Source organism: Uloborus diversus, unplaced genomic scaffold, assembly GCF_026930045.1.
Source record: "Uloborus diversus isolate 005 unplaced genomic scaffold, Udiv.v.3.1 scaffold_12, whole genome shotgun sequence".
Classification (NCBI taxonomy): Eukaryota; Metazoa; Arthropoda; class Arachnida; order Araneae; family Uloboridae; genus Uloborus; species Uloborus diversus.
Genome location: NW_026557876.1, coordinates 2,857,590 through 3,104,702, shown reverse-complemented (window position 1 = coordinate 3,104,702; position 247,113 = coordinate 2,857,590). Strand labels below are relative to the sequence as shown.

The window sequence follows — 247,113 nt, the reverse complement described above, 5'->3', positions numbered from 1 at the left end:
TGGAATTGATTGAGCGTAAAAGTGATGAAAGCGCTGCTTCTATCACGGCTATAAAAATCTTTAAAATTTTACATGCCTTGCCGGGCATGTTTGTCTAAAAAATACATGCCCGGTTTTCCTTATTGTATATCAATAAAAGCATTTGAATTTGTCGTACAGCATTAATCAGACGAATTATTTTTATATAAATTAATTTTAAAAAATGGTTTCAATAAATAGTACATAATAAGCCGTCGTTAAATTTAACAAAATTTAAATTATATAAAGGGAAGGATCACTTCCACGCAAACCAGAAACAGCAGACTTAAAATTAATTTTGAGCTCCAAGTAAGGATACGGTAATTTTTCAATCAAATACGAAATAATAAAGTTAAGGAAAAAATATGTGATCAAAAATTACATGCCAGGCCAGGCATGTAAGAAGAGTAAAAGATTTATACCCCATCGGAATTTTTAAATGCCTTGTGCATGTCGGGCAATATAATTTGAGCCCTGGTTCCTACATAAGAAATATTACGAAATGTCTAACTTTAGGGTATACATTTTGTTTAAACCTGTTTTTGCGAGACAAAATTTTTTGAAGGGCCGCAAAGCAGACCAAATTTGTGTTTTGAGTCAACCACTGAAAAAGCGAATCAGGAAATTATAAATTTATCAATTTATGCCAGATATTATTTTGAAATGAAATTAATTTAAAAGAAACCTAACAAATGTTTCGAAAAGGTACTATCATATCAAATGACTTAAGACAACCTCAAGTGCGCATATCTCTACAAATTGCTGGAATTGTGTCATTGTCTACTCTTTGGTACATTCCTCCTTTCCTTAGACTAAATAGGGAGTAGAGAGGTACCGAGTACTCTGTAACTACTCGGCACTCAGCCAAATTTTGCTCAGATACTCAGCTAATACTGAGTAGTTGTAAAAAAAATCGAATATTGGTTCAAGATAGAGTTGACAATTAATAAAAAAAAGTGCAAACAGATAATATAGTGCAATCATTTACAATTCAAATTAACAACTCAAATTTAAATTTTGAGAATAATGAGGTTTGTTATGCTTCAATGAAGTAAATCTTTATTTTAATGTCACCAAAGTTAATAAAACTTATTTATTAAAAATGAGACACAAAAAAGGCAAGTATAGAAAATATGAAAATACTTTTGGTTCAAAAATAAAAGCAAATAAATCATTTTTTTAAGCAAATAAAACATTAAAAGCAGAAATGTGCAGGAATACTGTAGACGTGTGTTTTGGCATTACAAGGAATGCCTTTTAATCCACAAAATGCGAGTTTATGTGTTAAAAATATCCGACAAAAGTCGGATATTTTTGTAGGATGTCTTTACATTCATTAGCTCACACTTTATGCACTGAAAAAGACGTTCCTTGCAACACAGAAGCACGGGTCTGCAGGATTTCTGCACATTTGTACTTTTAACACTTTATTTGCTTTAAAAAATTATTTACGTTTGGCAACTAGAACTATTATAGGTTGATATAATTTGTTTTAATTCCAATTTGATTAATCATACCTTTTATTTATTTGCTTTCTTCTAATTTTAAAAATAACATTTTTGTAAAATTTTTGACACAAGCAAAAGTTTTTAAATGATGCATAATTAAATTTCAGATGAAGTTTTGTTTTAAAAACTGTTATATGGACATGGAGGTCTATACTACAGTTCCAATGAGTTCAAAATTCATCATGTGTTTGTCTGTGGTTCTTCTTAAAGTATATTTGATACTCAGTCAAGTAGTGACAGGTTGAGTACTCGGCACAAGTGCTACTCGGTACGTCTCTAATAGGGAGAATTCTCAGAAATACAAACACTGGCGCACTTAAATACAAGACGATTCTTTTAAGTAGTTCATTGATAGTTAAGAATCGAATTTGAAAACTGATAACATTAAAAAATGTCATGATAACAAAAAGAGATTTTAACATGCAAATGAATAGAGAAAATTGGGACTGAGGGATTTTGATAACAGCAATAAAGGATTGATAACATTGACCCCAATCATATAAGGCAGAGTCTACTGTACATTTTCTATAATATGAGTTCTTACCATTTTTGTCCGGGTCTGCAGCAACATTATTGCTTGTTGAGTATATCCCAACAACTTTCCTGCAGATTTTCCAAGCACTAACTAAGTAACAAATCTGTAACAGATAAAAAAAAATGTATGCAAACAACAGAACTATCCATAAACTAAACACACACACACACAAAGGGGGGTAGGTACTTAACATAAATGTGACAAACATCAAAGTTAGAAATTAGCAAAAAATCCTACTGGTCCTTCGGGCTAGTCAACAGCAACATTATTGGTCCGCTTTAAATTTAACCAATAAATATGTCTGTACGTAAAATTATTTATGCTTTATGATTGCATTTATTAAGTAATCTTTACTAATAATGAAGCTGAAGGTCTGTATCTGAATCTCTGTCTATTACGCGCATAGCGCCTAGACCGTTTGGCCAATTTCCATGAAATTCGGCGAACACCTCAAAGTGATTTTTTCAAAATTCGATTTTGTTCTTTTTCTATTCCAATTTTAAGAACATTTTACCAAGCAAATTATAATAACGTGGACAAACAAATGCCAACAATGTGTGCCAAGTGTCAAGCAATTAACGAGGAATTAATCATCCATCATTTGAAATATACAGGCGAACCAAATGACCTTTTAATTTTCTACGACTGGCATAGCCATCCGGGTACCACTAGTTTTAAATATAACTTTCTTTATTTTTAGCTAATTGATTTAACATTAAATAAAGCACTATATTCAAAATTTGTTTGGCAATAAACATTTAATTTTTAAACAGTCAAGTTTAAACCGTCGGAAAACTAATTTCATTAATCAACCCTTAAAATGGGCTACCAAAAATTTGATAATTTAATTTTGCTATTTTTACTTAGTTTCAAATGCTGAATAAAATGTGGATGATTCATATAAATTATGTACAGCGGTTTGAAAAAAAAAAAAAGTCAATGAATGGTTTAGCTAATAATTAGTTCAGGCATCAACCAGGCTTATGCTTTTGAATTTTTTTTAGCAAAGTGTGAGCATAAATTGCCAAGGGATCACCGATTTTTTTTTTTTTTTTTTTGTCCCTTTTTGTAGTCTGAGGCAGGTTTCACTGGTCCGGGACCAGTGAACCAGCCGTAATTTTGAACGCTGAACAATATGCACTATTATCAACAAAATTAACTAATTTTACACAAAATAAGTGAAACTAGAAAATTATGAAAACATTTTTTAATGTTCATAACCTAAAAGACCTTGCACTGAAATACAAAAGCAAAATTTTGAGCAGCAAAGGTAAACACACTTTCAATCTTTTATTTATTTATTTATTTATTTTTTTCAATAATAGTGAAATCCTTTTCCTCATTTAGTAAAAAAATTATTTCATCCACCCCATATCAATATAAAATGCATTGGATTAAGATGAAACTGAGAAACTAATTCCTAATCCTAAGTAGAAAGGAGAGTCTGCAAAACTTATTTGCATCTTAAAACGCTAATCAAGAAAATGCATTTGAACAAAGTACAGTGCAGAGCCTTTTATCCGGGAACCAATAAACCGGGAAACCAGAAAACCGGCAATTTTTTCCCTACTTTCCCGTTATTTTTTTAAAATAAGCAATTTTGGCAATTTTTGAAAAATTAAGCTTTTTTTTTTCTTTTTTTGAAATACCAAAAAGAATATGAACGATTTCTTAATAAACAACATATTACTTCGTGACTACATGTGTGACTTCGAAGTTGTACGATTCGTTTTCTGTGCCACGGATCGGAAAGGGATGGAACTCGACTTTTAAGACATCGAATCATTGAACCCATGAAGCGATTATTTATTCCCCCATTTTCAAGGTGCATTCTTTTAACCCGGGGTCGGCAAAGTTTTGCACACGACGGTGAAAATCTCCGAAAGTGTCCGAAAACTATATTTTGGAAAAATTGCATTCTGCGAGAAAACATTAAAAACTGAATAAAATGTATGTTCATGTCATGTTTTAAATTGAACATTTGTTCAATGAGAACATTCAACTTGTTTATGCAGCTGATTTTAATCTGGTTACACAGAAGTTGAATTCTTGATTGAAATTTCAATTGCTATATGCGTGAGTTTATTTATTTATTTTTTTTGATAATAGTAACTGAACTTCCCTATGTTTATGCATGTTTTTAAATGAAAGCAGAGTTGGCAAGGTTTTCACCATCTTGTTCAAAACAATAGTGTCCAAAATGGATGAAACTATTTTTTGAGAAACTGGGGCAACGACACCAGTAACAGACAAGTGTTCAATAATAACTGACTGTTGTAAGTTTGGATTTAAATAATAAGAATTCTTGGCAGAAAAAAAAAAAAACTGATGTTGCCGTGGCCCATGAATAGGGTGTAACCGTCTAGTGTTATCCGAGTGAAAATTATGAGCCAGATGGTATTTACAAGACAGTGGTGGAAGGATATGAACAACTACCATGAGGTCATTCGTGGTCTATGTTCATTTGGACTTAATAGGGTTTTTGATCTAAAAATAAAGAACTTTTTCAAGAGAGAGAGGGGGGGAGAATGCTGTCCATTAGTCATCCTTTCCTCATCCTATCTGGTTTCACCAGAATTGTCGGTGTCTGTTACACAACTCTACCAACTGTTACACAAGGAAGTTTTTATGTTACAGTTATTGGCCATTTTTTTAAGTAAAATATTTTTTAAATGAACATTTAAAAACAGACACTTTTGACATTAAAAACCACCTGTCCTGTCCTGAACCAGTTTTGGACAGTCCGAAACCCAACCCTGTTTTAACCTTTTCAGAATCAGTTAGAAAAAGTAATGGGAGGGGGGGGGGTGTTGACGATTGCTTATTTAAATCCTTGACTCTTTTGATGCTTTTGAAACATTCTGAGGAATTAAAATGTTTGAATTGTGATAAATTAATTTTTTTAATGTCTGTAATGAGGACTCTGTTTGAATGTTGTTTTGTATCTTTTGATTTTAATTGCAGGATTCAGTTGAATAGAAGGAAATTAAGAACTTGGCAAGATGAACTCTGTAAGTTCGAGTATTTTTCTCTGAATATTTCTGTTTCAAAGAAAAACTAAATTTTCCGTAATCTAATGTTTTGAAATACTCTTTTGTAGAGGTGCCCACTTATTGAATGCAATGCCAATGAAATTTTCAGGGGGGTATTTTCATCTTGGGGGAGGGGTATCAATTCTCTCAGCTAGACAGAATAACGTGATAAAGTTTGAAATGAACTCTTCTTGGAATTATTTTCGCTGTGCATCAGCCAAGTGTTACTCAACTTCTGTTCATTGCGCCACACCATTGCGGAAGGCAAAATAATATGAATCATAGACTTTCACATTGGGGGATTTCGCTCAGGGTTGACCGGGTTGGACCCAATGGGTTTTTTTTTTTTTTTTTTTTGAAAAAACCCATTATTTAGCCAACTTTTGGGGTTTTTTTAAAAAAATTTCTGAGAAGATTTTAAAAAATTATTTCATTCAAATATTTTCACAATTAAACTTCTTTTTTATTTGTTCTTCACCACAGACAATGATCATAATAATTGAATTTTTAACTTTAGTAGTATTTCTTAACTCGTAATGGCATTAAAAAAATACTTAAAAGATTTTGAATAACTACATTTAACTTTTTTCTTTCACTGGTCAATAAATAACTCAAATTATCTTGACTAAGTCCTGTCACTTCGGATTTTCTCAATATTTGTAGATTGCACAGAGGAAACTACTCTAGCTAAAAGGCTTTCATGTGAATTATTTTCTGCGAACCAACCCATCAAAAATCTCGAATAAACAAGATATATTTTTTAGAAATTAACAGGTTTCACAAACGGTTGGAAAGAAAACCAAATAGGATGAACAGAATTTTCATTATCTTACGAAAAAGTTTAATATGTCTTACTCTGTATACAGAAATGGAAAAACAGGCAACATAAAATTCAAAGAAATGTCTTGATTAAGCTGGAATCCAGTAAAAAGGGATTTCAACTACTTGAGGTTCTACAGTAGTTTTGCTTAACAAAATGAAATACAATAAAGTAAAATGCAAAAAAAAAAAAAATGTAATTAAAAACGAACAATAGATTTATCACTCCAGAAGTAACTTTGCCTTAACTGTTGGTAATTATGGAAATTAAAAAATCTGAAACTTCACCATTCTTGGGTTTTGTCGTCTTTTTTACTTTTCTTCAGAAAATGCCGAATTTTAACTAGTTGTCCAGCTTTCTTTACCCCAAGACAATTTTTGTGCTTTGTCCATATACTTACGCTACAACGTGCTACAAGTACCCCACATTTTTCCTAAAAAAAGACAAAAAAAACATTTCTTTTTAAAAACCCTGCTTTAGTTGGGTTTTATTTAAAAAAACCCGGGTTTTTGCCAACCCTGATTTCGTGTGCAGGTTAGCTGACGGGATGACTTTTTGTCAGAGTTTGAATTGAAAATGTAATATCCATTATTTTTAAAACATTTTAAAAACTTGGAATTGTCTCCACCAAAAAAAAAAAAAAAAACTATTTTTCTAACAGATCCAGACACAGATTTGGTTTGCCTTGCCGACCCTTCATAAAATTCTGTCTTGTACAAGCGGCCACTTTTAAATTCTTAAAACTAGACCTTTTACAAAATTTTGCTTGTAAAAACAGTTCTTTCGTCACTTTTGAGCCAAATCGTTGCGGTTGAAAGAAAACCTCCAGCTTTCAAGTCATTTCAAGTGAGGGTCTTTCAGATCGAAGGGATTTCAGATTAGAGTTGTGACAACTAAAATATGGGGTATACGATATGACAGCATTTTTTTTTTTTTTTGATAAATGCCCAAAAATTGATGCTTTTCTTCACCGAAAGAAAAACGTGCACAAAATTTCCTTTTCTCACAAAATGCGAACCAAAAGATAAAAAATTGGATCCACCCCTGAAAACTTCCTTACATCGAGAAACGTTGGGGAAAATTTTGGCGTCGAAATCTAGGTTCTTTTGCAGTGTGGGAAAAAAGTTGAGGAGCAATACTGCTCCTCAAATTTTGACTTTGAGTGGCAGTTCTGTAAAATTGAACAGCAGTTTTACGACATTTGGTAAATTACATTTTTAACAAATTAACAAACAAGATTTAAAAATTTTTCAGCAATGACTTCAGTTATTATCAGGGTTCGTGTTTTTTTTTTTAAATAAAATAATCAAAAAAGTGGGATTTTTTTTATTTAAATCGGATTTTTTTTATTTAAATCAGATTTTTTTAAACTGTTCAAAAATTTGTAGATATTAATTACTTTAGATTTATGAACATAATGAATTTCATACAATAGATGAATCCATTCAACTTACTTTTAATGTTAAAATAAGTTCTCTAACTATTCAATACATTTTTAAGATTTACATATACGTTATAACACTTAGGTAAGATGTGATTTTATTTTATGCTTTGCTTAAAGTTTCCATTATCATGCAAAACAATATGTTGAACAATTACTTTTCTGAACTATATTAGTCATGGTGTATGAAATTTTTATTTTGTTCTAAACAGCAATTTTGGGGTAAAAGCAATAGAGAGTGAAAATCTGTTACACACAGAAAGAGGGATCTATGTAGTTGAGCCTGTTGAAGTTAATAAATTATAATGCAGTGTCGTTAAATTAAGAGCAGTACATTCTAAAAATGCAAAATTAATCTATAAAAGTAAAATCAAACTGATTTTTCTTAATGATTTTGTTACACTTAATTCAAATCAATCGATTTAAATCAATGATTTTTAAAAAAAATCACTTGATTTAAATCAAGCTGATTTAAATCAACGATATCTGGTTATTATCACTTTTCTTTTGCAAAATAAAAGAAGTGGTGCAAATGAGTGGTTCTACAAATGCAGGAATATTTAGGATATGACACTTTCAGAAATTAAATGTATAGCATTACAAGAATGAAAACGATCTGCTCTCTGTTTAATAAAAATGGTCATCCAAAATCAAGCTCACTGCATCTATCTCCATCTAGTTTTGTCTTTCTCATTCCAAAAGTATTCACTTATTTATTTTTTGCATCACAAAAGTTTCGATGCAATCTACGATATTGCACCGTCTTCCACATTTCCGTTTCGAATCGCAAACTGCGATGCGATGCGGCCCATTCGATTCGTTTCTCATTCAAGCCGACCGATGCTAACGGTCTCCATCTTTCTTTTCAGGACGAAGAAGTGGTCTGCGCCGTTTCGAGAATTGTGCGAGAAAATGTGAGTGAAACTTTTTATCCGCTCGTTTTCCCTTTTAGCTGAACATGTGCTCACGTATCTGTTCTGCCCGAGTGCTTTGAGAAGGCTGAGGTGCATCATTGCAGGGTTTTTAAGTTAATTTTTTTTGTCTAAACAAATGTAAGAGTTCTTTTTTTAAATAAAACATATTCCTAATTATTTACCTTATACTGTATGCATATTATTTTTTTTTACACATGCGATTATGTGAATAATTTGAATTGCAAACCAAAACAGTATTTACGAAAATGTCTGGGGCTGCGTGTCTACTTATACTTGAAATGCAGAATGTGTATTGGGTTCAACTTCCTGTTTTTACTGCATTAAGAGACTAGAAAAATATTTAAAAAGGAAAGAAAACATCGGTTGGAATATTTCTCAATCCGGGATGAAAATTTACGATAGTCGCCGGTATGAGTCATCAAAGATGTCATTGGACACGCAGAATGTAAACTTTAGTGGCCAGGTGAAGTCTTGCTCCCGTTTTCCTTTAGGAAGCCTCATGTAATTTGTAGGAAACTTGCCTTCAATTACAACGCTTAGGTTTTCTTTGTGAGAAAAGATGGGTGAAAAATTTCCTGCTGCCTTTGTTCTTGCCACCCTACCGAATTCCTCCCGAGCACGGATGAGATTTTGTGGACTCTAAGCAGAAAAAGACGCCCGTTGTATCCTTCTCTTCCCCGCTCGTGTCCGTTGAAAACCACCGATCGACTTCACTTTTCGTCAATTTGCTTTCGTGTTTTTGTCATTTGCTCTTCACTTTTTCACTGTTTGGAAACAGGGCGCGAAGATGAAGGGACCCATCGGAGTTTTTGTGGAAATCTCGTAGTCGCCCGTCCAAAGGACCATTTTCTCCTTTTTCTACTTTTCTGCCCCTGCGGATGGGGTGGACTGGGGCACGACCATGATCTGGACTCTTTTCTTTTGTTCATATGAACCTATTCTTCATTAATGAGACCCTAGTGTGACGATGAAGCAACATCCTGCCGCCATTCGAGTCTCGGATGCCTTCCCGTCTTCATCGGCCTCCGGCTCGGACATTCCCTGTTCCCGACCGATGAGTTCCGACAAGAACGAGACTGCGGTCTCTGGATGGGATTGCTGGGCTGTCTCGTATTTTGCAGGTAGTTTTTTCTCTCTTAGTGCTGGCTTAAGGGCGGTAGCTTGCTGCCAAACATACTAAAATAGTTCAGGCTGCAATAAAATTTTTAGTAGTATGATCTTTTTAGTGAATTAGTTCTAAAATTTGAGGGACAAAAACGCTTCTTTTTTGTATTTTCATTCGTTTTAAATCCAAAAAAAAAAAAGTCAAATTTTTACAACCTATTTATTAGATGCTTTCTCACCACACAAGTGCTACCTTTTTTGAGAGTTTCGTGCTACCTTTTTTTATTGCATTTTTCCTGTGGCAACCCTGCTTTAACTACTTTTGAAATAATAAAAAGTTTTGAAGTTCTCCCAGCAGTGAGTCTCATGTGCAGTTTGAAATGATTTGAATTAAATGAGAAAAAAAAGTGTCATACAGTTGCGATTAAAGAATTAGAATTGTTTTGTTGGGTGGGTCGAGGGTTTTTTTTTTCTTTTCATACATTGATGACTGGTCTTGAAAAAGCTATTTCCAACCTTTTGTTAACAGCATTCTTTTTTTATTTGTTTATTATTTTTAATTTTTTTGCTTTTTCATAAAGCATTTGTACTCATTTTTCGTTCAACTCATAAATGGATCAATCATTATTGTAAAATTACTTATTGCAGTAAAAAGGGAATTATATGAACATTAAAAATAAATATTATCAAAAGATATTTTTGGGAAGAAAGAGAAATTACTTTTATAACAACAAAATAAAATTCATGATACAATATTATTCTCTACCTAAAAGGTTAGTGAACTTAGGACTGGGTGAAATCACAAAACAAAATTAGCCAGGTTTGAAAGTTTTTCTTTTGGAAGTTTATTATAACTGAAGTTGCATTTATGTAAGCCGAAAGGACCCTGAGACCTTTTGGTGAACTTAAAAAAAAAAAAAAGAAAGCTCTGTAGTAAAAATCAAGTTGCCCTAGTTCAACTTGCCAAATGTCTTCAGTTGTTAATTCAATAAAAGTGCTCAAGAATTATCACAAGTCAAGGTTTACTCTTAAGGATAGGAGAATAATGCATTTTTTTTTTCCCAAAGGTAAATTGGTAATTTTTCTACCATGCTGTAGCATCAGAAATAGAACTGGTGTTGCTTTGAACACATTTTAAGGCGTTGACTATAGTTAGGCTTCAACATTTCCGACATATGTGTCCTTTTAAGCTTAATAGGATTTAACTTTCATCAGAGAATTGATTTTATGTCCGTCCTCCTGCAACTGTTATGACACTCGGCCAGCTCTCGTTATGACTCGAAAGAAAATGACACACTGTGTATGTGCTTTTTATTTTCTTAATTTTTTTGAAATGAAATTTTACGTAACAGTATGTCGCACACCTAATACGCCGCCGCCACAAGTCGAAAAATGTCGATTTTGAATTACATATATAGCCAGGTGCATTTGCCTAGTGCAAAACTTTTAGCCTTATTTTTGAGATGTGTCAGTGTGTTGCTATAAGAATTGAAGCTAAGGCGCATCACATTTCAATTGATTTTTCTCGAAAAGTAGTTTTTGCAAATGGGGCAGATTTGTAGGTGGTGTGATATGTGCTAGCTTTACAGTTTACGAAATAAAGTATGCGGAAATTTTATTTAAGAGAATGACCACGGAAAAATTAAATTAAAGCTGTTTTTTTTTTTTTTTTTTTGAATTTTGTCTGCCAGTTATGTCAATTCATTATTGTGCATTGTCCAATGCGTGTGAATGATTTTTAAAAAAATTAAAATGAAATCACTAATTTTACTTTTTTCGGTAAATCATTTTTTTTTAAAGTGAGTTTTATAGAGGTCGTTAGATGGGAGAAGCAAATTCCTAACTGAATCAAAATTGCATACAATGTGGCGGTGCATTCGCATAAATTCAATCTTCGGTGTTTCGTTCCGAATGTGTTTTCCCCGTCTTTTAATTCCATCTCCTTTCTCTTAGGCCGAGCTTCGAGAGCAGTTGCGGGAACTCTCCGAGAAGATTGCGCTCGAGATGGAGGAACTGAAAACGGCTCACGGCAAGGTAAGGATTCTCCCGATTCCACTCTCTGGCATCGTGGGTATGATGGGAAGGGTCAGGGTGTCCTGCACGTGAACAGACTCGACTTCACTCGCGACCACACAACTTGTTTGAGGAGTGGCTATCGCGCAAAAATGACATTCCTGATCCTTATTGGGGGGGGGGGGGGGAGGGCAATTGTGCCCAACCCTGAAAAGTCCTCCCTGGTTGGTCCCACCTACTGAAACCTGCTGGGTTAATGTGTAGCATATATGTTTATTTGAATGGGACTTATATCCAGCAGTTTTCTTATTATCCCGATATTTTGAAGAACTGATAATCCAATTGCAGAAATGAATTTCCATTATGTAAAGAAATTTAAGCTTTGTAAGTAACATTTTTAGTTCAAAATATTGCAACTCATGAAAATGATCACAAACACAAAATATGGAAACATTTTTTAAATTTAATAAAGTTTGGTTTTTTCTTACAAGTAACTTTTCTTTAAATTGAAAGCCAAAAAAATGTTTTGTTGTTAGAAGAAAAATAGTGACATGACTCAAAAAAGACAGAAAATAAGATTTTCAATTGATAATACTGTCTAAAAAATGGATCTGTTATTTGGAATAGAGGCACACGTCGTAGATAGCAAAGTTGCCGGTGCATGGCAACTTTGATTCGAGTCGCACTCCCTCTTATATTTTCCCTTTTACGTCAAAACAAATATAAAAATATAATATAATTTGAACAATGGGGACCATTGCCGATTTGCATCTTAAAGTGTGAACCAGCACTTGTACCATTGTCCGAATCAGAACAAAACTTTCTTTAGAAATTCGACATATAGTTGTACCCAAAAAACATTTATTTAAATTAAAAAACATTTAGGTATCTGACATTGAGTCTAAAACTTATAATATTAACTAACTGATTTTTTTCTGCATTTTTTTTTTTATGTAAGGTAAATTTTAAGAAATTCTAGAGCTGAAAAATACAAACAGCCAAAAGTACGTAATTAGAATTAAATAAAAATGTTTGCTCTCCTGCAATATTTAAGCATCCCACATAGTACTCAAAGATATGGATTTATACTAGTTTAAGTTACTTTTTTTTAATGTACCACCTTTGAGGTTATTCGTTTCCAAATGTTGATGTGAAAATGTGTTCACTAATAATTTTTGAACTTGATATTTTAATTAAACTTGTAAGCCATTTTTCAAAAGATAAATAAAAAAATGCACTTTTTTTTGAAGAAAATTGTAATTTTTAGACCCCCTGCTGGACATTGGAATATCTTTTAATTTTTTATAAATACTGCAAACTCCTCGATTTTGAATCAAGGAAGTTTTTCTCTCTTTTCAGTGGGGGGGGGGGGAGCAGATTTAAAATCCACGTCTTGGGGTGGCATAGAGCTAAATTTGGCTCTCGTTTTGAGGCATTTTATTTCCTGAAGAGGCCGCTCTTACTATTTCAAATTTTGTGAAGGGGCCGCAAAACGAACCCAATTTGTATCTGTATCGACCCATGGTGTTGATGCCATTTATAAATCTTCAAAGGTTGGTCATTGTTTTAAATCAGTTCATTATGTTTATTCCTGTTCAGAAGTTGGATTAAACGTAGCTATTTTATATACTTTCAAAGAACGCAACTTAAGTGTTTAACTTTCTTTGATTGATAGCAGTGATGGGGGTGCAGCCATGAATTCTGTTGTGTGTTCCATATTTCGTTCTAATTCTTTGCAAATCTCTTTCAGGCCCAGCCTGACCTTGAAATCCCCTGCCCCAGATGCGGGGAATCGGAGGCAAAATTACGATCCCAGGCCACGAATGCAGGCCTCCAAGAAGGGGAGACTGGCAAGCAACTGCAGGTACTGATTGTTATTTGTGAATGTCTGTTTGTGGTCCAATGCAACTTGTGATTCATGACAGAAGTCCAGTTTACAAAGGCTTAGTTTGCGAAATGTGAACAGTGATCATCAGTTTCTGGAGGAAGTTTTTTGTTTATGTGATACCTGCCCTTTATTGGCAAACAGCTTTTATGCTAACTTGAGCAGTGTCTGCTCCTCTCATTAATATTTTTTTTAAACTTCACCCCATTTCCTTTCTTCTCCTCTTTTTTTCCTTCCCCTCCTCTGTTGGCAGGCCCCCTCGAATTCCTTCCGATTCTCAGATACTGTCGAGACTAATCAACGAGTATGGGGTGGTTCAGTTTTAATTCTCTGATTAAGAGCTAAGGGAACTGCTATTTACAATCCACACGCAGTACAGATTCGAAAGGGCTTCTGGTTCTCTTCCGACAACAAACAGTCCACTGTTCTCTCCAGGACATTAACAATCACAGTGCTTCGATAAGTACTAGCTGGGTGGACAAAAGTCATGTTCGAAGTTCGAAACTTTGGTATTGGGATGATGCAAACAGTAAATCAAAACTTGATACTTAGTTATTTATTTTTATCTTACTCCCTTGAATGCTTCAATCATTCTTCAAAAATATCCCTACTCGAAAGAAGTAATTGTAGAGGAAAAAAATATGTTGTACTCAAGTGTGCTGACTATAATACCCCTTATTAATAAAGGTAGAAGTGCAGACATTATATACAGAAAATTTGGCCCGGGTGCAAACGAGTAAAACCATTACCATCACTTGAAAGGTTTTAAATGTGCAAAAACTCCTCTGTTTATATTCAAAAAGATTTTCATATTGTTTAATTATCAGATAGAGTCATTGAATTAGGGAAAAAAGCACTTACCAGTATGAATAGTATCCATCTTGAACAGTTAAATCATGTAAATTTAGGAACACTTTAATTTTGTGTGATGAAAGGATGAACTTTAATACATTATGAAAGAAAGTAAAAAATTGTTTGTGTGTCTGTTTTGTTGGGATCATTTGTTTTTTGAAAGCTAATCAAAAGCTATAGTCTTTATTTTGACTTAACGGTCTTTATTTATTTATTTTTAGTTTTTTTTTTTTTTTTTTTTCGCAGTGCACAAATTTAGGGACAATTTTAAAAAAATAGGGAACTCAATGTTTCGACTCTTCGTCTTATAATCATCTCAAGGTGGCGAATTCAAGCTTCATATTTGTGAATTAAATTACTTGACGTATCATTTTTCACTTTAATGGAACTTTAAGTATTGCTACAAGTCTCGTTCTGTTTAAAAATTACACATTTAAGTTTAAACATTAGCAACCTTGTGTTTGCAGCGCTTGACAAAACAGTTTCGTTTCGATTTATTTGAGGAAACATTTCAAAATCGCGCCATGAGTCACAGTCTGTCAGCGTAAAAAGGACACTTTTCAGATCTTAATAGCGTTATAACTATAAGGGGTGAATTCATAAAATTTAGGATTATTGATCTCAAAGCTCGAAATGGTTCACGTAAGGTAAAATACACACTGGTAGATGCATTGCCTGATTTGCTGTCCATCCTAAGAACCCTGTGTTCTCTCTGTTCCAGGGGAGTGGCCGAGGAGCAGATGGGGAGCTGCCATCGACGTCCAAGCGTCAATCCCCAGATGGCGAAGGACAACCTCCCAAGTAAGTTGTCTGTGGATGAAGTGACACTGTGCTGTCGTTCATTCAGAACGGGAAGGGAAGTCTTCCCTATTGTGTCACATTTGGAGATGTAACAATTATGGAAATTTTAAAGTGGTGGGTAAAGCAAAAAAAAATTGGGGGGAAATTTGGGGGAAAATAGAAAAATTGAATTTTTGTCAATTAATATGCCCCATTCTAATGGATTAATTAGTTTAATCATCAGATGGTTTAGAAATTTCTAAGGCTTTCCTCAATCCAAATTGTTATTTAGTGCTTCATCTCCACTCCCTGTCGAAGCCAGTCTTGCGTCAATTTCATTTTTGCTTTAAATTTGAATATTTAGGGGTTTTCTTATAAGTCAAATCATAAACTGACATTTTTGCACCCCACGGTGAATATCCAGACTTTTAATATGTTCCCTGTTCAAAACGAATAGTCGCTGAAGTGCTACGTTTTTAAAAGTGAAACATGGAAGCATCATTTTTTAAAATACAAAAAAATTGTTTATTAGCCACTGCATCATAAGCTATCATCATTATCTGCTATCTACCAGAGTTAAGGGTTAATCCACTGAAATTTGAGTTAAAACTTAAAACTACCAAAATGTCCCCAAACAGGCAGTCGCCGCTTTCAAATGTACATGGAAGCAAATTTTCACCCCTCATACCATGACGGGCGACTTTCTAGTGAGGTTAGAAAATAGAGTTGGGGGATTATTTTATGCTTCGGAGCAACTGTTGACAAGCATTAGTTTAAGCTTTAAATTCTTTGCACGGGTATCGCCGTGAAGGTACAGCTAGTGTGTATATAAAGTGAAAAATTAAATGCCCGCCGAATCCCCCCGCCGCAATTTAAAAAAAACATCGATTAGCCATGCCACTGGTTAGTTGTGTAACTTCAAATTCTCTGATCCCCAGCAAATATGATTTTGGGCCCCCTGTTAAAAATCGTATTACTGTATATTTGAAGTACAATTTTTCGATTTTGTTGGCCTTCTTTGGGGACCTTCTTTGTAAATGTTGCGAAATTGAAGTTTTAAAAATGCTATTGTAAGCCATTCTTAAATTGCCTTTTTGCAACTCGATTTTTAAGGAAAAGTTCCAAACCCCTTCATCCCTTCCCCTAACTTCATCCAAAGTGGTCCACAAGTGCGTTTATAGGATTTTATGTAAGATGTTAGGGGAAGTTGTTCAAGGATGAGACTTCCGGAAAACGGTTTTGATATTGAAGTTCCCGAAACGCAATTTTAGATGATCTTCGGTAATTCAAAAAAGATTGGATGGTTCGGAGGCTCGCCCCCGGAAATTTTCCGAATTTAAACTCCTGAAACGCAATTGCAGTTTACCTTTGATGACCTGACAATAAGAGATGAGGTTCCGGGACTGCTCCAGTTTTTTTGAAAATCAAAGTTTAAAAATCACAAATTTTGGGGAAGGTTTCGGAACTTGGCCCCGGAATTTTTCAAAATGGAAGTTCAAAAAAATACTTTTAAGCAATTTTTTAACATATTACGAGGAAAGGGTTTTTTTTTGGACTCTCTTCAGGGATGTTTCCGAAATTGAAGTTTAAAAACACAATAGGCTGTTTTTGGTGAATTAAAGGAAAGTATTTAGAGGATCTCTTCCTTCTCACTTTCTTGGTAAAGTCCGTATCTTTTATTTGTTTTGAGGAAAAAAAATGAGAACTTAGTAGGTAATATATTATCAATTGCCCACAAAAAAAAGTAATCTTAAAACAAAGTAGCTATTCCATTTCTTTTCTTTAAGTTGGGAGGTCAAGAGTTGATTCGATTTTCCCACCTAATGTCAGGGACACTCTTTACTGAATAGGGCAGCTAGGCCATGACCTAGAACCCCGGCCATTCGGGGGGCCCCCCAAATGGCGAAAACTGTTTTAGCAAGTGGCAAAAATTGCAACGTATGGCTATAAGAGGGCCCGGAGAAAGTGTTTGTCCAACGACCTCTGATATCTTACTCGGGGGGGGGGGGGGCTAGACCAATAGGCTCAGGGGCCCAGATTCAATATAAGCACTTAAAACTGTTTGATTTTTAGAAAAAGTTAATAAAATTGAATGAAAACAAAGCTCAAAAAATTTTCAGACCTCTTCCGATTCGCCCCCTTCCACCCCCCAAAGATAGATCCTACACAAAAACTTCTTTTAACTGGCTTTGGTACGGTCAGGACTGTTTTTTTCCTTTCCTCTTCATTCAGGAATTTTCCCTTCTTTCCGTGGCCAGTGATTGTCTAGTGAGGGCATGGGGTACTCTTTGTACCGAGCCAAGGTTTGGTTTTCGTTCAAGGAAGTTAGACCGTGGGCCCCCTTCTCTCTACTCGGGGCCTATTTACTGAATAGGCCCACTAGGCAGTGACCTTGAGCCCCTGCTATTTAGGGGCCCCAAATGGCAAAAAATTGTAATATTTGGCTACATGAGGGCCCCCGAAAATGCGTTTGGCCAAGGGCCCCCGATATCTTAATCGGAGGCCCTAAATCAATAGGTTCTGGGATTCTAGTTGCCTCACTGTGTCCCTAAGGTTCATAAATTTAATGAATTCTTTTTTAAGGCTCTTATGTTTAAGTTTTTCAAACCAAGTTTGATTCACGGAAAAATTAAATAAAATTGAATGAAAACAAAGCTCAAACATTTTTGGGCCCCTTGCGAATCCGATGCCCCGCATTCTGGGGCCTTACTGTACGTAGTCTCGCCACAGCCACTGGTACACGTGACGTATTTTCCAACCCCAATAATGTTCCCCCACCTTTTAGTTCTCATAAGAAGTGAAGGACGAATGCAAACTTAAAGGGGGTATCTTTGTGTATTAATAGGCAAGCCGTTTTTTTTCGGTACTGATTCTTCTGTTTGTGAACCGATTTCCTTCATTCTTTCTTTGTTCGGTAGCTATTGCCGAGTTTGTGTCATCAGTAACAAATTTTGGAAATCGAACGTTAATTGACAGAGATATTAATAAACAACGCTTTTTCGTCCTCAATGGCTCTTTCTACGCGAACAGATGGTCCAGTATTTTCGAATTTTAATGGTTGGAAAGGTCTTTAAAAAATACTCCTAACGAAAAAATTGTCAGGGCGCCCAAGGTCCGACAACCTAAATCCATTAGAAAAACAGTTATAAGCGTTTTTTAGTTAGCGAAACTCAAAAATATTAATTTTATCTCTTTTCCATTGTTTAAATTCATTGTCGGAAGCGTGAAACATTAAGTTTTAATTCATTTTTTAAACCGCTTTTTCTACACGAAAAAAGCATTTTAGTGCTTTGAGCTTGGTATGGTTGAAAAGCTCGTGAAAACTACTTCTAAAAACGTTTATCAAAAAAACGAAAACCTGCTACGATGACTAGAAAAGGATCTAGAAACAATTATAAGTTATCAAAAATTCATTTTTATTTGATTTTTCACGCTACTTAGTTAGCGTGATGAAATTACTAGATAATATTATTCGTTGCCATTTCTCGCTTGACCATAAAGAAATGCAATTCTTGCATTTTTTAAAAAAATTATTGAGGCTTTTTGTGTAACTATGGGCATTAAAAATATTTTCATTTTGATTATGTTTTCGGGATTTAAATATTTAAATAAATCATTTTACAGAGTGAGGGAGGGAGGACTTTCAGTTTCGACGAAATTATCTTCTCAAAATAATAACTGCATATGCTATCGCCAGCAGCAAATCTCAAGGTGAAACTTTTGCTAAAATTGGCGTATTATTACGACGTCCAATGCTTTCGCATGGACAATTCTGTTACCGCGGGTAGAATTCGTTCATTTGACTGTTGAAAATTTTGTATTTCTGCCTACTTTTACAAAGAGTATTGCTTATACAGAAGTTTTACGTATTAAAGGAGTTTTACGGCATCATTTCATTCAGGAAGACTTCCATAATCGTGAGATGGGCGAACTTTATCCATTGGTGTAAAACTTTTGGCCCCAAAATGCCAGCTCGAGAAATATTTCTCTTTTTCATACGTAGAAAAAGAGTAGAGAAATGTCTTTTTGCAAGAAACTTACTACAAACAAAGTCCCTGTTTAAGGTGGGATTCATTAAATTAACCGTTCGTGACAAGGGGGAGGAAATAAAGGACAAGAGGGACATACAATGGAGAAAATGTGACATCAACCTTTTTTTTTTTTGATAAGAAAGTTTATTAAAAACAGTATGACATGTGGCAAAGGAAATAGGGAGCATGGTGAAGTGTGACACTTTGTGACAAAGGGGAGAGGGGTCAAAATTTTTTAAAAGTGCATTAGTCAGTTATTTCCTAAACCGTAAACATATCACAAAAACGATTTTTTTTTAAAAATAAAATTGCACTATTGTTACGAAGTCCAGTGTTTTTGAATTTACAATTTTTAATGTAGCAAGTACCATTCGTTCATTTGTCTGTTTGAAATTTTATATTTCTAATGGAAGAGGTCAAGGCAACTTACTCAATAGTATTAAACTTTTTAGAAGAAATATTGTTCATGAAGAAGTTTTACGTATAGTATGAGTTTTGCAGCATCGTTTCATTCGGGAAGATTTCGATTATTGGGAAATGGGTGCTCTTCATTTATTGGCGTCAAATTTTTGGCACCAATTGCAGCGCGAGAAATGTTTTTTCTTTGCATACGTAAACAAAGAGCAGGGAAATACATATTTGCATGCGGTTACCACAAAACAGGGGCTGTCCAAGAATGTAGTGTCGCTTTAAGGTGGGGTTCATGAAATAGTAAAAGTTTGTGACAAGGGAGAGGACAGAAATGGCCGGAAGGACATACAATGGGGAGAATGTGACAACAAGACTTTTTTTTTAACACGCATTTATTAGCTTCACCTGTATGTATGTATGTATGTATCTTGTAACGGAATCTTGCAGCTCAAATTTCGCCCACTTCCTGCGTTCGGATTCTTTCAAAATTTGGCACGCGCCCTCAAACCCGATGACAATGCAATATTTTAGAATCAAATTCATTAATGAACTCTTTTAATTGTTAGTTTCCTCCAATTTTAATCAATATTTTGGCATTAATCCAACAATGTAAAAAAGGAAAAATTTAAAAAAATACATTAAAAAATGCTCGCAAAAATTATTTAAAAATATCTACAAAAACCTTTTATTTTTCTGCATCAGACAAAATTTGTTCCAATGTTCCAAGGTAATTAGAACATGAAATATAATTGTTTTTAACTAAACACATGCCAAAATTTAGGTGAGCCTTCAATTGGAAATTCATTGCTGATCAGACCATTGTTGAACAAAACTTTTATTCAAATGCATCTCAAATTTTCAAAGTAATATAAAATATGATTTCCGCAAACATACATCGATGACTCACAGTAGCTTTCCATCGGGGTGCCCTTGTCTTAACTTTAAGAAATTACGTCGCCCTCGTTTTATAAATAATTTCGTCGCCTGATAATTCTCCAAAGTAAGACTAAAAAACGGAAAAATAAAATAATTGTTTAAAAAACTAAAAAAACACGCTTTCGTAGCAAATGAACTAAAAAGTGAAAAATAATCTTTGGATGATAGTAGTTTACCAATCATTTAATTTTAATATAATTCAAAAAAGCGTGGGGGGGGGGGGCTTCTTATCAGTTATCTTGAATTTCTTCATTTGTTGTCCAAGCAAAAATGTAAATAGACAGCACCCCACGCATTTTTGTATTACATTAAAATTAAGTGATTGGTCAGCTACTATCATCCAAAGATTATTTTTCACTTTTTAGTTCATTTGCTACGAAAGCGTGTTTTTTTAGTTTTTTAAACTATTATTTTTTAATAGGAACATTTATGAAAAACAGCGTGACATGTGACAAAAAGAAGAGGGGTGTGGTGAACTGCGAAACTTTGACAAAGAGGGCGATAGGGTCGAAAATGTTGAAAAGTATGACATCAGTTATGCACCGCCCTCAGCCATACACAAATCTTAAAAGATGACCTTTTTTAAAAATTGTACTGTTATTGCGACGTCCAGTGTTTTCGAATGGACAGTTGCCACGAGTAGAGTTCGCTCATTTGATACTTGGAAATTTATATTTCTAACGACGAAGAAGCTACTTACTCAGTAATAGTAGACGTTTTATAAGTAATATTGTTTACACAGAAGTTTTTCATATAAACTGAGTTTTTATGCTTCATTTCATACGGGAATATTTCCAAAATTGTATTACTGACGATTTTTACCCATTGGCGTCCATTTTTTTGTTTCCAATGCCAGCGCAAAATTTTTTTTTTCTTTGCATACGTAAAGAGTAAGGAAGAATCTATTTGCATAGGGTTAGCACAAAGCAACCCGGTATACAAAATAAAATGAATCAAGCCAAGAATTGGACGACCACTTCTCAATGGGGCTGTTTTCTTCAGTCAAAAGTACTACTTTTAGTCACTGAAATTGATAGAATAAGTAAAAGAAATAACATGGGGCCAGAAAAAAACTTTTGTTTTCTCGACGGTTATTTTTTATTCATATTTCAAATGTTCGATTTTGGAAATAAAGCGTGATCTTTATGACGTTACAAGTGATGTACTTTGGCGCGCTACTCCATTACCGTACTAAATGTTTACGCTCTGCTGTCGACCGCCTTTTCACGCTGTGACCATTTGCGCCGTGCGCTAATGGCATCAGTGAATGGCATTTCATCGCCTTTGATGCCATGTGCAGAAACGTAAAAACTGAATTTCAATCTGCGCACCGACTAAAATAATTGTTAAAAAATATTAAATTTTTTAAAATTATTTAAAAAATGGTTAAAATCCATGTTTCTAAACTTGCTTTTTCAGAAAAAACACTTTAAAATTTCGGAAACGACCCCATTGCCGAAATATCCCCTCTCATCGATATATTTTGAGATTGACGGACAAAAAGCAAAATTGGGGAAAAAAACCTTTCGTTATTGTGTGTACGTATAAATGTTGTCTGTTTCCGGATATGCAGTAAACGAGAGTAAAAGTAGAAATAAAAATGTTGGGAATAGTTGAATTCCATACAAGGTTTCTCAAATATTCATTTGTGAATAGGGTCGAATTTCGATCACTGGGCGAACATTTGTGGGTAGAAAGAGGTGAAGATCTAATACATTAAAGTGTTCCTATAATATTTGGAAAACTGTTCATCGATGCAGTTTTCTTAGCATCGATACCAGGGATGCGCCGGATAGGGATGATTCCGGACATCCCGCGCTTTGTCTGCCGGATTCGGATATCCGGCTCTACAGTTGTTTTTAGTAAAACATTGCATCTTTATTCATTTTTACGAAATGCTGTTTCAGAATAAGGAATCGAGCTTTTTCACAAATCATTTCCTCAAAAACAAATTAAATGCATTTAAAAATAATTTTTAAAACCTTTTTATTTTCATGTAGAGTGTACGAGCACTGCCGTCTCGAGTCAAGGCCGCACGGCTGGTCTGTGACGTCATCGCCAAGGGGCGAACGTTAGTAAACTCGCGAGAAGTATTGAGCGCTAGATGTAACTTTTCTACATAACTTCACTGTTTTGTTTTCTTTCTTAAATTACATAAAACTATTCTTAAATTAATTTTGGAAATATTTCAATGTTAAATGTTTTCAAAAAAAAAAAAAAAAATCTATTGTTTTAGAAGTAAAAATAATTCAAACATTTTGTTGCTTATTAGTTGTACAAGTATTTCCCTTTAACTCTTTAAATAATGTTATAAAATATTTTAAATGATACAACATCAAACTTCTGTTTTCATGAATCTTTCTTAATAATTAGAAGATAGTGGAATGAAAGATTCAAAGCTTCTTGATTTAAAGTGCAAAATCATTATGATTTTTCTTCGTGTGAATATGCTAGATACTTTTTGTAGGTTAAAATAAAAACAAAAATTCAAGACTACATTTTTATTTCGTACAAAACATCAGTAATACATAACCATTTGTGAAAAAAAAAAGAATTATTTGACACATTGTTTTTAAAAATATTTAAAAATTTTAACTCCAGATATGTTTGATTTGTTATTGTTCTTCCCTTGAACAAAAAATTACTCTTTTCAATTAAAACATTTTAAAACAACATAATAAAAATTTCAAATGTCCATGGGCATAGATGTCCCCAGCAGAACAGTTTTGAAGTACTAGAATGATATTTAAGAATAAAAAGGTGTCAGTTTGTATTTAAATGAAATCAGAGGTTATTTACCACAAAAGCTTATTTTTAAAAATAAATTATCTTTAGCAAAGGAACTGAAGTTTGTCCCCTAGATTTAATTTTGAAAGCAATTTCATGCTTTAACAGCTGATTATTATTCCTAAATTTATTTTACAAACAATAACAAAAAGTACATCAATTCTATGTCATTATAATGGATTATAATTTTCATGATAAATTTGTAATTAAAATTTTTAAGTCTACTGATTTGCATATAACTATGGTATCTTTAAATGCCGTAGAAAAGAATTTTGTGTTGCATTATTTGTATGGTTTATAATTTCATTTAAGCTCATATTCGTCACCAGCATGGAATTTTCCTATGTAATAAACATGAATAGCAATTTTCATTATAATTTTGTAATTAAAATTTTTTACTTTATTGATTTGCATGTAACTTTGGTATGTTCAAATACCGTTAAAAGAAATTTTCTGTGCAAATACTTTGTGGTCTTTAATTTCATTTAGGTTCCAATTTAATTAGCATGGATTTTCCTGTCCATGCCAATGATAAATGACTCATAAAAAAACTAATGTCTTTGTTTTGTTTTTTTTTGAGTGAAAATTCAATATTTAGCTCTGCTTACAACAAATAAAATTTTAATACACTTTATTAGCAGATCCTTTTTTCCTAACTTTTACTAAAAATAATATTTTAAGATTTTTTTTAAAAAAAAGTCTTATTTTCAAAATCACTCGTATATTACACATAGTATGTGCAACAAAATTTACTTGCTCGAGAGTTTTTAGTTGGCGTAAAATTCTCCCTTGATATTTTATTAATCCAAATTGATTTTTGCGTTTCATCAACTGGAAATTTGAAGACTGTAAACTTTTGTATTTGCGTCATAATTTCCTCGACAGAGTGGAACACTGCATTTGCTAGGTATATCCTAATTGAGAAGAACAACCACTACAATTAGAGAAGTTATGTCATAAAGAAATCAATACTATTTTAAATTTAAAGGGAAAAAAAGAAATTTATTTGTATAAGCATGCAATATATTTTAAGGGACAGTAAAGTGTAGAATTTCCTCTCAAAAATATGCAATACCCTTTAAAGGCGACAAAATCTCAAACTAATTTAAACTGGATTAAAGTTAAATAAATCGAAGTACAAGAATGTAAGGAAATTTCGTGGTAAGAAATATTTTTCACGCTATAAAGCAAAACATTTGCAAAGTCATACAAACTATTTTTACACAATGCAAAGATAATGATAGAATATATTCCTGAAATTTTACTAGCAGTAACTAAACAAAATGTATTCTCAAAGAAGTATAGTACTTTAAAAACATATAGCGTTGCTACCGTTTAAATACATACAGACGTTACGATTCGCGTTAGGGTTAGCTGTTACGGCATTTGGCTCGGGAAAACATGCCTATAAATCAAATTCAGAACATTCCCTTCACATTTTTTTTACTATCTTTTAAATTTGCAATAAGAATACAGAAAGATATGTTGATTCTTACCTATTGAGTTCCTTTACTATCACAGCATCGAGTTGGTTCACACTGCCGGTCCAACAGCCATTCCTTTAGAAAACAACGTGCACTGGAAGATATTTGCTTCGCGTCGTGAACCGCGAATGGAAAAAACTCGCCCCCTCCTGATGACGTAGTCGCCCCTTCCGTTTTCAGAAGCGTGGCCTTGAGTCGAGACGGCGGTGGTACGAGTCGTTCTGCACATTCAATGAAACACTAAAAGAGCAGAGCCCCAGATCGTATCGTAGGGCACAAACTTTAAACGAAAAATATATCTGCGTATAAACAACCCTAGTTTCAACTTATAAATCATTGTTGTTGTTGAAACTGAAAATAGATAATTTAAATAGAATATTTTCCATGTTTTTGTGTTCATGTTTAGTGACCAACGTCGTTAAGTCATTAATGTTTATGCAAATGAACCTAGTTTCCATTTTTTTACCACCTTTGCTTTTGGTGTGGCCACAGAGTGTTGTCCAATGTGTAAAGCTGCCGGTGTTGTGGCGGTCAGGGACTTTTGCTTCACTTTCCCACACGAGCACGTGCAAACTCTAACGATGTTTTCAATATACTCATCTTTACTAATAATAAAGCTGAAAGTCTCTCTGTCCGGAGGATGTCTGGATGTGTGTAGGATGTCTGTGACGCGCATGGCGCCTAGACCGTTCGGCCGATTTTCATGAAATTTGGCACCAAATTAGTTTGTAGCATGGGGGTGTGCACCTCGAAGCGATTTTTCGAAAATTCGACGCGGTTCTTTTCCTATTCCAATTTTAAGAACAAAATTATCAGAAGATGGACGAGTCAATGACGAAATTATCATAACGTGGAACCGTCACATGGGCACAAGCAAATTGGCGAAATGCGAGATGATCATAACGTGGAACCGTAACACGGGCACGAGCCAATTGGCGAGAAAATTCACCATACATTATTTGTAAATATACAGGCGAACCAAAGGACCTTTCAATTTTCCTCTTACGGGCAAAGCCGTGCGGGTACCACTAGTAATATATATAGTTTGGTGGAAATCGTGTGCTGTTTCTCAAACTCCAATCCAGTAAAATTCATGATGAAGTAAGAACTTAGGACATTGAATCAAAATGTCCCGTACCTGCATCAAGCTAAATATGTTTAGATTTAAGTTATCTTTTAGTTTAGAGGTTTTCTAGTCCAGATTTCATTCAAATAAGATTGCATGCGAACGGGAGCGGGAAAGTGATCGAAATCCCTCCCGCTTTCAGTTTGAACGGAACGTGAATCTCTCTCTCTCTCTCTTCCAGGAGACGCCGGCCGGAGGACGGAGGTGCGTCGGAGACGGACAAGTACGGGCGGACCGCGTTGCATCGTGCAGCAAGGAGCGGAGACACGGAGGAGATCAGGGAGCTGCTGGACGGAGGATGGAACACGAGGGCGAGGGATGATGATGGAATGACGCCCCTCCACCTGGCCCTGTTGTGTGGGAAGGAGGCCGCGGCAGAGCTGCTGGCGGACGCCGACTGCCTCACGGATGTCGTGGATTACGACGGGAGCACCCCTCTGCATGTCGCTGCACGGAGTGAGTTCGTGAATGTCGTCCGTATCCTGCTTGCGGGGGGAGCAGACGCAAGTGCGAAAGACGGAGATGGATGGACGCCCCTCCATTGGGCCGTGATCAGGGGGAAGGAGGCCGTGGCGGAGGTGCTGCTGGAGGCCGCACCCGAATGCGACGTGCCGAACATTATTGGCCGCACCCCCCTGCACTACGCTGCGAGAGAAGGTCTCGCAAATGTAGCGAGAGCCTTGGTGTCGAGGGGTGCGCGTCTGCAGGCCGAAGATATAGGTGGACGCTGTCCCCTGTACTATGCCCTGTGGTGGGGAAAAGACGATGTGGCGAGGGTGCTCCTGGCGACGTACGCCAGGAGGTTCATCGAGATACATTGGGAGGAGATGGAACTCCCGAAGGAGGACGAGGAGCGCGGCGTCCTTCTGCTCTCCGAGTGCGAGGCCGAGATGAGGGAGGCCCGGGTGGAGGGTGCCGCCTCTTCCTCCGCGACCTCGCCCGCCGACCCCCCTCCCGCCTGGCCCGGCGGCTCTCGGACCGGGACCTCCTGGCGCGGGACTTCCCGCTCTTCGGCGACCTCCTGCTGGGGGAGGTCCGGGAGAGGAGGGCCCTGGAGGACCGCTTCCTGCAGAGCGTTCCCCTCCTCTGCCCCCCACCTGCTCCGACGTCCTCCTCGCGTGCCTGGCGGACGACGACCTGAGGCACTTCGCCCGGGCCGCGGAGCTCTAGTTCCCGAGATTCCGTTCGGGTGTTCGCGATGGGGAAAAGGAAATAATGATCACAGGACTTGAACATTCCTCCAGTTGACTGAACTTTATCTGCTTTTGTTTTTGTGAATGATTCTTAGACACCTTTCAAATAGCTTTGTACTTCATGTGCGAAATGCTCTGTGTATCAACCAAAAGTAATAAAAGGAATATTCTAGCCATTGATGAAATCTCTTATTATACCATATTGGCACGAAAGAAATAGTGAGCCGAAAATATTAACCCTGCTAAAAAATGAGAATGTCTTTCACATACCTCGATGCGTCATCAGGGGATGTTTCGTTGACTGGGAATCTGTCCCGGTCGTGTTATTTTTGGGGGTTAATATTTTTATTTTGGTAAAATACCTCTCGCGCTGGCACTAGAGCCAAAAATTGACCCCAGTGAAGAAAGATCGCCAGGTTCCCAATGATCGAAATCTTCCCCGGAAGCAAATCTATAAGCAAAAAAATGGCGCTTTTGAAGAAGGAGCTATTGGAGTTTAATTTAACACATTTTTCTACTAATTCTCAATGTAAGTTTTTTTAATTAAACAGCAAATTCTTTATCTTTTAATATTTAAAGTTATGTAAAAAGGAATAGGTAATTTAAACTCTTGAATGAAATAATTGAAAAGCAATGTTTCATAATGTAAAATTATATGTATGTTATTTCAAGTCAAACTTTCACAAATGGCACCGTTTGTTACCTTAAAATCATTTATTATTGATTTAAAAAAATTATCACACACAGTTGATGAGGCAATTCAAGAGAATTTCATGCAGTTTCATTTACTGTTTAACTTGAATACATTTGGGGGAAAAAAGTTTCACAAAATTCTAAAACTTGAAAACTCAACCATTTTTGAGACAGTTTTGAAATCAATATATGACTTTTAATGTATTGTAATAAAAAATACAGCGAAATTTTTTAGACTGGCCTATGAAGAGAACTGCAGCTGTTAAGTAATTTCAGCAAAATTAGCAAAAAAGTTTTCCTTACTTTTTTGCTGTACTGCTGATAAGACCTTCGTGGTCTTATGAATAGTTCTGAAACAATTTGAATGTAATCACTCAAATACATTAAATATCATACATTCATTGAAATTTTTTTAAAGTATTTAAAAAAAATTGAATATAATGAAGGTGGAAGCCTTTCTTTTTTAAATACAGACATCTCAATTATTTTTGCATTTTATGAAGAGTACACATCGGCTATTTATAATTTAATTCAGGATTATGAATTTAACCAGTGAAGACACGCATAAAGTAATCCAACCAATTACGATATGATATTTTGTTCAGCTGACTTGATCCAATAGTAGTGATCTTTGAAGTAAAGGATTAGTTTTTTTTTTTTTTTTTTTGTAAAGAAGGAAATTCATCCAAAACAAAAAGGAACTTTTTCCAGATGCACTCACTACTCAATTAAAGGTCTTATTTTTGAATGCTAACTCATATTCAATAGAAATTAGCTAGAAATAAATTGGCACAAGAGAAAATTATGTTAGAAGTTATTATGTATTAAATTATTCAGTAGAAATATTTATTATTAAATTAAACGGTAATCATTTCTTTAAGAATTGCTGTTTAAATTGCATTAAATATCATTAAGAATATGAAAAATTGCAGAATTCGCTCTTTTCCTTCTACAAAATAATTTACCATGAGAATTATTTTTAAAATAACTTCAATTTAAATCAAAACAATATCGTAAAACATGCATATTTTGGCCAAAGATGGCGCCAACTATTTTTAATTCATAGCATAGTAGCTCAAAGGCAGCTTTCATTTGTTTTGCAAAGAATGAAATTGATTGGAAATAATAATGCTGTTTTTGACAGCAACATTCAATTAAAGATATCATTTGCAAATGCTTATTCGTATTTAGCAGATTACAAACAAGAAACACTGCGAAAGCCGACTAGCAACATTACAATGGCGTCTTTGAAGCTTTGATTGACACTCGAATAAGCCAATGAGAGGGCCTTAAATTTTCCTATGACCGAACAGGAGTAAAGGTAGCTTATATGCTCTCCGGAATATGCTTCAACGTACAATTCCCCCCAAAAAATTGAAAATCGCATTTTTTGGACTTAGTCAGTCTTGCTCTGAGGTACAGATTTAAAAATAATTTTTTTTTATTTTGGTTTTGTACTTGCAGCTTTTGCAACTGAAGTCTATTTATTGGGCAATGCCTAAAATGACAAAAAATGAGGTTATAACTCAGTGCATAGCCGAAAAGAAAACTTTCGGAGCTACGAAGAATCCCCTTCAATGCAAAAAATGTGGGTAAATGGCTGCAGAGACGACAGCACAGAAGAGGGGTGTCTCTTCGTCCATAGGCTCGCATTTTTATGCATGGAAAACAGTTTCCTTTCACCTCCATGCATGCAAAAATGTACTTACAGTCACATGTCTGCAATCATTTACATTTTCAGCCATTGCTAATGTTTATACTTAGATTAAGGAATAAAAAACGTTTGAGCTATGTCAATTTGAAGATTTACTGTGACAAAAAACAGGACAGTTCATGTAAAACCTGTGTAAGTTTTTTTAAGTCTTCCGTAGAAAAAAGAAAAATGTTTCTTTGAGTCATATACTTTTCCTCTTAGCTTTGTACTAAAAAATCGGACGGTGCATATAAAAAAGAGCTCTTTTACTGTGAAACACAAAAATGCTAAATAGAAGAGGTTATTTTTTTACTGAAAATGAAAACACTTTTTTAACTTTGTAGCTTTTACTTTTATTTTACAATCAGAAATAAAAATAAAATAGAAAAAGTAAGGTCTTAAATTTATTCTGAACAGTGCTATACCCTATGAATTAAGATGAATCTTTGAGGGCATCATTCAGTCATCTATGAACTCATTTAGGAATCGGCAAGTCGTTTTATCTGGGGTTCTGGGAAAAAATCATACTTTACAATCTTTTCAAAATTTTGCTCACAAATTGATATTAAAAGCAGTGGTGTTCCATAATGCTAATTCTTGATGCTGTAACTATATAGTAAAACCAAAATGTAAGATTAAGTAAAAATTAAAACCTAAATTAAAAAAAACATATCATTGTCCAAGATTTTTAGGAGGTAAAAGCAGAAAAAGAACTTAATAATAAAATACAATAAAAAAACTTACTATTTGCTACTGCAGAAAAAAAGCTTCAGATTTTATAGTTCATGTTACATAAATAGTTCATATTTCATACAAAAAAAATAGGAATTAAAAAAAATTCAGGTATGAGATTCTTGGCTATAAGATGCATTGTGATAAAAACTTTAAAAAAATTTTCCAGATTAAGATAAGACTGGTTGAAATCAACAGATTGAGTGACTTATTTAATTATTTTTTTGGGCGAAAAAAACAGCTTATCTTTTTAACTTTAGCAGATGGGCCAGTTTTTTGTCCTCAGAAGAATAAGACCTTTTTTGAGAGTAAGAGATTCAAAAGTAAAGATTTGTTTCATCTATGAAAATCATTTTGAACATGGAAAAAGAAATACGATGGCCGAAATTTTTGAAAAGACGGAATTCCGTCCCTTGGACGGAAGTGTGGCAACCATGCTCTTAAGTGTCTAGCATTAATCAGCAAGAATTGATTCACTTTGAAAAAGCTCAACAAAGATGCGAGTTTTAGCTTTACTTTTAATAGAACGTAGAAATTCTAGTTTTAAGTATTCAAATTAAGGACCACTCTTTTTACTTTCTTCTGTATCTAATATATAGAAGAAAGTATTGGGTTCGTGCAAATTTTCGAATTTTGACGGGTTCGAACGTTTTGAGGTGTGCTGAGTCCATTTCGACTATTTTTGGAAAATGACTGTCTGTGTATGTGTGTGTGTCACGTCTGTGTGTGACCAGTTTTTTGTGGTCGCTCTTCAGCAAAAACTACCGCAAGAAATTGAACGAAATTTGGTAAACATGTGTGCACCTATGTGAATTTGTGCCCATTGGTTTTTGGCGCGAATTCCTCCAAGGCGGGTTGAACAATGGGACGTTTTTTGAGTTACGCGTGCTTTCTATTCCTCAGGAAGTAACTCTCGGAATCAAACAAAATTTGGTCCATATGTTGCCATTAACAGGAACAGGTGCTAATTCAATTTTTGTGTCAATAACTCAAATGGGGGCTGAGCTATAGAACGTTTTTTGTCGTCAATTGTGACTGCTGTATCTCAAGAAATAATGAACGAAATGAAAGAAAAATTTATCGGCAAGTAGCCCTTAGTGGGTATAAGAGCTGATTTTATTTTGGTGTCAACAGCTAAAAAGGGGGTAGCGCAATCGCCCGTTCTTTTTTTCCATTGTGAGTGCCCTATCTCAAGAAGTAATGCTACGTTCTGGTTGAAATTTGGAATATATGTGAATCCATACGTAAACAGGCTTTGGTTCAATTTTGACTCCAATCGCTCCAAGAGGTGTTGATTTTTTTTTTTTTTTTTTTGAGCAATCACGATTGCTTATTGTTCCCACTTGACAGTCCTTGATGTTCCGGTTCCTTTTTCAGCTTGGACCAGGGCTGCAGCACCACCGTCCACCGGCGGCGGCGCGGCTGGTCCTGAGCACTGTCCCCCGAAATCCACTTTTGCTGGGCGGTGGCGTCCATGTCCCATACACACACACGAACGCATACACACAAACACACACGAACGCCTACACACACACGCACGTACACAACATTCACTCACACACATGCATACATACACTTACGCACCCACATACATGCGCCTACACAAACACACACGCTCGTGATTGCGAAAAACATAATTTGAATTCAAAATGCCAAAAATTCAAATTAATTTTTTTTTTTTTTTTTTTGCGAATAAAAATAGCTATTAATGCAACAATAAGAAAGATAAATCGTAATAGATTGTCTTCTACGTATTTCTCGTGATTTTAATTGTATGGAAATGATCGGAAATATTATCTCAATGATTTAAAATTTTTAACTACAGTAGACTCCCGATTATCCGCGAGCGGTTTATCCGCGGGGCGGATTATCCGCGAATCAATCAACAATCACGAACATGTATTTTCGCAGTAAAAAGCTAATACCAGTGGCTTTTTTTTTTTTTTTTTTTTTTTTGAAAAATTGTAAATTTACACTGTTGTTTTTGCTTGATTGATTTGATTTAATTTTATTATTATTATTATTATTGTGCGTTCTTCATCGTACATACACTTGTTTGTTATTGATGTTAAGTTCGGTTATGCAAAAATACAAAACATTTGTACTGTACTCTATATATATTTTCACAGTTTGCAGAAAGTGTTATGCATCAATACAGTTAAGAATTTGAGATAGGACAATTTTTACCTGATTTGACCCCATTTTAGTCTTTTTGCGGTTATCCGCGATTTTTATTATCCGCGGCACTTGTGCCACCCAATTCCGCGGATAATCGGGAGTTTACTGTATTGCCATCTTATCTTTGTTAACGAATAAAATATTTGTAATTAATTCAAGCAAGGCTTTTAACATAACTTTCAATTTTCGCTCTTTGCTTTGCTTTTGCAATAATTCAGACTAATATTGCAGACTAGGAATATTGCTTCCTCGTCAAGCATGGGGAGGGATCAGCAAAGGAAAAATATAGAAGAAAGTTTCGTGATGGCCACAACATACTAGTTTATTATTATTATTCTTGTCATTACTATCCCATTCGCATAGAGGAAAACATTAATAAAATTTAGCAGTTAATAAAATTTGTTTAATTTAATTTTAGGCAAGAAATAATTGTCTCATGATATGTGTTGTTCTAAATTTTATCCAAAAAAGACTTACAAATCTCCATATGTTTCATTCATATCGATTGAAAATGCTAGTGATACCCAAGGCAACGTGTTTTAATCATGCAATAGTGTAGCTTTTAAACTAGTTTCGAAAGAGTTAATACCAAGCCCCATCATCTGTTTGATATTAAAATATATCCATTACAGAGTCGATACTATTTCAGTATACTAAATCATTATTTAGGAAGATTGGGCGCCGAGCACATTGTGCTCAATGCTCTGAGCACCCAAAATGCTCGGCGCCCAAACTTCCCGGCTCCCAAAATACTCGGCGCCCAATCTTCCCATTTCGGGGTTTAAGGGGTGTGGCTTTGCTCCCCCTAGTTTTGGAGGAGGGGGAAGGATTTTACTTTAATAAATTTTTGTTTGAAACTTTTCAATACATTTAAAATAAATTTAAAATGATGTTTTATTCCTACTAGCAAAATATCTTGCATCAACCTTGACAGATTTTGATATTATACTGACAGCGTCAATATTGACGCGTTTTATACTGCATAAAGGTTGCATAAAGATTAAAAAGCAATATTGTAATAACAACACGTAAACAACATTGCATTCATCTTAAAATACCAATATTGATATTACCTTACAATATCAGCATTCCATATTCCATACATGTTGACGCCGTCAAGGATGGTATTGATTTCATGCTGTCGCCGTCAAGGTAATTAGTACACAATAGAGCAGGTGGACCTTCGTTGATACTTGCGCATGCGCGTAGTTCTTTATAGCCAGCGTCCCTTGCATTGCTGGCATGTTATCTTCCTCCTTCGATAGAGCTCCACGCTGCACGCGGCGTTGCATTCTTTAGGTTTCACTAAGTTGGTTGCTTAGTTATTAGTGTGGAATAGTATTGTTTTAGGAATTACTTATGAATGACTGATAACTGCATTTGTTTATTTATATAGTACTAGACAAGCCATATCGCAGACGCTCGGCGATTCCAATGAAAAAAAGTGGGCGTTGCCCGGATGCTCAATGTCGGACCGAAACCTGTAACTAACCTTGGCCATAATCACATTTTTCATAGCAAGCTTTGTTGATTTTCCCGTTTGTTGCGAGCTGTAGTCTGTTTCGCATTTCTTTTTACGTAATAATCTCTTATTTGTGCAGTATTTTTATAAATTTCAGTGTTAAAGGGGTATTGTGTTTAGCGTCCAGTGTTGTAGTATATATCTGTACAGCTGTCATTAATGTCAAGTACATTCGGATCCCGCTACAACGCGATCCGACTTACGCGAAATGGCTATAACGCGAGTTTTTCAGAAGTAACGAATTTTAAAGCTAAAGCGATTTTCTCGCTTTCAACACGCTAATATTTGTAAAAGTATCGTGATGCTAAGTTTCGGCTTTGTTATTGACTACTAAACATTGACTTCGTGAATGTATTTTCATCCTTTCAGCATCACTGACTGGGCAAGTTCCCACACACCGCACTATAAACATAGCTGTATTAGTGTATTACCACTGCTCATATATATTTTTAATTTATTTATTCTAAATATGAAAAGTGGTGAAATATAATGGCATCTAGGCACGCTGTTTCATCTGAAGTTTGAAGAGGGAAACAAAACCTTAAGTTTTAGTATGAAGCTCGCAGAGTAGTGTTTAAGCGAAATACAAACAATATGAAATTGGAATCTGCTCTTGTATTGTAGATTATTAAGACCCTGAAAGCGGGGTGTTACCATAGATGTAATTGTTATAAAAGTAAATGCGAAGCTACTGTGTTAAAAAATATATTAGAATAACGATCAGATTACGCAGCATAAATAATCATCTTCAATTTTTAAGTTATAAATGTAACTTATTGTACCTACTGCATAGTACTCTTACAGTGCAGTGCTTTATTATACTGCACACCGTACTGTTTTATTTTTACGTCTCTCATTAATCATTGATTTTGTGCATCGTAACAGTATTTTATGTTGAATAATGCAGCTTTTTTTTTTCAATACGGTAAAAATTCAGCTCTTTATGTAAGAAGCATTAATATATTGTTGCAAAATGGTCTAAAATGGTTTTAAAAGTGCTTAAAAATGTCTAAGATGATTGGGGTGCTAATTAAAAAATCATATACACAAGACTGTTCCACAACGCGAAATTTCGACTTACGCGAGGAGTCTTGGAACGCATCCCTCGCGTAAGTCGGGATCCGACTGTTGTACTAACACAGCTTCGTTGTTGTGTTTGCGTCATCGGTATGAATGCATAATGTTACCGATGTAGCGATTGACTCCGCATTGCATGTTTCGAGTGTTTTTCATCTCTTAATTGCAAAATGATAATTGTACACCATGCGCTTTTGTTATTTTAAACATGTTCAATCATGTTCTGGCAGAAGAGATTCGTTACAGCGGAGTGTTTTGAAAATCAAATGATACTGCAATACGCTATTATTCATTTTTACTTCTTTCAAGTTAATTTCTCTTCGTTTTCATGCACTTTCTTTAAAATCTTTATCTGAAGTGCACCTTGCGAGAGTGGCTTGCGTTTAAACTCATTGAGTGGTATTTGTTTTGTAATGTAAAACTTCGTCTTGTTCAGCCGAACATGTTCTGTAGTTATTTAAGAGCAGAAACTTGCTCTTTTGTTCACAATCTTCAGGAAACCTCTGAAATTTGTTCACTTATTACTTTAAATTCGAATATCTAACAGTCTCCGACTAATTCTAGTATTTGATAATAAACAAGTGAAGACAAAAATTATGGAAATATTGCACATGAGAGATAAATTTTATGTCCCCTTATACAGTAAAACCTGTCTACAACGATACTGTTGGGACCTAAAAAAATATTGTTATAGACAGGTTATCGTTATAGACAGTATCGTTATACACAGGTTTCACTGTATATTGAACGTTAAAAATTATCCAATGTCCAAATATCTTATGGGAAATATTAATGTTTTAAAATTTTCAATTTATAAAATATAAACCAATTTACATGGAAAGAATAAGAGTAATACATAGCTGTTTCATGTACACATACATAGCTTTTTTCATACATATATAGCTTTTTCTTTTCTTATGGGAGTCATGCTTGTTTTTTTTTTTTTTTTTTTTTTTTTTTTTTTTTTTTTTTTTTTTTTTTTTTGCTCAAGGACTGCAAATACGATTTATATATGATTTCTGCATTGCTGTGTCCAATTTAGCTCGCATCGCGAATACTCTTGTTGCTTCATTAGCGTCGGCCATTGAATCGGTTAATTTGATAAATTGCAGCAGCTGACGCCGATTGGTTTCAGGAAGTCGCAGTCTCAGTAAACGTTTTTGGATAATTTCGCCTAATCGTACCTCTCGACTCAAAAACTTCAGCAGCTTAAACGTACTGCAGGAGTCATCACGTGTTTCCGTCGCCTCCTTCAGAGTCGTGCCGAATGTTTTGCAGATCCCTCGTCTATTTCATCCAGCATCATTTTCGAAGTACCACCTGCATTCATAGTCAGAGCTGCCAACTTTTGGAATTCCAAACTCGTAGCAGAATTTTGCAGTGAAAGGGGGGGGGGCGTGGCCACTGCCGCAGATTTTAAGTCGTGAATTGTCAACAGAAAAAAAAACAGATACTGTACGAATTTCAAATATGTTACAGAAAATATTAAAACGGAATATAAAAAAAAAAAAAATTCTTAACACAATTTTTGGCAGTTTTTCCGCTTTTTTGAAGAAGATTCAGTGACTGGATCAGCGTTGCGATCTAGAAACCGATCCATCTTTACACCATGCTACTTTCAAAGCGCGATGCTTGTTGCGCAGAGACCGTCCGCGCACCTGTAGAAGTTTGATTTTCTGAACTTACCGGTTTATTTTTCATGCTTTTTTTTTCTTTGCTTTTTTGGGATTTTAATTAAAAAACCAGAAAATCGTAATTTTTGGACCCGCTTCCGTAGCGTCGTAGTTTAAAGCGCGATTTTTTCGTAGCGGTTGGAAGCTTTGTTTATAGTGTTCGCCTCACGGTGACAGGGATATCGGCACTCACTTTGTACCGGTTGGAGATCATAAGCAATGCCAAGCTTTTCTCGCCTTTCTTCTTCGGAGAAACACTTTTAGTCAGTTCAAGATTTTGAGTGCATTCTTCAAGCTCATAATTGCATTCGAGCTACTCCAGCGGGTTTTGCAACAGTAATAAACTTTCTTTCTTTCTTTCTTTTTTTTTTTTTTTTTTTTTGAAGCGCGCTTTACTGGGTTTCTAATTTTTGTGATGGTTTTCGAAATCGTTTCTCCCTTTTGTGCGTTTTCTCAATTGCTGAACGTATTAAAACTGAAAACTCGAATGAGAATACCAAAAATCAGAAAAATACGAGGGTCGAGCCAGAAAAACGTTCCCATCAGTTTTACAAAGAGACAAAATCTTTTATTCCCATAGAAGTTTACATCGTTGGAAGCATGAAACTTTCCTCCATTTTTCTACATGATCGCCATCTTTTTCTACACATTTTGTTAGACGGTGCTCCAATTTCTGTCTCCCAATATCACAGAACTCCGCCGCCAAACCTTTGAGGAAACGTTTCACCTCTTCTTTGACTTCATCATCAATGAAATTCAAACTGAACCAGTTAAAATAATTTCACACGAAATAGCTGAATCTCATCAAACTCAATTGACTTTTCTACACCGGAAGAGTCCGTTACTATGGATTTACTCCCAAAAATAATCACTTATAATACGCGTTAAGCGTGCCCCACTTCATGCGTAAGTTTGCCCCGTTACCGGGGCACGTTTACGCAACGGACTTGGATCCAGAAACACTTTTTTTAAGGTTAAAAACACGCATGGGGCAACAATGGGGTCCTTTCCAAAATTTTAACAATGTTTTTTTCATGGTTAAAAACATAGAATCTGACCATTTTTTAAAAAAATTGACAAAGTTTAATATTTAAAAAAAAATATTTTCATTGTTTACGCTTCTGCCGATGACATCACAAATGATGAAATGCCATTCACAAAGCACAATATTTAAATCGGATCTTTGTTCACGTGTATTGGCAACGATAGGGTTGATAGCAAGCGTAGAGTGCAATTTTAATTCGCTTCTTGATTATCATTGTAAGGTGGAAACGCGGTAGAAAAATGCGCCAAAGAGCATCATTTGTGACGTCATCAAGACCACGCCCTGTTTAAAAAATCGGACATTTAAAAAAATTAATTAAAAATTAACTGTTGGGGAAATAAAAGTATTTTCTGGCTCCATGTCATTTTATTTTATATATATATATATATATATATATATATATATATATATATATATATATATATATATATATATATATATATATATATATATATATATATATATATATATTTGCTTATTCTATTAATTTCAGTGACTAAAAGTATTACTTTTGACTGAAGGAAACAACCCCATTGAATACACAATTTTTTACTTTAGTAACTGCTTTATAAAACTACAATGTCTAAAATTTCTTAAGTTAAAAGAAAAAAAAATTAGAAAATTCACTGAAAAAAATTCGCGCAAACGTGCCACAGTCAACCCTACACTATACAGAAGCACTTTTTTCTTCCTTGTACAAAGAAAAGGAAATATTGGCTTCACAAAAAACTTATCACTGAAATTTCAGCATGAATTTCCATTTTAATTGCTTCTAAAGGAATTTTGATTTTAGTTTTTCACTTTGCTCGCACGCATTTTCATATGTGTGTACATTTGTACGCAACTAAAACGTGCATTTTGACTGCGCCCCAATCCATTTCGACGAATTTGTGTTCGACGAATTTATTTGTTTTCCGTGTGTACGTATCTTGCATAACACAAAAATGGTTAGTTGTAAAGAAGGCTCAAACTTCGTTCGTGCACCTCATGCGGCGTCGAGTTGTGCACACTGCACACCCCGTTTGAATTACAATCGGATATTCCAAAAGGGGTGTATGTCAGCACGTCCTTTCTGGCAAGCCAATGTCAATTTTGTGTGTCAAGTTATTTTCTCCAAGGAATCTCTTAATCAGGGTTCGTTGATTTAAATCAGCTGGATTTAAATCATGATTGAAGTCATGATTTAAATCCAGTGATTTTTTTTTAAATCACTGCTTTAAATCAACTGATGTGAATCAAGCGATTTTTTTAAAGAAAACCATCAATTAAAATCAGTTGATTTTATTTTTATAAATTAATTTTGCAGTTTTTGAATGAATTGCTCTAAATTTGACTGCACTGCATTATACTATCCCAATTTCAACAGGCAAAACTACACAAGTCCCTCTTTCTGTGTGCGTAACAGATTTTCACTCTTGCAATATTGCTTTTAATCCATAATCACAGTTCAGAACAAAATAAAAATTTGCAGTTTTTCTTTTACACCATGCCTAATATAGTTAAGAAAAATATTTGTTCATCATATTATTTTAAACTAAAAACATGAAAAACAAAGCATGAAGCAAAATCACATCTTATCTAAGCTGTATCTCGCTTTTATAAATTTTTAAAAATGTACTGAATAGAGAACTTATCTTAATTTAAAAGTAAGCTGAATGGATTCATCTATTGTATGAATTCCATTATGTTTATAAATGTAAAGTTTGGCATAACTAGGCATCATGAAAAGGTACAAACAGTATATTGTATACACGTGGATCGCCTACAATAATACGCTCAGCATGGCTAAAACATTCGAAAAGATGCGAAAGTTTGACAGTTCGTGGGATGGCGATGGATAACAACATAAATTTTCTCGCTTCATTTGACATGTGAGTGTTTTATGGCTGCTTTCAGCAAAGTTTTGAACTCCACGTTCTTTGACTTCGATCACGTCACCTTCCTTATGTAATTTATCCCAAATCACACACAAGTCAGTCGTGTTTTTCCCAAATAGTTCACTCATGTAATCACTGATTGAGCTATTTCGAGAAGTTCTTCCGAAGCAGGCTGTTTCAAAATGTTTTCTGAAATGAAAACCAAAAGAGACATATTTAACTCTGTAACAATTTTTCTGCAATCATTGCTATCATGTTTGAACATTTCAAATTGAACTGCTCAAAAATTCAATTTTTCCATTAAAGAATATTGGAAAAAAACATTAACGAAAACAGCCAGGGGTTGATATTGATTGTGAGTTTTTCAACGAAATTAATTCATTAATTTTACTATTCCTCAGCAAAACGTTTTTTGTCTCGAGACAGATAGATTTTTTTTTCATTACCCACAGTCTTCTTTTACCTCAGTGTCTCACATTCTCAAAGGTCGAAAGAATATTCTCTGCTTTTGTTTTTGCACACGACTAATTAGGAGATCGATTACCGATGAACGCATTCCATATTGAAGTAATTTTCTCCCGAGAGAAGTTTTGAGCGTTCGCATATTTTTTTCGATCAGTGGACTAGGAAACTAATTGGGGGGGAGGGGGGGGGGCTAGATATTATCTCGTTATGGGTTCCACTTTTAATCTTGACAATGACCAACTTTTCATTTTATTTATTGTTTGGCCAAAGGAACCTTTTTTGCTTCTCTATACATAACAAGTCATCAAACAAGAAAAAAAGTGCGATTAAAATTGAAAATTATCCGAGTGAAAATCAAAAGCTCCGACAAATTTAAAAGGGAAAATCCTCTTGCAATAATCCTTCAAGTAAATAAAAAGACACTAATAGTCAAGGAAAAAGACCAAAAACAATCAACAAAAAAGAAAAAAAAGCTCATATCTTTAACCGGCATTAAAAGTTTCATTAAAATATGATATTTTTCCAAACTTCACTTACTCTGATCAACGCGGGGAACACGAAAAAACCGAAACTCATGAGCAAACTTTGTAAAGAGCGCCTATATGAATTTCACAGAATGCAAACGAATTCACATTATCTACTTCATGAAAACAAACTATTTTTGATCTAGTTACTCTTTCTTCGGTTATTGAAGCCTCTGCTGCACAAACCTATAAACGCTTTTGTTTTATGCAGGACAGAAACAGAATTACAGTGCGGAGGTAAGGTAGAGAGGTTTTTGCAGGGGGCTCTTCCTCTCCAATATGAAGCACTGGCGTTAACTTGATTTTTTTATTGTGCTTTGTTTGAACAATGATTGCAGTTTCTTTTTAGCCTATGGTAAAAATTGATTTCATGCGTTCAGTGTTTACACTGAAAAAAAAAAAAAAAAAACCCTCTGGTTCCATAACTGTTAGAGAGGAGAAGCCACAATTGCAAAAATCTCCTTTCTCTCTTTTTCCCGCACCACCTAATATAATATAATAGTGTACTTGCGTTCTCTCTAGAAAGCCGTTAAGTTCGAATTCAAGAGTTCTAAAGGTAAGATTTTAATCCGTTCTCTTTCAAAGGAGTATAAAATTTATTTTCCTCTTTTGCAAAAGTGACTTGACTCATGATTTCCGTCCCTTCCGTGTCTCGTTTACTTTGAAATGAAATATCAGAACAAGTGACGCCATTTTTATTTCAGTGGGACCCCGATTCAACGAATTCATCGGGACCAAAACTTTTTTACGTTAAGTCAGGGTTATTCGTAACATCAGGGTGCGAAATTTTTTTAAAAAAATTGCTTTTATTTTATCTGAAAGCCCCAATGAGCAACTGCACAAAAATATCACAGGATTCCGCCACTTATTTCACGCTAGTTAATTTGAAATCTTGTACTGAGTAATAGACACTGACAATTAAAAAATTTCCTCGATACTAGACTCGAAATAGTTCTCCTTCGACTTTATGGAGAAAAGAAAATACTGTGTCAATTACAGCGAACTGCATGAAATATATTTTTTACGGTTTCCATTCCATGTGAAGCAAAAAGTAACAGTTTTGAGGAGAGTTTCATTCTCGCTTTCTGCAACAGAATAGCTATTCATTGAAGCCCACTTGCCTGTCGTCTTAACAAAAGTATTTTCTGCTTCGCACACGATGGATATATCATTTGAAAAACATTCCAATATTTTAAACTCAAATCAACAAAACAAAACTTTTTCCAGCTGTTAAAATAATTAGTTAATTCAGGGTTTATTATTCGGTAAATAGGGTTTTTTGCCTTCGTTTTAGTCGGGGAATGAGAAAAATTCGCTAAAACAGGGAATTCGTTAAAAAGGGGTTCGTTAAATCGGCGTCCGACCGTATTCGCTTACTTTGTTACTTATTGCTGGTAAATGTGTGACTTCAAGGTTGTATGATTCGTTTTCTGTGCCATGGATCTAGTGATGTGGATTGGGTAAATACCCAGTGGGTAGGTAAATATTTTTTGGGTATTTACCCAAGGCCTGGGTAAATACCCTAAAACTGGGTATGTTACAAAAAAATACAGGAAGTGAATGGACATTTTTTTAAAATCTAAATATAAAATAATTGGTAAAACTGATACATACGTATGTGTTACACAGTTGATTTTTTGTGGAAAGACTTGATGAAATTATGAAAGAAACATATCGTGAACCAAAGAATCTTTCTTTTCAATGTCATGATTGGAGAAGTATAAGCAATTCAGTGATTAACTTCAGGATTTCAAAATCTCGATCTAGGTTAGTCATATCCAAAATGAAAAAAAAGGAAGCAGGAGGGATGTTTTCAAGAATAAACTGAGAAGTTATTAAGAATATGATGTTATTTATTTGTTTTATTGCTGTTTAAGTGATAATGTGGCAAGTATAGAAACAGTTTTCACATTAAACAGCAAAAAGAAATCAAAATATTGTTTTCTGTTGCCTTGCTCATTTGCATTTGCTCCCCGGTACTTCTTGATGAAACTTTATTAAACTATTTTTAATACACGCAATTAGTGATGTAGAGTGGGAAGGTAAAAACCCCGGTTTTTACCGTCCTGTCCGAAAGTGTCCGAAACTACATTTTGGAAAAATTGGATTCTGGGAAAAAACATTAAAATCAGAATAAAATGTATGTTCATGTCATGTTTTAAATTGAACATTTATTCAATGAGAGCATTCAACTTGTTTATGCAGCTGATTTTAATCCGGTTACACAGAAGTTGAATTCTTGATTAAAATTACAATTGGTATATGCATGAGTTTATTTATTTATTTTTCTGATAATAGTAACTGAACTTCCCTATGTTTATGCATGTTTTTAAATGAAAGCAGAGTTGGCGAGGTTTTTACCATCTTGTTCAAAACAATAGTGTCCAAAATGGATGAAACTATTTTTTGAGAAACTGGGGTAACAGACGAGGGTCCAGATACAGACATTTTCAATATTACCCGACTTTTCCATAAAATTGCTCATTTCCCATTTTTTAGCGAATAAGGTAACGGCACCGATACAAGGCCACCCCTATAGGGGGCAAGGGGGGCTCGAGCCCCCCTCTTAGAAATTAGAACTTCCTTGTGTTTAGTATTTTTTCTTTGCAGAAATGTAAAAATATTTCTTCTTCAGCCATTAAATGAATAAGTAATTAAAAATGTCCAGTTGAATGACTCTAATCTGTCCTGAAATTGGTTTTCATGGGGAAAATATCCTGCTAAACCATGGTTAAAATATCTGAGCCCCCCCCTTACAGTTTTGCATATGGGCGCCCATGCACCAGTAACAGACCAGGGTCAAGAAACAGACATTTCCAATATAACCCGACTTTTCCGTAAAACTCCTCATTTCCCATTTTTTAGCAAATGGGATAATGGCACCAGTAGAGACAAGTGTCCAATAATAACTGACTGTTGTACATTTGGATTTAAATAATAAGAATTCTCGGCAAAAAAAAACTGATGTTGCTGTGGGGCCCGTGAATAGGGAGGTGTTATCGGAGTGAAATTTCTGAGCCAGTTGGTGTATTTCCAAGGCAGTGGTGGAAGGTTATGAACATAAATGTTCATTTGAACTTAATAGGGTTTTTGATCTAAAAATAAAGAACTTTTTCAAGAGGAAAAGAAGAACTCTGTCCATGAGTCATCCTTTCCTCATCCTATCTGGTTTCATCAGAATTGTCGGTGTCTGTTACACAACTCTACCAACGGTTACACGAGGAAGTTTTTATCTAATAATTATTGGCCATTTTTTTAAGTAAAATGTTTTTTAAATGAACATTTGAGAAAAATATTATCAAATAATCATTACTTAAACCTCATTAATATCTATATTTATGCATTATGACTGTTGCAGTAAATACTCAATAATTGATAGATTGCACCCCTTTAGCTTTAGCGTAGTTTTAGACAGTTTCAGACACTTTTGACAATAAAAACCACCTGTCCTGTCCTGAACCAGTTTTGGACAGTCCGAAACCCAACCCTGTTTTAACTTTTCAGAATCAGCTAGAAAAAGTAATGAAGGCGGGATTTCCGGGGGGAGGGGGGGGGGGGTGTTGACGATTGCTTATTTAAATCCTTGACTCTTTTGCTGCTTTTGAAACATACTGAGGAATTGAAATGTTTGAATTGTGATTGATTAATTTTTTTAATGTCTGTAATGATGACTGTGTTTGAATGTTGTTTTGTATCTTTTGATTTTAATTGCAGGATTCACTTGAATAGAAGGAAATTAAGAACTTGGCAAGATGAACTCTGTATGTTCGAGTATTTTTCTCTGAATATTTCTGTTTCAAAGAAAAACTAAATTTTCCGTAATCTAATGTTTTGAAATACTCTTTTGCAGGGGTGCCCACATTGACTATGCCAATGAAATTTTCAGGGGGGGGGGGGGGTATTTTCGTCTTGGGGAGGGGCTCTAAATGTTCTCAGCTAGACAGAATAACGTGATAAAGTTTGAAATGAACTCTTCTTGGAATTATTTTCGCTGTGCATGAGCAAGTGTTACTCAACTTCTGCTCATTGCGCCACATCATCACGGAAGGAAAATAACATGAATCATAGACTTTCACATCGGGGAATTTCGCACAGGGTTGACCGGGTTGGACCCAATGGTCTTTTTTTTTTTTGAAAAAACCCCATTACCCAATGGGTTTAAAAAAAAAAAAAAATTTCGCCCTCTTTTGGGATTTTTTTTTTTTAAATTTTCTGAGAAGATTTTTAAAAAATATTTAATTTAAATACTTTCACAATTTAAACTTATTTTTTATTTGTTCATCACCACAGACAATGAACATAAAAATTGAATTTTGAACTTTATTAGTATTTCTTAACTCTTAATGGCATTAAAAAAATACTTCAAAGATTTTAAATAAATACATTTAACTTTTTTCTTTAACTGGTCAATAAATAACTCAAGTTATCTTGACCAAGTCCTGTCACATCGGATTTTCTCAATATTTGTAGATTGTACAGATGAAACTACTCTAGTTAAAAGACTTTTATGTGAATTATTTTCTGCAAACCACCACGTCACAAATCTCGAATAAACGAGGTATATTTTTTAGAAATTAACAGGTTTCACAAGCGGTCGGACAGAAGACGGAGTAGAATGAACAGAATTTTCATTATCTTACGAAAAAGTTTAACATTTCTTACTCTGTGCACAGAAATAGAAAAACAGGCAACATAAAATTCAAAGAAATGTCTTGATTGAGCTAGAATACAGTAAAAAGGGTTTAAACTACTTGAGGTTCCATAGAAGTTTTGCTTAACAAAATGAAATTCAATAAAGTAAAATGCAAAAAAAAAGTGTAGTAATAAAAAACAAACAATAGAATTTATCGCTCGAGAAGTAACTTTGCCTTAACTGTTGGTAATCACGGAAACTAAAAAATCTGACACTTCACCATTCTTGGGGTTTGTCGTCTTTTATACTTTTCTTCAGAAAATGCTGAATTTTAACTAGTTTTTTTTAACCTCAAGACAATTTTTGCTCTTTGTCCACATATTTACGCTAGAACATGCTACAAATACCCCACATTTTTCCTAAAAAAAGACAAAAAAAAAAAAAAAAAAACATTTCTTTTTAAAAACCTAGCTTTAGTTGGGTTTTATTTAAAAAAACAGTGGGTCCATGGGCCTTTAAAAAAAAAAAACGGGTTTTTGCCAACCCTGATTTTGCATGCAGGTTAGCTGATGGGATGACTTTTTGGCAGAGATTGAATTGAAAATGTAATTTACGTTACATAAAAATGTTTTAAAAACATTTTTAAATCTTAAGGAAATGTCTCCAAGAGCAAAAATGAACTATTTTTCTAACAGATCCAGACACAGATTGGGTTCGCCTTGCTGACCCTTCATAATATTCTGTCTTGTACAAGCGCCCACTTTTAAGTCCTTAAAACTAGCCCTTTTACAAAATTATGCTTGTAAAAACAGTTCTTTCGTCACTTTTGAGCCAAATCGTTGCGGTTGAAAGAAAACCTCCAGCTTTCAAGTCATTCCGAGTGAGGGTTTTTCAGATCGAAGGGATTTCAGATTAGAGTTGTGACAACTAAAACATGCCGTATACGATATGACAGTATTTTTTTTTTTTTTGAAAAATGCCCAAAAATTAGTTGGTTTTTTTTTCACCGAAAGAAAAACTTTCACAAAATTTCCTTTTCTCTCAAAATGCAAACCAAAAGATCAAAAATTGAATCCACCCCTGAAGACTTCTTTACATCGAGAAGCGTCGGGGAAAATTTTGGTGTCGAAATCTAGGTTCCTTTGCAGTGTGGGAAATAAGTTGAGGAGCAATATTGCTCCTCAAATTTGAAATTTAAATAGCATTTCTGTAAAATTGAAGAGCAGTTTTACGACATTTGGTAAATTACATTTTTAACAAGTAAACAAACACGATGTAAAAAATTTTCAACAATGACTTCAGTTATTATCAGGGTTTGTGTTTTTTTTTTTATATTATAAAATAATCAAAAAAGTGGGATTTTTTTTATTTAAATCGCAATTTTTTTGATTTAAATCCGATTTTTTTTAAACTGTTCAAAAATTTGTAGATATTAATTACTTTAGCAGGGGTCTGTCCAGGATTTTTCACAGGGTCCGTTTTTTGTGAAAAATTAAAATAATTTTGTGAAAAAAGAATTAATTTTGTGAAAAATCAAATTATTTCGCAAAAAAAAAAAAAAAAAAAAATGCTAAAACGAAATTTTAGAATTTAGAGATGGCACAAACTGCATCAATTAAACTTAAAATTAAATGTTTTCCTCTTCTATGTCGAGAATATCATTCTGGAGTGTTTTTTATATCGTTCTGGTCATTTAGTGCGGGGGGCATCGCTCTCTTAAGTATCAACATTTATCTACCATTCTACATTATGTTAAATTATACTAGAAACATTTCTGTACAGTATTTAAAATATTTGTAACAAAAAAAAAAAATAAATAAATAAAATAAAATTCAGACAAGGGTCAGCATTTTTGACTTTTTGACCCAACACTCTTAAAAAGCACAGAATTTCGTTTAAAACTTATAAATTCTGTGATTTTTACAAAAATAAAAAGATATTTTAATTGTTTATCTCTTGACAAAGCGTAATAAACACCAAAAATTCGAAAAATTGGAATCCCATAGCAGATGCAAAGAGATCGCAATTCTTAAAGTGAAAGCATCAAAAGTATAAAAACGGCTTGTAAAAAAAATATTTTTGATAAAATTATTTTAAAATTGCAGTTTAGAGTCCTATCATAAACATTTCATTAATATCTGTGGACACAGTTGAAGCAAAAAATAAAAAATAAACCATCTATATCTATCCTCTTAAAAGATATTGGAATTTTGCTTTAAAAACTTGAAATGAGAGTTCTAACAAAAATAAAAAGACTTTTCATTTATTTGCATCCTAATAAAGCGAAGTTAGTTTGAAAAAAGAACAAAATATAATTTTCATATCGGATGTTAAAAGATTGCGTTTTTCAAAGGGTAGACATCTAAAGAACAAAAAAAAAAAAAAAAAAAGTAACAGTAATTAAAAGAGTTTATTTAAAGTTGTTAATCATCCTTTTTAGCATCGAAAAATCAAAACTCATATAATTTTCTCCCAAAATAACAGTTAAACATCGCACCGCTCCTTAAAAACGCAAATATTGACAAGCTGTAAAATGATGAGAATTTTTTCTAATCAATTCATTATAAAGGTTCAACGCCAGACGCTAAGTGGTGATAATTTTGAAGTTGGTAACCCTATCTGAAGCGATCCGTATTTTTCCCCCACCCTTACTATCCCTTTGCAGTTTTAAGTTCATTTCGCAGGCATATATTATTATTGTTATTAAATCATGAGCGGGGAGAAAAGTGCTTACCAACGCCTTTTCAGAAAAGCTTACAACAACACCGCTGCTAATTAGCTGTGATAAAACAAACAACAAGCATTATATTTATTTGGCAGTAGCAATTATTTATCGTTTGCAGGAGCATCGCAGGAGTGCCCTTTTTTTTTTCTTTTGCAAAATTAGGCGATTTTGTATAACCTGATCCCTCTAATTTGACTTCAGAAAAGGTTCCAAAAATTATCGGTTTATACACAGAAATATGCGTTATTTTGCTTTCACATTTGCTCTTTCAATAAACAATTTGTGAAAGATCCGATCTTGTTTATCAGAATTTTGTGAAGGGTCCGTTTTGGTTGATCGAGATTTTGTGAAAGGTCCGTTTGGTTGATTGGAATTTTGTGAAGGGTCCGTTAACGGATCCAAATATCCTCTGGCCAGACCCCTGTTTAGATTTATGAACATAATAGATTTCATACAATAGATGAATCCATTCAACTTACTTTAAAAGTTAAGATAACTATTCAATATACATTTTAAAAATTTAAAGATATGTTATAACGCGTAGATAAGATGTGATTTTGTTTTATGCGTTGCTTAAAGATAAAGTTTCCATTATCGTGCACGTTTTAGTGTAAATTAATATGTTGAACAATGATTTTTCTGAACTATATTAGTCATGGTGTATGGAATTTTTTTTTTTGTTCTGAACTAATTTTGGAGTAAAAGCAATAGAGAGTGAAAATCTGTTACACACACAGAAAGAGGGAGCTATGTAGTTTAGCCTGCTGAAATTGGGATAGTATAATGCAGTGCAGTCAAATTTAGAGAAATTCATTCAAAAACTGCAAAATTAATTTATAAAAATAAAATCAAACTGATTTTGTTAAAAAATCACTTAATTCAAATCAATTGATTTAAATCAATGATTTTTTTAAAAAATCACTTGATTTAAATCAAGATCACTTTTCTTTTACAAAATAAAAGAAGTGGTGCAAATGAGTGGTTCTACAAATGCAGGAATATTTAGGATATGACACTTTCAGAAATTAAATGTATAGCATTACGAGAATGAAAACAATCTGCTCCCTGTTTTATAAAAATGATCATCCAAAATCAAGCTCACTGCAACTATCTCCATCTAGTTTTGTCTTTCTCATTCCAAAAGTATTCACTTATTTATTCTTTGCATCGCAAATTTCTCCAAGCAATCTACGATATTTCGATTCGTAGGTTTCGAATCGCAAACTGTGATGCGATTCGTTTCTTATTCAAACCGACCAATGTTAATGGGCTCCATCTTTCTTTTCAGGCTGAAGAAGCTGTCAGTGCTGTTTTAAGACTTGCCCAGGAAAATGTGAGTGAAGCTTTTTATCTGCTCGTTTTTCCTTTAGCTAACATGTGCTTACGTATCTGCTCTGTCCAAATGCTTTGAGAAGGCTTATGTGCATCATTGTGCAGGGTTTTTAATTTTTTTTTTGTTTAAAAACATATAAAAGATTTTTTTAAAAATAAAACGTATTCCTAATTATTTACCTTATACTGTATGAATATTATTTTTTTTACACATGCGATTACGCGAATAATAGTAATTTGAATTGCAAACCATTATTCTTAGTCAGAAACAGTGTTTACGTAAATGTCTGTGGCTGCGTGTCTACTTATACTTGAAATGCAGGCAGTGTACTGGGTTCATCTTCCATTTTTTTATTGCATTAAGAGACTAGAAAAATATTTAAAAAGGAAAGAAACCATCGATTGGAATATTTCCCAATCCGGGATGAAATTGGACGATTGTTGCCGATATGAGTCATCAAAGACGTCATTGGACTACCAGAACGTAAATTTTAGTGGTCAGGTGAAGTCTTGCTCCCATTTTCCTTCCGAAAGCCTCATGTGATTTGTAGGAAACTTGCCTTCATTTACAACGCTTAGGTTTTCTTTGCGAGAAAAGACATTTCTTGGTCGGTCAAATAAATTTTACCATTAATTCTGGCAACTAGGTCAATGCCAACCAGATTAGAGGGTGTGGTGTGTCATCATTTGGAGATGAGATAAATAGGCAAAGTTAAACAGGGTTCGTACATCCTTAAAAAACCCTTAAGAAACCCTTATTTTCATCAAGCAAAATTAAGGTCCTTAAAAAACCCTGAAAAAGGCCTTAGATTTCTGAAAATGTCCTTAATTTTTTCAAAACTATATTAAGTTTGTCCCCTTTTCTTAGTTTTTCTATTTTCTTCCTTCAAATCTTCATCCTCCAAGTTTTCTGCCGAAAACGTATGTTTGGAAACCATGCCAACGATGTCAAAACGTGTTTCGCCGAAAATTGCATGCCTTGTTTGAGATTTCAATCTTTTTGCATCCTGCAAATATTTCAATCATTTTTAGTGTTGGAAGGTTTTTTCACCATAGGCTACTTCATATCTACTTATTTTATTCATTATTTCAATAATATTTTTTTCTTAAATTTATTTTTAAAAAATGCAAAACTCAGTCAAGAAAATGTGGACTAACTCCCACAGTCTCAGATTGTATTGAAACTTGGCATGGTTACTTTTTTTATGCATTTAAGAAAACCTTCAAAATAATTATGGTGAATCTCTAATGGTTGCAGCCAGGGTTGGGTTTTTTGCCGGGACAGTGGAAAAAACCATGGCAAAAATGGAAAAAAACGGCAAAAATCTAATTGCAAATAAAGTAGCATTATATTGTTAATCAAGAAATAGTGACAATATAATATAAATAATGTGCACTTTAATATTTTAGTTATGTCTCTCCATGTTACTTCTAATTTATAAGGTCAGAAATAAATAAAAAACAAATGTTGGAATTGCAAAACTTCAGATTTTAAATGTTTGCTAAAACAATTTTTTCAGAATGAGCCAACTTTTATTTCTTTTATTTTATAGTTGCATCTTGATTAAGTATACTTTATATAGATATTTAGTATTCTGAAAAAAATGCTATAATAAGCAAGCTAATTACATTTTCATTGTAAGTTAATTATTTTTCTTAGATGTTACAAACTGAAATTTTATGTTAATGTTTAAAAATTTAAAAGTAAAAATGCTCCATAACTTTAAAAGTAAGTTAAACCTTATTTTTTTTAAAAATCTATAAAAATAATAAAATTAAAATTTTATCAAAATCTTTTCATGCTTTTACTTTTATATAAAAAGGAAAAAAAACTGTCTGTAAGTTGTTAACACGAAATCTATTTTTTCCACTTTGGCAAAAAGTGGCAAAAACCGTGGTTTTTTCCTTGGTTTTTCCGCCCCCGGCAAAAACTTGCCGACCCTGGTTGCAGCCCGTGAGTTTTTTTGGAATTTCATGATTAAATGAAACAATTTCAAGTAGTTATTTTGATCCTGAAATAGTGTTATGAAGTTTTTTAAAACCAAATTGTGTGTTCTAATACAAGGGAAAAGGTTAACCAATTATTTATACTTATATATATTTATTTATTTTCAATTCTCGCTGTGAAAATACGTTCTACCAGATAAGGAAAACCTAGATTTTTTATTCTGTTGTAAATGTTTATTTTACAAATAAACCTAATTTTAAAATTTACGATCTAATTTTCTATATCTTAAATTCAAATGTTTTTTGTTAAAAAAATATATTTTTCTCTAAAAAAAAATATGAAAAATTGATATTATTTAGTGATACAGCCAAGATTGAACTCTAGCTCCCTCAACCCTTAATTTAGGACTTGGCTGGCTAGAAATTTCTGCCTCTCTTTCAAAAAATTTAAATTTATATTGAAATAAACAAACTTGCAAAGATTGGTGCAATGCAGCAAATTTGTACGAAATGGGATGCTAGTAACAATAACAAATGCGAAGCAATAATGAACCATTGTTAAAATACCTTGAAAAAAGCTTTTAGTTCTCTTTCTTCAATTTACAAATAATTTTCTACATTTATCCTCATTTTCCTTATCTTTTTTATAACTGAAATTTGAGAAACAAATGCAATGCTTTAAGAACAATATGCCGTGTACTGTATTAATCACTACCCAATTATTTCAAAGATAATTAATAAGGGAAAAGTTCGTATTATCTTTGAATTCGGTAAATTTGCCATTTGTTGTTCAATTTTGGAATGTCATGGACTTCAAGGGCTATTTTGATCTCATCCCTTTTCTGCATGATTTTTTTTTTTTTTTTTGGATTTCATCCCTTTTGATCTCAGACCACTCTCATCTCTGACATCTTAAAATATAATTCACTCTTAATGGGGCATCACAGTCAATTGCACCTTTTCCTGCAGTTTTGGAAGAATGTCATGCATTTGTGTATATAAATATGTATCAAGTACTTTACCCCTGGGAAACTTTGAAATGGTGTGCCTAAAATTATCTTATTATTTCCCACGAGTCCTCAAAAAGTCCTTCATTTTCACTTTAAAAAATGAGTATGAACCCTGCTTAAGGCAATGACAATTTATTAACATATAAACAATTCAACAATAGAAAATATCACAGACCATCAGCTGCAGACTGATCATTAAATAAATACAATAAAAATATATCACCGGTATGAGTCCTCAAAAACCCCAGATCTGCGCCACAGGTTCTCCAGTTCAAAGTACTTGATTTCCATCTAGTCATCACATGGACTGGACATAGGATACACCATAGCAGATATCCAATTGGTTGTAGACATCAGACCAGACGAGAGCCAGCAGAACGATAGGTATCCCCGGGTTTAACCCCCGGTATCCCCGGACCCGGGGATTGGTATCCCCGGGTAAACAAACCAAATAACCACATTGGTTGGTTATCCAACGTGGCTGACACGGCAAGTTTCCAATCCTACTAGGCGCTTGGGATTACTTCTTCCCGCAGAAAAGAAGGCAGGTAATTTCAATTTACAAATGTAACTTTAATTTATCTACTGTGGATTCGAAAATACTCAAAATAAAGGTCATTTGACGCAACAAAATTTCTACAGCCTTTGTTCTTGCGCCCCTACCGAATTAATCCCGAGCACAGATGAGATTTTGTTGACTCTAAACAGAAAGACGCCCGTTGTATCCTTCTCTTCCCCGGTCGTGTCTGTTGAAAAGCACCGATCAACTTCACTTTTCATCAATTTGCTTTCGTGTTTTCGTCATTTGCTCTTCACTTTTTCACTCTTTGAAACCAGGGCGCGAAGATGAAGGGACCCATGGGAGTTTTTGTCGAAATCTTGTAGTCGCCCGTCCAAAGGACCAGTTTCTCCTTTTTCTACGTTTCTGCCCCTGACGATGAGGTGGACTGGGGCACGACCATGATCTGGACTCTTTTCTTTTGTTCAAATGAACATATTCAGAAACGTATTCGAAATGTGTTTGAATGATTCTTTAAAAATTTCAAAAGAAATCACTAATTTTACTTTTTTTTTGCAAAATCATGTTTTTTCTTTTAAGGGGGTTACAGTACCTCAAAAATGATCAACTGATGGAAAATTTTTTTATTGCTTATTTCAAAACTAAAAATCAGTCCAAACACAGGGGAAAAAGTTTCATTGCTTTAGTTCAAATATTTTAAAAGTTATGAGTGGTTTTATGTATTTTTATGCAAAAGAAAAACTTTAAAGTGATTTTTCTCGATGATCCTTTTTTTGTGTTTTCATGTCAAAAAAATCCCTAAGGCTTTTTTTCTATTAACGATGCAGCTTTAAAGTAATACTTTTTGCAATTAGGATAATATATATTTTTTTTAATTACGATTTATTACATAACTAATCACAAAATTTTTTTATAATAAACACTAAAGCAAATGAATGCACGGATTTTTAGAGATGATGATTGTGATCGTTTAGCAAAAATTTTTTTTAATAAGGAATTTTAAAAAATTGAAATTTTCCTACATTTTTTGAATTTATAAAAAAAGTAGGCAATATTCAAAGTTTTGATAGTAAATTATTGATTATGAAAGCAAAGATGCCTGTTATGGTTTCAAAGAAAAATAAAATTTACTTAAATTTAAAAAAAAAATTTTGAAAGGTACTGCGACCCCTTAAAGTGAGTTTATTAGAGGTCGTTGGAAGGGGGAACCACATTCCTTACCGAATCCAAATTGCGCACAATGTGCCGGTGCATTTGAATAAAATCAATCTTCGGTGTTTCGTTCCGAGTGTGTTTACCCCGTCTTTTAATTCCATCTCCTTGCTTTTAGGCCGAGCTACGAGCACTCTCCGAGAAGACGGCTCTCGAGAATGAGGAACTGAGAAGGGCCCTCGGCAAGGTAAGGATTCTCCCGATTCCACTCTCTGGCATCGTGGGTATGAGGGGGAGGGTCAGGTGTCCTGCACCTGAACAGACTCGACTTCACTGGCGACCACACAACTTGTTTGAGGAGTGGCTATCATGTAAAAATGACATTCGTGATCCTTATCGGGGTGGCTAATTGTGCCCGATCCCCTAAATGTCCACCCTGGTTGGGCCCACCTAACTGAGACCTGCTGGGTTAATGTGTAGCATATATGTTTATTTGACTTATATCCAGCAGTTTTCTTATTATTCCGATATTTTAAAGTACTGATAATTGGATTTCAGAAATGAATTTCCATTATGTCAAGAAATTTAAGCATAGTAACATTTTTAGTTCAAAATGTTGCAACTCATGAAAATGATCACAAACACAAAATATGGAAAACACTTTTTAAATTTAATACACGTTTAGTTCTTTCTTGCAAGTAATTTCTCTTTGAGCTGTGAGCCAAAAAAAAAAATATTTCATCGCTTGAAAAAGTAGTGACACGACTCAAAAAAGACAGAAAATGAGATTTTCAACTGATAATACAGTTTAAAAAAATGGATGTGTTATTTGGAATAGAGGCACCCGTCGTAGATAGCAAAGTTGCCGGTGGACGGCAACTTTGATTCGAGTCGCACTCCCTCTTATATTTTCCCTTTTACGTCAAAACAAATATAAAAATATAATATAATTTGAACAACGGGGACCGTTGCCGACTTGCATCCGAAAGTGTGAATCGGCACTTGTACAATTGTCCGAATCAGAACAAAACTTTCTTCAGAAACTCGAAATATACTTGTACCCAAAAAACATTTATTTAAATTAAAAAACATTTAGGTACCGAGTCTAAATTTTATAATTTTCTTCAAAGAATGAAATTTTTTTCCTGTATATTTTTTTAAAAATGTAAGGTAAATTTTAAGAAATTCTAGAGTTGAAAAATACAAACAGCCAAAAGTACGTAATTAGCATTAAATAAAATTTCTTGCTCTCCTGCAACATTTAAGCATCCCACATTCAGGGTTGGGTTTTTTGCCGGCAAAAAGGACAGTGGAAAAAGCATGGCAAAAATGGAAAAAAAAGGCAAAAACCTAATTGCAAATAAAGTAGCATTATAGTGTTAATCAAGAAATAGTGACAATATAATATAAATAATGCACTTTAATATTTTAGTTATGTCTCTCCATGTTACTTCTCATTTATAAGGTGAAAAATAAATAAAAAACAAATGTTGGGATTGCAAAACTTAAGATTTTAAATGTTTGCTAAAATAATTTTTTCAGAATGAGTCAATTCCTTCAATGCTAAAACAAAGAATGTTTACTTTAGCTTAGTAAATTAATAAAAAAAAATTGAATTCTAATTATATATATATATAATATCACTTTTTTTGATTGCACTAAGATTTTTAAGTTATTTAATTAATAACAGAATATTTATATGAATATAGAAAAATATTAACTTTTCCTCACTAAAGAAATAATGCATTTTTTCTCACTTACTGGGAAAATGGATAGCCAGGAGAAGAATTTAAAAAGAAGAAAAAAAAGCTGATCAATATGTGCATTCTATATTCACTCTACTTTTTAGTGATACTAGCTCACTCTACAGAAAATGGCAAAGCCTTTTATCAAAATCTTTTCATGCTTTTACTTTTATATAAAAGGAAAAAAAAATGTCCGTAAGTTGTTAACACAAAATCTATTTTTGCCACTGTGGCAAAAACTGGCAAAAACCTATTTTTGCCGTGCGGTAAAAACCGTGGTTTTTTCCATGGTTTTTTCCGCCTCCGGCAAAAACCTGCCAACCCTGCACATAGTACTCAAAGCTATGGATTTATACTAGTTTAAGTTACTTTTCTTAAATGTACCAGTTTTGTGTTATTTATTTCTAATGTTAATGTGAAAATGTGTTTGCTAATAATTTTTGAACTTGATATTTAAATTAAACTTGTAATCCATTTTTCATAAGATAAATAGAAAAATACAATTCGTTTTTGAAGAAAATTAAATTTTAGACCCCCCTGCTGGACATTGAAATAGTTTTTAATTTTTTATAAATGCTGCAAACTCCCCGATTTTGAATCAAGGAAGTTTTCTCCCTTTTCAGTGGGGGGGGGGGGGAGCAGATTTAAAATCCATGTCTTGGGGTGGCATAGAGCTAAATTTGACTCTCGTTTTGAGGCATGAAATTTCCTGAAGAGGCCGCTCTTACTATTTCAAATTTTGTGAAGGGCCCGCAAAACGAACCCAATTTGTCTCTGTATCGACCCATGGTGCTGATGCCATTTATAAATCTTCAAAGGTTGGCCATTGTTTTAATTCAACCCTGTTCACGAGTTGGATTAAACGTAGCTATTTTATATACTTTCGTAGAATGCAGCTTAAATGTTTAAGTTTAGCAGTGATGGGGGTGCAGCCTAGAATTCTGCTGTGTGTTCCATATTTCGTTCTGATTCTTTGCAAATCTCTTTCAGGCCCAGCGTGACCTTGAAATCCCCTGCCCCAGATGCGGGGAATCGGAGGCAAAATTACGATCCCAGGCCACGAATGCAGGCCTCCAAAAAGGGGAGACTGGCAAGGAACAGCAGGTACTGATTGTTATTTGTGAATATCTTTTAGTGGTCAAATGCAACTTGTGATTCATAACAGAAGTCCAGTTTAGAAAGGCTTAGATTGCGAAATGTGAACAGTGATCATCAGTTTCTGGCAGGTTTGGCCGGACTGGACCCAATGGATTTTTTCGAAAAACCCATTAGTTAGCCCACTTTCGGGTTTTTTTTATAATTTTCTGAGAATTTTTTGAAAATTTAATTAATTTAAATACTTTCAGAATTTAAACTTTTTTATTTGTTCTTCACCACAGACAAAGGACATAAAAATGAATTTTGAACTTTAATAGTATTTGTTAACTCTTAACGGCATTAAAAAAATACTTCAAAGATTTTAAATAAATATATTTACCTTTTTTCTTTAACTGGTCAATAAATAACTCAAATTATCTTGATTAAGTCCTGTCACGTCTGATTTTCTCAATATTTGTAGATTGTACAGAGGAAACTACTCTAGCTAAAAGGCTTTCATGTGAATTATTTTCTGCAAACCAACACGTCACAAATCTCGAATAAACAAGGTATATTTTTTTAGAAATTAACAGGTTTCACAAACGGTCAGACAGAAAACAGAATAGGATGAACAGAATTTTCATTATCTTACGAAAAAGTTTAATATTTCTTACTCTGTACACAGAAATAGAAAAACAGGCAACATAAAATTCAAAGAAATGTCTTGAATTCAGTAAAAAGGGATTTAAACTACTTGATATTTCTACAGTAGTTTTGCTTTACAAAATGAAATACAATTAAGTAAAATGCACAAAAAAAATGTAGTAATTAAAAACGAACGAACGAACAATAGATTTTATATTCAAGAAGTAACTTTGCCTTAACTGTTGGTAATCATGGAAACTAAAAAGTCTGAAACTTCACCATTCTTGGGTTTTTTTTGTCTTTTATACTTTTCTTCAGAAAACTGAATTTTCCAGCTTTTTTTACCCCAAGACAATTTTTGTGCTTTGTCCATATACTTACGCTACAATATGCTACAAGTACCTCACATTTTCCCTAAAAAAAGACAAAAAAAACCCACATTTCTTTTAAAAAACCCAATTTTAGTTGGGTTTTATTTAAAAAAAACCCTGGGTCCATGATCTTTTAAAAAAAAACCCCGGGTTTTTGCCAACCCTGGTGTCTGAAAGAAGTTTTTTATCTTTGTGATACATGCCCTTTATTGGTAAACAGCTCTTATTGCTAACTTGTGCATTGTCTGCTTTTCTCATGTTTTTAAAAAACTTCACCCCATTTTCTTTCTTCTCTTTTCTTCCTTCTCCTCCTCTGTTGGCAGGCCCCCTCGAATTCGTTCCGATTCTCAGATTCTGTGGAGACTAATTAATGAGTTGGACGTGGTTCAGTTTTAATGCTTTGACTAAGAGCTAAGGGAACCGCTATTTACAATCCACACGCAGTACAGATTCCAAAGGGCTTCTGGTTCTCTTCCGACAACAAACCGTCCACTGTTCTCTCGAGGACACTAACAATCACAGTGCTTCGATTAGTGCTGGCTGGGTGGACAAAAGTCATGTTCGAAGTTCGCAGCTTTGCTATTGGGATGATGCAAACAGTAAACCAAACATGATACTTAATTATTTGTTTTTGTCTAGCAATAAGGTTCAAAGGCACGTTTGTAGCAGAATAAATCAGTTGAGTTCCAGCCATCATTTCATCACACAAAATTAAAGTGTTCTTAATTTCATATGATTTTATTGTTCAAGATGGATATTATTTATACGAGTAAGTGTTTTTCTTTCCTAATTTAATTAATCTACGTGACAGTTAAACAATGTTAAATTTTTTTTTAAAAATGAACGGAGGATGTTTTGCCTGTTTCAAAACTTTCAAGTGATGGTAATGACTTGTACCCATTTGTACCCGGGCTAAATATTCTGTATATAGTAGCTGCAGCTTTCCCATTATCAACGAGACGTAGTACAGTCAGCACACTAGAGTACGACATTTTTTTTTCACTCAAAGCTTTGGGTGCTTCAATCATTCTTCAAAGAAATCCCTACTCGAAAGAAAGTACTCTAGAGAAAAAAAAATATGTTGTACTCGAGTGTGCTGACTATAATACACCTTATTAATAATTGTAAAAATGCATCTATTATCTACAGAAAATTTAGGCCGGGTACATACGGGTAAAATCATTACCATCACATTAAAGGATTTTATTGAGCAAGAACTCCTTGGTTTATCTTTTAAAAAACTTTAATATTGTTTGATTATCTGATGGAGTCATTGAGTTGGAGAAAAAAAAGCACTTACCAGTGTAAATAATATCCATCTTGAACAGTGTAATCATGCGAATTTAGGAACACTTTAATTTTGTGTGATGAAGTGATGAATTCTGAACTTGGCTTTTGTCCACCTAGCTCCCATTAATCGAAACTCTGTGCAACGCTTCTAAAGCTCAAGTGTTGCCAAATTCCAAGTGATAAAAGTTCTCCGTTCCTCCACGGAGTTGGAGTTTGGCATGGAGCGATTAATTCTCCACAGAAACTCTTTCCACGTCAAGAATTTCCTGCATCATTCGGTCTCGAGCGCAAAGAATGAGCAGACGATAAGGAGCTCTGTGCGTTTCTTGCACCGAAAGTGTCGTTTCTCCGAATTGTGGTGCCGACTTCAAACTCTTTCAATCTGTTTCGTGTTTGGGGACTTTCCCAGCCTTCTGTGTAGACCTCCATTGTGTTGCATGTTTCTGCGTGGCTGCCAATAAACCCGATCGAGTCCTCCGAACTCCTACGACGGCAGAATGGAAGCTCTGTTGTCCGAAGATGCTTTTAAATCCTTTTTCAACTTGCAAATAGTAATCCCATCAAAAACACAAAATGTACAAAAATGCTTCCACCGTAAAAAGTAGTGAAAGTTCAAGTCAGTTGTTTTAGTTAATATTTTGGGAAGTGCCTATTTAATAACCTATATGAAATACGCGAATTTTAACTCATTATATTATTTTTATAATTGTAATTCTATATACTACATGGAAGTTCCGAACATGTTCTATCAGGCGCAAAAAAAAAACTTTATTTTGGTACTAATTTTTTAAATGTTTTCAATGCAAAAATGGGGAAAAACCCCTTTGCACGTTTTTAATCAACATCTTCGTTAATTGATGTCATCCGAAGACGTGACCTAGCTAAGGACAGTCAATCGACTCTCCTTTCGGACAATTTTTTTTTCAAACTCTGTCCATCTGTTAAGGCGCTACGGTGCCACAGACAGGTCAAACTAACAGGTCATAAAAATGAAAAAAGGAGCCAAGATCAATCAAAGTGAGGTTCTGGGTAGACGGGGTTGCCGATAAAAGAGTTAAGGGGTACCGAGTTCCACGGCATTTCTTCCAGAATGCCGGATTGTTCTATTTTCGTTTCGTCATTTTGAAAACAATTTTTAACTTTCTTTGATACCGGGTCGTAAACTTCCGGCGAGTTTTAATCGTCAATAAACTATTTTGAAAACCTTTGTGTACTCCAACTATAAAGCAATTTGCCACGTCTTTAATCCATTATGAAGGAAAGTAAAAAATTGTTCACATGTCTGTTTTGTTGGGATCATTTGTTTTTTGAAAGCTAATCAAAAGCTATAGTCTTTATTTTGACTTAACGGTCTTTATTTTTTAAATTTATTTAGTTATTTATTTATTTATTTATTTATTTATTTTTTTGCAGTTTACAAATTTAGGGACAATTGAAAAATAGTTAACTCAATGTTTTAACTATTAGTCTTATAATCATCTCAAGGTGCCGAATTCAAGCTTTAGATTTGCGAATTAAATTACTGGACAGATAATTTTTCACTTTAATTTAACTTTTAGTATTGCAACAAGTCCCGTTCTGTTTGAAAATTACACATTTGAGTTTAAACATTAGCAGCCTTGTTTTTGCAACGTTTGAAAAACTGTTTTGTTGCAATTTATTTGAGGAAACATTTCAAAATCGCGCCATGAGTCAGTCAGTCAGCGTAAAAAGGAAGCTTTTCAGATCTTAATAGCGTTATAACTATAAGGGGTGAATTCATAAAATTTAGGATTATTGATCTCAAAGCTCGAAATGGTCCACTTAAGGTAAAATACACACTGGTAGATGCTTTGCCTGATTTGCTGTCCATCCTAAGAACCCTGTGTTCTCTCTGTTCCAGGGGAGTGGCCGAGGAGCAGATGGGGAGCTGCCATCGACGTCCAAGCGTCAATCCCAAGATGGCGAAGGACAACCTCCCAAGTAAGTTGTCCGTGGATGAAGTGACATTGTGCTGTCGTTCATTCAGAACGGGAAGGGAAGTCTTCCCTATTGTGTCACATTTGGAGATGTAACAATTATGGAAATTTTAAAGTGGTGGGTAAGGAAAAAAAAAATTCTTTGGAATTTTGGGGGAAAATAGAAAAATTGAATTTTTGTCAATTAATGTTTCACATTCTAAGGGATTAATTAGTTTAATCATCAGATGGTTTAGAAATTTCGAAGGTTTTCCTCAATCCAAATTGTTATTTAGTGCTTCATCTCCACTCCCTGTCGAAGCCAGTCTTGCGTCAATTTCATTTTTGCTTTCCATTTGAATACTTAAGGGTTTTCTTATAAGTCAAATCAGAAACTGACATTTTTGCACCCCACGGTGAATATCCAGGCTTTTAATCTGTTCCTTGTTCAAAACGAGTAGTCGCTGAAGAGCTACGTTTTTTAAAGTAAAACACGGAAACATCATTTTGTAAAACAAAAAAAAAAAAAAATTGTTTATTAGCCACTGCATCATTGTCTATCCTCATTATCTGCTATTTGCCAGAGTTAAGGGTCAATCCACTGGAGTTTGGGTTAAAACTTAAAAGTACCAAAATATCCCCAAACAGGCAATCGCTGCTCTCAAATGTACGTGGAAGCAAATTTCCACCCCTCATACCATGAGGGGCGACCTTCTAGTGAGGTTAGATAATAGAGTTGGGGGATTTTTTTATGCTTTGGAGCAACTGTTGGCTTAGTTTAACGTTATGGAGCCTTAGTTTAAGCTTTAAATTCTTTGCATGGGTATCGCCGTGAAGGTACAGCTAGTACGTATATAAAGTGAAAGATTAAATGCCCGCCGAATCCCCCAGCCCAATTAAAAAAAACCATCGGTTAGCCATGCCACTGGTCAGTTGTGTAACTTCAATTTTCTGCCCCCCTCCCCCAGCAAATCTGATTTTGGGCCCCCTACTAAAAATCGTATTCATGTAAATTTGAAGCACAATTTTTCGATTTTGTTGGCCTTCTTTGTAAATTTTGCGAAATTGAAGATTTAAAAATGCGAATGTAAGCCATTCTCAAATTGCCTTTTTGCAACTTCGTTTTTTAAGGAAAAGTTCCAAACCCCCTCATCCCTACCCCTTCCTTCACCCAAAGTGGTCCACAAATGCGTTTATAGGATGACATGTAAGATGTAAGGGGAAATTGTTCAAAGATGAGACTTCCGGAAAACGGTTTTGATATTGAAGTTCCCGAAACGCAATTTTAGATGATCTTCGGAAATTCAAAAAAGATTGGGGGTTCGGAGGCTCTCCCCCGGAAATTTTCCGAATTTAAACTCCTGAAACACAATTGTAGGCCACCTTTGGTGACCTGACGATAAAAGATGAGGTTCCGGGACTGTCCCAGATTTTTTTGAAAATCAAAGTTTAAAAATCACAAATTTTGTGGAAGGTTTCGGAACTTTGCCCCGGAATTTTTCAAAATCGAAGTTCCAAAAAAGTAAATTTAAACAATTTTTGAATATTGGGAAGAAAGAGGTTTTTTGGACTCTCTTCAGGAATATTTCCAAAATGTAAGTTTAAAAACACAATAGGCTGTTTTTGGTGAATTAAAGAAAATTATTTAGAGGATCTCTTCTGTCTCACTTTCTTGGTAAAGTCCCTATCTTTTATTTGTTTTGAGGAAAAAAAATGAGAAAACTTAGTAGGTAATATATTAACAATTGCCTGCAAAAAAAGTAATCTTAAAACAAAGATGCTATTCCATTTCTTTTCTGTAAGTTGGGAGGTCAAGAGTTGATTCGATTTTCCCACCTAATGTCAGGGACCCTCTTTACTGAATAGGCCAGCTAGGCCATGACCTAGAACCCCGGCCATTCGGGGGGCCCCCAAATGGCGAAAACTGTTTTAGCAAGTGGCAAAAATTGCAACGTATGGCTATAAGAGGGCCTGGAGAAAGTGTTTGGCCAACGACCTCTGATATCTTACTCGGGGGGGGGGGGCCTAGACCAATAGGCTCAGGGGCCCAGAATCAATATAAGCATTTAAAACTGTTTGATTTTTAGAAAAATTTAATAAAATTGAATGAAAACAAAGCTCAAAAATTTTTCCGACCTCTTCCCATTCGCCCCCTTCCACCCCCCAAAGATAGATCCTACACAAAAACTTTTTTTAACTGGCTTTGGTACGGTCAGGACTGTTTCCTTCCTTTCCTCTTCATTCAGGAAATTTCCCTTCTTTCCGTGGCCAATGATGGTCTAGGGAGGGCATGTGGTACTCTCTGTACCGAGCCAAGGTTTGGTTTTCGCGCTTGGAAGTTGGACCGTGGGCCCCCTTCTCTCTTCTCGGGGCCTATTTACTGAATAGGCCCACTAGGCAGTGACATAGAGCCCCTGCTATTTAGGGGCCCAAAATGGCAAAAATTTGTAATATTTGGCTACATGAGGGCCCCGAAAGTGCGTTTGGCCAAGGGCCCCCGATATCTTAATCGGAGGTCCTAAATCAATAGGTTCTGGGATTCTAGGTGCCTCACTGTGTCCCTAAGGTTCATAAATTTAATGAATTCCTTAACTTTTTTTTAACGCTCTTATGTTTAAGCTTTTCAAACCAAGTTTGATTCACGGAAAAATTAAATAAAATTGAATGAAAACAAAGCTCAAACATTTTTGGGCCCCTTGCGAATCCGGGGCCCCCGAATTGCGGGGCCTTGCGGTATGTACTCACGCCACTGCCACTCGTACATGTGACGTATTTTCCAACCTTAATAACGTTCTCCCACCTTTTAGTTCTCATAAGCCGTGAAGGACAAATGCAAACTTAGAGGAGGTATCTTTGTATATTAATAGGCTAGCCGTTTTCTTTCGGTACTGATTCCTCTGTTTGTGAACCGATTTCCTTCATTCTTTCTTTGTTCGGTAGCCATTGCCGAGTTTTAGTGTCATCAATAACAAATTTTGAAATCGAACGCTAATTAACTGAGATATTAATAAACAATGCATTTTTGTCCTAAATGGCTCTTTCTATGTCCAATTTTTTCGAATTTGATATGGTTGGAAAGGTCTTTAAAAAATACTCCTAACGAAAAAATTGTCCGGGCGCCCAAGGTCCCACAACCTAAATCCATTAGAAAAAAGTTATAAGCGTTTATTTAGCGAAACTCAAAAATATTAATTTTATCTCCTTTCCATTGTTGAAATTCATTGTCGGAAGCGCGAAACGTTAAGTTTTCATTTTTTAAACCGCTTTTTCTACACGAAAAAAGCATTTTAGTGCTTTGAACTTGGTATGGTTGGAAACTACTCGTGAAAACTACTTCTAAAAACTTTTATCCCCCGTTAACGGCAAAAAAACGAAAACCTGCTACGATGACTAGAAAAGGATCTAGAAGCAATTATAAGTTAGCAAAAATTCATTTTTATTTGATTTTTCCCGCAACTTAGTTAGCGTGATGAAATTAATAAATAATATTATTCGTTGCCATTTCACGCTTGACCGTAAAGAAATGCAATTCTTGCATTTTTGTAAAAAATTTTTGAGGCTTTTTGGGTAACTATGGGCATTAAAAATACAGTCAAACCCCGCTATAACGAACCCTCAACGGACCGACTTGAGAGATCGCTATAACCGGGGGTTCGCTACATCCGATTTTCCAAAAAATAGTCAAAATTCAGTAATATTTTACAATAATAATCATCATAATTGCACAATGACTTAATTAGTAGTTAGGGTAATAAAATTAAGTTTTAGAAATAACTAGTAACTATATTTTACTCAATAATAAGCAAATTAAAATTTTACTTTTTTTTATTTATCAGTAGCATGGACGAAAGACGTTATTTTCGGTTGAAAACTATTGGATTTTATATACATATCAATTTTTCTCTCAACTACTGCAAAAGAATCCACAATATGTTTGTCAATGTTTTCAGTCGCAAAAAAATTGTTCAAAATATTTACAGCTGCTTTTGCAGCAGAAATGGACCCAAGATTTTTTGTTTGATTTATAAACTAGAGAGAGTTTCTTCACGTTCTTAAAGCACCTAGGTTTATTCGATTTTCCAATAACCATCAACTTTCGTTTTTCAGAGCCAGTCATGTTAGCACAAATAAGTGGTTATCCGTGCGTTGGAGTGTTTTCCGCCGACACATTTTTCACCTTTTAACTTCAATGTTTGATTTAGAGTCAGCTTATAAAATAAGCCCGCTTCGTCGGCGTTAAAAATATCCTTTTCGTCGTAATCTCGAATGATGTCCGGCCACACATTTTGCATCCAATCCTTCACATCAGAAGAGCACACACTTGCAGCTTCACCCACAACTTTTCCACTCGTTATGTTGTGCCGTTTCTTGAATCTATCCTACCACCCGTTAGAACAGACAAACCCTTTTTCATTAAAATGTTCGGCAAATCCATTTTTCTTTGCTTGCAGAATGGCTCCCGTTATCGGTACATTTCTGTTCCTCTGCAGAGTGAACCACTTAAATAACGCTTCGTCTACATTTTCCCTTACTGCTTTTCACATTTTTTTTACAGCCGTTTATGTTTGTTTCATAGGCAGAAACAATTGCATCACGGTTCTGCCAAATAGTGGCTACAGTAGATTTTGAGAGCGAAAATTTTTTGCAAAGGGAGGATTGGGTTTCGCCACTTTCTAATTTGCGAATTAATTGCACATTTTCTTCAACAGAAAATGCTTTGCCTTTATTTTGCCTGGCCATGATGGTTTCTACCTAGTTCACACGATTATCCGCAGTGGAAATTAAACTAAAAATCAGAGCAAACGCACGAGTGACCAATAATCTCGTCCTCTGACTAAAACCAGTTGAGAAAATTGAGGGAGCTTGAAAATCGGCTCGCCCCCCCCCCCCCTCCCGAAGAAGCAGCTGCTCTTGCAAGGAACAATAAATGAGGAATGTGGTTTGGACTAGAGATTTCCTAGAAAAAGGGTTGAGAATTGTAGAAGATGGAGTTTGCTGAGAGAACAATTGCTAATGAATTTCATTGGGGCATGTGCAAAGAAGAACTTGAAAAATCAGACATTTTAGGATCGTTATAGCCGATTTTTTCGTGTTTCTGGATCGTTATAAGCATATGGAATTGTATTAATGACATAGGGCTTCAGTTCGGACCAATTAAAAGGTTCGCTACAACCGGGAGATCGCTATATCCCGGGTTCGCTGTAGAGGGGTTTGACTGTATTTTCATTTTGGTTATGTTTTTGAGATTTTAATATTTAAATAAATCATTTTACGGAGTGAGGGCGAGAGGACTTTCAGTTTCGACGAAATTATCTTCTCAAAATAATACCTGCATTTGCTATCGCCAGCAACAAATCTCAAGGTGAAACTTTTGATAAAATTGGCGTATTATTACGACGTACAGTGCTTTCGCATGGACAATTCTGTTGCCGTGGATAGAATTCGTTCATTTGACTGTTGAAAATTTTATATTTCTAACGGCAACGGTCATGCCTACTTTTACAAAGAATATTGCTTATACAGAAGTTTTACGCATTAAAGGAGTTTTACGGTATCATTTCATTCAGGAAGACTTCCGTAATCGTGAAATGGGCGAACTTTATCCATTGGTGTAAAATTTTTGGCACAAAATGCCAGCTCGAGAAATATTTCTCTTTTTCATACGTAAAAAAAATAGAGTAGAGAAATGTCTATTTGCAAGGAACTGACTACAAACAAAGTCCCTTTTTAAGATAGGGTTCATTAAATTAATCGTTCGTGACAAGGGGGAGGAAATAAATGACAAGAGGGACATACAATGGAGAAAATGTGACATCAAGCTTTTTTTTGATAAGAAAGTTTATTAAAAACAGTATGACATGTGGCAAAGGAAATAGGGAGCATGGTGAAGTGTGAAACTTTGTGACAAAGGGGAGAGGGGTCAAAAATTTTTAAAAGTGCATTACTCAGTTATTTCCTAAACCGTAAACATATCACAAAAGCGATTTTTTTTTCAATAAAATTGCACTATTATTATCATGCCCAGTGTTTTTCAATGGACAATTTTTAATGTAGCAAGTATCATTCGTTCATTTGTCTGTTTGAAATTTTATATTTCTAATGGAAGAGGTCAAGGCAACTTACTCAATAGTATTAAACTTTTTAGAAGAAATATTGTTCATGAAGAAGTTTTACGTATAGTCTGAGTTTTGCAGCCTCGTTTCATTCGGGGAGATTTTGATAATTTGGAAATGGGCGCTCTTCATTTATCGGCGTCAAATTTTTGGCACCGATTGCAGCGCGAGAAATGTTTTTTCTTTGCATACGAAAACAAAGAGTAGGGAAATACATATTTGCATACGGTTACCACAAAACAGGGGCTGTCCACGAATGAAGTCCCGCTCTAAGGTGGGGTTCACGAAATAGTAACAGTTTGTGACAAGGGAGAGGACAGAAATGACAGGAGGGGCGTACAATGGGGAGAATGTGACAACAAGCCTTTTTTTAATAGGAACGTTAATGAAAAACAGCGTGACATCTGACAAAAGGAAGAGGGGTATGGTGAACTGTAAAACTTTGTGACAAAGGGAAGAAAGGGTCGAAAATGCTGAAAAGTGTGTCATCAGTTATGCACCGCCCTCAACCATACACAAATCTCAAAGACGACCTTTTTAAAAAATTGTACTGTTATTGCGACGTCCAGTGTTTTCGAATGAACAGTTGTCACGAGTAGAGTTCGTTCATTTGTCACTTGGAAATTTATATTTCTAACGACAAAGAAGCTACTTACTCAGTAATAGTAGACGTTTTATAAGTAATATAGTTCACACAGAAGTTTTTCGTATAAACTGAGTTTTGATGCTTCATCTCATACGGGAATATTTCCAAAATTACTAAGTTGCCTTTCCTGGATGTCTTGGTCAGTCGCAGAGATGACGGATCCGTAGGCCATCGTGTTTATCGCAAACCTACACATACTGATCGCTATCTACACAAGGACTCTAATCACCATCCTCGACAGAAGAGAGGTGTAATGAAAACTTTATTCGTGAGAGCCAACAGAATCTGCGAACCGACTGCTATCGAGCATGAAATTTCCCACCTCACAAATGTTTTCCAAGCCAACGGTTTTTCAAAGCAAGAGATCAAAAGAGCCTTCCACCCCAAAATAAAAAAACAGCCACTTAAAGAAGACCCGATCAAGTCCACAGCCTACCTCCCCTACGTTGAGGACGTCACTGATAGAATTGAAAGACTTCTGCGACGCCACATTATCAAGACTGTTTTCAAACCCACCCACCGAACCAGCGACTTATTACGATCGGTGAAAGATGCAAGAGATCCCTTGTCCGCCGCAGGTGTTTACAAGATTCCCTGTTCCTGCGGGTCTACCTATATTGGAACTACTAAGAGAAGCGTCAACACTAGAATCAAAGAACATCAAAGAAATTGCCGACTAGGCCACACTCAGAAGTCAGCAGTCGCAGAACACACTTTTAGTGAGGGGAACCATGACATCAAATTCAAAGAGACAAAAGTACTTTCAAGGACTTGCCATTATTATGCGAGATTGAACAGAGAAGCCATCGAGATATTCAAACATCCAAATAATTTCAACAAAAAAGAAGAAGGAATAAAGATAAACAAGCTCTGGCATCCCATACTGAAAAGGATCAAAACAACAAGAACCTCCAGCCAATCAGAAACAAGGACGGACCTTCAGCTGAATCCCCGAGCAGGAAAAGGAGAGCCTAAGCTCCAATCAGGAAGCGATGAAGACAGACGTTCACCAGCCAATCCCAGTCCAGAACCAAGAGGACCCATGCCCTATTAATGTTGACAGCACTTCGACACTTGCATCAGTTGCCAAGAAGTCTCTTCCCTGGAAGTTACGAACTCGGAACCACTGAGGATGGCTGCCGCAGATGCAGCCGAAACGTTTGGAGAATATACACTCAGACCACGGCACAACAGCCCGGAATCCTTTCATAATATTGACACCGGCCGTGAAAGCCTTCACTCTTACATCAAGCGCTTTGTCTGCCGGATTCGGATATCCGGCTCTACAGTTGTTTTTAGTAACATTGCATCTTTATTCATTTTTAGGAAATGCTGTTTCAGAATAATGAATCGAGCTTTTTCACAAATAATTTCCTCAAAAACAAATTAAATGCATTTTAAAATAATTTTTTAAACCTTTCTGTTTCCATGTAGGGTGTATACGAGTCGTTCTGCACATTCAATGAAACACTAAAAGAGAGGAGCCCCAGATCGTATCGTAGGGCACAAACTTTGAACGTAAAATATTTCTGCGTATAAACAACCCTAGTTTCAACTTATAAATCATTGTTGTTGTCGAAACTGAAAGTAGATAATTTAAATAGAATATTCTCCATGTTTTGTGTTCATGTTTAATGACCAACTTTGTTAAATCGTTGATGTTTATGCAAATGAACCTTGTTTCCATTTTTTACCACCATTGCTCTTGGTGTGACAACAGAGTGTTGTCCAATGTGTGAAGCTGTTGTGGCGGTCAGGGACTTTTGCTTCACTTTCCCACTCAAGCACGTGTAAACTGTAACGATGTTTTCAATATGCTCATCTTTGCTAATAATAAAGCAGAAAGTCTCTCTGTCCGGAGGATGTCTGGATGTCTGTAGGATGTCTGTGACGCGCATAGCGCCTAGACCGTTCGGCCGTTTTTCATGAAATTTGGCACAAAATTAGTTTGCAGCATGGGGGTGTGCACCTCGAAGCGATTTTTCGAAAATTCGATGTGGTTCTTTTCCTATTCCAATTTTAAGAACGAAATTATCCGAAGATGGACGAGTCAATGGCGAAATTAGCATAACGTGGAACCGTCACATGGGCACAAGCCAATGGGCGAGATGCGAAATGATCATAACGTGGAACCGTAACACGGGCACGAGCCAATTGGTGAGAAAATTCACCATACATTGTTTGTAAATATACAGGCGAACCAAAGGACCTTTTAATTTTTATATTACGGGCAAAACCGTGCGAGTACCACTAGTAATAAATATAGTTTGGTGGAAATCGTGTGCTGTTTCTCAAATTCCAATCCAGTAAAATTCATGATGGAGTAAGAATTTAGGACATTGATTCAAAATGTCCCGTACCTGCATCAAGCTAAATATGTGTAGATTTAATAATTATCTTTCATTTATTTTGGAGGTTTTCTAGTCCAGATTTCATTCAAAAAGTTTTCATGGGAGCAGAAGTGGGAAAGTGATCGAAATCCCTCCCGCTTTCAGTTTGAACGGAACGTGAATCTCTCTCTCTCTCTCTTCCAGGAGACGCCGGCCGGAGGACGGAGGTGCGTCGGAGACGAACCGGAGAGGGTGGACCGCGTTGCACTGTGTGGCATTGAGAGGAGACACGGAGAGGATCAGGGAGCTGCTGGACAGAGGACTGGACAGGAGGGCGAGGAATGTGCATGGAGATACGCCCCTCCACCTGGCCCTGGCCCGTGGGAGGGAGGCCGCGGCAGAACTGCTGGCGGACGCCGACTGCTTCACGGATCTCGTGAATGACGACGGGTGCACCCCTCTGCATCTCGCTGCCGAGAGGGGGTTCGTGAATGTCATCCGTATCCTGCTCGCGAGGGGAGCAGACGCAAGTGCGAAAGACAGAGATGAAAGCACGCCCCTCCATCTTGCCTTGATCAGGGGGAAGGAGGCCGCGGCGGAGGTGCTGCTGGAGGCCGCCCCCGAATGCGACGGGCCGGACATTGATGGCCGCACCCCTCTGCACTACGCTGCGAGAGCAGGTCTCCCGCGGATAGTTCAATCTTTGCTGTCGAGGGGTGCGCGTTTGAAGCTTGAAGATAGAGATGGACGCTGTCCCCTGTACTATGCCCTAGCGGAAGGGCACGACGGAGCGGCGAGGGTGATCCTGGCGACCTACGCGTGGAGGGACATCGCGGTGCATTGGGAGGAGATGAGGCTCCCACAGGAAGAGGAGGCGCGCGGCGTCCGGCTGCTCTCCGAGTGCGAGTCCGAGATGAGGGAGGCCCGGGTGGAGGGGTCCCGCCTCTCCCTCCGCGACCTCGCCCGCCGACACCCCTCCCGCCTGGCCCGGCGCCTCTCCGACGAGGCGATCCGGCGGCTCTCGGACCGGGACCTCCTGGCGCGGGACTTACCGCTCTTCGGCGACCTCCTCCTCGTCCGGCTGGGGGAGGTCCGGGAGAGGAGGGCCCTGGAAGACCGCTTCCTGCGCTGCTTCCCCCTCCTCTGCCCACCCCTGCCCACCACCTGCACCGACGTCCTCCTCGCGTGCCTGGCGGACGACGACCTGAGGCACTTCGCCCGGGCCGCGGAGCTCTAGTCCCCGAGATTCCGGTGGGGTGCCTCGTGACGGGAAAGGGAAAATAAAGATCACAGGACTTCGCTCGAACTGTATGAACCTGTTGTTTCTGAATGTAGAAAGTGCTCGAAATAGTTTACTGCACCTTGTCTGCCGGATATGTACCTCTGGGAGATTTGTATTCATGAACAACGGTTTGTCTTATTCAAACATTGTCATTCTGGTTCAGAAACCTTTCAAATAGCTTGTACATCATGTGCGAAATGCTTTGTGCGTATGAATCACGTAATAAAAGGAATATTTTATCCATTACTACTTTTTTCTATTCCAATTTTAAGAACATTTTTGTTACCAAATGATCACAACGTTGTCACACTGTAAATTACGAATGCATCATAGCGTGGAACCGTAACATGTGCGAGCAATTAAACATAGCAAATAGGCGAGACATTCATCATCCATTATTTGTTAATATAAAGGCGAACCAAATGACCTTATAGTTTTCTACTACGGGCAAAGCCATGTGGCTTCCACTAGTTATACCATATATTGGCACTAGAGTTGCAATGGGTGGGAAAAAAAACCGGGTTTTTTGGGAAGGGAATTTCCAAAGTATTAAGAAATTTTATTCTGACACTTTTTTAGCAATTAAATTTTTAACTATATCACATTCGAAATTCAACCACGCTTACGCTACTTGATAAGTATACAAACGATTGGTAATTTTTTAAAGTTTTGATTACAAATAGTTGACCCTACTAAATCGGTAGTTGACAAATAATTTAGCTGTCAGAAAAAAGTCTTGATTTTCATGGAGATTTCAATTCTACATTAAAAAATGTTTTTTGCAGTTTAGTTCGCCGCTTAATCACATATAAACACTCGATGTTTGCTGAGTGAAATTTCTTGATTTTATAGCAACATTTATTTTTTACTTTCAAAAGTATTTTGATTATTTCTTTGAATATTTGCTGCAATAGCCTGGGTTGTCTGAGCGACTTTTATTAAATTAAAAATATTTATTTCTTCATCACTTTTTTTAAAAGTTGCATTTTTAGCTCTTTTTTGCTCAATTAATTAGGCATAATAACAGACCCGTGATTTCAAAGTATTCCTAGGGGAGGGGGTGTAGAAAGGGTATGCATTTAATGCAGGAAGGGAAAACATCAAAATACAAGGAAAAATGCATAATTATATTGTTTTAAAAATATTCAAATGACGGGCATGCGTAACAACTATGCGAAAAATTTGTTTGTTTACATTGCAATTTCCCAATAATCCCCAAAGTTCCCGGGTTTTTTTCTCGGTTCACAAAAATTGTGGATTTTTCGTATCACTAATTGGCACCAAAGAAACGGAGAGCGGACGTGCTCGAAATTTCTTCGTAGCCGGCAGGACGTAAGTCACACTATAACAACTTTACAGGAGAAACTTTTTTTTGTGCACTCTTTTGATCCTGGTAAAAAATGGAGGATGACGCAGTAGTGCTTCGTCCCCACCTCCCGGTGTGGGTCTCCAAGTTCCTTACTGTAAAGAAAAGGTAGCAGAATAACACACTCTAAAAAAAAAATCCTATGCACCTCGACCCGTCACATTTCGAGTGTCGATGCGTTTCGTTTCTCTTCATTGCACTCGAGTCGTCTTCGAGCTCTAGATGGAAACTTTGAATCCTATTCCATCAAACGCATATTCATGGATCGCTGGTTTAGAAATCTTTCCAATAGGTTTGTCCGTCATTCTTCGTGTGCACCGAAGGCGACGCCAAAAAAAAAAAGGATTTGACCATTCAATTACAGTTGAACCTGTTTATCTCGAACCTGCCTATGTCGAAGTTTTTCATTTTTCCTGTACTATAAAGTATTAATTCAATGTTTCCCCCATGTTTGTCTCGAATGAAATTGTCCGAAAACCTGTATATCTCGAATTTCGACTAAAGTGTCTTTCTTGAATTCGATCCCCGACGATCTTTATTAACTGGAATTTTTAGACAAAAACCATTTTTCTTAATATTAGCAGTCACATAATGCTCCAGAATTAAAACTTTATGTACAAGAAGCAAGTTTTCCAGCTATTATATCCATTCGGAAACTGAGAGGAAGGAGACATTGTTGGTTAGTAAAATTGCTTCCAAAGTTTTACTTTCGAGTCATTGCTCCAATTTCTTATTTTTAGAACTTTTTTTAAAACCTCCATATCTCGAATTTTTCTTCTCTCCCGTAAAATTCGAGATAGACAGGTTCCACGTATCCGTTTTACCATACAATATGAAAGAGTTCTGTAATAGAGTAGAGGAAGGACTCGTATACTGCTTTCGTTGGCCGCCATGACCGTGAACGGAGACCGGTTTGGGTGGCATTTTCGATCAAGATTAGAGTGGTAAATATATCAGTTGAGTCGGAATCAATACAAATTTTTTGTCTTCTGCCACTCTAATTTTTCTTCTTGCTGGATCATGGAACTGTTGCCAGATCCAGTCTCTACCCTATTATAAAACTCTTTGTACAATACACGCATGAAAGAAAATAAACCGAACTGAATGTACCTCGTAGCATAAACACAGTTTTTATGCTGCGCTTTCAAAACAAAGTTTGTTGTTGTCGTGTGTATAATGACGTGCAGAGTGCGAAAGGTTTAGATTCCTCCAAATGTCTTGATAACGAGATCTGGTAATTGTGGAGACCGATGGCTGAGCAGGATTTCAATGGGGGTGCTCCAAGTTGGGGGGGGGGGGAGGGAGAGCGAACATTGGCCTGACAATTAAAAACATGATCAGGGGTGAGTTGTAAATGGGGACAGTGCTTGCAGATGGGATAGGATTTTAGGATTTATTATTAGTTGGTAATATCGTCACGTCCTTAAAATGTCCAGTGCGTAGTCTAGCTATTAAAGTTCGTAAGAAACATGGCGAGCATGGCTGACATTTTTCCAGAATCTTAACGAATTGAAACGAAGGCATCCCCCCCCCCCAACTTCATAAATGAAGATTTATTTAAAAAAAAAAAAACGAACTATGAGAAGCGGCTGAATAGTACCCGGTAGACATAGTGGACCCCACGACATAATGGAAAAGTGGGTACAGTGAGAGACGATAATTCAATTGCATTTTTTATTATGAAAAAACACCGAAATTAAAATCTTTCAGATGGTAAAATATTTGTCATTGTAACAGGTATTGTAAAAGTGGACCTAGAAAAAACGACAACTTAACACAAACCAAAAAAAAAAAAAAAAATAAATAAAATAAAATAATTTGAATTCTGACATCTTGAATTCAAATTATGTTTTTCGCAATTACGAGTCTGTATGTAGGCGTGTGTGTTTGTGTGTGGGGGTATGTGTGGGTAGTTGTGTGTATAAGTGTTATGTTTTTCGCAATCACGAGTCTGTATGTAGGCATGTGTGTTTGTGTGTAGGGGGTATGTGTGTGTAGGCATATGTGTTTGTGTCTGGGTGCAGGCATGAGTGTGTGGGTAGTTGTGTGTATAAGTGTTTGTGTGCGTGGGGGCATGAATGTGTGGGTAGTGGTGTGTAGGTGTGTGTATGTGTAGGTGTGTGTATGTGTAGGTGCGTGTATGTATGCGGGTAAGTGTAGGATATTGGTGCAACCTGGAGATGGCTTTCGCTAGAGGAGCAGCATCGTGAGGAACCGGTCGACGGTGATGCTGCAGAGGGTGCTGGTGAGAAAATAAAATGATAGGACATCAAAACAGTCAAATGAAAGCAATAAGCAATCGTGATTGCTCAAAAAAAGAAAGAAAAATTAATTTGAATTTTTGGCATCTTGAATTCAAATTATGTTTTTCGCAATCACGAGCGTGTGTGTTTGTGTAAGCGCATGTGTGTGGGTGCGTGTTGTGTATGCAGTGCTGTGAGTGTAGGCATGTGTTTGTGTCTGTGTGCAGGCATGAGTTTGTGCGTAGGAGTGTGTGTTTGTGTCTGTGTGCAGGCATGAGTGTGTAGGATATGGACGCAACCTGGAGACGGTTTTCGCTAGAGGAGCAGCATCGTGAGGACCCGGTCGGCGGTGATGGTGCAGAGGGTGGCGTTGGGTAAATAAAATCAAAGGATATCAAAACAGTCAAGTGAGAACAATAAGGAATCGTAATTGCTCAAAAAAAAAATGTAATGCAATTTTGTCACTTACATTTGTGTCCCTGGTAAGTGAGTGAGAACAGTGAGATATTTTTTGAATCCGCAAATTTCCAAAATGTCTGAATATACCTAGAAAAACATTAATGACTGTTGTCGTTTATTTTTGGTATGAGCGATTCAAGGCAAATTCATGTTGTCTTGACGCACAGTAACGACATCTAACAAGGTTTTTTTTTTGGGGGGGGGGGACTAAGAATGTTTTTAGATGATTCTGGATTAGTAAAATGACTTAAAGTATCATCTTATGATAAAGCATTAGATAGGATGGAATGCTGTCACTGTATCCTTTCTCTGTTAGTAGTAAAATAGCTTCTTTATTTGACTTTTTCTTCTGAGCATGTTGCAATTTTGAAATGTGGAAAAACGATTACACGATGAAGACAAATGAAACCGCAGTGAAACAATATAAAAAATATAGATATGAAACGGAAATATTTTCGTGATGTTATATCCGTAGAAGCGGGTGACTATGGCACAGTTTTAGTACATTTCTTACTGTAATTACTCGGAATTCAATCGAAAAATAATATGAAGTTATTTTATTAGTTTAGGACCTGGGCTTTCGATTTCGACCCTGAAATAATTTGAAGGTTACAGAGATTACCTTGGCTTTAGATAACAAAAAGTGTGTGGATGTTGTTTATATTGATTTTCAAAAAGCTTTTGATAAGGTACCGCATGTTGCTCTTCTCAACAAATTAAGCTGATATAGGAATAGGAGGAAAAACTTTACTTTGGGTTCGAAATTGGCTGACTGGAAGGAAACAAAGAGTAGTTGTGAGGGGAACTCATTCTAAATGGAGTGTTTTAAGCGGGGTTCCTCAGGGTTTAGTTTTAGGGCCTCTTTTGTTTATTATTTTTTATGAATGACATCAATGAGAATATTCCTGAAAGCATGAATTGTTTTGCTGATGCAGGGTTCGTACTCAATTTCAGAAATAAAATGAAGGAGTTTTGGAGGAGTTTTGAAGGAGTACTAATGGGCTGTCATTAAATGATATCTCATTTGTTTTTCAACATATATGACCCCCTTCCCATATTTTCACAAAGTGTCACACTTCACTTAACTCCTCCTCTTGTCACATGTCATATTTTTAATAAACATATTGTTACAATAACTGTGTGATGTCACTTTTTGTCACCCTCTCTCTTCTCGTGACAATTTCATGAGCTGTCTCCTCCTCAAGGCATGATATCACTTGTGGATGACCCTTTTTACAGTATCATAACTGCAATTTACTAAACAATTATTTTTTAACACAATCACTTAATATTGTACATCTACTTATGTATTTTTAAATATTTAAGTAATTATTAGCCAACCTGACTTTTGCTGCAAGAGTGTGGTGGACGAAAAAACAATAGTCATAAAACTTGAAAAAATAGCCAAGCACCATTTAAGCATGTTTTACTTCACTTATGAAATGTTTTAGTCATCTAATAATATTTTCACGTTCAACTTTTATGACAAAAATCAATGCACGAAATCACTACATTAAAATCACCCTTGTGACGAAGTTAATTGTCGATCAAAGTATTATAAGTTACTGTCATAGAGGAAGATTATGCAGTCTTGAACTAAAAAAGAAGGAGTTTTGAAGGAGTTCAAACCAAAATGAAGGAGTTTGAAGGGCCCTTCAAAAAATTTCCTAGGTGAAGGAGTTTTGAAGGAGGGTACGAACTCTGTGATGATGTAAAAGTTATGGGGATTGTAGAAAATGAAGAACAGGTAAAACAGCTTCAAGAGGATTTAGATTATATTACTAAGTGGAGTATGGCATTTATTATAGGGAAATGTCAAGTGCTACACTTAGGTCATAGAAATAAGCGTACGAGTTATCGTTTACAGGGTTCAATCATTAGGCAGGCAGAAAATGTTATTGATCTGTGTCTCTTAATAAATCAGGACTTCAAATTTAGTCAACAGTGCAGCATTGCAAGTAACAAAGATAACAGAACGCTTGGGTTTATCAATATATCTATTTCAAACAAATCTAAGAAGGTTCTTCTGCCTTTATATAGGAGTTTTGTAAGACCCCATTTGGTGTATCTCAGGAAAAATATTTGTGTATTCGAAAGGGTTCAAAGAGGGGTAACTAGACTAGTAAGGGAATTTTCAAACTTGGATTATGATACTAGACTTTATAGGCTTAATATGTATAGCCCGAAGCAAAGGAGGATCAGAGGGGACCCCTATGGAACCATACGAACTGTCCCACCTAAACTTGGTCTTCCCTCGCGCTGAGCATCGTCAATATCTGTACGTGCATTCTCAAACATGTTGCACCATTTCACGATAGCTTGACGTGATATTGCATTTTCATGCTGCAGCACATAAATTTTTGTGCAGTTGCACCTTTTTGCCCACAAAATTGAATCACTGCACGCATTTCTGATTTGGACGCTACTTGCAGCTGTAGAGTCATGTTTGCGACTTATAATCAGAAAAGCTGAACTTGTCTTGGGGAAGCCGCTACGTCATATGATAAAGGTATATGTCTGAAGATTTGCCGCAGAATTTCATCAAAACTAGCTACGTCGCCCGGCTTTGCACGGTCCACCTCGAAAATAAAAGTTATGTCAAAAGTGATGCGAGTTCAACACTCAGGCCTGAACCAAAAGAAATAAAAAAAGTCAGTGAATTTTTGAAGCAGATTGTGGAAAACCCCCCAAAAAGTAAACTTTTAAATCCCCTGATTACAGGAGAAGCCTCAAAACAAAAACAAGAATTTTACCTGTTCATATTCGAGAAAAAAAAATGGCAACAGATCTTTGATCTTAATTATTTTCTTCACCGCTATACATTTTAATAAAAGCATTGTTGCGGAAAGTTGAGATGAAGCACTGAATAATAATTTGAATGGAGGAAAGCCTTCGAAAAATAGGGATTTTATGTCGAAATCTAAGTGCCATAATGAATAGCTTTTAATTGATATCTCCGCTAATGATTATCGGAGGATTATGTTAAATAGCCAAACATGAAGACGGGAAAATGACGAATCCATCGATACCAGGTTCGATGGTCAGTTCACTGTCGTTCGGGAGAAGAAGCTTGGATATACATAGATACGCTTAGTGTTTAGTTATATAAGAGATTGTCTTAGACGGAACAGATTTACGAAGAAGTGCAACTAACTTTCTGATTGACCTACGTACATGTAAAAAAAAAAGCATTGTCCCAGATAACGGGACACCCCTCCATATTTTCAGACTTGTGGACAGTAATATGCTGGAAAATTTTTAGCTTCCCATTTCAACTGAAAGAGGGTGATGAACTCCCTCCCCCAAAGTTCATTAGTGTGGGGAGGAGGGTTAAAAAATACAACTGACAACATGTATAGGGTTGCCATCCAAATTTTGCTTCAAAATAGTTGCTTTAGTAGCCTAAATTTAAAAAAAAAGTCGCCTAAATAGTCTCCTCAGCACAATGATGTATACAAATACTGAAAAAACAATGCTACCTATTACAATGTACACGAGTAATACGCATATACATTGAAATAAAACAGTTATTTATTCTAAAACAGCTGTTGAAATAAAATGTTTCTAAATTTGGGGCGTTTTCTACGCTAAGGCTAATGTTAAATGGAGGGGTCATTGAGCACACTCTTAGAATGTGAGTAAGAAGCTAAAACTTGAACAGCATAATACTATGTACAGGGTTCCCCCTCTTCCAGCAGTTTAAAAAATAGGGCCTTTACATGGCTTTTTACGGCACAAATTACGGTATACGCTATATGTCAAAACAATGTTCGAGAGTATACGGCGTGTACGGAGTATACACCCTATGGAAACACTTCTGGTCAGGACGCAACAATTATTGATCGATCTAAAGCTATTGTGCATAGACTAATATCGTCTTCTACTCAGGGCCCGACTAACTAAAAATGAGGCCCTACGCCCGCAGTAATTTCCAGGCCCCTTGAAGACCGATTTTTGGGGGACCCTTTGTCTATCACAGAATTATGTAAATCATTTTTCACGTGCATTCATGCCCTTCTAGCATCTCACAATTGTGACATAGTAAACTTGCTACTAATAGAAATAATAAAAATTATCCCATAAGTAAGTTCATTTCCAACTAAAAAGTTGTTGTTTTTTAATTATTAATTAAAAAATATATGTATTTTTCGCCTAGTTGTAATGCTAAGCATAATTCTTTAAGTAATTTGGGGCCCCTTAGGAAGATGGGGCCCCATGCCTAGGCCTAGTTGGACTGTGCGGTAATCAGGCTCTGCTTCTACTTGCTTTGCGGATTATCCACGAATTCGATTCTGTATACAGGGTTCATACCCTATTCGGATGAAAAAATTCCAAGACTTTTCCATGACTTCATAAAAATTTTCGTGACATTCTTATACGAAGAGAATATGATATGAAGAGAGTTTCAATGTCAAACTTGCAAATTTTTGGAAATGAGCATTAGAAAAGCTTTTACGTGAATGCCATTACCCCTTTAAAGCACTTTCTTATGATTGAAAAAGTGTGAGCGTACACCTAAAAAACTAAACTATTCTCCTATTTGTCTTCATCATACAAATTTAAGTAAGTGAATAAAACATGGACGCTAAAATGTCTAGTTGTCTTTTTTATAAACAGGCCAGAATAATGATGAACGGGGAAAAGGTTGAACAAGTCATTCCTAAGTTTCAATAAGTTTGCTTTCAAAGTTGCCTTTTAGTGTCAACAGTGCAAATAATCAGCCATGTATTCTGTCAGTATTTTGGTTTTTTAAAGTAAAGTTTCTAAAACATATTTATAAAATAACATTCAATAGTAAATACATCTTCAGTTCCAATTGTATTTGTTTACTTATTTACACATTTTCAAATGCATATAAGTTAATAGGTTTAGAAATTTCAGAACATAGTTTAAGATTTCTGACATTGAATGCAACAGTGGGCCACATGGATCAGTCTCTCAGGCCGTAGGTTGGGCACTACAGTTTTAGAATTACCCTATGTCTATACTCTATCACCTCATTAAAGATTTTTATTTCCAAAAACCTTTAACAAACTAAGATTAACTGTGATAAATTTAATAATGAAGTTTTTACGAGTGATTGAAACGAACTCGGAAGCAATTGAATTGAGTTTTTTGGGTGGGCGTGGCAAAATCAAGAATGTGCAATTGCCACTTCAGAATATAAAATATAAGTATTGAAAATAATGATAAATTGAAAACTAGTGATGCCCAAAAAGTAAAATCACACTGTAAAAAAAGAAGGACGGCTGCTACAGAAGTGGATCAATTTGATTTCAAAATTCAGATTTGTTTTTAGGATCGTCAAATTTTCAAATTTTAATAGCTTTTATGCAATACTGTTAAATAATTCAAGATTTCTAATGCTCTTTCAGCTACTTTCTCTTTGCTTAGGACATTTATCCATGACTTTAAAAATAAATTTCCGTGATTTTGAACGGAAATATCGATTTTCCACGACTTTTCCAGGTCTGAATTTTTTTTTTTTTCCAATGACTTTCCAGGATTTTCATGACCCGTACGAACCCTGTGTATATAAAATTAAAGTGCATGCAAGTACCTTTAAAATAAGTTATTATGCAACTCTATTGTTCCTATAGAATTTGAAGCAAACACTTTAAAACACTGCTGGGAAGTAATTTTAAAGTGCTGCTGTTTAACGAATTCGAAAAATGAATGACACATCACTCATGAATGATAGATTTTTCAAACATATAGATACATTTAAGACATCAAACAGTAAGGTTTCTAAAAGTTTCAAGAAAATCTGAGAAGTCAAGTTCAGATTTTTTTTTTCATTGACTTGACACAGAATGACACAAATCCTAAAAAAAAAAATAAAAATAGGGCCTTTGATTAATTTTTAGGGCGTTTGACAACAAAATATGGCCTTTAGAGGGGCCCCTACAAACAATACTTGATAAATAGGGCCTTTATAGGGAGTATAAGGCTCACTATGCTTTGTAGGCCCCCCTCTGTATTCCATCACTTAAAGTCGACGCAAAATAATATTAAAATAATGTATAACATTTACTAAAAGATGATTTTTCATTATTTTTCACAAAAATACATGATTTTGTAATGCTATGCATATGCTTTTTAAAAATTTGGGGCCCCGTAGGAAGATTGGGCCCTAGGCCCAGGCCTAGTAGGTCTGTGCCTTAATCAGGCCGTGGTGGGACCCCTGTATGAGTTAGTCTAAAAAAATGTACGGAGTGTCCTGGACTTTAGCTGAAAAAAGAAGTTATTTTGAACCCCCCCCCCCCTCTCATTTCCAAATCCACGACCACCAGGCTGTAAAACGACAACAAAGTGATAAAGCACAAATGCAAAAATAAAAAATCAACTACATAGTTTGTATTTATACATTTTGTACAAAAGCAGCTCAGGATGAAACGTCGCACATTTTCGGTTCCAAAAATAGTTCTTCGCGATGCAAGCAGTAAAAAAAGAAAAAAAAAATGGTGATGGAATGGCACCGGACGCCCCTCGGCAACTCTGCACCTGAAATGACAAAACAGAAAAGACGAAAATTTTATTCATCAAATTTACCGTATTTTCCTGTATATTATCCGCGGCAGCGTATAATCTGCAGGCCCTAAAATCGGCCTGAAGAAGAAAAAAGTTTTGATGTAACGTACAATTTTAGCAACTAAACTAAAAACGTGATGAAGTAATAACTTTTGGGGTATATTCAATATTAAAAAACAAAATACTCCAAAAAATAAAGTTTTCTTCTCGAAATTGTCATTATAGTACGCTAATTACTTGAAGACAAAGAGTCAAAAAATAAAATAATAGTTTAAAAACTAAAAAAACACGCTTTCGTAGCAAAATGAACTAAAAAGTGAAAAATAATCTTTGGATGATAGTAGTTGACCAATCACTTAATTTTAATGTAATACAATAAAGCGTGGGGTGCTGTCTATTTACATTTTTGCTTGGACAACGAATGGAAGAAATTCAAGACAACTGATAAGAAGCCCCCCACGCTTTTTTGTATTCCATTAAAAGTAAGTGATTGGTCAACTACTATCATCCAAAGATTATTTTTCACTTTTTAGTTCATTTTGCTACGAAAGCGTGTTTTTTTTAGTTTTTTAAACTATTGTTTTATTTTTCTGTTTTTTAGTCTTACGTTGGAGGCGACGAAATTATTTATAAAACGAGTGCGAGGTAATATCTTAAAGTTAAGACAAGGGCACCCCGATGGGAAGTTACTGTGAGTCATCGATGTATGTTTGCGGAAATCATATTTATAGTACTTTGAAAATTTGAGATGCATTTGAATAAAAGTTTTGTTCAACAATGGTCTGATCAGCAATGAATTTCCAATGGAAGGCTCACCTAAATTTTGGCATGAAATTAGTTAAAAACAATTATATTTCATGTTCTAATTACCTTGGAACATTGGAACAAATTTTGTCTGATGCAGAAAAATTAAAGGTTTTTGTAGATATTTTAAAATAATTTTTGCGAGCATTTTTTGATGTATTTTTAAAAATTTTTCCTTTTTCACATTGTTGGATTTATGCCAAAATATTGATTAAAATTGGAGGAAACTAAAAATTAAAAGGGTTAATTAATTAATTTGATTATAGAATATTGCATTGCCATCGGGTCTGAGATCGCGTGCCAAATTTCAAAAGAATCCGATCGCAGGAAGTGGGCGAAATTTGAGCTGCAAGATTCCATTACAAGATACATACATACATACATACAGGTGAAGCTAATAAAAGCGTGTTAAAAAGGAGCAAACGGTCTAATCTTGTGCAGAAGACTTCGTTTTTCACTGTATGTTGTTTATTTTACGTAGCCTGAATCGCTTAAGAACATTCAAGCTATGTAAAATAACCAACATACAGGCAGGGTTCACGATTTCCAATGGCGAATCCTACTGGAAATATTGAGGTTCAATGCGTTGGTGTTGAGGAAAAAAAATACAGATAATCCGCGGCAGCGTATAATCCGCACCTCATTAATTTTACTTTTTTAACAGATAATCCGCGGATTATATACAGGAAAATACGGTATATGATTTTTTATTTCTACTTTCTAACTAAACTTTACCATTCACCCAGGGCAGGACTAAAGTTTTTGAAGAAACTGGGCACGAAATTTTATTTAGTGCCCCCCCTCCTCCGAGCTTATTTCATATAGAGAAGCAGTTAAATATCTTGATATTTGCATATTAACCTATTTGTACTAAATTTGGTGGTACCTTATATTACGAAAAATATGGTGACATAGTATTACGACATCTAAACATGATGATATAAGATGTCGTCAAATTTTGCCCGTTGGTAAAGCCATTAATATCAAAATTATCTAGGGCATAACTTTTGACAGCGCTATAAATATAGAACGAACTCAGAGTGGTTTTGTGAAAAAAAAAAAAAAAAAACTTTGAATTTTCACTTATACGTTGGTTATCCTGCCTTTTCAGCCTGCATAAGGAACCATGGACTTCGTGATACAGTTGGCGAGATACTGTCAAGTTGGCGTAGTTGGATAGAGACTGCATAAAAAAATCCTTCAAAACTTCACGAGTAGCCATAAAAAATAGTTTTTGCAACAAAGTAAAAAAAAAAAAAAAAATGCGGTGGAGAAGGTGGGCACAAAACAAGTTTCAAGTAGAACATAACTTAAAAACTTCCAAAAAAAACTAGAAATTGAGTCTCAAAACCCATTCTAGTCACCGCAGCCACTCCATTTATAGTGTTATTTATAAAATACACATGTGAACATTTTTAAACAACATATTCACAAATGTTCTTATTTTACACATGAAAACAAACGTGAAACCACTGTTTTCCTTTATTTCGACCATGGCCCCACTTAAATCTTATAGGCCGTGACAATCGCTGAAACTCATGGCAACAAAGAGGGCGCTACAGGGAACCATCCATTACGGGAACCATCCATTACGTTGCCTTTGATTGGTCGATGCAGGAGTTCCGCGAAGCGCCTCTTGCGGTCAAAACGGGCGACATCCAATCAAAAAGAAACAAACTTTGACACTTATCACTGATTGGTAGATGAACAGAGCAAATCACGGTTGCATCGGTGCAACACAGGAAAGTCGTAAGTTGCTAAGGCTGAAAGCATCAGCGCCATTTAGTGGGGCCATGGTTTGACGCTTTCTTGAGGTAAACTGGATCAAAATCACTTTTGTCTCTCGAAGAGATTGCCTGGCACTTGTTTTCAAATAATTTCGTCAATGGAGTCCCTCTGAGCCACAACAGGTTCGAGTGAGGGAATGGGTCAAAACTTCGCCGGACAATACTTTGCGGTCAAAACTTTGCGTGGACAAAACTTCGCGTTAATAAAACTTGGCGCGGTCAAAAATTCGGGAGGACAAAACTTCGCGTGGACAAAACTTCGTGCAGTCAAAATTTCGTGCGTACAAAACTTTGCACAAACAAAACTATGTACGTTAGTTACAGAATGTAGTTAGCTATAGAACATTAAATTGTTATTATAAAACCAATTCCTTGTTTTCGAAAAAGTGATAAATTAATCTTTATTTAAACTTCAAATCTGTATCTATTTATTACTTCATTAACTTGCTATACTTAAATTCATTTAGGACTTACACATTTAACTTACAATCAAGTAATTCATTATAAAAATTTAAGTTCTTTATATAGAGTGTGTCTAATGCGTTCTTGGAAATCATTAAACGATAACCCCCCCCCCAAAAAAAAGATACATTTTTTACTTTTCAGCTAAATTTATATGATATGCTTATTGAAGTTCATTGTTATGAATGCGCGAAGTTCTACCCACGCAAAGTACTGGTTAGGCGAAGTCACGAAGTAATGAATCAGCGAAGTTGACCGCGCGAAGTTTTGTCCACGCGAAGTTTTGTCCAGCGAAGTTTTGACCCTAAACCGAGTAAGGTCCCTATATATATACGAGCCGGCGCATCAGCTTAAGATCAGCCTTTTTGGATCGGAGCACGTGTTTGAGTGGTTCTCTTTTCTGGCGAGTGATCGCGTTTGGTGATTGTTCACTGTGAGCGATTATTAGCGGCACGTGAATAATGAAATAAAGTATTATTTTCGGCACATTTGGCGAATGCCGAAACTTGGCCGTGGTAACCCTAACAACGCAACAATGAAAATTCCGATCCAAAATGGCTCATCTAAAGCTGATGCGTCGGCTCGTATATATAGGGGCCTTAGATTTGAGTTAAGGCCCCTATATATACGAGCCGACGCATCAGCTTAAGATCAGCCATTTTGGATCGGAGCGCGTGCTTGAGTGGTTGTCTTTCTGGCGAGTTATCGCGCTTGGTGATTGTTCACTACGAGCAATTATTAACTGCACGTGAATTGTTTATTAAATAAAATATTATTTTCGGCAAATTGGGCAAAATCGAAAACTTTGCTATGGTAACCCTAACAGTGCAACAATGAAAAATCCGATCCAAAATGGCTAATCTAAAGCTGATGCGTCGGCTCGTATATATAGGGGCCTTAGATTCGAGTGTATCAACCATGTTACGTATGACAAATATTAAGCTACATACGGATCGGTTTGGCGGATGCTTTCGAAAGTGTTCTAGCTGATGGACGGCCGATAGTGACGGTGAGATGAAACCCATTTCGAACACTTCATAAGTTTAGCAGAGTATAATAAATGACTGTAAACTTTGTAAAAGAATAAACAGCTTTATTTGCTATCAACATTTAAAGGGGAGTCAGTATTTTTATATATTTAGTTTATTTTTATATATTTTGAAACTCCATTTCAATACCTTTTTAATGATACAAACAGCTTGAACGTGCTCATATTAGAAGTAAGTTAAAATATGCTTTAAAAAATGTAAAACCTATTTTGATGAGGTATGATTTTCCCCTTTAAATTTCAATATATCGAAATGGTATTTTTTAAACTAAATGTTCCTTTTTCTCATAAACTAAATTGTGTTAGGCTTTGAAAATTTTACCACCTATTCCATACATCTAACTGCATATACTGAAGTAAACTTTTTCTCATATTCGAAAATTATTTTTTCATAGAGCTGATTTTGTGTGGCAAAATGGTATTTTTTGAAACAAATACAGTGACTTACACATTAGAATTTTTTACAAAAAAACTAAGCTTTCTTTCTGTAAAATTTTACTTCAGTATAGAGAACAGAGTCTACTTGAGGTACAGAAAAAAAATTCATACTTGTATCTTTAATAGATTTTCAGAAAAAGGTACATGAACCTGTGCAAATTAACATTGATGGTATAGGGGGTACTGACTCCCTTTAAAATGAGACATAATCACTTCACATAAATATTTCTACGATGACCAATTTAATATTATGTAAAACCTATTGCACTCAGGGCCGGATTTGGAAGTGTGGAGGCCCCAGGGCAACGAAGGAGTGGAGGCCCCTAATCAGGGTCCGAAAAAATCATATTTTCGAAAATATCCTATACTTTGATATATATCCGAATATTTCGATATATATGTATATATCCGATATTTTCGACCAGTGAAAGTTGGGATACTTTGTAAAAATTTTATTGTGGGGGCCCCGGGGAAGTAGCCCCGTCTGCCCTCCCCTAAATCCGGTCCTGATTGCACTATTCCTAAGAATTGCCGGGATGAAATTTATAAGAGACTAGCTCTGTAGAAACTAACTCCTAACACAATCCCATAGAAAAAGAGCGACTCCACAAACATCGCAGGTCAGATCGCTGCGAAAATCCTTGAGACCAGATTCTTTTATCTTCGTTCTCATTTCCATATCCTTGCACTAAAAACCCTTAAGACCCGGGAGGTCATTCCAAGCTCGTTAGCTTGCGAGATCGAGATTCTTGCTCACGTGATTGGTTGTGATGTAGAAATGTCACAAAGTAATATTCTAATCTACTCGAACTTAGTTTGCGGCTAGGTTCGAGTAGATTAGAATACTACTTTGCGACATTTCCACGTCGCAACCAATCACGTGAGCGAGAATCCCGGTCTCGCAAGCTAACGAGCTTGGAATAACCGCCCAGATGCCTACACGTGTCTGATGCGATTGGCTCGAGTCCGCAAGGATGGGATAAGCCACGCCTCCTACAGCGTCACTCATCTTCGTTGACCTTCACAAGTGCCGAGAAACGAGAGCAAGATGACATTCGGTTCGAAAGCTGATAAATTTTCGAATTGGAATCGGGGGGGGGGGGGGGAAATACGATGCAGGAAAGTACTGATACTAGATTAAGGGGGTATTCTAATCCAGAGGCTTGATTTTAGAGGGGGGGGGGGGGTTACGGGCATAATAGAAATAAAAAAGTCTCTATTTTCATTATCCATTTTTATCAGTTTTTTTATTGATACTTTAAAAGCATTAAAAATGCATAATAGTTGAAAAAAAAATTAAAAATTATAGTTGGAGGAGGCTGGCAAATTGGGGACTCTAAAAAAGGTCTATTGTTGACGTGATTACAATCCTCCAGGTGATTTAAAACATAAAGTTAAGGTTAATTCTTGTTAAATGAGGTTGTAAAATTGTGTGGACGTAGCCGATTTGAAAATATTTTTTTTCTCAGAAAATGGCGTCTTTTTGAAAAAAAAAAGTTCCTTTTTGGCTCCTTTTTCGAACTTTGGTATTTTTAAAAAAATAATAAAAATCAAAAATTACCAAAAACCCTAGGAGGGGACAATTTCGATTGTACTAAGAACGTCTGTACCAAATTCAAAGTGAATCAGTGCATTAGCAGTGGAGACGCTTGTCAACCGTATCGAAGAAACGAGTTTCGAGGAAAACGCGTTTAAAGTTTGCAGTCTCATCTCAGCTAAAGAGTTTTATTTTAACAAAATTCACTGTCACTCCAAAAAATAATTTGAATTTCCATAAATCCTCTCGGAAACTTATGCTTAAAGGTCTAAATTTGGAAAATATGGAGGAAAAAAATTGATATTTTTGAATTTCTAGCCTAGAATAACCCCCTAATTCAATGCAGGTTGAACAGTAAGAAGTACGGCATTTTTATCTAACTGATATCAGCCAAATGTGGCAACCCCGACTCACCTCTACTTGGTGACCTCGTCGAAGCAGACGTCGCAGACGCGCACGGGCTTCTTGGAGGCGGCGACCGTGGCCGTCCGGGCGGAGCACTCGTTGCAGAAGATGGAGCCACAGTTGCGGCAGTGGTGCTGCAACACAAACAGGCGTGAGACGGCAAGACGCGCAACACAGAGAGAGAGACACCAAACACGGGCCGAGACATGCGGACGGCGAGCGCGGGACACAAACGGAGAGCACAGAGCAGACGGACGGGGAGCACAAAGACACACAGACGGAAAGTACAAGGAGAGACACATGGACGGCGAGCGCAGAATCCAAACGGAGAGCACAGAACAGACAGACGGGGAGCACAAAGACACACAGACGGAAAGTACAAGGAGACACATACGGGGAGCACAAAGACACACAGACGGAAAGTACAAGGAGAGACACACGGACGGCAAGCGCAGAATCCAAACGGAGAGCACAGAGCAGACGGACGGGGAGCACAAAGACACGCAGACGGAAAGTACGAGGAGATACATACGGAGAGCACAAACAGGAAACGCAAAACATACACAAAAAGAGCATGAAACACAGAGAGAAACAACAACCCAAACGGAAACACACAGACAGAGAGCAAAAAGACACGCAGACTGAGAGCACCAAGACACAGAAAAAGAGCACGAAATACAGAGAGAATAGAAGCCCAAATGGAGACACACAACAAAGATAGCGAGCACAGTACCGAAACAGAGAGCACAATATACAGAGAGCACAAAGACAAACGTACGGAGAGCACAAAACACACAAAATGGGAACACAAAACACATAAGCAGGGAACACAAAACATACAAAAAGAGCACAAAACACACAGACAGAAAGCACAAAGACACACATATGGAGAGTAGGGTCTGGTGGGGTAAAGTGGTCATAAAATCGTAGGTTTTCAACTTTGGTGGATAATAAATACAACAAATAATTTAAACACCTCAACTTTTTTTGTTGTTATTTTACATTGCATTATTAAAGAACACAGTACATTGAAGTTTAGAAAAAAAAATATTGATTTAATTAGTTTTATAACACTTTCTTTTTCCTTTGTATTTATGACCACTTTACCCCATGGGATGGGGGAAAGTGGTCATAGCATAGGGTAAAGTGGTCATAGTTAAAAATAAATGCAAAACCGTATTAAATAACCCTAATATTTGTATATTTCAGTTATTTTTATGGTTACAAGTATATGCACTAATATATGCGTGTATTCACGAGTATATACGTGTCGTGTAAACATGAGTAATCACGTTCATATATGAGTAGATACCGTGCGTACCTGAGTATATACATGTATAGTAGACGTATATACGCATATATGTACAAGTGTACATGTGGGTATATACATAACTGTCCATAAATGTATATACAGGTATACACGAGTTAATTCGTGGATGCATCCAGTGCGTGTTTGTACGTGTTTACTCACGTATATACACGTATATATGGAAGCACGAGTTATACGTATGTATACGTGTAAACACAATTAAATACCTGAAAAAACGTATATACGTACATTTATGTGCATGCATATTCGTCAACCAGTACATATATGTATTCACGAGTATATACGCTTACATACATGTATGCCTACAGAGTGAATCCAAGCTCTTGAGCAAAAATCTAAGGGGTGTGAGAGGTGAGGATGAAAAGCAAAGAATAATAAGGAGTTTATGGTCGTTGACGCGCTACATGCACACAAAGCCAGAAACTGATGGATGCAAAACAGGTCACAAATTTTATACACAAAGATGATTTTACTTGAAATTTAGTTTTTAAGAAATATTTAGAGCACTTTTTAAAAGTTACGGCCCGTAGTAGTTCTAATACACGCATCGCAACAAAGGCGCAGCGACGGATGAAAGTTTTTCAAAAGTCTCGTTATTAAAACAGAGAGTGCTTTGTGATTGCGACGCCTGTATTACAGCTGCAGGCCTCAAATTTCTTCAATCGCTTTAAAACCTTCTTACAACCTAAAATGTTGTGCAAAATTGTCTTAGTGTAACAAATTTGTGTCCTGTTTTGCATCCATCAGTCTTTGGCTTTGCGTGCATGTAGCGCGTAAGCATTGTGTTTGTGACCATATGTTCCTTGTGATTCTTGCTTCTTATCCTCCCCTCTAACACCTGGTAAAATTTTTCCCAAGAGTTTAAACTAACCCTATACACTTGTATGTCATATGCTTGTATGTAAGTATCTACTCGAGTACGTACGTGTATATACGTGTCTACCTGAGTATATAAGTGTTTGTATACATACGAGTAAAAGCAAGTATATACTTGTATAGTCGAATGTAAATCTGCATAGATAAAAAATACCCATATCGCAGATACCCATATACGTATTTATTGGTGCATTTATGTGAATACGTTTGTATACGTGCCTACACGAGTATATGCGTATGCATACGTATATACTCGTATATTTAACCCCATTTACGGTAAAAACAATACATATTAAGTGAAATTAATATTTAATTCATATCTGCCTTATACATAACTCTTAAGAGTGTCCCATTTTATGAAAAAATCTCCCTTTACCCAATAGATGGCGCAAAATGTTGCACCCTGGTTGTGACGAAAGCATCATGCTCGTTGTACGTTTTAGCCGCAAACTAGTTTTACAACTGACAGGATTTACGCGACAACCAGAAAAGGGGATCTCTAAACCGGAATTTTTGTGGAGGAGATATTGTTCTTCAGAGGAGTCAGTGGAGGAATGTCTTTCATTGTTCGAAACACACCCCTCAAGTGCCTTCAGGCATTGACAGCGCGAAGGAATCGGAAAAGCAAACAAAACCGCTGCAGAGAAATGAGATGAGAGCATTTTTACTTCGATTTGAAGTTTAGATCAGAAATGATTTCGTTATACCAAGGGTTCATCTTTTTAACCGCGGAAACTTCGGTAAATTTATCGCAACATATTTTAGAAATGTCTTCTTTTTGGCTATTAAATCTACTAATAAAAGTTGTCAATCTAATGTAGTTTTTTTTTTTTTTTTTAAATATTAATCTTTAGAAGCTTTGTTTCCTTCATGCTGCATTTATAGAAATTTCTAAATAGTAATAGAAAAGACTGGAAAGTTTGTTAAATCAGACTTGGACAGTTTAAAAGAAAATTGTCTTTGAAAGGTCACATTTTTTTTAATCTTTACGAGGAATTTTACCTTTTGTTCATGACAAAGGTCCACAAAAATTACCATGGAATTACAGAGAAAACTTGGTGGTACGAATCTTTTAAAATTTTGAAGAAGAAAACATAGTTTTTTACGGCATTTAACAGGGCCCAGTCGTGTAAAGAGGGGGAGGAACAGCTCCCCCCCCCCGAGATCGATCTTAGTTTTCGCCTAACTTGGAAATAGTCGGGGGGCTACGGGGAAGAAACTGCAAATTGTGATAAAATTATGAAACTCGGCATGCTTGTAGACATTGTATAAACAAAAATTTTATAAAGGGGAGGCATTCCAAAATCCCCCCCCCTGGCGGCCATTTTTGGGGTCCAGAACCAAAAACGGCGATTCTTTTTAAATTTTTGTTATTATAATTTTTTTAATCATTGGTTGTGTCATTCCATGGATGTTTATTACATTTTTTACTATTTAAAACTCCAAAAAAATCTAATTTCAGAAATAACTTCACAAAAAGTGGTTTTTTAAAAATAAAATCAATATTTTTAAATTATGAGTTATCTGAAGTGAATTTTCCCCCCCATAACAGAATTACAGGTTTCTGAATTTGAAGATACATTACATTTGTGTTATATCAAAGTAGGATTCCAGTTATCCAAACTCTAATTGCCCGAACTGTCCAATTATCCGGTCATGATGCCCCTCGCTTTGAATGACTGAGCACGCATAATTGGAACTATTTGCGAAGGGTATAATAGAATAAGGACTTGAAGAAAAAAGAGAGAAAAATTAATTTTAAGACAACATAATTCTAATAGAAAGAAATTTAAAGTTGAATTTTAAATTTCTGTTCATTATTATTATCACTATTGTTGCTGTTTTTAATTCTCCGTTATCCAACTGATCACCAGTAAGCTTTTTCTCATTTTATAATTAAAAAAAAAACATATATATATAAACAAATTCAAGTTTTGGAGCACCGTATCAAAGCTGGTGCATTTAAAATGAAAGTTTATTAGATCATAGATTTCAACTAACTTTAGTATCTTTACTGAAACTTTGAAGGAGTTGATTTTGTGTGTGTGTGTGTGTGTGTGTGTGTGTGTGTTATATACGAATATACATGTACAATATACGAATTTTGTATTAACTTATCCAATTATTTAAGACATTTTTAAACACCCTTTAAGCTGTTCCAGACCATTTCTTAGCAATATATTACCGTTTCTTGCATAAACAGCTGAATTTTTACTGTATTTTTAAAAAAACAGCAGTATTCAAACGATGCACAATATCAATTATCAATGGGAGAGAGAGACATGAAAAAAAAAAAAAAAAGTACGATACATACAGTATGCAGTAATAATAAAGCACTACACTGTAATAATACTATACAGTATTGCTGCGCTACCTTCGATCAGTGGCGGATTTACATTCTTTTCAAGGGGGTGGCGGTTGAAAAACGTGAAAGCCATATTCCTCCCCTCAACCCACTATGTAGGGGGAGGGAATCAATTGCCCCCTTTTAGCCTGTATTTTAAATTTTAATCACCCCTATCGCCCCTCACAAACTTATCGTCCCCCTCAAGAGTTAAATCTCTCTTTTGGGAGCTATCACCCCCAGGGTTAGAAACCACTGTTCTAAGTCATAGCAAAATGTATCATCATAACAGTATAGTGTAGTCCATGGAAGAAAAAGGTTGGAAGATACATATAGAAATATAAAAATTATTAATGTTCAAAAAAGAGGGGAGGAGCGAGCTTCGGTTTCAAATTAAAAAGTGGGTAATGCTGTCCATCTTCGACTACACTGTCTCAACTTAATTTAAAGCAAATTTGTGGAATGTACTTGATTGAAATTAATAGCGAAAGCTAGTAATTCCTTTTATTCTATATTATTGGTTTTCGAAAATGACAGTTACGGAGGGGGCGGTCGTCCCCACCACCCCCCTGGTAAATTCGCCACTGCCTTCGAACCATTTTTTAGAGTTTCAAGCGTTCAAGAATTCGTTATCTTGTCACAAATTTTCACTTTTTCCTTCTATCTTCACAAACATAGCATGAAACAGCGTGCTTTGGTGCAGAATATTTCATCACCTTTCATATTTAGAATTTAAAATATTAAAAGAAAATTGTGGAGTTGTTATTTATACACACTAACAAAGCGATGTTTTGACTAGTGCTGGGTGGGAACTAGAGCAGTTAGTGATGCTAAAAGGATGAAAGTATATTCACGAAATTAATATTTAGTAGTAAATAGCGAAGCCGTCATTTTGCGCCACAATTCCTTTCCAAAAGTTTTCGTGTTGTGGGTGAGAAATTAGCGTTAGCTCTAACATTCATTACTCGAGAAAAACTCGCGTTATAGGCATTTGGCGTAAGTTGAATCGCTTTGGAGCGGAAGCCGACTGTACATGAGAGATATAAATGTTCAATTTTGACTGGGGAAAATGTAAATTTATCATACATTTCACGACAGTATATTTTTGAGTATTATAGTTTAAAGTTGGTTGTATTCAAAACGTTGATCAAAATAAAACATGCGTCTTGTTTTGCCACAATGACTTGAGCAGAAAACGGACAACCAAGTTAGAAAAGTTACTTATTGGATTTAATTCAAGCACTTTTCTGCTTCCCAAACGTGATGAAATTTTAACTAAATACTGTTTTTTTTTCCTTTTGTTTTAGCAAGATTAGTGAACTCCCCCCTCCTTCGATGATGAGTAGTCATTTGATCGCCATCATTTTTATTTGGAGGAGAATGGAATATATACTATGACTACGAGCATTCTTCTGAAGGGCTAGAGAGGTGAAAACCAGGAAAATATGTAGCAAAAAGGGAGATCCAATGGGGTATTCCCCAAAAATATTTTAAAAATCAATAAAACGATCTATCCTTCCTGGATTTCGTTTCTAAGTTTATTTCAGGTCCGTCATTTGGGAAATCAGGGTGAGGAGGGGCCATTGGAACCCCCTGGATTTTAGAAATATTTTTTTAAAAAATAGTCTTTTTGTTCGTATTTTTTGTTTGTTCCTTTAAATATTAGGCAAATGTTTGGATAGGTAGCCTCTCTCCCGGATTTTTTCCGGAATTGAAGTCTCCAAAACGTATTTTAATCAAGTTTTAGTGATTGGGGGGGGGGGGGGGGGAATGATTGGGGGTAATATGAAGGAAACTTTGGAAATTTAAGTTTCAGAAATAAAATAGTAGATTATCTTTGATGGCAAGGCGAAACGATCGGAGACCCTCACCCGGAATTTTTTTTTAAAATTTAAATCCTAAAAAGGAATGTTTGTACGGTCTTTAATTATGCAAAAGGAATAGAAGGCACTCCTGTGAAATTTTTCCGAAATTGAAAGCTTAAAAATCCATTTCTTTGCTATTTTTAGGGAATGGGATAGGGTTCTAGGAACTTCTCGAAATATTTCCAAAATTAAGTCCTGAAAACGCAATTACATGACATCTTTCAGGATGAGGGTTGGGGTTAAGAGACTGTCTCACAAAAAAATTCGATATTGAAGTTCAAAAAACGAACTTTCAGACAATTTTAGATAATGTTATAGGGAGGTTTTTTTCGACTCTTTCGCGGCAATTTGTAGGGATGCAAGTCCGTAAAACAAAATGTAATAATGCTGAGGGATCATCAGGCTCTTTCAATTCGCCACTACGCTCAAGTATTGAGGCTTCTCTAAAATGATTTTTTTCCTCTACATATTTTAGTTTTTAAACTGTTTAATGATATGTTTTTGAATGTGTTTGTTCCCTTATAAGAAATTCTTCGCGCCTCCCTTGGAAGTCACAACATGCTGGTTGGGAACCGCTGATCTGGAGCATTGGTAATTAACCAAGCTAGTCAATTAATGGTTAAAATATTTTTTTCTCAATAGAAGTTGTACTATACACATTCATATCTTTAGCATAAAAATGTTTGTAATTACTTTGGTATAAAGAAAAAAGCTTTAAAACTACCATTTAACTATGTCATTATCATTACTACAGGTAGATCGTGTTTGTCAATTACTGGCGTTGAAGGCATTTTAGATCAATGCATGTAATCGACCAACCTTCAATAACAAACAGCATAAATGGATAGTTATTAAATGCATTTTTTTTCCTTCACTGAGAATAAGCATTGATCAGCATATCTCAGTAAATGAACCTGTAAAATTAAATTTAACCTAGAAAAAGGCGATTCAACATTTTATCTGATAACAATTTGCACCAGTAAGAAAAGTGACTTCCTTGAAAACTTGTAGATGTCTCTGTAAGTATATCGTACGTAACCTTCATAATGGTCTAATCAAAACCTTTGTTACAAGTTAGTTCAACTTACTGGCTGATGGTCAGTAACTCGCGGATCACACTATAATACTTCCTGTGCAATTTAAATAAACGCTTATCAATATAATGTTTACTTAATCTGTTACTTTTCCAAGTCTAAAACTTTAAAGTATAAAATTGAGATGAAGATTTACTTAATCCATTTGCACAAATTTGACATTTTTATGCTTGTATTTGCAATTTATTCCCAGAATTTTAAGCTTTGTCTTAAAATTTTGATACATTCAAATATAAAAACCATTAAACGTTACATAATATATGAAGTACCTACTTTCTAAAAAAGTTTCGTGTCTACAAGGTAATGATTTGAGCCTATTACGCGTACGCACACAATATGTAAAAATCTTTACTTTTCAAGTTCAATTTTTTTTTTTTTTTGAAAGTTCATATATTATCATACATAATACTTTGCTCTTTGTTATAAAGGGCAAATATATGCACAAAGATGTCACACCTGCGCAAATGGATTGAGCAAGGTTTTTTTTATTAAAAAAGAACTATTTTCAGATCATCTTTGTCCTTCGTTAACATTAGAAAATATTAATTACTTCTTGAAAAATAGTTAAAATCGTTGTTGAAATAAAATATCACGAAATTTTAATGAGCTCTGTTGCGTCAATTTAGAAAGATATTAAGGATTAGGAAAGATTCTGTGGCGAGCACTCGTAGGCCAGCCCTCCACTTCTTGTTCACCCACCTGTTTCTAACAACACGGAAAATACACACGGGGACGTCCTCCCTCCCCCCTTTCTCTTTCCTTGACTACAATCACTGCCGCCTCGAGCACAAGCTACAAGCACTGACATCCGATACCACTGGCCATCACTTCGGGCACACGCATGGAAAGCCTCACTTTTTCGCAAAAATCTAGTTCATCTGCAAAACTCACTGATGGCGATATTTGACCGGCTGGATCCCCACGCGATCACGAACAATTGGTTTTAGAGAAAAAAAAATCTAGACTGATTTATGAAGAATATGAAGGAATGAAACTTGTTACAGAAAGTTTATGGTCCATATGGAATCATTTATTAGCATAAAAATGAGAAAAAAGCCGAACTATTAATAAAATAGACCTTAATTTCACGTATCCTTACTTATTCGAGTTTTTGACGCCATCTATTAGCACTTTAGGCAACTATAAGATTAGTGGACAGAATCGAGTAAGTTTCAGAACACGTGAGCATTGAAAATTTTTTTAATGATATTTACAAAATATTTCAATTGCAATGCGTCTACATTGTTTCTATGGCTCAGAGAAAAAAATCTCGAATCTCTGTGTTTAGATGATTTTTCATGAATGTGTTTAAGAGAAATATTTCATATTTGACAAAAAGTACTCTTTAATATCATTTTGTGATAAATGTAGGTAAATCAGCAGCAATTTACTTCATGCACGTTGTTTTTTACACATTCATCTGATATAGTAAAAAGTTTCATTGCAATCCGGCGATTACATTTTTTTTGTCGCTGTTCCCAAAGAGTCAAGTTTAGCATGTTTTTCTACCGGAACAGCCTTAAGTGACATTAGAAGAACAATATTCGTTAAGCCTAATATTATGACCACTTTACCCCATCTTATTGAAATTGTTCTAAAAAATGATCTAAAATATATTCAGCTAACTGCTAATGAGTAAGTGATCTTAAGACATGTAGGAAGCTTCCTGTGCCGTCAATCTGTTCATAATTCTAACAAACAAAATTTCCCAAAGAAGTTAAAAGAGGTGTTTAGATTTTTAAAATTTTCATATTTACACAAAATATTTTTTTTACCTAATAAAATTTTGCCAGGTTTGGAAATTTTGTATTCAAAATGTAGTTTCTAACTCCCAGAACCTAAAATAAAATTTTCACATTCATTCGAACATTTATTTCCAAGCTATAGTCATTTATTTGACGTATGACCACTTTACCCCATTGACCACTTTCCCCCACCAGACCCTACAAAACACACAAACAAGGAAAGACAAAACACATAAGCAGGGAAGACAAAACATACAAAAAGAGCACAAAACACACAAAAAGCACAAAGACAGACAGCACAAAGACACGCATACAGAGAGCACAAAACACACAAAATGGGAACACAAAACACATACACAGATGAACTGTAAAACTGGTTGGTGCAGGGGATCCAGAGTTGGGTTTGACCCAGAAACCCAAATGGAGACACACAACACACGGACAGCGAGCACAGTACCGAAACGGAGAGCGCAAAACACACAGACAGAAAGCACAGTACCCAAAGAGAGAGCACAAAACACACAAAATGGGAACACATAAGCACGGAGCATGAAACATACAAAAAGAGCATGAAACACACAGACAGAAAGCAGAAAAGCACGTACGGAGAGCATAAAACACAGAAAATGGGAACACAAAACACATAAGCACGGAACATGAAACATACAAAAAGAGCACAAAACACACAGACAGAAAGCACAGTACCCAAAACGGAGAGCACAAAACACACAAAATGGGAACACAAAACACATAAGCATGAAACACCAAACATACAAAAAGAGCACAAAACACACAGACAGAAAGCACAGTACCCCAAAATGGAGAGCACAAAATGCACAAACAGGGAACACAAAACGCACTAACAGGGAACTCAAACGCACTAACAGGGAACTCAAAATGCACTAATAGGGAACACAAAACACATAAGCAGGGAACAGAAAACATACAAAAAGAACACAAAACACACAGACAGAAAGCACAGTACCCAAAATGGAGGGCACAAAACACACAAAATGGGAACACAAAACACATAAGCATGGAACACCAAACATACAAAAAGAGCACAAAACACACAGACAGAAAGCCTAGTACCCCAAAATGGAGAGCACAAAACACACAAAATGGGAACACAAAACACATAAGCACGGAACATGAAACATACAAAAAGAGCACAAAACATACATACTGAAAGCACAGTACCCCAAAACGGAGAGCACAAAATGGGAACACAAAACACCAAACATACAAAAAGAGCACGAAACACACTGACAGAAAGCATAAAGACACACGTACAGAGGTCACAAAACGGAAAAGAAATCACCCACCTTACGGATGGTGACTGTGAATAGCTTCCCGCAGGCAGTGCAGTGGGTCACCTCTGCATCCTCGGCCCACTTGCGGGTCACATGCTTCATGTTCTCCACCTGCAACACATCACAATGCCCCACATTACTACTATCTTTCGATTTAAATTGTTACTTTAAATTAATTACGCTGGGGAACAGTTCGTGAAATAATTTCTGTTGAGTTTGGTTTTCGAGCTGTTTACTGATAACTTTTTCCAGTCCCTTGACAATTGTTAATTTGGGGTTACACTATATTTCATTGGAGATAAAAATGAATACATGTTTTCACCCCCATTTGCCTGATATATAATTTCCAGATTATAAGATGCAGAAATGACAGAACATAAGAATGAAAATAGGTCACAGATATTTTAAAGTAACAGGGAATTACGTACTCTGGGGGAATTTTCTTCATTTATACATGTTATATTAGTTTCTTTTAGCATTTGAACTTATAAACATGTATCCTAAAATTGTTTTGTTGAGAAGATTGTAGTAATAGATTTGGAAAAACACCAATATGTAAATCAGAAGGAATGATTTGTAAAAAACACAAAAATTACTTCATTAAAGCAATTTAGTTAGATGCATACTAACCAGAACTGATATTTTAAAAAGTTGAAGGAAAGCAAACCATTTCAAACAATGATTATGTGGATAAGTTTGAGCTACATAATTTCATCAGAATTCTTCAATATGTAAAAAATCAAAATTTGTTAGTTTACAAAACATAAAACTTGATTTCTTGTGTATGGTATTTGTTTGCAGTAAAGGAATATAAATAGAACAAAATATTTTACAGGTTTGACAAAGAAACTTTAATATTTAAAACTGCTAATAAACTTAGTTGTACTAAAATGTATTCTTTTAAAAATGTAAACAACTTTTTGGGTTTAAAAAATGATATTCATGGTGTCACAAATAAGTTACTTTAAGTGTTAAAGCTTTTGCACTTAACTGCAGTTATTAACATTTATCCAAATTATTATTTGCAAAAATGTTGTTTTTAGATTATTTATTCATTGACACCAAAGAGTTGCCACTTTTTAAGTTGTAAATTTGTTTAAAACATAAATCATCATCAAAAAAAAAAAAAAAAAAAAGATTACTAAATCCAGTAGTTACAGAACTGAGACTTTAACTTAAAACAAGCGGGAAAAAAAAGCATCTTGCTTCTTTGTTTTTTAGCAAGGAGGGAGGAGGGAGTTAATTGTGGAAAATCTGGAACAGTATGCAAAAAAAAAAAAAAAAAAAAAAAAATCATAGGTACATAGAATGAAAACCCATCCATTGAAGATTTTTGAAAAAAGAAGAAAAGTATAAATAACTAATGAATGCTGACTTTATAACTTATTAATTTTTGTGGAATATATTTTAAAGCTGTAAACAAATTTACTGGTTTCAAAATCACAACTTTTTGTACATATATCAATAAATAAGTTATTTACAAATATCAACATTCTTATTCATAATTATCAGTAAAAAAGATCTTAAAACTACATTGAGAATGTAAAACTAAGATATTTACAAATAATTTATTTATTAATATACAATAAGTTGAGTGTTTTAAACCTGTACATTTGTTTACAGCTTTAAAATATATTTAAAAACATTAAATCCATAAAACATCGTTTCTTATATCTCCTATACATCTACAGGATCAAAAATCGATATCTATAACCAGTTATTAAGACATCCAAAAGCTATCTGGACATTACATCTTATGAGCATGAGCATGCAAGAAATATCCTCCGGATGTCTATGAGCTATCCAGAATATCCCTTGGATATCTCTGAGATCGCCGCGGAACGTCTGGATATTTTCGACGTCAGTGGGAGTCAAAAAGTTGCAACCTTTCGACCACTGGTAGATCTTCATTTAGACGCTGCGACATCTTATAGTCATCTTTTGTACTTGGCTCATCTCTAGTTCTATAGCTAGTGGATCTCTTATAGATGACTTTTAAAGATTGGTGGTTTTGTCTGGGTTTCACCATTTAAATCTGCCATACATAAAAGTAAAAGAAATGAAAATTCAAATGATGAGAAAGCCACGTATAACACGGCGAGCGACGAACCATGTTATAGGAGACGTCGGTCGACGAACCGTGTCGTAAGAGACGTCGGTCGACGAACTGTGTCGTAAAGACATCGGTCGACAAACCGTGTCGTAAGAGACGTCGGTCGACGAACCATGTCGTAAGAGACGTCGGTCGACGAACTGTGTCCTAAGAGACGTCGGTCGACGAACCGTGTCCTAAGAGAGGTCGGTCGACGAACCGTATCCTAAGAGACGTCGGTCGACGAACCGTGTCGTAAGAGACGTCGGTCGACGAACCATGTCGTAAGAGACGTCGGTCGACGAAGCGTGTCCTAAGAGACGTCGGACGACGAACCGTGTCCTAAGAGAGGTCGGTCGACGAACCGTGTCCTAAGAGAGGTCGGTCGACGAACCGTGTCCTAAGAGAGGTCGGTCGACGAACCGTATCCTAAGAGACGTCGGTCGACGAACCATGTCGTAAGAGACGTCGGTCGACGAACCATGTCGTAAGAGACGTCGGTCGACGAACCGTGTCGTAAGAGACGTCGGTCGACGAACCGTGTCCTAAGAGAGGTCGGTCGACGAACCGTATCCTAAGAGACGTCGGTCGACGAACAATGTTATACGACTCACCTGCAGCGTCTGATTCTCCCGTCCCAGCTCCTGCAGGGCGGCCACGCAGTCCTCGTAGCGGCGCCGGGTCTCTGAGGCTCCCGCCTGCAGACGCTCGCACTCGCCCTCGCTGCGCAGGCACCTGCAGAGGGGTTAAAAAGTCAGCCCTGATGTGTCTTGTCAGGAGACGCTCCTGATGTGTCTCGTCAGGAGGCGGCTTGAATCACGAAGGAATAGTGTACAGGGCTACCACAAATGATGGACCCAATTTCAAAAATTTGCATTCATTTAAGTATCAATTCTGAATTAATACAAACCACAAGGGATACAGGAAATGTCAAAGGTTTTCAAAATCAGCGATGGATGCTTGGGTCAAAATGACCTGCCTCTAAAGTTCAGGCCACCGAGATCTCCTGATCTCGCCCCATTAGACTTTTCTTGTGGGGTTACGTAGAGGAAGCCGTGTATGTCTCCCCTTTACCAACAACTCTTGCTGATATGTGGAACCGTATCACTGCATTCTGTAACATAAGATATGCTTGCATGCGTGTGGGATGAGTTTAGCTATTGTTTCTCGACCAGCACAAGTGGGAAACATTGAACACTTATAAGCATGCCAAAAAAAACTTTGCCATTTCCTCTATTTCTTAGTGTTAGTATTATTTAGTTAGATTTGATACTTAAATAAATACAAACTTTTGAAACTGGGTCCATCATTTGTGAAAAGCCCCTATTTTCCTGCCTATTGTCCGTTAAAAAAGTGTAAAAGGCGTTGCTGCGGAAGACCTTTGCTCATCAACCTACCGGATTCTCCACAAGGAAGATTTTCCGACCGAAAGAGAGAGAGTCATGTACATTGTGATCCAAACTAAGGCCCAATTTTGAAAATGATTAATTTGAAAACGATAAAAAAATCCGGGTTGCACTGAACAAAACAAAAAAAAAAAAAAAAGCCCGGTTTTGTGTGGCAACAAAGTAAAAATAGTTCCGTTTTTGACCAACAGATGGCGCTATAGCTTTAAATTTCTCCATAACTCTAAACAGACTTTCTCGACTATAGACAGTGTTTCGATTGCACATTAGCTTCGACTACCAGTACCTGCTGTCATTGCTTCTTTTTATACCGTTTGTTGCTTTGCATGTCTCTAGATCGGAAATCCGACAGAGCCATCTGTTGGTCGCAGACAAAACTATTTTTGCTTCGCTACCAGATGAACCCGGCTTCTTTTCCATAATTCGAAAATGACTTGATGATTAAAAAGATGCGGTTTGCACTGGACGAAACGAAAAGAAGCCGGGTTTTGTGTGGCAACCAAACAAAAATAGTTCCGTTTTTGACCAACAGATGGCGCTATAGCTTTAAATTTCTCCATAACTCTAAACAGACTTTCTCGACTATGGACAGTGTTTCGATTGCACATTAGCTTCGACTACCAGTACCTGCTGTCATTGCTCCTTTTTATACCGTTTGCTGCGTTGCATGGTTCTAGATCAGAAATTCGACAGCGCCATCTGTTGGTCGATGACAACACTATTTTTGTTTTTCCGCCAGACGAACCTGGGATCCTTTAAATCTGTTTTGTGCAAACCGCATCTTTTAACCTTTGTTTGTTCTCAAATTATTCATTTTTAAAGCCGATCCTGACTTTTGGGTTACCCGGCATTTAGTTTTTAGTTACTGTATTTTCCTGGGTATAATCCATGGATTATCTCTTAAAAAAGTTGACCTTATTACTATACACCTCTGCGGATAATCTGTGCTTTTGCTTTTTTCGACACCAGTGCACCGAACCTCCAATTACGGCAGAATTCATCGATAGAGACCGTTTTTCTGCCCGTAGAGTCGTTTACTTTACGTAGCTCGAATGTTGCTGTTACGCGATACAGGCCACAAAAAAGCTTTTTTCCAAGTGAAGTGACTCGCACAAAAGATGACCACCTTGCAGCAATTAAAGGGAGAAAACAGTTAGCCAAAAAATCCATTTTTTTCATTTCATAAAATGTTAGCAAAACTAATCAAGATCATGTTGCCAAAACTTCAGTGAAAAATTACGATGCTATGAACACTTAAAATGACTTTAGAGATACGAAAACGTTCACAGCATTTTTTTCTCCAAACGTGTTTTTCTCGAAACAACTTGTTTTTAATTGGTGGGCATTCTAGCTCAAAGAGTTATTGACCCATCATTCTGAAAATTTGCATGAATATTTTCCTTATCCAATTATTCCAATTATCAGGGTTCATACTCTATTTGGATGAAAAAATTCCATGACTTTTTCATGACTTCATAAAAATTTTCATGACCTTGTTAAATAAAGAGAATAGAACTATTTAAAATCACAAACTTGCCATTTTTTGGAAATGAGCAATAGCAAAACTGAATGCCACGACCTCTTAGAAGCTTGTGATGGGAAAAGTATAAGTGTACACCTAAAAAACTAAACTATTCTTATTTCTCTACATCATATTAATTTAAGTAAAGTAAAAATACAGTGAATGGAATATAATGATGCTTAAATGTCTCATAATTTTCTTATTAACAGGCAGAATAAAAATGAATGGGACAAAGGTTGAATGAGTTATAAGCTTCAATAAATTTGCTTCAAAGGTTGTCTTTTGGTATCAACAGTGCATTAAATCATCCACATAACTTGACAGTTTTTTGGTTCTTCAAGGTAAAGCTACATTCTTTAGTAAATTCATGTTTCTAAACCAGATATTTATTTAAATAAAAAATTAAAAGTGAATAAATCTTCTCATTCAAATGATAATATTTGTTTATTTGCACATTTTCAAATGTATATAAATTAATAGGTTCAGGAATTCCAGAACATAGTTTTTGATTCCTGATATTGAACGCAGCAGTGGGTCACATGGATTATTTTTGTGGGCCGTATGTAGAGCACTACCATTTTAGAGTATTAGAATTCCCCTATTTCTGTATTCTATCGCCTGACTAAAGATCTTTATTTTCTAAAACCTTCAATAAATTAAGATAAACTCTGACAAATTTAATAGTAAAGTTTTCACGAGTGATGGAAATGAATTCAGATGCTATTGAATTGCGTTTTTTACGTGGGTGTAGCAAAATCAAGAACATGCAAGTTTGCTACTACAGAACATAAATTATATGAAGTGTTGAAAATAATGGTAAATTCAAGATGAGGGATGTCCAAGCAGTAAAATCACATTGCAAAAAAAGACGAGCGGCTACTACAGAAGTGGATGCAATGAGATTTCAAAATTCAAATTTGTTTTTGAGATCGTTCAATTTTCCAGTTTTATTAGCTTTTATATGTTCAATACTGTTAAATCACTCTAGGTTTCAAATGCTCTTTTAGCTACTGTTACTCTCTCTTTGTGGCCAGGACATTTTCCCATGACTTTAAATAAATTTCCATGACTTTAAATGAAAATTTCAATTTTCCATGACTTTTCCAGGTCTGATATTTGATTTTTTTTCCATGATTTTCCAGGATTTCCATGAAATGTACGAACCCTGAATTATATTCTTCACTCAATGCTACTGAACATAACTCTTTGATGATATTATCAATAAAAATATATTTTTTTTGCTACAAGAAAATGGAAGAAAAAATTAGCATCCTAATCAAACGCCTCAAAACTGTGCCATTTTTAACTTTTTTGAATAGAATTAGGTTCATACTTTTTGGAAATATGTTGTATACGAGACAAAGAAATAGTAATGGATCACAGACAAAAATTGTGATTTCAGGAATGCACGATTAGAGACAAAAATTGTGACTTCAGGAATGCACGATTACAAACAAAATTGTGACTTTAGGAATGCACGATTACAGACAAAAATTGTGGCTTCAGGAATGCACAATTACAGACAAAAATTGTGACATCAGGAATGAACGATTACAGACAAAAATTGTGACTTCAGGAATGCATGATTACAAGCAAAAATTGTGACTTCAGGAATGCACGATTAGACAAAAATTGTGACTCCAGGAATGCACGATTACAGACAAAAATTGTGACTCCAGGAATGCACGATTACAGACAAAAATTGTGGCCTCAGGAATGCACGATTACAGACAAAATTTGTGACTCCAGGAATGCACGATTACAGACAAAAATTGTGACTTCAGGAATGCACGAATACAGACAAAAATTGTGACCTCAGGAATGCACGATTAGACAAAAATTGTGACCTCAGGAATGCACGATTAGACAAAAATTGTGACTCCAGGAATGCACGATTACAGACAAAAATTGTGGCTTCAGGAATGCACGATTACAAGCCAAAATTGTGACTCCAGGAATGCACGATTACAAGCCAAAATTGTGACTCCAGGAATGCACGATTACAGACAAAATTTGTGGCTTCAGGAATGCACGATTACAGACAAAAATTGTGACTTCAGGAATGCACGATTACAGACAAAAATTGTGACTTCAGGACTGCACGATTGCAGACAAAAGTTGTGGCCTCAGGAATGCACGAATACAAACAAAATTTGTGGCTTCAGGAATGCACAATTACAGACAAAAATTGTGACATCATGAATGAACGATTACAGACAAAAATTGCGACTTCAGGAATGCATGATTACAGACAAAAATTGTGACTTCAGGAATGCACGATTAGACAAAAATTGTGACTCCAGGAATGCACGATTACAGACAAAAATTGTGACTCCAGGAATGCACGATTACAGACAAGAATTGTGGCTTCAGGAATGCACGATTACACACAAAAGTTGTGGCTTCAGGAATGCACGATTACAGACAAAAATTGTGACTTCAGGAATGCATGATTACAAGCAAAAATTGTGACTCCAGGAATGCACGATTACAGACAAAAATTGTGGCCTCAGGAATGCACGATTACAGACAAAATTTGTGGTTTCAGGAATGCACGATTACAGACAAAAATTGTGACTTCAGGAATGGACGAATACAAACAAAAATTGTGACCTCAGGAATGCACGATTAGACAAAAATTGTGACTCCAGGAATGCACGATTACAGACAAAAATTGTGGCTTCAGGAATGCACGATTACAAGCCAAAATTGTGACTCCAGGAATGCACGATTACAAGCCAAAATTGTGACTCCAGGAATGCACGATTACAGACAAAATTTGTGGCTTCAGGAATGCACGATTACAGACAAAAATTGTGACTTCAGGAATGCACGATTACAGACAAAAATTGTGACTTCAGGACTGCACGATTGCAGACAAAAGCTGTGGCCTCAGGAATGCACGAATACAGACAAAATTTGTGGCTTCAGGAACGCACGATTACAGAAAAAATTGTGACATCAGGAATGCACACCAGCAACAAGTTCTGATGGTGATCATCCATGGATATCAGCTGCTAACTCCACTAATTCTGGTGGATATGACTTCAAAAGATGAATAAAATCCACTCCAAGTTTAGAGAAATTCTGGTCTATTTCTCAACTGTTAAAAAAATTCACAAAAAAACACTTAAAATTTTGGCCTCCTAAACTGGTTTCCCCCTTAAAGCTGAAATTGATTAGCAGGTGGTTTTGGATTTGATCCCCTTTCCAAATTCTCTATTCAGTTCGGTTTTTAATTTTTAAAAGTTTAAATCAATAAAAACTATAATATTACAAAGCACCAGATATATATATATATATATATATATATATATATATATATATATATATATATATATATATATATATATATATATATATATATATATTCTCGCTACAACGTAATCCGACTTACGCGAAATGGCTATATCGCGATTTTTTTCATCAGTAAAGAATTTTAGAAATAACGCGAGTTCATTGCCAACAATACGAAAATTTTCGGAAGGGAAACCACGGTGGCCGTATCGGCTTTGTCATTGGCTGCTAAAAATTTTTTTCGAACATGGACTTTCATCCCTTTAGCATCACTGAGAGCGAAGAAGTTTCCACACCGTATAAGTATGTCTGATACATCGCTTATACAAAAAAATAATACTCATTTTCCATTTTTTCCCCCCTATAAATGTGAAAGTTGTTGAAATATAATGAGATTTAAGAGCGCTGTTTCATCTTGTGAATATATAGAGAGAAAAAGAGAAAGTTTATGACAATTAGAGTAAAGCTAGAGATTATGTGCTTCGACAAATGCGTCGAAGGTAGCACGACAGTTTAGGTATGTGTAAATCTTCCATATGCGCAATTTAAAAGTCAAGAAAAGGAAGTCCGTAAAAGTTCATCGAGTAGTATCTAAGCGAAATGCAAAAATTATGAAAATGGAAGCTGTTCTTGTATTGTAAATTAGAAACCAGGAAAAGGGGTGTTGCGTTGCCATACATGGAAAGGTTATAAAAGAACTAATGAAGAAACTGTATTGTGTATGTAAAAAATATATAAGAATAACGGTTTGATCACGCATCATAAATCATCATCACCTTCACTTTAAGTTACAAATATCATTACTGGATTCACTGCACAGTAAAGCTATAGTGCATTTGTTTTTCTTACTACATACGGTACTTCCGGCTTATTTTATGTCTTTCTTTTCCCATTAATAGTTGATTTTGTGCATCGCAGCAGTATTTTATGATGAAAAAAACGTTTCTTTTTAATTTAAAATGCAAATAAAAATTCAGTTTTTTATGTAAGAAACAGTACTGTATAATTATTTTTTTTTTTTTTTAACAATTTGAGTTGGTGATTACAAGTGTCTAAAATAATTGGGCATGTTTATAAAAGATTTTTGCGTTGCGCATCTATGGGCTCTTGGTGTGGTCTTTTCAATATTTTTCACTTTTATTATATATATATATATATATATATATATATATATATATATATATATATAAAAAGTGCTTCATTTTATGTTTGGAAAATGGGGCGAATTTCTGATGAATTTTGGCCTAAAAAACAGGAGATTTTTTTGCGACAAAAAGTAGTTTTTGAATCTTTTAGCGCACAAAACGAGAGCATTGCAATTCTTGAGAGCATACGAAATCGGAACACTCTATCATTAAAAAATGAACACACTGCAGCAGGGGTGCCCACGGGGGGTGGGGGGGGGGGAGATGGCTGAAGTTGCGCCATCCAAATTTTCGGGGGGGGTTTTCAAATTTTTTCATCTTAATTTATTGATAATTTTTTAGTTTAAATTATTTATTTTATTTCACATAATTCTGTCTATACTTCATTTCATTTATTTATTCAGTGTGTGTGTGTGTATGTCATTGCCGCAGCACAGAACTTTTCGAATAAAATATTATTAATAATACTAACTAAAAACGAATAAATAAATAAAAAACATGTTTACATAATAAATGAAATTAAAAAAGAGGGCTAATAAATAAAAAATGGGAAAGAGGGTTGAGAAAAATGTAGGGAGGGGGTGGGGAATTTACACCAATTGAACTTGGGGGGGGGGGGCACCCCTGCACTGCAGCACAGTATGACATGGGGGTGAAATAAAAGAACAAAACCAAAGTGGGAGGGCTGACCTCTCTAGCAGGCCCCTTCTCTCATCCAGGGCATTCTCCAGTTTCGCTTCCAGCTCTGCAAAAAGGAAAAAAAGAAGGTTAGAATATTTGGCCAATAGTTACATTTTGATGTCATGTGTATTTCCATGTTCATAAGTATTACAATCGATTCCCGCTACAACCCGATCTGACTTACGCGAGATGGCTGTAACGTGATTTTTTCACCAGTAAATAATTTTAGACCTAACGGGAATTCCTCGCCCTCAACACGAAAATTTTCAGAAGGGAATCGCAACGTGAAAGCAACGGTTTTGATATTAGAAAAATCTGATGTGACACACAATAATTTTTTAATCACTAAATATACCGAAAAAAGTTTCAGTTGCAAAATAATTTTTCAAAATAAAAGAAGTTTTAAACATGCAGCAAAAATGATGTAAAACTACTGGTGAACGACAAAGCGCTTAAGCTTCTTTTTTTTTTTTTGCATTCATTAAAATGTTTTATTTCATAAACAAATAATGAATCTAAAAATTTTTGTTTTTTAAAGCTAGTAGTTTTCAAAAAAAAAAAAAAAATCTGTGACTAGCAATAATTTTGTAAATACTAGAATTCTGCTTTCAAGAAATAAAATAAACACATAATCAGAAAAAAATAAAATATTAAACTAAAGTACTAAATAATTAACTTACCAGACATTACCAGATATACACTCCCGCCAAAGTTTTAGGATACGCAACAAATATTGAAAAAAAATCCCGATTGAAAATCCCCTTATTTCTGTATTTTACCGATGCCCTAAATGTCCTTAATTAATCCTTTAGGACCAATTTTATTTTCTAAAATGTCTATTAACCTCGCTGAAAATCAATGATAATTTTTATGAGTCTCTTGCATCAACTCGAGCCAACTGAGAGAGGAAAAATTGGAAACATACACCCAAAGCCCCCAACTACAGAATTAAACAAATGAGGAGGCTAAAAATAATGCTTCACACAAAATTATAAACGTCCAAACGGTAGAATACCTTGATAAAGAAAAACGAGTGAGTATTATAGCAGCAGATGCAATCGGATTTAAAAATGTGCGAAAAATCGGGACTGACGGGTAAGAGCGTAAGAAACGGCTAAGATGCATAAATTTTGCACATAATTTGTAGAACTCGAATAATATGCACGCTCTTGAACCCAGAATCCATGACCAGATGTCAGTTTCATGACTTTTGAGCATTTTTTGCAGAAAATCATGACTTTCCATGACCATTTTCGATCATAGTCGAAATCCATGACTTCCCGACTTTCCATATGCGTGGGCACCCAGGATGTGCTTGAACAACTAAAACACGTCTCCAATTTAGCTCGACCGTTAAGTGTGAGTGAACCTTTCATATGTACTTAAGGGGTCACAGTATTTTTCAAACAATTTCTTTCACTTTACATAAATTTTATATTTCTTTGAAACCATAACATGCATACTTATTTCTTAATCAATAATTTATTTTTAAAATTTAAAAATATTGCCTACTTTTTTTTGAAAACTCAAAAAATGGAGGAAAATTTCAACTTTTTAAAATCCCTAAGGCTTTTTTATTTTTGCACTAATTTAAAAAACGTTTTTTGCAAAACGATCACTATAATCATCTCTAAAATTCTGTGCATTCATTTGCTTATGAGTTCATTCGAAAATTTTCTGTGATTAATTATGTAAAAAATCTAAGTTTTTTTTTTTAAAATTTGGTTTTTAAAGCTTTAACATGCTCTAAACATTTGAGTCATAAAATGCTTATCCAATGCACAGTTTTGTCAAATATTGTTATCGCAAATGCAAAAAGTATTACTTTAAAGCTGTATCTTTAATAGAAAAAAATCCTTAGGGATTCTAATGACATGAAAACACAAAAAAAAAAAAAAAAAAAAAAACCATCATCGAGAAAAATCAATTTGAAGTTTTTCTTTTGCATAAGAACACATAGGGAGCATGGCCTAAAACCACTCATAACTTTTCAAATATTTGAACTAAGGCATTGAAACTTTTCCCCTGTATTCAGAATAGTTTTTTGTTTTGAAATAAGCAATAAAAGTTTTTCTGATCGTTTCATCATTTTTGAGGTACTGTAACCGCTTAAAAGTCAAGAAAAGAAAATCCGTAAAAGTTCGGCGAGCAGTATCCAAACAAAATGCAAAAACTATGAAAATGGAACCTGCTTTTAGCGGAAGCAAAGAAATGAAGGAGAAAAAAAAATACAAAATTTAGCTAAGGCAGGTTTTTAAAGCATATATAAGTGGTAATTGATGCAAATTTAACAGCTAACTCACTTTTTCTCAAGATTTTGATGAATCATGTACACAATAATTTTCTCCAAAGAAACACTTCATTAAGCAAGTGGGGGAAATCCTTAAGTAAAACAATTGACTGACTAATATCTAAACAATGAATACATAAAAGCTGAAAGTGATTGCTTGAGCTAAATAATGTTTCGTAAACAGATATACAAAGTAAAACAAATAACTATCATCTAAAAATTTAGCTTTTTTTTAAACATAACTTCTAGTTTTGGATAGGAAAATAAAATAAATAAAAGAAGGGGGGAGGAGCGCTTCCCCCATTCACCCCCTGAATCGCCATCACTGTCTATTGTGCACTAGGGACAATAAACAGTTTCTAGACAGGCGATGAAGCACAGCTCAAGGGATGTGCGGACCCTGTATATGAGTAATGATAAATTGTTAAACCTTATTACATACCTTTTTCAGAAAAAAGTTTTAATGATAGAGTTTTATAATTTTCATTGTTTTCAAGACACATCTAAACAGTCAACTACAGTGAAATTGTGAGACAATTCCATTTATTTCATCATTTATTGTATTTTAACCAATACTGAATTTTAAATTGAAAAATAAAAGTGTTTAATTCATCACTTATGTCTAGATGATGAATCAAAACAACTCATCGTGTTTTGCCGTTACGGGGTGAACTGACCAGTAAATTAACTGAACACTGAAGTGCAGTCTCATTTTCAAAAATTCTTCAAAGCAGAATGCCGTATTTTCCTGTATATTATCCACAGCGGCGTATAATCCGCAGGTCTTAAAATTGGCCTGGAGAAAAAAAAAACCTTTGTATAATCCGCATTTCTTAAAATTGGCCTGAAGAAAAAAACCTTCGTATAATCCGCAGGTCTTAAAATCAGCCTGGAGAAAAAAAAAACCTTCGTATAATCCGCAGATAATTCAATGCAAAAAATGAAGTTTTGATGTAACATACAATTTCAGCAACTAAACCAAAAACGTGAAGGAGTAATAAATTTGAGGTACATGCAATATTAAAAAACAAAATGATCTAAAAATAAAGATTTCTTCTCGAAATTGTCATTTTGTACGCTAATTACTTGAAGACAAAGAGTCAAAAAAGGAGCAAACGGTCTAATCTTGTGCAGAATACTTCGTTTTTTACTGCATGTTGTTTATTTTACGTAGCCTGAATCGCTTAAGAACATTCAAGCTATGTAAAGTAACCAACATACAGGCAGGGTTTACAATCGCTAAGAAGAAACATTCAAGCTATGTAAAATAACCAACATACAGGCAGGGTTCACGATCTCTAATGGCGAATCCTACTGGAAAAATTGAGGTTCAATGCGTTGGTGTTGAGGGGGAAAAAATGCACAGATAATCCGCTGCAGGGTATAATCCGCACCTCACTAATTTTACACTTTTTTAACAGATAATCCGCGGATTATATACAGGAAAATACAACTTGACAATGCTCTGCAACATAAAATCATTTGACCAAAATTTTTCTGAAAGTAACTTCAAGCATTGTATATACACAAGCAACCAACGTGACCTTTTCCAAAGTGGGAGCCCTAAATCAAAATCGTTTCATACAGAAGGGATTTTTTTTTTTACTATGCATTTTTGTGAAACCTAAACCGATTGAGATTCTCCAAAAATATTTTATATGCTTTCTAAAATTCATAGAAAGAGCACAGATACAAAATTTCATAAATATCCAAACTCATGTGTCAAACTACGTTTTTTTGGTTAATTTCAGATGGCAAAAAGGAAGAATTAAAATAATATTAATAAATAAACAAATAAATTACCAAAATAATGTAAACATAAAATGTAACATAAAATGAGTTAGGGTAGCATATAATAAAACACTTCAAAACTTTCTAAATAAATGAAACATTTTTAGGATGCAAAAGGATTGAAATGTTGGAAGATATTTGTAGAAAATCTGCAGAAATTTCACAGAAATCTGTAGAATTTCTGCGGAAAATTTGCGGAAAAGTTTTCCTCTCACATTTGAACATAATTGTTGTTTTGCAGCTCAGGCATCTGTTCTGCGATGTAGCATTCTGCTTTGGGGCCGGCCGCTCATCATGTTTTTCCATCATACCTCAAAATTTCAGGTCCGCTCACACTTCCAGGAAAAAAAAGAAGAAAAAAGCATCACTCACCCAGCCTGAGGCCCTGTAACTCATCCGCCTTCTCCTCCAGGTCCTTCCTCCTCCTCTGCTCCTGGGCCAGGTCCTCCCCCAGGGTGCGGGAGTTCTCCTCCAGGACCGACAGCCTGCCCTTCAAACGACCTTCGAGGGACTGCCACGTTCGCCGACCCTCCTCCAGCTCACGCTCCTTCTCCTCCTGCAGGAGAAAGAAATATACAGTCGACTCCCGCTACAACGCGATCCGACTTACGCGAAATGGCTATACAGTCGGATCCCGCTACAACGCGATCCGACTTACGCGAAATGGCTATAACGCGAGTTTTTCGTGAGTAATGAATTTTTTAATGCGGACACAAATGACTCGCCTGCAACAGGAAATTTTTCGGAAAAGAGCGGCGGAGCATTAGAATGGGCTTCGTTGACACTAAATATTGCTTTTGTGAATGGACTTTCATCCCTTTAGCATCACTAAAAGCGGAGTTCACCCACTGTATTAGTTTAAGCAACGCTTTGCTTTAGTTTATACAAATTACCGCTCGGATTCTTAACTTTTTTTTTTTTTCATTTTACAAGTGAACGTTGATAAAATACCTTGAACGTTGATCGCGCTGCATAAACCTTCTCCATTTTTTAAATTACAAATATATTTACTATATCTATACTGTTAAGTGCAATAATAATGCTGTAGTGTACATATTGTAAGTGCCATACTGCTTTAAGTTTCTCTACCCCATTAATCATTGATTTTGTGCTAAATTACAGAATTTCATGTCAAATAATAACGCTTTTTCTAAAATACAGAAAAAGTCGGTTCTTCGTAAAAGATACTGCAATATATAGTTAATAAATGGTTTGAAACAATATGAAGGGTTTTTACAAACGTCTGAAACAATTGGGTATGCTTATAAAAAATACTAAACATACGTTGTTCCACAACGCGAAATTCCGACTTACGCGAGGTGTCTTGGAACGCATCCCTCGCGTAAAAGTCGGGATTCGACTGTAACGTGAATTTTTTCACCAGTAATGAATTTTGGACATAACGCGAATTTCTCGTCCGCAACACGAAAACTTTCGGAAGGGAATCGCGGTCTGTAAATATCCGCTTTGTTATTGACTACTAAATTGTTCTTTTTTTTTCGGGAATGGACCTTCATCCGTTTAGCATCACTGAGAGCGAAAGTTCTCACACCGTATGTATCGTAACTACATGTGCTATTTTCAGCAAAATTTGCAATTCAGTCCACAACTCAAAAAAGTTCATAAAAACGTCCTTTATTTTACTTAAAACATTAAAAGCAACTAAAACTTTTGTAAATAATACTAATGAAACTAAAGTTAATTATACCAATTCAAGATTTCAAGAGTCAAGAGATAAAGTTCAAACAAGGCTAAATAAACTAAGCACAAGAACTCAGAAGAAACAAAATAACAAGAAGACAAATTAAACAGACATGCAATATATATATATATATATATATATATATATATATATATATATATACAGTAGAACGTCTCAATAAGGGACACCAAGGGGACCAGACATTTTGTCCCTTAAATAGAGGTGTCCCTTATTCGGAGGTGGATGAATAGATGCATACCGTGTACTTAGTAGTATAATATCACAATAAACATTAACTATTAACATTTATGATTAAACACTGAAAATGTTTCACATATGCGAAATAAAATTCACAATCATTCAAATTTCTAAGTTTATAGTATTTTATTAATAAAAATTTAATCAAAAATCTTGTGATGGCAAAGTTTTGTAGCATACAGAAATAATTTTGAAGTAATTCATCACATATATTTGCTTTGCGTCATGTAATTTACAATGCAATACTATGTGAATTACGATTAATGTTCAAATTTTAAGTTTTATATACAAAGCTAATTAGTTGCTGTGAACTCTGCATTGGCTTTGAATCTACTTGAATAAGTTGTTGAGAGAACAAATCATGCATGTTAATTTCAGCAAGTGTCTTATACAATACATTACTGGTTTCCTTCACACATGTTTATGTCAAACTTACCTCAATTAGTTTTTAGAGGAAAAGTGAAACTTGAATTCCTGTAAATTCACTATTTCTTATGTGCTTATATACATTATTTCTTGCTTTTTTTTTTGTTTTGTGATTGTCCTTTAAATAGAGTGTCCCTTAATTAGAGGTAAATACATGAAAGTCCCTATTCAAAGGGACTGGGACCTTAAAAAATGTCCCTTAAATAGAGGTGTCCCTTAATGGAGGTTCTACTGTATATCAGTTTCCCAACTGCGCCCCCTACAGTTAAAATTAAGGTTACAAAGCTTGAACACCGTACTAGTCACATACATCGCTCATACAAATAACTACTCCTCATTTTCCATTTTTTTTCTTTCTAAATGTGAAAGTTGTTCAAATATAATGACACCTAAGAGCGATGTTTCATCTTGTGAAGATCGAAAGGAAAAGAGAAAGTTTCTGACAGTTCAAGAAAAACTAAAAGATTATGGGCTAGAACAACTATAAAATGCGATTAAAGTGAAAAACAACGTAAATAAAGCACAAATACTGGAGTAGATACAGCATATAGCTATTTCAATATTTCTATTGAAATAGCTATGTGCTGTATCTACTCCAGTATTTGTGCTTTATTTACATTGTTTTTCACTTTAATCATATTGTAGCACAAAGCTTATATATTAATTTTTTCATCCACTATAATATTAAAATCTGTTCGCGTCCGTCTGTCTGTCTGTCTGAAGATCAATCTCCTCGAGAACCGCTGCGAATCGAGAGTCGAACGAGATACCGATCAATTCGAAATTTTCCAAAGAAAACAATAAAACCAATCTCGTAATTGTACGACTTTAATTAGCGGAGATATTAATTAAAACGTTAATTAACGTAACGTTATTCAGGAATTTTTATTTCTTTCCTGTTGCCATTTTGCGTATGAGCAAATAAAATCCTAATAATTGTTTTAAAAGAGATTTTTTTGGCTGCTGTCCAAATCTTAAAACAACGTTTCCGTCCAGAATTTCATTTCAAATTAGTTTAAAATTGGTTGCTCTATTCGGATATAGCCTTTATTTTATCGTCAGTCCTTTTTTTATTTTTTACATTCAACATTCTTAACTCTTTTCCTCATATAAAAGTTGTTTCTTTAGCTATGTTTATTGATTGTAGTGTAAGTTTATCATTCACCGGCCTCATATTTTGATACATTTAGGATGTGCGACTAATTATGTTTATTTTGTTGAACTTTTTCCCGTTACATGGGTGAGTTTTCGAATTGCAATAACTTTCTTTTTCTTTCCTGTTTCTATTTTTGAAATACAGTTTGTATCGTACAAAGAACATGTTAAATTAAGATTGTTTGGATTTCTTTAAGTGAAACAGAGTTGAACAAAAAAATTGTTTTTAAGGATTTTAACTAAAGCTATCTTGGAATCTGATGACTTGGTATTTAATTAATGCTTATTGGTATTTATTTAGTCTTGGTGCTTTAGTTTCACATAATCAATCAAAATGTGTGTGTCATTTTATGTAAAAAGATGATCGTAATTGTACATAAATATTTCAGATATAGTCTATCAGATTTAATTCAGTTTAAAGTGACCAGAGATTATAGTTGATAATGCATATATTTTCATCTTTTGTGCTAATTGAAAATACTCATAACTTGTATCATTGATAACTATGATTAACGTTAAAGAGAATTTTGACAAAAATATGCTCTACTGGTGTTTTACAAACCTTGCATTACGCGTATTTATTTACTCCTTAGCGCTTTAGAAACTGATGTCAGAGTAATACAAAAACATCAATTGAACATCTCTTTCATTTTTTAAGTAGCCCGTGCAACGCCGGGCACGCAGGCTAGTATAACTATAAAATGCGTCGAAGGTAGCACGACAATTAGGTATGCGTGAATTGTCCATACGTACAATTAAAAGTCAAGAAAAGGAAATCCGTAAAATTTCACCGAGTAGCATGAAAATGGAAGCTGCTCTTGTGTTGTGAATCTTAAGAAACCAGGAAGAGGGGTGTTGCCATGTAGAAACGTTATAAAAGAACTAGTGAATCAACTGTATTGTGTATTTAAAATTATAAAAGTAACGGGTCTAGATCACGAAGCGTAAATCATCATCATCTTCATCTTTTTAAGTTAAATATCATTACTGGATTTTTTGTACAGTAAAACCATCAAGCATTTGAAATACACCGCCAGCTCAGTCATTTCCAGCCCAGGACTGCAGTTTCGTGCTTATTAGCACTCATCAGCCTGGCATAAGAAAGTGACTGAGCTGGAGATGGAAAACCTCTTAAGGAAGCCAAGAGTGCCAAATAAACTGGTAGCTAATATAGAATTAGCAGACCAGACGAGTGACCAAAGCAATGGTTTGGTTCAACTCGAAGATTGAACGCGAGGCAAGGTATATTCTGTAAATTACCGCCAGTTTGTTTGGCACTCTTGGCTTCCTTAAGAGGTTTTCCATCTCCAGCTCAGTCACTTTCCTATGCCGGGCTGATGAGTGCTAATAAGCACGAAACTGCAGTCCTCGGCTGGAAATGACTGAGCTGGCGGTGTCTTTCACGTAGTTTTTCTTCAGCCCTGGCTAATGGGCGGTAATTTACTGAACATCGAGCATTTGTTTTTCTTACTACATACTGTACGTACCATACTGGTTTATTTTATGTCTTGCTTTCCCATTGATTTTTTTTTGTGCATCGTAGCAATATTTTATGTTGAATAAAACAGTATTTTTTTAAAATTTAAAATATGAATAAAAATTCAGTTTTTTTATGTAAGAAAGAGTAATGTATAGTTAAGACATAGTTTTTAACAGTTTCAGGTGGCATTTACGAGTGTATAAAATAATTGGTCATGTTTATAAAAGTTTTTACACATACCCTTTTCTACAACGAGAAATTTCGACTTACGCGAGGTGTCTTGGAACATATCCCTCGCGTAAGTCGGGACTCGACTGTATGCGCTTCTCAATGGGGGGGGGGGGGGGGCTAAAGAGACTACTGATGGGCATAATCGAGAACTTACGACGATCGAGTTCTCGGGAATCGAGTAGTTTTGATGATCGAGTGATTGACGATAGAGATCTTTGGAATCGAGTAGTTTTGATGATCGAGTGATTGACGCTAGAGATCTCGGGAATCGAGTAGTTTTGATGATCGAGTGATTGACGCTAGAGATCTCGGGAATCGAGTAGTTTTGATGATCGAGTGATTGACGCTAGAGATCTCGGGAATCGAGTAGTTTTGATGATCGAGTGATTGACGATAGAGATCTTTGGAATCGAGCGATGGAGTTCCTGAAATGTCTCGAATCGAGATCTCGAGTGATTGACTACTCGAGATCTTCAGCGATTAAGGGGAGTTAGTACCCTAATTACTTTCAAAAATTCGATTTTTTGATTCTTATATATTTTGAAACTCCATTTCAATACCAATTTAATGATACAAACTTCTTGATCGTGCTCATGTTAGAAGTAAGTTAAAATAAGCTTTAAAAAAATGTTAACCTATTTCGATGAGGTGTGATTTTCCCCTTTAAATGGCAATAACTTGAAATGGTATTTTTGAAACTAAATATTCCTTTTTCTCAGAAACTAAATTGTGTTAGGCTTCGAAATTTTTACCATCTATTCCATTCATCTAATTGCATGTACTGAAGTAAATTTTTTCTCATATTCGAAAAATATTTTTTTATAGAGCTGATTTCGTGTTGCAAAATAGCATTTTTTGAAAAAATAGTTTCTTACACATTAGAATTTTTAAAAAAAATCTAAGCTTTCTTTCTGTAGGGGAGAGGAGGGAGGAATAGGACAGTGGGAGGAGTGGGACAGCTAAAATTATGGCAAAATAAATCACTTTATTTTATTGCCAGTTTGACCACTAGAGGGCCTGTTTATAGCTTCTTTTTGTTTCATACTTGCATTTTATCCAGCAGGAAGGTTCAGTTAATAGTTGGAAAAAGTTAAATTTCTCACCTCCAAAGTAAGTTTCTAATCTAGTTTTAGTTTTACTTCTTTATTTATTTAATTTGTAAAACTAACATACCGTAAAATCCCGAAAGTAACCCCCCTATCGATTATAGCCCCCCCTTTTTTTGTGGAAAGTGAAATTATTTTAAAATCCTGAATTCCCCCCCCCCCCTTTTTCACCTGAAAAAAAATCTGATCATCTTCATTTTCCACTCCCTCTAAAAAAAAGGATAACATTTTCTGCTTTACTTGAAAAGCAATTACAGAGGTTTAGTTCTCCCCCCCCCCCCTTCGCCCCCATGTGCAGGTTTTCTTTTCTAAAAAAAAAGAAAGAAAGAAAACAGAATGATTTGAACAAAAAAGAAAAAAATGGTCTCCACGGTTTATTCCTTCCAAAATGTTTAGACTCCTTTTGTTGCAAGGGCGCCTGTTTTTTTTTTTGTTGACAGTATTACAGCAGAAATTTATTTGACTGTACTGCTTTTTATTTATTTTAGAAGGAGCGTTTTTGTTCTGACTTGTGAAAATGAACAATCTTCAACACGACGCCATTTTGAAAACGTGGCGCCATTTTGGAAATGCGTTGCTTAAAAAGTAGCGCGAAACTTAAAAATAACCTTTTTTAAAGGCAGAATAAAATAATTGAACGAGTTAATGATCATCAGAAATGTATATTTCACAAAATCAAATAAGAGATTTGTTTCTGTTTGCGTTCGCGAACTTTGCAAAGCTCAGTTTTCGAAATTACTATCTTCGTAACGAATTGGCGGCCGTGATTGCGATTTTTGCTTTTATTCTGAAACAAGAACGTTAAGATTTTGCTTCTTTTACTGTAACCTTATTACATTCAGTACATGATGAATTTTCAAGCGATAAATTATAGGGATTTCGCCAATTAAGGTACAAAATCCTTTCTTTTGAAAAAGATGGCGCCCACATGCAATTTTTTACTACTTGAAAATTAGGACAGGTTTTTATTAATTAATTTCTCACTCTTCATTAATATTAACTCTTATTTACTTATTTCTTTTCTGACTCTAAAATTAATTCTACTAAAAACAATTATTTTGGCTCATTTTTCAAAAAAATCTCGATTATAACCCCCCCCCCTTCTGAAATTAACAAGTTTTGTTTTGAAAATAGGGGGGGGGGGGTTACTTTCGGGATTTTACGGTAATATATTATCGTTGTAATCTTAAGTATATAATGTATGCTTATCTGCAATTTAATTAAGCCTAAAACCAGCATGGTTTATGCGACAAGTTATTTTTTAGAAGCAATGTGTAGAGGGAGGAATGGGACACTCCAAACAGGGAGGAATGGGACATGCCCCATAGATATGTCCCTTCTGTAAAGAGGCTGTCCCAATATTACGTAAGCATGTTTTTATCAATTTTTGACCTCTCCTCCCCCTTGTCAGCAGAAATATGCAAACCGCAAACCCCCCTTAATAATAACATAAGCTAATAGCACCCCCCCCCCACACTTTTCTTAACAGTAAAAATTCAATTTAAAAAAATTGAGACTTAATTTTAAAAAAAAATGCTTGTTTAATTTCCTTATTTAAGAAAAACTCTTAGATTACAATTTTAAAAGAACTTAGCCATTTGAAATTTTTTCTAGTTTTTTTTTATTTTTTTAATACAATTTAAGATTTTTGAAAATGTTTTACGTAAGCATCACTCAAACATCCCCCCTTCCGTTGTCAGCAAAAATAAGCAAATTGCTAACCCCCCCCCCCAACTATGTCGCAAGGTTGGAGAGCATTTATGATACTGAAAGCTACAATGCAAAATTTATGAGAAAGGACATGAAATTTTAATTTTCTTCAACAGGATGACTGTAGCATTATAGATAAAACATTATCATGAAATTATTGCAACCACAATTGGTTGGTGGGACCAGTAGAGCATGTTTTTCTTTTAATGTGGATCTTTCTAATTATGACACTCGCTAATTTTTCTGTAATTTTCAAATGTGTCCCACTCCTCCCATACTCATGTCCCACTCCTCCCTCCCAGGAGGGAGGAATGGGACAACATTCTTGAAATTTGTAATTAGTCAAGTGTGAAATTAATAAAATGTTTAAACATTGTGCATGTTTTTAAAATGTAGTTATAATATGCAAGTTTATTGTGTGAGCTTCAGCATTAATGAATAAGTAGAGGATTATGAATAAGAATCATTTATGTGAAAAGTGTCCCAATCCTCCCTCCTCTCCCCTAAAATTTTACTTCAGTATAGAGAAAAGAGTCTACTTAAGGTGCAGAAAAAATTTCATAATTGTATCTTAAATAGATTTTCAGAAAAAGGTACATGAATTTGTGCAAATTAACATTGACGGTATAAGGGGAATACTGACTCCCTTTAACTTCTCGACCATTTCGAATCGAAATCTCGATATCTTTAAGTTGAGTTCTCGAGCAGGATGGTTTCTCATAATCGAAAAATATTTTTTAAAGAGCTGATTTCGTGTTGCAAAATGGCATTTTTTCAAAAAAAAAAAAAAAAAAAAGTGACTTACACATTAGAATTTAAAAAAAAAAAAAAAAAAAAAACTGAGCCTTCTTTTTGAAAATTTTACTTTAATACAGAGAAAAGAGTCTACTTAAGGTGCAGAAAAAATTTCATAATTGTATCTTTAATAGATTTTCAGAAAAAGGTACATGAACCTGTGCAAATTAACATTGACGGTATAAGGGGTATACTGACTCCCCTCAACTTCTCAACCATTTCGAATTGAAATCTCGAGATCTTTAAGTTGAGTTCTCGAGCAGGATGGTTTCTCATAATCGAAAAATATTTTTTAAAGAGCTGGTTTCGTGTTGCAAAACGGCATTTTTTCAAAAAAAAAAAAAAAATAGTGACTTACACATTAGAATTAAAAAAAAAAAAAAAAAAAAAACTGAGCCTTCTATTTGAAAATTTTACTTTAATACAGAGAAAAGAGTTTACTTAAGGTGCAGAAAAAATTTCATAATTGTATCTTTAATAGATTTTCAGAAAAAGGTACATGAACCTGTGCAAATTAACATTGACGGTATAAGGGGTATACTGACTCCCCTCAACTTGGGGACTTGGGCCGTGGTCGAAATCCATGACCGACTTTCCAGATTGCAGATGTACTGCAGATTTTATTCTGTTATTTTTATTTTTTCTGACAAAAAAAACTAGTTTTGCACAGTTTCCCACACTTTGGGACAGGATGGTAAAAATCATGGTTTTTACTGTAGTGTTCAAAACCTCCCTCAGAGTAATTAGCATTCCATAATCATGGTTTCAAGAAGAAATAATTACAGTCGAGCCTCCATATATCGAACTTCCACATATTGAAATTTTCTATGTATCGAAATCTCAGCAAATTCCTATGTCCATTACATAGAAAAATTGTTTCTATCTATCGAAAAATTCTCTATATATCGAAATTTTTTCGAGACATTCGTAGATTTTTTTTTCCACTTAGACCACCATGAAAAATGAAGGTTAGAGGAGAAAATGATGTTCACTAAAGGTTGCTACGAAACTCTCAAGGAATGTGGGGTTGAGGGGTGTGTAGATAGGTCGTTGTTTCGTTCTGGAGTTCTTAAATTCCCTCAAGTTTATTTCAAATCTTAGTTGTAACCAGTAGCATTGTAAAATCAGTTTCAAGTTCTCCCTTTTGTCTGTTGATTATCATTCCTAGTCTTTTTAGCTGCAATAAAAACCATTCACGTTAAGTAGATTGATTTTTTACTTTTCTCCCGATTTGTCAAAACGGAAATCCCCTCATGTTGCGGATCAAGTTGAATTGCCAAAGAATGAAGATGTATGAAAGTGCAAAAATGCAATTTCTATTAATTTTTACTTTCTTCTATATCTAATATATAGAAGAAAGTATTGGATTCGTGCAAATTTTCGAATTTCGAATTTTGACGGATTCGAACGTTTTGAGGTGTGCTGAGTTCATTTCGACTATTTTTGGAAAATGTATGTGTGTGTGTATGTGTGTCACGTCTGTGTGTGACCAGTTTTTTGTGGCCGCGCTACAGCAAAAACTACCGCATGAAATCGAACGAAATTTGGTACACATATGTGACCCTATGTGAACTTGTGCCCATTGGTTTTTGGCGCTAATTCCTCCAAGGGGGGTGGAGCAATGGGACGTTTTTTGAGTTACGCGTGCTTGCTATTCTTCAGGAAGTAACTGGCGGAATCAAACAAAATTTGGTCCATATGTTGCCAGTAACAGGAACAGGTGCTGATTCAATTTTTGTGTCAATAACTCAAATGGGGGCTGAGCTATAGAACGTTTTTTGTCGTCAATTGTGACTGCTGTATCTCAAGAAATAATGAACGGAATGAAAGAAAAATTTATCGGCAAGTAACCCTTAGTGGGTATAAGAACTGATTTTATTTTTGTGTCAACAGCTAAAAAGGGGGGTAGCGCAATCGCTCGTTCTTTTTTTCCATTGTGAGTGCCCTATCTCAAGAAGTAATGCTACGTTCTGGTTGAAATTTGGAATATATGTGAATCCATATGTAAACAGGCTTCGGTTCAATTTTGGCGCCAATCGCGCCAAGAGGTGCTGATTTATTTTTATTATCATTATTTTTTAGCGAATAAAAATAGCTTTATTAGTGCAACAATAAGAAAGATAAATCGTAATAGATTGTCGTCTGCGTATTTCTCGTGATTTTAATTGTATGGAAATGATCGGAAATATTATCTCAATGATTTAAAATTTTTAACTGTTGCCATCTTATGTTTGTTAACAAATAAAATATTTGTAATTAATTCAAGCAAGGCTTTTAAAATAACTTTCAATTTTCGCTCTTTGCTTTGCTTTTGCAATAATTCAGACATTGGGATAGTCGTCAAGTCTTTGCATGTGTAATTTTGTTTTTGTTGGGAATATTGCTTCTTCGTCAAGCATGGGGAGGGATCAGAAAAAGGAAAAATATAGAAGAAAGTTTCGTGATGGCCACAACATACTAGTGTTTTTAATATTTCTCACAATTAGTCAAAGTCACTCATTCAATCATCTAATAAATCACCCGTGTTTTATTTAATTATTAATTTTCATTTAATCCGATGCTTGTATAAATTAGAAATAGGGTTTCATACACAAAAATTAGCTTTAATTTTAATGTTTTAGGAGATTTTTAGGATAAAATAAGATCTTTTCTGTATATCAAAATTTCTATATATCGAATTTTTTTCCGGCAATTTGCTACTTCGATATATGGAGGTCCGTCTGTATTTTTAGGTTAATTTTGATCACATTATAACTTCTTCGCGTGTTGAAGTTAGTCGCTGAAAAGGAATACAAAACCAAAACCTAGTTTTTTTACATTGTATTAAACTGGGAATTTAAGAAGGTTTAAAAAAAAAAAAACTTTAGACCAATTTTAAGGACATCATCGTGAAGTTCGAAATTTGTGAGGAGCTCGGCAGTTGTATTTTCTGAAATAAGACGCGGTATATTTTTTCAAGGGTTGACTGAAAAACGGGGCTCGTGACCACACAGGGGTGATTGTGAGTTCATCAAAAAATACCTGAAAGTTTCAAAGCGAGAACGGGGGGGGGGGGGGGGTAATCTTTGGCCCCTATTACTTAAGTGCATCTTTGCCATAGTTTTAAATAGTTCTGAGTCAAAATATTGCGTGCTTTGCAATCCATTAAATTTTTAATGGATTACAAAGTTACTTTTGAGCTGGTGTTATACAAATTATCTTGACATTTGTCCATCTTAAGGGATAGTTGTCCATCTTTAAGGCTCTTGCAGGTATATTTGATGAGTATTATATAATTTAAAATAAATTGCGGAGGTAGGGAGATAAAAGCATAACGAAAAAAGAACATAATTCCGGTATTTTCGGACATGAAAATACCGAAAATACGTCCGAAAATACCGGATATTCGGTAAAATACCGGACCACAATCACCCCTGGACCACACAGAGAGGGAGAAACAAAAAGTGCCTACCAGAGATTGGTTCAGTGCTTCCACGGCTTCTACCTGTTCCTTCCATTTGAAGCTCTGCACTTGCAATTCCTCTTCCAGTTCAGACAGTTTCTGCAAAGAGACACAAACAAAGGGTAAGTAGAGCGCTTTTAGGGCCCAATACAGGCTGATTTTACTACCCTTTTTCGGTACCTTCACAAAAATCCTATTTTAAAATTGGTACTTTCACAAAAATCCATATGCCGTATTTTCCTGTATATTATCCGCGGCGGTGTATAACCCGCAAGTCTTAAAATCGACCTAAAGAAAAAAAACTTTTTATAATCCATGGCAGCGTATAATCCGCAGGTCTTAAAATCAGCCTGAAGAAAAAAACTTTTGTATAATCCGCAGGTCTTAAAATCGGCCTGAAGAAAAAAACTTTTGTATAATCCGCAGGTCTTAAAAATCGGCCTGAAGAAAAAAAAAACCTTTGTATAATCCGCAGGTCTTAAAATCGGCCTGAAGAAAAAAAAACCTTCGTATAATCCGAAGGTCTTAAAATCGGCCTGAAGAAAAAAAAACCTTCGTATAATCCGAAGGTCTTAAAATCGGCCTGATGAAAAAAAACCTTCGTATAATCCGCGGATAATACGATGCAAAAAAATAAAGTTTTGATGTAACATACAAATTTTAACAACTAAACTAAAATCGTGAAGAAGTAATAACTTTTGAGGTATATTCAATATTAAAAAACAAAATAATCCAAAAAATAAAGATTTCGTCTCGAAATTGTCATTATAGTTCGCTAATTACTTGAAGACAAAGAGTCAAGAAAGGAGCAAACGGTCTAATCTTGTGCAGAAGACTTCGTTTTTTACTGCAGGTTGTTTATTTTACGTAGCCTGAATCGCGTAAGAACATTCAAGCTATGTAAAATAACCAACATACAGACAGGGTTCACGATCTCTAATGGCGAATCCTACTGGAAATATTGAGGTTCAATGCATTGGTGTTAACGAAAAATAAAATAAAAAAAGCACACATAATCTGCAGCAGCGTATCATCCGCACCTCATTAATTTTACACTTTTTTAACAGATAATCCGCAGATTATATACAGGAAAATACGGTAAGTAAACGAGCTGATGATCACATGACTTCCTTTTAGTCCAGTTTAATGTCATTTTCTCATTATTGGCAGTTTTCATGTGATTCAATAATTTATTCTCTAAATATCACCAACACTGGCCAAATTGAAACCAAATTTGAAAGAAATAAAAAATAATAAATAAAATAAAAAACCGCCAAGTTGGCGACAAAAATTGGCGACCAAAACAATGGCGATATATCGCCAAGTGTCCGCTAAATTATAACACCACTTGAGTTTACATCGGAATTAACAATGATTTCCCCCCAAAAAGGTGCAAAAGACCCCTTTAGAAACACCTGAATGCAACCAAAAAAGGAGGTGCACAACTAGACCCCACTAGGAGTCTATGTACCAAATTTCAACTTTCTAGGACATACCCTTCTTGAGTTATGCGACATACATACACACATACGCACATACATACAGAGGTCACGAGAATACCCGTTGTAATTAACTCGGGGATCGTCAAAATGAATATTTTTTGCCTCTATACGTTCTTAGGCACATATGTACGTGTGGTCGGAGCACAAAAAAAACTCAACTTTCTTTTGGGGGTGAGCAAAATGGAAATGAAGGCCGATTTTTGAGTGAAAATTTTTTCGCGCATACAATACTTCCTTTTTTGTAAAAGGAAGTAAAAAGAGAATGCATGTGTGTGTGTGCATGTGTATGTTCCCAATACATATCCACAGTTTTCGTCGGATCTCCACCAAGTTTGAAAGGGAGGTACTTGGGCACCCGAGAAAAGTACCGAACCGTTCGAATTTTAATTTTAAGACCCGAAAATGGCATTAAACGGCTTTTTCTACCCGAAATAATTATACAACCAGTTAGCTTTGGCAGCAATCAAAAGCCCGCGAAAAATACCCTTATAAAGTTGAATTATTTCCTTCAAATTGCACAAAAAAAAAAAGGGGGCTGTAAAATCACCGGGAAAAAATTAAAAAGCATCATTAAGCCTAATGGAACCAAAATTTTGTGTTGAAAATTTATCGTTTGCAGGATCTTATTTTAAATTAGCGTGAATAGGTTCAGAACGTTGCCCCTTTTTTTTTCTCGACTGCGACAAAATAAAATTCTGTTTTTGTTTTGAGGTAAAAATTTCTCTTTTTGATTATTATTTGACGATTTATCTTCTTTCCTTTCTTTTTTTTTTAGGATTTTAGTTGTATTTATGAAAGGTTGTGTTTAATTTTTTCGGGAGCTTTTGATTTGCCGTTTTCTTTCTTTGAGAAGGATTACTGTGTCTGGAAATTTTGTCGTATTTTTTAAAAAATCTGTAATTGAAGCCGGATTGTCGAACATGCGTCACTTGACATAACTCTTTTTTAGAGGTAGACCGTGCAAAGCCGGGCAATGCAGCTAGTCAAGTAATAGAATCAACAGCTTTACAAAACTAATTTTGAAAATCGGTAGTCGCAAAAACAATATTAAATAATCAGAATTTTCACAAAAATCAGCATTTTAATTTGTTTCTCTGTTTAACACAAAATTTACTCTTATAAAATTAAATGCTAAGTTGATCTATCTGAAACATCGCTTGAGTAACGATTATTTCATAGTGTTTTTACTCATTTTTAGCCGTTTTTCGCCTAAGTGCATTTACGCAATTTTATCGCAATCTTTTAGCATCTGTTTTGGGGGAACCTTTTTTCGGACAATTTCCTGAATTGTGCAAAGTACAAAGCGTATTGAGCTGAAATACGATGGTATTTTTCATACTTCTTAGGTTTTTAGTGTCCCCCCTCCCCTCTCAAAAAAAAAAAAAAAAAAAAAAACCTGTTAGGAATAATAGTAGATGACTTTTACATTTTTTGAACTAAAATTTTTGTTGTTATAATTATGTTTTTCAAAAATTAGAGTGTTCCTTTGAATGTTGAAAAGAAAGACTTTCACAAAAATAGAATGTTGGTGCCATACATTCGCAAAAATAGATACAGTAGAACCTCCATTAAGGGACACCTCCGAATAAGGGACACCTCTATTTAAGGGATATTTTTTCTGATCCCATTCCCTTTGAATTAAGACTTCCATGTACAGTAGAACCTCCATCAAGGGACATTTTTTCTAGTCCCATTTCCTTTGAATTGGGACTTCCATGTACAGTAGAACCTCCATTAAGGGACACCTCTATTTAAGGGACAATTTTTCTGGTCCCAGTCCCTTTGAATAGGGACTTCTATGTACAGTAAAACCTCCATTAAGGGACACCTCTATTTAAGGGACATTTTTTCTGATCCCATTCCCTTTGAATTAAGACTTCCATGTACAGTAGAACCTCCATTAAGGGACACCTCTATTTAAGGGACATTTTTTCTGATCCCATTCCCTTTGAATTAAGACTTCCATGTAAAGTAGAACCTCCATTAAGGGACACCTCTATTTAAGGGACAATTTTTCTGGTCCCAGTCCCTTTGAATTGGGACTTCAATGTACAGTAGATCCTCCATTAAGGGACACCTCTATTTAAGGGACAATTTTTCTGATCCCGTTCCCTTTGAATAGGGACTTCTATGTATTTACCTCTAATTAAGGGACACTCTGGTTAAGGGACAGTCACAAAAAAAAAAAAAAATGCAAGAAATAATGTATAGAATACATTAGACATAAGAAATAGTGAATTTACTGGAATTCAAGTTTCACTTTTTCTCTAAAAATTAATCGAGGTAAGTTTGACATAAACTTATGTGACGGAAACAAGTAATGTATTGTAAAAAAAAAAACTTGCTGAAATTAACATGCATCATTTGCCCTCTCAACAATTTATTCAAGTAGGTTCCGGGCCGACGAAGAATGCACAGCAACTAATTAGTTAGCTTTATATATAAAACTTAAAAAATTTGGACATTAATTGTAATTCACATACATTGTAAATTACGTAAAATAAAGCAAGTACATGGTAATGTTTTACTTCAAAATTATTTCTGTATGCTACAAAACTTTGCCATTACAAAATTTTTGACTAAATTTTAATTAACAAAATAATACAAACTTAGACATTTGAATGATTATGAATATTATTTAACATCATGAAACATTTTCAGCGCTTAATCTTAAGTGTTAATAGTTAATGCTTAGTGTGATATTATACTATTAAGTACACGGCATGCATCCATTCATCCACCTCCGAATAAGGGACACCTCTATTTAAGGGACAAAATGTCTGGTCCCCTTAGTGTCCCTTATTGAGACGTTCTACTGCAGTAGAAAAAAAACCTGGATAGGTCCCTGGCTTTTTGCATGGTGAATAACGCAACTTAATTCATTGAGCATTGAAAAGGATGAGTTTGATATTGTTGAGCGTACGATGCAACCTCAAAATTTCTTCGAAATGACGATTCCAATCTTGATAAAAACACGATGAATTTATTTACAAATATTAACGATAGAGCAGGTAACACTTGCAAACATCCAGCAAGTGATCGAATATCGTCAAACACTGTACATTACTCAGTACACCACACACTTAAATCCAAAATATGAGAAAAGAACAAATTCTTTGGGTGTAGTTGTGCACCTCCCGTTTTGGTTGCAATTTGTGTGTTTCTAAAGGGGTCTTTTGCCCCTTTTTTTGGCAGGGGGGGGGGGGAGTCATTGTTCATTTCGATGCAAACTCAAATGGTGTTATAATTTGGCGGAGACTTGGCGATATTTTTATTATTTTATTTTTAAACCTGGTTTCAATTTGGCCACTGTTGGTGATATTTAGAGAGTTAACTACTATATCACATTAAAATGGCAATAATAGGGAAATAACATTAAATTGGTGTAAAAGGAAGTCAAGTGATGTACACATCAGCTCGTTTTACGATGCCCCCCCCCCTCGAGAAAAAAAAAAGTACTTGCGCACCCAACGCATGATGCGTTAACAAAAAATGTTTGGAAAAACCAAAGAAAAGGAGAAGAAACTCAACTTGCCTTTTGATGATCTTTCTCCAGTTTTTCCTTCTCTTTCTGCCACTCCACTTTTGCTTTGAGGTACATCTCCTTGGACAGGGCCAAGTCCCTCAGAGCCTGGAACAAGTACAGATGGATCGTCAGACACTTATTGCCTAATGTACCGCTCTACAGATATCGATATTTTCGATGTACAGTAAAACCTGTGAAGTTGACCACCCTTGTAAGTTGACCGCTTCTTTCAGGAACTGAATTAGCCCTTATCATATAAATCAACCTTTGTAAGTTGACCATCTGTCTAAGTTGACCGCATCTTTCAGGAACTGAATTAGCCCTTATCATATAAATCAACCTCTGTAAATTGACCATCTGTCTAAGTTGACCGCTTCTTTCAGGAACAGAATTAGCCCTTATCATATAAATCAACCTTTGTAAGTTGACCACCTGTCTAAGTTGACCGCTTTTTCAGGAACTGAATTAGCCCTTATCATATAAATCAACCTCTGTAAATTGACCATCTGTCTAAGTTGACCGCTTCTTTCAGGCATGGAATTAGCCCTTATCATATAAATCAACCTTTGTAAGTTGACCACCTGTCTAAGTTGACCGCTTTTTCAGGCACGGAATTAGCCCTTATCATATAAATCAACCTTTGTAAGTTGACCACCTGTCTAAGTTGACCGATCCTTTCAGGCATGGAATTCGCCCTTATCATATAAATCAACCTCTGTAAGTTGACCACCTGTCTAAGTTGACCGCTTTTTCAGGCACGGAATTAGCCCTTATCATATAAATCAACCTTTGTAAGTTGACCACCTGTCTAAGTTGACCGCTTCTTTCAGGCATGGAATTCGCCCTTATCATATAAATCAACCTTTGTAAGTTGACCATCTGTCTAAGTTGACCGCTTCTTTCAGGAACAGAATTAGCCCTTATCATATAAATCAACCTTTGTAAGTTGACCACCTGTCTAAGTTGACCGCTTTTTCAGGAACTGAATTAGCCCTTATCATATAAATCAACCTCTGTAAATTGACCATCTGTCTAAGTTGACCGCTTCTTTCAGGCATGGAATTAGCCCTTATCATATAAATCAACCTTTGTAAGTTGACCACCTGTCTAAGTTGACCGCTTTTTCAGGCACGGAATTAGCCCTTATCATATAAATCAACCTTTGTAAGTTGACCACCTGTCTAAGTTGACCGATCCTTTCAGGCATGGAATTCGCCCTTATCATATAAATCAACCTCTGTAAGTTGACCACCTGTCTAAGTTGACCGCTTTTTCAGGCACGGAATTAGCCCTTATCATATAAATCAACCTTTGTAAGTTGACCACCTGTCTAAGTTCACTGCTTCTTTCAGGAACTGAATTAGCCCTTATCATATAAATCAATCTCTGTAAGTTGACCACCTGTCTAAGTTGACCGCTTCTTTCAGGAACTGAATTAGCCCTTATCATATAAATCAACCTTTGTAAGTTGACCACCTGTCTAAGTTGACCGCTTCTTTCAGGCATGGAATTCGCCCTTATCATATAAATCAACATTTGTAAGTTGACCACCTGTCTAAGTTGACCGCTTCTTTCAGGAACTGAATTAGCCCTTATCATATAAATCAACCTTTGTAAGTTGACCACCTGTCTAAGTTGACCGCTTCTTTCAGGCATGGAATTAGCCCTTATCATATAAATCAACCTTTGTAAGTTGACCACCTGTCTAAGTTGACCGCTTTTTCAGGCACGGAATTAGCCCTTATCATATAAATCAACCTTTGTAAGTTGACCACCTGTCTAAGTTGACCGCTTCTTTCAGGCATGGAATTCGCCCTTATCGTATAAATCAATCTCTGTAAGTTGACCACCTGTCTAAGTTGACCGCTTCTTTCAGGAACTGAATTAGTCCTTATCATATAAATCAACCTCTGTAAATTGACCATCTGTCTAAGTTGACCGCTTCTTTCAGGCATGGAATTAGCCCTTATCATATAAATCAACCTTTGTAAGTTGACCACCTGTCTAAGTTGACCGCTTTTTCAGGCACGGAATTAGCCCTTATCATATAAATCAACCTTTGTAAGTTGACCACCTGTCTAAGTTCACTGCTTCTTTCAGGAACTGAATTAGCCCTTATCATATAAATCAATCTCTGTAAGTTGACCACCTGTCTAAGTTGACCGCTTTTTCAGGCACGGAATTAGCCCTTATCATATAAATCAACCTTTGTAAGTTGACCACCTGTCTAAGTTCACTGCTTCTTTCAGGAACTGAATTAGCCCTTATCATATAAATCAACCTCTGTAAATTGACCATCTGTCTAAGTTGACCGCTTCTTTCAGGCATGGAATTAGCCCTTATCATATAAATCAACCTTTGTAAGTTGACCACCTGTCTAAGTTGACCGCTTTTTCAGGCACGGAATTAGCCCTTATCATATAAATCAACCTTTGTAAGTTGACCACCTGTCTAAGTTGACCGATCCTTTCAGGCATGGAATTCGCCCTTATCATATAAATCAACCTCTGTAAGTTGACCACCTGTCTAAGTTGACCGCTTTTTCAGGCACGGAATTAGCCCTTATCGTATAAATCAACCTTTGTAAGTTGACCACCTGTCTAAGTTCACTGCTTCTTTCAGGAACTGAATTAGCCCTTATCATATAAATCAATCTCTGTAAGTTGACCACCTGTCTAAGTTGACCGCTTTTTCAGGAACTGAATTAGCCCTTATCATATAAATCAACCTCTGTAAATTGACCATCTGTCTAAGTTGACCGCTTCTTTCAGGCATGGAATTCGCCCTTATCATATAAATCAACATTTGTAAGTTGACCACCTGTCTAAGTTGACCGCTTCTTTCAGGAACTGAATTAGCCCTTATCATATAAATCAACCTTTGTAAGTTGACCACCTGTCTAAGTTGACCGCTTCTTTCAGGCATGGAATTAGCCCTTATCATATAAATCAACCTTTGTAAGTTGACCACCTGTCTAAGTTGACCGCTTTTTCAGGCACGGAATTAGCCCTTATCATATAAATCAACCTTTGTAAGTTGACCACCTGTCTAAGTTGACCGCTTCTTTCAGGCATGGAATTCGCCCTTATCGTATAAATCAATCTCTGTAAGTTGACCACCTGTCTAAGTTGACCGCTTCTTTCAGGAACTGAATTAGTCCTTATCATATAAATCAACCTCTGTAAATTGACCATCTGTCTAAGTTGACCGCTTCTTTCAGGCATGGAATTAGCCCTTATCATATAAATCAACCTTTGTAAGTTGACCACCTGTCTAAGTTGACCGCTTTTTCAGGCACGGAATTAGCCCTTATCATATAAATCAACCTTTGTAAGTTGACCTTCTGCTTAAGTTGAGCACTAAAATAGTGCACCGCAAGTGGTCAACTTACACAGGTCTCACTGTATTATTATTATTATTATTTTATTAGAAAATTCTGTTCTATGCTAATGATACACACACGAACTAAATAAATAAATGTAATAAAATGTGAACAAAATAAAATAAAATAATTTTTTTACAATACATTTAAATAAATTTAAAAAAATAATTGAAAAAAACTCCCCCCCCCCGAAAAAAAACCACTCTCCAGATATCGATATTTTTGATGTATCAGCAAGGGCGCCCATATGAGGGGGGGGCAAGTAGGGGCTCAAGCCCCCCTTAGAAATTAAAACTTCTTTGCTTTTAATGCTGTTTTCTTTGTAAAAATGTAAAACATTTATTCTCCATTAATGAATCCGTTATTAAAAATGTCAAATTTTATTAACTTTAATCAGTACTGAAATCGGTTTCCGTGGGGAAAATATATGAGCCCCTCCCCCCCCCTAGAATTTTGCACATGTACGCCCATGTGTATCGGGATGTTTAGGCCTGTCAGTTCAAAATTGTTTCTAGGGGATATTCTTCGAGAATGACTTTTTTTTTCATTACAGAAATATATTTTTTTCTTTATCAATGAACTCAAATATATTTTCGAAAATGATGTGTCATTACTTATATGCAGAAAAAGAATTAACCAAACAGAGGAAGTGCTTTTGAAACAGTGTTCATTTCAAATTGAGTCTTTTGCAGATTTTTTTTTTAAATGCCCGATTTTGCGCAGAGCTTTAACAGGCTATAACTGGAGAACGCTTGAAACATTGACATCGTTCTAAAATAACAACAGCATTTAGTTACATTAGCAATGGTCAAATAAACTTGGAGAAGCAGTTTTAAATGTACATACATTTATATTTTAAAATTCCAAGGGCGCCCATATGCAAAATTTTAAGGGGGGGCTCAAAAATTTTCCCCATGGTTTAGCAGAATGTTTTCCCCATGGAAACCGATTTTAGTACAGATTAGAGACATCAAAATTTGACATTTTTAATAACTTATTCATTAATGGCTGGAAAAGAAATTTTTATACCTTTTTTGCAAAGAAAAAAGCACTAAAAGCAAGGAAGTTCTCATTTCTAAGGGGGGGGGGCTCAAGCCCCCTTCCCCCTATATGGGCGACCTTGTAAAATTCAATCACATTTTTTAAATTTTCACTTTCAACAAAGCACAAATACGTTTAGAAAACCCGAACGTGTGCAAGTCTGTTGCCATTCATTGAACTGCAGTCAAAGAGCTAATGTGACCAAAGTATCGACCACGGCTTTCACGTCCTTAGACATAAACCACAAAAAAAAATGAATTGACTAGATACAGCATTTACATTTTTAGGAAAACAACTTTTAAAAAAAAGACAAAAATATTTCTTGCCATACAGATATGTGTACAGATTAGTGATGTGCCGGATCGTTAAGAAAGTAGATCCGCGGATACGGATACGGATCATTAGTGTCAAGATCCGCGGATCCGGATCCGGATCCGGATCATTAGTGTCAAGATCTGCGGATACGGATCCTGATCATTAGCGTCAAGATCTGCGGATACGGATCATTAGTGTCAAGATCCGCAGATATGGATACGGATCATTAGTGTCAAGATCCATGGATACGGATCCGGATCCGGAGCATTAGTGTCAAGATCTGCGGATACGGATCCTGATCATTAGCGTCAAGATCTGCGGATACGGATACGGATCATTAGTGTCAAGATCCGCAGATATGGATACGGATCATTAGTGTCAAGATCCGCGGATACGGATCCGGATCCGGAGCATTAGTGTCAAGATCTGCGGATACGGATCCTGATCATTAGTGTCAAGATCCGCGGATACGGATACGGATCATTAGTGTCAAGATCTGCGGATACGGATACGGATCATTAGTGTCAAGATCCGCAGATACAGATACGGATCATTAGTGTCAAGATCCGCGGATACGGATCTCAAAAATTTTTTTGCCCAATTCAACTATCCATGTTTAAAATTTATTACGGAAGGTCATAATAGTAACACTGTTTCTTCAAAAAATGTCATCTACCCCGAAAATATAATAAAGACAATGATTTACTCTTTGAAGAAATCTCCATTAAAATTGAGGGAGAGTTGGAAGGAATGGGTCAGCGCTACATTAATGCTTAAACAGAATGTGAAAAATTATTTCCAGCTTGCTCGGTAGATGTAGGATACAGGATACAAGAGTGTAAAGCAGCTACTTGATAGGCTAGAAATCATTTTCCACATTTTATTTCAGCATAAATGCAGCGTTGACCCATTCCACCCAGATTACTCCGACCGACGGAATAACAGAGCCAGGAACATCTTTACAAACAGTAAATAGAGAATGTTGTCTCACTTTTTTTAGAAGGATGCCGAGAAAAATCAAAATGAAGAATAACAGAAAACCCAAATTAATATCAAGAACTAATATTAAACTAAAAATTAAAAAAGAAGGAAAAGAAAACATGTCTCAGAGGGCCATTGGCATCTGAAATGATACCTTATAATTTGTAGAGTATTCTTTCATGTTAAAAAAAATAAATAAATAAAATAAAATATATATTTTAATTACTTATTAAAATTAACATAAAATTAGATTGAATATAAATCAATTTTTTAGTATCTTAACTGTAGCCAACATGTGATTGGTCCATTGATATTCAAATTAGCTCCTGGCAGTTGACCAATCAGGTGTTGGCACACATGTGCTGCACATGTAACTGCATTTCTAACTGCATGTACACATGTAACTGCTTTTCCAACTGTTAGTTTTTCAGCAACATGTTTTTATTTTTCACCATGTATTCAGTTGCCTTTTTATCTTGCAAGAAGCAAGTGGTGTTCATGTTAAATAAAGGATTTTTATAGAAAGGTTTCTTCTCTTTGAAACAGATAAGTAATTTTGAATTCTATAACATAATTTAAATAGGGAATAAAACCCAATTTAAACGTAATTTAAGTCTTTTATTCAAATATTTAAGAATTTTCAGAATAGAAAAGATCCGTTTAAGATCCGTCAAAAAAGTAACGGATACGGATCTTTATTTTTCCTCGGATATCCGCGGATTCAGATATCCAGAGCATCACCAGTACAGATGAGATCAGATCTTCAACAACGTGTCGCTTCTTAGAAAAGGGACTCACCTGGCTGGCTCTCTCTTTCTCTCCCTCCAGGGCACGAGCCCCTTCCTCCAGTTGGCCCCTGAGGGAGTCCAGGCCCCGGGCCCCCTCCTCCTGCTTTCGCCTCTCCTCCTCCAACTGGCTCAGCAGGGAGTTCTAGAACAGAGAGACTCCATGCTCAACACACTCCTACTGGGTGAAACTTTTTTACCTACAGAAATGCACTTTTTCCCCAACCGTGGCTTTTAATTTTTCCCATTGTAAGAAACCATTTTAAAGCTTGAACTTAAATTAATTTTTTTATATTTAAAAAATGGTTTGTACTCTTTGCGGGCGTGACCATATCGACAAAATTGTAGAGTATTCTTTCATGTTAAAAAATAAATAAATTAAATAAAATAAAATATATATTCAATAACTTATTAAAATTAATATAAAATTAGATTAAATTTCTTAATATAAATTAATTTTTCAGTATCTTAACTGTAGACAACATATGATTGGTCCATTGATATTTAAATTAGCTTCTGGCTGTTGACCAATCAGGTGTTGGCACACATGTGCTACACATGCAACTGCATTTCCAACTGTTAGTTTTCAGCAACACGTTTTGATTTTCACCATGTATTCAGTTGCCTTTTATCTTGCAAGAAGCAAGTGGTGTTCATGTTAAATAAAAGATTTTTATAGAAAGGTTTCTACTCTCATTTGAAACAGATAAGTAACTTTGAATTTTTATAACAAAAATAGCAGTTTTGCGTTTGCAAAAATTATTTTTCAGCAAAATAAAGTTTAGGGAAAAATCAACGCTTATTTTGGATGTTGGCGGATTTCAGGTCGGCAGATTGTTAGAAATAGAATTTCTACAAACATCTCTACACTTACTTTTGCCCAGGTAACTGAACTTCACGATAAGCAACCGATGCTCGTTCGGATTAACGATCCGAGTGAATCGGAAGTGAGCGGTCGGATCGGACTCCCGCCATTGGCTTAGCAGGGAGGCGTCTGCCACTCGGTGCATCCTCATTGGTTGCGTGTACGTGAGGGCATTGATGTGAATACTGATGAGGACAGGCTATTTAACAGCCAACGCATGGCGGATTTATGGGAGGGGGCAGAGGGGAGCAATGCCCCCCAGTTTTGGGAGGACTTTATGTAGTAACAACACATCTTCCAAAAATTAAAAAAAAAAAAAAATCATTATTTTTTTGTTTTTGAATAGTTTAGAAGAGCATGGGTGGATTTATAGGGGGGGGGGCAAAGGAGACAATGCCCCCCAGTTTTGGGAGGAGTTTATATAGTAACAACTTATCTTCCAAAATCTTATTTAAAAAAAAATCATGATTTTTTCTTTTCTGAATAGGAAATTAAAGTTTATTTTTTCTTTTAAACTTAAAATAGCAGTTTCTTACAAAGTTTGAACAATAATGTACAACTGTATAATCTACTATTCAATTTCAGAGACTGGAAAGTGCAAATTATTGATAGGTTCTAAAATCCCTGAAAAGAATTAGCGCAGTATAACCTACCAGGGCTCTTGAGCCAAAAACCCAATCCAACTAACCAAACCTTGAAAATAATTAGACAAGTCTTTGAAACTCCTAAGCAAAGTGTGCTTCAATTTTATTTCTTATCAAGTGTATAAATTAAGAATTGTTCAAATGGGTAGTATGTTACTCTCTTGATACCTATTCTCTAAATCTGTGCACCATTTCTTTTAAAGTATTAACTTGCATCACAAAGCACTTTTAAAACATAAAACTTAAAAAAAAAAAAAAAAAAATTGCCTATTATTTCCAATTAACCCTTATAAGACTTCAAAATGCAGAATTTTATATCCATTTTAGATAATTTCCTCCGGGGGGAGTTACCCCCGGCTCCCTAAAACTGGAGATATTCTATATCCCACTTAAAAGGGAGCACTGCATCACTCTCTTAATACCAGCCCCCTCTCTTTTAAGGTCCATTCATAAAGGACAGCATGATTACACACAGTAATGAAAATGACACTTAAAAAGTAAAGAATGGCCTTACGCATCACAGAAAACAGACAAAAACATGAGAGAGGTGGGGGGGGGGGGTGACAATTAAAAATGTTGCTCAAAAAAAAAAGAAAATCCTGCCCCCCCCCCCCCCAGGAACTCAGTCTTAAATCCGCCTATGAGCGAACGGGGTTGAGATTCGCTCTCTCTTTTTTAAGACTCGTTCGGTGATGTCTGTGCTGTAAATCGTAGCTCGTATTGCTCGGCTGAATGCCGATGATGCTCAGCTGATCGTAGCAATAGATTAGCGATATTAGGATGAGCTTTAATGAGCAAGCTAGTCATATTTAATTAATCTTTTTACCTTTGGCTTCAGTTAATAGTTTATACAGTTATATTTACTCTTTTTCTCACATGTTAATAAATTTTAGTTATTTTAAAGAAGTCTCTTCATCTGTTATTCATGAAAAGTTGATGAAATGTTAGTTCTTCCACCAACTCTGCAAGAAGTATTAAAGTTAATAGGTGATATCATTCATCAATGGTATAACGGATTTGTGGCGCTCACTGTAGTTCAAAAATGATGATTTGTAGAGATGCGCACGTGACTGTATGGTCACACTCGTAATGCGTACAAGTTATTCTTTTTTTAAGCATTAAAATGTGCGTAGAATGTTGATACTATGTACAAAATGGATTCTTACGTTCAAATACAGAAAAACCAAAAGCCAAAGTCCAAAATTCCAGGAATAAACAAACATATAAGTAAAACCGTCACACCCAGAGAAAATATTATTCTGTAACATTTTATGGGAAGCATTTCACACATCTGTGTTTGCAAACTAATATTTCAATAAAAATAAAGATGAATTCAATCCATGCGTAGGGTCAGTCGAGATCAGGGTTCGAAAATATCGTGATATTTTTGAAAATATCCAATATTTTGGTATTTTCAATCAGCACAAACTAAAGTCTTCAAAATAGTAAATGCATCCTCAAATCACTCATCATTTTCTAATATTGTTATTACAATATGTAGACTTAAGTGAAGGTTTCTTTCCTTATTTATATCTAATATTTCATGCAACAATTATTTTTTTATCCGTTTTAACGGAGTTAATTTAGCATTAGCTGTTTCACTCGTTTTTCTTCTGTTAGCTACTGTTACATTTCTATAATTTAGAAACAAAAAATATGCATTAGTCGGTGACAGTCAGAAGATATTTTCTTTTCTTCTGACCAACATTTAGTATTTAACTAGGCACTCTTAATATGAATTAAAATTGTTACATTACTCATAGTTTTATGAAGATAAAATAAAGAAGGGATATTATATTACATTATTGATGTATTCATACGTCTTAAAAATATAATATATAACTTTTTGGTTATTTTTAATAATAAACGAACAATATTACTACAATTAATATAATTTTTGAACCGAAAATATCGCAGTTGAAAAAATATCAAAATATTGTGATATTTTCAAAATAAATATTGATGTATGTCATGATACATATTGGTGAACCTTGAATGCAACTCACCTTTTCATTCTGCAGACCCGTCACCGAAATCCGCATCCCCTTGATCTCTTCCTCCAGAGACGAACACTTTCCCTGAAGATCGCTTTTCAACTGCGGGAGAAAAAAAAATGGAATCATTTCCTCCGCAGAGATTAAAGTTTTTGCAGAGAATTCTTTCATGTGAATAATTTATCACCTAACTATTTATTAAGGGGGGGGGCACAGTTTAGATGGGTCAAAAAAATAATTTTTTTTTAATGTCACAAAATGTCAGTAGAACTATTCAAGAACATGTTGCCATAATTTCAACGCAAAATTCCGTTTAGTTCCGACGCTACGAGCACTTAAAAATCTGAAGATTGGAAAATGTGTTCAAAGCAGTTTTTTTCAATCGCGTGTTTTTAGACGACATTTTTTTCAACTGGTGTGCATTCTAGCGCAAAATATTATAGGCGTTCTGAAATTTTGTGCGAATATTCTTTATTCATTGACACTCTATATGAACCTCATTTTGGGATGATATTATAATTAAAAATATATTTTTAATGCGAAAATGCTGAACAAAGATGGTAGAAAGAGGTGAATTTTGTGATTAAACACGTCAAAAGCATGAAATGTTCTATTTTTTAACCAGAAACTAGGTTCATATTCTGAGGAAATATGTTGTTTACGAGAAAGAAAATGGTAATGATTATAGACAAAAATTGTGACTTCAGGAATGCACGATTACAGACAAAAATTGCGACTTCAGGAATGCATGATTAGACAAAAATTGTGACTTCAGGAATGCACGATTGCAGAGAAAAATTGTGACTTCAGGAATGCATGATTAGACAAAAATTGTGACTTCAGGAATGCATGATTAGACAAAAATTGTGACTTCAGGAATGCACGATTGCAGAGAAAAATTGTGACTTCAGGAATGCATGATTAGACAAAAATTGTGACTTCAGGAATGCACGATTACAGACAAAAATTGTGACTTCAGGAATGCACGATTGCAGAGAAAAATTGCGACTTAAGGAATGCATGATTAGACAAAAATTGTGACTTCAGGAATGCACGATTACAGACAAAAATTGTGACTTCAGGAATGCATGATTAGACAAAAATTGTGACTTCAGGAATGCACGATTGCAGAGAAAAATTGTGACTTCAGGAATGCACGATTGCAGAGAAAAATTGTGACTTCAGGAATGCACGATTGCAGAGAAAAATTGTGACTTTAGGAATGCACACCAGCAACAAGCTTTGATGGCATCCGCCCATGGACATCAGCTTCTACCTCTTCTACTTATGGCGGAAATAACTTGAAAAAAATGACAAAGTGTACTTCAAAATATGAATAAAATCTCCTTCAAATTTGAACAAATTCTGATTATTCAGTCCGTTCTAAAAAAATTCACAAAAAATGCTATATTAAACATTTGTGCCTCATAAACTGGTTCCCCCTCCTAAAAGTAAATACGGTCAATTGCGGTCCACAGGACCACATAGCGACGGGACCATTTTGGTCCCAATAATGGGCTGGTCCAATTAAGGGGGTATTCTAGTCTAGGGGCTTGATTTTAAGGTGATCTTACGGGCGTAATAGGAAAAAAACCAGTAGCTATCTTCATTAATCCATTTTTATCAGTTTTTTATTGATACTTTTAAAGTATAAAAATGCATAATAGTTGAAAAAAAATCAAAATTGAAGTTGGTGGAGGCTGGCAAAGTGGGGACTTCAAAAAGGGGTCTTGTCTTCTGGTTGACATGATTTCAATCCTCAAGGTGGTCTGAAACATATAGTTAAGGTTACTTCTTATTAAACAAGGATGTAGAATATAGGATGGATGTAGAACAAGGATGGAACATAGGATCTAGAAGCAGCCTAACGTTAGATGAGATGTAGTCGTGTGAGAGAAAAATAGTTTAAGAAGTCTAAATGCATTAAAAGGCTCAGAAAACTGAGCTAACCTGAGGGCGATGTCTTAATCATTTCTGTGATTGGTTCCGTTACCCTAATTGCTCGTGTATATGTTAATGTATCTGGAAATATCATCCATTAAGCACTTTTGCTTGTTTTTTGTGAAATGTTTTAATAGAAATGGTTGGTCAGTTTTGATTTTAGATACACGAATAAGTAAAAGTGATTAATCAAGAAAAGCGAAACTTCTCCAAAACTGCATAAGAGTCTCAAATATCAAGAAAAGTGAAACTACACCAAAACTGTATAAGAGTCCCAAATATCAAGAAAAGTGAAACTACACCAAAACTGTAAAAGAGTCCCAAATATCAAGAAAAGTGAAACTACTCCAAAACTGTAAAAGAGTCTCAAATATCAAAAAAAGTGGAACTACTCCAAAACTGTAAAAGAGTCTCAAATATCAAGAAAAGTGGAACTACTCCAAAATTGTATAAGAGTCTCAAATATCAAGAAAAGTGAAACTACTCCAAAACTGTATAAGAGTCTCAAATAGCAAGAAAAGTGGAAGTACTCCAAAAATTGTATAAGAGTCTCAAATATCAAGAAAAAGTGAAACTACTCCAAAACTGTATAAGAGTCTCAAATATCAAGAAAAGTGGAACTACTCCAAAACTGTAAAAGAGTCTCAAATATCAAGAAAAGTGAAACTACACCAAAACTGTATAAGAGTCCCAAATATCAAGAAAAGTGAAACTACACCAAAACTGTAAAAGAGTCTCAAATATCAAGAAAAGTGAAACTGCTCCAAAACTGTATAAGAGTCTCAAATATCATGAAAAGTGAAACTACTTTAAAACTGTATAAGAGTCCCAAATATCAAGAAAAGTGAAACTACTTCAAAACTGTATAAGAGTCCCAAATATCATGAAAAGTGAAACTACTTTAAAACTGTATAAGAGTCCCAAATATCATGAAAAGTGAAACTACTTTAAAACTGTATAAGAGTCCCAAATATCATGAAAAGTGAAACTACTTTAAAACTGTATAAGAGTCCCAAATATCAAGAAAAGTGAAACTACTTCAAAACTGTATAAGAGTCTCAAATATCATGAAAAGTGGAACTACTCTAAAACTGTATAAGAGTCCCAAATATCATGAAAAGTGAAACTACTTTAAAACTGTATAAGAGTCCCAAATATCATGAAAAGTGAAACTACTTTAAAACTGTATAAGAGTCCCAAATATCATGAAAAGTGAAACTACTTTAAAACTGTATAAGAGTCCCAAATATCATGAAAAGTGAAACTACTTTAAAAACTGTATAAGAGTCCCAAATATCATGAAACGTGAAACTACTCCAAGACTGTATAAGAGTCTCAAATATCAAGAAAAGTGGAACTTCTCCAAAACTGTAAAAGAGTCTCAAATATCAAGAAAAGTGGAACTTCTCCAAAACTGTAAAGAGTCTCAAATATCAAGAAAAGTGGAACTACACCAAAACTGTAAAAGAGTCTCAAATATCAAGAAAACTGGAATTACTCCAAAAGAGTCTCAAATGTACATGCCTCTTTCTTCAGAGGAAAAATGATCATTTATTGCATTAAAGTGAATTATTGCACTTTGCTCCACATCCCCTTATATTGTCTTGAAATTTTCTGAAAAATGCAATAGTTTTTCTGTCTAGAAATTACTAGACTGAAAGTAAGTACCTGTTCCGTGGTTCGGAGTCGGTCCTTGAGCTCTGATTCGCTGAGCCTGGATTGCATCAGGTCTTCGCTGAGAGCCGAAATCTTGGCACAGAAGTCGGCTTTGGTGGACTCTACGCTCTCGAGCCGAGAATCCCTATCCTGCAAAAAAATCACGAGCATTAGTTCTCCAAGGTGGGTTTTTGTAAGAAAGCCCATAACTTAAATAAATAATTTATCAAATTTTATAAGTAAGGCATTGTTTTAAAGATTTTTTTCACCGCTTCCGGCAAAAAATACAGTCGAACCTCCATATATCAAACTTCCACATATCGAAATCCCAGCAATTTATATGTTCATTACATAGACAAAGTGTTTCTATATATCGAAAAAATCTCTATACATATCGAATTTTTTTCGAGACATTCGTATTTTTTTTCCCACTTCAGACTTTGTCTGATGAAAAATGAAGGTTAGGGGTGAAAATTACGTTTACTAAAGGTTGCTACGAAACTCATAAGGAATCTGGGGTTGAGGGGTGTGTAGATAGGTCGTCGTTTTGTTCTGGAATTCTTAAATTCCCTCAAGTTTATTTCAAATCTAAGTTGTAACCAGTAGCACTGTCAAATCGGTTTCAAGTTATGCCTTTTCTCTGTTGATTATCATTCCTAGTCTTTTTAGCTGCAGGAAAAATCATTCAAGTTAGGTAGAATGATTTTTTAATTTTCTCTCGATTACATTGTCAAAACGAAAATCCCCCTCATGTTGCGGATCAAGTTGAATTGCCGAAGAATGAAGGTGTATGAAAGCGCAAAAATGTAATTTCTGTTATTTTTTAATGACTAAATTTTTTTTAATCCGATGCTCGTATACATTAGAAATTGGGTTTCATACACGAAAATTAGCTTTAATTTTAATGTTTTAGGAGATTTTTTGTGATAAAATAAAATAATTTCTATATATCGAAATTTCTATATATTGAATTTTTTTTCCGGCAATTTGCTACTTCGATATATGGAGGTCCGACTGTAAACAAAAAACTCACATTGTGGTGATTTTTCGAAAAAATCAATTTAATTATTTATTTACTAGCTGCGTTGCCCGGCTTTTCTCGGTCTACCTCGAAAATAAAACACCTTCACCTTCCTCCTTCTCTTGTTACATGTCATATTTTTCATAAACATACTGCTATAATAATTCTATGATGTCACTTTTTATCACCCCTGCTCTTCCCCTTGTCACAATTTTATGCACCCCTCTGCCCTTTCCCCCCCTTTTACCCTGTTCTCTAACCGGATGTTGTGGCACACTAAGGGCACGTGCCTTAGGAAGAAATGAGGGGTACCATGAAATCCATTCATATTGTTACAAATTCTGTAAATAGTAATTATTGTAGTAACGTAACCTGTAAATAGTTTCCCGTAATGAATATACAGCCCCTATACAGTCGGCTGAAGTATACGGTCCCCTATTTCTTTTTTGTTCATTGATAAAATTTGATAACGGTCTACTATTTTCGAGAGGCGTTTGGAATCTTGTGGAATAGTTGAGAGATTTCTTTCGATGTTTATAAAAGCGTCCCGCATGTTAAAAAGTGAGTTTCGATTGAGAATTTGTGCTGAGAGTGTATTAGCTCTGTTTATTGCGAGGCATTTCGCTGTGTTGTTTTTCGTATTTGGATGAAAATACGTGTGTAACCGTTGAGTTTACGGTGTTGAGTGATATTTGCTTGATTGCTGATGATTCATTTAGCAGTTGTTAACGATCTCTCCTGTACATTGTGTAAATAAATTCTCTGTGTTTTTATCAAGAACTGTGTTTTCATTTCAAGAAAATTGGAAGTCGCACCGGATCCGTTACAATATGTTAGGTGGGTTTACCAAATAGACCATTTAGGCCATTTACATTTTTTTTTTTGATATAGCACAAGTAAAAACTCCCCAGCTTATGACTTCATCGTCACCTGAAAGTCTAAATGATAATAAAGCATTATCGACTAGCAGTTTTTGTTCACCACGAGAAAGTGTAGCAAACGCTATTACAGAAGAGAGATGTAAAAACCACCTGAACTTATTTCGCTGAAGTATGAAGTATTTTAAATGACCGTCAGAGGAAGGTTATGTAGCCTTGAACTAAACGAGCAGATGTGCGCATCACATGACTTCCTTTTACTCCAATTTAATGTCATTTTCTCATTATTGGCAGTTTTAATGTGATTCAATAGTTTACTCTCTAAATATCACCAACAGTGGACAAATTGAAACCAGATTAAAAAGAAAAAAATCGCCAAATTTGTCGCCAAGTTGGCGACCAAAAGACTGGCAATATATCGCCAAGTGTCCGCGAAATTATAACACCACTTGAGTTTACATCGAAATTAACAATGATTTCCCCTCAAAAAGGGGCAAAAGACCCCCTTTGGAGCATACAAATGCAACCACAAAGGAAGGTGCACAACTAGACCCCACTTGGAATCTACGTACCAAATTTCAACTTTCTAGGACATTCCGTTCTTGAGTTATGCGACATACATACACACATAAAGCACATACATACGTACATACAGACGTCACGAGAAAACTCGTTGTAATTCAATTCAATTCAATTCAATTCAATTTATTTCAATCAGGGAAATATATATACATATATATACACACACACACATATATACATACATATATATACACATATATATATATACATATATATACATATATACACACACACATATATATATATTTTACAAATATGCATTTCACATATAAAATAAAAAGAAATGACAAACAGAAATATATTTCTCTCAGTCGAATTGAGAATCCCTGATTGAGTAGATGGGAGTAAAGGCTATACAATAGCCTGACTAGCTCCCACCACTAAAATTAACTCGGGGATCCTCAGAATGGATATTTCGGGTATCTGTACGTTCCTAGGCACATATCCACGTATGGTCGGGTTGGAAAAAAAACTCCACATTCATTTGGGGGTGAGCAAAACGGAAATGAAGGCCGATTTTTGGGTGAAATTTTTTTCGCGAATACAATACTTCTTTTTTTTGTAAAAGGAAGTAAAAAAGGAGTTAAAACCGAATTAAAGGAGTTCGAAGGGCCCTTCAAACAAAATTTCCTAAATGAAGGAGTATTGGAGGAGTTTTGAAGGAGCGTACGAACCCTGTAACCATAAATATGGTTCTTGCTGGTACTATAGGGCCAGCGGCTCCCTTCCTAATTCAACATCAAAATCTAAATCAAATCTGAAATCTGAACCAAGATTCTTTCAACGCAAACTAGGGTTTGCGATGAAACTGACGAGATATTTAATCGTCAAAAGATACTAAAAGGGAGATTTACAATACTGCTGTGCTAAGCACAGATGTGGTAGCTGCAAATTTTATCAAAATTGAGATCTTGTCACCAGGTGGTGGTTAGTAATTTAATTTACCTAAATCTCAAGTTTTTTGGCGATTAGTGAACGCAAAATATTAAAAAAAGCTGTAAGAAAAAGTCGTAACTGCAAATTTGCGTAGTTTGCTAAGGCAATTTGAACGTAAGTGACAAATACTAAGCCTTAAAAGTGGTATCTGTGCAGTTACCACTTTTATTCTTAGTCATTGGTAGATACGACCTTTATACCTTAGTAAATCAGCATATTTAATAATGTAGCATTTTATTGTAACGCAGAATATTAAAATTAGTTTACCGTTGAATAGTTGATACAGGTTGATAATCAAAACTAATACAACTTTTCATAATTGTTGAAGTAAATATTCTGCCTTTTCTAATTAAATGGTTTTTAGAAATGAAAATTCTAAAAATGAATTGCATGTAAAATATTCATATCTTATTCTTTCATGCAAAAAAAAAAAAAAAAACGCATTTCATTCTACGGCCAGTAATATTTTTATTTAAGTATGGTCTGCTGCCAAAATTATCTCTATGCTCGGTAAAAATGAATCTAGAAAATAAAACATTGTAAAAAAAACATATTCTTTGAATATAAAAAAACAGAAAATTGTTATGGATTACAGTTTTAACTGTCCGGAGTTTTGAAAATGGTATCTTTCAGAAGGTAGATTCTGTTAGATTTGTATTAACAAAATAAAGCGAAACAGCTAAATCCAAAGAAAGCAGATGTTTTCAGTATTATTTAATGATACATTGAGCACGTTTCACTAAGCTACTTTTATCGTATCTGTGCAGATACCCTTAAAAATGCCTAGTAATTGTCACTTATGGTGAAAACAGCTTAGTATATGAAAAGGTTTTGAAAAGAAAATGTGTCGTAACTACATTTATTAATTTTAAATTAAGATTTTTACAAAAATACTCTCTTACGGTTTTTAGATAAGTTATTTACGAAACAACTACCGCAAGATGAGCATTTAATTAAGTCATAAATCAAAGAAACGAGTTGTGAAACTTTAATCGTCAATTTCTCATTTTGAGCTCTACTGCAGATACCACATCTCTGCTTAGCACGGCAGAATAGACAAAGCATCCACCCACCTGCAGCTCCCCCTTCAGCGTCTCCAGCTCCCCCTCCTTCCTCTGGAGCTCCTGCAGCGCCTCCGTCAGCTTCTTCTCCCTCTCCAGCAGCTCCGCCCGCACGGCCGGCAGGGCGGAGCTCCGCTTCTCGAGCTCCCGCTTCTCCAGCTCCAGCCTCTCGGCCCGCTTCTTCTCCTGAAACGCAAGAGGGGCCGTCAACCGCGGAGTCCCTCGGTGGCGGAAGTCGCGAAAATTCTCCGGAAGGAAAATTTTGCGACGAAAAGAGGGAGCGGAAAACTTTTCCGTTAGCCGGGCGCAAGCGAAAATCGCCAATATATAATGGCATATTTGCTTCAATGCCACAATGGCATATTTGCTTGACCCAATGCCAAGCAAATATGCTCAACAAGGGTTGTAAGAAAATTGGTTCTTACACCCCTTGCATCGATTTGGCGAATCATCGCTTGGCGTTAGGCATAATCATTTGGCGATTTTCGCTTGCACCCGGCTAACGGAAAAGTACCAGGGGGCGTCATGTACAGGGTGATCCAAAAGTCGGGACTAACTTCAAAAATGAATAATTCGAAAATGACTTGATGATTAAAAAGATGCGGTTTGCACTGAACGAAATGAAAAGAAGTCGGGTTTTGTGTGGCAACCAAACAAAAATAATTCCGTTTTTGACCAACAGATGGCGCTATAGCTTTAAATTTCTCCATAACTCTAAACGGACTTTCTCGACTATGGACAGCGTTTCGATGCACATTAGCTTCAATTACCAATACCTGCTGTCATTGCTCTTTTTTATAACTTTTGTTGATTTGCATGGTTCTAGATCAGAAATCCGACAGAGCCATCTGTTGGTGGACGACAAAACTATTTTTGTTCTGTTGCCAGACGAACCCGGCTTCCTTTCCATCCGTTTTGTGCAAACGGCATATTTTAACTTTTATTCGTTTATGAATTAATCATTTTTAAAGCTGATCCTTACTTTTGGATTACCCGGCATTCAGTTTTTAGTTACCTTATTTTCCTGGGTATTATCCATGGATTATCTGTGCTTTCGTTTTTCTCGGCACCAGAGCATCGAACCTCCATTTACGGCAGGATTCATCGATAGAGACCGTTTTGTTATCCATAGGGTTGTTTATTTTACGTAGCTGTTCCTATCACGCTTTCAGGTTGCGTAAAATAAGCAACTCAAAGGTGGAGGAAGAAGCAGTTGCCATTTGGACTAGACTCGGGGGTGATAGTGGACTTAAATTTTCAGAAAATTAAGAAGAAGTTTGACCCCCTCCCCCCCGGTAAAACTCTTCAAATATGCATACAAAAATCATCGAAACAATTTTTAAAAAAACATTTAAAAAAGTTTTTTAAAAAGTAATTTTTCAGTTTTAGAATGTGTTGTCAGTCCTAAATTTTCAGAAATGGCACCTCAGTTTTTTTGGAATTTTCGGATCACAAACACCTCGGACTAGACTAGACTATTTGCCATGGGTGCCCATATGCAAAATTTTAAGGGGGGGGGGGGGGCTCAGATATTTACCCCATGGTTTAGCAGGATATCTACCCCAAGGAAACCGATTTCAGCAAAAATTAGAGTTATTAAATTTTAGCATTTTTAATAACTTAGTCATTAATGGCTAGAAAAGAAATGTTTTTATATTTTTGCAAAGAAAAAAGTACTAAAAGCAAGGAAGCTCTAATCGAAAAGGGGGGGGGGGCTTGAGTCCCCCCTTGCCCTACTATATGGGCGCCCTAGCTATTTGCTCCTTTGTCTTGACTCTTCGTCTTAAAGTAACTTGCGTACTTCAATCACAATTTCAAGAAGAAACTGATATTTTTTATATTAATTCTGATGATAACTTGAAAATGATTAAAGTATACATTTCTTCTAAATTATCAAGGATTAATTCTTCACATTTTGAATTTAGCTGCAAAAATTGTATGTTAAATAAAAACAACTTCGTTTTTTAATGAGGTACCATCCATGAATAATTTACAGATTTTTTTTTCCCTTTGGGCCAAATTTAGGACCTGAGGATTACAGGCCGCCACAGGTAATACGCAGGAAAATACTGTTACTAAAACAATTGAATGTAAAAAACTCATTTTCTACAAAAAGTGCTCCAAAAACAGAAAACATCAATAAACACCAGACGAGACCGGATGATTGCTTGTACAAACATTGATAATTTTCATGTTCTTAAACATGAATTATGAAAACATTAATCCACAAAATAGATCAATTTAATTTTAAAGTTCACAATGGTTTAAAATGAAATTCAAAAGTTAACATGTAATATATTTTATATATATACATACATATGTATATATATACCAGGCTTGGAGTCAATTAGGAGGGAATGTAATCAATTACAACTATGATTACGGGCACAAAAAAAAGGGAATTACAATTACGATTATAATCCTCTGCCAAAACGTAATTACGATTACAGTAACAATGGGTTTAATCTTTAATCATTTGATGTGGAAATTACACGACATTTACTGTTTTCCATCATAACGTTTTTAAATTAAATTTTTTCGGAACAAATATAGCCTAATTTGCTCCCTGATAATGTAGCTATCTATGGTGAAAAAATAGTTAAAATCGGTCCATACAGAAGTAGCCATTTATGTATAAAGATTAGACCCCAACAACTCTACAGGATCAATTTTATGATCATTTGATAAGCTATTTGCATATGCTTTGATTTCATTCTTGAATCAATCACTTACTAAAGAAATTGCACTTTTATAAGTGCTAAAAGCTTTCAACTTAACATTCATAAAAAATAAAATTGGGCACAACATGTTTTACTGTGATTTCCACTTTTTAGTCATAGAGCTTTTTTTTTTTATTTATAAATGAGTATTTTATAATAATATTTATGCATCACAGTTTTAAGGCAACAGTGAAGTGCAGTTTTTCTCACTTTAAAAATGTGGCATAAAAAGATAATTAAATTTTAAAATTTGTGTTGATTCCTTGGTACAATAAAACATAAGCAAACTTTATAAAATCTATCCATGCAAATTTTACTTTCATACATACTCATTAATTACAGATAATATCAGTTGTAAACATATAAACATACATTTAAGATGAAACTGTGCGAGAAATTATTTTGAAAACACACACAAAAAAAAAAAAAAAAAAAATCTTACTCACGAGGGTTTAGATGATAGATGTCATGTAGCAAAAGATAAATGCAATGCGTGTAAAGGCAAACGTGTTTAAAGAATCACTGAAACACAAATGCGAATTCGGTTTTCTTTTGACAAAATCTTTTTTCAGTCATTCACTACTTTCTCATGAAAATATAAAAAACCCAGAAGCTCTTTGTAGCGCGAAGCTAAATTGTACTTTTGATTTCATTGTACTTTTTCTGCTAAAATACGTTTTGAGGCGGCAATGTGCTTCGCTTGATTGCTTAACATTGACAGATGAAAGGGAAACTGATGAATGACCAATTGTAAGGATTTGGGAAGACGTTTCCCTGGGAAGAAGCCCTGATACGTTCCTGTCAAAATGCCCACAGGGTACTAATTGTACTTAAGGTAGGGCTCGATTTATGACTCTCGTTTGCAAACAGGGACGAGCACTGAATAGTCGTTTAAAGAAAGAAGTCGTTTTCTATGTTACTATTGAACTATGTTATCTTTATATACATTAGTAAAAGGACGGCTTAAATTTTTTAATTTTTTAGAAAGTCAAGATTACAAGGGGGAAATTACAGATTATTTTATTTAGATTTACAGTTACGATTATGCATGAAAGTCCCAATTATGATTTCGATTACGATAACAGGAGTATCCCATCGACAGATTACGATTATGATTATGATTACAGAAAAACGTAATCGATTACTGGGATTAAGATTATGTGATCGGCGATTACTCCAAGCCTGATATATATATATATATATACATATATATAGAAAAAACCCAAACATTTTTTTGAGAACTGACATCTTCATATAAAAAATAGTCAATGATCGAGTAACCTGCGTGTTTCAACAATGAAATTCCCGCCAAGTCATGATCATTTGATAATATGTTTTGGTCATGTTTGACACGCAGGGAAAGATTTTTATTGTGACAAGGCTGAACTCGATCGGTCACCTAACCGCTTTGCTGGCAAGACTGTCATTTCTGGGGAATGAAGAAACGAAAACAATTAACACTATCTACTGGAGTTTAGGGTTAATCCACTGGTGTTAGGGTTAAATCTTTCATTTCAGGAAAACGAAGAAATCGAAACAATGAACGCTATCTATTGGAGTTTAGGGGGAATTAATTCACTGGAGTTAGGGTTAAATCTTCCATTTTAGGAAAACGAAGAAACTGAAACGATGAACGCTATCTATTGGAGTTTAGGGGGAATTCACTTGAGTTAGGGTTAAATCTTCCATTTTAGGAAAACGAAGAAATCGAAACAATGAACGCTATCTACTGGAGTTTAGGGTTAATCCACTGGAGTTAGGGTTAGATCTTTCATTTCAGGAAAACGAAGAAATCGAAACAATGAACGCTATCTATTGGAGTTTAGGGGGAATTAATTCACTGGAGTTAGGGTTAAATCTTCCATTTTAGGAAAACGAAGAAACCGAAACAATGAACGCTATCTACTGGAGTTTAGGGTTAATCCACTGGTGTTACGGTTAAATCTTTCATTCTCGGAAACCGAAGAAACCGAAACAACTAACGCTATCTACTGGAGTTTAGGGTTAACCCACTAGTGTTAGGGTTAAATCATTCATTTTAGGAGAACGAAGAAACTGAAACAATGAACGCTATCTACTGGAGTTTATGGGTTACTCCACTGGTGTTAGGGTTAGGTGTAATTCATTTTAGGAAAACGAAGAAACCGAAACAATGAACGCTATCTACTGGAGTTTAGTGTTAATCCACTGGTGTTAGGGTTAATTCTTTCATTTTAGGAAAACGAAGAAACCGAAACAATGAACGCTATCTACTGGAGTTTAGGGTTACTCCACTGGTGTTAGGGTTAGGTATAATTCATTTTAGGAAAACGAAGAAACCGAAACAATTAACGCTTTCTACTGGAGTTTAGTGTTAATCCACTGGTGTTAGGGTTAAATCATTCATTTTAGGAAAACGAAGAAACCGAAACAATGAACGCTATCTACTGGAGTTTAGGGTTAATCCACTGGTGTTAGGGTTAAAATTTCAACTATTAAAATATCACCAAACAGGGAATAGCTTCGTTCAAATGTATAGAAGCGATTTTCACCCGTCATACCTTGACGGGCAACTTTCTAGTTAATAATAACCCCCCCCCCACAATCCATAAGTTGATGAATCATTCAAACTTACTTCAATGATGGAGCCTCGAACGTAAAACTTGCTGCCAGTTTTCTGAAATCAAAAGAACCCAGTGATTGGATGACCGTCAAAAAATCGTTTTTGAGGGAGTTATCGGACGGACTCCAATGAAGGAAAAGCGGCGATAGTGAGCACAAGACTCGAAACAAACAAAGAGATGGAACAAGGCAACTTGCAGTGAACTTCAGGACAGATAAGTGATGAGGAAGGTGGAAGTGGTTGGCCAATGAAACAAGATAGGAAAGTCCGATGCATGAACAAATATCACATAATATCAGGATGAAAATTGCCTCATTTAATAATTAAAACATGAAATTTCAAAAATTTTAACAGGCAGCAAAACCTTAACCGTCTGAGATTAGGGTTGGCCGGATTGGACCCAATTGGGTTGGACCCAATGGGTTTTTTTTGAAAAAACCCATTTAAAAAATCCCATTAATTAGCCCACTTTTGGGTTTTTTTAAAATTTTCTGAGAAGTTTTCAAAAAAAAAAAAAAAAAAAAAAATTAATTAAAATACTATCACAATTTAAACTTCTTTTTTATTTGTTCTTCACAACAGACAATGGACATAAAAAATGAATTTTGAACTTTAATAGTATTTTTTAACTTTTAACGGCATTAAAAAAATACTTCAAAGATTTTAAATAAATATATTTACCTTTTTTCTTTAACTGGACAATAAATAACTCAAATTATCTTGATTAAGTCCTGTCACGTCAGATTTTCTCAATACTTGTAGATTGTACAGGTGAAACTACTCTAGCTAAAAGGCTTTCATGTGAATTATTTTCTGCTAACCAACACAAATCTTGTTACAAATCTCGAGTAAACAAGGTATATTTTTTTAGAAATTAACAGGTTTTACAAACGGTCAGACAGAAAACAGAATAGGATGTACAGTATTTTCATTATCTTACGAAATGTTTAATGTTTCTTACTCCGTACACGGAAATAGAAAAACAGGCAACATAAAATTTAAAGAAATGTCTTGATTACTCTGGAATTCAGTAAAAAGGGATTTAAACTACTTGAGGTTCTACAGTTGTTTTGCATAACAAAATGAAATACAATAAAGTAAAATGAAAAAAAAATGTAATTAAAAACGAACAATAGATTTTATCACTTGAGAAGTAACTTTGCCTGTTGGTAATAATGAAAACTAAAAAAAAAAATCTGAAACTTCCCCATTCTTGGCTTTTGTCGTCTTTTATACTTTTCTTCAGAAAACGCTGAATTTTAACTAGTTTTAAAGCCTTTTTTTTACCCAAAGACAATTTCTGCGCTTTGTCCATATACTTACGCTATAATATGCTACAAGTGCCCCACATTTCCCCTAAAAAAAAAAACCACATTTCTTTTAAAAAACCCAGCTTTAGTTGGGTTTTTTTTGGGTTTTATTTTAAAAACCAAAAAAAACCTGGGCCCATGGGCTTTTTTTAAAAAACCCGGGTTTTTGCCAACCCTGTCTGAGATCCCTTATAAATATTTGGTATGCCTTCTTAAATATGTAAAATAAGTTTTCAGCATTGTCACGTTTCGTTGAAAGCTGTTTGTCGGAGCACATTTTTTGATTACCTTAGCATGGAAGGAATCCACACAAACATAAGTTTAAGAAATAGATAACAAATTATTAAAATAATGAATAAATAAGCAGACGCACGGTTACACACATTAAAAAAACTCATCAAACTTTAAAACTAATAAAAATATTTATAGGATGCAAAAGGATTGAAATTTCAAACGAAGCGAGCAGTTTTCAGCAAAGCACTGGTTTGACATTGGCACGTTGCTTAAAAGTACGTTTTTGAGGCAAATTGCAGTGGAAGAAGAGTTGAGGGGGGGGGGGGGGGGAACAGAAAATACAAGAAAACAAAGAACAAAAATTAAGAAAATTGGAATATTTTCAGATTTTTAAGAGAAATAAAAGTGTTGGGAGGCCGGAGACAGGCACAAAAGGAGGAAAGGTTTCAAAAACCCACAGAGAAAGTCGGATTTCTGACAAAAATCTCACACCAGAAAACAGCACAATCTGTGAGAGAGGTTAAAAAAATGGTCTCAAAAATGCTGAAAAAAAGTACAACATCATTTATGGGCAGTCTTAAAGTTAAAACATTCTACATGATTAAAAGTCTAAAATTTGTGAGAAACGTCCGAAAGAATCCCATCCATACCTTTTCTAGGTCTGCGCGCAGGTTCTCGGCCAATAGCGTCGCTCGGGCCGCCTCCTTCCGCTCCGCCTCCAGCTCCTCCTCCAAGGTCAGAAGCCGTGCCCTGTCTGCGGATTGGCTGGCGGTCAGGCCCGCGATCTGGAGGGAGACAGGGGATTGGTCGGAAGTGAGAAGTATTATAAATATGCAGCAAAGTCATTCAATAACATGAGATGTTGAAAAGTATGGGGAGGTGAAAAAACAACAAGCCATTCGTTTTGGACAAATGTCATTAACGAGTAAAACAACAATTGAACAGATTGGTTAGAGAACGATTAGACTTCAGGCATGGCCTCACTAGATGGCACTGGCACTTAACGGGCCTTGACAATTTTTGACTTTTCTGTGTTAAACCGATGCAGCTCATGCATCCACCAATCACTGTCAATGTTTCATCGCAGCTCATGGATACTTGCCAACCTTCGAAGGAAAAAAAAACAGGAGATTTTACTAGAGGTATACAGGTGATTCACCATCGACAGATCCTCGCTACAGAATTATTAAATTATGCTTTTAAATAACATGAATACTAAATTTAAAGTGAAATGGGGATTTTTTTCAGATATAAGCAAATTGGTAGTAGCAAGAAAAATATACTGCAAAGGAAAAACTAAATAATAAGGAGTGAATTTGCTTAAAGTTTTGTACATTCTCCAGTTTGTACCAGAAAAGTAGCTACAAAAATTTAATTACTAAAATGCGAAAAAAAAAAAGGAAATCAATATATAATGAAAATACAGCATAAATTAAGTAGGTATAGGGTAGCACATGTCAAAATAACTTCAAATATGAAAAATAATTGAAATAGTTTCGAGATGCAAAAGGATTGAAATCTGCGGCAATTTTTGGCAAAGCACGTGTTTAATTAATTTTTACTAAATGAGTTATTAATTGGAAAAATTCTTATTCCCTGACATTGGTACACTAGAAAAGGGCACCATCTATTGAGAACAAAGTGAAACTTTTTGATGATTGACTGAAAAAACTGCAAAAACGGGAAATCGGGAGATAGAAGCAAAAAACGGGAGTCTCCCGTCAAAAACAGTCGAGTTGGCAATTATGCTCATGCATCCACCAATCAATGTCAATGTTTCAAAGCTTGTTTCTTTTTGATTGGACATCACCCATTTTGACCGCAAGAGGCTAAACTGGGAGCCCCTGCATCCACCGATCAGTGGCAAAAGTGATGGAAAGAGGGGTGCCCTGTAGCGCCCTCTTTGTTGCCATGAGTTTCAGCGATTGCCACGGCCTATAAGAATTAAGTGTGGCCATGCTTCAGGCTATACCTCTGTAATATGCTGAGCAAACTCATTGTAGTTAAGACTAGTGCTGTAAAATACCTGGGTAGTTATGAATTTTCAAGTTTGAGTACCCAGGGAATAGACCAAAAAAGCGTATTTGCCTGGGTAGTTATACAGTAGCAGACCATTATAACGTATACCTTGGGACCAGAGCTTTTGCATTATACAGGTTTTTGCGTTATATAGATCATTTCACAAATTTCGAAACTAACATTCAGAATATATCTATATATTAGCACTTCAGAATGAGTTTTATCTGCAATGAGTATTAAAGCACAAATATTACAATTAGTTATTCACAAATAAATACAGTTGGCTCTCCGTTTAATGACGCTCTATTTAACAACTTTCTCTATTTAACGACAGCTTTTCCCGGTCAGAGATGGTCCACTGTAGTGTTAAAAGCATTCTATTTAAGGAGGTTTTCTGCTTAATGACGATTTTTTGTGTTCCCTTGAAAGTCGTTAAACAGAGAGCCTACTATATGTTTCACAATCAAAAGAAAGTGCATTATCCTGCACTTCTGCTAGCTTCATGGTTCACATAACAGCTGCATTTTCAAGAGCCATCTGGTATTTTCTGTTTATTATGAGTACAAATTTTAAATTTAAAAGCTTTGAATTAAGATGGAAAGATGAAACACTTTCAAAATTTAAGCTGCCTAACAATTTTTATGTTTGCAAAGCAAATCAGAAGGATTTTTAAACTTCCAAAACCTATTGTTTACTTCTGAAAAGTTGTGCGGTTTATAGAAAATTTCGTTATATAAGTCGGCGTTATAATGGTCTTCTACTGTATTCCAGTTAAGTCAACGCAAAATACCTGCATTTGTGTATAATACTTATGAAAATGGAAATATGCATGACGTCAAAATGTAACTATTTACCAAATAATCCAATCTTCTTTTTTTCCTCTTTGCAGAGCTGGAAGCGAAACTGGAGAATGCCCTGGATGAGAGAAGGGGCCTGCTAGAGAGGTCAGCCCTCCCACTTTAGTTTTGTTCTCTTATTTCACCCCCATGTCATACTGTGCTGCGGTGCAGGGGTGCCCCCCCCCCCCCCCCGGCCCAAGTTCAATTGGCGTAAATTTTCCACCCCCTCCCTACATTTTTCTCAACCCTCTTTCTAGGGTTCGTACGCCTCCTGAAAATCCTGAAAAACTCCTGAATGGGAAATATAATTTTTTCTTCTAAGGGCCCTTAAAACTCCTGAATTTTTGTTTTAACCTCCTGATTTTCCCCCTCTCCTAATAATTTTTACTAGTAAAAGTGCTTCATCAATCTCAAAATAAAACTTTAACAATCACTAATTTTAATTCCATGTCATCTCCGTTTAGGCGGTCATATTGAATCGCTGGCAGCCAATCAAATTCTCGTATTATACAGAGCACCCAGTGCATTTCACAAAGACTTGGGGTCTGTTCGAACATGCCCATTACGTTTACTGATCGTAACTGGCACCAAGAGCATGTGCTAGGTTTTGTGCTAACAGCAACAGCTATTAAGCACATTTTCTATATTGCTAATTAGTAGTACTATTGCTATTTTGTAGTATTTGCAGTATCGATAATGTGCCGATATATCTATTGGGACTTTGTTAAGAATTTGTGTATTCCTGTTATTTTCAATATTTTTAATCCAATTCTTAATTAATTATTTTTTTTTTATTTGATTGAATAGTGTGTGAAAAAAAATTACTAATCTATTAAAAACATAATGCAATTTTTTCTTTTTTAAATTTTGACAGTGAAGTAGATTAAATGTTACTGAAACTATTTTTCTTGTAAAAACCGCTCGTGTTATTACTCCTGAAAATTTTGTTTTCGACTCCTGAAAACTCCTGAAATTCATTTTGTCTGGAAGAGTATAAACCTCGTCTTCCCCTTTTTTTATTTATTAGTTCTCTTTTTTAATTTCATTTATTATGTAAACATGTTTCTTATTTATTTATTCATTTTTAATTATTATTATTATTAATATTTTATTCGAAAAGTTCTGTGCTGCGGTAATGACATACACACACTGAATAAATAAATGAAATAAAATATAGACAGAATTATATGAAATAAAATAAATAATTTGAATTAAAAATAAATCAATAAATTAAGATGAATTAATAAAAAAAATTAAAAATCCCCCCCCCAAATTTTGATGGCACAACTTGAGCCATTCCCCCCCCCCCATGGGCACCCCTGCTGTGGTGTGTTCATTTTTTAATGATAGAGTGTTCCAATTTCGGAATTTTAACGCTCTCGCTTTGTGTTCTAAAAGAATCAAAAACTACTTTTTCTCGCAAAAAAATCTCCCGTTTTTTTCTCCCTCGGATTTGTATCGAAATTCATCAGAAATTGAATTTCAATGTTTAACTTGGTATTGTCAAAAAAAAAAAAAAAAAATTCAATTGACATTTTAAAGCATACAACAAGTTATTTTCCACTTTTAGTTTTGAAACTGCAAAACATTGCTTTTTAAATGTTCATCCTTTAAAAATATTCTATTGTGTTTTCGATTAATACATCGTAAAAATTTGCAGTTCTGACACGTTTTTATACCAAGTACCTCTTAACCGAGATTTCAAACATCCAAGGAATCCAATATGAATTCCCTCCAGATTTCCAGTATTGTAAATATGTGCGAATACGCTATCTGAATAATAATAAGAAGAATACCTGCTGGTTGAGTTCCCTGGAAGACTCGTCCTTCTGGAGTCGCAACTCTGAGATGCGAGATCTGGCTTCTTCTGCTTCCGACTCCAACTCCTTGCACCTCTCCTTGGAAATCTGAAGCTCGTAGCTGGCCTGCCAAAAACATAATCAACCAACTCTCAGACGCATGATTAAAAAAAACACTTTAAAATATCGTCGCTTGAAAAGAACAGTGGCGGCTCAAAAAATACCGAAAATGAGACTTTTAATTGATAATACAGGCATCCCTCGTATAACACGGTTCATTCTTTCCGTGTAGTATCCAAACCGTGATATACGAGACTTTTTTTAAAAATAACTTTGCAACTTACTTTTTTACACTCATTAATCATGTACATAGTAAAAATCATGTCAATACGTACCGTGTTGTATCGAAACCGTGTTATATGAGACTTAGAAATAATGTGAATCAAGGGATGTGTACCGTGTTATATCGAAACCGTGTTATACGAGACTTAGAAATAATGTGAATCAAGGGATGTGTACCGTGTTATATCGAAACCGTGTTATACAAGGCTTAGAAATAATGTGAATCAAGGGATGTGTACCGTGTTATATCAAAACCGTGTTGTACAAGACTTAATAATGTGAATCAAGGGATGTGTACTGTGTTATATCGAAACCGTGTTATGCAAGGCTTAGAAATAATGTGAATCAAGGGATGTGTACCGTGTTACACAAGACTTAGAAATAATGTGAATCAAGGGATGTGTACCGTGTTATATTGAAACCATGTTATACAAGGCTTAGAAATAATGTGAATCAAGGGATGTGTACCGTGTTATACAAGGCTTAGAAATAATATGAATCAAGGGATATGTACCGTGTTATATCGAAACCGTGTTATACAAGGCTTAGAAATAATGTGAATCAAGGGATGTGTACCTTGTTATATCAAAACCGTGTTAAACAAGAATTAGAAATAAAGTGAATCAAGGGATGTGTACCGTGTTATATCGAAACCGTGTTATACAAGGCTTAGAAATAATGTGAATCAAGGGATGTGTACCGTGTTATATCGAAACCGTGTTATACAAGAATTAGAAATAATGTGAATCAAGGGATGTGCACCATGTTATATCGAAACCGTGTTATATGATACTCAGAAATAATGTGAATCAAGGGATATGTACCGTGTTATATCGAAACCAAGTTTCATAAAAACAAAGTAAACACTTCTCAGAGTTATCAACCATTAACAGAATGTCTAAAACAAAAATGAAATTTCATCCTTTTTAAAGATAACATTCGTGTTATAACAAAACCCCGAAGTTAAAAATTCAGGTTTCGTACCGTGTAATATCAAAACTGTGTGGTACAAGTACTGTGATCTTTTAAATGGAATAAAGACACAAGTTGTAGATAGCGAAGTTGCTGGTTGATGGCAACTTTGATTAAAACCTAATTTGGCTTTAATGTGATTAAAAATTCTAGCAACCCTAAGTGGCTAGCATAGGAACTATAAAATAAACAAAAATAATAGTACTGACCCTTTTTTAAGGGACATTACAATAATTAGGAGTTGTTATTGAATGAGACAACAATAAATTACAAATCACAACAATGTAAAAAACTGGCCTCCTGAAAAAGTTGCTTTAAAGGGAAGTAAAGCTTTTTACTTCCATTTACAAAAAAGGAAGTACTGTATTCGCGAAAAAATTTTCACTCAAAATTCGGCCTTCATTTCCATTTTGCTCACCCCCAAATGAATGTTGAGTTTATTTTTCAACCCGACCACACGTGGATATATGCCTAGGAACCTACAGACACCCAAAGTATCCATTTTGATGATCCCCGAGTTAATTAACAGTTATTAGCATAACTAATAGCTAATAAATTATTAGTTATTTAGCTTAAAAAAAACTAAGATTAGTTTTCTAACTATTCAATACATTTTAAACGTTTATAAATATGTTATTTTATTTATATAAGAAGTGATTTTAAATGAAAAATTTGTGCTTTATTTACACTGGTTTTTCACTTTGACCAAGAAGTGATTTTGTTTTATGCTTTGCTTAAAAATATGGTTTCTATCATCATGTACATTTTAATTAAAAGAATATGTTGAGCAATTAATTTTCTTAAATGTATTAGTGATGGTGTATGAGAAAAACTGCACATTTTTATTTGGTTCTCAACTGTAATTTTGGAGTAATAGCAATATTGCGAGGGTGAAAATCTGTTTCACACACATTATCATGGATTTATGCAGAGCCTGCTGAAGTTAAGATTGAATAGTGCAGTGTAATTAAATTTAGGGCAACACGTTCTGAAAATGCAAAATTAATTTATAAAATAAAAACTTATTTTAATTAATGAATTAATTAAAAAAAATCACTTTACTGAAATCAATGATTTTTTTTAAAAAAATCACTTGATTTAAAATATTTAAATCAACAAACCAGGGTTCATACTCAATTTGGGTAAAAAAATTCCATGACTTTTCCAAGACTTTCTCATGACTTCATAAAAGTTTTCATGACCTTGTTACACGAAGAGAATAGTACTATTTAAGGTCAAACTTGTGCCCATTTTCGGAAATGGGCTTTTGATAAACTTTTATGTGAGTGCCACCACATTGGAGGTTACTCATTGGAGGGCGACTGAAAAAAATATCAGTGCACACTGCAGAAACTAATGAATTATTCTTATTCATCATCATCATATCAATTCAAGCAAAGTAAAAATATAGTGAATGCAAAACACTAATGTTTAAACGCCGAATAAATATTAAACAAATAGGGTAGAATAGTAATAAACGGGACAAAGGTTGAATGAGTCATTCCTAAGTTTTCAATAATGAATTAACTTCATAAAAACATTGCCCTTTGGTGTCCCAATAGTGCATCTACTCACCAATGTAACTGAACAATATACTACATTCGTTCATTAAAGCAAAGCCGCGTTTTTCAGTTTTTCATTTTACTAAATCAGATATTTCAGCTGGCCACAAGGGGATCAGTTTTGCAAGCTGTATGTTGGGCACCACTATTTTAGAGCATTAGAATTTCCATATTTTTATTGCCTGACTAAATTCTTCATTTTCTGAAGCCTTCAACATATTGAGATAAACTCTGATCAATTTCACAATGAATTTTTTACAAGTAGTTGAAACAAACTCGGATGCAGTTGAATTACACTTTTTGATGGGGTAAGGATGGATCCAGAAATTTTTCAAGAAGGGGGTGGTTGATTTTTTAACTTACCTATGTATTTAATTAAAACATGCTGGGGGGGGGGAACGACACAACATTTTTATCTAGGGGGGGGGGAATCTCAATACTCCTTTTTCGTAACATCGCGAAAAATCCTCTGATATTGTATCTTTGAAACTTCAACTCTGAAAAATTTCCAAGAAGGAGATTCGAATCCCACTTCTTTCCTCAACGTCGTCAAATATACCCTATATTTGCATTTTAAGACTTCAATTTGGAAAATTTGCCGGTACGGGGTCCCTCAAGGGATGGGCGATCCCCCCATTGCCTCTCCCTTATATCCATCATTGTGATGGGGTGTGGCAAAATCAAGAAAGTGCATGTCCACTACTACAGAGTATGAAATATAAGTGCTGCTGAAAATAAAGGTGAATTTAAAATTAGTGATGCCCTAGTAGTAAAATCACATTACAAAAAAGGGCGAGCGGCTGCTACAGAAGCGGATGAAATTGGATTGGTTTTTGAAATCGTTCAATTTACACGCAATATCACTAAATCACTCAATATGTCAAACGCTCTTTTAGCTATTGTTACTTTTTTAGTGTCCCAGACATTTTTCCATGACTTTTAATGAAAATATTAATTTTCCATGACTTTTCTAGGTCCGAAATTTTATTTTATTTATTTGGGGAGAATTTCTAATCTAATAATATCTCCCCAATATTTCCTTTAATACCAGCAGAGTGAGTTCTGAAATAAGACTAACAAACAATTTCTAACTTGCATGACGTTTATTTAAACAATAATGTAAATACATGAAATACACCGCCAGCTCAGTCATTTCCAGCCGAGGGCTGCAGTTTTGTGCTTATTGGCATTCATCGGCCCGGCATAGGAAAGTGACTGAGCTGGAGGTGGAAAACCTCTTAAGGAAGCCAAGAGTGCCAAACAAACTGGTAGCTAATACAGAATTAGCACTGACCAGACGAGTGACCGAAACAGTGGTTCGGTTCAACTCGAATTTTGAAGGCAAAGGCAGGTATATTCAGTAAGTTACCGCCCTATAGCCAGAGATACATGAAATACACCGCCAGCTCAGTCAATTCCAGCCAAGGACTGCAGTTGGCGGTGTATTTCATGTATCTCTGCCTTAGCCCTGGCTATAGGGCGGTAACTTACTGAATATACCTGCCTTGCCTGCAATATTCGAGTTGAACCGAACCATTGCTGCGGTCGCTCATCTGGTTTGCTAATTCTGCATTAGCTACCAGTTTGTTTGGCACTCTTGGCTTCCTTAAGAGGTTTTCCACCTCCACCTCAGTCACTCCTATGCCGGGCTGATGAGTGCTAATAAGCACGAAAATGCAGTTCTCGGCTGGAATTGACTGAGCTGGCGGTGTATTTCATGTATTTCTGCCTTAGCCCTGGCTAATGGGCGGTAACTTATTGAATATAAATAATTAAAACACTCTGTAAATGATAAAAATAAATCTAAGAACGTGCTCTCCACATGCTATTTTTGCACGAGATAACTAATACAGCAATGCAAACTGCATGACTATCGACTAAATACTTCGACGAAGAAACCCATTGGGAAATAAGCTAACACCAGCTCATCACTTTCAAGAAAGGGCGATTGGCACAAACAAGCAAGTTCGAATGCCGACGAAGCAAACCGCCTACGATGATGAGAGATAATCAAAGAGAGAAAGAACATAAGCCGCGAGCGGTTTAAATATCTCCCGGGTCATTAGCTTATCCGAGTCAGGTGAACAAGCACTCGTTGAGCACACGTGCCATCAGATTCCTTCTAGAAGCTTCCATGTGACGTCATCCACTACGGAGTTCCCGCCAAAGGTGGACAAAAGTGAAACCAAACGTTCGGTCGATTCGACCGACGTTAATGAGTGCAGATAAGCGTCTTTTACCCAAGTCATACAGAATGAATGGCAATACATCGGAAGTAACGAAAAACATATTCTTTTACTACAGTAGAAGACCGGTACAACACACACTTTGGGACCAGAGCTTTTGCATTATACAGGTTTTGGCGTTATATAGGTCATTTCACAAATTTTGAAACTAATATTCAGAATATATATATATCTATATATTAGCACTTCGGAATGAGTTCTATCTGCAATGAGTATTAAAACACTAATTATACAACTAATCATTCACAAATAAATATGCTTTACAATTGAAAGAAAGTGAATCATCCTGCACTTCTGCCAGCTTCATGGTTTGCATAATAGCTGCATTTTCAAGAGCCATCTGGTATTTTTCTTTATTGTGAATATTAATTTTCATTTAAAAGCTTTGAATTAAGCTGGAAAGATGAAAAACTGTTTCAAAATTTAATTTTCCTAACCATTTTTATGTTTGCAAGGCATCAGAGGGCGTTTTTTGACTTCAAAACCTATTGTTTACTTCTGAAAAGTTGTGCGGTTTATAGAGAATTGTGTTATATAGGTCGTCATTATAAAGGTATTCTACAGTATTGATGTTGTGAGGTGATGAGATAGGATTATTTACTGTTGTTATTAACAGGCATTTATGCAGGGGCGGATCTAGAGGGGGGCTATGGGGGCCATGGCCCCTCCCAAAGCCTTGTGATTGTAGAAATTTTTTTTAAAGAAAAAGACGAAAATATTACGAAAAAATAAAAAAAATTAATACATGCTTTTTACATTAAAAAAAAATTTCGGCCTGAAGTGGGAGAGAAATTATCTCTCTCCTCGAAAAAGAACTATTACTCCCAAAATTTTGAACCTTCGTTTACAACATATCTTGATTCCAACTTTGGGCGTTCTCCTTGGCGTTCTCTAAATGCTGTTGTCCTAAGAGTCACCTATTTCTCACGAGACCAAAAGTAGCCTAATTTGCGTATTTATGGCTTTAATTTCGAAATTTTTTGGAGGGAGAGCTCACGAATCCTCCATCGCTTTCTCTAATATGTGCAAAAATGGCTTAAAATTAGATTTTTAGAGTCTTTCAGGTAAAATATTTCTAGGAAGGGGGGGGGGATTCCAAACACACATACAACCCCCCCTCACTCTCCCTTTAGAAGCATTCATTTTAATAAAGTTTCACCAGTTTGTTCCAAAATTTTGGATGGCCCCTCCCAAAATGATCGATTAGATCCGCCACTGCATTTATGCCTAACATATTTCCATGACTTTCCAGGACTTCCATGACGAACCCTGCATGATAATGAGCCAATTTTGGCCTGCAGGTTAGTTTGCAGACCCCCCGTTTTAAGACTTGAATTTCAAAAATGTATCCAGAGAAAGACTCCGAATTCACTTCCCTTCCAGTCCCCCGAAGATTGCCGACAGATGAGACGATGAACTGACCTTGTGAAGGGCGGACCTGAGTTCTTCCATCTTGAGTTCGTTATCGTGTGCAGTCTTCCCGTAGAGGGTCTGTTGATGGAGAAACTGCTCTTGGAGTCTGGCCTGGAAGAAAAGGAAAGAAAAAAAGGTTCAAGCCCTTTCTTGGAATTTTCTTCCCATTTTTACTTTCTTCTATATCTAATATATAGAAGAAATTATTGGATTTGTTCATATTTTCGAATTTCGAAGGATTTGAACGTTTTGAGGTGTGCCGAGTCCATTTCGACCATTTTTGAAAAATGTTTGTCTGTCTGTGTGTGTGTGTGTCATGTATGTGTATGACCAGTTTTTTGTGGCCGATCTGCAGAAAAAACTACTGCATGAAATCAAACGAAATTTGGTACACATATGTACCCCTATGTGAACTTGTGCCCATTGGTTTTTGGCGCGAATTCCTCCAAGGGGGGTGGAGCAATGGGATGTTTCTTGAGTTATGCTTGCCTGCTATTCCCCAGGAAGTAACTGGCGGAATCAAACAAAACATGGTCCATATGTTGCCCTTAACGAGTACAGGTGCTGATTCAATTTTGGTGTCAATAGCTCAAACGGGGTTGAGTTATAGAACGTTTTGTTGTTATCAATTGTGACTGCTGTATTTCAAGAAATAATGAACGCAATCAAACAAAAATTTATTGACAAGTAGCCCTTAGAGGGTATAAGAGCTGATTTTATTTTGGTGCCAACAGCTGAAAAGGGGGTGGCACAATCAAACGTTCTTTGTTTTCCATTGTGAGTGCCGTATCTCAAGAAGTAATGCTACGTTCTGGTTGAAATTTGGAATATATGTGAATCCATACGTAAACAGGCTTTGGTTCAATTTTGACTCCAATCGCTTCATGGGGGCTGATTTTTTTTTTTTTTTTTTGTGAGAATAAAAATAGCTTTATAATTGCAAGAATAAGAAAGATAAATCGTTATAGACTGTCGTCTGCGTTTATCTCGTGATTTTAATTGCATGGAAAATGAGAAGAAAATCGCGATGATTTGAACTTTAACTCTTGCCATCTTGTGTTTATTAACAAAAAAATGTTTGTAATCATTCTAAGTAAGGCTTTTAAAATAATTATCAATTTTCATTCTCTGCTTTGCTTTTGAGATAAATCTGGAATTGGTATGGTCGATAAGTTTTGGCGTGTGTAATTTTGTTTTTGTTGGGAATATTGCTTCCTCGTGAAGCATGGGGAGGGATCATAATCATAAGAAAGATATAGAAGAAAGTTTCGTGATGGCCACAACATTCTAGTTAAGCTTTATTTAAACATCACACATTGCCAGGGTTCACATATATATATGTTTAGTTTAATAGTAGTTTAGTTATAAAAGTTTTTCATACAGTAACTCACATTCTCTTCTTTGAGCTGCAGAATGGCCACACTAGCGCCTTCCCCTTCTTCAATCTGCAAAAGAAGATACAATGCGTCAACCGCAGACCCAAATGTGATGCAGAGTAATTTTTTACAGCGTTATTTCATGCAAGGAATTTATTCTTCAATTATCTATTTAAAAGAAACATAAAATAAGTGGTTGTTAAATCAAAACTGAGCGGGTTAAATATTCAGTCGTTAAAATCTGATTGGTCGAGAGCAAAAAGCTCATTTGCATATGCTGCTTTTAATGGACCAATCGGATGTTGGCTGGATGTGCAACTGTGTTTGCAGCCATGTATTTTTCTTTTTTTTTCAATGTCTTTTTTTACAGACCCATGCTGCAGAGTAATTTTTTACAGCATTATTTGATGTAAGGAATTTATTTTTCAATTATCAATTCAAAGGAAATAAATACTAGTTAAATCAAAATTAAGTAGGTAAAATGTTCATTGTCTTTAAAATATGATTGGTCGAGAGCAAAAAGCTCATTTGCATATGCTGCTTTTAACGGACCAATCGGATGTTGACTGGACGTGTAACTGTGTTTGCAGCCATGTATTTTTCTTCTTTTTTAATGTTTTTTTTTACAAACCCACTATGCTGCAGAGTAATTTTAATTTTTTACAGCATTATTTGATGTAGGGAATTTATTTTTCAATTATCTATTCAAAGGAAATAAATACTAGTTAAATCAAAATTAAGTAGGTTAAATATTCATTGTCTTTACCATCTGATTGGTCGAAAGCACTAGTGCAGCCAAAAATATCTTCTGGAGGGAATTTTTTTGATCAAAAATACCTTTACGAGGAGTTTTTTGATCAAAAATACCTTTACAAGGAGATTTCTGATCAAAAATTCCTTTACAAGGAGATTTTTGATCAAAAATACCTTCTGAAGGGGAGTTTTGATTAAAACAGACATTTCATATGCATAAACTACTATGTTATAATTTGCATTTATGTTAAAACCAAAGGCTCTGGGAGGGGGGTCTCCCCCCCCCCTTTGCTGCGGCATTGGTCAAGAGCAAAAAGCTCATTTGCATACGCTGCTTTTAATGGACCAATCGGATGTTGGCTGGACGTGTAACTGTGCTGCAGCGATGCAATTTATTCTTATTTATTTTACTATGTATTATGTATTATCTCTGATGAGGGTTATATGAGCTTCGGTCAGTGGTCGCTTTAACCCATTGGTCAAAATTTGCTAGGAGAAATCATGTTTGTAAAGTTTTGGTCATTGGACGTAGATATAGGAAACAATGAGAAGTTTAAATTTCAGGTGTGCCCCCCCCCCCAAGAGCAAGGGCACCCCCTAAATATCATGAAGGCTCCCCCCCCCAAATGAGAAAAATACACATCAAAACACCTCCCCCTAAAATTTTAATGGCACAGTCTGCGCCATGACCTCCCCCCCCCCCAGGTGGGCATCCCTGTATAATGAAAATAAATAAGTACAGAACTAAAAGGAATATGAAATGGCAATCCCATAATCAGGCACTATTCATTACTTAAGTAAACAGCTAATTTTGTACAGTAATAAATGACCGCATGATCCAAAACAAGGGCGCCCATATAGGGGGCAAGGGGGGGCCTCAAGCCCCATCTTAGAAATTGGAACTTAATTGCTTTTAGTACATTTTTCTTTGCAAAAATGTACTAAAAGCATTTCTTCTCCAGCCATAAATGAGTAATTTATAAAGAAATGTCAAACTTAAGTAACTCTAATCTGTACTGAAATCAGTGACTATGGGGGAAAATATCCTGCTAAACCATGGGGAAATTATCTGAGCCCCCCTTAAAATTTTGCATATGGGCGCCCATGTTACAAAAGGTCGCTCATATCACAGGAGAAACATGCGATCAATTTATTTTAGTTAGTTTTTAGCAAAGAGAAAACATGTAACCAGTTTTGTGAATATAACGCCGACCTATATAATGAAATTCTCTATAAACCGCACAACTTTTCAGAAGTAAACAATAGGTTTTTAAGTTTAAAAAATCTTTTTGTTTTGCCTTGCTAACATAAAAATTGATAGGAAAATTAAATTTTGAGTTTTTCGTCTTTCCAGCTTAATTCAAAGCTTTTAAATGAAAATTAATATTCACAGTAAGGAGAAAATATCAGATGGCTCTTGAAAATGCAGCTGCAAACTATGCAGCTAGCAGAAGTGCAGGATAATTCACTTTCTTTTAATTGTAAAGCATATTTATTTGTGAATGATTAGTTATATAATTAGTGTCTTAATACTCATTGTGGATAGAACTCATTCTGAAGTGATATTATATATATTAGGAATATTAGTTTCAAAATTTTTGTGAAATGACCTATATAACGCAAAAGCTCTGGTCCCAAAGTGTGCGTTATAACGGTCTTCTACTGTATGTCATATGTACACACATATTAGTGTGTTTTTATACAGTACAGTTTCGACCAGCTCTTCGGAGGTAAAATCCAGTTTTGATCGGTTTTTACCAGTGACATGGTCAAAATTGGTTCTGTCTCGCCAAAACTACAACCCGGGTTCTGATGTTGCAAAAAGTAACTTGTTTTTGAGCAAATAAAATGCTTGTGTTTTTCCAAAGCTCTTCTCGTTTCAAGGGAAAACAGATCTGCGACTTAATTTTTTCTTCATATGCGATAGCATCTCCAATAAAGGCAAAAATCATGAAACGAAGACGAACAGTCGAATTCGTATGAAGATTCCCGTTAGGCCATCCTCGTCAAATTCAGAGTTCGTACTCAGTTTCAGAAATAAAATGAAGGAGTTTTGGAGGAGTCTTGAAGGAGTAAAATGAGATTTTGAAGGAGTACTAATGGAGTGTCACTAAATGATGTCACACTTTTTTTCAATATATTTGACCATCAGCACCCTTTATCACAAAGTGTCACACTTCACCCCAAACTCCTTTTCAACACATTTGACCCCCTTCCCCTTTGTCAAAGTGTCACCTTACTCCCCTTCTTGTCATGTCATATTTTTTATAAACATATTGTTACAATAACTGTGTGATGTCTCTTTTTGTCACCCTCTCTCTTCTCGTGACAATTTCATGAGCCCGTCTCCTCCTCAAGGCATGATATCACTTGTGGATGACCCTTTTTACACTATCATAACTGCAGTTAACTAAACAATTTTTTTATTTAACGCAATCACTTAATGTAGTACATTTACTCATGTAGTTTTAAATATTTAAATAATAATTATACAACATGACTTTTGCTGCTGAAAGTGTGGTGAAGAGAAAAACAATCATCATAAAACTTGAAAAAATAGCCAAGCACCAGTTAAGCATGTTTGACTTCACTTAAGAAATGTCTTAATCTTCTAATAAAATTCTCACCTTCAACTTTTATGAATTAACTGTGATCAATTTGCAAATCAAAAAAAATAAATGTACGAAATGACTACATTAAAATCGCCTTAGTGACGAAGTTCGTTGTCAATCAAAGTATTTTAAGTTTCTGTCATAGAGGAAGATTATGTAGTCTTGAACTAAAAAAGAAAGAGTTTTGAAGGAGTTAAAACCAAAATGAAGGAGTTTGAAGGGCCCTTCAAAAATTTTTTATAAATGAAGGAGTATTGGAGGAGTTTTGAACGAGCGTACGAACCCTGGAATTCATTCTCCTGCAATGAAGTGAAAAAGAAGAAAAAAATCACCTTGGAGAAGAGCTTTTCTCTGCCAGCTTTCATCTCTTCCACACTCCTCTTGGAGCTCCTCACTTCTTCCTCCAGCTTCAAGATCAGGGCGTCCCTGGAAAAACACAGCAAACATCATCAACCGAGAAGAACCAATCGCATGAAGTTATGGCAAATTTTTACTGCACTCGGCGAGATATTATCATGTGTCCGGCTCCGGGGGGGGGGGGGGCATATTGCGCCATCAAAATTTTTAGGGGGGATTTTAAATTTTTTATTTATTCAAATTTATTTTTTTTTATTTACAGTTGGCTCTCTGTTTAACGACGGTCTATTTAACGACTTTCTCTATTTAACGACGGCTTTTCACGGTTCCAGATGGTCCATTGTAGTGTTAAAAGCATTCTATTTAAGGACGATTTTTTGTGGTCCCTTGAATGTCATTAAACAGAGAGCCAACTGTGTATATATATATATATATATATATATACAGTTGGCTCTCTGTTTAACAACGCTCTATTTAACGACTTCTCTTTTTAACGATGGCTTATCACGGTCCCAGACCGTCCACTACAGTGCTAAAAGCATTCTATTTAAAGACGCTTTCTATTTAAGGACGATTTTTTGTGGTCCCTTGAAAGTCGTTAAACAGAGAGCCAACTGTATTTTTAGTTTAAAGTATTTATTTAAATTTATTTATTGATTTATTTTTAATTTAAATTATTTAATTTTATTTGTTTGTTTATTTTATGGGTATATGTCATTGGCGTAGCCAGAACTTTTATTTTAAAATAATAATAATAAATAAATAACTAAATAAAAAAATAAATAAATAGATGGATGGATATTTAAAAAAAATAAATAAAATAAAAGAGAGGCGAGAAAAGTCTAGGCACTATGCGAGTAACAGACGTCCAGACATCTAGAGACACAGACTTTCAGCTTTATTATTAGTAAAGACTATGTACAAGAAATGTCCTTAACCATTGTTAAATTATCCATAGCAATTAAGCAACTACCAATTTACACCGCAAACTCAACGGTAACACACATATTTACACCAAAATACGCAAAAACAAAGTGCAAAGGCTTCACATTAACAGAGCTGTATGTTCATTATAAGAAACTATTTAATGGTTAAGTTACTGCAATAATTAAAGATGAAAATTATAGGGGAAAATGCCAAATTTAGCCAGATTACAACAAATTGATCATAAAAATTATTACTATTTACAAAATTTGTAACAATACAGTAGAATACCTTCATAACGCTGACCTATACAATACAATTCTCCATAAACTGCACAACTTTTCAGAAGTAAACAATAGGTTTTGAAGTTTAAAAAGTCCTTCTGTTTTGCTTCGCAAACATAAAAATTGTCAGGCAAATTAAATTTTGAGACAGTTTATCCTCTTACCATCTTCATTCAATGCTTTTAAAAGAAAATGAGCATTCACAGTAAGCAGAAAATACCAGATGGCTCTTGAAAATGCAGCTGTTATGCAAACCATGAAGCTAGCAGAAGTGCAGAAAAATTCGCTTTCTTTTAATTCTGAACCATATATGCAATTTTTAGTCATCACAAATAAATAATCAGTGCTTTAATACTCATTGCAGATAAAACTCCTTCTGTAGTGCTAATATATAGATATATCCTGAACATTAGTTTCAAAATTTGTGAAATGATCTATATAACGCAAAAGGTCTGGTCCCAAGTTGTGCGTTATAACGGTCTTCTACTGTATCAAGCACATAAAAATGACATTTCCCGTTCGAAACATTCGTAGCATACGTTCTCGGATAGTATCGACCATTCGGGTCATTCTCACAAAACAGGAAACATTCCAGAGTTAGAACTTTTTATTAAGTGAGTGATGATTTAAAAAAAAAAAAAAAAAAAAAAAATCCAGCAGCAAAAGGAAAAAAGTCGCATAAAATTGTAAAAAGTTGCCAATTTTTAAAAAATAGTCGCTTTTAGGCAGCTTTCGATTAAAAAAAGTGGCCTTTTTAGTCGCCAGTGGCAACCCTAAAACACAATAGAAGACAAAGAGGAGAAAGAAACGAAGGCACTGACTTGTTGGAAGCAGTTATTTAGGCTTAATTCAAAAAATTTGTTTATTGATTACTTACAAAAATAAAACATAAAATAAGTTAATAAAAGATAGCATTTGTCAAAATAATTTACGATTGTCAAAAACATTAAAACGCTTACAAGATGCAAAAGGATTGAAATCTACATCAGAGGAAGTATTTTTCTCAATACCCGTGTTGAGCACATCGTACCCATTGCCCTTTTTTTTTCAATAAATATCACAAAGCATCAAAAAAGTCGCATAAAATTGTAAAAAGTTGCCAATTTTTAAAAAATAGTCGCTTTTAGGCAGCTTTTGATAAAAAAAGTCGCCAACGGTCGGAAATTATCGCAAAGTCGCCTTTTAGTCGCGAATGGCAACCTTAAAATACAAAAAGAAAGATGAGAAAGAAACAATTAAAGGCACTGACTTGTTGGAAGCAGTTATTTAGGCTTAATTCCAAAAATTTATTTTGTGATTACTTATAAAAATAAAACATAAAATAAGTTAGCAAAAGATAGCATTTGTCAAAATAATTTACGATTGTCAAAAACATTAAAATGTTTACAAGATGCAAAAGGATTTAAATCTACATCAGAGGAAGTATTTTTCTCGACACACATGTTGAGCACATCGCTCTTTCTTTTTTTTTTCAATAAATATCACAAAACATGAAAAAAGTCGCACAAAATTGTAAAAAGTCGGCAATTTTTAAAAAAAAGTCGATTTAGACAGCTTTTGATAAAAAAGTCACCTCCGGTCAGAAATAGTCGCAAAAGTCGCCTTTTTAGAAGCCAGCAGCAACCCTAAAATACAATAGAAGACAAAGAGGAGAAGGAAACAATTAAAGGCACTGACTTGTTGGAAGAAGTTATTTAGGCTTAATTCCAAAAATGTATTTATTGATTACTTATAAAAATAAAACATAAAATAAGTTAGCAAAAGATAGCATTTGTCAAAATAATTTACGATTGTCAAAAACATTAAAATGCTTACACGATGCAAAAGGATTGAAATCTAAAACAGAGGAAGTATTTTTCTCGACACACGTGTTGAGCACATGGTACCCATCGCTCTTTCTTTTTTTTTTGAATAAATATCACAAAACATGAAAAAAGTCGCGTAAATTGTAAAAAGCCGCCAATTTTTAAAAAAATAGTCGCTTTTAGGCAGCTTTCGATATAAAAAAGTCGCCTAGGGTCGGAAATAGTCGCGAAAGTCGCCTTTTTAATCACCAGCGGCAACACTAAAATATAATAGAAGACAAAGAGGTGAAAGAAACAAAGGCACTGACTTGTTGGAAGCAGACTGTAGGGCATCCCTCAGTTCTCTATCCTTCTCTGCCGCGGCTGCTCTCAGCTCCTCGTAGTTTCCAAACTGCGTGGAGAAATAATTTCTCAGTACGACGCAGAAAATTATATGCAAACAAACAACACACATCATTATTCAGGGTTACAGTAAAAGAATATCCCAGTTTAAAAAAAATATTTTTCATAAACTATTACAGGTATCCCTCGTGTAACACGGTTAATTTGTAGTCTTGAAACCGTGTTATACGAAACTTTTTCATAAATGGTTGTTTTACTCATCTTTTAACTAGTGATGTTCCGGATATCCATATCCGTATCCGCGGATATCCGAGGGAGAATAAAGATCTGTATCCGTTACTTTTTTGACGGATCTTAAACGGATCTTTTCTACTCTAAAAATTCTTAAATATTTGAATAAAAGACTCAAATTCCGTTTTATTCCCTATTTAAATTATAAGGTATCATTTCAGACGCCAACGGCCCTCTGAGACATGTTTTTTCCTTTCTTTTTTAATTTTTAGTTTAATATTAGTTTTTGATATTGATTTGGGGTTTCTGTTATTCTTCATTTTGATTTTTCTCGGCATCCTTCCAAAAAAAGTGAGACAACATTCTCTATTAACTGTTTGTAAAGGTGTTCCTGGCTCTGTTATTCCGTCGGTCGGAGTAATCTGGGTGGAATGGGTCAGCGCTGCATTCATGCTGAAATAAAATGAGAAAAATTATTTCTAGACTATCCAGTAGCAGCTTTACACTCTTGTATCCTGTATCCTACATCTACCAAGCAAGCTAGAAATATTTTTTCACATTCTGTTTAAGCATTAATGCAGCGCTGACCCGTTCCTTCCAACTCTCCCTCAATTTCAACGGAGATTTCTTTAAAGAGTAAATCTATTATATTTTCGCGGTAGATGACATTTTTTGAAGAAACAGTGTTATTATTATGACGGGAATACCTTCCATAATAAATTTTAAACTTGGATAGTTGAATTGGGCAAAAAAATATCCGTATCCATATCCGCGGATCTTGACACTAATGATCCGGATCCGTATCCGCGGATCTTGACACTAATGATCCGTATCTGTATCCGCGGATCTTGACACTAGTGATCCGTATCCGTATCCGCAGATCTTGACACTAGTGATCCGTATCCGCGGATCTTGACACTAATGATCCATATCCAAGGATCTTGACACTAATGATCCGTATCCGTATCCGCGGATCTTGACACTAATGATCCGTACCCGTATTCGCGGATCTTGACACTAGTGATCCGTATCCGTATCCGCGGATCTTGACACTAATGATCCGTACCCGTATCCGCGGATCTTGACACTAATGATCCATATCCGTATCCGCGGATCTTGACACTAATGATCCGTATCCGTATCCGCGGATCTACTTTTTCAACGATCCGGCACATCACTACTTTTAACCTAATTAATCATGTACATATCATAAATCCTGTCAATGTGTACCAAGTTGTATCTAAACCATGTACCGTGTTATATCGAAACCGTGTTATACGATACCTTGAAATAATGTCAATCAGGGAATGTGTACCGTGTTATATTGAAACCAAGTCATAAGGTAAAAATTTTATAATAGCTGAAATTTCAGCAAAATAGAACATACAAACGAAAACTGGCAACCAGAACATACAAAAACCCACTGATTTCAAAATAAGAGTAGTTATAAACCATAAAACATAATTATTTTACATACCTCAAATTAAAACTGTTGCGCACAACAAGAAAAAACTTTATCAACTTTCTTTACTAAGAACAAAACGCAAGGGAAAAAAATCTGAGCTTTTTTATAGCAATAAAGTTCGTCTGAGCAACAACAACAAAACGAAATATAAAATAAAATATATAGAATTATTCTATTTATTTTATTTCATATTTTATTTCGACTACATTTGTTATTAATTGCTCGTCAATTTTAGCTTACGGTTAATCCTAACATTATTTTCCTACAATGCATACGAAACAAAATAATATTCATCTTTCTGCTTTTAGAACATTGATGAGAAAAATAAAGTATGTATTTAAAAGTTAAAGTTATACAGGGAAACCTAACTTTTAAACCATAGGCAGACAATTTTTCATGAAAGTTTCATAAAAACAAAGTAAAAATGTATTAGTTATTATCATACATTTTTTAACAGTGTATTGAAGAAAAATGAAATTTCTTCTTTTTAAATTTGTGCTACATCAAAACCATGTAGTATTTAAAACCAAGTTTTGTACTGCGTAATATCGAAACCGTGTTACAATAATAGCAAATTTGGTGCCGTGTAATATCGAAACCGTGTTACACGAGGAACGCTTGTACACTTAACACAATAAATGATACATAAAATAAACAGTGAGTTTTTTAACGTACGTAACTACTTAAATGTGCCGGTTTTGCACTAGCGCAGCCAGAAATTTCTTCTGATCTATTGATCCCAAGAATAAGCAAAAAACCATAACAAGCGCGGATTTCCGCAAAAACTTTTATGCAGTGAAACCTGTGCAAGTTGACCACCTGCAGTGCACTACTTCAGTGGTCAACTTAAAACAGGTGGTTAACTTACAGAGGTTGATTTGTATGATAAGGGCTAATTCCGTGCCTGAAAGAAGCGGTCAATTTAGATAGGTGGTCAACTTAGACAGGTGGTCAACTTACAAAGGTTGATTTATATGATAAGGACTAATTCGGTTCCTGAAAAAGTGGTCAACTTAAATAGGTGGTCAATTTACAAAGGTTGATTTATATGATAAGGGCTAATTCTGTGGCTGGAAAAGCGGTCAACTTAGACAGGTGATCAACTTACAAAGGTTGATTTATATGATAAGGGCTAATTCCGTGCCTGAAAAAGTGGTCAACTTAGACAGGTGGTCAACTTACAAAGGTTGATTTATATGATAAGGGCTAATTCTGTGGCTGGAAAAGCGGTCAACTTAGACAGGTGGTCAACTTACAAAGGTTGATATATATGATAAGGGCTAATTCTGTGGCTGGAAAAGCGGTCAACTTAGACAGGTGATCAACTTACAAAGGTTGATTTATATGATAAGGGCTAATTCCGTGCCTGAAAAACTGGTCAACTTAGACAGGTGGTCAACTTACAAAGGTTGATTTATATGATAAGGGCTAATTCTGTGGCTGGAAAAGCGGTCAACTTAGACAGGTGGTCAACTTACAAAGGTTGATATATATGATAAGGGCTAATTCTGTGGCTGGAAAAGCGGTCAACTTAGACAGGTGATCAACTTACAAAGGTTGATTTATATGATAAGGGCTAATTCCGTGCCTGAAAAACTGGTCAACTTAGACAGGTGGTCAACTTACAAAGGTTGATATATATGATAAGGGCTAATTCTGTGGCTGGAAAAGCGGTCAACTTAGACATGTGATCAACTTACAAAGGTTGATTTATATGATAAGGGCTAATTCGGTGCCTGAAAAAGTGGTCAACTTAGACAGGTGGTCAACTTACAAAGGTTGATTTATATGATAAGGGCTAATTCTGTGGCTGGAAAAGCGGTCAACTTAGACAGGTGGTCAACTTACAAAGGTTGATATATATGATAAGGGCTAATTCTGTGGCTGGAAAAGCGGTCAACTTAGACAAGTGATCAACTTACAAAGGTTGATTTATATGATAAGGGCTAATTCCGTGCCTGAAAAAGTGGTCAACTTAGACAGGTGGTCAACTTACAAAGGTTGATTTATATGATAAGGGCTAATTCTGTGGCTGGAAAAGCGGTCAACTTAGACAGGTGGTCAACTTACAAAGGTTGATTTATATGATAAGGGCTAATTCTGTGGCTGGAAAAGCGGTCAACTTAGACAGGTGGTCAACTTACAAAGGTTGATTTATATGATAAGGGCTAATTCCGTGCCTGAAAAAGTGGTCAACTTAGACAGGTGGTCAACTTACAAAGGTTGATTTATATGATAAGGGCTAATTCTGTGGCTGGAAAAGCGGTCAACTTAGACAGGTGGTCAATTTACAAAGGTTGATTTATATGATAAGGGCTAATTCTGTGGCTGGAAAAGCGGTCAACTTAGACAGGTGATCAACTTACAAAGGTTGATTTATATGATAAGGGCTAATTCCGTGCCTGAAAAAGTGGTCAACTTAGACAGGTGGTCAACTTACAAAGGTTGATTTATATGATAACGGCTAATTCTGTGGCTGGAAAAGCGGTCAACTTAGACAGGAGGTCAACTTACAAAGGTTGATATATATGATAAGGGCTAATTCTGTGGCTGGAAAAGCGGTCAACTTAGACAGGTGGTCAACTTACAAAGGTTGATTTATATGATAAGGGCTATTTCCGTGCCTGAAAAAGTGGTCAACTTAGACAGGTGGTCAATTTACAAAGGTTCATTTATATGATAAGGGCTAATTCCGTGCCTGGAAAAGCGGTCAACTTAGACAGGTGATCAACTTACAAAGGTTGATTTATATGATAAGGGCTAATTCCGTGACTGGAAAAGCGGTCAACTTAGACAGGTGATCAACTTACAAAGGTTGATTTATATGATAAGGGCTAATTCCGTGCCTGAAAAAGTGGTCAACTTAGACAGTTGATCAACTTACAAAGGTTGATTTATATGATAAGGGCTAATTCGGTGCCTGAAAAAGTGGTCAACTTAAATAGGTGGTCAATTTACAAAGGTTGATTTATATGATAAGGGCTAATTCTGTGGCTGGAAAAGCGGTCAACTTAGACAGGTGATCAACTTACAAAGGTTGATTTATATGATAAGGGCTAATTCCGTGCCTGAAAAAGTGGTCAACTTAGACAGGTGATCAACTTACAAAGGTTGATTTATATGATAAGGGCTAATTCCGTGCCTGGAAAAGCGGTCAACTTAGACAGGTGGTCAACTTACAAAGGTTGATATATATGATAAGGGCTAATTCTGTGGCTGGAAAAGCGGTCAACTTAGACAGGTGATCAACTTACAAAGGTTGATTTATATGATAAGGGCTAATTCCGTGCCTGAAAAAGTGGTCAACTTAGACAGGTGATCAACTTACAAAGGTTGATTTATATGATAAGGGCTAATTCCGTGCCTGGAAAAGCGGTCAACTTAGACAGGTGATCAACTTACAAAGGTTGATTTATATGATAAGGGCTAATTCCGTGACTGGAAAAGCGGTCAACTTAGACAGGTGATCAACTTACAAAGGTTGATTTATATGATAAGGGCTAATTCCGTGCCTGGAAAAGCGGTCAACTTAGACAGGTGATCAACTTACAAAGGTTGATTTATATGATAAGGGCTAATTCCGTGCCTGGAAAAGTGGTCAACTTAGACAGGTGGTCAACTTACAAAGGTTGATTTATATGATAAGGGCTAATTTTGTGGCTGGAAAAGCGGTCAACTTAGACAGGTGATCAACTTACAAAGGTTGATTTATATGATAAGGGCTAATTCCGTGCCTGAAAAAGTGGTCAACTTAAATAGGTGGTCAATTTACAAAAGTTGATTTATATGATAAGGGCTAATTCCGTGCCTGGAAAAGCGGTCAACTTAGACAGGTGATCAACTTACAAAGGTTGATTTATATAATAAGGGCTAATTCCGTGACTGGAAAAGCGGTCAACTTAGACAGGTGATCAACTTACAAAGGTTGATTTATATGATAAGGGCTAATTCCGTGCCTGGAAAAGCGGTCAACTTAGACAGGTGATCAACTTACAAAGGTTGATTTATATGATAAGGGCTAATTCCGTGCCTGGAAAAGCGGTCAACTTAGACAGGTGGTCAACTTACAAAGGTTGATTTATACGATAAGGGCTAATTCCGTGCCTGGAAAAGTGGTCAACTTACAAAGGTTGATTTATATGATAAGCGCTTATTCCGTGCCTGGAAAAGCGGTCAACTTAGACAGGTGGTCACCTTACAAAGGTTGATTTATATGATAAGCGCTAATTCCGTGCCTGGAAAAGCGGTCAACTTAGACAGGTGGTCAACTTACAAAGGTTGATTTATATGATAAGGGCTAATTCTGTGCCTGAAAAAGCGGTCAACTTAGACAGGTGATCAACTTACAAAGGTTGATTTATATGATAAGGGCTAATTCTGTGGCTGGAAAAGCGGTCAACTTAGACAGGTGATCAACTTACAAAGGTTGATTTATATGATAAGGGCTAATTCCGTGCCTGAAAAAGTGGTCAACTTAGACAGGTGGTCAACTTACAAAGGTTGATTTATATGATAAGGGCTAATTCTGTGGCTGGAAAAGCGGTCAACTTAGACAGGAGGTCAACTTACAAAGGTTGATATATATGATAAGGGCTAATTCTGTGGCTGGAAAAGCGGTCAACTTAGACAGGTGGTCAACTTACAAAGGTTGATTTATATGATAAGGGCTATTTCCGTGCCTGAAAAAGTGGTCAACTTAGACAGGTGGTCAATTTACAAAGGTTCATTTATATGATAAGGGCTAATTCCGTGCCTGGAAAAGCGGTCAACTTAGACAGGTGATCAACTTACAAAGGTTGATTTATATGATAAGGGCTAATTCCGTGCCTGAAAAAGTGGTCAACTTAGACAGGTGGTCAACTTACAAAGGTTGATTTATATGATAAGGGCTAATTCTGTGGCTGGAAAAGCGGTCAACTTAGACAGGAGGTCAACTTACAAAGGTTGATATATATGATAAGGGCTAATTCTGTGGCTGGAAAAGCGGTCAACTTAGACAGGTGGTCAACTTACAAAGGTTGATTTATATGATAAGGGCTATTTCCGTGCCTGAAAAAGTGGTCAACTTAGACAGGTGGTCAATTTACAAAGGTTCATTTATATGATAAGGGCTAATTCCGTGCCTGGAAAAGTGGTCAACTTAGACAGGTGGTCAATTTACAAAGGTTCATTTATATGATAAGGGCTAATTCCGTGACTGGAAAAGCGGTCAACTTAGACAGGTGGTCAACTTACAAAGGTTGATTTATATGATAAGGGCTAATTCCGTGCCTGGAAAAGCGGTCAACTTAGACAGGTGGTCAACTTACAAAGGTTGATATATATGATAAGGGCTAATTCTGTGGCTGGAAAAGCGGTCAACTTAGACAGGTGATCAACTTACAAAGGTTGATTTATATGATAAGGGCTAATTCCGTGCCTGAAAAAGTGGTCAACTTAGACAGGTGATCAACTTACAAAGGTTGATTTATATGATAAGGGCTAATTCCGTGCCTGGAAAAGCGGTCAACTTAGACAGGTGATCAACTTACAAAGGTTGATTTATATGATAAGGGCTAATTCCGTGACTGGAAAAGCGGTCAACTTAGACAGGTGATCAACTTACAAAGGTTGATTTATATGATAAGGGCTAATTCCGTGCCTGGAAAAGCGGTCAACTTAGACAGGTGATCAACTTACAAAGGTTGATTTATATGATAAGGGCTAATTCCGTGCCTGGAAAAGTGGTCAACTTAGACAGGTGGTCAACTTACAAAGGTTGATTTATATGATAAGGGCTAATTCTGTGGCTGGAAAAGCGGTCAACTTAGACAGGTGATCAACTTACAAAGGTTGATTTATATGATAAGGGCTAATTCCGTGCCTGAAAAAGTGGTCAACTTAAATAGGTGGTCAATTTACAAAAGTTGATTTATATGATAAGGGCTAATTCCGTGCCTGGAAAAGTGGTCAACTTAGACAGGTGGTCAACTTACAAAGGTTGATTTATATGATAAGGGCTAATTCTGTGGCTGGAAAAGCGGTCAACTTAGACAGGTGATCAACTTACAAAGGTTGATTTATATGATAAGGGCTAATTCCGTGCCTGAAAAAGTGGTCAACTTAAATAGGTGGTCAATTTACAAAAGTTGATTTATATGATAAGCGCTTATTCCGTGCCTGGAAAAGCGGTCAACTTAGACAGGTGGTCACCTTACAAAGGTTGATTTATATGATAAGCGCTAATTCCGTGCCTGGAAAAGCGGTCAACTTAGACAGGTGGTCAACTTACAAAGGTTGATTTATATGATAAGGGCTAATTCTGTGCCTGAAAAAGCGGTCAACTTAGACAGGTGATCAACTTACAAAGGTTGATTTATATGATAAGGGCTAATTCTGTGGCTGGAAAAGCGGTCAACTTAGACAGGTGATCAACTTACAAAGGTTGATTTATATGATAAGGGCTAATTCCGTGCCTGAAAAAGTGGTCAACTTAGACAGGTGGTCAACTTACAAAGGTTGATTTATATGATAAGGGCTAATTCTGTGGCTGGAAAAGCGGTCAACTTAGACAGGAGGTCAACTTACAAAGGTTGATATATATGATAAGGGCTAATTCTGTGGCTGGAAAAGCGGTCAACTTAGACAGGTGGTCAACTTACAAAGGTTGATTTATATGATAAGGGCTATTTCCGTGCCTGAAAAAGTGGTCAACTTAGACAGGTGGTCAATTTACAAAGGTTCATTTATATGATAAGGGCTAATTCCGTGCCTGGAAAAGCGGTCAACTTAGACAGGTGATCAACTTACAAAGGTTGATTTATATGATAAGGGCTAATTCCGTGCCTGAAAAAGTGGTCAACTTAGACAGGTGGTCAACTTACAAAGGTTGATTTATATGATAAGGGCTAATTCTGTGGCTGGAAAAGCGGTCAACTTAGACAGGAGGTCAACTTACAAAGGTTGATATATATGATAAGGGCTAATTCTGTGGCTGGAAAAGCGGTCAACTTAGACAGGTGGTCAACTTACAAAGGTTGATTTATATGATAAGGGCTATTTCCGTGCCTGAAAAAGTGGTCAACTTAGACAGGTGGTCAATTTACAAAGGTTCATTTATATGATAAGGGCTAATTCCGTGCCTGGAAAAGTGGTCAACTTAGACAGGTGGTCAATTTACAAAGGTTCATTTATATGATAAGGGCTAATTCCGTGACTGGAAAAGCGGTCAACTTAGACAGGTGGTCAACTTACAAAGGTTGATTTATATGATAAGGGCTAATTCCGTGCCTGGAAAAGCGGTCAACTTAGACAGGTGGTCAACTTACAAAGGTTGATATATATGATAAGGGCTAATTCTGTGGCTGGAAAAGCGGTCAACTTAGACAGGTGATCAACTTACAAAGGTTGATTTATATGATAAGGGCTAATTCCGTGCCTGAAAAAGTGGTCAACTTAGACAGGTGATCAACTTACAAAGGTTGATTTATATGATAAGGGCTAATTCCGTGCCTGGAAAAGCGGTCAACTTAGACAGGTGATCAACTTACAAAGGTTGATTTATATGATAAGGGCTAATTCCGTGACTGGAAAAGCGGTCAACTTAGACAGGTGATCAACTTACAAAGGTTGATTTATATGATAAGGGCTAATTCCGTGCCTGGAAAAGCGGTCAACTTAGACAGGTGATCAACTTACAAAGGTTGATTTATATGATAAGGGCTAATTCCGTGCCTGGAAAAGTGGTCAACTTAGACAGGTGGTCAACTTACAAAGGTTGATTTATATGATAAGGGCTAATTCTGTGGCTGGAAAAGCGGTCAACTTAGACAGGTGATCAACTTACAAAGGTTGATTTATATGATAAGGGCTAATTCCGTGCCTGAAAAAGTGGTCAACTTAAATAGGTGGTCAATTTACAAAAGTTGATTTATATGATAAGGGCTAATTCCGTGCCTGGAAAAGCGGTCAACTTAGACAGGTGATCAACTTACAAAGGTTGATTTATATGATAAGGGCTAATTCCGTGACTGGAAAAGCGGTCAACTTAGACAGGTGATCAACTTACAAAGGTTGATTTATATGATAAGGGCTAATTCCGTGCCTGGAAAAGCGGTCAACTTAGACAGGTGATCAACTTACAAAGGTTGATTTATATGATAAGGGCTAATTCCGTGCCTGGAAAAGCGGTCAACTTAGACAGGTGGTCAACTTACAAAGGTTGATTTATACGATAAGGGCTAATTCCGTGCCTGGAAAAGTGGTCAACTTACAAAGGTTGATTTATATGATAAGAGCTTATTCCGTGCCTGGAAAAGCGGTCAACTTAGACAGGTGGTCACCTTACAAAGGTTGATTTATATGATAAGCGCTAATTCCGTGCCTGGAAAAGCGGTCAACTTAGACAGGTGGTCACCTTACAAAGGTTGATTTATATGATAAGCGCTAATTCCGTGCCTGGAAAAAAGCGGTCAACTTAGACAGGTGGTCAACTTACAAGGGTGGTCAACTTTGCAGGTTTTACTTTACCTGCAATCCGAATCCACGCGGATTCATTTCAGGTCGCAAAAGACCTCAACGAGACAAACAAGACGGATTCATTTCAGGTTGGTCCCCTTCTTTCAAAAGGGTTGCTGTACAAATGCCGATATTTTTTTCTTGCCAAAGGAAACAGGAAATTTAACTCGGCATTTTTGAGAAAGGAAAAAGTGAGTGGACCTTTCAAAATGGAAGAGAAATCGCGACTCAAGAGCCCAGTCGTCACGACAACTCACCTTCTCCAAGGATGCACGAAGCCTCTTGCACTCTGCCTCTGCATTCTCCTTCTCGCTCTGCAGCCTGGACACCTCTTCACTCATCTTGGATATTTTCTCCTGCAGGCTGGAAAATGAAAGAAATAAGTCTCAATCCACTAAATGTTCACCAGCTACTGTACGTACAGGCGTCCCATTGTATAACACGGTTCATTCGTTCGGTGTAGTATTGAAATCGTGTTATAAGGGACTTTTTAAAAGATAACTATTTAACTTATTTTTTACAGTAATTAATCATGTACATAGTAAAAATCGTGTCAATACCTTTTGTGCAGTAACAAAACCGTGTTTCGTGTGATATCAAAACCGTGTTATGCAAGACTTTTTAAAAAATAACTACTTAACTTATTTCTTACACTTATTATGTACATAGTAAATATCATGTCAATATGTATCGTGTTGGATCAAAACCGTGTTTCGTGTGATATCGAAACTGTGTTATGCGAGACTTTTTTTACAAATAACTATTTAACTTATTTTTTACAGTAATTAATCACGTACATAGTAAAAATCATGTCAATACCTTTTGTGCAGTAACAAAACCATGTTTCGTGTGATATCAAAACCGTGTTATGCAAGACTTTTTAAAAAATAACTACTTAACTTATTTCTTACACTTATTATGTACATAGTAAATATCACGTCAATATGTATCGTGTTGGATCAAAACCGTGTTTCGTGTGATATCGAAACTGTGTTATGCGAGACTTTTTTTACAAATAACTATTTAACTTATTTTTTACAGTAATTAATCACGTACATAGTAAAAATCATGTCAATACGTCTCGTGCTGTATCAAAACCGTGTTTCGTGTGATATCGAAACCGTGTTATGCGAGACTTTTTAAAAAATTACTACTTAACTTATTTCTTACACTAATTAATCATGTACATAGTAAAAATCCTGTCAATATGTATCGTGTTGGATTAAAACCGTGTTTCGTGTGATATCGAAACCGTGTTTTGCGAGACTTTTTTAAAAATAACTATTTAACTTATTTTTTTATATTAATTAATCACGTACATAGTAAAAATCATGTCAATATGTCTTGTGCTGTATCAAAACCGTGTTTTGTGTGATATAAAACCATGTTATACGAGACGTTTTTTAAAAAAAACTTATTTTTTTACACTAATTAATCATGTACATAGTAAAAATCATGTCACTATGTATCGTGTTGTATCGAAACCGTGTTCCCTGTTGTATTGAAATCCTGTTAAGCGAGACTATTTTAAAAATAATTTTTAAACTCTTTTTCACTCATTAATCATGTACATAGTAAAAATCATGTCAATATGTATCATGTTGGATCAAAACCGAGTTCCGTGTTCTATCGAAACCGTGTCACACAAGACTTTTTAAAACATAACTTTTTAACTTATTTTTTATGCTAATTAATCATGTACATAGTAAAAATCATGTCAATATGTCTCATGCTGTATCAAAACAGTGTTTCATGTGATATAAAACCATGTTACACGAGAGTTTTTAAAAAAACCCTATTTAACTTATTTTTTTACACTAATTAATCATGTTCATAGTAAAAATCATGTCAATATGTATCGTGTTGTATCGAAATCGTGTTACACAAGACTTTTTAAAACATAACTTTTTAACTTATTTTTTACACTAATTAATCATGTACATAGTAAAAATCATGTCAATATGTATCATGTTGGATCAAAACCGAGTTCCGTGTTCTATCGAAACCGTGTCACACAAGACTTTTTAAAACATAACTTTTTAACTTATTTTTTATGCTAATTAATCATGTACATAGTAAAAATCATGTCAATATGTCTCATGCTGTATCAAAACAGTGTTTCATGTGATATAAAACCATGTTACACGAGAGTTTTTAAAAAAACCCTATTTAACTTATTTTTTTACACTAATTAATCATGTTCATAGTAAAAATCATGTCAATATGTATCGTGTTGTATCGAAATCGTGTTACACAAGACTTTTTAAAACATAACTTTTTAACTTATTTTTTACACTAATTAATCATGTACATAGTAAAAATCATGTCAATATGTATTGTGTTGTATCGAAAGCGTGTTTCGTGTGATATCAAAACCGTGTTATAATGAGACTTAGAAATAATGTGAATCAAGGGATGTGTACCGTGTTATATCGAAACCAAGTTCCATAAAAACAAAGTAAACACTTCTCAGAGTTGTCTAACATTAACAGAATCCCCATATGGGCACCCTTGGTCCAAAACACTTTCAATATTCAGGGGAGGGCCATTGGAACTGCTGAAAAGGACACTCACCTGTCGATTTCTTCCTTCTTGGGACAGGCCCTGTACCGATTTTCCCATTCTGTCTTCTCAGCCAGCAGCCTGGAACGAAATCCACGCCTTTTACGTACGATAATGTTTAATGATTGAAAACAATTTTATACTCAAGTCGTTTTATACAATTAAAGCACAAAAGGAAAAGGTTGAGTTGGGAAAATTTGAAACGGACACACGTTTTGATTTGCATCTTTAAAGATTATACAGTAGAATATCTATATAACGCCGACCTATGTAATGCAATTCTCCGTAAACTGCACAGCTTTTCAGAACTAAACAATAGGTTTTGAAGTTTAATAAAAAATCCCTCTGCATAACTGCCAACATATCAACTTTAAAAATCTTACAATGCATGCCGTGGGTGTATTTGTACACTTTTTTAACCAACACACAACAAACCGTTTAAAGTAAAAACATTATATTTTCAAATTTTTACTTGTAATTAATCAGCACAGAAAAAAGAAACGGATTTATAAAAGAGAAACATAGGATTACAACAAGCAGTTAGTTTCAAAAGGGCAGGCCTGTGCATTTAAAAATTTAAGAGTACAAGTGTGCATTTTTAAAGTATTGTATAATATTTTTCTGTAAGATGCATCATTGAATATTAATCTTTAAAAATATTCTTTTGGAAGAAACTAATAATCTTTCATAAATTAATGCAGTCAGCTGCTTTTGCTGAAACTACTTTGACTGGGACTTAAGCTTTCTTAAGTTGCTGACTTAGCAACGTTCAAAAATTTTATTTCAATAACTTATTCACAACAAAAGTTTCTTTTGTAAGTTCTTAATGATTAAAATGTTATCCAGGTTATTATCAGACAGAGAACTGCACAAATCTGATTTCGCCTTTCTAAAACTACTGAATATTCTTTTGCACTCTGCATTGCTCTGAGGTATGGCTGGAATGGAAAACATAGCAGAAAGGAGAGCCTTTCATACTTCAATGAACCATTGACATCAACACATTTCTTCAAAGCAGCCGATTTTTTATCGATCCTCTCCCTTTTTAGCACAACATGGGGCAAATCATCTATTTGTACAGAGCGAAATTCACTTTGGAGCTTATCTTAGGCTCTTCATCTGCAGTTTCTCTATTCTTCTGACGCAACATAACAGGAAACTCATTAAAAAATAGCAATACCAGAGATTTAAAACCTAATTATCTTACGATTTTGCCATATGAGATCTTACAAACCTACAATACCTCCAAAAATCTTACAATGTAAGGCTAAATCTTACAAGTTGGCAGCTATGCCTCTGTTCTTCTTTGAAAACATAAAAATTGTTAGGCAAATTAAATTATTCGTAAACAGTTTTTCATCTTTCCATCTTCATTCAAAGCTTTTAAATGAAAATTAGTTCTCACAGTAAACAGAAAATACCAGATGGCTCTTGAAGAGGCAGCTGTTATGCAAACCATGAAGCTAACGGAAGTGCAGGATATTTCACTTTCTTATGATTGTGAAACATATTTATTTGTGAACTAGCAAAAATACCCGGCGTTGCCTGGGTCAGTAATAATTGAGAAACAATCCCTACTTTCTTTTGTTTTCTGTTTTAACTGAAAGACCTCAAAACACACCGCTTTGACATTAAAAAATCGAGCTTCTTCCTTGCCCATAAAAGTAAAAAATAGCAATACGTATGAAGAACGAACGAGTATTCATTTAGAAACGAAAGCACGAATTGAAGCATATAAAAAATTTGAAGAATTTCCAAAATATGAACTAACAAAAACAAAGATCACTAAAAAAACTTTGTGCTTTATTTGATTAAATAGTACACACACACAAAAAGAAAAATCTCTCTACTATGTTTCCCTAAGTGTGCAAAAAGTAGAGTTTCCAAATGTTTAAATGACTTTAAACTCATGTTTGCTCCTGAGAAGCCTTGACTCAAAGTTTTCATTACGATTACTTTTAATATTTCTGTTGTAAGGCAACGAATTTTCGAAACAATGGGATTAATCTTTAATCATTTGATGTGGGAACGACATGACATTTACTGTTTTCGATCACGACGTTTTTAAACTAAGTTTTTCATAAATAAATTATAGCCTAAGTTGCTCCCTGATAGTGTAGCTATCTATGGTGAAAAAATGGTTAAAATCGGTCCAGTAGTTTTGAAGTTTAGCCCGGACATCCAGACAGAAGTAGCCCTTTATGTATAAAGATGACTCATTGTAATATTCGTGCTTTAATACTCATTGCAGATAAAACTCATTCTGAAGTGCTAATATTTAGATATATTCCGTATATTTATTTAAAATTTGTGAAATGACCTAATATAATGCCAAAATCTGTGTAATGCAAAAGCTCTGGTCCCAAAGTGTGTGTTATAACGGTCTTCTACTGTAATTGAAATTCATTTATACATTTTTAAAACCATTAGTTTAAAATTACAGCACATAAGATAAATTTTGTGATAAAACTCACATTGAAACAAATTTTGCATTTTTTAGCAGTACATTTGTACTTTCAAAAAAAAGTGGAAAGGTTAACCTTTTTCCCCATGGGGCCAGGTGAAAAATAAAACGTAAATCAAAGGAGATTTTCTTGAATTGGTTATTTAAATTATTTCTGTTCGAATGACTGAGTAAATAAAAGAATGAATGAATTAATGTATGACAAAAATTAGTGAATAAAATAGTGAATGAATGAATTAATATATGACAAAAATGAATGAATAAAATAGTGAATGAATGAATTAATATATGACAAAAATGAGGGAATAAAATAGTGTATGAATTAATATATGACAAAAATGAGTGAATAAAATGGTGAATGAATGAATTAATATATGACAAAAATGAGTGAATAAAATGGTGAATGAATGAATTAATGTATGACAAATATGTGAGAATAAAATGGTGAATGAATGAATTAATATATGACAAAAATGAGTGAATAAAATGGTGAATGAATGAATTAATGTATGACAAAAATGAGTGAATAAAATGGTGAATGAATGAATTAATGTGTGACAAATATGAGAGAATAAAATGGTGAATGAATGAATTAATGTATGACAAAAATGAGGGAATAAAATGGTGAATGAATGAATTAATAAATGACAAAAATGAGTGAATAAAATGGTGAATGAATGAATATAATAGTTCATTGTGAAAGTGAATTAATAATAATATAATGTAATAGTGAATTAATGAATGAATAAATAAATGAACAGGAAAGTGATTTAATGAATGGTTGCAACAGTAACCAAAATGAACTACAGTAGGCACCGCTTAATGTGATCACGGTTAGTGTCATCATTTGCTTAATGTTATCTGAATCACGAAGTCCCGGAACACTCGTATGTTAACACACGTTAAAAGAGTCGGATATTGTAATCAGCGTCTTCGTTTATTGTTATCACTTTTTCATGGACTTTCAATTTTTTTCTCGTTTTTGTTCCTCAATTAACAGAAATACATAGGCAAACCCTGACGGAACTAACTTTCTGTGTAGCATTTTGTGGTTTTCAATAGCTGTCCAAAATTCAAACAGAAAGTTCGCCCCCAGTGACCACAGACTCCCCCTAAGAAAACTTTCTTTTGCACCTAAAAAAATCAATCGCTGGACTTGTTGCAGGCATTGATGTAGGACCTCCATTGTCGCCATTGCTTTGTAAACTATTAAAGAATTGTGTCGAGATTGAAAACAAAGCGAATTTAAATTAAAATTTAAACAGCAAGCAAAACCATGCTGGAAAAGATAGAAAAGCTGAATGTGCTTTGAAACTGGTTTACGAATGTCAGGGAAAACGGTCCTATTTTACTTTCACCTATTACTACGTGATTAAAAATTGCATAATTTAGCTTTAACTTTTTATAATTCAGATACTTCCATTCTGTTAATTCATAATTTGAAACTGCGTTCAGTTGAGTCATTGTGATTTTAATTTGAGGTTGCCAAAATAAATGCACCTTAATTGGAAAAAAATCATTATTTTGTGTTTCCTGGATTCTTTTCGATTATTGTTATCAGTCGGTTATTGTTATCAAATTATATTTGTCCCAAAGTGATCACATTAAGCGGCGCCTACTGTATTTCACTTTGCCCCCCGTGCACTTGACTCGTTGTACAAGTTATTTGAAACAAAAATGAGGTTAATATTAAATAAATATTGCACCGAATTTTAGTAGACATCAACTAATATATTTAAAATGTTAATAAGAAAAACTTTAGCACTTTATAGTAACAAAAATAATTTTTGACTTGAAACAAAATAATACAGTATAAATATTCATTTTTGAAAATGGCTTGTACTTATTTCAAATACAAATACAAAAGTGACGACCAGCAACAGGCTCTGGGCCCAGCTAGACTGGTCCTAGTCCATTTACAACCCCAAGTGAAGATCAATGGCCCTCTTAAAACTGTCTACTCCCTTGCTCATGACCACCTCTTCCGGTAAGCTGTTCCGAGGTTCCACAACCCTGCTAAAATAATAATTTTTCCTAATATCCATGTTAGCCTGAGATTTAAATAGCTTAAAACAATGACCCCTCGTCCTGTTTTCAGTGCTAAACTTCAGCTCTGTAACATCTTTCGTTTTAATCAATTTAAACAGCTGAATCATGTCCCTTCGGTCTCTTCTTTGCTCAAGACTGTACATTTTTAACCTTCTAAGCCTGGAATCATAGTCTAAGTGGGAAAGTCCATTTATTAGCCTTGTAGCCCGCCTTTGAACCCTTTCCAATACATTAATATCTTTCTTAAGATAAGGAGACTAAAATTGAACAATATTTCATTTCTTATCTAAGGGGGGGGGAATCAGATCCTATTCCTTTCCTCCAAAATTCTTTTTCTGCAACCACTTGCTGCACAGCTGTTTTATTTGCTTTAATATTTTATTTTTACATATTTTTTCCAGAAGAGGAATGACCACAAGCATTGCAAAGTATAGATAAAACAAACAGCTTTCTATTGAGCATATGTTTTGGTTAACTCTTCTTTGTTTTGGTTCACTTTTGGTTGGTTTTATTTTATTTCCTTGACTTTCCGGGATTTCAACGAGTCGCACGAATCTAGTTTTTTTTTTTCCTGAAAATTATGACAGATCCATGATTTCCAGGCTTAGATAAAATGAAAAGCTTTCTGCAAAACACTAATCCTAGCAGGAAAATTTTCTGCAACTAATTATTTTGCCTAATTCACCCTTAATTTATACTAAAATATAACGAGCCGATGTGTGCATCACATGACTTCCTTTTACTCCAATTTAATGTCATTTCCCCATTATTGGCAGTTTTAACGTGATTCAATAGTTTACTCTCTAAATGTCACAAACAGTGGCCAAATTGAAATCAGATTTAAAAAAAAAACGTCAAATTTGTCGCCAAGCTGGCGACAAAACCTGGAGACCAAAAGACTGGCGATAGATCGCCAAGTGTCTGCCAAATTATAACACCACTTGAGTTTACATCGAAATTAACAATGATTTCCCCACAAAAAAGGGGCAAAAGACCCCCTTTGGAGCATCCGAATGCAACCAAAAAGGGAGGTGCACAACTAGACCCTACTAGAAGTCTAAGAACCAAATTTCAACTTTCTGGGACATTCCGTTCTTGAGTTATGCGACATACATACGCACATACAGACCTCACGAGAAAACTTGTTGTAATTAACTCGGGGATCTTCAAAATGGATATTTCGGGTGTTTGTACGTTACTAGGCATACAGCCACGTGTGGTCGGGTCGAAAAATAAGCTCAACATTCATTCGGGGGTGAGTAAAATGGAAATGAAGGCCGATTTTTGAGTGAACTTTTTTTCGCGAATACAATACTTCCTTTCTTGTAAAAAGAAGTAAAAAAGGCAAAAAAAAAAAAAAAAATTAAATCATTTAATTATTTACTTCGCAATAACATATAGTACTTTTCACCAACTGAAGAACTTAACTATTATTTTCTGCCCAATATCAATCACATGATCATTATTATTATTTTCATTTTACAATGAAAAAGTTTATGTAGGTTTGATAAAACATGAGCTACCTGCTTTTTACTGCAAAATTTTATGAAGATATTTGTAAACAAATCAACAAAAATTATTTATTTGTTTAAAATTAAGTATTACGGCAAAAATAAATAGCGTCTTTTCCTTCATGTTATCTGTTAGAAAGTGAAAAATTAATGCGGATCATATGCAGCCCTGGATTATCTGTTTTCTTTTTCTTTTTCTTTTTCTTTTTTTTTTTTTTTGCTCTCTTAACTCCCATGCATTGAAATTCAATTTAGAGCAGGATTCACCAACAGAGACCGTACCGCAGCCCGTAAAGTTGTTTATTTTACATAGCTTGAATTTTCCTCTTACGCGATTCAGGCTGCGTAAAAAAACAAACCATACAGTCATAGTAGAAGCAGTCTCCATTTGCAACTGTTTACCTCTTTGTCTTTAAGTAATTAGCATACTATGACCATTACGATTTCAAGAAGAGATCATTATTTTTTAGATTAAAATAGCACAAGATTCGGAAGAAACAAATACAGTGTTTTTTTTTTTTAATTCCTTCCCTTTTTTTTTCGGAAAAATTATGTTAGTAGTTTAAACAAAATTTCTGTGAAGCCAAAAATTCTCTGCGAACATCGCTCGCGTGTTCGTCTATATTATGCGAGACTGATGACCGCAAGAGAAAAGAACTCACCTGTCGGATGTGTCTCTGAGTGCATCGCACTGCTCCTGCAGCTCTGCCTTCTCCCCCTCTCTCTGCAAAGTGAGACGGTCCATCATCTTCTGCACAGACACCAGCTCCTGCTGCAACAGGCTCACATCGTCCGCCTCGGGCCTGTCCAAGGGTTCAGCACAAATTTAATAATCGTAAAGGTCTCATTTTTGAAATATACAGGAGGCCCTCGTATAACACGGTTCATTTGTTCCATGTAGTATCGAAACTGTGTTATACGAGACTTCTTTTAAAAAGGACATTTTTACTTATTTTTAATACTAACTATGCACAGGCATGAGAAAAATCAGGTTAAGATGTATTGTGTTATAGCGAAACCGTGTACCGTGTTATATCCAAACCGTGTTATGCGAGACTTTTTTAAAAAGGACATCTTAACTTATTTTTAATATTAATTATGCATGTGCATGTGAAAAATCAGGTTAAGATGTATTGTGTTATAGCGAAACCGTGTTACACGAGACTTTTATAAAAAAGAACATCTTTACTTATTTTTAATATTAATTATGCATGTGCATGTGAAAAATCAGTTTAAGATACATTATGTTATAGCGAAACCGTGTACTGTGTTATATCGAAACCGTGTACTGTGTTATATCGAAACCTTGTTACATGAGACTTTTTTAAAAAGGACATCTTTACTTATTTTTAATACTTATTATGCATGTACATGAGAAAAATCAGGTTAAGATACATTGTGTTATAGGGAAACTGTGTATCGTGTTATATCAAAACCATGTTATACGAGTTTTTTTTTTTGAAATGACATTTTTACTTATTTTTAATACTAATTATGAATGTGCATGTGAAAAATCAGGTTAACATACATTGTGTTATAGTAAAACTGTGTATTGTGTTATATCGAAACCGTGTTTTACGAGACTTTTTTAAACAGGACATTTTTACTTATTTTTAATATTAATTATGCATGAGCATGTGAAAAATCAGGTTAAGATACATTGTGTTATAGCGAAACCGTGTACCGTGTTATACTGAAACCGTGTATCGTGTTATATCGAAACTGTGTACTGTGTTATATCGAAACCATGTTATACAAGAGTTTTTTTAAAATGACATTTTTACTTATTTTTAATACTAATTATTCATGAGCATGAGAAAAATCAAGTTAAGATGTATTGTGTTATAGCGAAACTGTGTATCGTGTTATATCAAAACTATGTTATACGAGACTTTTCTTTAAATGATATTTTTACTTATTTTTAATACTAATTATGCATGTGCATGTGAAAAATCAGGTTAAGATACACTGTGTTACAGAGAAACTGTGAATTGTGTTATATCGAAACCGTGTATTGTGTTATATTGAAACCGTGTTGTACGAGCCTTTTTTAAAAATGACATTTTTACTTATTTTTTACACTCATTAATCATGTACATACTAAAAATTATGTCAATATGTATCGTGTTGTATCAAACCTGTGTACTGTGTTATATCGAAAAAGTGTTGTACGAGACTTAGAAATAATGTAAATCAAGGGATGTTTATATATCCGTGTTACATCGAAACCAAGTTTCATACAAACAAGGTAAAAAGTTATTAGAGCTATCAACCGTTGACAGAATGTATTAAACAAAAAATGAAATTCCATCTTTTTAAAATATAACATTCGTGTTCTATCAAAACCATGAAGTATTAAATTCAAGTTTTGTAGTGTAATATCGAAACCTTGTTATAATAATCGCAAATTTGGTACCGTGTTATATCGAAACCGTGTTATACGAAGTATATGAGGGACGCCTGTACTGTACGAATTCGATAGCTCTTGGGAAGATAAAAAAGAATTTGAATCATGGAGAGTTGGAGAAAAATACAAGTTTCTCTCCCAATTAAACACACATACCGCATATAGTCGCGTACAAGTCAAGAAATGTATTACGAAAAATGAAGTTAAAAGTTGTGGAGACTTATGCGCGGAATTTCAGAAAATTTTCCCAGAATGTTTCTTAGAGAAAAACACAGGAAAACTTGAAAAAAATTTCCGATTTTAGTTTACCTCTTTTAAGCAGATACTATAGAAGTAAATACTTAAACATTCTGCTATGATTTTGCATGGTATAAATAATTACAGTTAAATGGCTGACTACGCGAAAAATGCTGATTGCCATATTTGCAAATTTTCCCTTTTGCTCTTTTTTTTTTTAAATAATATAATATGGCTACAGCATAAAATTTTATTAATATAACATCAAAACAAAAGCAGGCAGTAAAAAAAATCATAACAGAAAAATCAAAATCCCTTTTCGAAAATCGCGATCGGAAAAGTGAACCATTTGGTGCAAAAAAATAAAAATCCGACGCATTTTAAGATAAAAATTTTCATCACATTTCATAACCTTTAAATTCAAAATTAGTGGCAAAACATTCCCGTATTTTCCAAAAGTATAGACTATGTTTATGCGCAGGTTTCCAATTTCTTCCCGATTTTTCTCCTTAAAGTAAGGAGGTCGACTTATACACGAGTATATACCATAATGAGTTATTCTTCAACATTTTACAACACTTGAAATTTATTTACATCCTTGGTTTTGGGATAACAATACCCACAGATAATTGGAGCTTGGAGCAAGCCTAACATAGTCGTATACACTATGCCTAGAATAGGTGTTTCAATCCTGACACTGAATCACGTGCAATTTTTAGTGGGATTGAGAGCATAATCCCGTAAGATTATATTCTAGAGCAAAAAATGGGAACAAACTGTATTATAGCATTGCAAAGTAAACTAGAGTAGCTCAACTGCAAAGTTAGAAAGTTTCTGTAACATTAAAGAATTCTAACTGACAAAAAAAAAAGTTTAACATTTAGCCTGGGGAATTCTCCCTCCAAAGTCATTGTCGCAGTGACCCAAGCTTTTAATGGCAGTTACCCTCATCATGATGGTAGATCAACTGGTTGATCAATCCATTTAGCATTCGGAATTCATATAAATTTTCAACTGCTAAGTATAGTTCATTTTGTACTAAACATTTCATTTTTGCAATTAAAATAATTAATTTATGTACTCAAATTATCAAAATAAATTTGACAGTTGAAAGGTTAAAAACTCATTCACTCCGTCTCTTGACGCGGTGGACAAGATGGAGGCAGGGGAATCTGGTAGAAATTTTTCCACATTGAAGTACAGTAGACCCTCGTTTTATGTGGGTTTATTTTACGCGGTTTCGGCTATAAGCGCTTCAAGATTTGACACCTTTATTTTATTTTACGCGGATGAGTTTCGGTTTTACGCGGATGCAGCCATGCAAACAGATAAAGTTTTCCCCTCTTTTCAAAATCCAAACTTCTAAAGATTGCAGATTATGCGTAATCAACTGCATTTTGGTGTGCTAATGGTCGAGCTCGGGCCACAGGAGACATTTTATGCGATGGGTTCCAGAGCGCTTTCCAGAAGTTTAGTTATTAAACTCACACAGTTCAGAACTCACTGGAAGAGGAGCTTTTAGGATTGACGAAGGATGAAAAAACCAACGAGGATACCGACATCGATGACACACAACCAAAGACGTTCACATTGAAAATTTTAGCCATTCCTAGACAATAGAAATGATCTTTCTGATTTGTTGGTGAAGGAAGATTCTATCATGGAAATGACGCAAGCGATCATGGATGCGTTAATGCTCTGCAAAGGACTACTGAGAAAAATTCTTAATGGCTGCCAAAAGACTATCATAGCCAGCTATTTTTTATGAACAGAACACTAAATCAATTTATGTTCTCTTTGTGCATGTTGTGCATAAAAATCAATATAAGTACACATTAAACTTATTATACATTTAGTCATCATTAGAATGAAGTAGTTTTTTTATCCACGGAACCTAACCCCTATTTTAACACTACTATTAAGTTTCAATTTACGCGGCATTTCCGTGGAACGTAACTCCTAAGTAAAGCAAGAGTCTACTGTATTAAAAATCCGTTTTTTTTTTTGGTGAATCTCAAGAAGTCTCTGTGTGTGCATGGGGGGAGACCGGGACCTGATTACCGCACAGGCCTACTAGGCCCGGGCCTGGGGCCCCCTCTTCCTAAGGGGCCCCGAATTACTTAAAGAATTATGCATAGCATTACAACTATACAAAAAATACACACATTTTTAAAATAATAGCCTTCAGGTGACCTCAAAATTATTGTAGCCTTGGGCTTCACTTTTAGTTGGGTTCTGGGGGGAGAGTGGAGGCAGGGGTGCCCACCTGGAGGGGGGTCATGGCACAGACTGCCCCATTAAAATTTTTAGGGGGGTGCAGGGATATTTTTCTCATTTTTAGGGGTTTCTTGCTTTGGGGGGCTTTTCAGTATTTAGGGGGGAGGGTGCACCCTTGATCTTAGGGGGGGTGGCACCCCGGGTTGAAGACTTGGTATACTCGAAATTGAAACAGGGTTCGTACTCAATTTCAGAAATAAAATGAAGGAGTTTTGAAGGAGTAAAATGAGATTTTGAAGGAGTACTAATGGGTTGTCATTAAATGATGTCGCACTTTTTTTCAACATATTTGACCAACTTCCCCTTTGTTACAAAGTGTCACACATCACCCTACTCCTCCTCTTGTCACATGTCATATTTTTTATAAACATCATATTGTTACAATAACTGTGTGACGTCACGTTTTGTCACCCTCTCTCTTCCCCTTGTCTCAACTTCATGAGCCTGTCTCCTCCTCAAGGCATGATATCACTTGTGGATGACCCTTTTTACAACATCTAACTGCGATTTACTAAACAATTGTTTTTTAACACAATCACTTAATATTGTACATCTACTTATGTATTTTTAAATATTTAAGTAATTATTAGCCAACCTGACTTTTGCTGCAAGAGTGTGGTGGAGGAAAAAACAATAATCATAAAACTTGAAAAAATAGCCAAGCACCATTTAAGCACGTTTTACTTCACTTATGAAATGTCTTAGTCATCTAATAATATTTCCACCTTCAACTTTTATGACTTCTGTGCCCAATTTGTAAATCACATCTTTATGAAAAAAAATAAATATACGAAATTACTGCATTAAAATCGCACTTATACAATCTCCCTTGCGACAAAGTTGTCCATCGAAGTATTTAAAGTTACTGTTATAGAGGAAGATTATGTAGTCTTGAACTAAAAAAGAAGGAGTTTTGAAGGAGTTAAAACCAAAATGAAGGAGTTTGAAGGGCCCTTCAAAAAATTTCCTAAATGAAGGATTATTGGGGGAGTTTTGAAGGAGCGTACGAACCCTGTTGAAAGCAACATCAGCCCTTCCCCCTGCCCCCAAGGAACGGGATTAACGATCAGACAGATTAACGACCGCATTTTCGAGTTTAACGAATACCGTGAAAGAAGCTCACCTCTGCTGGATTTCCACCTCCAGTTTCTTGATCTTCTCCTGGAAAAGAAGAAAAGGAAGGCGCTTGATTGGGGGGGAATAAGGAACAAGATGCAGATCCCGAAATAAAAATCGAATTGTTTTTAAGAGCCACAAACCACCAATCGGTGATCGGAAAATAGGTGACGGAAAGAATGACACTCACTTCTGCCATTCTTAGGGCCGATTCGGCAGACGATTTTTTGGTCTTGGTTTCGTCAAATTCGGCTTTCAGATGTGCGAGTTCGCCTGCCTGGGAGAGAGAGAAGAATTCCATCAGAAACCAAAACCGGAATCGACAAAATCAATTTAAATAAAACAAATACAGTAGAAGACAGTTATAACGCCGACCTATATAACGCAATCCTCTATAAACCGCGCTACTTTTCAGAAGTAAACAATAGGTTTTGAAGTTTAAAAAGACCTTCTGTTTTGCTTTGCATACATAAAAATTGATAGATAAATTAAATTTTGAAAGTTTTCTTATCTTTCCATCTCATTTCAAAGCTTTTATATTGAAAATGAGTACTCATAGTAAACAGAAAATACCAGATGGCTCTTGAAAATGCAGCTGTTATGCAAACCATGAAGCTAGCAGAAGTGCAGGATTTTGATCGTGAAACATATTTATTTGTGAACAACTAATTCTAATATTGTTGCTTTAATGCTCATTGCAGATAAAACTCATTCTGGAGTGCTAATATGTAGATATATTCTGAATATTAGTTTCAAAATTTGTAAAATGACCTATATGACGCCAAAACCTGTATATCGCAAAAGCTCTGGTCCCAAGGTGTGCGTTATAACGGTCTTCTACTGTATACAGTATTTTGCCATATATAATCCAAGGCGGCGTATTATCGGCAGCCCTCTTTCCTCCCCCCCAAGTAGAAATAAATCGTTGTATAATCCGCAGCAATTTTTATTGTAAATGATGTTTCTCTCACGATCTTAGGCCCCCGTATATACGAGCCGACGCATCAGCTCGAGCTCTGCCATTTTTGATCTGAGCACGTGTTTGAGTGGTTGTCTTTTCTGGCGAGTTATCGTGTTTGGTGATTTTTCACTGCTAGCAATTATTAGCGGCAGGCAAATTGTTTATTAAATAAAATATCATTTTTGGCTGATTTGGAACTCGCAACTTTGCTCTGGTGGCCCTAGCTCCGCAACAACGAAAAATCCGACTCAAAATGGCTAATCTAAAGCTGATGCGTCGGCCTGTATATATGGTGGCTCTGCCCCGATCGAGCAGCGAGCAGTTCTTATCAGACGAGTGTTGATAATTTACGATGTTTAAATAGAAAGCCGAAAGGCTAAGTTCCAAGCAGAGAAGATACCACACAGTGGAAGATGCAGAATTAATGTCAATGTGCAGAAATGAACATTGGAAACTTATTTAAAAGCTTATCAAACATCGTTATCCACTCCGAAGCTCATCGATGATGTAACGCTTGGTAGACATCGATAAACGATATTCAACAATGTTCTCATTTCTAATGTAATGTAACGTAAAATCGTCTTTATTCAAATTAGATCAACTTCTCAACTCTTTCGGCACGTGTAAAGCTTCAGTTTTAGGTTGGCATCCTTTGATGCCCAATCCTATGTAAACAAGGCAAGTATAAATAGTGAACAATTCCAATCGTTCTCTCTCTTTTGCGTTCGTCAGACTCTCGTGCGTTAGTCCGGTAGGTACTGAGGAGTTGTGAACTCCACCTCCGCTTATGGCCAGGGTTTATTTTTATCAACTTATTTTGTTAGTTCGTTTATTTTAGTTTCAACGGACCAATAAACTTTTAAACAAGTTTCCAATGTTCATTTCTTCACATTGACATTCGTTCTGCATCTTCCACTGTGTGGTATCGTCTCTGCTTGTATAAGCAAGTAATATTGTTGACTGACTTACGGGACTCAGCCTTTCAGCTTTCCGTTTAATCATTCTACGTTATACTGTAACAAATTCTATAAATAATAATTATTTTTATGATTAATTTGTTGTAATCTAGCTAAATTTGGCGTTTATTCCATTATTTTTCATCTAAAATTATCTTAGTAACTTAACCTGTAAATAGTTTCTTGTAATTTACATACAACCCCCTAACATTCGACTGAAGTATAGGGTCCCCGGATAACACTTGGGAATGGAATAAAAAGAAAATACAAGAAGCATTTCGAATTATGTCCAAACTTCTTTCGAGATTTATAAATAGCCACAGCCAACAGCAGGATGAGTTAGTCTCAAGTTAGTTTTTGCTTGTGAATCATGTCAGCAGTGTGCTGGAGAGCATGTATTAGCTCTGTTTTGTGAAGCCTTTGAGCTGTATTTTTGCGTATTTTGATGTAAATATGCAATGGATGTTGGGGAGTTGCAAACTCCGCCTCCGCTTATGGCCAGGGTTTATTTTTATTAATTTATTTTGTGAGTTTATTTATTTTAGTTACAATGGACCAATAAACTTTTGGTAAGCCTTTAAACAAGTTTTCAATGTCCATTTCTTCACATCGACATTAATTCTGCATCTTCACACTGTGTTGTATTATCTCTGCTTGTATCAGCAAGTAATATTGTTGAATGACTTTTGGAACTTAGCCTTTCGGCTTTCCGTTTAAACATTGTAAGTTATCATGGGTTGGGGGGGGGGGGGGCAACATTGCATATATATACAGTGAAGCACCGTTCATAAGTTTCTGAAGGGACTGTATGAAAAAAGCATACAAATGAAAAAAACGTATAATAGGTTTCCGTTAATATGTATTAAACTCTGCAGGGACCAAATTAAAAAATGTATAAATGATAAAGGGTGTCCCAAAATTAACACAAGATTTGAATTTGCCGCCATTTTTGCAATAAATTGTGGGCAATCTTGAAAAAAGGACAATTTGGCAGCTGAGGGTCTAGGGTTATTACAAATCGAGCGTTTTCGATTCTGTAATGCGTTTTCATTATCGAACAATTATTTGAAAAATAATGAAAGTTTGGGCGGGTCAAGCGGTTTACTGTTATTGGCGCTCGATATCGCAATTAGGTAATGCGCGGGTGGTTGTGGGATTGCTGACATAGACGTTTGACTTCAAATAACCCCATAGGGAGAAATCTAATGGTGTAAAATCACACGATCTAGGGTACAATTCGTATCACCGAAACGAGAGAGTACACGAACAGGAAATTCCTCATGCAGTGATTGAATTGTTTCGCTGGCTGTATAAGAGCATAACACTCCATTTTTACTAACCCTAAACTCCCAGCTGTCAAATTGTTCTTTTTCCGTGGCTGCCAACAATTCACAGCAAAAATTGTGGCAAATTCAAATCTTGCGTTAATTTTGGGACACCCTTTATATATATATATATATAATATATATATATATTTATATATATATATATATATATATATATATATATTTATATATATATATATATATATATATATATATATATATATATATAATATATATATATATATATATATATATATATATATATATATATATGGTATGTGTATGTGTGTATGTTCCTCATGCAAATCCAGCTTACGAAGGATCTCCACCAAATTTGTCAGGGGGTTACTAGGGCACCTGAGAAGGAACGTAGGGGCTTTTCAAACCACAAATTCAAACTAAACCATTTGATTTTCAATTTTAGGGCCCAAAAATGGCATTAAATGGCTCTTTTTGCCCGAAATAATTATCCGATCAGTTCAAATGTAGCGCTATTCGAAAGCCCCTCAAAAAACATCATTGAAATTGAATTAATTCTTTCAAATTTCCAAAAAAACCGAGGCTGTAAAAATCACCGGCAAAAAATTTAAAAGCATTATGAAGCCTAACGGAACAGAATTTCATATCAGAATGAAACCATTCAGAAGGTTGCCAATTTTATTTTTAGACTGTGACTAAATAAAATTTTGCTTTTGTTTTGAGGTAAAAATTTCCTCTTTTGGTTATCATTTGGTGATTTATCTTCTTTCCCTTTTTTTAGGATTTTAGGAGGGCTGCATTTAATTTATTCAGAAATTTTTTATTTACCGTTTTCTTTCTTTAAAAATTATTATTTTGATGGGAAATTTTACAGTATTTTTTTTCTCTAAAAAGATAATTTTAGTTCTACCCTAGCAAACCTTTTTCTATTCTATAATGAAAGAAAATTTTATCTTGATAATCCTGGCACTACACCTTTTTGTTGCAGATATATTAATGATTTATTATGTATCAACAACTCCAATTTTTCTGAACTCAGCAAAAAAAAAAAATATCATCACTCTCTTACATTAAAAAAAACTAGTTCTAATTGTAAAGTTTTTAATTTTTTGGACATTAAAATTAATATTTACTGACTCTAACAGGGAATCTCTAATAATTTTATATTTAGTTAATATTTAGTTAGGCACTTTTAATATGAATTAAAATTGTTACATAACTCATAATTTTGTAAATATAAAATAAAAAAGGAATATTACAGTACTTTTTTATATTAATGATGTATTAATACATCATAAAAATAGAGTACATAACCTTTTGGTTATTTTCAATAACAAATGAACAAAAAAACTACGATTAATATAATTTTTATATTTGAAATACCATAGTTGAAAAAATAAATACCGAAAATATACAGATATGATATTTTCAAAATAAATATTTTATATATACCGACTGATACATATCAACAAACCCCGCTGCCACACAAAAAGGAAAAGCTGATTTATCTGAATGTCCACCGATGATTCATTCTTCATCAGCACCTGTACTCACCAGGGTTGCTGCCTTGAGCTCCAGTCCATCTCTCTCCTCTCTCACGCGGCAGTTCTCCTTGAGCAGTTCCGAAGACTGCAGCCTGACTGCTGCCAGTTCGTCCTGCACTGCAAAACACAGTTTCATTCATACCAATTATTAGAAAAACACGAAATACAGGCGTGCATCGTATAACACGGTTCATTCATTACGTGTAGTATCAAAACCGTGTCATACGAGACTTTTTTAAAAATAACTTTTAACCTCTTTATTTCACTCATTAATCATAAACATAGTAAAAATCATGTCAATACGTATTGTGTAATATCAAACCGTGTTATACGAGACTTTTTTAAAAATGACGTTTTTTCTTATTTTTAATGCTAATTATGCATGTGCATGAGAAAAATCAGGTTAAGATGTATCGTGTTATACCGTAATCATGCTCCATGTTATATCGAAACCGTGTTATACGAGACTTTTTTAAAAATGACATTTTTACTTATTTTTAATACTAATTATGCATGTGCATGAGAAAAATCAGGTTAAGATGTATCGTGTTATACCGTAATCATACTCCATGTTATATCGAAACCGTGTTATACGAGACTTTTTTAAAAATGACATTTTTACTTATTTTTAATACTAATTATGCATGTGCATGAGAAAAATCAGGTTAAGATGTATCATGTTATACCGTAATCATGCTCCATGTTATATCGAAACCGTATTATATGAGACTTTTTTTAAAATGACATTTTTACTTATTTTTAATGCTAATTATGCATGTGCATGAGAAAAATCAGGTTAAGATGTATCGTGTTATAGCGAAATCGTGTGTCCTGTTATATCGAAACCGTGTTATACAAGACTTTTTCAAAAATGACATTTTTACTTATTTTTAATACTAATTATACATGTGCATGAGAAAAATCAGGTTAAGATGTATCATGTTATACCGTACTCATGATCCATGTTATATCGAAACCGTGTTATACGAGACTTAGAAATAATGTGAATCAAGGGATGTGTACCGTGTTATATAGAAACCAAGTTTCATAAAAACAAAGTAAAAACTTATTAGAATTATCAAACATTAACAGAAATATCAAACAAAAATGAAATTCCATCCTTTTTAAATGTAACGTTCGTATTGTATCAAAACCATGAAGCAATAAATTCAAGTTTCGTACTGTGTAATATCGAAATCGTGTCATAATAATCGCAAATTTGGTGCCGTTTAATATCGAAACTGTGTTGTAGAAGTACTGTGTTGTAGAAGTACCGTGTTGTAGAAGTACCGTGTTGTAGAAGTACCGTGTTGTAGAAGTACCGTTCAAAACCATGAAGCATTAAATTCAAGTTTCGTACCGTGTAATATCAAAACCGTGTTATAATAATCCCAAATTTGGTGCTATGCAATATCGAAACCGTGTTATAGAAGAACTGTGTTGTAGAAGTACCGTGTTGTAAAAGTACCGTTCAAAACCATGAAGCATTAAATTCAAGTTTCGTACCGTGTAATATCAAAACCGTGTTATAATAATCGCAAATTTGGTGCCGTGTAATATCGAAACTGTGTTATAGAAGAACTGTGTTGTAGGAGTACCGTGATGTAGAAGTACCGTTCAAAACCATGAAGCATTAAATTCAAGTTTCGTACCGTGTAATATCGAAACCGTGTCATAATAATTGCAAAATTTGGTGCCGTGTAATATCAAAACCGTGTTGTAGAACAACTGTGTTATACGAGGGACACCCGTAAATGGCCATCCAATTTAAAATAGTCGAATATTTGGATGATAACGTGAAAATGCCGACTTTTATGAAAACCAAATTTTACTCATTCTTTTGGAACATCTTTTTAACTTGTTTCACTTGGCCCTGTCGTAGGAGTCAAGCTCATTTTTTTTCCTATTGATTTTCAAAATCCTCATGCATACTGTCCGCCCCACTCAATTGAATACAGTCGGTTCCAAAAAAATATTATTTGATTTAGCATGGAAATGTTCGTTACCTTTCCAAATTGCCTTAAAATATAACAATACTGAATAACTATATCATGGAAGTATTTAATGTGTTTGGTAAGATTCTTTTTAAGTAAGCTAAGTAAACAACAAAATCCTCATATATGTACACATATATATATTCACACAAACAGTCAAAATACAAATGAAAAAAGCGAGAACATCAAAATGGGAAATGAAAAAGGTGAACCCAGGACCAACACTTTCTCAAGGGGGGGATTGGTCCAGGACCAATCCCTCGCTTTTTTCATTTGCTTTTTCATTTGTATTTTGACTGTTTGTGTGAATATGTTTGTACTGTTTTTGTTTCTAGCAGCTTTGCGCTGGCATTACGGTACACTTTTGTATTTATTCTTTCAGTTTTTTAATGTCGTTGATTTTTTCAATTTCTTTGAATTTCTATTTTAAAATTGTCTTAAATTGTATCTCTTGTTTTGTATGTGTGTGTATATATATATATATATATATATATATATAATTATAAAAAAGTGAAAAATATTGAAAAGACCATACCAAAATCCCATAGATGGGCAACACAGCAAAACTAAAAAGCCAAGTAAATATAAAAAATATGCAAGCCAAGTGCCAAATATTAAACAATTTATACAAAGAATACTGATGAGAAAAAGGAAAATTGCAAGCAGCTAGTTAATAAGAAAGAACAAAGTATGAATCCAGAGCTCATCAGCCGTGGAGGATTCAATAAATAAGGGGTCGTTGAGCGATCTCTTAAAATTTGAGTCAGAGGTTATAACTTTTACAGCATAACACTATTAGTAAGTCTCAAAAATAGGGGGTGTCCTGGACTCCAGCTGAAAGAAAGTGTTTTTGAACCACCCTCGGGACCCTTACGTAATAAGTGAACGGCCCCTAAGATACGGTTTGAAGGAAACAACTTACGCAAGGCCTTTCCTTCTTCGAGCGCCTTCACTTGCAGACTCATCACTTCGATTTCAAACTAGAGGGAGGGAAAACAGGGGGATGAGACATTGTTCTAAAGCAGATGAGAAATAAAATACAGTTGGCTCTCTGTTTAACGACGCTCTATTTAACGACGGCTTTTCACGTTCCCAGATGGTCCACTGTAGTGTTAAAAGCATTCTATTTAAGGACGCTTTCTACTTAAGGACGATTTTTTGTGGTCCCTTGAAAGTCGTTAAACAGAGAGCCAACTGTATATAGATATAGAAAACACTTTTTTGAGGCTGTTATGAATAACAGTAGACCCTTGATTTATGTGGGGGTTACGTTGCATGGAAATGCTACCTTGATCAACACCACGTAAATTGAGACTTAATATTAGTGTTAAAAAATAGGCGCTATGTTCTGTATATGAAAAAAAAACTTCATTCTAATTATGACTAACTGTATAATAAGTTTAAGGTGTACTTATATAGAATGATCTTATTATATCATACAAATCTCCTAAAATACTAAAATTAAAGCTAATTTTCGTGTATGAAACCCAATTTCAAATTTATACGAGCATCGGATTAAATGAAAGTTGATAATTAAAATATAAACAGTAATTACATTTTTGCGCCGTCATACATCTTCATTCTTCGGCAATTAACTTGATTCGCAACATTAGGGGGGGGGGGGGTCGTTTTGACCGTAATCGAGAGAAAAGCAAAAAAATTGATCTACTTAACTTGAATGATTTTTACTGAAGCTAAGAAGACTAGGAATAACAACCAACAGACAAAAGGGATAGATTGAAAACGGATTTTACAATGTTACTGGTTACAACTAAGATCTAAAATAAACTTGAGGAAATTTAAGAACTCCAGAACGGAACAACGACCTATATACACACCTTTCAACCCCAGATTCGTTCTGAGTTTTGTAGCAACCTTTAGTGAACATAATATCCTCCTTTAACCTTCATTTTTCATGAGACAAACAGTCTGAAGTGGAAAAAAAATCTACGAATGCCTCGAATTTTTTTTCGATATATAGAAACAATTTTTCCATGTAATGAACATAGAAATTTGCTGGGATTTCGATACAGTAGAAGACCGTCATAACGCACACCTTGGGACCAGAGCTTTTGCGTGATACAGGTTTTGGCGTTATATAGATCGTTTCACACATTTTGAAACTAATATTCAGAATATATCTATATATTAGCACTCCGGAATGAGTTTTATCTGCGATGAGTATTAAAGCACCCATATTACAATTAGTTATTCACAAATAAATACGTTTCACAATCAAAATCCTGCACTTCTGCTAGCTTCATGGTTTGAATAACAGCTGCATTTCCAAGAGCCATCTGGAATTTTCTGTTTAAATTTTTTAAATTAAAAGCTTTGAAATAAGATGGGAAGATGAAAAATTGATTGAAAATTTAATTTGCCTAACAATTTCTCTGTTTTCAAAGCAAAACTGAGGTATTTTTTAAACTTCAAAACATATTGTTTACTTCTGAAAAGTAGTGCGGTTTATAGAGAATTGCGTTATACAGGTCGGCGTTATAACGGTCTTCTACTGCATATAGAAAATTTCGATACGTGGAAGTTCGATATATGGAGGTTCGACTGTAATTTCGTGTTCTGTTCATAAAAATTAGCTGGCTATGATAGTCTTTTGGCAGTCATTAATAATTTTTCTCCGTAATTCTTTGCAGAGCATTAACGCATCCATGATCACTTGCGTCATTTCCATGATAGAATCTTCCTTCAGTAACAAATCAGAAAGATCATTTCGATTGTCTAGGAGTGGCTCAAAATTCTCAATGTGAACGTTTTTGGTTGTGTGTCACCGATGTCGGTATCCTGGTTGGTTTTGGCCTCCTTTGTCACTCCTAAAAGCTCTTCTTCCAGTGAGTTCTGAACTGTGTGAGTTTAATAACTAAACTTCTAGAAAGAGCTCTGGAACCCATCGCATAAAATGTCTCCAGTGGCCCAAGCTCGACTTTTAGCACACCAAAATGCAGTTGATTACGCATAATCTGCAATCTTTAGAAGTTTGGATTTTTGAAAAGAGGGGAAAATTTTATCTGTTTGCATTGCCGCATCCGCTTAAAACCAAAAATCATCCACGTAAAATAAAATAAAGGTGTCAAATCTTAAACCGTGTATAACCGAAACCGCGTAAAATAAACCCGTGTAAGATGAGGGTCTACTGTATTGTATTTTACCGGTGATAATCACTTTATCGAGCATCCATAGATTGCTCAATGGATAGCAAAACAAGAACTATTATTATTAAAGTAAAAAACCAACATAAATAAAACACAAATCGTGAGGAAAAAGTAACTATTTTTATCAGAATTTGTGCTTTATTTACGTTGGTTTTTCACTTTAATCATATTGCAGCACATAGCTTATATGATAATTTTTCATTTAAAGAACTATTATTGTTTGGGGTGAAAATGAAAATTTCAGGATCATTCTGCAATATAACAATTTCACAACAAACTTTCACACACCCAGAACGAATTAAAAATACAACACTGGAAAACGTATTAAATACGAACAAATGCAAAATAATTTCAGTCGTCACCACAACTCATTTCCAGAAATTATATTAATTTTTTAAGACGAGAGTCATTAAAATTTTTAAAAATAATTGTAAAACGTTTTGACTGGGATTCCTCTACACAGTTATACAGTGAAACCTCAATAAGTAGTCGACCGGTTAAGTGGTCGTTTTTCTTTGTTCCCGACAAGGTCTCATTCACAGTAATGTAAAATGACCCTCCTTTACTGGTCAACAAATTTAACTTTACCCGCTTAACTAGTCACTCAAAAGTTGTTTCCTAAAATTCCTTTTCGGATCTTAGAAAATAGTGTCGGATTTAGTTGAAAGGCTGTTCGATAGTCTCCTTGAAATCTCGATCCTCGGTTCTGGTCATTCAAAGCAAACTTCTTGCTGTGACTCTGCCGAGTGCCAAGAGTAGGAATCAAACTCCTTCCAGCAAGACAGACAAAATCTAATACTTGGAGAAAGTTTGTCAGTGTTTAACATCTGTTCACAAGGAACAACAAACCCAAAATTTAAAGCTTGATGTACGTTAGAAAAGATCGTTCTCTTCCGTAAGGCAACAACTTCATCAGTCAACATTGAAGGATTGCATTAATGTACCGTAACTACATTGAAACAAGTTGTCGTTATTAAGTAATGTATAAGTAAGAGAAAACAAAACAAAGTAACTATTAGTATTTTTTTTCCCTTTTTAAAATTTCCACTAATTTGTAGACATTTATTACACAAGCTATTGTTTTTCTCACAGAATTCTTCTGTTATTCATGAATATTTGTAAGGCTTTTTTTTTCTTCCTTAATTTCCACTCCACATAAGTAGTCACTCCGCATAAGTGGTCAAAAATTTTTGGTCCCTTGAGTGACGATTTAATGAGGTTTTACTGTACTATCAAAATTTTTTTTTTATCAACTTCTTTTGCTCAGGCAGACATCCGACACTGTAAGGTAAAAAGAAAATTTTTGTTTAAGCTAGCAAAAATAAATTTTAATCTTTTACCTGAAGAAAAATGGTCGACTGTTCCATTTTGATTTCCAAAATAGGAATGGTTTTAACAAGAAATGGGGGCCAAAAAAAAAAAAAAAAACCATTTTTGTTGTGCAACCTTCTATGGGCATTCATTTAAGTAAAAAGATTCGAGTGATTTCAACTCAAAAAGGGAGAAAAAAACTGCAAAAATGGCAGGCTTCACAGCCACTCAAAAAATCATGCATAATTTCACGAATTTTACGGTACTTATGCTCACATAAAAAGAGTCAAGTGTGCGGCAGATTGACACCACTTTTTTTTTTATAAAGCAATCACGATTGCTTATTGTTTTCACCCGACTGTAGTAGTTGTCCCTTTGGTTTTATTTGATGTTATCAGGGCTTGAAAATACATTTAATGAGACACTTTTAATATGAATGAAAATTGTTACATTACTAATAATTTTCAATAACAAATGAGCAATATTACTATGATAAATAAAATTTTTATATTGAAAATATCGCAGTTGAAAAAATAACGATCGAAAATACCAAAGTATCATGATAGTTTCAAAATAAATATCGGATATATCGTGATATATATCGACGGATATATCGTGATATATATCGACCGATATATCGTCGCCTCAGAGCTGCAGTGAGACATCTTAGCGTTATTTCTGGGATTGGATATCTTAGAGTTGCTCCAAGGCGACGATGTATCGGCTAGCCCCGGACAGTATCGTGATTATTCGATCTGAACGAAAATCCCGCTCACCCCGTCCTTCTTGTCCGAGTGGTGCCTTGCGAAGTGCGAGTGCAGCTCTGCCTCGGAGCCCATCTTCATCTTGCAGGCCGGACAGGGGTGGGAGGTGGCGCCCCCTTCTTCAGGGTGGTGGCTCTCGTAGTGAGTCTGGAGCAGGTCAGGGCTGGGGAAGGCCTTGAGGCACGAGGGACACAGGAAGCCCTGGAACCATGCCAAGTTTCATTCATTAGTTACAGGGCCTCAATTCATTCAAATAAATTCACTTTATTTCAATCAGGGTGATATTTTTTACAAATATGCATCTCACTTATAAAATAAAAGAAAAAGAAATTACGGAACTAATGTCATATACCCTACCCTTGGCGACTTCTTCCTGTTGGTGCCAAGAAAGCGTCGCGAAGAAAACAATGTATGACGACATATGTCATACATCGTTCTTAGCGATGCTTTTTTAGATCCAACAGGAACAGGGTTCATACACAATTTAAGAAACAAAATGAAGGAGTTTTGGAGGAGTTTTGAAGGAGTAAAATGAGGTTTTGAAGGAGTACTAATGTGCTGTCATTAAATGATATCTCATTTTTTTTCAACATATATGACCCCCTTCCCATATTTTCACAAAGTGTCACATTTCACCTAACTCGTCCTCTTGTTACATGTCATTTTGTTTAACATATTGTTACAATAACTGTGTGATGTCACCTTTTGTCACCCTCTCTTCCCCTTGTCTCAACTTCATGAGCTCGTCTCTTCCTCAAGGCATGACATCACTTGCGGATGACCCTTTTTACAATATCTAACTGCAATTTACTAAACAATTGTTTTTTAATACAATCACTGAATATTGTACATCTACTTATGTAGTTTCAAATATTTAAATGATAATTAGACAAACTGACTCTAGCGGCTGAGAGTGTGATGGGGGGAAAAACAATAATCATAAAACTTGAAAAAATAGACAAGCACCATTTAAGCATGTTTTACTTCACTTATGAAATGTCTTAGTCTTCCATTTAAATTCTCACCTTCAACTTTTATGAATTAACTGTGATCAATTTGTAAATCACATCTTTATGAAAAAAACATAAATGCACAAAATCACTACATTAAAATGGCCCTTGTGACGAAGTTAGTTGTCAATCAGAGTATTATAAGTTACTGTCATAGAGGAAGACTATGTAGTCTTGAACTAAAAAAGAAGGAGTTTTGAAGGAGTTAAAACCAAAATGAAGGAGTTTGAAGGGCCCTTCAAAAAATTTTCCCAAATGAAGGAGTAATGGAGGAGTTTTGAAGGAGCGTACGAGCCCTGAGGAACAATTCAGACAAAGAAACATGATCAAAGCACTTCAGAACACAATATATACAAAAACAACATAAAACCAGAGCAAAAAAACATCGCAAATCTTTGCTTAAAAAATACCAGAAACTAGAAAGTTTTTGTACAAAGAAAAATTACTAGAAAGTATTTAAAATGCTTAAATTAACAAATTACTATCGTAGCTGACCAAAGAAATATGTACCAATAGAAATAAAAGCTGTTTTTCAACATGCATTTCATCGAACAAAAACTTTTCTCATACGCTACTGAAAAAGAGCAAAGCAATTCAAAATGTGATGTTAAGAGTGGAAAACATCCCCAAAATATAACTATTTCAGCCAAAAAAAAAACCGCTTAGTTATTCAAATTTCGATGTACGAAACGTAAAAATGTCTTGACAGAACATCCCAAACATAAACAATACAAAAATACCATACATTAATTCGTTATCCAGAAATGCTTTCAAAATACCTACCAAAAATATCTACTATATTTTACACAAAATAACACTTCATATTTTTATAAAACGCTAGAGTCAACTTATTTTCAGAAATTCAGTATCTAAAGTAGGCACGTTTATAGAATGTCTAAATAATTCGTGGCATCGATAAGAATTAACTTTTAGAATAAAATAACCGTACTATTTTGTAAAATAAATTAACAGTAAAAATGAAGTTAAAAACTACAAGAAACCCTCAAGATTTTCTAAAAACATAAGGAATTTTGGAAGAAAGAGTTTTTTTTTTGAATTCCAAAAGGAGGAACTTACTTTTTTATTGTATAAATCCTCACACTCAGTCTGAAACACAACAACATATTAACTGATGGCACTTTACAGAGACACACCCCAAGTTGGATTTTACTTTTAATTAACGTTCAAGTTTGAAGAAACTGGCATTCGTAATATTTATTCATCAAAACACAACTACTGAATTCAAACCAATACAAAAAAAAAAAGCTTTCCCTTAAGGTATATTGAAAAAAAAAAAATAATAATAAGAATCTATCCAATGTGAAAGGGCTGCAAGTAAACAAGTTTGAACGGATCTAAGATTGCCTTCGGGTTGCCAAACACAGGTTAGTTTCGCCAGGGATGCCACGCTTAAAAAATTATCATCTCATTGGCGAGAAAAATAATTCAATTTTATGCAAAAAATTGTACGTCGCCAAATGGGGGGGGGGGGGGGGGGGGGTGTATCACATCTGTACCGAAATTACAAACAGAAATATATTTTACCCTGTCTATTTGAAAATCTCTGATTGAGTATAGCAATAACAAAACTAAATGCACAATCATACAAAGAACACATAAACACAACACGAGTAATGCAATAAAGTACAATGTCGAATTATATAACAAAATCATCATTACAAATATGCTAATTTATCCTAAATTAACTACAACTGAGATGAGTATAAAATTTTTTAGCCTTTTCTTAAACAAATTTCGACTATTAATGGTTTTTAAACAATTGTGTAAGGTGTTCCACAATCTTGGTCCATAAGGGTCAATGCCCTTAAACAATAAATCGCTCGTTAAGTCGTAGTAAACAGATTTACTGTTTACTACAACTGAACGAGCATAAATTAATCTACAGAATAAAGATTTTTTTTTTTCAATTGGGATTATGATACACGAATTAGATGGACATGTGACCCAAACATGGTGAAAAATACAGTATTTTTATCTTTTACAACACTTAGTACATTATACTACACCTGAAAGCTTTCCCATGTATTTTTGCATCTATAAACAGGGTTGGCATGGCTTTTACTGTCTGTCAGGGGTGGCAAATAGGGGGGGGACGAGGAGGGCGGTTGCACCCCCCCCCCCCCCAAATTTTTTACTAAAAATATTTTAAAAACGGGTAAATTCAATTTAGATAACTTAGAAAATACTTTGTCTGCATTTTCAGAACCAAAAAAAAAAACTGATGGAGAATAATTGTTTGCCTTAACTAAAGAAGTAAACTCTTCACATGGGCTAAATATTTCAAAATTGTGTACTGCATGTTATGATGGTGAATCTTGTATGAGATGCTTGTATGGTGTTGAGACTGCGGAATTTAAGCGTGAACTCCATTTCATTTTACATAAATTTGTACATTATAATTTAATGTCATTGATTTTTTCTACTAGAAACATATTTTAGCAACTCTGTGTATTATATGCATTCATAGAAACTTTTTGCAAAGATATGCTATTTTTGAAAAACTTCCCACAATAAAAAATACTTTCATATCAACAAACATAATCTTGAGGCTCTTTACTTGACAATCTCTGAGTGACACAAGATGGTCTTCAAGAGTTAAATCTATAAAAGCCCCCTGGACTAATTACTGCATAGCAACATTTTCAACGATAGAAGATCTGATGTCATTTTAATATGTATGACTTTGTTTGAATTTTTTTTAGTTTATTTATACAGTGGAACATTTTTTGAACAACGCTGCACTCTATTATAAAAATTTCAATCCGCTAATTTTAACTCTTGGATTGACATTTGAAACTCTTGGTAATTTTTGCACTAATGCATATACTTGAACCAGGTGTGGAACTTTGTGACAGAACTTTCCATAACAGTTTTTAATGTATGCCAGTGTAGAAGAGGTAACAAAACCCACATGAAGTGTAGTTAAAATATTAAATCAATGTTTTGAATAAAATGATCAATTCAGTTCCTGTAGAAATTGAGACAGGATTTGATGAGATATATATTTATCATTGGTCTTAAGTTCAATATTATGTTGGTTGGTTATAGAAAATGAAAATGAAAATATTACACTTATAAGTAAAAGTTACAGCATGAGGGAAGAGGAACTGTTTTGTAAATTACGACGATACTTTTTAACGACGCAAAATATTCTTTGCCCCCCCCCCCCAAAAAAAACTTTCAAATGGTCGATGACTTTCACAAAAATAGGTAGCAAGACAAACACTCTGGATTATCGCTTGGAGATACAGCAAGAAACAACTCACCTCTGCAGAGCTGGCATCGCTGTCTGGCCCATCGTCCGATGTGCGGGATTCGGGACTCTGCGGGGATGAAAAAGTGTGGGTTATGAATCTAAGAATATGACAATTAAAAAAAAATATTTTTATTGAAATATTTTTTTCTAACTAATGGGCGGTAATTTACTGAATATACCTTGCATCGCGTTCAATCTGCGAGTTGAACCGAACCATTGCTTCGGTCACTCGTCTGGTCTGCTAATTCTACATTAGCTACCAGTTTGTTTGGCACTCTTGGCTTCCTTAAGAGGTTTTCCATCTCCAGCTCAGTCACTTTCCTATGCCGGGCTGCTGAGTGCTAATAAGCACGAAACTGCAGTCCTCGGCTGGAAATGACTGAGCTGGCGGAGTATTTCACGTAGTTTTGCTTTAGCCTTGGCTAATGGGCGGTAATTTACTGAATATTTTTTTATTGATTCAGGTTTTTGAATATTTCTCAAGAGATTGCACAAGAACTTGAAACATTCATTCTTAATCATCAAAAAACATAACAAAACTTGAAATGAATGCTTATAGGGGCCATTCATTAATTACGTAAGGATCATTTTGGCAATTTTTGACCCCCCCCCCCCTCCTCCCATGTAAGGGTCCATAAGATTTTCCAAACCCCTCCCCCCTATTCTTACATAAGATTCCATTTCATTTTTCAAAATAATAAAACAACGAATCTTACATCACTGGAATTCGTATTAAATCCACTATTATAAAACTAAACCATTTTGTGTAAAGAAATATTTACTGAAAAGTTGGAATCTAACCTGAATGTTTTTTCTATATTTTTTCGTATATGATGAGATACTAATTAAAAATAAAACATGCCATACATAGTGTGATTTTTTTAAAAAAATTATTTAACACCACTCATTCTTTATAAAACAAATAAAAAACAGCTCACCCTAATACGTTTTTAACCTTCCAGACGCAAATAAAAATAATCCCTGTCAAACTACTTGACTACGTGATTTCTAATGTAAAATATCGACTTTCAAAATATTACGTAAGAATGGGTTCGAACCCCCCCCCCCCCCAAGTAAGGGTATGTAGAGATTTTTCCACCACCCTTCCCCTCGGGACCCTGACGTAATTAATGAATGACCCCATAAGAAAACATTTACATCTCAAGTGCACCCCAAACCTATACAACATTTTTTTTTAACCCAAACTTCGGGCGCTGCAATCATTCTTCAAAAAAATCCCTAACTCGAAAGAAAGTAACTCCAGAAAAAGAAATATGTTGTACTCGAGTGTGCTGACTGTAATTCCCCTTATTGATAATGGGAAAAGCGCAGCTACTATATAGAGAAAATTTAGCATGGGTACAAGTCATTACCATCGGTATAACTTTGATATACCCCCCCCCCCCCCAAAAAAAAAAATATTAGGCGCCAAATCTGGCACTTCCTACGGGCTTTTTAGGGTTGCTGTTTCTTATTTTGGTGTTGCCAATTTAGGTTTTTTCAGCTTTTAGGTTTTTGCTGTTGCCAAATTTAGTATTTTCTTGAAAAAAAAAAGCGCCAAAAACAGGTATTTTGCTTGGCGAGAAAAAAAGTCGCCAAATTTCCGATTTTGGGGGTATGTCAAAGTAGTTCCTTACCATCGCTTGAAAATTTTGAAATGGGCAAAAACTCCTTCCTTTATCTTAATTTTTTAAAAATATTGTTTCATTATCAGATAGAGTATTAAAATAGGAAAAAAAGAACTTGTCAGTATAAATAATATGCATCTTGTATAATTAAATCATGTGCATTTAGGAACACATTAATTTTGTGTGATGAAATGATGAATTCTGAACTTGACTTTTGTCCACCTAGCTTGTACTCATCAAAACACTGTGTGTCGTTCGAAAACGGAACAGTAAAGGAAGCCAAACATAGCACATGAAGTGTAAAACATCACATTACCTTGGACTGGTCACTCTTCCGATTCAAAATTCCCCTAATATTAAACATTTTAAAAGCATTTAAACTTCCTTTAATACTCCTGACTTGAAGAAATCCACCACACCTCCATCACCTGTAAACACAAACGACGCGGGCACAGTTAACATCGTCGTTTAACTGACTACAACTGTATTTCTATCGAGGACTGCATACTAAGTGCCTTGCCTCCATTATTTTATGTACCGATAGATGGCAGCACCATCACCAGATCGAACAGTTAATGAGAATTTAGAACTAGTCCAGGAGCTAATAGCTACCTGGTGCTAGCACCCCCAGAGGTATCGTTTCACTTGGAGGACATGGAGACCACGAGCCTATTTAACGTCGCCTAGTCCCCTTTAATGACGACGGTGGGTCTTCGATCCTCGAGGTTCGAACCCAGGACCCTCCGGCCCCAAATCCGACACTCTATCGATCGGGCTACTACGGCCCATGTCGTTTACCTGTAGCGCAGATGAAAAAAAAAAAAATCCCCTTATATTTTAAAAGTGTTCAATCCATCCTTTTAGTTTAAAAACTTTATAAGCGCTTAATTTTTCGCTCAGAACAAAAAGTACTCATTACTCGTTTCCCTATGTTTGTTTCTTTCCCCCATTTTTGAAGGGAGTGGCATCTTTGAACGCATTACCGTTGACGTGATATCAAGTGACCTAAACTAGCTAATCAGATTGCCGTATTTCCGAGTTCCTAGTGAACTCTAATGACATGTTGATTGTACCGCTATATTTGGCATACTTTTGCCGATTTGGCTCTTTTTCCCTCGGAGTGTATTGCATTAACTTGGCTTCTTTTTTGGCAACTTTTCCGGCATGTTGGGGATACTTAACGCCCCGGAGATCCGGCAACCCCCGTCTGTGACATCAACCGCCGCAATCAATAGACGTTTATTCAGTTGACATTCCTTTAAAGTTTAAAAGCGAGTCCGTATTAAGGCGTTGTCCTTTTACTTGTCAAGCAGTTCTTTGAAAAACCATTCAGGTAAGTCGCATTCCAGTGACAAAGCTTTCTATCCATTATTTCGTGTCAGTTTAGTGAAAAACATATAATCACACTGAACTGCGGACTATTTGTTTGAAAATGTGAACTGCTACATGAAATCGGAGTTTCTTCACCACTCATGGCTTAACTGTCATTTATCTTCCATGTTTCAAGACTTGTTTTTTGTTGTATTTTGCATTAAAACATCTATAGACATTTAATTTTTTGGTACATTTCCGTTATAAGTCCGTCCCCCGCGCATTTTTAATCTTTCAATTTATTTTTTGTGACCAAGTTTGATCTAAGTGGCACAGAAGTGGGGAGGTAAAAGGTAGTATCCGCAAGTTTAATTTTCATTTGTCATCTAACTCACTCGTTCAGTTTATACTGGAAACATAGCAGTAAAAAAGTCAAATTTTGAGTTTCCTATTGTTTGTATGGAATCCAAACTGAATTTCTTTATAAGACTCAAAAATTCATTTCTGCAAACATTGCCCTTTTACTCAGATCCGGAAATATACATTTTGCCCCCCCCCCCCCCCCCAGTAGTGTATATTTGCAACGTTGACATGCCTTACTGCTAGTTTTTTCCAATTTCTTGGGCCGTTGGGCCCTTTAAGAATGTAGCCCCCTCCCCTCCCTGCACTGCAGGGTCAATTGTAAATAGCTTACCTTATGTCATGTTTTGAAATGACAACTCCATCAAACAGAAGTTCCATGTGTGTTATTCTCTGAAGTTTTATGTCTAATTTATGATGCATAATTTGTCAATACAGTCGAGCCTCCATACATCGAACTTCCACATATCAAAATTTTCTATATATCGAACTTCCAGCAAATTTCAATGTTCATTCCATAGAAAAATTGTTTCTATATATCGAAAAAATCTGTATATATCGAAAAAAATTTCGAGACATTCGTAGATTTTTTTTTTCCACTTTATACTTTGTCTCATAAAAAATGAAGGTTAGGGGAGAAAATTATGTTTATTAAATGTTGCTACGAAACACATAAGAAATCTGTGGTTGGGGGGGGGTGTAGATAGGTCGTTGTTTCGTTCTAGAATTCTTAAATTCCCTCAAGTTTATTTCAACTCTTAGTTGTAACCAGTAACACTGTAAAATCAGTTTCAAGTTCTCCCTATTGTCTGTTGATTATCATTCCTAGTCTTTTTAGCTGCAGTAAAAATCATTCAAGTTAAGTAGATTGATTTTTTACTTTTCTCTCGATCACATTGTCAAAACGAAGATCCCCTCATATTGCGAATCAAGTTTAACTGCCGAAGAATGAAGATGTATGAAGGCGCAAAAATGTCATTTCTGTTAATTTTTCAGTTATTAACTTTCGTTTAATCCGATGCTCGTATAAATTAGAAATTGGGTTTCATGCACGAAAATTAGCTTTAATTTTAATGTTTCAGGAGACTTTTATGATAAAATAAGATCTTTTCTATATATCGAATTTTTTTCCGACAATTTGCTACTTCAATGTATGGAGGTCCTACTGTATTAAATTATTTTTCATGTTTTCATCTCGTAATTTTCAATTGGTCTTATTCAGTCAAAGCTCGGCTGTCCACTCGATTTGGCGACTCGTTCACTTTTGACCTTGGCGACGATGGAAAATTGCTCATAGCGATTGGCGCTGTATACGAGTTTCCAGAATTTATAAATTCATTGAACGCCGTCCACAACAAACTTTTTCTTAGTTTCTAAATGTCCTAACTTGAAATAATGGAATTTTGCTTTGATCTTCTACCTGATCAAAACGGTGAGGTATTTTTCTTTTTCGTTGTTCTGGATCCCCTGAGTGCTATGTCCAGTGAATATCTTGCTTTTGATACCTTAACGCTTATTGAGCAATCACGATTGCTTATTTTGACTGTTTTTTGCCTTCCTATCATTTTATTTTCTTACACTTCCTACACTTACACGCACCTACATACATATACATATAGACCTACACACACATACACCTACACAAACACATACACACTCATGCCTGCACACAAACACATATGCTTACACACAAACACATATGCCTACACACACATACACATACCCCCCCCCACACACACCTTCACACATACACACAACTACCCACACAGTCATGCCTGCACACAGACACAAACACACATACCCCTTACACACAAACACACACGCCTACATATACACACACTCGTGATTGCGAAAAACATAATTTGAATTCAAGTTGACAAAATTCAAATTAATTTTTTTTTTCATCTCTAAGTAAGACGTTTCCAATGACAGTTCCAAAATGTTTTGAGCTTATTCATCATTGATTTTGCCACCGAAAGCTCAAGCTTTCGGTTTCTTGCAGGAATAATTTTAGGGGAAAATTAAAGGTAAAAATTTTCATTAAATTCTGCAGAAACTTTCACAGCACTCAAATGCATTTTTACTTCCTTTTACAAAAAAGGAAGTATTTTATTCGCAAAAAAATTTTCACTGAAAAATCGACCTTAATTTCCATTTTACTCACCCCCGAAGAATGTTGAGTTTTATTTTAGACTTGACCACACGTGGATAAGTGCCTAAGAATATACAGACACGCGAAATATCCATAATGACGATTCCCGAGTTAATTACAACGAGTTTTCTCATGACGTCCGTATGTATGTACGTGCATATGTATGTCACATAACTCAAGAACGGTATGTCCAAGAAAGTTGAAATTTGGTACTTAGACTCCTAGTGGGGTCTAGTTGTGCTCCTCCCCTTTTGGTTGCATTCGGGTGTTTCCTAAGGGGTCTTTTGCCCGTTTTGGGGGGGGGGGGAATCATTGTTAATTTCAATGTAAACTCAAGTGGTATAATTTGGTAGACACATGGCGATATATCGCCAGTCGTTTGGTTGCCAATTTGGCGGTTTATTTTTCTTTAAATCTGATTTCAATTTGGCCACTGTTGGTGATATATATATATCCTGTTGCCATTTGACAACATACTCAATTTAGTCAATACGATAAGAACAAGTTGAAACTGTAGTTGCCCCAAAATTGAGAGAATACTCTCCAAAAAAGCTTCTGAATGAAAAGCTTCTGTTTGCTTTTCATTTTATCTAAGTGTGCCGTTTCTCCCTGCAGCATGTCCAGCAGGAAGGCACGTGGCAGGAGTGGCACCACCAAGAAGAGGGCCCAGCGTGCCACCAGCAATGTGTTCGCCATGTTCGACCAGGCACAGATCCAGGAGTTCAAGGAGGCATTCAACATGATCGACCAGAACCGGGACGGATTCATAGACAAGGAGGACCTGCACGACATGCTGGCCTCGCTCGGTGAGTCTCCGGGAGTCTTCGATTTCCAAAAATTTCGGGGGGTGGTAGTCAGACTCGGATAAAATGAAAAGCTTTCTGCGAACGCAAGTCCCGACCAGAAAATTTTCTGCAATTAATAATTTTGCCTAGCTCACCCTTGAATTAAAAATTAAATTTATGTTCAAATATGAAAGAGACAAGGAGGACCTGCACGACATGCTGGCCTCGCTCGGTGAGTCTTCCATTTCCCAAAATTTCGGAGGGCGATCGCGGCAGCAGAAGGAGGTTTTTAAATTGGACTAGTCATCCAGTTCTTGTTTAATCGCCTCGTTACCTTTTAAGTGAATATTTACACATTTCTAAAACTACATATTTATTTTCAGACAACAATCACAACACATCTACACTTAACAACATCCAGTTCTTCATCCAGTTCTTGTTTAATCCAACTACGAAATTGCCTCGTTACCTTTTAAGTGAATATTTACACATTTCTAAAACCACATATTTATTTTCAGGCAACAATCACAACACATCTACACTTAACAACATCCAGTTCTTCATCCAGTTCTTGTTTAATCCAACTACGAAATTGCCTCGTTACCTTTTAAGTGAATATTTACACATTTCTAAAACCACATATTTATTTTCAGACAACAATCACAACACATCTACACTTAACAACATCCAGTTCTTCATCCAGTTCTTGTTTAATCCAACTACGAAATTGCCTCGTTACCTTTTAAGTGAATATTTACACATTTCTAAAACCACATATTTATTTTCAGACAACAATCACAACACATCTACACTTAACAACATCCAGTTCTTCATCCAGTTCTTGTTTAATCCAACTACGAAATTGCCTCGTTACCTTTTAAGGGAATATTTACACATTTCTAAAACCACATATTTATTTTCAGACAACAATCACAACACATCTACACTTAACAACACAAAGTTCTATACTACAATCGTAACTACGCACGTCAGAGATCGGGAGCAGTCAGCGCCCTCTATACTGTCATTACTTTGATTTACAACAGAGGTTGCACACGTAATCAGTTCCACATGTAGGAAAAAGCAGGGTTCACTGATTTAAATCAGCTTGATTAAAATCATGATTTTAATCAAGTGATTTAAAAAAAGAAGTCATTGATTTAAATCAATTGCTTTGAATGTAGTGAGTTTTTTCAAAAAATCATTAATTAAAATCAATTGAATTATATTTTTATAAAGCATTTAGTAAAGGTTAGGATTTGAAAATATTATACTTTAAGTTTTAGTACTTTGCTTAAAAATGGTCAAAAAAGCATAGACATATAGCCATCACGTACAGGGGCATGCTTAGAGTTTTAGAGGCCCTGTGCGAAATTTGTTTTAATACTCGATAAACAGTCATTTTTGTTTATTTATTCTCTTTCCCAAAACATAACCCGCTGTAGTGTGTCACCCAGCTGTATAAGTTAGCTGGTGATTTTTATAAGTAATTACAAAATTAATGTGAAAAAATATGACACAAAATATGGTGGCAAAGAAAATGTTTGGAATCCGAAAGAGATGTAATTGATGAAATCAAGACTGATATCCAAACTGCGTTGTTTTCAGCTCTGGGGGGGGGGGGGATGAAATACGAAATTACAATACAGATTACAATACAGAAAAATAAATAACTTTGCGTTTTTTGAATGTATTGCTCTAAACTTAACTGCACTGCATTATACTATCTCAATTTCAACAGGCAAAACTACACAGGTCCCTCTTTCTGCGTGTGTAGTAGATTTTCACTCTATTGCTTTTACTCCAAAATTACGGTTCAGAACAAAACAAAAATTGGCAGTTTTTCACATCCTCAGGACGGCGCAGGTAGAGATTTTGTTGTCTTAGCGAATGCGGTAAACATCTCATATCATTTGGTCAATATTTAGCTGAGTGATTGGTTGGAAATTCGTAAATGAATGCAGCACATTTTAAAACAATAACATTTATTTTGTAACTAAAAACATTAAAAGCAACTTAAAATAAATATATACGAAAAGACCATTGGTTTACTTTAACATGGCTGCATACCTGATCACAAACAACACCGAGCCTTAATCTAATATGGTCGAGACAACATCTTCCCTTGTGACTAACACATGCTCAACATTTGTGTAAAACGGCTAAGCAGCCCAACCGGTAGAATGTAGCAACTCGCTACCTCGGGCGAGTAAGAAAGAGTCGGAGAGTGCCGTACAGTTAAGGAACATCCGCTTATATCTCAAAACCAAATCAACATATCAATTCACGATGGGACATGAAAGTTGTCCGATACTGTTTGACCATGGATTGTATGTAATTTGGCAATCGGCCAAGTAAAGACGATTCCATCTGAATGAATCTAGCAGGTGAGAAGGGAAAATAGCGATGGGATTTTGATGCACGCGTTTTATAATGTCACTAGTGCCTAATTAATTTATCACATTTTCCAAGTTAAAAAAGAGTGGAATCATAGTTTCTTTGGAAACAACAAAAAGAAAACAAAATGTTTTCATTTCGTCAGGAAATGTAAAATCAAAATGGTAAGCTCAAAATTATGTGATAATTTTTGTAATAATAATATAGATCGAATATAGTTTAGATTTAAAAGAATGCTTGCCGTGAACGAATTGTCATATGTGCAAAAGTGAGTCTAAATAAAAGGCAAAAGAGCACATTTGTAACGAACAAACTACCACCCCTGTAAACTAATAGATACATCCATTTCCGCCTATAAACCGGACAATTGCCTTTCCATATAATCGATGGTTAGACAGTACTTTCCGTACGAATGCAGCACACTGCAACCAATCATGGCTAAGCACGTATATGAATGTGCATAGTTGTCTAACACAGGTGTCACCCTCTAACATGTTCTGTGCACAGCACGATGTCCAGTGCCCGCGCCACGCTCGAATCTCTGCATGCGACGTCCCGGCGATGTCGCGCCACGCCCGAATCTCTACCTGCGATGTCCTGATGATGTCGCGCCACGCCCAAATTGTTGACCTAACAATTTGTGTTTAACTCCCGTAAGGAAGGTAAACACCAAGTTTGGCAGATGCCTTTCTGTTTCACATTTCTGTAGCTATCAAATCAATGAAATGTCAGAAGTCAAATTGAAAGGCTAAATTATTTTATTTTTAAATCTAATAATTAAATACTGTAAATAAAATCCAACTTCTGTAAATGGTATAAACAAGTACGAGGGATTTCAACAATACTCAAATCAATCTCCATGTTCCAAAAGAACATCTTTCCAAAAAAAATATTTGACACCCTAACAAGAGTTATTCTAAAATGTTTAAAAAAAAATTTTAAGTCCCTAACTCTCATGGCAAAATCCTAAAAGCCATCTCCTCGGTGCAGGACGTCGCTTCAACAGCGAACAATCCTCTTAAAAATACGACTATCGTCAGTCGAAAATGAGAAACGCGAGCAGAAGAGAGTGATTTCCTTCTCACTCCATCTGCTTATATCATTCCGCCGAACTCACTGCACGTCACTCCGGATATGCTTACGTAAGAGCCCATCTGGATCTTTCCAGAACATTCGATTTGCCGCGGAGCCATCGGGAGATTACATCACTCCTTCGCTCGTGCTCTGACATCACATCCTTCTTCCTGACGAAACACGTCGTTCGAAGTCGTTCCGATGTTTACACGTCGATTCTCCGATACACGATTTGAAACGAGCATCCTTTAAAGGACAAGATTTAACTGCTTTTTCATTATTAAAGAAATACAAGTGAGTAAAAACATTTACACTTAGTTTACACTTAGCTTTAAAAACGAATTGGTGAGAATATTTCTCAAATAGACATTTTGTGGCTATCACGAATCTCTACGTGCGACGTCCCGATGATGTCGCTCCATGCCCGAATCTCTACGTGCGACGTCCTGACAATGTCCCTTTTCCCGTCTCGCAGGCAAGAACCCGTCCGAGGAGAGCCTGGAGGGCATGATGCGCGAGGCCCCGGGCCCCATCAACTTCACCATGTTCCTGACGCTGTTCGGGGAGCGGCTGCAGGGCACGGATCCGGAGGAGGTGATCCGGAACGCCTTCGCCTGCTTCGACGAGGAGAACGCCGGGAGGGTGCCCGAGGAGAGGCTCCGGGAGCTGCTCACCACCATGGGGGACAGGTTCACCGACGAGGACGTGAGTATACGGGTGTCCCTCGTATAGCGCGGTGGTGTCGAAACCGTGGTATACGAGACTTTTTTTTGAAAATGTCTTTTTACTTATTTTTAATACTGATAATGCTTGTGCATGAGAAAAATCAGGTTAAGATGTATTGTGCTATATCAAAACCGTGTTATACGAGACTTTTTTTTTAAATAGTCTTTTTACTTATTTTTAATACTAATTATGCGTGTGCATGAGAAAAAATCAGGTTAAGATGTATCGTGCTATATCGAAACCGTGTTATACGAGACTTTTTTTAAAATAGTCTTTTTACTTAATGAAATATTTACTTATTTTTAATACTAATTATGCATGTGCATGAGAAAAATCAGGTTAAGATGTATCATGTTATACCGTAATCATGATCCATGTTATATCAAAACCGTGTTATACGAGACTTTATTAAAAATGAGGTTAAGATGTATGTTGTATCATGTTATACCGTAATCATGCTCCATGTTATATCGAAACCGTGTTATACGAGACTTTTTCAAAAATGACATTTTTACTTATTTTTAATACTAATTATGCATGTGCATGAGAAAAACCAGGTTAAGATGTATGTATTATACCGTAATCATGTTCCATGTTATATCGAAACCGAGTTATACGAGACTTTATTAAAAATGACATTTTTACTTATTTTTAATATTAATTATGCGTGTGCATGAAAAAAATCAGATTAAGATGTATCGTGCTATATCAAAACCGTGTTATACGAGACTTTTTTTGAAAATAGTCTTTTTACTTATTTTTAATACTAATTATGCGTGTGCATGAGAAAAAATCAGGTTAAGATGTATCGTGCTATATCGAAACCGTGTTATACGAGACTTTTTTTTAAAATAGTCTTTTTACTTAATGAAATATTTACTTATTTTTAATACTAATTATGCATGTGCATGAGAAAAATCAGAAGTTCCCACGCACCGCACTATAAACATAGCTTTATTAGTGCTTAGTGTGTATATTTCACCCCTCCTCATTTTTCATTTATTTATTCTAAATATGAAAGGTGATGAAATATTGTGGCATACCTAGGTATGCTGTTTCATCTAAAGTTTGAAGATGGAAACAAAAAGCAAAAGTTTTGCAACAATTTAAGAAAAGGTAAAGATTATTGATACGCACAGACCTTAGTTTTAATATGAAGCTCGCAGAGTAGTGTTTAAGCAAAATGCAAACAATATGAAATTGGAGTCTGCTCTTGTATTGTATATTATAGAGATCCTGAAAGAGGTGTGTTACCATAGGTGTAAACGTTATTAAATTAAATGCAAAGCTACTGCATTTCAAATTATATTAGAATGTCGATCAGATTGCGCAGCATAAATCATTATCTTCAATTTGTAAGTTATAAATGCAACTTATTGTATCTCATGTATAATGCTCTTACAGTGCAGTTTTTTATTATTACTACATACTGTTCATACCGTCTCTCCCATTGATTTTGTGCATAGTAACAGTATTTTATGTTAAATTGCAGGTTTTTAAAAAATACGGTAAAAATTCGGCTTTTTATGCAAGAAACGGTAATATATAGTTAAAAATGGTCTAAAATAGTTTAAAAGGTGTTAAAAAATGTCTAAAATGATTGGATATGTTAATAAAAAAACATATACACGACACGAAATTTTGATTTACGCAAGGAGTCTTGGAACGCATCCCTCTTGTAAGTCGGGATCCTGTATTTATAATACTAATTATGTATGTGCATGAGAAAAATCAGGTTATATAAGATGTGCAACTTTATATTGAAACCGTGTTATAAGAGACTTTTTTAAAAATAACATTTTTACTTTTTAATACTAATTATGTATGTGCATGAAAAACATCTAGTTAAGATGTATCGTGTTCTATCGAAACCCTGTTCTGTGTTATATTGAAACTGTGTTATACGAGAAGTGATGCAAATCAAGGGATGTGTACCGTGTTATATCGAAAGCAAGTTTCATAAAAACAAAGTATACACTTCTTAGAGTTATCAACCGTTAACAGAATGTATTAAACAAAAATGAAATTCCTTCCTTTTTTAAAGATAAAGTTTGTCTTCTATCAAAACCATGAAGTATTAAATTCAAGGTTTCCTATCGTGTGATATCGAAACCGTATTGTAGAAGTGCCGTGTTATGCGATTGACACCTGTGCCATACTTGCCAGCTCTGCTGTTTTTGATGGGAGACTCCCCTGTTTTACTTCCATTTTTGCACTTTTTTGAATCAATCATCAAAAAGTTTCACTTTCTTCTCAAAAGATGGCGCCCTTTTCTAGTCATTCACTAACGTCATTGAATGAGAATTTTTCCCAATTAAAATAACTCAATAAGTAAAAAATTTATTTTTCAAAGCTTTCCACATTGCATGTTCAACGATGCATGTGCTTTGCTGAAAATTGCAGCAGATTTCAATCTTTTTGCATCTTGAAAATATATCAATTATTTTCAAAGACTGAAATTATTTTAAAATGTGCTACTATATACTTACTAATCTTAGATTTTATTTTCATAAAATATTGATTTTTTTTTTGGGTATTAGTAAATAAATTTTTGTAGTGGTTTTTTTTGGTAGAAACTATAGAATGTACGAAACTTCAAGCAAATTAACTCATTATTTGGTTTTTTCTTCACAGTATTTTTTATTTTGCTTGCTGCTACCAATTAGCTTACATCTACAAAAAATCCCCACTTCACTTTGAATTTGCATTCATGTTATTTAAAAGCTTACTTCAATAGTTTTGTTGTTAAAATGTCGCTGGTGAATCGCCTATATACCTCTAGTGGAATCTCCTGTTTTTTTTTCCTTCAAAGGTTGGCAAGTATGTGAGAACCGATTGGTATGCCCGCTCTTGTGGGAGTTGCCAAACTCAAAGGGGGCCGTCCACAAATCGAGCAGTTGGAAGCAAAGGGATGTACATTAGACCCTCGTTTTAGTAATACCTCGTAATAGTAGTAGACCTCGTAATAGTAGTGTTAAAATAGGGGTTAGGTTCCATAGATGGTAAAAAAAGATCCATTCTAGTGTTAGATGAATATATATAATAAGTTTAATATGTATTTAGTCCAATACATACGCACAACGTGCATGAAGAAAATACGAATTAAATTAGTGCTTATAAAAAAGAGCTGTTTATGTTATTCTTTTGGCATACATGCATACAATAAAAAGAAAAAATCTCTGTAGTTCTTTGTGGTGCATTAACGCTTCCATGATCACTCGCTTAATTTTCATGACTGGATCTTCCTTCACTACTAAATCAGAAAGACCATTTGCCATTGTCCAGCAATGGCTCAAAATTTTCCCCAACTATAGTATATGTTTCCAGGCATAGAGACAGAAAAACCTACTATCAGCACTTTAATAGTAGATACATCATGAAGTTACAAAAAAAAAAAAATGTCTGGGAGAAAAAACGTAAAATTTGCTGACTTGTGGAAGTTGGAATATTTTGAAAAAAATTTATTTTGGAGGCCCTTTTGCAGTGGAGGCTCCAGGGCAGTAGCCCTACCTGCCCTCCCCTAAAACCTGCCCCCCCCCTATCGACAAGAACTGGATGTTTGACTACTTGGAATTCACAATATTTCGTGTTAACCAATTTCCACGTTTACCGGATTTTGAGTTGGCAGACTTTTTGTTTTTGTGACACATTTTAATCGAAGTATGCTTTTACAAAAATGTACACACAAGCATTTATGTTTATAGTTTAAGCAAAAAGCACTAATTATCAAAATAGAAGAATGAATTTTACTATCTCTATAACATTAATTAAAAAACAAAATCTTCTACAGATTTTTGCTTCAATGTTTTGAAGTAACATCCTCTTACAAAAGTATCTACATCTTCCAAATAGCGTTTTTTCTTTTTTCTTTTCCTTCAAGACCTTAAAATTTTCTTTGCCAAAATCATCGATTGCTTTAACACTAATTTGTAGCTTCATATGACGGGGAATGGCATTTATAATGCGTTAAGCAAAATTTCTCGTTTTGCGAGTTCGTGTTAACCAGTTTTCACTGTATCGATTGCAGGTGGATGAGATGTATCGGGAGGCTCCCATCGATAAGAACGGGATGTTCGACTACCTGGAATTCACGAGGATCCTCAAGCATGGAGCCAGGGACAAGGACGACCAATAGCTGCTCTCCATTCCTGCATTCTAACCGTCAGACGGCAGAAGCCCTCTCGATGTATCTTCGGCACGAAAGTTGAAATTCGAGCTTCGTTCCATTGTTAGGTTTATTTTTTGAATAATGGGGGGGGGGGGGAAATCCCCCGATAATGTCGCCAAAACCGGTCAGGGCATTTCATCTTTTTATTTCCTGAATATTTTTATGGTCGATAGAACCGAGATTTTATCTTAAGATCCATCTTTTGTGTGTGAAAAAAAAAATTGTTTAATGAACTCTCTTAATCCTTGTAAAAAAAGAAACAATTTTTGAGTCCAGTGGTCGCCGCTTACAGGGCCCAATACAGGCTGATTTTGCTACCGTTTTTCGGTACTTTCACAAAAATCAAGTAATAAAATCAGTAGTTTCACAAAAACATCGAAAATTTCACAAAAATTCTCATTCTAAAATATAAAATTTGTTTCTCTATTTAAAACAAAATATACTCATAAAATAAAATTATAAGCAGGTTTCTATGAACAATCCCTTAAATAGAAACCTTTTTGTAGTATTTTGACTAATTTTTAGCTGTTTCACACCAAAGTGTGTTTATGCAATATTATCGCAATCTTTCAACATCTGTTTTAAGAACCGTTTTTCTCATAATTTCCTATATTGTACGCAGTACATAGACCAGTAAGCTGAAATTACGATGGTATTTTTCGTACTTCTTAGGTTTTCAGTACCCCCCCCCCCCCCAAAAAAAAAACGAAACCTGTTAAAAATAATACTAGATGACATTTACACTTTTCGAACTAAAATTTCACTTGTTCCACTACTTCTTTTACAAAAATTAGGATGCGTCTAAAATTTCACAAAAACAATGCTGATAAAAAAAAATCTTTCACAAAAATAGAATGATGCAATACTTTCACAAAAATAAGTAGCGAGAAAAAAAATCCTGGATTGGCCCCTGGCTTATTTGAATCACGTTTGTTCTAAACAGTTTTGATTCCATAAGTTAGCTTATTCAATATAGCTGCTGATTCAATGAAGTTCGATTGTGTTGTGTTTTTAACAATTTGATTCGTTAAAGCCGTTGATTCAATTAAACGGCGTCCACTGTACTTTCTTTTTCAATGTTATTTTGTGAAAAAAAATTTTTTTTGCCATATCATAAAGAAGATGTTCAGCAATCGTAGTTCTAATATGAAATCTCTTAGGCCCTAAATATTTCGGTAGTAATGATTTGGAAAATGAATTTTTAATCATTTCTAAAAAAATACTAATGTCTTGTTTGTAGTCGAATCGATTGAACATACAAGCCAGAAATTACAAATGAAATTTCGTGAAATTTTAAGGCATGATATTTTGCAGAGGGGGGGGGGGGCTTTCCATGTGGGGGGGGCACGAAACTAAACCAACCTGTCCCATCATCGGTTTTCACGAACGGCTTTTCGGTTCTTCTGAAACTTTGTGTGTTCGACGGGACGGAGAAGGTTTCTGCCGTATTAAAGGATGTGCAAGTTTATACTTTTGATTATATGATTATATATTTTTTAATGGCTTACAAGAGCTTCATCACTAACATTCGTTAAAAAATGCAGTTGGGTCTCTGTTTAACGACTTTCAAGGGACCACAAAAAATCGTCTTTAAATACAGTATACTCCCGATTATCCGTGCTAATCACTGGGCGGCGTAGCACGGATAATCGAAAAACACGGATAATCCGAAAAATCATTTAAGGAATATGCAGGGTAACTATTTAAGGGGAAATTAGAAAAAACTATGTATATACTCACACAAACCAGGAACTTTTCTCCAAAATGTATTGCTTAAAAAAAAATCGGTGATACATTTTTGTTTTCTTTGTTTAAATTGTTGTGTATGTCCGTACGAAATTCTTACTGCAATTATTTCTCCGTAATCGTAACTTCTTTCACTCATGTAATCCAATAAATGTTCCACAGATTGTAGAGCAGTGGAATGTGAAATCGTATTTTCTTCATGTTCTTCTTCTTCATTTTCTGTATCATCACTTGCGTTTGATTCAGTAACAAGTTCAATGATATTTCCGTCAGACATTGAAATCCCGATTCACATTCGTCGCTTTTAAACCACTCTTGGACATTTTCAGCGTCAACTGATTCGGAACCTTCGATTTCCTTAACTTCCTCAATGATGTTATTGATATTATCCATAACATCATCGAAGCTTTAGAAAAGTGTGATTCCGAAATGATGCACGGATAATCCGCAAGCTGGATAATCCGCACACGGATAATCGGGAGTATACTGTAGAATGCTTTTTACACTGTAGTGGACCATCTGGGACCGTGAAGAGCCGTCGTTAAATAGAGAAAGTCGTTAAATAGAGCGTCGTTAAACAGAGAGCCAACTGTATTATGTTACTCGTCTGACAAATACTTCCTTTCTTATCTTACTCTGTCTGGTGGCAAATTATTATTGCCCAGGAAAGACAAAGAAGATTACTCAACGCCTGAAATTGTATTCGTATTAGAAACGGAAAGCATATCGTTCAAGCCTTGAACTAATTTACGTCAGTCAAACACGGGAAATCGACCCAAAAATACGAATGTGTAGAAAGTAATTTGAGTGAATATGTTCACCTGCTGCGAGGTTACTTCTCTGCTGCAGGGTTCGACTCCTCCTGAAAATTAATTTTTTCTTCTAAAAGCCCTTAAAACTCCTGAATTTTTGTTTTAATCTCCTCATTTTCCCCTTCTCCTCCTGAAAATAATTTTTACCAGTAAAAGTGCTTCATCAGTCTCAAAATAAAACTTCACAACAATCGTTAATTTTAATTCCATGTTGTTGGTGGCCATATCAAAAGAGCCAATCAAAAATCTCGTATTATACAGAGCACCCATTACTTTTCGCAAAGACATGTGTGTTTGGACCGACTTACCGGTTACTCCATTCAAACATGCCCATTACATTTACTGATCATAACTGCGACTAGAGAACGAAGCAAGATCATGTCCTAGGTTTTGTATTAACTACTATTAAGCGTATTTTCATTGTTGCTAATTAGTAGTGCTGTTGCTATTTTGTAGTACACATTTAGCATTGATAATACTAAATATACTACAAATACGTAATATACGAAGTACTATGTACTAAATATACTAAAAACCGCTTGTGTTATTACTCCTGAAAATTCTGCTTTTGACTCCTGAAAACTCCTGAAATTTATTTTGTCTGGAAGAGTAAGAACCTTGCTGCTGTTTCGAAGATTTTCCTGGAAAATTACTTTTAATTTATTGCTGCCGCGTTAGGTCAATGTGAAATAGAAACGACTCGTTTGGCTGTCGCCATACATTTTTCTTTTTTACTGGATTTTTACACAAAACAAGATTAAAATGCCATCAAAATGAAAACTAATCTGCCAATCCGTCAATTGAAGCCGTTAGGAAGTAAATTATGCCAAAAGAGACATTAAGATGTAAATTAATCCATCGTATTAATAAGCTTAAAAAGTTTTATCGAGATCGAAAGTTTAAAAAAAAAAAGTGGCTGCAACACAAGCGTCATTTTTCTATTTTTACCGAGGTAGGAAGTGTGCAAGTGTGCGAGCCAAACTGCCATGAAAAAGAACAGATACCATTTTTTTAGTCGTTAAAATTTAGTCGTTTCTAGTCTTCTCGAAAATCGATAATTATGTTCGTATCGGACGATCTCCGTTAATCTGTTTCTGTTTGTGATGTTAAAAATGGAGTGATTTTAAATCAATACTGTCTGAGCAAGGTGGCTTTTACTTCTGTGTTCATGTTTTCATTTTTCACTCTCGAGATTTAGGTTAAATTGTATTTTTCTACTTTTTTATACTTTTGATGTATCGTACTGTAAGATGTTTCTGTTTGAAGTAACCCATTGCAATGGAAGCCGACATATGTGTTACTCGCTTTAGCTTGTTTCCTTTGTCGTTGAGCATCCAATAAAGTTTGAGTTTATAAGTGTGTTTTCTTTCATTGCACATATCACGCTTGAACCATGGGAGGAGAAAAAGAAATGTCTAAATACATCCGAACTCAATGAGCAAAGGAGAGAATAATTATACTGGCAGATACTCGAATCGTATTCATTTACAGTCGAACGTCCATCAGGGTTGCCACTCAATTTTGGAAAAAAAATTCCCTGTGTTTTCCCTGTATAAAAGTAAAACATTACAAATGAGCGAGCACTGATTATTTAGAAAAGAACATTAATATCTTGATAATTTCACCACAGGGTAAAAAAACAAAACACAAATTTCTAAATAAATAAGGGAAAATAAATACGATTTCATAATAACTGAAATAATAGCATGGTGGTTGCATATATTCAACTTTTTATTCAAAAAAAAAAAAAAAAACCCAGAACAATGATTATTGACGACTCATTTCATACACTCTAAATTATCATGAAATTCAAGATTCTATTTTTATGATAAATATTTTAATATTTACTTTAAAAAAAAAACTTTCAAGCAAAATTACCATTTTTTATTTTACTTTATTTCTGAACTTTATTAATATTCTCATTATAATTATTACTATTTATTTAATTTTTGGTAGTTTATATATTTGGGGATTGATTTTTGTAACTTTAATTTAAGAAGGAAAAAAAATTCCCTGTATTTTCCAGGTTTTTGAGAAAATTTTCGAAATTCCCTGGATTTTCCGTTTTTTTTGTTGATTTTTGAATTCTCTGTGTTTTCCCTGTCTCTTCCCTGTGGCATGGCAACCCTGTCCATATATCGAACTTCCGCATATCAAAATTTTCTACATATCGAAATCCCAGCAAATTTCTATGTTCATTATATAGAAAAATTGTTTCTATATATCGAAAAAATCTCTATATATCGAAAAAATCTCTATATATCGACATTTTTTTCGAGACATTCGTAGATTTTTTTTTCCACTTTAGACTGTTTGTCTCATGAGAAATGAAGATTAGAGGAGAAAATTACGTTCACTAAAAGTTGCTACGGAACTCGTAAAAAAATCTGGGGTTGAAGGGTGTGTAGATAGGTCGTTGTTTTGTTCTGGAGTTCTTAAATTCCCTCAAGTTTATTTCAAATCTTAGCTGTAACCAGTAAACCTGTAAAATCAGTTTCAAATTATCCCTTTTGTTTGTTGAGTATCATTCCTAGTCTTCTTAGCTTCAGTAAATATCATTCAAGTTAAGTAGATTGATTTTTTACTTGTCTCTTGATTACATTGTCAAAACGAAAATCCCCTAATGTTGCAGATCCTGTTGAATTGCCGAAGAATATGAAGATGTATGGTTGGCGTAAAAATGTAATTTCTGTTAATTTTTTAAACATCAACTTTCATTTAATCCGATACTCGTATAATTTGTAAATTTGGTTTCATAACGAAACGAAAATTAGCTTTTATTGTAATGCTTTAGGATACTTTTATGATAAAATAAGATCGTTTCCATGTATCAATTTCTATATATAGATTTTTTTTTCCGGCAATTTGCTACTTCGATACGTAGAGGTCCGACTGTAATTTTTTACAAACTGTAACTCGGTGGTGCCTAACCAGTGGCCCACGAAGCTAATTTCTAAAAGACGAGTGAAAAGTTTGTACAGTCAATACGCGATGACTCGAATCTAAAGGGACCGACGAAAAACTTCGACTTGCCGCTAGTTTCGGTTTTCGACCTTTAAATATTAAAAAACATTGAATATTTTGAGTAATATGTACATTTAACAGACAAAATTACAGAACTTAAAAAAGTTTTTTCACACAATATGTAGTTTTTTCGTGAAGAGCTCTGAAGATGAAGTTGTGTCTGGTCTTGAACTCCTCCAGCCATCCAGACCTGCCGTGGAAATTTTCTATGTTCAGTAAAATACAGGGTGTCCGAGAAGGATTCGTGTAACTTCAAAAATTTATTGAAAAAGAAACAATAGGGGTACAGCGAAACTAATTAGTACATTAGATAGAATAACTCAAAGTTTTTTTCCTATAACAACTTTCGTTAGCACGAACAATATCAAGACTATAATCCAATTCCATCCACGACCCTTTCAGCATGCTAACATCAACAGTAGCTACAGCTGTTCGGATGTTTTGCTTTGTTGTGTTTGCATATCGGATTTTGTTTCGATAAACCATGCAACACATTGAGCTTTCTTTACGCGATCCGCCATTGAAATAACTAAAACGCTTTAATATTCCTTTGCGTGACATGTAGCGCCATATATGGTCAGAAACATACTGCAGAAAAAAACTTTTTGAGTTATTCTATCTAATGTACTAGTTTACTATTAGTACTACTAGTTTTGCTGTAACCCTATTGTTTCTTTTTCGATAATTTTTTGAAGTTGAACGGATCTTTCTCGGACACCCTGCACATAGAAAAATTTGTTGCTTTCTCACACAGCGAAGACCCACTTATAGGAATGGCATGGTTTGAATGAAGGTGAATGAATTTTTCTGTCATCGTCACTTGTTTCTTTTTTTTCCATTCTTTCAAAATAAACTTCGAGTCGTCTTTGAAAAAATTTCGAGCTAAAGCAAGTTAACTTCGAGATATTGAGAATAATTAGCATGGAAATTAAAGGCAAAGGAATCAACACTTGATAAAAACTTCGAGTAATAGTTGTGTTATCGGACTTTGATTTATCGCAAATTGACTGTTGTTTTCAAGAAACATGCAGTAATGATAAATGGTTTGTAATTTTCTTTCCCTTAAAACAGGTTGAGCACCAATGCGGTTATTAGTAGTGCCATACTCTACTAATAACCACAATTATACTCTAACCCAGACATATTGTGACAACATCTCAACTGCGAAAATATTCCTTTTTCAATCAATAGCTCAGGGATGGATCTATCTTTAAGTTTTGAGGGGTCCTAGTGTAATGGGACGTATAATAGAATGTTATAGACAGCCGACTATTTCAGCCACTTGCTATGGGGTGAATATAAAAGTAAAAACTTTTCTTTGTGATTGCAAAATAGGTCAGGACCAGTCTATAGGACTCAATGCTCGTTACTTATAAACTGAAAAAAAAAGTTAATATGAAGGCAATCAATCATTTAATTCAACTCATTTACAAAAAATGTTTATTGTTTTCTTGGTAAAAAAGTATACAAAAGGTATTTTTGAAATAAAATTGACATAAAAAGATTTATCAAAATCATGTACAATTTTCGAAACAGCACTTAAAAAAAGAAAAATCTGAAATTTTTTATAGCAAAAAATGTATCACATATTGCATACAACAACAAAAACTTTTTTAGCGCAACACAGAAAAATGAATTATCATAGGAATCAACAGCAAAAAACCATTAAAAGATGATGATAATGACAATTTGGATGTATGTCAAAATTGCATTTTAAAAGCCCCCTCCCCCCCAAACAGATATATTGGTTTGTTTTTTTCATTGAATTTTCCCATTATTTAAGTTTAAAAAAAAATGAACATTAAGACAAAGAGTGAAAAATATTTTTAAAACTTGTTTAAGCAAATACCTATGAGATTATATTGTTTGAGGAATTTTTTTGTAGAATATACTGTTTGAAGTTTTTGTTAAGGTTATATTTTCAATTGAAAAAATGGTTGTCTCACAACAGAAGAATAACAAAACTGGAATGCATAAAAACTCAAATATGAGGCTCACTCAAGAAAAGTTAAAAATTCCGTCCTTCATATTCAGTGTCCATTCTGTTTCTTTATTTTTGACTACCAAGTCATTGAGAAAAAAAATATGACATGAACTATGACACGGACTGCCAGCACGAAGCTGTGTCCAATCTCTTAAAACTTGACTACAGAAAGATGGCAGGTGAACTGGAAGAGAATGTTTGCGAAGAGTTTACCCACCATCTCTCGTTGTAAGAGGGAGCACATGGTCTTTTTTAACAGACTATAAACGGAATTGCCAACAAAGTTTTAATGAATTCAATGGATAAAACAAATTTCAGCTGAGAGAATTAAAAGGTTAGTTTAATGAATGCAATGGTTAAAGAATTTCAGCTTAAAAATGACATTTCAATGCATTCAATGGATAAAAAGAATTTCAGTTAAAATTATTAAATGGTTAGTTTAGTGAATGCAATGGTTAAAGAATTTCAGCTTAAAAATGACATTTCAATAAATTCAATGGATTAAAAGAATTTCAGTTAAAATTATTAAATGGTTAGTTTAGTGAATGCAATGGTTAAAGAATTTCAGCTTAAAAATGACATTTCAATGCATTCAATGGATAAAAAGAATTTCAGTTAAAATTATTAAATGGTTAGTTTAGTAAATTCAATGGTTAAAGAATTTCAGCTTAAAAATGACATTTCAATGCATTCAATGGATAAAAAGAATTTCAGTTAAAATTATTAAATGGTTAGTTTAGTGAATGCAATGGTTAAAGAATTTCAGCTAAAAAATTGCATTTCAGTGAATTCAATGGATAAAAAGAATTTCAGTTAAAATTATTAAATGGTTAGTTTAATGAATGCAATGGTTAAAGAATTTCAGCTGAAAAATTACATTTCAATGCATTCAATGGATAAAAAGAATTTCAGTTAAAATTATTAAATGGTTAGTTTAGTGAATTCAATGGTTAAAGAATTTCAGCTTAAAAATGACATTTCAATGCATTCAATGGATAAAAAGAATTTCAGTTAAAATTATTAAATGGTTAGTTTAGTGAATGCAATGGTTAAAGAATTTCAGCTAAAAAATTGCATTTCAGTGAATTCAATGGATGAAAAGAATTTCAGTTAAAATTATTAAATGGTTACTTTAATGAATGCAATGGTTAAAGAATTTCAGCTGAAAAATTACATTTCAATGGATAAAAAGAATTTCAGTTAAAATTATTAAATGGTTAGTTTAGTGAATTCAATGGTTAAAGAATTTCAGCTTAAAAATGACATTTCAATGCATTCAATGGATAAAAAGAATTTCAGTTAAAATTATTAAATGGTTAGTTTAGTGAATGCAATGGTTAAAGAATTTCAGCTAAAAAATTGCATTTCAGTGAATGCAATGGATAAAAAGAATTGCAGTTAAAATTATTAAATGGTTAGTTTAGTGAATTCAATGGTTAAAGAATTTCAGCTTAAAAATTACATTTCAATGCATTTAATGGATAAAACGAATTTCAGTTAAAATTATTAAATGGTTAGTTTAATGAATTCAATGGTTAAAGAATTTCAGTCAAAAAATTGCATTTCAATGCATTCAATGGATAAAAAGAATTTCAGGTAAAACTATTAAATGGTTGGTTTAATGAATGCAATGGTTAAAGAATTTCAGCTAAAAAATTATTTCAATGAATTCAATGGATAAAACGAATTTCATCTGAAACCATTAAAAGGTTATTTTAATGAATGCAATGGTTAAAGAATTTCAGCTTAAAAATTGCATTTGAATGCATTCAATGGATAAAAAGAATTTCAGTTAAAATTATTAAATGATTAGTTTAATGAATGCAATGGTTAAAGAATTTCAGCTTAAAAATTGCATTTCAATGCATTCAATGGATAAAAAGAATTTCAGTTAAAATTATTAAATTATTAGTTTAATGAATTCAAAGGGGAATTTTAAAAAAATTTAAAATTTAGAAAAAAGTGTGTTTTAAAAAATGATGCATGTTGCAATTGTAACCCATTCCCAAAACTGACCCCCATAAACACACAAATACTTTTAAAAATTTCAGCAACAGATCAGAAGGTAAATGTAGAACACTTCTTCCAAGCTCACAATCGTCTCTTTCATGAGGAAGAGGGGGGGGGGGGGAACAAAGGGCCCCTTTCAGCTCTGCTCTCTGGAGACAAACACTACGTGCTTGTACGTCACTCCATCCTCTTCCTGCACTCCTTGGGGGACATCCTGTTCGCTGGAAAACAATACTTGATTCATGAGTATCTACACTCGCAATTGTTCATCGCGACGAAACTCGTACGACACTTTGTTCGAGAAACAATATTTCATTCATCGGGTTCAGGAAGCCCTTTCCTTAGAGGCTTTCAATTCACATTAACGGAGCTGTATATTCATTATAAGAAACTATTTATAGGTTAAGTTACTACGATAATTACAGATGAAAATTATAGGGGGGAAATGCCAAATTTAGCCAGATTACAACAAATTGATCAAAAAAATTATTACTATTTACAAAATTTGTAACAATACAGTAGAATACCTTCATAACGCCGACCTACGTAACGCAATTCCCTATAAACCGCACAGCTTTTCAGAAGTAAACAAAAGATTTCTGAAGTTTGAAAAGTCCCTCTGTTTTGCTTCGCAAACATAAAAGTTTTCAGGCGAATTAAATTTTGAAGCAGTTTTTCGTCTTACCATCTTAATTCAAAGCTTTCAAATGAAAATTAGTACTCACAGTATTCAAATTTATTTTTTAATTTAAAGTATTTATTTAAATTTATTTATTGATTTATTTTAAATTTAAATTTTTTATTTTATTTTATTTGTTTATTTATTTTATGGGTATATGTCATTGCTATAGCGCAGAACTTTTATTTAAAAATAATAATAATAAATTAATAACTTCATAAAAAATAAATAAATGGATGGATGGATAGATAGATATTAAAAAAAAATAACAAATAAAATAAAAGGGAGGCCAGAAATGTCTTGGCGCTATGCGAGTAACAGACGTCCAGACATCTAGAGACACAGACTTTCAGCTTTATTACTAGTAAAGACTATGTACAAGAAATGTCCTTAACCATTGCTAATTATCCATAGCAATTAAGCAAATACCAATTTACACCGCAAACTCAAGGGTAACACACGTATTTACACCAAAATATGCAAAAACAAAGTGCAAAGGATTCACATTAACAGAGCTGTATGTTCATTATAAGAAACTATTTAATGGTTAAGTTACTACAATAATTACAGATGAAAATTATAGGGGGAAAATGCCAAAATTAGCCAGATTACAACAAATTGATCATAAAAATTATTACAATTTATAAAATTTGTAACAATACAGTAGAATACCTTTATAACGCCGACCTATACAACGCAATTCTCTATAAACCGCACAACTTTTCAGAAGTAAACAATAGGTTTTGAAGTTTAAAAAATCCTTCTGTTTTGCTTTGCAAACATAAAAATTGTCAGGCAAATTAAATTTTGAGACAGTTTTTCATCTTACAATCTTAATTCAAAGCTTTTAAGGGAAAATTAGTACCTTACAGTAGAAAGAAAATACCAGATGGCTCTAGAAAATGCAGCTGTTATGCAAGCCATGGAGCCGACAGAAGTGCAGGATAATTCACTTTCTCTTGATTGTTGAACATGTTTATCTGTGAATGACTCATTGTAATATCGCAGTGCTTTAATACTCATTGCAGATAAAATACATTCTGAAGTGCTAATGTGTAGATATATTCTGAATATTAGTTTAAAATTTTGAAATGACCTTCTTACGTGAAGAGAAATCAAACTTGTCAAAATTTGGATATGGGCATTAACAAAACTTTTATGTGAGTGCCTTATTTCTCCTAGTCATTGAGAAAATATCAAAAACTAAATTACAGTAGAATACCTTCATAACGCTGATCTATGTAACGCAATTCCCTATAAACCGCACAGCTTTTCAGAAGTAAACAAAAAATTTTAAAGTTTAAGAAAACTCTCTGTTTTGCCTTGCAAACATAAAAATTGTTAGGCTAATTAAATATTGAAAGTGTTTCGTCATTCCACCTTAATTCAACGCTTTTAAATGAAATTAGTACTCAACAGGGCCGGATTTAGGGGAGGGGCCTCCACAACAAAGGGGCCCCCGCAATAAAATTTTTACAAAATATCCTAACTTTCACAGGTCACCAAATTTTACGTTTTTTCTCCCAGACGTGTTTTTTTTTTTTTTTTGTATTTCTACAAAGAATGCTTGCACAAAAATAATATTATCGATATATCAGAAAGCGAAATAAAATATCAATAGTAAATGGATTGCAAGTATCCATTTACTACCAATTTTTTATTTGATCGAGCATTTCAGTGGAAATATATTTTTTTTTTATTCATTTAATTTGTACCTATGAGTTAAAGAGAAATAAAGTAAGTAAAAAAAACCCCGGAAAACGGTTAACTTTGCAGGTCCTTACAACTTCTCGCTTCTTGAGCTCAAAAATTTAAAAATTATTTGACGAAATGACTTGAGTGGAAATTTTTTAAATCGAAAATATCGGATATGTACATATACAGTCGAACCCCCCATATGGAATAGCCATTTTGCCATGAAAAAATATTCTAATAAGCTGGTTATTCCATTAACCGGGATCAATATATCTCATTACATTGGTTTGGTACATTGAAAATGTATTATATTAAGCGGGATATTCGCTTAACCGACATTCTAATAAGCGGGCTCGACTGTATATCAAATTATTTGGATACATATCAAAGTGTCGGATATTTTCAAAAATCTGCTGATCTTTTTGAACCCTGATTAGGGGCCTTCACACTTCCAAATCCGGCCCTGGTATTCATAGAAAACAGAAAAAAAAAAAATGTTGGAAAAACATTCTGCCTAGATTCCAACTTTTTAGTAAATACAGTAGAAGACCGTTATAATGCCAACCTATATAACCCAATTCTCTATAAAGCGCACAACTTTCCAGAAGTAAACAATAGGTTTTGAAGTTAAAAAACTCCCTCTGGTTTGTCTTGCAAACATAAAAATTGTGAGGCAAATTAAATTTTGAAACAGTTTTTCATCTTTCCATCTTATGTCAAAGTTTTTACATTGAAAATAAGTTCTCACAGTAAACAGAAAATGCCAGATGGCTCTTGTAAATGCAGCTGTTATGCAAACCATAAAGCTAGCAGAAGTGCAGGATTTTGATTGTGAAACGTACTTATTTGTGAATAACTAATTGTAATATTGGTGCTTTAATACTCATTGCAGATAAAACTCATTCTGAAGTGCTAATATATAGATATACCCTGAATGTTAGTTTCTAAATTTGTGAAAGGACATGTATAACGCAAAAACCTGTATAACACAAAAGCTCTGGTCCCGAGGTGTGCGTTATAATAGTCTTCTACTGCACACACTTTTACACAAAACAAGTCATTAACACTTTCCGGTCTGAGTAATTTCGACCGCTATCTCCCTCCAGACGGGGTTTTTTTGGCGCTTTGCATGATTTTTTAAAAAATACTTTGGAGATGTGTATTTTAGTAATATTTATTGTATTACGTACTTCAAGATGTTTTCTTTCGTAATAAAGGAACTATTTGAATGAAATAAAAATCCATTTTAAGTAAGAAATTGTCGAAAAAAGCATATCTGAAACTAAAAAAAAATCTACACAGGAAGACATTTTTAATCATAAAAGTTTACCCAGAATTCATTAAAAACTTACATAAATCTTAAACAAATGTCTGAAAATAGGTTTAATTTGAAAATAAACATTATTTAATAAAATTTGCTTTTGTATGGTACATTTCAAAGCACAAACTCGAATTCAAACTCCCAATGGACACGTTTAGTGTGACGTCAGGGGTTGCCAGAAACACTGCGAAGTTTCCAATCATGCCGTTGCTATGCGCGTTGCTAAGGGAGAATCAGCATTGGATCTTCATACGAATAGGGTTAGAACGATGTTTAGGTGATGGTTTTTTGCTAATTAAATGCTTTAAATAATTTTTTTAGTGGTTTCAAGTTACATATAAGCCACCCGTAGACATCATTTGACGAGTATCGATAGTTTTTACGTGTGAATTAGGGTTAAAATTCGGCAATACATAGATATATGTAGAATACAAGTGTTTTTTCTAGAGTTATACACTCTTCTTGTTGTTATTTCTTTTTCTTTTGGGGGAGGGGGCCAGGTCTGCCATTTGAGAGGGTCAAGAGAGGCATTGCCCCCCTGATGCTTTTGTAAAATAACTATTTCTATAAATTTGGCGCAATTTTTGCTGTTTTTCGACGCAACATTCATTGACTATTTGCCTTTTGCACATACCTTTCTAGAAAAAAAAATTTAAAAAAAAAACTAGATTTTCTAGAAAAAAATATTAAATTTCACCCTAAACTTTAAAAGAAAAATCTCTCCTCCCCCCATGGCATGACATTTAAAGAAAATTCCCCCTTTCTAGAAAAAAAAATTCCTCCCTAGAATTCCCCCCTTCTAGAAAAAAAATAAAGAAACATTTTTTTCTAGAAAATTTGAAATGTCATTCCATGGGGGGGGGGGGGGGGGGAGAGAGATTTTTCTTTTAAAGTTTAGGGTGAAATTTAATTTTTTTGAGGAAGAGGAGTAGTTTTAATTGAATTGTATACATTCTTTTCTTTAGAAGACGAGGGGCCATGTCAGCCTAGTCAGATACCTGGAGGGGAGGGGGAGGGAGAGGATTTTTTTCCATTTTTTCCAGTAATAATGCATATTTTAATAAAACTCCATTCCTTCGGGCTCTTTGGGGGAAAGGGAGAATTGCGTGTTTTCTTTGAATTGTCACAAGTATTTTAATCTTTTTTTTTTTTTTTGTATTCGGAGGCGGGAGGATTTTTACTTTACTCTACTTGTTATACATATTTTTTATATCAATATACATAAATACATCTTGAAAATTCAGTTTGTTCTAATATTTACCATGCATAGTTCAATTAAATTCTTTTTTCTTCGGGGGGGAGGGGGATATTTCTTCTTGCTGTGCGTAATTTTAAGTTATTTGTCCTTTTTTTTTGGGGGGGGGGGCGAGGATATATATATTAGTTTTTTTCTAGTTTCAATGGGAACTTTATCAATTTCTTCAAGCTAGTTTTTATTCCTATTCGGAATAGAGCTCAATTGGAGTTTAACTTAAATTACGTGCGTGTTCTCGCAGAAGAAAAAATTTTAACTAAAATATCCCAATCAAACTCGCATTAGAATAAGGACAATGTAACCTAACATCCCCCCCCCTCCCATTCGAAAAAAAATAATTTCAATGCAAACAAGCATCACAATCGAGAAAAGTGAAAAATTCTCCTTCCCCAAACAAAAAATTACTTATACCATTAAAAAAAAAAAAAAAAATCCCGCCCCGAAGAAAATAATTATTATCAAATTCTTAGAAAGCTTTAAACAGGATTTAAAAAATATATCTCCCTCGTCCCGTCATTTCAAATTTTTCTACAAAGGGGGGAGGGGGAGTTGCAAATCATATACAGTCAATGCATATTGCATCGAAAGACAAAAAATTACGCTCAAGTTTATAGAAATACAGCAATTTTCCGAAAGCGGGGGAGGGGGGGGGCCATGCCTCTCCTGACCCTCTCAAATGGCAGAGCTGTTCCCCTCCCCCCAAAGAAAAAGAAATAACAATAAGAAGAGTGTATAACTCTAGAAAACACACTTATGTATTTCACATAAGTCTATGTCTTGTCGAATTTTAACCCGATTCACACGTAAAAACTATCGATACTCGTCAAATGATGTCTACGGGTGGCTTATATGTAACTTGAAACCACTTAAAAAAAATATTTAAAGCATTTAATTGGCAAGAAACCATCGATTAAACATCGCTCTAACCCTATTCGTACGAAGATCCTATGTTGTTTGTTCCTTAGCAACGGCATGACTGGAAACTTCCCCGAGTTTCTGGCAACCCCTGACGTCACCACTAAACGTGTCTATTTACGCGATTTACGCCGCAGAGTATTCTTTCATGTTAAAAAATAAATAAATAAAATACATATTTAATTACCTATTAAAATTAATGTAAAATTAGATTAAATTTCTTAATATAAAATTAAGTTTTCTGTATCTTAACTGTAGCCAACATTTGGTCCATTGATATTTAAATTAGCTTTTGGCTGTTGACCAATCAGGTGTTGGCACACATGTGCTGCACATGTAACTGCATTTATAACTGCATGTTACACATGTAACTGTTTTTCCAACTGTTGGTTTTCAGCAACATGTTTTGATTTTCACCATGTATTCAGTTGCCTTTTTATCTTGCAAGACGCAAGTGGTGTTCATGTTAAATAAAAGATTTTTATAGAAAGGTTTTTGCTCTGATTTGAAACAGATAAGTAACTTTGAATTTTTTATAACATTTCCGTGGAACGTAACCCCCGCGTAAAACGAGGGCCTGCTGCATATCGTGATATATGTCATGGTATATATTGGCCAACCAGGGTTGGCAAGTTTTTGCCGGAGGTGGAAAAAACCATGAAAAAAAACACGGTTTTTACCGCCCGGCAAAAATAGGTTTCTGCCAAAGTGGCAAAAATAGATTTTGTGTTAACAACTTACGGACAGTTTTTTTTTTCCTTTTATATAAAAGTAAAAGCATGAAAAGATTTTGATAAAAGGCTTTGCCATTTTCTGTAGAGTGAGCTAATATCACTAAAAAGTAGAATGAATATAGAATGCACATATTGATCTTTAGTGAGGAAAAGTTAATATTTTTCTATATTCAAGTAAATATTCTGTTATTAATTAATTTAAAAATCTTAGAGGGATCGAAAAAAAAAGTGATTAGTTAAATATATATATATATATATATATATATATATATATATATATATTTAACTAATCACTTTTTTTTTTCACCTTAT

The 247,113-nt window shown here is 35.0% G+C and overlaps 5 protein-coding genes and 1 long non-coding RNA gene across 6 annotated transcripts in view; 4 read left to right on the top strand and 2 right to left on the bottom strand.

Moving 5' to 3' along the window:
* Positions 1–26,930, top strand: part of LOC129232425 (uncharacterized) — a 44,858-nt gene extending 17,928 nt beyond the window's left edge. The window contains exons 3-7 of the mRNA XM_054866569.1: positions 9,250–9,399; positions 11,347–11,427; positions 13,157–13,270; positions 14,865–14,944; positions 25,880–26,930. Of these exons, the coding sequence (XP_054722544.1) occupies positions 9,250–9,399; positions 11,347–11,427; positions 13,157–13,270; positions 14,865–14,944; positions 25,880–26,930 (1,476 nt within the window). The remainder of the gene's footprint in view (positions 1–9,249; positions 9,400–11,346; positions 11,428–13,156; positions 13,271–14,864; positions 14,945–25,879) is intronic.
* A 13,936-nt stretch (positions 26,931–40,866) lies between these two features.
* LOC129232368 (uncharacterized) lies at positions 40,867–53,937 on the top strand. The gene is made up of 4 exons (XR_008581343.1): positions 40,867–40,926; positions 44,085–44,131; positions 49,017–49,061; positions 53,868–53,937. It is a non-coding gene; the product is annotated as an uncharacterized LOC129232368 (long non-coding RNA).
* A 2,417-nt stretch (positions 53,938–56,354) lies between these two features.
* LOC129232424 (ankyrin repeat and protein kinase domain-containing protein 1-like) lies at positions 56,355–71,328 on the top strand. Its single transcript, XM_054866568.1, has 4 exons — positions 56,355–56,360; positions 56,425–56,538; positions 60,700–60,779; positions 70,048–71,328. The coding sequence occupies exons 1-4, from the start codon at positions 56,355–56,357 to the stop codon at positions 71,078–71,080; spliced, it is 1,233 nt and encodes a 410-aa protein (XP_054722543.1). The 3' UTR covers positions 71,081–71,328.
* Positions 71,329–88,208: 16,880 nt separating this feature from the next.
* On the bottom strand, positions 88,209–218,095 carry LOC129232422 (early endosome antigen 1-like). Its single transcript, XM_054866567.1, has 27 exons — positions 217,970–218,095; positions 216,036–216,092; positions 211,751–211,939; positions 207,419–207,476; positions 204,513–204,619; positions 199,928–200,014; positions 199,745–199,782; positions 194,363–194,503; positions 187,689–187,757; positions 185,372–185,477; positions 174,889–174,971; positions 171,543–171,636; positions 167,861–167,914; positions 166,479–166,580; positions 159,932–160,060; positions 155,928–156,062; positions 148,424–148,597; positions 143,946–144,083; positions 140,349–140,438; positions 136,847–136,978; positions 130,339–130,434; positions 125,311–125,400; positions 113,369–113,552; positions 108,925–108,979; positions 101,479–101,599; positions 98,785–98,883; positions 88,209–88,339 (listed from the first exon to the last, which is right to left on the bottom strand). Exons 1-27 carry the CDS (start codon positions 218,015–218,017, stop codon positions 88,217–88,219), a joined length of 2,799 nt encoding a protein of 932 aa, XP_054722542.1. The 5' UTR covers positions 218,018–218,095; the 3' UTR covers positions 88,209–88,216.
* Positions 218,096–218,873: 778 nt separating this feature from the next.
* On the top strand, positions 218,874–231,889 carry LOC129232366 (myosin regulatory light chain sqh). The gene is made up of 4 exons (XM_054866517.1): positions 218,874–218,986; positions 222,092–222,282; positions 226,208–226,437; positions 230,486–231,889. The coding sequence occupies exons 2-4, from the start codon at positions 222,093–222,095 to the stop codon at positions 230,591–230,593; spliced, it is 528 nt and encodes a 175-aa protein (XP_054722492.1). The 5' UTR covers positions 218,874–218,986; position 222,092; the 3' UTR covers positions 230,594–231,889.
* An 8,246-nt stretch (positions 231,890–240,135) lies between these two features.
* The window catches only part of LOC129232477 (dihydrofolate reductase-like), a 30,157-nt gene continuing 23,179 nt past the window's right edge, over positions 240,136–247,113 (bottom strand). The window contains exon 5 of the mRNA XM_054866623.1: positions 240,136–240,423. Coding sequence (XP_054722598.1) covers positions 240,145–240,423 — 279 coding nt within the window. The 3' untranslated portion in view covers positions 240,136–240,144. The remainder of the gene's footprint in view (positions 240,424–247,113) is intronic.

What these genes read in the sequence shown, in the direction of transcription:
- LOC129232424 (XM_054866568.1), top strand. An exon ending in AGACTGGCAAGGAACAGCAG is followed by an intron (nt 56,539 to 60,699) that starts GTACTGATTGTT and finishes TCTCTGTTCCAG; the next exon opens with GGGAGTGGCCGAGGAGCAGA. An exon ending in GGCGAAGGACAACCTCCCAA is followed by an intron (nt 60,780 to 70,047) that starts GTAAGTTGTCCG and finishes TCTCTCTTCCAG; the next exon opens with GAGACGCCGGCCGGAGGACG.
- LOC129232422 (XM_054866567.1), bottom strand. Translation starts at nt 218,017, where the DNA reads ATGTTTAATATTAGGGGAATTTTGAATCGGAAGAGTGACCAGTCCAAG. An exon ending in CGGGTCTGCAGAATGAAAAG is followed by an intron (nt 136,979 to 140,348) that starts GTGAGTTGCATT and finishes TCTCTGTTCTAG; the next exon opens with AACTCCCTGCTGAGCCAGTT. An exon ending in AAGCACTGAACCAATCTCTG is followed by an intron (nt 113,553 to 125,310) that starts GTAGGCACTTTT and finishes TTTCTCCTGCAG; the next exon opens with GAGGAGAAGGAGCGTGAGCT.
- LOC129232366 (XM_054866517.1), top strand. Translation starts at nt 222,093, where the DNA reads ATGTCCAGCAGGAAGGCACGTGGCAGGAGTGGCACCACCAAGAAGAGG. An exon ending in CGACATGCTGGCCTCGCTCG is followed by an intron (nt 222,283 to 226,207) that starts GTGAGTCTCCGG and finishes CCCGTCTCGCAG; the next exon opens with GCAAGAACCCGTCCGAGGAG. An exon ending in ACAGGTTCACCGACGAGGAC is followed by an intron (nt 226,438 to 230,485) that starts GTGAGTATACGG and finishes TATCGATTGCAG; the next exon opens with GTGGATGAGATGTATCGGGA.